General features: G+C 37.7%; 7 protein-coding genes, 2 long non-coding RNA genes, 1 other non-coding gene and 8 pseudogenes across 16 annotated transcripts; 11 read left to right on the top strand and 7 right to left on the bottom strand.

The window, feature by feature from the left end:
- Positions 1-4111: 4111 nt before the first annotated feature.
- LOC143577094 (putative WRKY transcription factor 12) lies at positions 4112-6695 on the bottom strand. The gene is made up of 2 exons (XM_077061029.1): positions 6068-6695; positions 4112-4456 (listed from the first exon to the last, which is right to left on the bottom strand). The coding sequence occupies exons 1-2, from the start codon at positions 6505-6507 to the stop codon at positions 4279-4281; spliced, it is 618 nt and encodes a 205-aa protein (XP_076917144.1). The 5' UTR covers positions 6508-6695; the 3' UTR covers positions 4112-4278.
- A 47480-nt stretch (positions 6696-54175) lies between these two features.
- Positions 54176-55509, bottom strand: LOC143577093 (uncharacterized). Its single transcript, XR_013143058.1, has 4 exons — positions 55424-55509; positions 54748-54826; positions 54420-54465; positions 54176-54337 (listed from the first exon to the last, which is right to left on the bottom strand). It is a non-coding gene; the product is annotated as an uncharacterized LOC143577093 (long non-coding RNA).
- Positions 55510-59204: 3695 nt separating this feature from the next.
- Positions 59205-66296, top strand: LOC143577084 (sphingosine-1-phosphate lyase-like). Of its 3 annotated transcripts, none has more exons than XM_077061022.1 (15): positions 59205-59451; positions 61170-61215; positions 61509-61660; positions 61753-61812; positions 61916-62140; positions 62772-62913; positions 63009-63059; positions 63139-63230; positions 63699-63825; positions 64323-64338; positions 64909-65016; positions 65115-65169; positions 65275-65421; positions 65511-65589; positions 66012-66296. In XM_077061022.1, the coding sequence occupies exons 1-15, from the start codon at positions 59246-59248 to the stop codon at positions 66132-66134; spliced, it is 1629 nt and encodes a 542-aa protein (XP_076917137.1). In that variant the 5' UTR covers positions 59205-59245; the 3' UTR covers positions 66135-66296. The 3 variants fall into 3 exon arrangements, with proteins under 3 accessions (XP_076917137.1, XP_076917138.1, XP_076917139.1); XM_077061024.1 differs by lacking the exon at positions 59205-59451 and adding an exon at positions 60214-60282; XM_077061023.1 differs by lacking the exon at positions 64323-64338 and having other exon boundaries at positions 63699-63841.
- A 1580-nt stretch (positions 66297-67876) lies between these two features.
- On the bottom strand, positions 67877-70876 carry LOC143577090 (protein LAZY 1-like; annotated as a pseudogene). Its single transcript, XR_013143057.1, has 4 exons — positions 70871-70876; positions 70721-70787; positions 69310-69977; positions 67877-68137 (listed from the first exon to the last, which is right to left on the bottom strand). The product of XR_013143057.1 is annotated as a protein LAZY 1-like (transcript).
- A 7543-nt stretch (positions 70877-78419) lies between these two features.
- On the bottom strand, positions 78420-79210 carry LOC143577092 (uncharacterized; annotated as a pseudogene).
- Positions 79211-81266: 2056 nt separating this feature from the next.
- LOC143577089 (heavy metal-associated isoprenylated plant protein 8-like) lies at positions 81267-89291 on the bottom strand. Its single transcript, XM_077061027.1, has 5 exons — positions 89283-89291; positions 89002-89224; positions 88349-88524; positions 87265-87337; positions 81267-81565 (listed from the first exon to the last, which is right to left on the bottom strand). The coding sequence occupies exons 1-5, from the start codon at positions 89289-89291 to the stop codon at positions 81267-81269; spliced, it is 780 nt and encodes a 259-aa protein (XP_076917142.1).
- Positions 89292-107783: 18492 nt separating this feature from the next.
- Positions 107784-120387, top strand: LOC143577083 (cation-chloride cotransporter 1-like). Its single transcript, XM_077061020.1, has 13 exons — positions 107784-108056; positions 112398-112547; positions 112767-112842; positions 113261-113355; positions 113462-113576; positions 113738-113838; positions 114569-114630; positions 115031-115258; positions 115339-115453; positions 116542-116736; positions 117473-117873; positions 117946-118107; positions 119112-120387. The coding sequence occupies exons 1-13, from the start codon at positions 107911-107913 to the stop codon at positions 120209-120211; spliced, it is 2946 nt and encodes a 981-aa protein (XP_076917135.1). The 5' UTR covers positions 107784-107910; the 3' UTR covers positions 120212-120387.
- A 7125-nt stretch (positions 120388-127512) lies between these two features.
- On the top strand, positions 127513-130685 carry LOC143577091 (ACT domain-containing protein ACR4-like). The gene is made up of 6 exons (XM_077061028.1): positions 127513-127626; positions 128646-128691; positions 128777-128891; positions 129698-129765; positions 129875-130474; positions 130568-130685. The coding sequence occupies exons 1-6, from the start codon at positions 127553-127555 to the stop codon at positions 130676-130678; spliced, it is 1014 nt and encodes a 337-aa protein (XP_076917143.1). The 5' UTR covers positions 127513-127552; the 3' UTR covers positions 130679-130685.
- Positions 130686-140818: 10133 nt separating this feature from the next.
- TRNAS-GCU (transfer RNA serine (anticodon GCU)) lies at positions 140819-140900 on the bottom strand. Its single transcript has one exon. It is a non-coding gene; the product is annotated as a tRNA-Ser (tRNA).
- A 2064-nt stretch (positions 140901-142964) lies between these two features.
- Positions 142965-147971, top strand: LOC143577081 (uncharacterized). Its single transcript, XM_077061019.1, has 10 exons — positions 142965-143255; positions 144663-144734; positions 144817-144896; positions 145465-145564; positions 145635-145688; positions 146349-146426; positions 146489-146586; positions 146680-146737; positions 147346-147467; positions 147560-147971. Exons 1-10 carry the CDS (start codon positions 143004-143006, stop codon positions 147714-147716), a joined length of 1071 nt encoding a protein of 356 aa, XP_076917134.1. The 5' UTR covers positions 142965-143003; the 3' UTR covers positions 147717-147971.
- Positions 147972-148971: 1000 nt separating this feature from the next.
- On the top strand, positions 148972-193233 carry LOC143577088 (TMV resistance protein N-like; annotated as a pseudogene).
- LOC143577082 (uncharacterized) lies at positions 182156-183108 on the top strand. Its single transcript, XR_013143055.1, has 3 exons — positions 182156-182258; positions 182345-182402; positions 183031-183108. It is a non-coding gene; the product is annotated as an uncharacterized LOC143577082 (long non-coding RNA).
- LOC143577078 (uncharacterized) lies at positions 183483-191667 on the bottom strand (annotated as a pseudogene).
- A 5117-nt stretch (positions 193234-198350) lies between the features above and the next one.
- LOC143577087 (disease resistance protein Roq1-like) lies at positions 198351-201513 on the top strand. The gene is made up of 4 exons (XM_077061025.1): positions 198351-198856; positions 199586-201008; positions 201125-201184; positions 201295-201513. The coding sequence occupies exons 1-4, from the start codon at positions 198351-198353 to the stop codon at positions 201511-201513; spliced, it is 2208 nt and encodes a 735-aa protein (XP_076917140.1).
- Positions 201514-209509: 7996 nt separating this feature from the next.
- Positions 209510-238980, top strand: LOC143577077 (disease resistance protein Roq1-like; annotated as a pseudogene). The gene is made up of 6 exons (XR_013143053.1): positions 209510-209792; positions 210055-210549; positions 221515-222615; positions 222715-223020; positions 226634-227529; positions 238528-238980. The product of XR_013143053.1 is annotated as a disease resistance protein Roq1-like (transcript).
- Positions 213815-217378, top strand: LOC143577085 (TMV resistance protein N-like; annotated as a pseudogene). Its single transcript, XR_013143056.1, has 5 exons — positions 213815-214921; positions 215075-215242; positions 216210-217075; positions 217193-217282; positions 217343-217378. The product of XR_013143056.1 is annotated as a TMV resistance protein N-like (transcript).
- On the top strand, positions 234075-236437 carry LOC143577079 (TMV resistance protein N-like; annotated as a pseudogene). Its single transcript, XR_013143054.1, has 2 exons — positions 234075-234604; positions 235112-236437. The product of XR_013143054.1 is annotated as a TMV resistance protein N-like (transcript).
- Positions 238981-239460: 480 nt separating the features above from the next.
- Positions 239461-249668, top strand: LOC143577086 (TMV resistance protein N-like; annotated as a pseudogene).
- The last annotated feature ends 78 nt before the right edge of the window (positions 249669-249746 follow it).

Below are 249746 nucleotides of genomic sequence, written 5' to 3'. Positions count from 1 at the left end.
GATGGCGTACCAATGAACCTATGACATGTTCGGATATCCGAATTTGAACTTCATGTAACGGTACTATTAATAATACAATGCGAACATGATTACGATTAACAGATGATCTTTTGGGTTAACTTTTTCAGTTTAGAGAGAAATTATAAAACTTTGAATTTCTTATTAATTATTTATTATCATGCTTGTGATTTTGGTCTCAATGATTGGTGTTAGTTGCAGCTAACGGTAGGTGGCATATATAGGTATAGCTAAAGGGTTCAATATTTGTGTAGTTTAAATCTAATATTACTAAAAAAAATCGCCGAACGCTAGTTTTATAATTTTCGTATAGGAGGTTAGGGTCAAGTCTCTCTGTAGCATTTTGTTTGGATGAGTCCACATGATTTTCTTAGTTGTGGGTTTTATCCTAAGTAGGTGGGTCGGGCCATCACGTTTGTTCTTCAGGGTGATCCCGAGTGTCTGGGGCATTGTTATTAAAAAAGATATAAAAAATAAACAAGCGAAAAGCTAGTAAATAAAATGTTAAGCAAAACTCTATCTAACTTTAGCCAAATTAGGCTGCAAGTATCATAACCGTTGGTATAGCCATGTAGCCTCGCCAATCATAACCCATTATTTAAAAACAATGATTTACTTGTTTGAACGTTTATCGTGGTCTATTACATTTGCAACTATCACTAGGCAGTTGTCGATATCACTTTATAAAGTTTGCTAATTTAGAATATGTCCGATGAGCTAAAGCCACTAAGTGTCATTGCCTAACGGTCATCGTCACTGTTGTAGCCGCCAACACCACCACCACAAGTCATATAAACAAACGGGCGTATTTTTTTAATATTTTTTTTCAAAAATGTAATGTTCTAACCCTAGCCTGTTGCAGCCGGAACAAGTGTGACTGGTGAGATTTTGTAGTTGCCGTTGATGATGATGTAGTGTTAAAGTCAATTAAATCTTTGTGGTTGTCATAAAGACATCATTGAACCACAAAAGAGTCAAATATTTTGACAATTGAATGGGGGCTGCAAAGAACCTAGTATCAATGCACAATTTTGGTTTTTGACTTTAAGTTATAATTTGTTTTCGGAGGTGGCTTTTATTTCATTGTATTTAAATATTAAATTGATTGTTTTATGCTGTGTTTTATAGTATTTAGTTTTATCATTTTATGTTGATTCCATAGTATTTAATTTCTCTCTTTAATAATAAGATGCCAAAAAAAGATTACTCAAGACTTTTACTTACAGAAAAAAAATTGTAATTACATGTTATGGTTAATCACTTAATGTGATGACAATTGACATTCCGCAAGGTTACACAACTACGGACCTAAGAAAAAATTTCACACGTAAAAGGGTTGATATAAAAATTAATAGGGATCGGAAGAGATTAGTGGTTGGCCCGGCCCTACATCAAAAGTGTGGGTCCACCAATGGTTGCAGACAAATAAGGAAAATGACAACATTATCGACGATTTGAATTGAAAATAAGAAATGGCATGGTTCTTATTACTAAACTATTTCGGTTTACAAAAGTAAATGGTGAAATAAAGGTTATTCTGTTATGTAGATGAGCATATGTGCAAAAGATCGAGTTTGGATTGGTAGAGTTAGTGCAAGTTTAACTTCGTAATTTTCCGTATTTGTTTTCCTTTTGGCACAGTAGTAAGAGCAGTGCCCTCTTTGGTGAAAACTCAGGTTAAATCTTGGTTGGGAGTAAAAAAATAAGGAGAGTAATAGTGATGGTGTTGAAATATTTGCTAGTTAAAAAATTATGTCTGATGGTGTTGAATATTTGCTAGTTAAAAAAATATGTCCATCTGTAATGAGTGTTAGTAAAGATTTGAAATACTTATAGATCACTTAAGGCATAATGTCAGATTTTATTCACAGAATATACATATCAAATACAAAAATATTGGAGAAAAAGTGAAATAAATGTTTAAGCAACAGTAGAAACCGACCGCAAACCAATTATCAATGAGCACTTAGGGGTTGTTGTATTCAGATGGAAACATCTGATTCATTCAGACTTCAAACTGTTGGTTCCAGAAATAAAAGCATCTGAATAATTAAAATTGGGTATGAATCATTCAGACTTATGTTGTTGTTGAATGGGACAGAGACTCATTCAGATCTGGCTCATTAGGATCTGAATGAATCAAGCAGCCCTTTAGTCTATTTTGATCCCACAAGCAGACAATTCTAGAACCAAATGTTGGTAAATGTAACATATATACGAGTCTTAGAACATAATTATGGCAACATCTATAACAATTTAAGACATGAGCCGTCATCTAGCCTATAACTACAAGGCCGCAAGTGAGTTTGGTCCACTAGCTACACACCTAGCTAGCCTATAGGACACACAATTGAATATCTATTGTTTTTGAGTTGTAACTTACATGTAATTTAATTCATTTACCCTTTTTAGAAATGATATAAAACATAAGCATAAAAAGTAGTCTCAACAAACACATGTGTAATAAAATGTTTTACTTGTTTATTATTTCTAAAAAGTAAGTGAAGTATAAAAACTCACAAAAGATAAAAAAAAAAATTATGATCAACGGGTCAAATTTATTCAAGTATGTTCACTGCATCTAAAACATTAGATCTGATTAACACATTGAATTTAATTTCTTAGTTAGACGGGTGTGATAGTCGGTTGACGAGCAAGCCCCCGCATTGCACGGGGTACGACTGTCATAACCATTTCTAGCGAAAATGTTTGCAAGTTGCAACTATGAAGGAGCTCACGAATAAGTATGTGTGCCCTTCAACGTTCAAACGTTTTTCTCATTGAAAAATAACACTTTGCAATATTTATGTGGTATGCATATGTAGATGTATATATGATAGTGTGTGTGTGTGTGTTTTGTAGTGAGAACATTTAAGAACATTACTATAGACTCTAATTACTTGGGGAGGATATGTATAGTTTATATTTTAAGACCGTCTAACTTATACACTTTTTAAAGTTACTTCTAACCAATGTTTTAAAAACCGGTTCAAACCGGCTGGTTGAACCGGTTAAACCGAATTTCGCACAGCATACCCGTATTTTGAGCCTGGTATTTTTGGCCGGTTTGCTAGAACATCATACCGGCGGTTTTTTCTAAAATACCGGTTTTTACCAGCAAACCGGTTTTAAGTCCGAGAAATTTTTGATATTTGTGGCTCATATTTTTTCAAAATTACTTTTAACCCTATAATTTGCATTCAAACGTGTAAACTTTAGTACTATTTTTTTTAATTGAGTACTTTTTGTATTATTTTTTAAAATTTGGATTAACTTTTGGATATTTTTTGTTATGGAATCATTTACTTTTGGGTTATTTTTGAAGTTAAAGTTGCATTTGTAGGAGATTATAAGGTAAACTATTCAACCGGTTGAACCTCCCAGTAGGCCGGTATAACCCGGTTCAACTGGTTGTAACATTTTTAGCCCAATCCGGTACGAGTAAAAAACCGATTTTTAAAACATTGCTTCTAACTTCAACATTTATCCACTATGAGAGTATGAGACTAAAATCTTCTATACATTAATGCAAGAAAATTTTTGAAAAAACGATGGAGACAAATGGTTTTTAGGTGAGAGAAAGGATGTTTTGGTTTCTAGGTAATCGTCAATTCAAATGATAAATCCTAACAAGTTTCAGAATGTGTCAGCTTTTTCAGGTGAGCTGCAGCCTGCAGGTGTACCATCATTTCAAATGACGGAACTAGTACAATAATTCGCTTGTGACCCGCCATTTCGAATGACGGATCCCATCCCACTTGTCTCCCTTCCACCAGTTTGACCAATGAATCTCGCAACCCGAGCGTAGCCTACCCCTATAATTTCTTTCAAGTTTTGACAGAGTTCCGTCGTTTGAAATGGCAAGCCTTAATAGTGTCAGACATCCGCCAAATTACATCGCACAACTAATGTCTTCAACGCATGTTTGAAACACAAGTGAGAACAAATCAAAGTTAGAATTTGAATATCTATAAGCTTTTAGTCCTTGATTTATCTAAACTAACATAATTTTGTATTTTAGCAGTCCTTTATCACATAATACAAATAAAATATGAAGATATAGGTACACATACAATACAACATCAAATTTCATGATATGGATTGGGTTTGAGTAGCTTAAACTGGTATATTTTAATTACTAAATAAAGATATAAGTTTAATTAGAAACTTAAACACAAAGGATTACAAGAAATAAAGCATTGTGAATTTAATCATCTAAATAGCTAGCTTGTGTAGGCTTTATTTATTTTCCAACTTTAGCTAGCAAGAAGAATAGATTTGCATTTGAGTCAAAATATGCTCGAAATTATCGGTAGATTTCTCGATCGGGTGTGTATGTGTTCCTTCATAAGTCGTCACGACGACTCCCTCATCCTTAGATAGCCTTTGAACTTGTTTCTTCACGTTACATCCTTGATACGTACATCGATAATAGCTCCTGTATTAATAATCATACACAAATATTAATTAGTAATAATAAAATGTATAACTTTCTAAAGAATACGTGTTTAATCTATAAATGGGAAGTGAAATTCTAAAGAAAACTTATTTTAGGTATATGTACATGTTAGTGTTTATTTTATATATTTTTTGTTTTATGCCATGAAATACATCAAAACTATTTCGTGTATCTTTTTTTTTAATAACGTTTGGAACTACCCCGAGCGAATCTTTCTGAGACTGGATGCAAACTGTCTATACTGATTTTGACGTTACAGGCCTGACTCACCCGAGGATGCCATCATAAAGGAAAACTTGTTTGAATGGGGTTTCGAATATAAGACTTGTAAGATCACGAGTCTTAACCATCGCCCGCATACTATATTGTGTATCTATTCTATGTTTATGATCCATTTAATTTCGAATGCGTTAGATAAATTATATGAATTGATTTCCACCCTCATGCAAACTTCTGTTTATGCATGCACATGTATGTCTGTACATGTAGTGGTATGTATATATCTATATATGGCATATATATATATATATATATATATATTGTACCACACGTTTAAGTATAGATAAATAATTATTTATATGTAAAACCATGTAGAAGATAAATCATGGAAACAATATTTTATTCAAAGATTATGAGCAACAACCACATGCGAGCGTACCAACTAAAGTTTAATGATTTGAATTTAAGAAGTAAAGTTTAAACATGAGTTTTAATTAATGCTAAACATGATATAGATTAAAGATACCGTTTTAATTTTTAACAATCAAAAGGTAATTGAAAGAGGGTAGTTAAGATGAATATAAAGTTGTTTCTAATTGTGTCCCTGAATTCGACCCTTCTCCTACATTTGAACGCCCATTGAAAGAGTTGCGATGAAGAGGACTACTTAAATGAAGACTAGCCTTATTTAAAAAACATGAGTCATGGCGGACGAGTTTTGAGAGAGAGAGAGAGAGAGAGATTAAATCCATGGGAAGAGAGAGGGATTAATGGGTAGCTAACGTGGAGGCTAGTACCCCCCCCCCCCATCTTCAAGGATGAAAAAGCTCTAATAGAGACTCATGGATCACCATAAGGTCATTATGATAGTGGAAAACAAATATCAATCGTGATTTGATGTGAAGGAAACAGAAACATATTAAGAGAGCATGAGAGAGAGAGAGACGGGGGAGCTAAACTATATCTGTGAGAGTGGGGGAGGAGGTGGTAGCTAACATATTGGCTAATCGCCCCCCCCCCCCCCCCAACCCCAACACACACACATAGGGACGAAGAAGGTCTAACCGAGATTCATGACTCACCATAAACCATCTTGGTAGAGGAAAAAAGTTTCGGATCATGGTCTGATGTGGAAGAAAGAGAAACGGACTAGCCAGAATATCCGAGATAGATACATATTGGGAATTCCGTCAGGAAAGAAAGATAACGACTGAGATTGTCAATAGATGGAAGAGAGAGAAAGTAGTCGGTTATACAATTTCTTAGATAACAACCCGACTTGGATGGAACACGGGAGTCACAAAATCTCTTTTATTTTCACAAAACATAACATAGAATCAATAATCTTTTCAAGGAACAAAAAAACCAAACCTTGGAAACTTGTTGTTCTTAACAGCTTTTTGACCGTACTTTCTCCATCTATAACCATCATCAAGGATATCCACTTGACTCCTAGTCTGAAACGCGCACTTAGGTTTCCGTATCTTCTTATCACCTTTCTTAACATGAACCTTACCCGACCCGGACCCAGATCCCGATGCAGAGTTCAAATCATTTCCTTCACTATTACCAAAGCCACTAGTAGTTGGAGACACGTGTTCCAACCCTACTTCCGCCGAGCTGCAATTAAGTTGTTTCATTAAACCATGATCAATATCCTCTAAGTGATGGTAAGTACTATTGTTGTAGTTTTTATTATTATTATTGTTGTTGTTGTCTGTCATTAAGTTCAAAGACAGATGTGATGAAACAACAGTTGGTGAAGATGGAGAGGATGAGTTGTAGGGAAACACAGGGGCAAAGTTGTCCATTTTAGAGAGAGAGAGAGAGAGAGAGAGAGAGAAGAATAAGAGAGACGTGTGAGATTTATGAAGTGTGGTTTGTGGTATGAGGAAGAAGAAAATATGGGAGGAAGAAAGGTATTATAAAGGTAGCTGAATTAATTAGTATTAATTTGTTTTGAATAAAGAGAGGCGGCTGTTTACATTAAATCAAATCAAATTAAAAAAAAAGTGTTATGAACTTATGATATAAGTTATATAACTATAAATATCTGCCATTTATAATGTGGTGTAGTGGTAGAAAATTTGAGTTTAAAGCCGTCTTCGAAAATTTAAATGTGTCAGTCGAGCCGATATACAAGGCCCGTCGGTCCTAACGAGTAAAGAAATAAAAAGGCCCGTAGGCACAATACCTCAAATGGATTATACGTATAAAAAAAGATTTGGTTCAATATGCAATAAGAGGATTAAGGCTTATCTGTTTTATAAAAGAAATTGAAATATATATAAAAAATTTGTGCCCTCGGAATTAAGTGCCTTGGCCGGCGCAAGTGGTTTCCTTGGAACTGGAGATGACTAAGAGGCGCTTAAGGGTTCCAAATGACGGGTTGAGCCAGTTGATGGTGACATTTTGCTATTGGGTCACATAGTATGGAATACCTAGACAATTCTCCATTTTTTAACTTAAAAAAAAACATAAATATCCAAAAATAAACAAATTAAATGGTTACTTCCTCAACTATACAAGTCCATTTAAATTTTGTGTCAACCTTTCAATCTTTGAGCAAAAACACACTTGGCATGAACACTTTAGTTGCGTAACATGTGTACGTACTCTTAATAGGAAAATTGTATTGAAAAAAAAACTTTTTTATGTTATATCAAACTCTATGTGGCAGCAAATGTTTTGATGTTTCAGCGTGTATAGATAAAATGTTAAATCTTTTTTGTTTTAACCTCAAAATTTTTAAAAACAATCTATAAGCGTAGCCTGCGTCGACCGTTGTTGGTACGTTCAAAGAATTTATAAAAAATATTTAAAAAAAGTTAGTTAAAATATAAACTTTAAGAATTTTAAAATAGAATTACAAAATTTTTTTAACTAAATATAATTATAAATTCATTGCCCGAAGGCCACTCAAATAATTGGCTTCACTGTTGACTACACTCAGAGATTAATTTTGAAAATTTAGAAATCTCTTTGCGTTCTGCCAAAACATTTTGTCTGGAGTACGAAAACGCATGAACATTTGTTGCAACATGGAGTGCGATATTGCACAAATAAAAACTTTTTTAAAGATTGTTATCACATATAGTAACATTTAATTTGGTTGCAATTAAGATTTTCTCACATCTTAGTATTAACCATTTAATTTTTAATCAGATAAATCAAAATTCTTCTTACACTTCTCACGAAACAAACCATTTTTTTCTTAAAAAAATAATAAAATAAAATAAAATTTGATCCCACATACTTACATATCAAGTAAAATGGATAAAGTTTGGACATGTGGGATACATGGAGCACAATGAAAAGAATTAACTATAGGTCAAATAAAATGAATTGTAATTCTTGGTGGCTGGTCATTTCACAATACTTTTAAACGTTGCATAGACTATTTGGTCCTTGGACCTTGGTGAAAAAAGTAATATTGTTGGACTTTAGTGGTTACTTCTTTCATTAATAAAATATACTACAAAGTGAGTCTTGTTGAATATAATCCTAGAATTCTTAATAGGTTAGAATGAAAATAAAAAAAGATCGACGTGAAAACCTTCTAATTATGTATTTGATTTGCTTTAATTTCAAATCAAAAATCAAATATTATTATATATTTTGCTTGTAACACCCTGAAATTAAACTAAAAAATAAAAATTCTAAAAACATAATTTTAAAGAGGAAAAGAGGCTCCATTTTGTTCCCTTCTCTTTATAAACATTAGTAAGTTTAATTACAACATTTTTATTTTTTTATAAACGGTGGAATTTTATAAAATCCCGACCAACAAGAAGTTAGACGGGCAAAGAAAATAATGACTACATGAAATCATGGGATTTTTCATCAATTATTTTCAAGATACCCAACACTTATTTTTCCTACTCGATAACCAATAAAAAGAAAAATACATAACCACGAGTTTTTGACCGACTCTTTATAATTCAAAATCATTCCAAAGCTTCCAAATAACCCACCAAGACACTTATATAATCGTACCTACAACTTCTTTCTTAGTCACACTTAACGAAGAGTTATCCATCCAATCCATTAAGTCTAAAGGAAATCTTAACATAGATAATTACAACATTTTCATATACTTGCATGATTTACAAAATATTAGGGTCGATGTACATTTAATTTTCAGTTAACCACACGTTACGACTAGGCCTTACTAGCATCGACCCATTTACAAAAGTAACGTGTGCCGATTTTAAGGTGCTATATACTTGCTACTTGTTTAGTTACTATTTGTTTATTAACGCAGATAATAAACAACTCAGGTTGTTTTTATTTATTTATTATTAATTATATTATTATTATTATTATTTATTTTTCACATATTGACTACTCATAACAGTCAAGTATGTTTATGTCTTAATCAAGATATGTATTAGAGATGTGAATACTCACAAATATGTCCGATATAAGCCATAGACCATTTTGGTGTAACCAACTTTAATGTGGGACTTACAAAGCCTTTAGTTGTGGGCCTCTTTCTAATAAGTCTTGTTGGTTTTTTATGGGTTTTCATTTTTTAATAGGTGTTATTGATGCTCTATAATCTTTAATTCTACTAAACACATGTTGTTCTATATTATTCTTGTTGATGCTCCACGATCTTTAATTCTACCAGACAGGCGTATCTTATTTTGTTCAATATTTTTTTTTTGTATGTCCATGATCCCTGAGACATTGCCGTAGGGGATCAAGAGGGATTGTTTCCGGCCTAATCAACCTAATATGTCTAAATTTTAAAGATGTAATTACTTTTTAAAAAATATATATTTTTATAATGTTTAAACCCAATTATCTAATTCATTTAAGTCAATTTAAAAAATAATTTGCACAACAAATTTATAACCCAATATATCTATTTAAAATTTAATTCTTTAACCCCAATTTAAAAAAAAAACAGTTTTATTTAAGGCCAAACATTTTCGTCTTCGACTCAAATTTTTTTAATGATTATCGAAGATGTCCCCAATATCTACACTTACATCCATATTCATAACATTTAAATTTTGACCATTTGTATATTACGAAGATAACTTACTATATATGTTGTTCATCCTAGATACAATTTTTCTATATAATTATGTTATATTATTTGTATAATTTTAAATGTATCACTAAGCTTTCAAAAGATTTTAATTATCATTATTATTATACTAAAAAAATAAAGTTTTACAACTTTTTTCAACAACGTTTGAAATTACCTCTAGTACCCGACTTAGTCTTTTTAAAACGAGATGTTAACAATTTATACGTATCTGAAGCTATATAATTATTTAGCTAGACCATTTCAATGCAAGACTTATTTGCTTTCCATGAAAATTTGTGGATACGAAAAGGAATGAGATTTGGGATTAAGTCATTAATTAAGTAGTAGTAGTTAAATTACCACATGCAAAAGATGGTCTAAAAACTTAAGGAATCAGGTGGGAAACGACTACATTAATTTTAATATAACTAGATAACATGCCAAATTTGACTCATAAAGGAATTCCATTTTATTATAGAAAAGAAAAAGAAAATATTAGCACATGATTTTGACAATTTGCTTGTATATTACATCCTTAATACCGCGTGTATGATTATATTCATTAAAGACTTAACTTTGTAAGAAATGTATATCACATATTGAACGCCGCTTGTGTGATCATATTTATTAGAGACTTAACTTTGTAAAGAATTGTAAGAACCTTACAATAAACTTATACGTGGTATTTTTTTAATTTAATGATGAAATATGATACAGTTAAATAATAGTTGTATGTATTATAGTTAAAATCAAATTTACAAGCGTTTATAATATTTTGAAATTTTTTAAATTAATATATATCAGACTATGTATTGCACGCCTAATAATGAGAGAGTTTTAAAATCTTTATATTGTATTTTCTAAAGGAAAATTGGATTGTAATAATCTCAACTTAATGTAGTTGGCAGATAATAATCATAACTTTGAAAATAGCTGTCACTGATCCCAACTTTCACACTATTTGTTTTCATTGAACCTCCGTTAAAAAAAACTTAACAACGTTAAGTTTTTTCCAAATTTCAAATTGATTTTTTAGGGCTTTTGATCGGAATGAGAATGTGAATCGATTGATGTAAGACTTAACTTGAAATGACGCTTCAAACATCTTGATTTTTGTTAATTAAAAGTTTAAACACCGGAATTGAAGCATCCTTTAGTCGTTTGGACCATCATTTGGAGGTAAGTTTTACATTAATCGACTCGTATCCTCATTTCGATCAAAAGCCCTAAAATATAAATTTGAAATTTCGAAAAAACTTAACACCGTTAAGTTTTTTTTAACAGTGGTCCAATGAAAACAAATAGGGTGAAAGTTGGGACCAATGACAGCTATTTTCAAAGTTGGGATTATTATATGTATTAAATTAATTATTTATAGCTTTTATATTATTTTTTTAAAATTTATGTATATTAAATTAACTAATTTAGAGCTTGCGAAACATAATAATACAATGTTTTTGGGGGTCAACCTAACAATAGCCGCTACCTCTACTAATAGTCTTTTTGAACGAATTACTTAATCATAATTGATCTATTTAATTATCTCTATAGATCGATCATTAATTATTTTTTTAAAACAGTAAACTTTTATAAACAAATCACACAATCAAAATAAAAGAGTTTCTCTCTCTCAAATTAGAAAGAGACCACCACACCCCAAAAAAAAACACAAAAATTTTGCTGGATCCACATCCATAATACAATAAATCTTAATTATGTTAATTTAGTCTGTATTATTTATACTTGATTGTTGATTAACTTGTTAGAACATTCTCATATATTGTTCAACTTTAAATTTGAGGAATCACTCTTTGCCTTTGCCATCATTTTTTTTTCTACTTTTAAATGATTGTGAATGAAGTACAGATAAAATATAATGATAAATATATACAAAATATTACTTAATAAAAAATAGAGAAAAATATATATTTGTTTTCAGTGTAATTATAGAGATGAAGACTGAAAATGAGATGGTCGGGGAATGCTCTTAGGCTATTAACATGAAACTTGAACATTATATTTTCTTTATTTTATCATCAATTACCAAACTCAATGCAACCCTACTTTAAACTTTATTTAGAAACCATGAAATCAATTTCATCATCGAAAACATGTAATCAATTTTATCCCCATCTATCTCAATACCAAACAACCCTTGTCTTTTCACGATAAAAACCCTAACCCGAAAGCGAAATGGGATACCATTCTCTTTCTTTCTTCAATCGGTCTGATCAAGACAATTGGGATGGTTCGTTTCGTCTTCCTATCTACGCAATTCTCTATCTTCTAATTAATCCAAGTTATATAGCCAAACCTATAGAGAATTTCCATTACCAATCAAAAGTACGTTCACCCTATGAATTATACCCCCCCCCCCTCACACACGTGCGCGCACACACACATACATACATACATAACATACGTATGTACGTACGTACATACATACATACAAATATGATGCAAATTTTTACAAAGCCTAAACTACACATACCCCTCACACAGTCACATGGAATGTGTTAAGAGAGTCTATCATGATTTATTTAACTTAAAAGGTATCACATTTGAGACCTCACTACAAAAAAATGAATTATTTCTCAACAACCTTTATCTCAACAACACCTTGTTGTTGGTATAGCCCATGTATCCACAACAATATATATTAAGTTTCATATATGTTTTATTTGTGTGTGATACGGATGCTATCCTAGTTATATCAAATATGAAATTAAGAAAAGAGCATGCAAGTATGCAAGCTTCATTCTAATAACGTTTTAATGAAGGATAAATGTAATATCTTTTTGAAGAAACACTAATCGACCTCGGGCAGATTATGGATAATGGGGGTTAAATAGATGTTTCTCACGAGGGTTGGGTTCGGCAAAGAAGGATGTTCTTCAGATGACCTGCAAAACAGACACCGTGAGCTCGTCACTGAGAGGGGGGGGGGGGGTTCCTCCTTGTGACCACCCTCCGGCGTGAGAATCAGACTAGATTGCTCTGAATATAAGTGTATATTGAGAGAAATAGCTAGTGAAGGTAAGATACAAGATGATGATACCGTTCCAAGGTGTTGGAGTATTTATAGCCGAAGGTAGGTTTCCAAGCAGGTACAGCCAGCTGTATAATATTCCTGTTCTACCAACTATGGGCTACGCACGTGCCATGCTGGTTGGTGGGTAGGCAGCGGCTGATAGTGACAAGGCCGGCTGTGTACTGTTCCCTTTCCACCAACTGCAAGCTATGTGCGTGCCACGACAAGGGTTGGTGAGTAGGCAGCGGCTAACAGTGACAAACAGTACTAGAGCATGCTCCTCCTCGTACTGTTGTCGGTGAGCTGTCACCGTGTGATTGGTTCATGGGCTGCTTTGGTCAGATCTTGTCTATTTTGTCCATACCTTGGCAGGTATAGTACAAAAGATCTTCCAGAAGCATACGGACTGGCTCATTTGGGCGGGAGTATTCCCGCCTTGCTCATTCCTTCAGGTGACACTGAATTATTGAGTTAGTGCCTTGTGCGTGTAGCCTTGCTATTAGTGCGGGTAGCCTTCCCTGATGGCTTGTATCCGCAGCTGCGGGGACAGGCGGGGTACTTCACCATTGGGAGGCTTTCCCTGCGGGAACAGCTGGCGTACTGCGCGTAAGGTCTTCATCCCTGAGCATGGTGGGTCCTGCGGAACCAGTTGGTCCTTGCGCAGACGTCCCTCTTCAAGGTGAGTCTTGCGGGTCCAACTGGGCTCTGCTAGGACCTACCTCTTCAAGTCCCCCCAGTCCAATGTTCTTCTCATGAATTGTTAATAAGTGAGGTGAACTTTGGACTTAAGCAAGGGGTTTTGAAAATGATTTAGTTCTAAGGTTGTCCGTGGGGATTCTTCCCGCGGTTTCCCTAATGTCACGTGCAGAAATTCCCGACTTTTCTGCTTGATCTTTGGGTATGATGCGGGTAGGTGTGTAACCTCCTCGCAAGTCAGGAGCGTTGAGTTTCACTTGTGTAGATTCTCCACGAGGTTTTGGTAGTTTTAAACATAGTGATCAATTATGTTAAAGAATCAATTCCATCCTGGAGCTTCAAACAATCTAGTTCTCAACGTTCCCGCTATGCGGGGATGTTATTTCCCTTTCCGCAAGCATGGCCCAGAAGATCCTTCTTGGTTTCAATTCCCTGCGAGTGCTAAGTATGTGAAGGGTTTCGCCTTGACACTGTACCCGCACTCGTCTTATAGTTATCTTACTTCCAAGGTATTCTTGGCGTCCATTCCCTGCGGGTGCTAAGTATGTGAAGGGTTTTGCCTTGACACTGTACTCGCACCTGTCTTATAGTTACCTGGTTGCCAAGGTAAGGGGTATAGTCCCACTTACTTTTGAATCTTTTTGAATCTTTTTGAAATTCGAAGAGTTGGTGAAAGGATAAGAACAGTCCAAACTGTTGAAACGTCGTCCGACGGTTTCTTCTGACAGTGTCAGGACGTGCAGGAAGTTATGGCGACGTGACAGTATATGGTCATTCCAGACGCTTTTTCAGGCTCGTGGGCGCGATTTTTCGGGCCCGTGGGTGCGGATTTTACGGCGCGCGTCCCGTCAACAGCTGTTGCCAGCTTGCTTTTTCCACGTGTCATAGTTTCATTGCACCAGCTCTTTTCTCTCTCCTCCGCATTAAATTCATCGCATTCATTGCGATAAGTATATAAAGGGGGAGAGGGTTCACGGTAATCCACACTTTCACTTCTTTCTTCTTCTTCTAAGCGATTTCCGGTGAATACTCTAACTTTCTGTCGAGCATTCTCCTGAAATCGTTCTTTACCTCCAAAACATGTCGTCTACTCATGATCCAGAAGCTACCGTCGAGGAGTCTGACTTGTATGTCGAGAACCCGACGTCTACGTCCGATAAGGACGATAAGAGCACTGCTGGCGAATGCAGTGTGCTCTTCCCATCGAGCTTTACCGGTACATCGTCCGGAAGTTCATGCTCGAGCCGTTCGAGCCTGAGTTTCCGAAGCCACACCAAACGGTGTACGATGCACCCAAGAGCAAAATAGTGGTATATGCCGCCTTCTTCGTCTATGGGAATCTTAGGTTCCCGTTGACGAAGTTTGTATACCGTGTTCTGGATAGACACGGTGTGCACCTGACCGAGGTACACCCAATGGCAATCGCCAAGATCCGCCATTTTGAGTGGGTGTGCCTCATTCTTGGCGTGGATCCCCACGTCGACCGCCTGATGACCTTCTACTCCTGGAGGTGCATCCAAGGCTGGTACACCCTGGTCACCCGGATCAAGGGTTTGAAGATCTGCGCTACCGAGCGCAGTCTTCGGTCTTTGAAGCGGGAGTTCTTTTACATCTCTGCCCGTGTCGTCCCTATAGCGATGACATTTAAGAACGGGAGAGCTCTCCTCAGCCTTCACGCCTCCAACTACCAGGAGGCGGAATGGTTCTCCAATATTTCCCGGATCCAGACTCCGGTTTACCGCTTTCCGGAGTCCGGGATGGTGATGCTCGGTGTGAGCAGGGTGTGGAAGGATGCTGGGGCGGATGCGCCACAGATTCCCATCGTACTTGAATACGGTTTGAACTTTATCCCTTACGGTATGCTCCGTCTTCTTTGTTGATTTAAGGTTTTTTCTAACTGTTTTTCTTTTTATTTCAGAGGGAAATGACTTGCAGTCCCTCCTGCATCCGCGGGAAGCTGACGGTCCCGCTCGGTTGGGTACTCGTGCTCTTGACGAGAACGAGTTGCCCATCCTTGCGCAGACTGCGGATCGGTTTGTGGAGGCCTACCCGCCAGGCCACGAAATACTGAGCGCCACGCGGCCAGGTAAAAGACTATTTAACCCTCGCCCTCTGAATGCTGAAACCTCTGCTGGAATTCCTCTAATCTTGTCATCTTCTGATGAGGAATCCGCAGATGGTCATTTTCTTGCGCGGAAGAAGAAGGCTGCTGGCGGGAAGGGCAAGGCGAAGGTAGCCTCCACTGCCGACCAGGTGAACCGGTCTGAGTCGGAGACCGAGAGTGAAGAGACGGCGGGGAACCCGGGTGGTGTTGAGACCACTGCTCTGGAGGTTGAAATGGCTGTCACCTCCGAGCAGCCCAGGACAACGACGGTGACCGGTACGAAGAGGCCGGCTCCATCGGGTTCGTCCCCGCCCGTTCGCACCTTCAAGCTCAAAAGGACCCGTAAGTATACTTCCTTTATCTTAACTGCATAACTTTCCGCCATTATACTTATATATCTTCTTTGTGCAGGCGTGGATGCTACCGCATTCCAGGGTGGGGCGTGGAGGAGCACATCCGGACCCATGACGGTAGGTTTTGTCAACCTACCTGAGGTGATGACCCAGGCGACTGCGCCTGCTTCAGTTGTTGGTTCAGTTGCTCACCCGGTTGAGCCAACTGTTCCAACTGTGACGACGTCTCCGCCGGCTGTCAGTGCCATATTCACTGATTCCTTCACTGAGCCGGCGGTGAGTGTTTCTGTGGATTCTTCCACAGCCGCGGCCGCGGTTGTGAGTTCACCTCCGTTGGTTTCTACCACGGCGGCCTCCGCTATGCCTCCTCCGGCGCCGGCGACTACGGCCGGTCCTTCAGGTATGTCCGGGGTTGTGGCGTCAAGCCAATCTCTGCCTCCTTCCCATCTGCCTGACCTCTTGGATGGATATCCGTTAGGTTCGGGTGATGGGTTTGGCGGCTACAGGCCTGTCGTCGACCCTACAGGTGCGTAGGGTTATTTTGGCCTTTTATTATTTTATTTTAAATTTTTTTTTATCATCTTTTCCTAACGGCTTTTTGCTTTTGCAGTGTCGGATTCCAATGAAGTGTATGTTCCACGATGGAACATCCGCCGAGGAACAACCCTTCAGACGCCTGTGGAATGCGTCGAGTGGACGCGCCACGCCGCCCCAAGTGGGGCGCTGGGGGAAGCAATGTCAAGCTACCAGGAGGGTAGGTTGACAAATGAGCTCCGCATTCTCGTAGCCCGGATGCAGCCGCGCGTCGAGCTGCTTTGTCGTGAAAACGACAAGTTAAAGGCAGCTCGTATCCAAGAAGTAGCTCAGGCGCGGGCTGTCCGGGAGGAGAACAGGAGGCTCTCCGCCGTTGCTGCGGAGAAGGAGAAGGCCATCAAGGCCCTTGAGGTTGAAGTTCAGGCTCGTCTCGAGGCCCGTTCCAAGGCCGCCCAAGCTGTTAATGAACAGCTTCGGTTGGCTAAGGAAACTGCACGGAACGCAACCGAGAGGGCCACCAAGGCTGAAGCTGCTGCTGAGCCTATACGCATCGAGAATGAGGAACTTAAAGCCAAACTAGAGAGGCTCCAGCAGGCTCATGATGCCTTGGCCATGGAAGATGCCAAGAAGCTCCAAGAGATCTTGGACCAGAGGGGGGTGCTTGACCACACTGAGCGTAAGCTAAAGGGCGTCGAAGAGGCTGCAGCCAAAGATGTGTTGCTTGCCAACCTTACAAAGAACGAAGCCGAACGCGCCCGTAATGAAACTCAAGCTGCCATCTAGGAGGCTCTGGTTACCAAGGAATGGCTTCTCTGAGAAGCGTTGTCTCAGGTACGCGTAGTTTCATAATTTCTTTACGCTTTTCCTTAGAAGAGTTTTTGATATACTTCTGTTTTTTAGGTTGTGCATCGGGTGTTCACGAACACATCATATGACGATGCGATGAGCGCAGCCCTCAACGCTTCTCATGAGGATGGGGAAATGGCTGGCTTCTTGCTTGGTCTAGGGTTTGTTGAACAAGGCATTACGCCTTCCAACTTCCCTCTTTACAATGTGGATACTGAAGCTGCGTATGACCAAGCAGTGAATCAGTATGCCGCCTTCCCGCATCCGGTGGTGGAGAAGGTAAACAAGATTGCTGCTGCTGATGATGGGCTAACTATCCTCAAAGCTTTCCTTGAACCGCCACACTCTACTGATGGTGCGGGTCCAAGTGGGAGTGGTTCTGAAGCTTGATACTTTAGATCCCTTTCCACCATTAGAGTAGATTTTTATGTTTGTAGACTTCTAATCTTGTATGCGGGTATATACCCAGCAATTCTTGTAATGTTTGAATGTTGATGGAATAAAGATTATTTGTTAATGCCTTGCCTTGTTTATTTCGCGCATATTTTGTTTTAACTTAGCAATTTCTTGAGTACTTAGATAAGTTAACTTTTCAACGTGGCAGATAATAAGTTAAAGTTTTGCTTCCTCTTTCGTGATTGTGCGGATAAGACCGTCACTTTCACTTAGTATGATGGCTAAACTTTACCTATATCTGACCTGCGTGGAAGTTTTCCTCGTCTTTTCCTTTGAAATTTTCTAAGTGTTTTGAATAAGTTAACCTTTCGACGCGCGGTTGCCAATAGGTTAATGTTCAGTTTCCTCTATCATGATTGTGCGGGTAGGACCGTCACTTTCATTTATTGGGATGACCAAACTTCACCTATAGTTTACCTGCGTGAAGGTTTTCCTTAGAAATTTTTACCGTTTTATGTGTTTATGCGGGTTTTGCCGCCTTCCACACGCCACGACTTACTTCTTCCCATATTTATGCGGTGAATACCGGCATATCAGTGTGGGAAGTTCATAAGTATAAAGGTAAGGCTATCAACACAATGTGATAAAGGAGAATCATTTCCATTAGAAGTGGCTCTAGGCCTTTTCTTTACAAGTTTGGAATTGATCTACATGTAACATTTGCGTAATTGAGCTCCGTTCCATGTTCTTGGGATAGGAGTGCCATCGAGCCTTTCGAGCCGGTATGCGCCTTTTCCCAAAACTTCTTTGATAATGTACGGTCCTTCCCAGACCGGTGCCAGTTTTCCTGGGCTCTCTTGGTTTGAAGCCTCGTTGTTACGCAATATGTAGTCTCCTACATTGAAGTTGCAGAGTTTTACCCGCGTGTTGTAGTACTTTTGCATTTGTCACTTGTAGTTTTCTTCACGCGCTGCGGCTAAGTCTCTGCGTTCCTCGGTTAGCATAAGGTCTAACCGTCTTTCCGCATCATTGTCTTCTGGCTGAATCAAGACCCTTGGTGAGGGCAAACCAATTTCGACTGGGACCATGGCTTCAGTGCCATAAGTGAGGCTGAACGGGGTTTCTCCCGTACTGGCCTTTTTCAGCGTTCTGTTTGCCCAAAGGACGTGTGGAACTTCGTCTACCCAGCCGGATATGTGTTCCAGGAGTCTTTTCTTTAGGCCTTCGACGATGCTTTTATTTGCTCTTTCCACCTCACCGTTACCTTGCGGGTGTGCCACTGAGGTAAAGGTGTGGGTGATTTGAAGTTCTTCCAGCCACTTTTGTAGCTTCTTGTCAGCAAAGTTGGTGCCGTTATCACTCACCAAAGTCTGTGGAAGTCCAAAACGACAAATAATAAATTCCCAAATAAATTTTTTAATATGTTTTGTGGTTGTTTGGGCTAAGGGTTTTGCTTCTATCCACTTGGTGAAGTAGTCGATGGCTACCACTAGGAACTGAACGTTTACTGCTGCTGTAGGAAATGGGCCTGTCACATCGATGGCCCACTTCTGAAATGGCCATGAAGAGGTGACTGGAACAAGTTCATTCTTCGGGCGATGCGTGTTGGGTGCGTAGAGCTGGCAAGACCTACACTTTCTGATGTATGCCAGCGCATCCGTATGCATCCCCGGCCAAAAGTATCCCGCGTTGTTTAGCTTAGCTACAACAGCGCGTGGACCTGCGTGTACTCCACAGATGCCTTCGTGTACTTCCCTTAGGAGGTAGTCAGCATCTTGGTTGTCCACGCATCTTAAGAGTGGGCCAAGAAAGTTACGTCTGTAAAGGATGTCATCGATGAGTTGATAGTTTAATGCTTTACAACGTATTTTTCTTGCCTGTGTTTTTGACTCTGGTAGTATACCCGCTGCAAGGTAATTTATTATCGGTGTCATCCACGTTTCTGTGCCGGTTTGGATGACACAAATTTCCTTGTGCGGGACTGATGGTGCTTCAAGGAGTTCAATGCGGATGTCCTTTCCCAAATGGGTGAAGGCTAATGATGAAAGCTTGCTTAACGCATCCGCAGATTTGTTTCCGCTACGCTTGACGTGTATAACTTTACAATCATTAAAATCGCGCATAAGGGTTTTTGCTTGTGCGAGGTACAGGGCCATTGTGTCGTTCACGGCCGTGTACGTTCCGTTTATTTGGTTGGCTACTAACATGGAATCCACGTGGGCTTCCAAGTTTTTCACTCCCATTTTACGCGCAATTCTCAGCCCGGCCAAGAATGCTTCATACTCGGCTTCGTTATTCGTACTTGGAAAATCCAGTCGAATAGCGTAAGTGTATTCTTGGCCTGCTGGGTTGGTTAGTTTCAACCCTGCGCCTGAACCCTCGTTGCTGGCTGCTCCATCAGTGTAGAGTCGCCAGACATCATTGATGTCCTGTGCTGGGGAGGGTTGAGCCTCCTCCTGGCACTCTTTCTCCCGCAAAGCGGGGACTTCTGCAATAAAGTCGGCAAGGACCTGGCCTTTCATGGCTGGTCTTGGCTTGTACTTTATCGCATATTCCCCCAACTCAATTGCCCATTTGGCTAGACGTCCCGATAACTCGGGTTTGCCTAGAACGTTTGCAAGTTTGAAGTTGGTGAGAATGGTGATCGGGTGACCTTGGAAATATCGTCTTAGCCTGCGTGAAGCCTGTACAAGTGCTAAGACTAGTTTTTCCAGGGTGGAGTACCGGATTTCTACGTCTGTTAGGACACGGCTAACATAGTAAATAGGCATCTGGATACCTTTTCGCTCTACTAGCAGGACTGCCCCGGTTGCTCTATCTGTGGCAGAAAGATATATGATTAATTCCTCCCCCGCTTCTGGTGCTGTGAGCGTTGGGAGTTCGATCAAGCGTGACCGAATTTCCTGAAAAGCTGCTTCCGCTTCTGGTGTCCAGCGGAAGTGCGTTTTCTTTAAACAGTTTCTCAATGTTGACACGAATGGGAACGACCTATCCGCATGGTTTGACAAAAAGCGGTTAAGTGCGACTAGGCGTCCATTCAGTGTCTGGGCTTGCTTGATGGTAGTAGGTGATTCCATTTTGATAATGGCTTCGACCTTTTCAGGGTTCGCTCTGAAGCCATTTTTAGTAACAATGACTCCCAAGAACTTCCCTTCTTCCATCCCAAAGGAACACTTGCTCGGGTTGAGCTTCATGTTTATCTTTCTGAGCGTGTTGAAAGTTTCTTCGATGTCTTTCAACATCGCTTCTGGCTCAGGGCTTTTGATGACCAAATCATCCATGTATACTTCCAAGTTTCTCCCAATTTGGGCATGAAACTCTTTGTCCATCAGGTGTTGGTATGTGGACCCTGCATTCTTAAGTCCGAATGACATCATTTGATAACAAAATGTGCCATCGGGCGTCCGAAATGCGGTTTTGTCCTGATCATCTACAGCCATGTGGATTTGATGGTACCCCTTACATGCGTCAAGGAAGCATTTAAGGCGAAACGGTGCTAAAGAATCCACTTTGAGGTCAATTTCGGGTAACGGGTAACAATCTTTGGGGCATACTTTGTTTAAATCTTTGAAATCTATGCACATGCGCCATTGTTTGTTAGCCTTCGGTACCATAACGGGATTTGCAACCCATGTTTGATATCTACTAACGCGTACGATGCCCGCGTCAAGGAGTTCCTTCACTTGGGTTCTACACGCGTTAGCCTGTTCCGCCCCCATTACTCTGCGCTTTTGTATGACTGGCGTAAAAGCCGGGTTACACTTGAGCTTATGCCCTGCTTTACTTCGAGGTACACCAGTCATGTCAGCTGGTGTCCACGCGAAGATGTCAGCGTTTCTCTGTAGTAAGCGTTTGAGTAAGGTGCGCGTAGGATCAGTGATTGTTGGGCCAATGGTAACAGCCTGGTCAGGGTATTTGCCATTGAGGGCCCATTTTTCTGGTTCGGTGATGGTTGGTTTAGCCATCTTTGGTTTGGGTTTAGATGAGACAGATGCGATGCATACCTGGGGGATACCGGTGATCATCGCTACACCCTCAGCAATTGGCCATCCCATCATGCCGTGGACTGAAGATACCACGGCGTTGAATCTTGCCATCCCGTCTCTCCCGAAGAGAATGTCGTATGTGTGGTGTGGCTTCCTCATCACGACGAAGTCCACGTCTTCTGTGCGGGAGTATTTCCCTTCCGTGAGAATGACGGGGAAAGATAGGATACCCAGGGGGTGTTTGTGCTGCCGTCGAACCCTTCCATTGAGGCGTAAACCGTTTCCAGGCGTTCTTTGTCTTCGTCGTCTAGCTTGTCGAAGAACTGCCTGTACATAACCGTTGACGAGGCGCCGTTGTCAGAAAGAGTGCGGGAAGTTATGTAATGCCCTAGCTGGCTTTTGATGACGATAGGGCCTTCCTTGCTGGGTCCTCCTGGCACTCGCGGGAAGCGCACCTCAGCTTCCTTCCATTCGCATGGTTCTGTCGTTCGTCTTTTTCTTCCTCTGATGTTGCCATGAACCATGTGGATGCTGATGTCAACGGGCTTTCGTCCGTTGCCTTTATACCGGTTATCATTCCTTCCTCCATTCTTGATTGATGCCACAAGGTGTGCAAGTCTTCCATCCTTGACGAATGTTTCAACAATATCCTTCAAGGATGTACACTCCTCTGTATTGTGACCCTTTGTCCCGTGGAAGTCACAGGATTTGCTCTGATCCGCATTAGGTCGCTGCCGGATCATTGGAGCTTTTGGTCATGGGAGTTTTTCGGTGGCAAATATCTCCGTGACGCTTTTGGTGAGTGGCGTCCACCGGTGTTTTCGGCTTGAAGGGTGCGTGTTATCCCTTCTGCCAACAAGAGGGCGAGAGCTTGATGAGGTGTCAAAGTTTACCCTTGACTGCCAAATACCTAGCTTCCTCTTTTTGTTCTGCCGGGCGATCCGAACATTGTTTTCTCTGGTCCTCTGCGTGTAGAGGTGTGTACTCTGGGGAAGATCCCTACCCAGTTGCTTCTCCGTCTCGGCAAAGCGCTTGGCCGCCGTCATGATGGCATCCCATGTGGATGGCATGCCGTCCTTACCCGTCAACGTGCGGATAAGCTCTGGGTATTCGGCGCCCTGGATGAAAGCGGCGCGAACAAGATCTTCACTTATGTTGCCCAGACTCAGCTTTTTGGAGTTGAAGCGAGTGATGAAGTCTAGTAAAGATTCATCTTCCTCTCTCACGCAGTTGAGGATCGTCCACTGCTCCAGTATATTTCCTCTGTTGACTGAAGTGTTGGCTGAACTTGTGTTGAAAGTCCGCCCAATCATAGATGTGGTGGACCGGTAAACGATCAAACCACGCCCTGGCCGCTCCAACCAGCGTCATCTGGAATATATAACACCACGTGGGTTCCGTCCAGTTACTGACGGTTGCCCCCGCTATGAATCTGTTCAAGTGATCATCTGGGTCGGATAGACCATCATAAGTGCCGATGTTGGACATCTGTTTGGCACTTCTCGGAGCGATTGCTTCCGCAATGTCCCTTGCAAACTTGGATGTTCCCGCATTTGCAGCAGTTGGTCTAAAGGTTTTGGAGAAGTCGCGTGGGTTTCCCCCCGCGTTCCTTGGTTTGAAGGTTTCTCCGAAATTCCTTCTTGGTTGGAAGTCCGTTTCTTTACGCTTCCCTTTCGCCCTATGGCGAGGGTTCGCGTCAGTGTCGGATTCCTCCCGATCATCGTCCGAGTACTCGCACTCACTGTTCATGTTGAGCTGTTGTCGAGTGCTTCCGAATTCGTCAGCCTGTTGGAGTGAACGCAAGCGTTCATCCAACTCAGCTTGGAATTCCTTCTGACGTGCTTCGGCCCACGCCTTAACTTGATCGAGTGTTTGGCGAGGGAGCCTCGTCTGTTTCTCCAACTGGGCATCAGTGAACCCCAGTGAAATATTGTTTACTGCACTTGCCCCGGCTTGGGTAACCGGGGTAGTGTTCGTAAAATTTGTGTAACCGCCGGTGTTCCCCCCAGTAGCTGGGGTTGTGGTTACCGGGGTTTCTTGGTCACTTATTGGCCTTGGGACCGGAGTAACGTTAACCATTTTTTCAGAAGTTTTGAAAAAAAACTGAAAAAGATTCAAGTTCTAGCTTTTATGCACGGATGGCGCCAATGAAGAAACACTAATCGACCTCGGGCAGATTATGGATAATCTGGGGGTTAAATAGATGTTTCCCACGAGGGTTGGGTCCAGCAAAGAAGGATGTTCTTCAGATGACCTGCAAAACAGACACCGTGAGCTCGTCACTGAGAAGGGGAGGGGTTCCTCCTTGTGACCACCCTCCGGCGTGAGAATCAGACTAGATTGCTCTGAATATAAGTGTATATTGAGAGAAATAGCTAGTGAAGGTAAGATACAAGATGATGATACCGTTCCAAGGTGTTGGAGTATTTATAGCCGAAGGTAGGTTTCCAAGCAGGTACAACCAGCTGTATAATATTCCTGTTCTACCAACTATGGGCTACGCACGTGCCATGCTGGTTGGTGGGTAGGCAGCGGCTGATAGTGACAAGGCCGGCTGTGTACTGTTCCCTTTCCACCAACTGCAGGCTATGTGCGTGCCACGACAAGGGTTGGTGAGTAGGCAGCGGCTAATAGTGACAAACAGTACTAGAGCATGCTCCTCCTCGTACTGTTGTCGGTGAGCTGTCACCCTGTGATTGGTTCATGGGCTGCTTTGGTCAGATCTTGTCTATTTTGTCCATACCTTGGCAGGTATAGTACAAAAGATCTTCCAGAAGCATACGGACTGGCTCATTTGGGCGGGAGTATTCCCGCCTTGCTCATTCCTTCAGGTGACACTGAATTATTGAGTTAGGGTCTTGTGCGTGTAGCCTTGCTATTAGTGCGGGTAGCCTTCCCTGATGGCTTGTATCCGCAGCTGCGGGGACAGGCGGGGTACTTCACCATTGGGAGGCTTTCCCTGTGGGAACAGCTGTCGTACTGCGCGTAAGGTCTTCATCTCTGAGCATGGTGGGTCATGCGGAACCAGTTTGTCCTTGCGCAGGTGAGTCTTGCGGGTCCAACTGGGCTCTGCTTGGACCTACCTCTTCACTTTTTAACTCTTCAATTCGTACATAATTTATTATTCCAAATACGTCCACACGTCTTTATCTTCACAGATATTCTACATCTCACAAATTCACAATATATTCTGTTATATTATCATCATCATTATTATTATAGATAAAAAATTAAAACTTAAAGACAGGTGTCACATATTATTGATTGAACCAAGTGACAAACCCATGGCGGTGCCACGTCATCATTCTTTTCTCCTTTTATTTTTTTAAAAAACTTTTATATTTTCCGTTAAACTTAAAAATTTATGTTTAAGATTTAGTGTAAGCATCCTCAATACCGACCGAGGTCGTGTTGGTATGCCTCCCCCCTCTTCTTTGTTGTTTTGTTTTTTTAAATATGTTAATTTTTTGTATTTGGGCATTAACTAATTTATTTTTTGGTTTAGTTATAGTGCGTAACTTGATACTGACCAAATTCACGTGACGAATACATACGTTAATTTATTGGATTTGGGTATTGATAAATTTATTTTTTGGTGTAAATCCGGTGTCGTAACCAGATACCGACTGAATTTACATTGACTCCCAGTCGCATTGTGCGGGCTTTACCAACTGACTACAAGCCATTTTAAAATATTGTTTATCCATAAGTTATACGAGTGTCTGTACTATTCTAGGCGTTACGTTTTTATCGTTACCACTTATCGTTATAAACCTAGAAAATATCAACCGAACTCGCTACACCACAACAACAAGACAAGTTTTGTAACTTAGTTATCATACTTTTTTTTAACCGAGGTTATCATATAAATGCTAAATAATATAAAAGCATGTAATCTTTTTATCAGGGGTGGCTCTTGAGGTGTGTGAGCAACACCCTTAGCTGATACATGTTTTCTTTGATGTTGTAAACGTTGTTCTAAAAAATTAACTTATATATTTCGTTAATCGTTTAAGGCTATAAACCTCTTTATTTTAGCTCGGCCTAGTATAAAAATTTACGAAGACGGCCCAACAATTTATCTATGGTTAAATATTTTGAATTGATAATTCAAAGAAGTTGGGCGATGGCGTCTTGTTTTAATGAAATAAAGCATAAAAAAATAATATCATTTTCAATATCAATGGAAAGATTTATATGGTCAAAAACACGTGCAAACATATTTCTTTTCCACCCATTGCTGACCAATGACACAACTTATCAAATACTCTTCAACCATCTAATCAATTTTTTAAGCTTCTTTTATTAAATATATAACTTTTTGGATTATTTGTTAGACCGTCCTTGGTGGCACGTTGCCACGAGCGTTTTATGGTATAACGCCGGGGGTACACCGCCCCCTCCTGGCGTTTTGGCTATTTTTTTTGAACGTTTTATGTAAAACGCGGATATGGACACAAATATCAAAAAAAGAGCCGTTAGTTAGTTATGGAGGAGGAGGAGGTGGTGGTGTAGCCATTGACGGCGACTTTTCCGGCGATGGTTGATTTTCCGACGATGGATGGGAGGGGAGGGATGGATTGATTTTCAAAGTAATACAAGTCAAAGAAGACATTCACCTGATTTCATGTGGAAGGCAGCGATCGGAAGAGCTAGTTTGTTTTGAAGATGAGTTGGTAAAGTTAATCAAGTGAGTAGGTAAAGAAAATGAAGATAAGATTGACTTTTGAGCATATCAAACAAACATGTGTATAGAAGCATATCAAATAAATATTATTATAATTTGATTATTTTAATAAAAAATAAAAAAAAATAATAGTGACTGGGCGCCACGTGGCGCATAATGCCTAGGGGTGGAGAGTTATGACTACAGCCTGTTTTTATAAAAAACCATAACCCTGACTGGCGCCACATGACGCATAATGTCTGGAAGTGAAGAGTTATGACTACACATGGTCTTAGAATAAATTAATGCCTTGAGTTTGTACTCAGCAATGCAATTTTTCATTTGACAATTGTGGAATTTTAGATTCTTTTTAGAAGATTTAAGTGAAAGATGAAATGATATTAAAGCAAGACTAGGGGTGTGCATATTTAGGTCCGGACCGAAAAACTCGACAAGACCGACCCTAAATAACCCAAACCCAGACCGACCCGGATTATACACGTATGCAATCGGTCCTTAATTTCTAGTCTAATCGGTCTCGGGTCGGGTTCGGGTAGTAGAGAGTGAAAACATGCCAGAAACCCGAAGACCGAATTCTGTATAATAAAAAAAACTTTATTCAGTATTTCACCATACAGTTGGTGTGCAAGTATAAAAAATACTGTAGAAATCAAGTTTGTAGTGAATTGAACTCATAATAACAAAATCAACAAGAATTACACCTATACTACAAATTCATACATTTATATTCATCAATTTAATCATTTAAGGTAAAAACATAAAAATTTGTATGTAATTAAAAATTATGAATTACCTTTAAAATGGGGAAGAATAGTATAATTGGTGGAGACGATGAAGATTGGATGTTAAATTGAAGTCTGATTAGCCCTAATTTCAAACGTATTCGTGTGGGAATCGCTTATTCGGTCTACCCTATATAACCGGTAACCGAGACCGACTTCGTCGGTTAACCGAGTTTTGAATGAAAGGTCCGACTTCGGTCTTCAATTTAAGGAATTTCGGGTATCGATCTCGGGTCGGGTAATAGTCGGGTCGGGTCGGTCCATCTCAATTGCACACCCTAAGCAAGACCATCAAAATATTAATAAAATGCTTTTAATTAACATTTTATGGGTAAGGTAAAGGCTTTTAGTCATACAATATTGTTTATCATATAAATTTAACGCGATGATGTAATTATAAATATGAAATCTAAATTACGCATAAAATTATATTTTTTACACATGATGAAAATTAATTACGTATGAAAAAGCCTGATTTACGGTGTATTTTTTTTAATAATATCTTATATAAAGTTATTAACGTTTTCAAAAGTTGGGGAACTTGAAAACCTAACAATTGCTTGTGATCTAGGTTATGTAATTACAATCAATTTGTTTTAAATGAAATTAATGATCCAGAATCTTTCTTATGCTTTGTATGATAAAAAAACCTTTGTATTGAATCTTTTACCTTCATTTTATAGTAAAATTTAATAGTTATAATATTGTCATATAACTACAACAAATCGTATATGTTTTACGAACTTTTATTATAAAATACAACAATTAAAAAAATGCTATACGAAATTTGATGTATATTTATAATAATTTATAAGTGTGATCCGCTAAACAAATCTAATATCGTTATGTTTTATTTTTATATTAGAGCCACCGGATTGAATTTGTAGTTGTGTGAAAGTTTGAAACAACGCAACAATGAAAATGTCAAGAAATTGATATGATTCAAAAATCCGTGTAGCACTGCCTTATCAATTTTTAGGTTTTCGCTATGTATTGCATGTTTATCTTTCTCATGAAATGTATTTATTTTGTGATATGAACATTACAACAAGAATTTTCACATTGATTCTTCCACGATATTAATGTGTTGTTTGCGTACTATATATGTAACAAAACTCCCACAAAGAAAATAGATATTTTGTTGTCGATATGTACACAAACAAATGTGTACATACACAATGCACACGTTTATAAATATGTAAAATCAATATAAGTAGTTATATCATTATCAGTTTTCATACTTGTAGTACAGAACTTCAACATTCGTATATGTATAAAAATCACTTTATTGCATCCAATTGTCTCGTAAATAATTTGGAAACTTATTGTCACAAAATTATCACTTCACTTCCAAGTGTAAACACATTTAATGGAATCACAAACTGGAATGCTTTCACATGCAGTTTCACGGATGATAAAACTCATTGACAACATGCTAGTAAAGATATCAGTTGCCGATAATTTACGAGTGGAATTTATGAGAAATGTAGTCGTGGATAAAGACTTCACCGGCAAAATTCAAATATTAAGTTTGTTTTTGTTTTTTCATGTTGGGAACTTTACTTTAAACATAAGTATACGAGCTCGAATCAAATACAAATGATTTTATCGTGAGAAACGTATAAATAAATAGAGCAATTAAGTTAAACACTAAATATAATAATTATTATTACATTCTAACTTTTGAACTAGAGTAATTGTTATTTTTTATAACATAGTTACTCTAGTTAAAAAATGTAATTAGTCTAGTTATTTGTATTCTTACTATTTTAATTTTATTTATATTAGATATATCTCACCCAATAAGTATACAACAGTTACAACTTTTTACGTGTTAGATTTCATAAGTATTAAAAACTAAAACTATATATCCTAAACTTGAAACCTATTAAAATTAGATAAAATTAGACCTTAAACGTGTTATTTTTTATACAAGAAAATCATCATTATAGTTGGACATTTTTAGTCCACGGCATCAATTTATTTGTAGTGATAAGGTAACTGGGTTGTTGAGGTGTCACTAGCTGCTTATAGTTGGACATTTTTAGTCCACGGCATCAATTTATAATTTTAGCATTTAAGTATTTAATTAACTTTTCAAAAAGACATAATAAAAAATAATATTTTATTTTCTTCCACGAGTTTTTTTGAATGAGAAAAAACCCAAAAAAATGATATCAAAATAATTTGACATGCTAGGCATCTTAAAAAGTTTAACACATTTATGTGTAGATTCTTTAAAATTAAAGTATCTTTTATATAAAACCGATATAAGAACAAAACTCTTAAATCATTTTACTTTTTAAAAAGAGATGAAAAAAATAATGCACGCTAATAATATATTGGAAATTTGGAATAAATAATTGACCACTAATCGAGTCATGGTGAATATTTATATTTTTATTTATAATATAAAAGTAAAGAAAAGGAAATAAATAAATATATAATCCAATTATGAACTGTGGTACATATGTAGCTGCCCAGTGTTGAATTATTATGATATCCATTAAAAGATGATAATCATGGATAATAACATCATATTTGAATTATTATGAATTAGGGTTTAAAAATAGAAAGAAGCAAAATTCATTGTTAAATGAAAGGCAAAGAGTAATAAAGAAACAACATTGATGATTAAATTTTGATGTTTTCAAATAAAAAAAAAGATTATTATTTGAAGTGGAAATATGAATTCAGTTTTGACTTGTTTTCTGTATTTAACACTTTCAAACGTGGGTGTATATTAAAACTAGCAGAAGATAGGTTGGGAAAAGCGTACAAAACACAAAAGACCAAACGAAAGAAAAAAACCCAGCAAAAGAAAATTAACAAAAGTAAATCCGCTCAACAAACGTCATCTATCTAGTTTGTACTTCTTACAGTCCAACATTAAACATGTTTTCATAGTGATAAGTTGGTTTATACTTTATAGTTAGCTTTATAACATGGTTTATCTGTTGTATATTTATACAATTTAATATTTATGCATATTAGGCTTGTTTTGTTTGTAATGATGGGCTCAATCTTTAATCAGTGTTCGCGTAGTTGGATAAGCGGGTTCACGTATGGGCTTGCCCCATGCACCCGACTAAGTTTACGTATGGGCCTTAGCCCGCATACCTGCTTCAACCCTCTTTTGAACCGTTTTCTCTCTAACGTATGCACGAATCCTACGCGAAATGGATACTCCATTTATCGGGTTGGAGTCTTTATATTGAAGAGAGAGTGTGAGTCATCAATTGGCTCGACACATTTCGCTTCGTCACTTTCTCTATTGAGTGTCTGTTCGTAGTCTCCAAATTATGGTTTAGTTAATGTTCATGTTATTGTGAACTATGCTCCAAATTATGATTTATATGTGATTTGTATTATCCATGAGTTGTTTTTTGTATCGGTGTTTTCGTTTATTGTGTTCAAACTGAAGTCTTGGTGTAATCGGTGTGTGTTTTGAGTATAAAAGTTTTTATTATATTTTATTTATTTATTTCTGTATTTATTTCACTTTAACATCTTTTATTTTGCCGTTTGTATTAATGTTCTTTTTTTTTTTACTTTTATTTTATATTTATATTTTTCCACTCTTTTACTCTAATGTACATGCTATAACCCTAGATATCAATAGTCTATATTAGTATTACATGAAAAGTTATTTTTGTAGTTTTATTTTTCGTTTTCAGAGCGCGACACTTCATCTTTTTTTGGTAGACAATTATATACATATATATAGTTAGATTATATATATATATAATATAGGATTAGGTTTATTTTAGAAGTTTTTTTATTGTGAAAAGTGCGAGAAATGAATGCCACCAATCACATTTTTTCTTTTATTTCTTTCATTTATTTAATAAAAAGGGTGTTATAGTAAAATGTCATATATATTTTCATATTTGGTATGTCATAATTTATGGAGAAGTTATAAATTTGTTTTTATATTTTTTTAATATAAAGTCAAATCAACCTATATTAAATTCTTGTGTTATTTTATTTTATCAAATTCAATGTTGTCGATTTATCCATATTATTTTTTTATTCTCTTAATTTTAATTTCATAGATTTATTATAAATGAATCTACACATGAATAAAATTGCACACGTAACTAGAAATACCACCTACAGAGCACATATATGAACGTACGCAGTAGATAAATAAACCTACACACAATAAAAAATTACACATACACAATTCGAAATATCATATTATCACATACGTAGTATATATATGAACTTACATAGTAAATAAATGAACCTACACATGATAGAAAATTACACATACACAATTCGTAATACCATATACACTATACATACGAATTTACATAGTAATTAGTATAAAAATGAACCTACACACGATAAAAAAAATAAACATACAAAATTAAAATATCATCTACACCGTACATGTATGAAACTACATAGTACAAAATAATTTTTTTATTACATTAAACAACAATATATGGATCCTATATGAAAAAAAATATCACAAACAAAATATTATATTTCATTACTACACACCAATAATGTATATTACACAAAAAAAAAATTATTTTTCATTCCTACACAATATTTTATTGATCTTACACAAAATGTTATATAACAAACAAATGACATGTATGTATCCTACACAAACTCTATTGATCATAAACAAAAATTATCTTTCAATTCTACACACTAATTGCTTATCCTACACAAAAAACATGTATCCTACGTTAACTGTTATATCACAAACAACATTTAATTATATGTCCTACACAAATTGTTATATTCAACACAAAATGTTAAACTGAAATAATAAACTAAATTGTCTGAAATAACGTATAAAAAAATTATCAATAAGAGTGTAAAAAAGAATCAATAATATGCAATATGAAAGCTAGTATAATACACTAAAAACAAGAAAAAAGACTATCGTAATAATAGATGTAAACAAGAAAAGTAAAGAAATCAAATGAATTAAATTCAGTTAATTATCAATAAATGAAAATTAAAGCTTGAAGCTTTTAACAAGGAATGATGGGAGTTATACTTTTCTTTTATTTTAATTGAGTTATACAAGTTACCACATTACCCTTTTTAATTAAAATAATCTTTATAATAATCTCTTATTAATTGCAAAAATGCCACTTTCGTTAATGACCATTGATTAACAAGATCAGTGGTTGAAATCGACTTCTCGCACTTCTCGCTGTAATATCACTTCTCGCATGAACCATCCCCTATATATATATATAGGTATATATATATATTTGTGTGTGTGTATATATATATATGGGTGGGTTATTATACAATAATAGTTTATCATACATTAAGTATGCGACATTCCAGAGCGCTAGATAACAAAACACGCGGTGACAGTTTCGTAAATAACCCAAAATTAGTTTGTGATAAAATTCATCGATTACAAAATGACTCTGATCCAATTCTGAACTCCTCGCTCTATCTCATCCAATTTTTAAACCCTAATAAGAGCTTAAAGTATGAAATCTCAAAAGTTAAAAACAAAGTCAAAAAAGAACGTCGTTTAACATCAAGAATCTTCAAATTGATAAAAAAAATTGATGATTTAATTAATCGAATTGATGTGTAGGAGACTTTAAAATCATCAATCGATTATGAAATTGCAAAATAATATACTCAATTGAGCTCTGCTTAGGGTTCAAAATGTTATGTTTAAACGTTCCAAACAAAACTAAAATGTTCAGTTCAAAACTTAAAACATTCAGAACATACGCTATTAAGTATTTTAACACATGACAAATTTGTTTATGAGTTTGTAAAGGTTTATGAAAATGAATGATCAAACTGAGACATAAATATATGGAATATGATTCTGGTGTCCTTTTGGTACTTTTAGAATACTTTAAAAAGTCTAAAAGTCAGCATTCTAGATCAATGTGTACGTGGTTTAAAAGATTGTGAGATGATGTATTAGTGGTGTCGGAATTCGGAGTAGAATGAATCATCATGAGAGAATGAAAAAATGAACGTTTGATTGGTCAATGAAATCAAGTAATCTTATCTTACCTTTTCTTTCTTTCATTTATTGTATTTTATTATTGTGTTTTTTCGTGCCTACTAAAAAACATAAAATAATGATTTAATTAATTCTCAAATGTTAACCAAAGAAGACAATGGAACAGTAATAATCAATTTAATTCTATAGCCCATTCTATTCCCTCGTCGTTTTTTTTTGGGGGTAAAAAGGCCGAAGTCATGGCAAACATTAATTAATCCCTCGTAAGTTTCATTCATTTGTCTATTCAGTAACCTCATACCAAATAGAATCAAGCTTATTGTTACGGACCAAATGTTTAATAATAACGTCTATCTAATTGTGTCAAACTGATTGTTTTATCGGAAACTTTTGCAATCTCAGAGGAGTGGTCTCAACTCTCAACAAATGGAAAGTGTGTGTGCTTCATAAGTGCTTGTACATCTGGCCATTACAACATGTTAGGAGTTGTATCCACTTTCTTGACGAGTCCACTACAACATCAATGATTTTTATCAATAAGCGGTACAAAATGTTTTTTCTTGGGCAATAGAGGGCACCACACGAAATCACAGAACACGACTCAATGGCATTATGTAATACAAGTTATATAATACTGATTATATTTAGGGAAAGTGAAAATTTCCAAAATAAGTAATTATGAAAACAAATTTCAAGTAGTTTTATATATTTATGAAAACAAATAGGTATTATAGCAATACTCTTTTTATTTTATTAGTATTATTATTTATTATTATTATTATTATTATTATTATTATTATTTTAGTCTATGTTAGTTAATTTGACTTGCATAACAAGATATCAATCAATAATAATTACGAACCGATATGGGCTAGTTTGAATTTGTAAGGATTATAGTTATATTAGGATTAGGTCTTGTGGGCCTATATATATACATGGGTCTTAGTTATCAAATAAACTTGTCAATCGTTATTATTTTTTTATCATTAGGGTTTAAGGAAGTGGTGTTTGGTTTAGTATTGCACCGTAACAGGTAATCGACTAATTCCGATGATCATTAATAATTATTTTACAGATCAATCAATGAAACTCATCGTATATTTATTTTATCTACATTTTCATGCGTTATTAATTATATTATTATGCTTTTATTTGTTAGGTTTAGAAGTTAGCATGAAGCCATCGTCAACACGTTTCGTTTCACGGTAAGCTTGTTTTTGGATATATATAGTTTAAGGTTAATCTAGAGTTAATTCCTTCCTTAATGTTGACCTGTTTTGTTTCAGGGTTTTGGTGTGCACTCTATCTTTGCATCGAATCTCCGTCATGGGGGCATTGGCGATTCTTAGAACTCAAGTGACAAAAGAAAACCAATCTGCTTTTGAAATTAATGGACGCCACGGATTGTTTATGATCATTGCCATTGTCGCGTTATTTGGAGTTGAAATCACATCCGGAGTTTTGTTTTTGTACAAAACAGTCGTCTATGAGCTGGAGAAATTACATTATGAGGTTTGTTCATATCTTCTTGGCGCTTGTTGCTCCTATATCGCTTATGAAGGCGTCGATTAATGTTTCTCACAAACGCATCTGGATGGGGGATTTTCTACTTCCGCTCCCGATTGCATATATGTATTCTATTCATGATTATCATGTCCAGAATCTCAACAAGACGTCACCCGTTTTTATGTTCACTTACTATGGGCTTTGTATTGTGCCTCTCTTGCTTGGATTGGTGTTATTCGTACCCAAAAACCTCAACTTGATTGTGTATTCACTCGTATATCTATCCCTTTGGATAGAATATATATATTTCCTTTTCATCAGCTTCAAGTTCTTCTTCATCAACAATGATAGGCAAGACGAGAACAAGAACGACACCGATATGGAAGCCCAAGTATTAATCCGACCATCATCCTTGAGTTGATTAGGTAAATGCGGGGTTTTTAGTTTATAGTTTGTTTACTATGTTTTTATTGTTTATGGTTGCTATATATGGATTTTTTTAGTAAAATACACTATATTACGACTACATTGCTACCTTATTACGGTGAGTTGTGTTTGTTGGGCCACAGGGTAAGCTAAATAAAAATCTTAAATATGTTATAATTTGTTTTTTTTGGGCTAGATTGGCCCAAGCCCAAAACCACTTTTAATTTACCTAAACCCAAAAAATATATAATAGTTACTTATTTGATTTATTAACCAATAACTATTTAATCAATTAAACAGATTTCGAGCCACCTCCACAAACCCGTCTGTTTCCGAGGGTACACAACAGCCGAAGCAATACGTATTGCCGGGATTACCCTAGGTACCCGGCCCAAGAAACCCGAAAAATACAACCTGGGTAACACCCCTAATGGGCAATGAACTCTGCCTTTTGGGTTTCTTCCATACATAACCTTGAACTAGCCTCAACAAAATCTAGCTAGAACGGGCTCGCTTTGCTGAAGTAGCATCGTGATTGCTTCATACCTTTCGGTTGTTCCCGTGATAAGTCGAAGAACGAGTCTTTGATAGGTGATTGGCGCATCGATTCGGTACACATCACAAAAATTATTGATGAAAGTTAAATTCTATGATGTTTATCCAGAAGCTTGAACCGGTTTATGCACTACATAAAGCAACCAAGGGGATATACGAATTATCATTTGATTTTGATCAGATTTGGCCTCATGTCGTTAACACAATCTATGTTTGATGTTATCATTAGGCAACTATGGTTAATCATATTACACTAAACTAGATGTGCATCTCTAAAGCACATTTGCAACATAAAGAGAGCAAAAATTAATTGCAAGTATGCAAGCTTCATTCTAATCACGTTGTAATGAAGGATAAAGGTAATATCTTTTTAACTCTTCGTATATAATTTATTATTCCAAATACGTCCACACGTCTTTATCTTCATAGATATTCTACATCTCACAAATTCACAATATATTATGTTATATTATCATTATTATTATTAGTATTATAAGATCATATTAAAGACATGTGTCACATATTGTTGATTGAACCAAGTGGAAAACCAATAGTGGTGCCATGTCATTCTTTTCTTTCCTATTATATAAAAAAACTTATATATTTTTCGTTAAGCTTAATAATTTATGTTTAAGATTTAGTGTAAGCATTGTCAATACCGACCGAGATCGTGTATGTATCCCCCCGCTTGTTGTTTTGTTTTCTTAAATATGCTATGTTTTATATATTTAAGCGTTGACTAATTTATTTTTTGTTTTAGTTATAGTGCGTAACTTGATACGGACCAAATTCACGTTGACGAATACATATGTTAATTTATTGGATATGGACAATGATAAATTTATCTTTTTGGTTTAAATCCGGTGTCGTAACCAGATACCGACCGAACTTACATTGACTCGCAGCCGCACTGTGTGGGTTTTATCAACTGACTACAAGCCATTTTAAACATTATTTATCTATAAGTTACACAAGTGCCTATAGTCCTATACTATTCTAGGCGTTGCGTTTTTAGCGTTACCGCTTACCATTACAAATCTAACTGATATCAACCGAACTCGCTACGTCGCCACAACAAGACAGGTTTTGTAACTTAGTTATATATATTTTTTTAAATGAGGTTATCATATAAATGGTAAAGAATATAAAAGCATGCAATCTTTTTATCAGGGGTGGCTCTTGAGGTGTGTGAGCGCCATCCTTGACCGATGCATGTTTTCTTTGTATGTTGTTAACGTCGTTTAAAATAATAAACCTATTTATTATTAATCGTTTAAAGTTTACAGACCTCTTTATTTTAACTCGACCTAGGTATAAATTCACGAAGACGACACAACATTTTATCTATGGTTAAATGTTTTGAATTGATAATTCAAAGAAGTTGATCGATGGCGTCTTGTTTTAATGAAATAAAGCATAAAAAAAAATAATATCATTTTCAATATAGATGGAAAGATTTATATGGTCAAAATCACGTGCAAACATATTTCTTTTCCACCCATTGCTGACCAATGACACAACTTATCAAATACTCTTTAACCATCTAATCAATTTTTTAAGCTTCTTTTATTAAATATATGCCTTGAGTTTGTACTTTGCAATGCAATTTTTCATTTTGACAATTGTGGAATTTTAGATTCTTTTTAGAAGATTTAAGTCAAAGATGAATTGATATTAAAGCAAGACCATCAAAATATTAATAAAATGTTTAGATATTAGGTATTGTATAAAGGCTTTTAGTCATACAGTTTTTTTTTGTCATATAAATTTAATGTGATGATGTAACTATAAATATGAAATCTAAATTACGCATAAAAGTTATATTTTTCACACATGATAAAATATAATTACGTATGAAAAAATCTGATTTGTGGTGTATTTTTTTATTAATATCGTATAAAATAATTATTAACGTTTTAAAAAGTTGGGGAACTTGAAAACTCAATAATTGCCTGTGATCTAGGTTATGTAATCACAATTATGTCACCACCAATTTGTTTTAAATAAAATCAATGATTCAGAATCTTTCTTATACTGTGTATGATAAGAAACCTTTGTATTGAATCTTTACCTTCATTTTATAGTAAAATTTAGTAGTTATGTGAAGAAACACTAATCGGACCCCAGGCAGATTACGGATAACCTGGGGGTTAAATAGGTGTTTCCCACGAGGAGTTAGACCCGGCAAAGATGGTTCTTCTGATGACCTGCAAAACAGACACCGTGAGCTCGTCACTGAGAAGGGGGGGGGGGGTTCCTCCTTGTGACCACCCTCCGGCGTGAGAATCAGACTAGATTGCTCTTGAATATAAGTATATATTAAGATATTGCTAGAGCAGATATCAGGTATAATATGTAAGATACAAGATAGTATATGATAAGATGATAAGATGGGATGATCATACCATTTGGGGTATTTATAGCCGAATGTAGGTTTCCAAGAAGGTATAGCCGGCTGAATAGTATTCCTGTTCTACCAACTGTGGTCTACGCACGTGCCATGCTGGTAGTTGGTGGGTAGGCAGCGGCTGACAGTGACCAGGCCTGCTGTGTACTATTCCCTTTCCACCAACTGCCGGCTATGCACGTGGTATGACAGGAGTTGGTGAGTAGGCAGTGGCTAATAGTGACATACAGTACAAGAGCATTCTGCTCGCCATACTGTTGTCAATGAGCTGTCGTATCTTTGGTCAGATCTTTTGCCCATGCCTCGTCAGGTACAGTACAAAAGATCTTCCCGTATCGTACGGACTGGCTTATTTGGGCGGGAGTATTCCCCCTCCCGCCTTTGTGCGGGATTGTTCCCGGCTTTGCTCATTCCTTCAGGTGACAACTGAATTATTGAGAGCTAAGTGCCTTGTGCGTGTAGCCTTGCTGCGCGGGTGGCCTTCCCTGATAGCTTGTATCCGTAGCTGCGGGAACAGGCGGAGTACTTCACCATTGGGAGGCATTTCCTGCGGGAACAGCTTGCGTACTGCGCGTAAGGACGTCACGTCTCTGAGCATGGTGGGTCCTGCGGATCCAGTTGGTTTCTGCGCATCTTTTCAAGGTGAGTCCTGCGGGTCCAACTGGGCTCTGCTGGGACCTACCTCTTCAAGTCCCCCCAGTCCAATGTTCTTCTCATCATGAATGTTTAATAATGTGAGGTGAACTTTTGGACTTAAGCAAAGGGTTTTGAAAAGGGTTTAGTTTTAAGGTTTTCCATCCCGCGGAAGTCCTTATGTCACTTGGAGAAATCCCCGACTTTCCTGCTTGATCTTTGGGTATGATGCGGGTAGGTCTGTAACCTCCTCGCAAGTCAGGAGCGTTGAGTCCCACTTGTGTGGATTCTCCATGAGGTTTTGGTAGTTTTGAACATAGTGATCAATTATGTTAAAACCACCAATTCCATCCTGGAGCTTCAAACAATGTAGTTCTCGACGTTCCCGCTATGCGGGGATGTTATTCCCGTTTCCGCAAGCATTGCCCAGAAGATCCTTCTTGGTTTCAATTCCCTGCGGAGCGCTAGGTATGTGAAGGGTTTTGCCTTGACACTGTACCCGCACTCGTCTTACGGTTACTTTACTTCCAAGGTATTCCTGGCGTCAATTCCCTGCGGGTGCTAAGTATGTGAAGGGTTTTGCCTTGACACTGTACCCGCACCCGTCTTATAGTTACTTGGTTGCCAAGGTATTCCTGGCGTCAATTCCCTGCGGGTGCTAGGTATGTGAAGGGTTTTGCCTTAACACTGTACCCGCACCCGTCTTATAGTTACTTGGTCGCCGAGGTATTCTTGGCTTCAATTCCCTGCAGGTGCTAAGTATGTGAAGGGTTTTGCCTTAACACTGTACTCGCACCTGTCTTACAGTTACTTGGTTGCCAATGTAAGGGGTATTTTCCCGCTTACTTTTGAATCTTTTTGAATTTTTTGAAATTCGAAGAGTTGGTGAAAGGATAAGAACAGTCCAAACTATTGAAACGTCGTGCGACGGTTTCTTCTGACTGTGTCAGGACGTGCAGGAAGTTATGGTGACGTGACAGTACATGGTCATTCCAGACGCTTTTTCAGGCGCGTGGGCGCGATTTTTCGTGCGCGTGGCCGCGAAATTAATGGCACGCGTCCTTTCAACAGCTGTTGCCAGCTTGCTTTTTGCCACGTGTCATAGTTTCATTGCACCTTCGATTTCTCTCTCTTCCGCATTAAATTCATCGCATTAATTGCGATTAGTATATAAAGGGGGAGAGGGTCCTTTGTAATCCACACTCACTTTTCTCTTCATCTTCAAAACGATTTCCGGCGAATACTCACCTTTTCAGTCGAGCATTCCCTTGAAATCGTTCCTTCTTCATACGTGTAAGATGTCTTCTCACGATCTTGAGGCTACAGCCCAGGAGGCTGGGATGTACGCCGATGACAAGAGTACTGCTGGCGAGTGCCAGTGTGCTCTGCCTGTCGATCTATATCAGTACATCGTCAGGAAGTTCATGCTCGAGTCTCTCGAGCCTGAGTTTCCTGAACCTCATCAGACGGTGTATGATGCCCCCAGAGGCAAGATCGGGGTATTTGCCGCATTCTTTGTCTATGGGAATCTTAGGTTCCCTTTGACAAAGTTTGTGTACCGTGTCCTAGAGAGGCACGGTGTACACCTGACCGAGGTGCACCCGATGGCGATCGCGAAGATTCGCCACTTCGAGTGGGTGTGCCGGATTCTGGGCGTTGAGCCCTTCGTCGACCGCCTGATGACCTTCTACTCTTGGAGGTGCATCCAGGGGTGGTATACTCTGATAACCCGGATCAAGGGTTTGAAGATTTGCGCAACCGAGCGCAGTCTTCGTTCGTGGAAGCGGGAGTTCTTTTATATCTCCGCTCGCGCCATCCCCCTTGCCATGAAATTCAAGAATGGGCAAGCACTTCCCAACCTTCACGCCTCCAACTACCAGGAGGCGGAATGGTTCTCGAAGATATCCCGAGTCCAATCTCCGGTTTACCGCTTTGCGGAGTCCGGGATGGTGATGCTCGGGATGAGCCGGGTGTGGAAGGATGCGGAGGCGCAAAAGATCCCGATTGTCCTTGAATACGGTTTGAACTCTGTCCCTTACGGTATGCTTCATTTCCTTTTGTTGATTTAGAATCTCTTCTAACCTCTTTCTTGTTTATTTCAGAGGGGAACGACTTGCAGTCGCTCCTAAATCCGCGGGAGGCTGATAGTCCCGCTCGGATGGGTACTCGTGATCTAGACGAGAACGAGTTGCCCATCCTTGAACAGACGGCGGATCGGTTCGTGGAGGTCTACCCGCCAGGCCACGAGATCCTGAGCGCCAGGCCGCCAGGTAAGGCGTTATTCAACCCTCGACCCCTCAATGCTGAAACCTCTGCCGGAATTCCTCTAATCTTGTGTTCTGATGAGGAATCCGCAGATGGTCCTCCGTTGGTGCGGAAGAAGAAGGCTGCCGGCGGGAAGGGAAAGACGAAGGTGGCCTCCACTGCCGATCCGGTGCCTCGATCTGATTCAGAGACCGAGAGCGAGGAGGTGGCGGGGAACCCGGGTGGTGATAGGACCACTGCTCCGGAGGCTACGACTGTCACCTCCGGAGAGCCCAGGATGACGACGGTGAGCGGCGTAAAGAGGCCGGCTCCATCGGGTTCGTCCCCGCCTCTCCGTACCTTTAGGCTCAAGAAAACCCGTAAGTACAAACTTCCTTTATTTTTGACTTCATAGCTTTCCATCATTAATGCTTATCTTCTTTGTGCAGGCGTGGATGCTACCGCATTCCAGGGTGGAGCGGGGAGGAGTACCTCCGGACCCATGACGGTAGGCTTGGTCAGCCTACCTGAGGCGACGACCCAGGCGGCTGCGCCTGCTTCCGTTGGTTCAGTTGCTCACCCTGTTGAGCCAACTGTTCCAACTGTGATGACATCACCGCCGGCTGTCAGTGCCATATTTACCGCATCTTTCACTGAGCCGGCGGTTACTTTTTCTGCGCATTCCGCGGCGGTGACCACGGTTGTGAGTTCACCTCCGGTGAGTTCACCTCCGTTGGTTTCTACCGCGGCGGCCTCCATGCCTCCAACGTCGGCAGCTACAGCCGATCCTTCAGGTATGCTTGGGGCTTCTCGCCAACCTCTGCCTCCTTCCCATCTGCCTGACCTCTTGGATGGATTTCCCTTGGGTTCAGGTGATGGGTTTGGCGGCTATCCGCCTGTTGTTGACCCTACAGGTGCGTAGGGTTCTTTTGGCCTCTCTTTTTTTTTTTTATATATCATCTTTTCCTAACTGCTTTTTGTTTTTTGCAGTGTCGGATTCCAATGAAGTGTATGTTCCACGATGGAACATCCGCCGAGGAACAACCCTTCGCACACCTGTGGAGTGCGTGGAGTGGGCTCGTCACGCAGCTCCCAGTGGTGCGTTGGGGGAAGCCATGGCTAGCTACCAGGAGGGTAGGCTAACCAATGAGCTTCGGGTTCTCCTGGCCCGGATGCAGCCGCGCGTCGAGCTGCTTTGTCGTGAAAACGACAAGTTAAAAGCAGCTCGCATTCAAGAAGTAGCTCAGGCGCGGGCTGTCCGGGAGGAGAATAGGAGGCTTACCGCAGTGGCTGCGGAAAAGGAGAAGGCCTTCAAGGCCCTCGAGGTTGAAGTTCAGGCCTGGCTCGAGGCCCGTTCTAAGGCTGCCCAAGCTGTTAACGAACAGCTTCGGCTGGCTAAGGAAACTGCACGGAACGCAACCGAGAGGGCCACCAAGGCTGAAGCTGTTGCTGAGCCTTTACGCCTCGAGAATGAGGAACTCAAAGCCAAACTAGAGGCGCTCCAACAGGCTCATGATGCCTTGGCGATGGAAGACGCCAAAAAGCTCCAAGAGATCTTGGACCAGAGGGAGGTGCTTGATCATACTGAGCGGAAGCTAAAAGGCGTTGAAGAGGCTGCGGCTAAAGAAGTGTTGCTTGCCAACCTTAATAAAAGTGAAGCCGAACGCGCCCGTAACCAAGCTCAAGCTGCCCTCCAAGAGGCTCTGGTTGCCAAGGAATGGCTTCTTCGAGAAGCGTTGTCTCAGGTAAGCTTACATTCATAATGTCTTTACGCTTTTCTTAGTAAATAGAAAAGGTTTTGATACTTGTATTCTCTTGTAGGTTGTGCATCGGGTCTTCGCGGATACGTCTTATGACGATGCTATGAGCGCAGCCCTCAACGCTTCTCATGAGGATGGGGAAAAGGCCGGCTTCCTGCTTGGTCTAGGGTTCGTTAAGAAAGGCATCCCGCCTTCCAACTTCCCTTTATTTGATGTGGATACTGAAGCTGTATACGACCAAGCAGTGAATCAGTATGCCGCCTTCCCGCATCCGGTGGTGGAGAAGGTGAACGAAGTTGCTGCTGCTGATGATGGGGTAGCTATCCTTAAAGCTTTCCTTGAACCGCCACGCTCTACTGATGGTGCTGGTCCAAGTGGAAGTGGCCCTGAAGCTTGATCATGAAGATCCCTTCCCACTGTTAGGATAGGTTTAGCTTGTATAGATTTATATTTTTGTAGGCGGGTAGTTACCCGGCCATTCTTGTAATGAATATTATGAAATATGAATCTTTGTGCGGGTAAGACCGCTACTTTCACTGGATTACTTGCTTTATAAACGTTATGACTTGCTCATGCATACTTTAGTTTAAATTAGCAATTTTCCAAGTGTTTAGAATAAGTTAACCTTTGAACGTGGTAGATAATAGGTTGAAGTTTTGCTTCCTCTTTCGTGATTGTGCGGGTAGGACCGTCACTTGCACTTAGTAGGATGGCTAAACTTTACCTACATCTGACCTGCGTGGAGGTTTTCCTCATCTTTTTAGAAATTTCTAAGTGTTTAGGATAAGTTAACCTTTGAACGTGGTAGATAATAGGTTGAAGTTTTGCTTCCTCTTTCGTGATTGTGCGGGTAGGACCGTCACTTGCACTTAGTAGGATGGCTAAACTTTACATATATCTGACCTGCGTGGAGGTTTTCCTCATCCTTCTTTTAGAAATTTTCTAAAGTATTTTGAATAAGTTAACCGTTCGACGCTCGGTTGTCAATAGGTTCGGTTTCCTCTCATGATTTGTGCGGTTAGGACCGGCACTTTCATTTAGTTGGATGACCAAAGTTTACCTATGACTGACCTGCGTGAAGGTTTGCCGTTTTTTTGGGTTTATGCGGGTTTTGCCGCCTTCCCCACGCAACGACTTTCCACGTAATTATGCGGTTAAAACCGGCATCAGTGTTGAATAAATTAACCGTTCGATGCGCGGTTGTTAATAGGTTAGTGTTCAGTTTCCTCTACCATGATTCGTGCGGTTAGGACCGGCACTTTCATTTAGTGGGATGACTGAACTTTACCCTTAACTGACCTGCGTGAAGGTTTGCCGTTTTTTGGGTTTATGCGGGTTTTGCCGCCTTCCCCACGCAACGACTTTCCACGTAATTATGCGGTGAAAACCGGCATATCCATGTTAAATAAATTAACCATTCGACGCGCGGTTGTTAATAGGTTAGTGTTCAGTTTCCTCATCATGATTCATGCGGATAGACCGGCACTTTCATTTAGTGGGATGACTGAACTTTACCTTTAACTGACCTGCGTGAAGGTTTGCCGTTTTTTTGGGTTTATGCGGGTTTTGCCGCCTTCCCCACGCAACGACTTTCACACTTATGTATGCGGTGAAAACCGGCATCATTGTTGAAAGTTCTAAGTATAAATGTAAAATCATCAGCGTCAATGTGATAAGGAGAATCATTTCCATTAGAAGTGGCTCTGGGCCTTTTCTTTACAAATTTGGAATTGATCTACATGCAAACTGTGTAATTGAGCTCCCTTCCATGTTGTTGGGATGGGAGTGCCATCGAGCCGATATGCACCTGGTTCGGGATCTCGTTGTTTACGCAGTATGTAGTCTCCAACATTGAAGCTGCAATTTTATTCGTGTTTTCCCCAACTGGGGTTCTACACGCATCAGCCTGCTCAGCGTTCATTGCGCCACGAGGTGCGCGAGCGTCCCATCTCTGACAAATGCTTCGACCATGTCCTTTACGTCTGTGCATTCTTCAGTGTTGTGGCCTTTTGTCCTGTGAAAGTCACAGTATTTGCTCCGATCAGCATTGTGACGATGTCGGATTATTGGAGCCTTTGGCCATGGGAGCTCCTCAGTGGCGAATATCTCGGTGACGCTCTTGGTGAGTGGCGTCCATCTGGAGTTCTGGTTCGACTGTACGTTATCCCTTCCGTCTAACCGATGTTGCAAGCCGGATGAGGTGTCAAAGTTTACCCTTGACTGCCAAATGCCTAGCTTCCGCTTTTTGTTTAGTCGGGCAGTAAGGACGTTGTTTTCCCTTGTTTTCTGGGTGTAGAGGTTTGTGCTCTGTGGGAGATCTATACCCAGTTGCTTCTCCGTTTCCGCAAAGCGTTTTGCTGCTTTCATGATGGCATCCCATGTGGATGGCATGCCATCTTTACCCGTTAAGGTGCGGATGAGCTCTGGGTCGTTCGCGCCCTGGATGAAAGCAGCGCGAACAAGATCTGCGCTAATATTACCCAAACTTAGCTTCTTTGAGTTGAAGCGAGTGATGAAGTCTGGCAAAGATTCATCTTTTTCTCGAATGCAATTGAGGATTGTCCATTGCTCCTCGGTATACTTTCTTTGTTGGCTAAACTTCTGCTGGAAGTCTTCCCAATCGTAGATGTGGTGGACCGGTAGACGATCGAACCACGCTCTAGCTGCCCCAACAAGCGTCATTTGGAACATGTAACACCACGTAGGTTCCGTCCAACTACTGACGGTTACCCCCGCTATGAACCTGTTCAAATGATCGTCTAGATCAGATATACCATCGTAAGTGCCGATGTTGGACATCTGTTTGGCACTTTTCGGGACGATTGCTTCCGCAATGTCCCTTGCAAATTTGGACGTTCCCGCCTTTGCAGCAGTTGGTGTAAACGTTTTCGAGAAGTCACGTGGATTTCCACCTGTGTTTTTTGGTTTGAAGGTTTCTTCAAAATGCCTTCTCGGTTGGGAGTCCGTTTCCTTACGCTTCCCTTTCGCCCTATGACGAGGGTTTGCGTCACTATCGGATTCCTCCGAATCATTGTCCCAGTACTCTCCGAATTCGTCAGCCTGTTGGACGGAACGCAAGCGTTCGTCCAATTCGGCTTGGAATTCCTTCTGACGTGCCTCCTCCCACGCTTTAACTTGTTCAAGTGTTTGGTGGGGGAGTCTCGTCTGTTGTCTTTCCGCCTGGGTATTATTGAATCCCAGGGGATGGTTGTTTACTGCACTTGCCCCAGCTTGGGTAACTGGGGTAGTGTTTGTAAAATTTACTGCACTTGCCTCGGCTTGGGTAACCGGGGTAGTGTGTCGTAAAAACTGTGTAGTCGCCGGTATTCCTCCCAGTAGGTGGGGTTGTGGTTACCGGAGTTTCTTTAACCATCTTTCCAGAAGTTTGAAAAAACTGAAAAGAAATGAAGTTCTAGCTTTTATGCACGGATGGCGCCAATGAAGAAACACTAATCGGACCCCGGGCAGATTACGGATAACCTGGGGGTTAAATAGGTGTTTCCCACGAGGAGTTAGACCCGCAAAGATGGTTCTTCTGATGACCTGCGAAACAGACACCGTGAGCTCGTCACTGAGAAGGGGGGGGGGGTTCCTCCTTGTGACCACCCTCCGGCGTGAGAATCAGACTAGATTGCTCTTGAATATAAGTATATATTAAGAGATTGCTAGAGCAGATATCAGGTATAATATGTAAGATACAAGATAGTATATGATAAGATGATAAGATGGGATGATCATACCATTTGGGGTATTTATAGCCGAAGGTAGGTTTCCAAGAAGGTATAGCCGGCTGAATAGTATTCCTGTTCTACCAACTGTGGTCTACGCACGTGCCATGCTGGTAGTTGGTGGGTAGGCAGCGACTGACAGTGACCAGGCCTGCTGTGTACTATTCCCTTTCCACCAACTGCCGGCTATGCACGTGGTATGACAGGAGTTGGTGAGTAGACAGCGGCTAATAGTGACATACAGTACAAGAGCATGCTGCTCGCCATACTGTTGTCAATGAGCTGTCGTATATTTGGTCAGATCTTTTGCCTATACCTCGTCAGGTACAGTACAAAAGATCTTCCCGTATCGTACGGACTGGCTTATTTGGGCGGGAGTATTCCCCCTCCCGCATTTGTGCGGGATTGTTCCCGGCTTTGCTCATTCCTTCAGGTGACAACTGAATTATTGAGAGCTAAGTGCCTTGTGTGTGTAGCCTTGCTGCGCGGGTGGCCTTCCCTGATGGCTTGTATCCGCAGCTGCGGGAACAGGCGGAGTACTTCACCATTGGGAGGCATTTCCTGCGGGAACAGCTTGCGTACTTCGCGTAAGGACGTCACGTCTCTGAGCATGGTGGGTCCTGCGGATCCAGTTGGTTTCTGCGCAGACGTCTCTCTTCAAGGTGAGTCCTGCGGGTCTAACTGTACTCTGCTGGGACCTACCTTTTCATTATGATATTGTCATATAACTACAACAAATAGCATATGATTTTACAAACTTTTATTATAATATACAACAATTAAAAAAATGCTATACAACATTTGATGTATATTTATAATGATTTATAAGTGTGATCCTTTAAACAAATCTGATATGCTTTTTTTTATATTCAAAACAGAGCCACCAGATTGAATTTGTATTTGTGCGAAAGTTTGAAATAACGCAACACCGAAAATGTAAAGATATTGGTACGACTAGCATTGTCATATCAATTTTTAGGTTTTTGCTATTATTGTATGTTTATCTTTCTCATAAAATGCATTTATTTTGTGATATGAACATTAAGCAAGAATGTTCACATTAAAATAGATATTTTGTAATCAATATGTACACAAATAAATGGGTACACATTCATAATGCACACGTTTTTACATATGTAAAATCAGTATAAGTAGTTATATCATTATCAGTTTTCATACTTACAGAACTTTAACATTCTTCTAAGTATAAAAATCACTTTATTGCATCCAGTTGTCTCATAGATAATTTGGAAACTTATTGTCACAATATTATTACTTCACTTTCAAGTGTAAACACATTTAATGGAATCACAAACTGGAATACTTTCATAGTTTCACTGATGATAAAACTCATTGACAACATGCTAGTAAAGATACCAATTGCCAGTAATTTACGAGTGGAATTTATAAGAAATGTAGTCGTGGATAAAGACTTCACCGGCAAAATTCAAAGATTAAGTTTTTTTTTTTGTTTTTTCATGTTGGGAACTTTATTTTAAATATAGGTGTACGAGTCCGGATCAAATACACATGACTTTTGTCATAAAAAACGTAAAAATAAATAGAGTAATTATGTTAACACTAAATATAGTAATTATTATTACATTTAAACTTTTGAACTAGAGTGATTGTTATTTTTATAACATAGTTACTCTAGTTAAAAAATGTAACTAGTCTAGTTATTTGTATCATTACTATGTTAATTTTATTTATACTGGATCTCACCCAATAAGTATACAACAGTTACAACTTTTTATGTGTTAGATTTCATAGGTATTAAAAACTAAAACTATATATCCTAAACTTGAAACCTCTTAAAATTAGACCTTAAACGTGTTATTTTTTATACAAGAAAATCACCATTATTATTTGTAGTAATAAAGTAAATTGGGTTGTTGAGGTGTCACTAGCTGCATGTAGTTGGACATTTTTAGTCCACAACATCAATTTATAATTTTAGCATTTAAGTATTTAATTAACTTTTCAAAAAGACATAATAAAAATAATATTTTATTTTCTTCCACGATTTTTTTTGAGAAAAAACCAAAAAAAATAAAAAAATGATATCAAAATAATTTGATAAGCTAGGCATCTTAAAAAGTTTAGCACATTTATGTGTAGATTATTTAAAATTAAAGTATCTTTTATATAAAATCGATATAAGAACAAAACTCTTAAATCATTTTGCTTTTTAAAAAGAGATGAAAAAAATAATGCACGCTAATAATATATTGGAAATTTGGAATAAATAATTGACCACTAATCGAGTCATGGTGAATATTTATATTTTTATTTATAATATAAAAGTAAAGAAAAGGAAATAAATAAATATATAATCCAATTATGAACTGTGGTACATATGTAGCTGCCCAGTGTTGAATTATTATGATATCCATTAAAAGATGATAATCATGGATAATAACATCATATTTGAATTATTATGAATTAGGGTTTAAAAATAGAAAGAAGCAAAATTCATTGTTAAATGAAAGGCAAAGTGTAATAAAGAAAAAAATTGATGATTAAATTTTGATGTTTTCAAATTAAAAAAAAAAAAGATTATTGTATTAAGTGGAAATATGAATTCAATTTTGACTGGTTTTTGTATTTAACACTTTCAAACGTGGGTGTATATTAGAACTAGCAGAAGATAGGCTGTGAAAAGCGTACAAAACACAAAAGATCAAACGAAAGAAAAAACCCAACAAAACATTACAAAGGAAAATTAACAAAAGTAAATCCACTCAACAAATGTCATCTATCTAGTTTTTACTTCTTACAATCCAACATTAAACATGTTTTCAAAGTGATAAGTTGGTTTATAGTCTGTTTTATAACTTGGTTTATTTGTTGTATTTTTTTTATATATATTTTTATTGCATATTGGGCTTTTGCTGTATGGAATAATGGGCTCAAGCTTTATTGGGTTGGAGTCATCAATTGGCTCGAGATATTTCGCTTCATCACCCTCTCTATTGAGTGTCTGATCGTAGTCTATTCTAATTATGGTTTAGTGACTTTAGTCAATGTTAATGTTAGTGAACAAATGATTCAAATTATTATTATTATTATTATTATTATTATTATTATTATTATTATATAACATTAAACAAGTTTGGTGTCGTAAAATGTCGATTAAGTCATTTGACGGCACAAAATTGGTTTTTGGCACTATGGTTCTTTTTATTTAAAAAGAAAATTTATGGTGTAATAAATAACATAACGGACCAACCGAATACGCGTAGACTCAAGATCTCAATGTCTGGGACCGACAACACTTGGGTTTTTATCAATGTTCAGTTTTACCAACAGACATCACCCATTGGTCCACCTCAAATTTATTTTTTTCCTCCCGTTTTTTAGCTCTAGTACCGTAATGAATGTAACCGAAAACTACATCCGAACTCGTGTCGAGTTACCATCTCAATGCCCGGGACCGATAACACATGGATTTTACCACCGCGTAGGTTTACCAACTAATAAACGTCGAATAATATATATTTTTAATATGTTAATTTGACAAAAATTTAGTTTTTCAGTTTTAACGTTCAGGTTTTAGCAACCATGTCTATATCTTAACGAGCGTAACCGATAATGTCCGAATTCGTTTTGAACTCACGTAACCCAGACTGATGACACTGCGTCAATTTACCGCCTCAACGCCCATGACCGACAACGCTTAGGTTTATCACCACCGGGTTTTTATGACCAACCCGGAGCAACACACTAGGTAAGCACTAGCTATGATTTATATGTGATTTGTATTCTCCATGGGTTGTTTTTCTTTTAGCCGTATATTTTTAGCCGCCAAAGATTAAAATATTTACCTATAAAATTAAGTACTTAGCAGACTTTCTTATCTTTCTCTCTTAGCCGTCATATTAAATACTTTAACTATCATATTAAATATTTAGCCGACTCACATTTTATTTATCTCTTAGTCGTCTTCATTTTCTCTTTTAGCCATCATGCTTTAGCCGCCAAAGTTAAATAGGTTTACCTACCTAACAAAACACTTAGCCCGCTTTCAAATTTTTTTTTACTATTAGCAATCTTCATGTTTTGCCCTTAGCCGACATGTTTTAGCCACCAAAGTTAAATATTTTTACCTACCTAATAAAACACCTTGTCACAACTTGATGATGTGGACTTGTTATGGATCAAAACGGGATTGAATTCCACTTTAAACTTGTTTGTTCCTTCTTAACCAACGTTGGGATATGTGTTTATTCACTTAGTTGGCTCTTTGTTTTTCATATTAAAAATCAACAAGAATTTCTTCATTTCGAGAAAAGGTATTTGGCTAGACGAACCACTCGAAACATGCATATTTGACAAACCAACGAAAACACGTTTATGGTTTTGGACAGATGAACCAACACCGATTTCTTGAACAAAAAACAACTTAAACATTCAAAAATATTGGCGTCGTTTCTAAAAAAAAATAATTTACATCCCAATCTTTCACTAAATCGATTGGATCAGTATTCTTGTAATATTTTGAAGATCACACTTTTTTGAAATTTAAAATATTAAATATCATAAGTAATATTTGTACTTATCTGTAAACATGTTTCCTACAACCAAGCAGAAGTTATTCAACAACCCGATCAACAACATGTCAATTCCCACCACTAAAAACGATGACATTAACAAAATATTTTTTTAAAAATAAGGAAAAAATAGATCTCGTGTGATAAGAAAGTAAAAACCTTGGCATGGTGAAGATGGTTATATTGTTTTATAAGAATGGTTAGTAAAAAATTAAAATTGGGTAGGTAAAAGTATTTAGTTTTGACGGCTAAAAGATGCGGGCTAGAAGAAATAAAAATTGACGACTAAGAAAAAAAAGAAATAGAAGTTGGCTAAATATTTAGTTGAGTAGGTAAAAGTATTTAATTTTGGGGACAAAATTTACACTTTATTCGTTCAAAAAAACAAACATAAGAAGCCGGTTTGGAACCGATTCAATTAAAACCGGTTTGGGTATCGATTTCTATTTACCGTGCTTCTAACCGGTTTGGTCAAAAACCGGGTTTGAATAAAATAAGAAAACCGGTTCAGTTTAACCTGAACCGGTTTGAACACCTCTATTGTATGTCTATATTTTCCCTCTTCTCACTTTGAATACACACAAAAACATACAAACAACAAAACAAAATGATATGATATGAGGAGATAATGGCGACTGGCGGACGCAGAAGCGGATGTTCAGGGCAATCGTTATGGGAACAATCATGAACAATAGATCCCAGATTCTTCATGGATCACCCTCGAACTACTCGTAAGATCTCGATTCTCCCCGTTTCTTGAATTTGTTACTCCGTTAAGTTAATTTATTGAATCCGTTTACGTTTGATTAGGTTTTGATTTATTATTATATAGGACTAGTTATGGTTTTGGTTAGATATGGGGTAAATGCTTGTCTATATTATAATTATCATTGAAACAAACATTTATAGCAGCAGTATGGAATTCTATACAGTCGGTTATGGGATAATAATATAATATCGGTGATGATAATGACTGATATCAGTGTTTTAACTCTTAATAATTAATTGTCAAATGTTAGTGTTTAATGTTAGTATTATTAATCACTACCTACTTACTTGTTACAACTATTAGTGTTTTGCAAAAGGATAATTTGTTGATAGTAGGAGAGGACAATGAATTGTTAGTGTAATTAAATTACTATATATAGGAGAAAGTTAACATACAAACTGAAAAATTGTACTAAACATGCGAATCAAATAGTTTAATTATGCATACAAGTAGTGTAATTATGTTATTACATAGCAGCGTAATTACACCATATATGATGCAATTACACTACACTATGTTGTATATATAATTACACTACTTGATTTGCATAGTTAGCACTTTAATTTAATTTGTATTTGATCCAAACCCTGTGTGTGTGTGTGTGTCAAGTGTCAACAACATCGTTGTCAGTATAGAAAATCATGTTTTACATCATCTTCTATGAGTCAAACCAACACAAGAGTTAAATTCAAGTCTATTTTCATAATCACAATCAAACTTAAGTTTCACAAAAATATTTTACTAACATGAACACGACGTGCCTTTGAGACTGCCCTACTCAGATAAGTGAATGCTCGGTTGACTATCCCGAATAAGCTTTGACGTAACCGAACACATATACACGAATTTAATAAAAAAAGAAATGAAAAAAACCAACACGTATAAATAAATGTAAACAGATGCTATTTAAATGAACCATCATCCACAAACACAATTGAACAAATGAGACATTTGTTCATAATCGTTCTTTTAACTAAATGAAAAAAAAAATGTTTATGTTCGTTCGTCTATTAAATAAAACGAACATAAACCTTCCCACATAACTATTCACCAAATGTTCGGTTCAAGCTATATGTATACAATAGACTGAAAATTAGTTTATGCTCACATATTTATAGATGTATTTCATGTGTATAAAGAAAAAAAAGAGTGAATCGCAGAATAATAACAATCAGTTTCCAAGCAAAGGATAAGGCCAGAAATCATCAATAATCATAAAATCACTTAATGAGACATCATCCTTAAAACCCAAATAAATCATAAGTGTCATAAAGCATATGTAAGTGCATTTTTGTAGTTTAGATTATAAATCATTTTGCTGCATCGGTACTTTGGATTATAATTTAGTTCTCTACATTCTGGTTGGTGATGCATCTTAGATCTGAATGTATGCATAAATTTATATGTTTAAACAGTTATTACATGGTTATTGCTACTATTTTCACTAAACCATATGTTAATTGATTGATTTATCTGTTTAAATTATCTATATATTTTTGTTCTAACTATTGTGTTTGGTGTGACACAGTGAAGATGATTTAGATATGGAGAAGAATGCACTTGTGGATGCAGATGAGCGCAAACCACTGGTTAAGAAACCAGTTGAAGATGATGATAAAAGGTAACACCCCTATTAATCTTTTTGTTGTTTTTATCTTACGGTTATCTAATGTTTTTTTTTTTTTCAATATCAGTTATAGGAAGAGGTTTCTTGACAAGCTGACAATCATGAGCATCGGATACTCTAATTCAATTCATATAGAAAATAATTTGAATTAAGTTTAATAAGTAATATACTGAATCATGGATTTCATTTAATCTAGATCAAATATATTATTAATTTGTATATCTTTTTTTATCGATAACTAAATCTAAATATATTAAATAACTATTTTTTTCTTTTTTTTTATCTATTTTTTATTTATCTATTTAGTTTAGTACTCTTGGGAATCTTCAGTTTATCGGCGACTCCCTAGTGACAGGCTTGCTCATGGCATGACTTTTGGTGTGATATCTTTGGCTATATCCATTTTTTGTGTAGCCTTCTCTATGGTAGTATACATGATAGCCTTCAAAAATCCTACTCGATATTTGCTGGTGAGAATTCTTCTTGTTATTTACTATGGCAATGGCGGGATAGGCTTATTCATGTCCATTGTCGCCCATGCCATGCGCCAAAGAGCCTTGGTTGAGACCTTTGTGATTCTTCATGCCATTGTTATTGTTGTGTGGGTTGTACTTGAGTTTCTCTACTTAGGTTCCATCCATGTACTTGTTCGTTTTTTCAACGTTTTTTGGTTGAAAAAAACGTTATATTCCGTTTAAATGTTATAATAAAAAAACCTTGTTCATGTTATTGGTATTTCAAATGGTTGCCACTCTATCAAAGAAACTTGTCACTTAGTGGGTGTGTTGTTATTTTTTTCCGTACTACAATAGACGAGTGCTTTATACGGAACAAGACTCTGGATGTGATTTCAACTCCAAATAACGCGACAATGGCAATGATCATAAACAATCCATGCCGACCATTAATTTCAAAAGCAAATTGGTTTTATTTTGTTATTTGAGTATTAATAATCGCTAGTGCCCCCATGAAGGAGATTCGATGCAAAGATAGAGCGCACACCAAAACCCTGAAACAAAACATGTCAACGTTAAGGAAGGAAGGAAACTCTAGATTAACCTTAGACTATATATGAGCAAAATCAAACTTACCGTGAAACGAGACATGATGGTGATGACTCCATGCTAACTTCTAAACCTAACAAAAACAACATAATATAATATAACTAATAAAGCATATCCCTTGTGTAAATCTTGAAAATTGAATGTGATGGTGTTTGCTGTTGAATTCCGCTAGGATAACTTTAAGAGAGAAAGTGTTGAAGTGTGTATGTATACAGAGCCTTAGCGTTTTCTTAAATTGATTGACATTTGGTACAACTAAACTTCATTGTTGTTTCAAGAAAAGTTCACTTAAATTACATGACATTTAGCTAAGAATTGTTTAAAACATATGTTAGTTTTATGATTTACTTTGTACATGGTGAGTTAGATAGTGGTCGGAATTGTTGACTAGAAATAAATGCTCCATAGCCTCTAAATCTTATGCTCCATCAAGCCTAAAAATTCCGAAAACATATCATTGATTAAGAAAACTTTAAAAAATAAATAAATAAACATGAGCAAAGTAGCATACCCTATAAACTAAATCCTCAAAATAAACCTCAAGTCAAAAACCATGTCAATACTATTAACAAGCATTAACAAAACTAAAACCATAGTCAATACATTACAAAACACATATCTAACTCTAATAATTATGAAATACATAAACGAACCTACAACCTCAAAACTCAAAATCAATTTCTATTTTTATTTCGAAAATCAAGTATTATTTGAAAAACCAAAAACATCGAGGGAAAAAACAAACCCTTATGACAATATCAATAAATAACAATTTATTTATTTATTTTAAAATCAAGCTTTTGAAATTGCAATTAACATAATCAATTTCAACAAGAAAATTAAAACCCTAGACCCAAACAGCCAACCCATAATCAAATCATCAAATCTAGACAAAAATAATTGAATATCCACAATATGAAGAACAACTTAAAAATCTAAAAATAACCTCAAAAGAACATATATGAAGAACAACTTGGACCAACAAATACAACTTTTAATTTTAATACGAATAAAGGATAAACATAACATACCAAATTTGAGGGTACACCATTTCCAGGACAAGCTAAAGAATCAGCTAAACCATTTAGTAAAAAAAAACCAACCATCTGTTCACATCTTGGTGTCGATGCCGGAAATCAATAGTACAAAAATTCAGATTATAAAAATAAGGAAGACGATAAAGAGATAGAGAAAGGGAGAAAATTGATCTAGATAAAATGGAAAATGTGTGGATATAGTGTTGTTAGGATATATATAGAGAGAAAAACATTTGATGTTGATATTCTTGTACTATAGCAAAAGACAAGAAAATGGTAGATGAGGAAATGACCAATACACCCTTTTTGACAATCTTGTATTAAACAATAAGTTGTAGATGCGGCACAATATGGACTATGGAAATGATGATTAATGGTTTCACAAGCCAAGCTTAATCAGATTTTGAGAGAGAATCAAGAGAAAACTAACTAATTCTTAAAGAGAAAATTTAAATACACCTAAAAATTATTTTTAACTATAAATACAAAAAAAAAATAAATTAATTTCCGTTTTCCATTATTAATATATTTTGTTATTCTTCACTGGAAAAAAATAAAATAAATAAAAAATAATAAAAAAATGTTGCAATGCACATACGTATTACTGTGTGATATTGTTGTATTACAAAAGTTGCAATGTTCATTATTGTTTAATTGAACATTAAATATTTAACATGCCCATTACAAACCAAGAAAACCAGAGATGAACACCCATTTTGTTAAAATTCGGTTTACGAATTTCAAGTTAAACCGAGAAAATCAATATGCGATCGGTAAGAAATGGTGAACAAGAACAAAATAAAAATATCACCGGAACCAAGGGTTATATTTCTAATTGAGGAAAACTTGAATGGGCTTTTATTTCTAGACGACTCTGAATGCTCTAAGTGTGACTAAAACGGGAAAATTGTCAATTTCGATAATATTTGCTTTTATATACACTGGAAGATAATAATTGTGTAGTTATCTAGACGACCAAACACAATGTTATATCGTGGACCACATGTATTGTACGGGGTTCATGTATCAATTCTGTTTAAATTTGTGTATTCATATGAAAAGACACAAACAAGCAGTTAAATGTAGCCATCAAACGTACCGTGTTTCACATTTTTATTTATTTTTTAGTGGTTCATATGTTTCATTAATTTTGAAGAAAAACTTATTTCCTAAAAAAAACTTAAAATTCAACCCTTCTTGAAGAGGTAGGTTCCCGCAAAGCCCAGTTGGACCCACAAGACTCACCTTGAAGAAGTACGTCTACGCAAAGACCAACTGGATCCGCAAGACCCACCATGCTCAGAGAGATGAAGACCTTACACGCAGTAAGCCAGCTGTCCCCGCAAGAAAGCCTCCCTTGGTACAGTACCCTGCCTGTTCCCGCAGCTGTGGGTACAAGCCAAGAAGGAAGGCTACCCGCACTAACAGTAAGGCTACACGTATAAGGCACTAACTCTTAATACTTCAGTAATGTCACCTGAAGAAGGAATGAGCAGGGCGGGAATATTCCCGCACAAAAGAGCCAGTCCGTACGCTTCTAGAAGATTTTTTGTACTATACCTACCAAGGTATGGACAAATAGACAAGATCTGACAAAAGCAACCCATGAACCAATCACAGGGTGACAGCTCACTGACAATAGTACGAGGAGGAGCACGCTCCAGTACAAAATGTCACTATCAGCCGCTGCCTACCCACCAACTCCCATCATGGCACGAACGTAGCCCATAGTTGGTGGAAAAGGAATATTATATACAACTGGTCGTACCTGCTTGGAAACCTACCTTCGGCTATAAATACTCCAACACCTTGGAACGGTATCAACATCTTCTCTCTAGCTATTTCTCTCTATATACACTTATATTCAGAGCAACCTAGTCTGATTCTCACGCCGGAGGGTGGTCACAAGGAGGAACCCCCCCTTTCTCAGTGACGAGCTTACGGTGTCTGTTTTGCAGGTTGAGAATAATAGCCATCTTTGCCGGACCTAACCCTCGTGGGAAACATCTACTTAACCCTAAGATCATCCTTAATCTGCCGGGGTCATCTAGTGTTTCTTCACTTCTATTCCTTTATGATTATCTTATCTATTGTGGGATTTTTTTATATAAAGAAATTTATATTTATTTGCATTGTATTTATGTAATATTTGATTTATTATTCTTTATAAATATTGTTAAATATGAATTAAGATCAGAAAGCAAACTATAACCTAGTTTCAATATATGAAGTATTTGTATAAATAACATATTTTCTAGTAAAATCGTTAATCAGCTATTCCAAATCAACTTGTTAAAAGGGTAAATCAAGCCCAACTTAAATAAGCTTGCATAATAAATAAGACGAAGTCCAAGTTTCACTTCTCGAATTCAAAAAGACCCGTAGATTTAAACAAGTATTGTTTAATAGATTTAATCCGATGTATAATACATGATTTATAGTAATTTTATTATATTTAGAATAGTAAAATGTTACTATCATCCATGTAGTGCACTTACCCATTACTTATCCAGTTTTGTCATTTATGTCCAAAAAGCTATTTTTAGCATTTCCCTCACCATGGTTTCATTTGTTTGTCATTCCAGTCAAACTCGCTAAATCGTTAGTTTTCTCATTTATGTTAAACATAAAGGGACAAGCATAAATAAACAAACATGGACGGATGTTCATGAACAAAAAGAACATATATAACGTGTATTCGTGTTTGCTTGTTTGATCATCTTTGTTACATAAACAAACATAAATAATCTACTCGTCGAACAATTCACGAACAATAAATAAGCATTTAGTAATTTTATTATATTTAGAATAGTAAAATGTTACTATCATCCATGTAGTGCACTTACCCATTACTTATCCAGTTTTGTCATTTATGTCCAAAAAGCTATTTTTAGCATTTCCCTCACCATGGTTTCATTTGTTTGTCATTCCAGTCAAACTCGCTAAATCGTTAGTTTTCTCATTTATGTTAAACATAAAGGGACAAACATAAATAAACAAACATGGACGGATGTTCATGAACAAAAAGAACATATATAACGTGTATTCGTGTTTGCTTGTTTGATCATCTTTGTTACATAAACAAACATAAATAATCTACTCGTCGAACAATTCACGAACAATAAATAAGCATTTAGTTTGTTTACAAGACTAAAACTGAGCTCCAACTTGATCTCTTGAAAACCAAACAAACCGAGTCAAGCCTAGACAAACTCATACTCAGCTTTAGGGGTGTGTTCAAAACCGATTTTTCAAGAATTTGGATATCGTATATTTGAAATTTCGGATAGTTGATATCATTATCTGAATCCGTATCCGAAATTTCGACTATCAGATTCTCAGATATCCAAAATTTCAGACATGGGTTGGGATATCCGAAACTTATAAATAACCTTTATCATTTAATAATTATAAAAATATTTCACATAATTTCATTTTAGATATCCAAGTATCCAAAAATTTTCAAAATATGTGAGTTTCCTCCTGAAAGTAGAATGAAGATAATCGGGCAACCCGTCAATGTTTCTAATTAGTCGTTAAACAAAAATAAATAAATATACGAATCCGAAAATTTAACCATCCGGATCCAAATTTATTTATAATCAACAATCGCATAATTTCACAAAATAATCCAATCATACTAAAAAGAAACTTATATATGGGGCAAATGATAGCGGCAGCCACATTGTTAACATCATCAAATTCGCATCAAATCAAATAAAATCAAATCTCCATTAAACCCAACGCGTTACGCAAAACACAAACTCTAAACTCTATTTAATCCCTAACCTATTATCCTCAATTACTCATTAAACCATGGACTCATCTTCGATTATTATTCCTACACTGATTCAACTACGAGCATCCGCAAACACGTTCTTATCTCAATTCGAACCGCTAGCAATCGCTATTATTCCAATCGTTACGTTTTTACTCGCGAGAATCATTCAATCGATTATTCAAGTGGTTCACGACAACGGAGTTAAAGCCACGGTTATTAAATTCGTCATGACTTTAGTCAAGTAACTATTCATTCACTTATTATTATTATTATTAGATAATATCATTTCAATTAGTTCGAACTCGTTAGTTTCACACTTTAGCTTTGACTCGTTTTAAGGAGCTCGAGCCGAGCTTAGGCTCGTCCAAGGAGTTTTTTAAAACACATAAAGATAATTAAAAACGTTGATAAAAATTAATATGTAATAAAAGATCCGGCTCGGATAGTTTACTAGTTGTTAATTTCGGCTCGGATAGTTTACTAGTTGTTAATTAATTTATCTACGTTTTTAATTATCTTTATATATTTTTAAAAAACTCCTTGGACGAGCCTAAGCTCGGCTCGAGCTCGTGCGCAAGACCTTATACGAGTCAAAGCTTGGCTGATACTAGTCAAGTAAGTATTCACTTATTATTATTATTATTATTATTATTATTATTATTATTATGTTTCGATAATTAGATAATAACATTTCAATTAGTCCGCCTCTTTCATTTCACATTACACAACTGAGCTTGAGCCGAGCTTTGACTCGTTAAGGCCCTGCACATAAGCTCGAGCCGAGCTTAGGCTTGTTTAAGGAGTTTTTTCAATATATATAAAAATAACTAAAAACGTATAAAAATTAATTAATAATTAGTAAACGATCCGATCCGAGCTCGGCTCGGATCATTTATTGCTTATTAATTTATATACGTTTTTAGTTATTTTTATATATATTGAAAAAAATCCTTAAACGAGCCTAAGCTCGGCTCGAGCTCGTGTGCAGGACGTTAACTGAGTCAACGCTTGGCTTAGCTCGGTTGTGTAATGTGAAATTGATAAATAATAAATTCTTCATGACACTAGTCAAGTAAGTGTTCACGTATTATTATTGTTTCAATTAGTTTGAACTTGTTAGTTTCACACTTTAGCTTTGACTTGTTTAAGGTCCTGCACACGAGCTCGAACCGAATTTAGACTTGTTTAAGAAATTTTTTAAAAATATATAAACATAATTAAAACGCATATAATTAAAGTTTTAAATGATCCAAGCCGAGCTCGGATCGTTTACTAGTTATTAATTAATTTATTTACGTTTTAATTATGTTTATAAATTTTAAAATAACTTTTTAAACAAGCCTAAACTCAGCTCGAGCTCTCGTGCAAGACCTTAAACGAGTCAAAGCTTGGCTGAGCTCGGTTGTGTATTGTGAAATCAATACCTAGTAGCTCGAGCTCTTTAATTTCACACTTTACAACCGAGCTGAGCTTTGGCTCGTTTAAATATTAACCGAGCTTAGGCTTATTTAAGAATTTGTTTCGAAATATATAAAAATAATAAAAAACGTATATAAATTAATAAATAATAAATAGCCGAGCTCGGTTCGGGCTCGAATTGTTTACTATATTTATTTATTTACATGTTTAATGATGTCTGTATATTTAAAAAAAAAAAAAAAACTTAACGAGCCTAAGCTTGGCTTGAGCTCGTGTTCGAGACCTTTAATGAGTTAAATCTTGGCTGAGCTCAGTTGTGTAATGTGAATCTAATAAATAATAAACAAGCTGAGCTTGAGCTTGAAAAAACGACTCACAAGCCGACCCTCGAGCTTTAGAAAAAGAATTCAAAAAGAGCCGAGCTTGAGCCTAGTCAACCTTGGGCTTGGTTCGGCTTGTTTACACCCCTAGTTGCATCACATATCATCGGTTGTGATTTTGGATAATATTTATTGATATTTGCTTATGAAATCTTAACAGGTTGGTGCCTGGTGTGCAGAGGCATATTGATGCTGAAAAACAAAAGGTATGGTGTATGTTGAATTCTTAAATTGCAAATATTTAGGTTACATGTAATTAATTAAGAGTTCATGCATTTCGAGTGATTTATTAGTCATATGATGCACATGAAAGTCAAGCAGTATAATCTTCCAACTTCCAAGTAGCAAGTACTAGCAAATAGATGAATTTATTTAGAGTGTAACATACTAAACCTATGATAATCCAAATGAGATATTAATATAGGTTTGATAGTTAGATTACATGTATCATCTTTTGAATGAATTATATTAAAAATGGTAAACATGTTCTACAACACAGGTTGTTGAAAAATTACAATCTTCTGGTAAATCTTTAAGGGATGGTTGGAAAACCGAGCTTCCAAATACGGGATTAGGAACTAAGGTTCTCGAAGAAATGAAAGACTTAAAACAAAAGGATCCAGCTTGGCAGGGCAGATGTTCTGGTACAGTGTATGTTCTACAAACCTCATCTGCGATATTATTAGTTTTTTATATTTATTTTGTTATTTTTACACTCGAAATATATATTACTTTTTTTGCAGGTATATTGGAGGAAATGAATCTGAAGGTCACTTTTCATTAATAAACGAGGCATGTTCAATGTTAGTAAGATGCAGTTTTTTAACCTTCACAATCTATTCTATCTTCTTAATCTTTTAGACCATAAAATCATTTCAAATATTTAATGTTGTATTTTTATTTTAGGTTTGCACATACGAACCCGTTACATTTAGATGTATTCAAGAGTGTTGTGAGATTTGAGGCAGAAGTGGTTGCGATGACTGGTGCTCTTTTTGGAAGTAAAGAAAAGGCATCTGGAGGGAAAATATGTGGCAATATGACCTCAGGAGGAACCGAGAGTATATTACTTGCTGTCAAAACAACACGTGATTATATGAGGGCGAAAAAGAATATTACACGTCCCGAGATGTGGGTTTGATTCTCCTGTTTGTCCTAAGTTTACTTTACTATTTATGGTCGCAATACGGGTGGGTTGATGAGTTGTCATGCTGGGTAACGAGTCAAAACGGATTGGGCTATGATGGGTTGACTTTCCACCCATTTTGTCCATTTTGTTTATTGTAAAGAATTGACGGATTACATATGATAGAAACCATATTATTAAAGTAGTCAGGCAATTTCTTTTAATTGAAATGAATTAGGACAAAATGGGCGAGATTTGTAATGGGTCAAAAGTCAAAACGGATTCGGGTTAAATTGGTGTTTTAATTTGCTGGTTAAACGGTTTGGGCCGGGTTAGTCCGACTGCCGACTTATCCAGTATCCACCCTTTTTGTTTGGAATTTGTGTTTTGCAAATAACTAATGCATTGCATATGGTTTTAAAAATTATATTATTAATATAATAAGGTAGTTTCTTAACTGTAATGATTTACAAATGGTCGTGTTGGGTAACGGGTCAAAATGGACCGGTTAAAAACAGATAGTTTTAGTGTGCTGGTCAAACTGGCTGCAATGAGTCAACCTGTTATCAGTAAATAGTTGACTTTTGAGTTAAAATAATTACATGTAATCTATAAAGTTTTAATTTTTGTGTGCAGGGTAATCCCTGAATCTGCACACTCGGCTTATGACAAAGCTTGTCAGTATTTCAAAATAAAACTGTGGCGTGTTCCTGTGAATAAGGAATTTCAAGCAGATGTTAAAGCTATCAAGAAGTATATCAACAAAAACACCATAATGGTACGCGCTTGTTGAACCGGTCTACTGATTGCCATCTTTTCAGTCTCTTTGAATGTTCATAAAACTTAACAACTCAAACTTTAATTACAAATCAGATTGTTGGATCGGCTCCTGGTTTTCCACATGGAATCATTGACCCAATTGAGGTAAAGTCAAAGTTTTTGGGTCATTAACTTATTAAATAATTTGTGCACTGGTGATCATTTTGGGAGTTATACCTTGTAGGAGCTCGGTGAATTAGCAGTTAAATATGGGATTTGCCTGCATGTTGACCTTTGTCTTGGTGGTTTTGTGTTGCCTTTTGCACGTAAACTCGGGTGTGATTATCTTAGCTTTCTATTCATTACTATTATACTAATTATTGTTATTATTGTTGTTGTTAAGGGAGAATTGCGTATATACCCCTACAAACTTGAGAAATATCAATTTATCATATATTCCTTTAAAAAGTAGTTAAAATATTGAACTTACCTATTTCATCAAAATAATTTAAGAATATCATTTTACCTTTATTTTTCTAAAACATTAAGATTTCATATACACCGAATTTTATTCAACAAGATTTTATATTTATCCCTTAAGAATATTTTTCTTATTAGTTGGCCTAAAAAAGAGATTTGGTTAAAATTGTTGTTGCCGCTACAGTTAAAAGATCATATTTATGACAAGGGTAAAATGGTCATAAACTAAAAGTTCCTTTAAGTTGGGCTATATGATATTTTACAAGCTTGTAGGGGTGTATACGAAATTCACCCCTATTGTTATTCATAATATTATTATTTCAGGTATCCTATTCCACCGTTTGATTTTACTGTCCAAGGAGTGACCTCTATATCAGCAGATGTGCATAAGTATGGGTTGGCACCCAAAGGAACCAGTATAGTTTTATACAGAAACCATGAAATTCGGAAGGTAACTAGTCTATTAAGTTGCAATATGGTTTCAGTTTGTTTAATTATGTCACTATAATTCATCGTTTTAGCATGTAATATATTTACAAACTTCTAGTAACACAGGCGAAGCATGATTATCTTTTCAAAAAGTATCTAATTTATGCTGTATGTGTGTGTATAAATCAGGATCAAATAATTAAATATTAGTAAAAACCTATGAACTAACCAATGTTTGATGTTTGTTTTATATAACACAAAAATTCACACTTTTACTTCTCTATTGAAAGTCTTGTTAACTTTTAAGCATTAAAGTCGACAAATTTCTCAATTTTGTGTTTGTGATAAATATTAATTTTTTGGTTGATTTTTACTGGTCTTACCGATATTTAAGTTTTTATTATATGGTACATGAATTTTGGGTTTGCGCTCTTATTATCTGTCCTTGCTTTTTTCATATTTGATGATGGCTGGCGTGCTGGAATTTGGGTGACTTGTGTATCCTTGTGACTTAAACAGCATCAATTTGTTGCTGGTAAGATTCTTTGGGTCTATGTTTTCTCATAACCGAACCTAAACAAAAACCGACGCTTAGATTTTATGTTTTCATAAAAACCGAATTTTTGGTTCAGTTTCAATGTTGCATCTAACAAAAACCGGAAAGACCGAACCGAGTTTTTGGATTTTCATTTCTTATCATGAATGTTAAGTAATTTATAGGAATTTAACATGTAGTGTAATCCAAATATTTTAGGCCCAAATGTATGATAATCAGTTAATCGTTAATAAACAAATAGATTTACACCCAAATATTTCAAGCCCAAATAGTAACACCAAAAAAACCAAAACTGAACCGAACCCAAACTGAAAACTAAAACCGAACGGCTTTAAAAACTCTAAATGAATATTTTATTTTTGGTTCGGTTTGAGACCAAACCGATAAAGCATAACCCTCGTCATATGTGTTTAACCCGTTAATGATAAATCATAACCTAAATCGACCCAATTGTAAGTAAACAGATTTAAACTTCCACGTTTACTTATGGGCTTGATGTACGAAATTTGAAATACTTTTTTTAAAGTGCATTTTATGTTAATACTACAGTTACCGAGTGGTCTGGCGGTCTATATGTATCTCCAACAATTGCTGGCAGCCGACCTGGAAACGTGATTGCAGGGGCTTGGGCCGCCATGATTTCTTTAGGGCAAGAAGGTGACATATATAAATTTTTATTTTGATAATTTCTAGCCTTTTTTTATTACCACATTTTTACAATTAAACAATCATTATTATTTTGTATAATTTCAAAGGTTACCTTGAACACACAAGAGAGATAATGGAAGCATCAAAGAGAATACAACAAGGGTATTTTCTCTTCTTTTTATTAGAATTATTATTATTATTATTATTATTATTGCTAACATCGAAATTACTATTTACTAATCTGCCCATTGTTTGAATGTTTTGTAGCGCGAAAGATATCCCTGAATTATTTATTGTTGGAAGGCCCGATATGACAATTGTGGCGTTTGGCTCTAACGTTATTGACATATTTGAAGTGAATGACATATTGTCCACTAAAGGCTGGCATTTAAGTCCCTTGCAAAGACCCAACAGGTAAAAATAGTATTAATTTTGTTCAGTGAAATAATAATAATAATAATAATCAGGAAATTACATTTTGAACCTTATTGTTCATATTTCAGCATTCATATATGTGTGACCCTTCAACACGTTCCTGTTGTCGATGAATTCCTCAACGATCTTAAGGATTCAGTGCAAACCGTAAGTTTCCAATTTTTATTGCCTATCAAGAACTTTCAAATAATTCAAAAATACTTTTAAGAACTCCTAAGTAACGTTCTTTATATTTATTTATTTATTTTATATATTATTATTTCAGTTTTTTTTTTAAATTTCTTATGATGAACAAAACTACCCTCAAATAATATTAAATGTATGATCTTTATATATTTCCTATTAAGAACTTTCAAATAATTCAAAAAAATATAAGAACTATTAAGTAATGATCTTTATATATATTTATTTTATATATTATTATTATTATTATTATTTCAGGGTTTTTTTTTTAATTTTTTATGGTGACAAATCTATCCTCAAATAATATAAAATGTATGAAATAAATAATTAAAATTGCTAGTTAGGTGTGTGTGTTTTTTCTCACCATTGTTCATTAAATATTTTAGGTGAAAAAGAATCCGGGGCCAATAAGCGGAGGACTTGCACCGATATATGGTGCAGCGGGGAAGATTCCGGATAGAGGTATGGTTAATGAGTTACTGGTAGACTACATGGATAATACATGCTGATATGATTTTTGGGGGGTATTTGGATCCAATTCTTTCAAAGGAAATTGAAAATTGTGTGATGATGATGTGTAAACTTTTAGTTACAAACTTTGTTGATGCATATGTAAAATAATTAAAATATCATCTTTTTTTCTTTAACCCTGATTTAGCCGGTTTGAGATTTATATGGTTCGGTTCATGTTTTTGGTTTTAACGGTTTAATGGTCCGCCAAACCGGTTGCTTTTAAGAACTCTTATATGGAACTCAAATCATATTATTTATTATTTTTATTACACATATATGGAAATTTGGTTATCACATATATGTAAAATGTAAATATAACAAATAATAAAATTGTCATCTAATAATATTAAATATAATAAATAAATAAATAAAATGATTGGTTGTTACGAGTTCTTAAAGTTCTTAAAAAAATCTTGGAGGTCTTAATAATATCTGAAAGTGGCCGACCGGGAAAAAGTTTATACATTGTTAATAGATATACAAGTGAACCCAAAAAAGTGACACCAGTGGACGAATGGTAAATAATCCTTCGTAGGTCTGTCGTTGTTATTGAGATGTTATGTAACAAGCAACTTAGACGCTCCGAGGTTATATAAATCTTTTAATGAATATATGTTTATATGGAAGATTAAAAAAAAACTTCATTAAATCCACAAAACATTGCACAAAGCCACAAATTCAAGCATATAAAGGAATATAAGTTATACATGAAGCATATATACTCCCTTTTATTCTCTTCAACTTCACAAACTTTAACAATGCAATGCTCATATAACACTTGTCATTATATTACTTACCACAATGAAAATAAAATAAAATAAAATATTATACACCCACAAACATCATATCTTGCTTCTTGTTGCCCAAATCAACCAATCATAACCTTGCATGCCACCTTTTTGTTTATCTTTTGTCTTTTACAGTTCCAGCACCAAGTCTACATGAACAAATAAGAAAGATAACATTGCTTTTGGTTAGAGTTATACATATATACAGAAGTTGATTCTACAAAGCCAATTTTAAGTAATAAAATGCCAAAATCATATTAACACATATACTAGTTGCATAAAACGGTTTTGTAACCGAAACCGGTCTCTCTTGCAATGAATGAGCCCCTATATTTATGTGAGTGTGAGTGTGTGTGTGTGTATATAGATATAGAGAGAGAGAGAGAGAGAGGTGCACACGCTATGCAGCGAGGAACACAAACTCTTATAATCACGTAAGTTGTAACATGATAAATTTGTTTTGAATTAGAAAAAACCATCGCAATAACATACCCAAATTACAAAGAATAAAATCTTTGATTTTATGGTTTATTATTAATATTTTTATATTATTAGCGTATGAAAAAGTTATATCCGTTTAAAAATCATGGGATGAAGTTAGTTTAAAAGTCAATATTTTTAAATCGGTTGTACCATATTTTTTAAATCTTTTTAAAAGTTACAATTACTTAAACTTTTAAAACTACGTAAAATTACTTTTTGTCGTCCTTATATTTATATGTATTATAATATCGAAAGCATATACATATAGATATGCATGTGCGTGTATAGGGGCGCATTCTTTTCAGAACCAATATTATGTTAAGAATCACGAGAACTGCAAAAAACACCGGTGCATTTCACTTCAACATAAAAGGTGCATATATGCATTTAGACAAAAGAAAAAAGACTATTAATATTATATTTTATAAAAATAAATCTTAAAATATTAAATTCTATATATTTCATATTTAAATAATATATGGTGAGTGTTTAGAATACTTACAGTCAGCATCTGATTTTATCCAGCATTCTCTGTTCCCATCTGAATCAGACACACAACATCCAGATGGCATGTGGCCCACAGTGCCATTTTTAGTAATATCCACCATAGGAAATATAACATCTTCAGACAACATGTTGCCTTCAGTAACATGTTTTATATTATTTTCAAACTTGGGTTCAATAGGATGTCCTTCAGGGTGAACCTTCCTATGAAACATTTGTAAAATCTGCATGTATGTTCCACATAACATGTTAGACATTTACTCGAATAATATTAAAGATCAGCATGTTAAATGAACCATTCGGTGGAAAGTTCGTTATTTAGTAAACAAACAGACATGAACATAACCTTTTATTCATTTAGTTAAACAAACGAACGTGAATACATGTCACGTTCGTTCATTTATGTTCGTGAACTATCATCTATGTTATTTCAAACTAGTTTGTTTATTAAGCAAACGAACGAACATGAACATAACTTTTTTGTTCTTTAAGTTAAACGTATGAATGCGAATATATGTTTCGTTCGTTCATTTAAACTAGTTTAAGTTCATTCGCTTACATTCCTTAATTTATGTTTGTATAAGTTCGTTAATATATTCATATAAATTTTTAGGCCCGCTATAATTTAGTCTAGTTTTAATAATCGTTTACGCCTCAGATTTTTTTTTTCACGTCTACTATTAAATGGTTTTAGCCATTGTTTTAAAAACCGGTATTTTACTTTTATCGAACTGCGCTAAAAAATGGTACAACCGATTGCACCAGGTTATACCGGAAGGTTTAACCGGTTGAATAGTTTACTTTATAATTTTCTATAAATGTAACTTCAATCCAAAAAAAACCCAAATGTAAATGATTCCATAACAGAAAATAATCCAAAAGTTAAATCCATATTGAAAAAAAATGATGCAAAAAGCACTCAATTTTATAAAAAGCAGTCCTAAAGTTTACACGTTTGAATGTTAATTGTTGGGTTAAAAGTAATTTTGAAAAAAATATGGGCCGCAAATATCAAAATATTTCTCGAACATAAAACCGGTTTGCCGGTAGGAACCGGCATTTTAGACAAAAACCGCCGGTACGATGTTCTAGCAACCAGCCATTAATACTGGACTCAAAATACCGGCTTGCTGTGCGAAATCCAGTTCAACCGGCCAGTTTGAACCGGTTTTTAAAACAATGGTATTAGCATACGTTCGTTAATATATTCATTAAAATTTGTTTATGTTTGTGAACCGTTCATTTATACTGTTAACGAGCCACACCAACGAATACAAACACACTCAATTTCTCAATGAAAGAACACGAACAAGAAACCTTCATTCGTTTAATTGTTTGTGTTCGATCGTTTTTCCAGTTAACGTTAAACGAACGAACACGGATATGACTAGTATACCTTACGCGACGGCTTTTTATCGCCCGTGGAGTGTTTAGATGAATGTGTTCTTCCTTTAAGTATTTTCTTCATCAAGCAAACCGCAGACTTTTCGCTTTCTTTCTCTTTAATCTTTTCGGTTTTAATAAGTTTTCCGCCATTAATAACCTCTTCAACTACTTTAGTCTTCTGAAACAGTTCTCCAAGTGATGTTCTATTTTCCTTGTCTTTCTTTGCTGTTACTGATACCGATACTGTTTCCGACAACTCAATAACCGAACCGAACAAATAGTCTTGCAGCGGACAAACAGCCGCTCCACTTTCCCTACCTTCGGGTTCCAAAACCTTTTCCAATTCATCATTAATGAGCTTTAGTTCATCATCTGTCGGTTCGGTTTCTTCCTCAATATTATAAGTGGAAAAAGTTGGTGTTTTCGGTTCATTAGTTACTGTTTCTGCAGCTAAGGTTCCTATTGCAAGGAACCCATGAAACAGTTCAGAGAAAACAGCAGCCGAGTCTTCTTCTTCGGCTGCTGTTTGCTTTGTGGTTTAAATGCATGTGAACGATTTACGAAACTGCCCTTCTCGTTGCGGTTTGTTTAAAGTCTTTGCGTAGTAGTGTGATTTGGGATAGAGTTGTATGTCGTCGAATGATGGCTGGCCCGGAAGACATGAGCAAGAGTTTCCTGCTCATTAATTATGGAATACTGTCATAACGGGTTCGGGTTAAAACGGTCATTTTCCAAAAAAGAAAAAGTTTGCGGATTTTTTTTTTAACAAGATAATATTATTGCAACAATAATCTTTGGAGTAAAGAGACTTTGGAAAACTTTAAGCCGTTGGCGCTTTAACTTATTTGTTCTGGCCCGTTTGATATAAACACAGCCCGAATCAACCCATTAATAGGTAAATAAGTTGAAATTGCCACCTCAAAATAGTAAGGGTGTTCACGGTCCGGTTTGCCGGTTTTAACGCAAAACTTTGAGCCTAACTGGTTATTATGGTTTGGGGAAATACACAAACCAAACTGGTGATTTTCACGGTTTTACTGTAGACGGTTTGGTTTTGTTGGTTTTAAACAGAATAAACTTTTTTGAAGCATAACTTTGTATACATTTAGAAGAAATGATATTTGTCAACATGAAATACTATTACATAATTATAGACATAAATAATAAATGGTAAACAAATGGCTCCAAGTTCGAAACCGTAAATCATCAAGTCATTAAAACCGAACCATTCAAACCGGCCAACTTCCTTTGGTAATGTATCATACTATTATATAAAGGTTCATATAATTTGAGATTGTTATTTTATGCTTGTGTAAAGATAAACTTCGAAAATCATAAAATGTGAGTAAAACGAGTCTAAATACGAGCCGAATATGATATAGGTGAATGGACAACGTCACAACGGGAGAATAATAACGTACTTGGAGCAAATTCTGTCGACGGCTCATTGTTCGTCTGCCTAAACTTATGCTGCATCCAATCAAGCAACTGAAAACAAACATGTCAAGCATGAATCATTATAAGTTTATAACTATGTAACAATATTATTTTCTAAATATTTATAACATTACCTTCATTTTCAATCCTCTAGAGAGCTTAGTGAATAATAAGATATATGATAATGTGAAAGTATATGAAAGGTTCCTATTTATTATGATATTTAGTATAGGTTTATGAAATTCCAATTCATGGCTTTTAGACAAGAACATATAGAAATAACAAAGTTAAGGGGCTGGATGCATGTGCAAAAGATCAAATAATTTGGTCAAATAGTCAATGGTTAATTAGTCACCTTTACTTTATGTTTTTGACACATTATGTGATGTGTTGTAATATCAATATGCATGCATTTGAGTTGATCCTAGGTTTTGTGCAGTGTATTTGAAATTTGCCAAAAACATTTCTTGAATGTTAGTTACATTAGGTTGTGGCGGTGGTGATGAGAGCCGGAACTCGTTTTTCGAATGTGCTAATTTATGTGTTACAAATTACGGGTGTAAACGAGCTAAGCCTGAGCTTAGCTCGTTTTGACATATGAGAGCTCGTTTATTAATTAATATACGTTTTGAATTATTATTTTTTATATAATTGAGAAAAACTTTAAACGAGTCTAAGCTCGGATCAAGCTTGTGTAGTACCTTAAACGAGATGAAGCTCGGCTCGAGCTCAACTAGGTGATGTGCAAATGAGTCGAGCTCAGCTCGTTTAACTTGCACATAGCTCAAGCTTGACTCTTTTCAAGCTCTATTTCAAAGCTCGATCTCGGCTTGGACTCGGCTCATTTACTATTTATCATTTTTGTTATATAAATATATTTATTTTTACATATTTTTTCTATTATAAATTTATGTATGGAATAATATATATTAGTTAGCTATTTTTATTATTTTTTCATAACATTTATATATATTAATTAATAATTATTAAATATATATTTTAAAAATTTTATAAATGGCAGCATTGTTTAGGCTCGCGAGCCGGCTCGAGCTCGATAAGTGAAGCTCAGGCTCGGGCTCGTTTATTAAACGAGCTTGCTTTTAGGCTCGAGCTCGGGCTCAGACTCAATTAAGCTCGGCTCGATCGAGCTTTTTAAGGAGCCGATTCGAGTAGCTCGACTTGTTTGCTCCCCTATGTAAAACTAATATATAGAAGTCTACAAAGAGAATTTAAAAACATACAAGACTCGTTAAAACTCCACAAGCCTAAACTAGCTTCACATACAAGGCTCGATAACTACACGAGCTTTATTTGAGACTTTTTGCACCCCTAGTTACAATGAAATTGTCTCTATGGTTAGGTTGATGGTTACATGAACAGTTAAATATTCAAGCTTGTACTTATTGTTTAATGTTTAAATACTTTAAATATACAACTTCATGCTAATTTGGATGCATTTATTTTGAGCAATTTGGTCACATCAAGCATGGTCCTACATTAATAAATAATTTTACTTTGTTTACAAATAAAATCAGAAGAACAATACAATTTAATGAGCATCAACATATTACCTTAAAAATAGTTATGAATATGAAAATACACATGTACTTTCTAATCATGGATTGATACATTTTGGAAAATTGGTTTTAAATACTCCCAACTATCATGTGTTGGCAAATAATGGGCCCAACTTTACATTTTGCTGGTGATGGTCCCAACTAAAGACCTATTTGTTTTTAACAGTCCGCGACTAACGGATGACTAACTCCGTTAGTATTATGCTGAGTTGGCCATCCAGCTGTTAAAAACCATCTGACGTGGAACGATTACGTAGCTATGATCTCTTTATAAACTCAGGTGACGTAGTTGACCAAAATCATAACCCTAAAATACCCAATTGAGCAAAATGAAGAACCCTAAAACACCAAATTGATGGAATTGAGCTCCCAATCGTCTTCTTCATCTCGTTGGAAGAAAAACCCTAAAAGGTTCTGCGACTAACGAATGACTAAAATTCAGGTCAATTTTAGTTCTAGGTTTTCAATGGTGGGTTTTTTCATTAGAAGTCTATAAACGGGCTCCAATTCGAATCCATAATTCGTGTTAGTTGATTACAGATTGCAATTAAAATCTTAGGGCTTTTATTTGGTTGATAAAAACGAGTTGAATGATATATTTATTACCTCGAATGGTGTTCGAATTGATATCCCGAAGAGCCTTGCCGGAATTCAAACAATCCACTGGAAAAATGATTTTTGATTTTTTTGGATTCAAACTATCTACTTATGGTGGTGGTGATTCGTTTATTCGCCGGAAATACGTGGGTGCGGGTAGGTGTATGCAGTGGGAGGGAGGAGCCGGAAAAACGTGATGCAGTGGTGATTTGTTTTCCGACGATTGTTGCAGGTGATGGCGATGGTGGTGGATGCTAGAGAATTAAGCAGGGAGGAAGAAGACAAGTAGACAACACATGTATACATACATACATACATATATATATATATATATATATACTTATTATATATTATATATTACTTCGATTGCCACATAAGCTGCCACATATGTAATATTTGACATCTAGGCGTGCAAACTCAGCAACCGACTAACGGAGTTAGTCATCCGTTAGTCGCGGACTGTTAATAACAAATAGGTCTTTAGTTGGGACCATCACTAGCCAAATGTAAAGTTGGGCCCGTTATTTGCCAACACATGATAGTTGGGAGTATTTAAAACCAATTTTCCATACATTTTTAGAATCTTATGTTTTACAAACAAGTTTTTGATGTTCTAGGTGATTAAATCTACCAATATATAGTATATGCGGTAAGGTGGTGAATCGATATCTGAATAACTCCCAAACGTCTTATTGATCTAAAAATATAACTAAAAAACTTGATTACATTGTGTAACCGACTAACCTTAACTTTGTCGTAAAAACATTACCAAATCTAATTACAATGTAATTAGAAAACTTAATAAATTATGACCGATTTGTCAATATTGGTCATCCAAGTTCACCGACTTGTGACTTGAGGTCCAAAACTTACCAACACTTAGAACTGTCTTAATAGTTCGGATTGAAACGGATCGAGCATAGTTGGCTAGGTTTGTAACTAAGTTAAGATCGAGATAAAGCTGGCTCTCTCAAACTCGCCCTGGTTTGGCTTGTGAACAACCCTTGTTATACTCCTCAAGAATGTGCTATGGAGGTGACTAATGGTGGGTTGTCTAGAAACAATATTCACTTAGATCAATCAATCATACCCAATAGATATCCTACCAATGGCGATGCTATTAGTAGAGTCTGGAGATTGTGAGATGTAGACCAACCGTACATCTATCCCAAAAGATAGAGAGGTTGCTTCACAAAGATATATTAAATATTAACAACAATTAATAATTTTTGATCTGATTTAAAAAAATTATTGATATCATATACACATTGAAAATACACTTCGGGCAACTTTCAATCCTTTTTACTCGTTCTTTTTTAACTTATTTTTTTTCCTTTGCAATGCTCATAGACCAATTATTAGAGATAAAACATAACCCTAAACGACGTATACAGTTCTAATTTGTGACCTCTGCTAAGATATCAATATTACACCCGGAAACAATTATTATGTCACTTTCGAGTTTTAACACGTTTCCTTTTAACTCGTTTTCTTCCATTAGAGATTAAAATAACCTGAGTCGACCCATCAGCCGAATTAAACATATACACGAGGGAAGGAATCCTAAGAAATGATTGATATGTTTCTCTTCTGTTTGTCTATTCTAGTTAAGCTTGGTATCAAGTCCACTAGTTCATGGTGATGATATTAGTGCTTAAAGCTAAAATCCATATGGTAATAGGAGCCCCAAATAAAGGGTAGTCAATTATATAATAAGATCTTCTTCATAAGCTCTATGTAGGTCCCTTGATAGATTGGTTCTTCCTTACTATGTACATCCATAATATTGAAAGATGTTTTCAAAACGGGACCGATCAGTAGAGTAGAGTAGAGATACTCATATTGAAATCAGACTCGAAATTCTTGAAATTCAAGATATTCAAATTCGATTCGGTTTCAGTAATCGAAAACGACTACAAATTAATGATTTTTAGTTTGATTCGATTCAAACGCATTTTGTTTTTATTACATATAAATATAGACACACACACACGCATTTATATAAAATTAAATTGTAAAAGTCTTTTTTAAGTACTAAATTCTAAAAGTTAAAATGTTTATCATTCAGGTAAACGAAACATTTAAAAGCTTTCTGGTTGCTTCCTACATTCTCTCAAGCCACCGGATTGCTTTATTTGTAAATGAAGGCTTCTCATGCATTTGATCCGAATTCACGGGTATGAGTTTCACCAAACCTAGATAGCCTTTAAACGGTTTATAACATCTCATGAAATTAAAAAATAATCTCACCGAATATTTATGAAATGAATATCTAATTATGGGTTAGCATGTGATGTTTTAATAGGTAAAAATAAGTTATATGTTTCGACCCGTTATCATAATTCTTATAAGTAAATAAATAGAATTAATCTTGAGGAAAATTCTAAACTAAGAAGCACATAGGATGTTTCATTACCTTGTAACTTATTTCATAGTTTGTGTCACATTATTACATTAATGTTATGTCCTACATTTGTTGCTTTCTCTATGGAATATATGTTTTATAATCACCTAATATTATGTCCTTAAGCTACTAAATGCCTATTTATCACTACACTATGAATTGTCACGGCCCATGAGGCCCATCAGCCCATATAATTAGTGTATACGCGTGACAATAATATTTCCAAATAAATAGTACAATAATTCAAGACATTTGATTAATATAAATAAAATTTTATACATTTAAATATGTAGGATAATATATACATAAAGATACATAGTCTTCTAAAGGTCGGTTAAGTACAATAACTATAACTTGTTTTCACTTTTTGTATCATTATAAATATGAAAAAAAGGTCATAAAATGGTTTAGTAAAAATCATAAAAACAGGAATACTTTTAAATATAATGACAAAAAAAAGTTAATTAAGTTTATGTTTTGACAATTTGTTATGATGAACCTTTTTATATGTTTGATAAAAAAAATTGTAGTTTCATTTGAATTTGTAATAGGATAGTAAATGATTCATAAAATTAATTAGGCTCTCGTTGTGAATCAATTATCAAGCGCCATACTCCGTGTCAGCAACAAGTACGACGCCAAACCACAACACCGCCACATTAGTGCCATGCCCATCCCCTTTTAACCCTCCAGCGCCATTCTCATGCCGGTGTTATCTTTTCATAGTGGATGCGGTCCACTTCAAACTCACCAATCATATTCAAACACACATACATTTGATTACTTTTTATTTGTTTCTTTTATTTTAAATATTAGGTGAACCAATTTAACCCATAACGCACTAGTTAAGTTATCACCTCATTGCCTACATGGCAATGACATGGCACGATACGTGATAACTAGCTCTTACTAGTTATCCCACAACACATAACCTATCCGTAATGGCTATGTCGACCTCATGAACTTCAGCTACAAGTAAAAATGAGATAAAGGGGTTTATCTAGCACTACCCTTTTTATATCACAATAAATATAACAAAAACATGTTCTATGTTCCTTAATATTTAACCACGCTAAAAGGCCATGCTTTTTTTATCAACTAGTGTGCGGATTATCTCTTGCATAGACGCATATTATCGTTAATTTGCCATGTGTGACGTACCCAGTTAAGCAACATGAACCGATAATACCGGCTTAGAATATGCATGATTCTTTCTTTATCAAAACTGTAAAACAGGTCCTTCGAGACTCAAAGCTGTCAGGTATAGCCCCTAAACTTTAACTTTTCAAAAGTTACTCTTTTAACCCAAAATGTAAAAAAACAATATAAACAAAAAGATGTAACAAGTGAACTCAAAATAATCAAGAACACAAGAACATAACTGAATAGTAACTAAATTAACTTCATTACTCAAACTTCTTATCTTTTGTTTCATTTTGACTTTTGTCAGCAGCCAACTTTGCTTCTGTCTCATATCTCTCCTTGAAATGTACCTCAAATGCTCTTGGAAGAAAATATGGAATAAAAAATGCAAATATATTGATTGAAAAATATGCCAAATTTGCCAATGCTAGACTTAGGGGTGTTCATCGAATCGAATAACGAATTTTCAAGTTAATCGAATCGAATAATTCGAATAATTTATTTTTTTTGTTGGTATTCGTATTCGATTCGTATTCATTTAAAAGTTAGATTATTCGATTTGTATTCGTATTCGTATTATATACAATATTCGAAATTCGATTATATTCGTATTTGAAACTCGAATTCGAATCTAATTCGAATAAATTCAAATTGATTCAAGTTCACTTATGTCAAAAACTTCAAAAACCATAAGCATCAATGTAAAGCACATAATTATAAGTTTGAAGTAGCCACAATACCACATGATAATAAGTTCAAAATTAAGTTATGGAAAAATTAAGAAATACCAGTATGGGTTATTGGGATTAATTATTATGTTTTGGACATTTATTATTTACGGATTTGATCAAAATCAATAATTAAATATATATTAATATATTATATAATTTGAATTCGAATTTCGAATCGAATAGAATAAAAAATCATGAATTCGTATTCGATTACTATACTCGAATACGAATCGAATCGAATTCGAATATATTGAAATCGAATTCGAATCTTCATATTCGAATTCGAATCGAGTCGAATTTCGAATGTTTCGAATTCGAATCAAATTTTGAACACCCCTAGCTAGACTCATTCCAAACCAATACCATGCAATATCCTGGTCCAATCAAAACATGACACGTTAGCATCCGCGGGTTCTTAACAGACTAGTTTGACGTCGTATGGTAACCGACCACATAACTGGTTAAGTCCATCTCAACCGGGCTAGATTTCAAACAATTTCTATACAAAAATTTGATACATTGATTTATATACTAATTCCGACTTTATATTTTGTTTATTCTAATTTTCATACATCATTGCGAATTGTGTGTTAACACTACAAATTCCTCGAAACCAAACCAGACTATCGATCATATGGTAACTAACTACATTACATGTTAAATCTATCTTAATTAGAGGTGCACAACCCGGCTTAAAACTAAAAACCGGTTTGGGTTGTAACCAGTTCGATTTGGTCAACAACAGTCAAAACTTGTTTATAATCAGTTTCGGTTCGTGTCGAAACCGGTTTGTTGACAAGTTTACGATCGGTTTTGGCCAGTTTTTGGCAGGTTTCGGTTCGGTTAACCGGTTTTGATAGAAAAAATTACAAACCAGTCCCGAACCTACGGTTTCAATCAGTTCCAAACCGGTTTATACATAATAGGCTTCAAACTAGTTGGGTTTCGATTCATTTAACTGGTTTATTTGCCCACCTCACCCCTAATCTTAACCAAACCAAATTTTCATAAAAGGAAAAAAAAAAATACATTTACAAAATCTCACATATTAATTTATTAATTTCCCACTTCATATTCCAATATTTTATTTATTCTAAATTTCATATTTTCTTAACATTACAAATCATTTATTAACACTCAAAACTCTTTGTAAAATCATAACTTCTAAAAACCAAAATAGTTTCACAATTTATTTCTAACTTAATTAAATATACCAGTTTAAACAAAACCCGTGTACTACATTGGCCTGAAAAACATCAATACATATATACCTGAACACGCGCATTGTCATCAAGCGATTTATGAACCCAAACATCTTGTATCCAATCCAATATCACAAACAACCTCCTAACCGTATACAACATCGGCACCAACGCTCTAACCGGAGCCGAAAACAACGACAACCCGCTAACAACATTCTCGGTCAATATTTGAAACGACAACAAAAATAACTGTGGTGTCGCGGATCTAACCGCCTCATTGTCACCCCTAGCAAACCCTCCTAACACATAAGCTAACGGTAAAAACAGTCCAATAACAGTTCCAACTAATGAATAGACACGTAACATTGTGTTAGGTTGAATAATAATAATATCATTGTTATTTTTATTATTATTATTATTATTATTATTATTATTATTATTATTATTGTTCTCCTTATTTTTCGCGGCTTCAAGAAAAGCGAGTCGCGACAGAATAAGGATATATGCGGTTGTGACCGCGGGGAACACTAGGTCGAATAATGGGACTAGGCCGATGGCGGAAAAGACCATGACGAATGCGACGAGTTGGAGTTAGATCCAACGGATGGAACCCATCATGTTAGGGGGTCGGCGGTGGTGGTCCGCGGCAGGTTTGGGTGGCTCTAAGCCGTGAGCCACCGCTAGTTGTACACCGGACATGTTTTGTTATTTAAGTAATAATAATAATAATTAAGGTGGTGAGGTTTGGAGTAAGTGTGAGTGGTTAAGGGATAAACATGTTTTTTAAGTAAGTGTTTTGAGATAATCAAGGATCTGTTTGGACACGTGGTGTGAAGAAACACTAAGTGACCCCGGCAGATTACGGATAATCTTAGGGTTAAGTAGATGTTTCTCACGAGGGTTAGGTCCGGCAAAGATAGTTATTCTTCTTGACCTGCAAAACAGACACCGTGAGCTCGTCACTGAGAAGGGGGGGTTCCTCCTTGTGACCACCCTCCGGCGTGAGAATCAGACTAGATTGCTCTGAATATAGGTGTATATTGAGAGAAATAGCTAGAGGATAAGATAAGATAATATGAGATGATGATACCGTTCCAAGGTGTTGGAGTATTTATAGCCGAAGGTAGGTTTCCAAGCAGGTACGGCCAGCTGTATAATATTCCTTTTCCACCAACTACGGGCTATGTACGTGCCACGATGGGAGTTGGTGGGTAGGCAGCGGCTGATAGTGACATTTTGTACTGGAGCGTGCTCCTCCTCGTACTATTGTCAGTGAGCTGTCACCCTGTGATTGATTCATGGGCTGCTTTGGTCAGATCTTGTCTATTTTGTCTATACCTTGGTAGGTATAGTACAAAAGATCTTCCAGAAGCGTACGGACTGGCTCATTTGGGCGGGAATATTCCCGCCTTGCTCATTCCTTCCTCAGGTGACATTGCTGAAGTGTAAGAGCTAGTGCCTTATGCGTGTAGCCTTACTGTTAGTGCGGGTAGCCTTCCTTCCTGGCTTGTACCCATAGCTGCGGGAACAGGCAGGGTACTGTACCAAGGGAGGCTTTCCTGCGGGAACAGCTGGATTACTGCGTGTAAGGTCTTCATCTCTCAGAGCATGGTGGGTCCTGCGGGACCAGTTAGTCTTTGCGCAGACGTACCTCTTCAAGGTGTGTCTTGCGGGTCCATCTGGGCTTTGCGGAGACCTACCTCTTCATAGTGGCATTGGAACTTGTACACGTGGCGACATGTTTTCATCCAGTATGTTAATATACTATATTGTTGTACGTAAATGTAAATAAGTATGTTGAACATGTTAAAAAATAAAAAATGAAAAATATAAACTTTGAAGATTATGTTTCGTGTAATGAGTGTCTTAATGGGATAACTTTTGAGTTTTTTTTTTCTTTTTTTTTTTAGTATTGATTATGTAAGAATATAAACGGATATATTTAATACTCGTAAAACTAAAAAGTAACCGTTGAGATTGAGACAGAGTATAAGACACGATTTTTATAATAAGATACAAGATTAAGATTATTAATATCTCAATTCTCAAACCCATCTTATTTTTATTGAAAATTATTTTATCTTAAAATTATTTTTACGAAAATATAAGGGGGGTGTTTGTGGGATTCCTAATTTGACCAGCTTTATAATATTTTTTCATAAGTTAATAAGTTACAATTTTGTAACTTATTAACTTATCCACTCACAATAACACACGATATCAAACATTGTTGAACTTTTTTTAAAAGTTAATAAATTATAAGTCGCTCAAAATAAACAATCTCAAACACCTCCTAACTTATGTATATAAAATTTATTGAATATTATTACTTTTTAGAGGTGGCATTAGGGGTATAAGGGTCCATACTCCATACCCTTCAATTTGGGGAGATTGTAAGTTTAACAAAAATAATAATAATGATAATGTGACACATTGGTTGAATTTAGAGAGTTAAGGAATTTGTGGTACATACCATCCACCGTAATAACATATCCTTTTTGTTAAATTAATATGCCTTATTTGTCATATTTGGATTTTGCTACTTTAGTAAATGGGAAAGAGCATTAACTTTATTACTTTTAAGACATAATGAATAACAAAAGCGGGTCGGTTCTTAAACCGGGTTGATTATTCCAAATCGAACCGCTATAATTATTCATACTAATACTTTAGTTCATTTACTTCATAAAACCATCCCCTGTACAAACCTTCTAAACCCCAAAATATTCATACTAATCAATATCATAGTGTTAATAATGTATCAAAATATAAGTCTGCTTAAAATCATTTTCACAAAATCATTTCGCAAGCGAAAACGCCACCCTAAACTTCGCCTTGCAACGTGTAATATATCATATACGTGCGTATCCATCTAACTACATAATCAAGCAAGCGTTCGGGTTCTCATCACTAAATAGCTGCGGGGCGTAAACGAGCCCCGGGGGGGCATTCGGATATGGAGAACCGGCATTTTTGTTGTCTTTATTCTTTTCATTCTTTTGGTTTTCGTCCTTCTGCTCACCATCTTTTTTGTCCTTGTTTTTGTTTTTCGGAATCACTATTTCCGCATGCCTTCCGGCCCGCTTGATAATGTATTCCAGTAGGTTTTTCGGATCCATTGTACCCTTTACTGTCACCTGTGATTTTTCCATCTCAACATTGACAGTTTGTACTCCTGTCAATCACATAACCATAAATAAATAAATAAAAACCGAATTTTGTAATGACATATACGCATGAGAAAAAAAATAAACCGGATAACTAAACTGATTATGCATTTGGTTATGGTTACATGTGTATAAATAACCGAATTAACGAAATTAACCGATATTAAAAGTTAAAACATCCTTTGTATTTTTTTTTATTTTTAAAATAATATTTATATCTCAAAAAGACTATCTAATACAGTAATACTGTCTTATAAATAGCATATTAGTTATTTTATTTTGTTATAAATTTAAAAAATTACTTGTATTTTATGTGACTTGGCATATTAGATCCACACAGTCTAAAGCGGGCGGTGAAGAGGTAGGTCCCAGCAGAGCCCAGTTGGACCCGCAAGACTCACCTCAAAGAGGGACGTCTGCGCAGTTGAACCCGCAAGACTCACCTTCAACAGGGACGTCTGCGCAAAGGCTAAACTCGCAAGACTCATCTTGAAGAGGGACGTCTGCGCAGAAACCAACTGGATCCGCAGGACCCACCATGCTCAGAGACGTGACGTCCTTACGCGCAGTACGCAAGCTGTTCCCGCAGGAAAAGCCTCCCAATGGTGAAGTACCCCGCCTGTTCCCGCAGCTGCGGATACAAGCCATCAGGGAAGGCTACCTGCGCAGCAAGGCTACACGCACAAGGCACTTAACTCTTAAATAATTCAGTAATGTCACCTGAAGGAGTGAGCAAGCCGGGAACACTCCCGCCCAAAGCCGGGAATACTCCCGCCCAAATGAACCAGTCCGTACGCTACTGGAGGACCTTTTGTACTGTACCTGACGAGGTATGGACAAAAGGTCTGACCAAAGCAGCGACAGCTCACTGTGACAAAGGAATAGTACACAGCCGGCCTGGTCACTATCAGCCGCTGCCTACTCAACAACCCCTGTCACTATTAGCCGCTGCCTACTCACCAACCTGTCGTAGCACGTGCATAGCCTGCAGTTGGTGGAAAAGGAATAGTACACAGCCGGCCTGTTCCCTATCAGCCGCTGCCTACCCACCAACTGCCAGCATGGCATGTGCGTAGCCCACAGTTGGCAGAACATGAATACTATTCAGCCGGCTGTACCTTCTTGGAAACCTACCTTCGGCTATAAATACTCCAACACCTTGGAATGGTATGGACACATTACATTACATTACATTACTTTATCACATCTTATCTTCTCTAGCAATCTCTTAATATACACTTATATTCAAGAGCAATCTAGTCTGATTCTCACGCCGGAGGGTGGTCACAAGGAGGTACCCCCCCTTCTCAGTGACGAGCTCACGGTGTCTGTTTTGCAGGTCATCTGAAGAACCATCTTTGCCGGATCTAACCCCTCGTGGGAAACATCTATTTAACCCCCAGATTATCCGTAATCTGCCCGAGGTCAATTAGTGTTTCTTCATTGGCGCCATCCGTGCATAAAAGCTAGAACTAATTCATTCAGTTTTTTCAAACTTCTGGAAAGATGGTTAAGGTTACTCCGTTGCCAAAGCCAGCGAGTGACCAAGAAATCCCGCTAATCACAACCCCAGCTACTGGGAGGAACACCGGCGAGAACACAAATTTTACGAACACTACCCCGGTTACTCAAGCCGGGGCAAGTGCAGTAAATTTTACGAACACTACCCCGGTTACCCGAGCCGGGGCAAGTGTAGTAAACAATCCTTCACTGGGATTCACCAATACCCAGTTGGAGAGACAACAGACGAGGCTCCCCCGCCAAACACTCGATCAAGTTAAAGCGTGGGCCGAAGCACGTCAGAAGGAATTTCAAGCTGAGTTGGATGAACGCTTGCGTTCACTCCAACAGGCTGACGAATTCGGAAGCACTCAACAGCTCAACATGAGCAATGAGTGCGAGTACTTGGACGATGATTCGGAGGAATCCGACACCGACGCAAACCCTCGCCATAGGACGAAAGGGAAGCGTAAGGAAACGGACTTCCAACCGAGAAGGAATTTTGGAGAAACCTTCAAACCAAAAAACGCGGGTGGAAACCCACGTGACTTCTCTAAAACCTTCAGACCAACCGCTGCAAATGCGGGAACCTCCAAGTTTGCAAGGGACATTGCGGAAGCAATCGCCCCAAGAAGTGCCAAACAGATGTCCAACATCGGCACTTATGATGGTATATCCGACCCAGACGATCATTTGAACAGATTCATAGCGGGGGCAACCGTCAGCAACTGGACGGAACCCACGTGGTGTTATATGTTCCAGATGACGCTGGTTGGAGCAGCCAGAGCGTGGTTCGACCGTCTACCGATCCACCACATCTACGATTGGGCAGACTTCCAACAGAAGTTTAGCCAACACTTCAGTCAACAAAGAAAGTATACCGAAGAGCAATGGACAATCCTCAATTGCATTCGAGAGGAAGATGAATCTTTGCTAGACTTCATCACTCGCTTCAACTCAAAGAAGCTAAGTCTGGGTAGTATTAGCGAAGATCTTGTTCGCGCTGCTTTCATCCAGGGCACAAAAGACCCAGAGCTCATCCGCACCTTAACGGGTAAAGATGGCATACCATCCACATGGGATGCCATCATGACAACAGCTAAACGCTTCGCGGAAACTGAAAAGCAACTGGGTAGAGATCTTCCCCAGAGCACAAACCTCTACACCCAGAAAACAAGAGAAAACAATGTCCTTACCGCCCGACTAAACAAAAAGAGGAAGCTAGGCATTTGGCAGTCAAGGGTAAACTTTGACACCTCATCCGGCTCGCACCCTCGGTTAGGCGGAAAGGATAACATGCCGTCGTCAAACCGGAACTCCAGATGGACGCCACTCACCAAAAGTGTCACCGAGGTATTCGACACCGAGAGACTCCCATGGCCAAAAGCTCCAATAATCAGAGAGCGTCACAACGCTGATCAGAGCAAATTCTGTGACTTCCACAGGACAAGAGGCCACAACACCGAGGAATGCGTAGACTTGAAGGACATCGTCGAAGCATTTGTCAGAGATGGGACGCTCACGCACCTCGTGGCATTATGAACGCTGAGCAGGCTAATGCGTGTAGAACCCCAGTTGGGGAAAACACGAATAAAACTGCAGCTTCAATGTCGGAGACTACATACTGCGTAAACAACGAGACTCCGAACCAAGTGCATATCGGCTCGAAAGGCTCGATGACACTCCCAAGAACATGGAAGGAAGCCCAATTACACAGTCTGCATGTAGATCAATTCCAAACTTGTAAAAGAAAAGGCCCAGAGCCACTTCTAATGGAAATGATTCTCCTTATCACATTGACGTTGATGGTCTTACATTTATACTTAATGAACTTTCCACACTGATATGCCGGTCTTCACCGCATACATAAGTGGGAAAACAAGTCGTTGCATGTGGAAGGCGGCAAAACCCGCATAAACACAGAACGACAAATTTCTAAAGAAAATATAAGGAAAGCCTTCACGCAGGTCAGTCATAGGTAAAGTTTGATCATCCTACTAAATGAAAGTGCCGGTCCTAACCGCACAAATCATGATAGAGGACACCGAACTAACCTATTGACAACCGCGCGTCGAACGATTAATTTATTCAAAACACTGATGCCGGTTTTCACCGCATAAATAAGTGTGAAGAAATCGTTGCGTGTGGAAAGCGGCAAAACCCGCATAAACACAAAAAACGACAAACCTTCACGCAGGTCAGTCATAGGTGAAGTTCGGTCATCCCACTAAATGAAAGTGCCGGGCCTAACCGCACAAATCATGATAGAGGAAACTGAACTTTAACCTATTGACAACCGCGCGTCGAACGGTTAACTTATTCAGAACACTTAGAAAATATCTTCAAGGAAAAAATGAGGAAAACCTCCACGCAGGTCAGATATAGGTAAAGTTTAGCCATCCTACTAAGTGCAAGTGACGGTCTTACCCGCACAATCACGAAAGAGGAAGCAAAACTTTAACCTATTATCTGCCAGGTTGATAGGTTAACTTATTCAAAGTACTTAAGAAATTGCTAAGTTAAACTAAAAGTATGCACAAGCGAATCATATATTGTTTATGCGGCAAAACAAGTGCCAAATTAAACTATAATATGCATGAGCAAGTCGTATAACGTTTATAAAGCAAGAGTGACGGTCCTACCCGCACAAAGGATTTACATTCCATAAAAATTCAAGTATTACAAGAATGGACGGGTATCTACCCGCCTACAAGAGTGTAAATCTATACAAAAACATAAACCTATCCTAACAGTGGAAAGGGATCTAAAGGTTCAAGCTTCAGGACCACTCCCTCCAAACCCACTTGTACCCGCACCATCACTTGGCTGTGGCGGTTCAAGGAAGGTCTTGAGAATGGTTAACCCATCATCAGCAGCAGCAACTTCGTTCACCTTCTCCACCACTGGATGCGGGAAGGCAGCATACTGGTTCACTGCTTGGTCATAAGCAGCTTCAGTATCCACATCATATAAAGGGAAGTTGGAAGGCGGGATGCCCTTCTCAACGAACCCTAGACCAAGCAGGAAGCCAGCCTTTTCCCCATCCTCATGAGAAGCGTTGAGGGCTGCGCTCATGGCATCGTCATATGATGTGTCCGTGAAGACCCGATGCACAACCTACAAAACAAAAATACAAGTATCAAAACCTTTTCTAAGTATAAAGAAAAGCGTGAAGACATTATGAAGCTAAGCTTACCTGCGACAACGCTTCTCGTAGAAGCCATTCCTTGGTAACCAGAGCCTCCTGGAGGGCAGCTTGAGCTTGGTTACGGGCGCGTTCAGCTTCACTTTTGTTAAGGTTGGCAAGCAACACTTCTTTAGCCGCAGCCTCTTCGACGCCCTTTAGCTTACGCTCAGTATGGTCAAGCACGCCCCTCTGGTCCAAGATATCTTGGAGCTTCTTGGCGTCTTCCATGGCCAAGGCATCATGAGCCTGTTGGAGCCTCTCTAGTTTGGCTTTAAGTTCCTCATTCTCGAGGCGTAGAGGCTCAGCAACAGCTTCAGCCTTGGTGGCCCTCTCAGTTGCGTTCCGTGCAGTTTCCTTAGCCAGCCGAAGCTGTTCGTTAACAGCTTGGGCAGCCTTGGAACGGGCCTCGAGACGGGCCTGAACTTCAACCTCGAGGGCCTTGAAGGCCTTCTCCTTCTCCGCAGCAACAGCGGAGAGCCTCCTGTTCTCCTCTCGGACAGCCTGCGCCTGAGCTACTTCTTGGATCCGAGCTGCCTTTAACTTGTCGTTTTCACGACAAAGCAGCTCGACGCGCGGCTGCATCCGGGCTAGGAGAATCCGGAGCTCATTTGTCAGCCTACCGAACTAACCAAAACCACATTTTCCCGATAACCGAATTAACCAAACCATTGTTAACCAAAACCAACCGTTTACATAAATGTAAAAAGTAAAACCGAAACAATGGTTGTAGGTTCGATTTTAGCCAAAAACCGATAACCGAATTAACCCGACACATTCTCAAATCTCATCTTTATTTATAGGTTAAAAAGGATAAAAAAAACTAACTATGAACATGTATGGTATAAATATAATATGTATATCTTTAATGCTTATATTCTGATCTCTATGTTCAAATTAACATTATATTAACATTATACCAACATTTTGAACAAACAGAAGTAGATTATATCATTATATGAAACCAATAAACAAACAGAGGATAATTGTGATGAAATTTAACTGAAAGTTAAAAAAAATTACCTTCCATCTTGTGAATGCAGTGTTTGACATCTTTTGCACAACCCTCACAGTGAATATACATCTTCAATGTATACTGATTAATTAAATATTTAAACATAATTAAATTAAAAATATTTAAACATATTTAAACATAATTAAATTAAAAATTAAAAATGTATACTGATTAATTAATAAACAATAAATGAGCCGAGCATGAGCTTGAAAAACGAACCATGAGACGAGTTCGAGACAAGCTTAGGCCCGTTAAGGTTTTTGTTAAAATATCTTAAAATAATTAAAAATGCATGTTGTTTAATTAATAAATAATAAACGTGTCAAACCCGAGCCGGGCTCGAGCTTGAAGAAATGACTCATGAGGCCAGTTCGAGCCAAGCTTAGGCTCGTGAAGGTTTTTCTCAATTATATAAAAATAATAAAAAATGTATATCGATAAATTAATAAATAATAAACGAGTCAAACTCGAGCCGAGTTAAGGCTTGTTAAGGTTTTTATCAAATACTAATAATTTGAAATGTATATCGATCATTTAATAAATAATATACGAGCCGAGCTTGAGCTTCAAAAAACGACTCATGAGCCGAGCTTGAGTTTTAGAAAAAGAGCTCGAAATGAGCCAAGCTCGAGCTCTCGTAAGTCAAAACCAGCCGAGCTTAGGCTCGTTAAGGTTTTTCAAAATACACTAAAATAATTAAAAAAGAATATCGATTAATTAATAAATAATAACCGAGCACGAGCTTGAAAATCCGACTTACGAGCCGAGTTTGAGCCAAGCTTAGGCTTGTTAATGTTTTTTCTCAGAACATATAAATATAATTAAAATTTTATATCGATTATTAACTATAAATAATCAACGAGCCAAGCTCGGGCTTAGGCCCGTTAAGGGTTTTCTTAAAACATATAAAAATAACTAGCTGAGCTCGAGCTTTAGAAAAAGAGCTCGAAACGAGTCGAGTCAAGCTCCCATAAGTCAAAACGGGTCCAAGCTCGACTCGGTTCGTTTACACCCTAAAACACCAAATTGCTTTTAACAACATAAAATTACCATATTTAAACAATAATTTAATATTTAAATAATTAAATTTACCTCTGGTTTCTTCTCTTGTTTCTTCTCAGGCTGCTGTTTCTTCTGCACTGGAAAGATGATATCAACATGCTTCCCTGTTTTACGCTTCACACGCTCTGCAACACGTACCGGATCTGCAGATTTGCCTTTCACAGTCACACGGTGATCTTTTGCATTAATTTCAACTTCTTCAACTCCTAAAAAAAATTCATCAATGCACCAATCATTAGTAATAATTAACTAAATAAATCTACATATTAAATGATAATCAAATTTATTAAATGAGCATTCATGATTAGAATAATAACAGTTATTAGCCAGTAATTAGTAATATTATTACTGTTACTATTACTATAAATTGATACATTATAATCTTTGGTACATTCAAAGATACTAATTGTAGTATTATGGTACAAAAAAAATAAATAATAATTAATATTAATTATAATAAACAGTCACCTTCAAATCCTCTTAGTGACATCACAAGGGTTTCAACACAGCCTTGACAACGATTACTAATTGCAGTATTATGTTACATTCAAAGATTACTATTACTGTTACTATAAATTAACACATTAGAATCTTTGGTACATTCAAAGATATTAATTGCAGTATTATGTTACACAAGAAAATTAATAATAATAATAATAATAATAATAATAATAAACAGTCACCTTCGAATCCTCTAAGCGATTTCACAAGGGTTTCAACACAGCCTTGACAATGAAGATAAACGCCTAACACAATCGTTCCAGCTTTGTTGTTTTTGTCGGATTTTTGGTTGTTGGATTTGTCATCTGCTGCTCCATCAGCTTTGTTGCTATTTTCTTCAGGCTTCGGCTCTTCCGTGTTGTTGCTGTTGTCATTGTTGTTATTATTGTTGTTCTTGTTCTTGTTCTGCAATTTTTTAACAGTAATAGAAGCCAGTTAAATAATATCAAATATTCAATCAAACAGTAAGCATACAGTAGAACAAATTGAGCAACTAATTCATATATTATTCTGTTAACAGATTATTATAAGCAAAGTTGAATAAGAACGAATCATGATGAACTCAATCGAACGTATTATCTATATATTTTATCACAAAACGCACAAATCGAACAAAAACTTCACATATCATTCAGTCAATCGAGCACATGATCTACAGAGAAATCGTTAAAAATTGAGAAAACCGAAGTATTATTATTACATCAACAGGGTACTAAAACCTAATATGATAATATAAACTAGTTATGATCCACTCAATCAAGCACTCAATCGAACGTATGAAATCAGAAATCGTACAAAAATAGAGAAAATAAACCTTCAGATGAATCAAATCAGAAACTAAACATAAAACACTGATAAACGAGTTGATTCATCGATAAAACTCGTATGACATACATGATATTTACATTTTAGAGTTCATTTTTAAAGAAATTTAAAAAATCGAAAAAAAACAAAACGTTTCGGTTAATCAAATAGAAAATTAAACCTAAAATATCGATGAACGAGTGCGATTCAACCATAATACTCTGTATGAAATCAGATACAATCAAACAGAATAATATTTGAAAATATGCATGCTCATTCAATATACATGAAATCTCATTTCAAAGCAAAAAATCGAGAAAAAATAACGTTCGGATGCATCAAAGAGAAAAATTAAACCTAAAACATTGTGATTCATCTATAAAACTCGTAAGAAATCAGATTAAATCAAACATGCTCATTCATTATACATGTTATTATTTACATTTTAGAGTTCATTTTTTGTAGAATTTGTTAGAAAAAAAACGTTCCCATGCATAAAATCGGAAATCAAACCTAAAACATTGATAAACAAGTGCGATTCATCGATAATACTCGTACGAAAACAGATTTAATCAAACATATGCTCACTTAATATACATGATATTGTATTTTAGAGTTCATTTTAGAGCTTATTTCAGAGATACTGTAAGAAAATCTGAGAAAAAAACCGTTCCGATGCAAAAACCGGAAATAATAAGCCGGTTCATCGATGAAACTTGTATGAAATCAGATATATTCGAATATGCTCATTCATTATACATGATATCTACATTTTAAACCTCATTTATACAGAATTTGCTTTAAAAAATAGTGAAAAAAAAAAACGTTCCGATTAAACAAATCGGAAATTAAACCTAAACTATCAATGATTAAGTACGAATCATCGATAAAACTTGCAGAAATCAGATTCAATCAAACATGCTCTTTCAGAAATTGTTATAATATTAATAATAATAATAATAATAACGTTCTGATTCATAAAAACGAAAATTAAACCTCAAAACGTTGCGATTCATCCGTAAAACTTGTATGAAATCAGATTAAATCAAACATGCACTTTCAGAAATTGTTAAAATAATAATAATAATAACAATAACAATAACAATAACAATAATAATAACGTTCTAATGCATAAAATCGAAAATTAAACCTCAAAACATTGCGATTCATCCGTGAAGAGGTAGGTCCCAGCAGAGCCCAGTTGGACCCGCAGGACTCACCTTGAAGAGAGACGTCTGCGCAGAAACCAACTGGATCCGCAGGACCCACCATGCTCAGAGACGTGACGTCCTTACGCGCAGTACGCAAGCTGTTCCCGCAGGAAATGCCTCCCAATGGCGAAGTACTCCGCCTGTTCCCGCAGCTGCGGATACAAGCCATCAGGGAAGGCCACCCGCGCAGCAAGGCTACACGCACAAGGCACTTAGCTCTCAAAATAATTCAGTAGTCACCTGAAGGAATGAGCAAAGCCGGGAACAATCCCGCACAAAGGCGGGAGGGGGAATACTCCCGCCCAAATGAGCCAGTCCGTACGATACTGGAGGATCTCTTGTACTGTACCTGACGAGGTATGGGCAAAAGATCTGACCAGAGATACGACAGCTCATTGACAACAGTATGGCGAGCAGCATGCTCTTGTACTGTATGTCACTATTAGCCGCTGCCTACTCACCAACTCCTGTCATACCACGTGCATAGCCTGCAGTTGGTGGAAAATGAATAGTACACAGCAGGCCTGGTCACTGTCAGCCGCTGCCTACCCACCAACTACCAGCATGGCACGTGCGTAGGCCACAGTTGGTAGAACAGGAATACTATTCAGCCGGCTACACCTTCTTGGAAACCTACCTTCGGCTATAAATACCCCAAATGGTATGATCATCTTATCTTGTATCTTATATATTATATCTTATACCTGATATCTGCTCTAGCAATCTCTTAATATACACTTATATTCAAGAGCAATCTAGTCTGATTCTCACGCCGGAGGGTGGTCACAAGGAGGTACCCCCCCTTCTCAGTGACGAGCTCACGGTGTCTGTTTTGCAGGTTATCAGAAGAACCATCTTTGCCGGGTCTAACCCCTCGTGGGAAACATCTACCTGACCCTAAGATTACCCGTAATCTGCCGGGGTCACTTAGTGTTTCTTCATTGGCGCCATCCGTGCATAAAAGCTAGAACTTCATTTCTTTTCGGTTTTTTCAAACTTCTGGAAAGATGGTTAAAGAAACTCCGGTAACCACAACCCCAGCTATTGGGGGGAATACCGGCGACTACACAGTTTTTACGAACACTACCCCGGTTACCCAAGCTGGGGCAAGTGCAGTAAATAATCGCCCACTGGGATTCACCGATACCCAGTTAGAGAAACAACGAACGAGGCTCCCCCGCCAAACACTCGATGAAGTTAAAGCGTGGGCGGAAGCACGTCAAAAAGAATTCCAAGCTGAGTTGGATGAACGCTTACGTTCACTCCAACAGCCTGAGGAATTCAGAGAGTACTTGGACAATGATTCGGAGGAATCCGATAGTGACGCAAACCTTCGTCATAGGGCGAAAGGGAAGCGTAAGGAAACGGACTCCCAACCGAGAAGGCGTTTTGGAGAAACCTTCAAACCAAAAAACGCGGGTGGAAACCCACGTGACTTCTCCAAAACATTTACACCAACTGCTGCAAAGGCGGGAACGTCCAAATTTGCAAGGGACATTGCGGAAGCAATCGTCCCGAAAAGTGCCAAACAGATGTCCAACATCGGCACTTACGATGGTATATCTGATCCAGACGATCATTTGAACAGGTTCATAGCGGGGGCAACCGTCAGTAGTTGGACGGAACCTACGTGGTGTTACATGTTCCGAATGACGCTTGTTGGGGCAGCTAGAGCGTGGTTCGATCGTCTACCGGTCCACCACATCTACGATTGGGAAGACTTCCAGCAGAAATTTAGCCAACACTTCAGCCAACAAAGAAAGTATACCGAAGAGCAATGGACAATCCTCAAATGCATTCGAGAGGAAGATGAATCTTTGCCAGACTTCATCACTCGCTTCAACTCAAAGAAGCTAAGTCTGGGTAATATTAGCGAAGATCTTGTTCGCGCTGCTTTTATCCAGGGCGCGAACGACCCAGAGCTCATCCGCACCTTAACGGGTAAAGATGGCATGCCGTCCACATGGGATGCCATCATGACAGCAGCTAAACGCTTTGCGGAAACGGAGAAGCAACTGGGTAGAGATCTCCCCCAGAGCACAAACCTCTACACCCAGAAAACAAGAGAAGACAACGTCCTTATCGCCAGACTAAACAAAAAGCGGAAGCTAGGCATTTGGCAGTCAAGGGTAAACTTTGACACCTCATCCGGCTTGCAACATCGGTTAGGCGGAAGGGATAACGTACAGTCGAACCAGAACTCCAGATGGACACCACTCACCAAAAGCGTCACCGAGATATTCGCCACTGAGGAGCTCCCATGGCCAAAGGCTCCAATAATCCGACATCGTCACAATGCTGATCGGAGCAAATACTGTGACTTTCACAGGACAAAAGGCCACAACACTGAAGAATGCATAGACGTAAACGACATCGTCGAAGCATTTGTCAGAGATGGGACGCTCGCGCACCTCGTGGCGTAACGAACGCTGAGCAGGCTGACGCGTGTAGAACCCCAGTTGGGGAAAACACGAATAAAATTGCAGCTTCAATGTTGGAGACTACATACTGCGTAAACAACGAGATCCCGAACCGGGTGCATATCGGCTCGATGGCACTCTCATCCCAACAACATGGAAGGGAGCTCAATTACACAGTTTGCATGTAGATCAATTCCAAACTTGTAAAGAAAAGGCCCAGAGCCACTTCTAATGGAAATGATTCTCCTTAGAACATCGATGCTGATGATCTTACATTTATACTTATGAACTTTCAACACTGATGCCGGTATTCACCGCATAATTACGTGGAAAGTCGTTGCGTGGGGAAGGCGGCAAAACCGCATAAACCCAAAAAACGGCAAACCTTCACGCAGGTCAGTTAAAGGTAAGGTTCAGTCATCCCACTAAATGAAAGTGCCGGTCTATCCGCACGAATCATGATAGAGGAAACTGAACACTAACCTATTAACAACCGCGCGTCGAACGGTTAATTTATTCAACACTGATGCCGGTATTCACCGCATAATTATGTGGAAAGTCGTTGCGTGGGGAAGGCGGCAAAACCCGCATAAACCCAAAAAATGGCAAACCTTCGCGCAGGTCAGTCATAGGTAAACTTTGGTCATCCCACTAAATGAAAGTGCCGGTCCTAACCGCACAAATCATGATAGAGGAAACCGAACTAACCTATTGACAACCGCGCGTCGAACGGTTAACTTATTCAAAATACTTAGAAAATTTCTAACAGAAGGATGAGGAAAACCTCCACGCAGGTCAGATGTAGGTAAAGTTTAGCCATCCTAAGTGCAAGTGACGGTCTTACCCGCACAATCACGAACGAGGAAGCAAAACTTTAACCTATTATCTACCACGTTCAAAGGTTAACTTATTCTAAACACTTAGAAAATTTCAAAGGAAAAGATGAGGAAAACTTCCACGCAGGTCAGATATAGGTAAAGTTTAGCCATCCTACCAAGTGCAAGTGACGGTCTTATCCGCACAATCATGAAAGAGGACGCAAAACTTTAACTTATTATCTACCACGTTGAAAAGTTAACTTATCTAAGTACTAAAGAAATTGCTAAGTTAAATCAGAATATGCGTGAAATAAATAAGGCAAGGAATTAACACATAATCTTTATTCCATCAAAATTCAAATATTACAAAGATTGCTGGGTACATACCCGCATACAAAAGAAGCTATACAAAAATAAAAATCTACTCTAATGGTGGAAAGGGATCTTCAGGATCAAGCTTCAGGACCACTTCCACTTGGACCCGCACCATCAGTAGAGCGTGGCGGTTCAAGGAAAGCTTTAAGGATAGCTAGCCCATCATCAGCAGCAGCAACTTCGTTCACCTTTTCCACCACCGGATGCGGGAAGGCAGCATACTGATTCACTGCTTGGTCATATACAGCTTCAGTATCCACATCATACAAAGGGAAGTTGGAAGGCGGGATGCCTTTCTCAACGAACCCTAGACCAAGCAGGAAGCCGGCCTTTTCCCCATCCTCATGAGAAGCGTTGAGGGCTGCGCTCATGGCATCGTCGTATGATGTGTCCGTGAAGACTCGATGCACAACCTACAAGAAAAAATACAAGTGTCAGAACCTTTTCTATGTGCAAAGGAAAGTGTAAAGATATGAAATTACGCATACATGAGACAACGCTTCTCGAAGAAGCCATTCCTTGGTAACCAGAGCTTCCTGGAGGGCAGCTTGAGCTTGGTTACGGGCGCGTTCGGCTTCACTTTTATTGAGGTTGGCAAGCAACACTTCTTTAGCCGCAGCCTCTTCGACGCCCTTTAGCTTACGCTCAGTATGGTCAAGCACGCCCCTCTGGTCCAAGATCTCTTGGAGCTTCTTGGCGTCTTCCATGGCCAAGGCATCATGAGCCTGTTGGAGCCTCTCTAGTTTGGCTTTAAGTTCCTCATTCTCGAGGCGTAGAGGCTCAGCAACAGCTTCAACCTTGGTGGCCCTCTCAGTTGCGTTCCGTGCAGTTTCCTTCGCCAGCCGAAGCTGTTCGTTAACAGCTTGGGCAGCCTTGGAACGGGCCTCGAGACGGGCCTGAACTTCAACCTCGAGGGCCTTGAAGGCCTTCTTCTTCTCCGCAGCAACAGCGGAGAGCCTCCTGTTCTCCTTCCGGACAGCCCGCGCCTGAGCTACTTCTTGGATACGAGCTGCTTTTAACTTGTTGTTTTCACGACAAAGCAGCTCGACGCGCGGCTGCATCCGGGCCAGGAGAACCCGAAGCTCATTGGTTAGCCAACCCTCCTGGTAGCTAGCCATGGCTTCCCCCAACGCACCACGGGGAGCTGCGTGACGAGCCCACTCCACGCACTCCACAGGCGTGCGAAGGGTTGTTCCTCGGCAGATGTTCCATCGTGGAACATACACTTCATTGGAATCCGACACTGAAAAAACAAAAAGCAGTTAGGAAAAGATGATATATAAAAAAAAAAAAAAAGGCCAAAAGAACCCTACGCACCTGTAGGGTCGACAACAGGCCGATAGCCGCCGAACCCATCACCTGAACCCAAGGGAAATCCATCCAAGAGGTCAGGCAGATGGGAAGGAGGCAGAGGTTGGCGAGAAGCCCCAAGCATACCTGAAGGATCGGCCGTAGCTGCCGACGTCGGAGGAGGCATGGAGGCCGCCGCGGTAGAAACCAACGGAGGTGAACTCACCGGAGGTGAACTCACAACCGTGGTCGCCGCTGCGGAAGTACCCGCAGGAGTAGTCACCGCCGGCTCAGTAACAGATTCAGTAAATATGGCACTGACAGCCGGCGGAGATGTCATCGCGGTTGGAACAGTTGGCTCAACTGGGTGAGCAACTGAACCAACAACTGAAGCAGGCGCAGCCGCCTGGGTCATCGCCTCAGGTAGGTTGACCAAACCTACCGTCATGGGTCCGGAGGTGCTCCTCCCCGCTCCACCCTGGAATGCGGTAGCATCCACGCCTGCACAAAGAAGATATAAGTATAATGGCGGAAAGATATGAAGTTAAAAAGTAAAGTTTGTACTTACGGGTTTTCTTGAGCCTAAAAGTGCGAACAGGCGGGGACGAACCCGATGGAGCCGGCCTCTTCACGCCGCTCACCATCGTTGTCCTGGGCTGCTCGGAGGTGACGGTCGTCTCAGCCTCCGGAGCAGTGGTCTTATCACCACCAGGGTTCCCCGCCACCTCCTCGCTCTCGGTCTCTGAATCAGACCGAGGCACCGGATCGGCAGTGGAGGCAACCTTCGCCTTCCCCTTCCCTCCGGCAGCCTTCTTCTTCCGCACCAACGGAGGACCATCTGCGGATTCCTCATCAGAACACAAGATTAGAGGAATTCCAGCAGAGGTTTCAGCATTGAGGGGTCGAGGGTTGAATAACTCCTTACCTGGCCGCCTGGCGCTCAGGATCTTGTGGCCTGGCGGGTAGACCTCCACGAACCGATCCGCCGTCTGTTCAAGGATGGGCAACTCGTTCTCATCTAGAGCACGAGTACCCATCCGAGCGGGACTATCAGCCTCCCGCGGATGCAGGAGCGACTGCAAGTCGTTCCCCTCTGAAATAAAAGAAAAACAGTTAGAAGACAAACCTATATAAACAAAGAAGACAAAGCATACCGTAAGGGACAGAGTTCAAACCGTATTAGAGGATGATGGGAACCTGTGACGCCTCCTTCCACACCCGGCTCATCCCAAGCATCACCATCCCAGACTCCGCAAAGCGGTATACCGGAGTCTGGACCCGGGAGATCTTGGCGAACCACTCCGCCTCCTGGTAGTTGAGGGCGTGAAGGGCGGGGAATGCTCTCCCATTCTTAAAGGTCATCGCAAGGGGGATGACGCGAGCGGAGATATAAAAAAACTCACGCTTCCACGACCGAAGACTGCGCTCGGTAGCGCAGATCTTCAACCCCTTGATCCGATTGACCAAGGTGTACCACCCCTAGATGCACCTCCAAGAATAAAAGGTCATCAACCGGTCAACATGGGGCTCCACGCCCAGAATGAGGCACACCCACTCAAAGTGGCGGATCTTGGCGATCGCCATCGGGTGTACCTCCGTCAGATGCACGCCGTGCCTCTCCAAGACACGGTATACAAACTTCGTCAATGGGAACCTGAGATTCCCATAAACGAAGAATGCAGCGTACACCCCTATCTTGCCCTGGGGGGGCATCGTACACCGTCTGGTGTGGCTCCGGAAACTCAGGCTCGAACGACTCGAGCATGAACTTCCGGACGACGTACCGATAGAGGTCGGCCGGAAGAGCACACTGGCATTCGCCAGCAGTGCTCTTATCGTCTTTATCAGACGTAGACGTCGGGATCTCGACGTGCACGTCAGATTCTTCGGCAGCAGCTTCAAAATCGTGAGTAGAAGACATGGTTTGGAGGTAAAGAAGAGTGATTTCAGGAGAATGCTTGGCAGAAAGTATTCGCCGGAAATCGTTTACAAGAAGAGAAGAGTGAAAGTGTGAATTACAAGAGACCCTCTCCCCCTTTATATACTCATCGCAATTAATGCGATGAATTTAAGGCGGAAGAGAGAGAAATCGCAGGTGCAATGAAACTATGACACGTGGCAAAGTGCAAGCTGGCAGCAGCTGTTGAAAGGACGCGTGCCATTAATTTCGCGGCCACGCGCCCGAAAAATCGCGCCCACGCGTCTGAAAAAGCGTCTGGAATGACCATGTACTGTCACGTCGCCATAACTTCCTGCACGACCTGACACAGTCAGAAGAAACCGTCGGACGACGTTTCAACAGTTTGGACTGTTCTTATCCTTTCACCAACTCTTCGAATTTCAAAATTTCAAAAAGATTCAAAAGTAAGCGGGAAAATACCCCTTACCTTGGCAACCAAGTAACTATAAGACAGGTGCGAGTACAGTGTTAAGGCAAAACCCTTCACATACTTAGCACCTGCAGGGAATTGAAGCCAAGAATACCTCGGCAACCAAGTAACCATAAGACGGGTGCGGGTACAGTGTTAAGGCAAAACCCTTCACATACTTAGCACCCGCAGGGAATTGACGCCAGGAACACCTTGGAAGTAAAGTAACCGTAAGACGAGTGCGGGTACAGTGTCAAGGCAAAACCCTTCACATACCTAGCGCTCCGCAGGGAATTGAAACCAAGAAGGATCTTCTGGGCCATGCTTGCGGAAACGGGAATAACATCCCCGCATAGCGGGAACGTCGAGAACTATATTGTTTGAAACTCCAAGATGGAATTGGTGGTTTTAACATAATTGATCACTATGTTCAAAACTACCAAAACCTCATGGAGAATCCACACAAGTGGGACTCAACGCTCCTGACTTGCGAGGAGGTTACAGACCTACCCGCATCATACCCAAAGATCAAGCAGGAAAGTCGGGAATTTCTGCAAGTGACATTAGGACTTCCGCGGGAAGAATCCCCATGGAAAACCTTAAAACTAAACCCTTTTCAAAAATCCTTTGCTTAAGTCCAAAAGTTCACCTCACTTATTAAACATTCATGAGAAGAACATTGGACTGGGGGGACTTGAAGAGGTAGGTCCCAGCAGAGCCCAGTTGGACCCGCAGGACTCACCTTGAAGAGAGACGTCTGCGCAGAAACCAACTGGATCCGCAGGACCCACCATGCTCAGAGACGTGACGTCCTTACACGCAGTACGCAAGCTGTTCCCGCAGGAAATGCCTCCCAATGGCGAAGTACTCCGCCTGTTCCCGCAGCTGCGGATACAAGCCATCAGGGAAGGCTACCCGCGCAGCAAGGCTACACGCACAAGGCACTTAGCTCTCAAAATAATTCAGTAGTCACCTGAAGGAATGAGCAAAGCCGGGAACAATCCCGCACAAAGGCGGGAGGGGGAATACTCCCGCCCAAATGAGCCAGTCCGTACGATACTGGAGGATCTCTTGTACTGTACCTGACGAGGTATGGGCAAAAGATCTGACCAGAGATACGACAGCTCATTGACAACAGTATGGCGAGCAGCATGCTCTTGTACTGTATGTCACTATTAGCCGTTGCCTACTCACCAACTCCTGTCATACCACGTGCATAGCCTGCAGTTGGTGGAAAAGGAATAGTACACAGCAGGCCTGGTCACTGTCAGCCGCTGCCTACCCACCAACTACCAGCATGGCACGTGCGTAGGCCACAGTTGGTAGAACAGGAATACTATTCAGCCGGCTACACCTTCTTGGAAACCTACCTTCGGCTATAAATACCCCAAATGGTATGATCATCTTATCTTGTATCTTATATCTTATATCTTATACCTGATATCTGCTCTAGCAATCTCTTAATATACACTTATATTCAAGAGCAATCTAGTCTGATTCTCACGCCGCAGGGTGGTCACAAGGAGGTACCCCCCTTCTCAGTGACGAGCTCACGGTGTCTGTTTTGCAGGTTATCAGAAGAACCATCTTTGCCGGGTCTAACCCCTCGTGGGAAACATCTACCTGACCCTAAGATTACCCGTAATCTGCCGGGGTCACTTAGTGTTTCTTCAATCCGTAAAACTTGTATAAAATCAGATTAAATCAAACATGCTTATTCATTCATGATACACGAGATTTGATTTCATGTTAAAGTTACAAATGCTGTAAAAGAAACCAGCAACAAAATCAGAGCACAGGTGTGTGTAAAGTGTACCTTTCCCATGGCGTGTTTGTCGAATACGAGCAAAATGCAGAGTAGTGGTAATGGTATCAGGCAGCAGGAGGTTATTAAGAGAGCACAACTGAGCTTGACAGTTTTTGTATGAGGCAGCCACCCACAGTGTGTATATATGGATACACAGACCACTAATAGTACTACAGTGTGTACGCTTTATTATTATTATTATTATTATTATTATTATTATTATTCTGTCATCTATTGTTTTCTGCGTAGGGGTAATCTGGTAAATTAGTATGATTTCAGATTGAAGATTTTGTGATTTTATTCGAAGGAACATGGAAATGTGATGTTTGATTACTAATTAAATGTGACTTGTAACGGTAAATGTAAATGATTATTAAAATTATTGTGCGTGTTCGCGTATAAATTAAAAGGTGGAAACAAGCCGAGCTGATCGGGAGCTCCTCTAGCGGCAGGAGGTTAATAAGGGAACACAACTACACTGAGACATTTTGTATGAGGCATAGTATGTGTGTGTATATGGATACACAGATGACAGAGTACTACAGTGTGTGTTATTATTATTATTACTACTCTTTATCTTTAAAAGATTGTTTTTGTGTATAAGGGTAATTTGGTAATTTCGTGTAATGAGAACAAATTGTAGATTTTAGCCAAGGAACACGGAAATATGATATTGTGATTACTAATTAAATGTGACAATGAATGTGACTTGTAAGTTACAAGGTGTAACGATAAATGCAAATGATTAAATTTTATTATGTAAGTCTAGCTGTTTGTTTACAGATTAAGTGGTGCAAACAAGTTGAGTTGATCACGAGCTACTCGAGCTTTGGTCGATAAAAAGCTTGAAATGATTCAAGCTTTTTCGAGCCTGAGTCACAAACAAAGCTCATTTAGTAATCGAATCGTGTGTTCGAGCGTTGTATGGGAAGCTTGTTCAGGCTAGTCGAGCTTTATGTATTTTTAAGTTGTCTCTTTTTAGACGTTGTATTGGTTTCGCCTTTATGTATTTTTAAGTTGCCTCTTCAAAAACATAAAATTTATTAAAATTGTATATAAATTAACTATAAAATAATAAACGAGCCGAGCTCGAACTCAAATTTTATAAAAAAATAGCTCAAAATAAATCGAGTTTGAGATTTATAAAAAGAAAAAAAACACAACTACATTAAAACTTTCTTATGAGTTATGAGGCATGGTGTGTGTGTTTTATTCTTTCTCTCTCTAAAAAAAGTGTTTCTCTAAGAGGGTGCTTTGGTAATTTGACGTAACGAGAACAAATTGTGGAAGATTTGAGTTTTTTACTTTTTTTATCCAATTAGATAATAGATTGTACCCCAAGTAACATGGAAATGTGATATGTAATTATGTGGTTATTAATTAAATATTTAAATGTGACAATGGTGTGACTTGTAACGGTTATTGTAAATGTAAATGATTAGCATTTATGCTGACATCATATTTACTAATTTAGGGTTATTAATGAAATAAAACAAAATCGAACGTTTCATTTATTAGTTTAAATTTCAAGCTTAAATGACTAAATAGGCAAAGACGAAACCGAACAAAAAACAAACTGAAAACTGAAAAATGAATGGTTTTCAGAATTATAAAAACCGAAGTTTTGATTTTTGGTTAGGATTTAGCCTAAAACCGACCTAAATCGAAAAGTAAATGAAATGTTAGGAAAAGAAATGGGTGTTTTATGTAAAATACTATATTCTATAGGTTCGGTCCATTTTATTTCTCATTGCGATGTTATTTATTTGAGATTGACAAAAAAAAATTTGAACGACAAAGATTATATAAACTTATTACTTTCTTTTATTGATGAATACATACACCCGTACAATCTAGTTGTTGTCTATTATGTAACACTCAAACCTGCACCAATTTATCAAGTTGATAGAAAAAAAAAGTAAACACTAGATTCCATTGTATGTAATAACATGAACGAATGTGTGATAAATAAAGATTAAGAAAAAAGTGATATACTATATTTACTTGAGATTTGAGAAAGTAAATGAATTCTTGAGATGAAACACTCCAAAAAGGCTCCAATAATAATGATTAGTTCTAGTGTAATTTTTTGGGTTTGTGAGGTGTGTACAACTAAAATTAATTTTCTACATAAACTTATGTTATATGTGTTTATCGTGTTACATGTGACCAGTAACTCAGAAAGTGTCGGGTCTAGAAATATTTTTACGAATAGTAGAAAAGTGAGTCGATCAAAGTGACCCGATTAAAAAAACTCTTTTAAGTTAAACAAATAAGTAAACAAAATTGGAGATCAACAATCAAAATAAACAAGAAATAATAAACTCAACACAATTAAACTATAATCACAAAACATCAAATGACATAGTAATAGGCAAGTAGAGAAAAGATAGCATACAATAACTGTTTAACGTACATTAGGTATAAGAATACTTATATTCATGAAATCGATCCACGAAATCACATCACACGATCTTGAAATCGTCAATATATATCCAATTAATCATTGGTTCACCGAAATAAACAGTTTTGGATCGTTAATCGATCAATTTTTTTTTACTTATTTTCACGAAAACTGTTTTAGAGCGTTTTACGTTTTTGGCTGAGCGTTTTAGTATTTTTATCTTTGACGTTTTTATTTTTTGTCTTTGAGCGTCTCGTGTACCTATCGTATGTTAAACAATAATTGTACAGTAACCTCACCCATTATACAAGTAATTATATAGATGAATAACAAAGTTACAAAACAACTTATTAACCAAAGGCAAATAAATTAAACTAAAACAAAATTAAAACTTTCCACTGGTGTCCCTCATCCAATAATTCTAGTTCTATAAATAGAAAGAGTAAAAACCCAAAATTACTTTCTTGGCAACCAAAATATATTTCCTCTTGGTCCTACGAACATATATAACAAAAAAAATAAACAAAATAGGAATAAACTGCTACGCTTACCAAAATATTTGACAGCATATAAACAAAAAATATGACAGCACATGAAGAAAAATAAGCTGTTATGTTTACCACATGTTGTAATAGGAATATTATTATTCAGAGTTTCAGACCCTACTAACAATATGAATATAACAAATTTTCACTGGGTATAGATGTTACAGTTATAGTTGTAAGTTGTATATATCGATAAGTTATTTATTGTGTTATGCTGGTATAATTTCAATGTGATTACCATAGTTTTGCTATTGGTGGGATATAATGAGTACGGTGATGATGATTTTAAAAGTTGAAACGACATATTATAAAATATCATAATTATTGTTAAAATGTGAATATTCAAATTTTAAGTTGGTGAAGGGACTTGAGAGTGTCAAGTTGAATATGTGAACCAAAAGATAGTCCGTACAGTTATTCATGATCTATCGGGCGCATTCGAAAGTGTATCGTGTTTTTGATACATACTTTTAATATATTTATATGTATTTGCAAATATGTGTAGCGAACTTTGTCTTATATAATTAGCTCGGATTAGAGGAGTCGTTAGGAACGGGTCAAATAATAGGTTGTGAGAGAGAACGAATAAAACCATCGGAAATGAAGTTGGTGAGAGAGTTCAAACGAAAATAATAAATAAATTTACATATGTGAATGAACGATAAGAAGGAACATTAATTTAATTATAATATCAAACTTTAAATTATATCACTTAAAAAAAAACATCATCTAATTGTAACGTCCCATTTTGGGTATGATAAATTTAATGTTATTATATGTGGTAAAGGGCTTTATTCACATAAGTATTTAAAAAAAATGCTAATTAGGAGAATTGTTAGAAATAAGCTATTATTTTTAAGTTGAGAAAACAAATGATAATTGTGTTAACTTTGAGTTACCAAATTAAACACTTAAGTGTTCCTGAGTTTCATTTAGAAGGGGGTGGGGGGTGGGAGGAAAATGAGGGATGGAAAAATTGTTGTGTTCTCAAGTTTCATTTAAATAATGAAAAGTTAAAAGAGATGTTTTCGAGTTTCATTGAATGAAAGAAAAGGAACGAAGGGGAGAGAAAATGCTGAGTAAAATAAGAGAATTTGTATCTTTTCAAATCGGAAATATCTGGAAGGAAAAAAATTGAATAAAAAGAGCCAAAGAGTATATGCCAAAAGAAAAGATAAAAAAGGAAAATGTTATTTTTTTTTCTTTTTATAAATAAACTCGGGAACACAAACTTGGGACTTGGGAGGGTTATTTAAGCCAAAAATCCTTAAACAGTTAAGCATGTTTAAATCTGGTCAAAAAGGGGAACGAGTGACATTTTTGTGGTTAAGAAATGAGGTCACTAAATCATCAATGCATGTATAATGCATGCGTTGTGTCTTGAAGTTAGTTTGTTTATTTATTTATTTTAAATATTTTTTAAAATTATTATAGCGGGTTAAAGTTCAAATATAATTGGTTAAATATGCCGAAATGAATTAATTATATTGTTATTTGAAATATGAAAATCGGTTAGGATTGTAATGAAGTGATAAGGCTTAATATGCAAAAACGATGAATGAAGGTTTGTACAAGTTGTGGGGAATCAACAAGTGCTTAGAAAAAAAGTAGGAGTATTTAATTTTGATGCTTCATCATGTCTATATTTCACATGTAAACGAAAGTAAGATTGGAAATGTATTTAGAGTTACGTGTGTATCTACATTACTTGAAAATATATTGGTTTGAAATATATACAAGTCATAGGAGATTGAAAATGAGCATGTTCAAGTTTAAAATTGAGTTTTGGTGATGTAGGGGGCGCCCTACACCCATGGACGTAGGCAGGGGGCGCCCTACACTCATAGACGTAGGCAACGCTACGCTACCCGTTACCCCCCCCCCCCAAGCCATGCAATAAAGCGGATGTAGGGTACATTGTTTTAGCACACCCTACGTTAGGCTTGGTAAATATGAGAATCTATACAAATGTATTGGAAAATATAGGATATTAATGATGCTTAAAAGTTAAAATAATCTTCTTAGATGCATATGATATAATTAGCTAGTCATGATTGTAAGATCAAACTTAATAAATGAATATGATTTTTCGGTGGAATTCGACCTAAATTGATTTAATATGGGGTGGGGGTGGGGGAGGGGGTGGTTATAAGTTAGACATATTACAATCAAACATAGACAAAAATAAATTGTTAAAAACAACACATAAAGCGTGCTTGTTCAAAATTATCGTGTTTAATAACTTAATTGCCGAGTATAGATAAAAGTACCCGTAACGGTAATTATTTGACCCGAACAACTAAATTGTGTTATAGTTGGTCTAAACAATCGATGTTGAACTCTAATGGCCAATGTCACATAACCAAATGAGTGTATAATATGTTTGAAAGTGCAGTTGGAAACACCCATACGTGATCTTTACAATTATGGCTACAAATGTGTCAATATGCTAAAACAATTTAAGTAGAGGGATCTAGTTCTAAATTCCATTTCTAGGAGTTCAGTGGAGGAAGAACAAAAATCCAATAGCTTATATATGTTAACTCAAAAGATTTGCAAGTAAAAACCGCCCAATTCGACGATGATTTTGACTATGAGTGTTAACTGATTCGGTTTAGTCAGTCTATAGATATTTTTTTTTCGGTCGTCATTGAAAACCGAACTAAACTTTGAATTCGATTCGGTTTTTGGTTAATACTTTTATTTATTTATTAAATTTTTTTTACCATTGTTATTGGAATGCATTGCGTGAAAAAAGATTGAGCTAGTAAAGTATAGTTTGATAAAAATTTTGTGTTGTAGTTAATGGGCTTGGAAGAAACAGAAATATTGGGCCAGTTTTAATAAACAGTTAATGGGCCATTATGTTTTTTTTGTCTACCAAGTAATTAGCCATAATTATTGTAGTTGTAGCTCGTGGATATATGCTCAGCGCTAAAGACCAAATCACATTAAAGTTTTTGTGTTGTTTTCTTTAGCTCCTTCGTGACATATCGTTTGTGTTCGTGTTGCACTTCCGCATTGCCGCCTAACAAGAATGGGCCGACACATGTTACTAAGGTCTACATTTTGGTTTGAAACTCAACCTAAACCGTATTCAAGATTCCAAGTCACGTGTTTCAACGACAGAGATAAAAGAGAACACCAAATAAAGTGACCGCCTGACAGGGAGATACTGTTACTTATGTGTGAATAATAATTATGATAATACCCGTTCTGACCTCATATGTGAATAATTATGATATTACTCATTCTGACCCGAACAAAATTTTATAAACTAGCCTGCTATAACCTGCTTACACCCGATCCGACCCGCCTATTTCACCAGGTGTACCAATACCTTGTGATAAAAATGTAGAAGTTTATAAATAACAGAAGCAAAAGAAAAGAAAGAATTTTGTTGTTTTCTTACTCGATTTAAAAGCCAACACATTGTCCACTTTCTCTCTGTCATACTCAATGTAAAAACCGTATATAAATCTAATATTTCATGATACATGATATGACTGACACCTACTCTGACTCGAACCAAAATAATTCCTTTTAAGTTAGCCATTTCTAACCAATACACGTTCCGATCTAACATGCCACCCGATCAGACCCGCCCGTTTCACCGCTTATTTTTTTATGCAACAGTGTAAATTTATCCGTTTTTGCCCAAAAATTTGTATACCCAGTTTAAATTTACTCGTTTTCGGCTGAAAGTTTGAGCCGGGACCCTCTCCTTCATGAGTTTTGTATACATATTTAGTTCGCCCACCCCAACTAACTCGTCCAAGCTTTGCCACTGGTGGAAGTCACCGTCCGCTTGTCTTGTCGTGGCTCAATTTATCCATTGAGCCCATCGTTTACTAGACCATAACGCATAGCCTCGCCCGCATACGTCCGACCCGACCTGCCAATAATACCGTGTCACGAAAATGTAGAACTTTAGGGGGTGTTTGGTAGAGGGATTTGATTGGGGAGAAATGGAATTAGAAATATTTCTTTTGTTTGTTTTCCACTTTTCATTTATATTTCTCTTTCTATTTCTTTAAAACTAGAGAATTCCATTTCTCTTTAAAACAAAGAGAAATCCATTTCTCAGCAGCCTCCTCATAGCATGTCACCACATCGTCTCCGGCCACCACCCCGTCTCCGGCCGCCACCTCGTCTCCAAGTCTGCAACCGCCACCTCGTCTCCAAGTCTGCAACCACCACCCCGTCTTCGCCGTTCGCAGTGGTGAACACAGAGATGGTAACCGGTTGTAGGTTGCAGGTGGTACGGGTGAACGGAGATTAGGGTTTCAAGTGGTGGTTCGTGGTAGGTTAGGGTTTTCAGATGGTCGGGTGATTGTGGTCGCAGGTGGGTGACAGTGGTGGTGGAAATCGGCGTTGGTTGCAGGTGGCTTCTGATTATCATCATCATCATCGCCACCACAACCACCACCACAAAATCTCCAAAGAGGCAGTGATGACAGATCTGAGCCTCCTTTTTCTATATCTTATGTTCCAAAAATTTGAATCTTTTTAATTTCTTGTGTACTGTGGTTGAAGATGGGGGTTTGGTGGCGGTAGCCGGTGGTGGTGGGATGTGGTTGAAGAAAGGGCTGTGGTGGTGGTGCTAGTGGTGTGGGGCTGTGGTGGTGAGTGGTGTCAGGTTGGGTGGAGGTGGGGTTGGGTATGGTAGAGTTCTCTGTTTATTTTCTCGTATACCAAGCAAGAGAAATGATTCTCATTCTCCATACCAATTCTGTTTCTCTGCAATTCCATTTCCATTTCAATTTTCTCTCCATTTCCATTATCTGTACCAAACACCCCCTTGTAGTTACAGAAGCAAAAGAAAAGAAAACGAACTTGGCTGTTTTCTTACTCGATTCAAAAACCAACACCCCGTCCACTCTCTCTCTCTCTCTCTCACTCATACCAAAATCTTACGAAATCTTCTCCTCCATTAATATTAGATCTCTCTCTACAATACACACACACACAATAATAATAATAATAGTAATTATAATAATAATAACCGTTTTAGCCGCAACACACTGATAACAGATCAGCCGGAATAGATGAGGAGTGACGAGATTGAGAGCTCCGACGACAACGAACTGCCGCCACGTGTCGGCCGGAGATACGATCCCGTCGTGGCACACGATCATGATCCAGTTGTGCTTGAGATGTCTTCATTCGATCGTGGATCTTCGTCGTCTAATAAGTTAGTGATTTGACCTAATTCGTTATTAGATCAGCTAATTGCCGTTCATGTTAATATTAATTGTGTAGTAGCTGTGCTGTACTGTGTTCAATTAGTAGGCACTGGTGTACTTTTGCTTTGATGTGTTGCATAATGTGCTAATTTAACCTAATTTGCTTCTAGTTTTCTTCAGTTTGAGCTAATTTGCTATTAGATTAGTTAATTGCGGTTCATGATATTATTCATTGTGTAGTAGTTGTATAGTACTGGTGCAATTGTTGCTACTGATGCACTTTTGCTTTAATGTGTTGCCCTAGAGTAGTTGTTAAGGAACAAATTGCTTTTGTTAGGGCATTACTGGCTAATTATATTGTAGTATACTAGTATTGAGGTCCAGTTTGCCTCATTCGATTGCAGATCTTCCTCTAATAAGTTAGTTTTATTTGATTTGACATAATTTGTAATTAGATCAGTTAATTGTGGTTCATGATTATGTTAATTGTGTAGTACTGGTGCAATTAGTTGCTACTGCTGCACTTTTGCTTTGCTGTGTTGCATAATGTGTGAATTTGCTTGACCTAGATCAGTTGTTCAGCAACAATTTGCTTTTGTGAGGGCATTAGTGGCGAAATTGCCAGTAGTTTTCTTCAATTTGACCTAATTTGTTGCTAGATCAGTTCATTGCGGTACACGAAGTTATTAGTCGTATAGTAATTGTATAGTACCTGTAGCAGTTGATGATAGGAAAGTAGAATTAGAGTGAATTGAAGTTTTGAAACGGAAACTGTGTACAATTAGTAGGTGCTGCTGTAGACTGTAGTTTTGCTTTGATGTGTTGCAAACTTAGTGAATTCTGTAGTTAGATTTACAATTTACATTAGCCCTGCTTGCGGTGCGCACATATGATGTATATATGTGTGAACCCTCGGGTGGGCAAAAGTGAAATTGCACTAATTTTGACGTTATTTTACTAATCTCGTGAAAATAACGTTAAAAGTGACGGACGGTTAATCAGGCATCATGTAGTGGCGTTGATAGCCGAAAGACAAGGGTACATGCACCGATCAGCCGGTGTCCCGATGATTGAGTGCTATGTGCCTTATGTCCAAGGCTTGATGCAAAACTACTATCGAGCCGGGGGTCTCACTGGAAGCAGCCTCTCTATCCTTATGGGGTAGAGGTAAGGCTGTCTACATCTTACCCTCCTCAGACCCTACTATAGCTTTGCTATTGGTGGGATATACTGAGTACGATGATGATGATGATGATGATTTGCCAGTCGAGCTAGACTAATTGTTCAGCAACAGATTGCTTTTGTTACGACATTACTGGAGAATTTTGCTTGTAGTTTTCTTCGGTTTGTCCTAATTTGTTGTTAGATCAGTTAATTACGGTTCATGATTATATTAATTGTGTAGTAACTGTATAGTACTGGAAACTGTGTGTAATTAGTTGCTACTGCTGCACTTTTGCCTTGATGTGTTGAATAATGTGTGAGTTTGTGTGACCTAGATCAGTTGTTCAGCATTAGATCAGTTAATTGCGGTTCATGATTTTGTTAATTGTGTAGTAGTTGTATTGTACTGGTGCAATTAGTTGCTACTGCTGCACTTTTGCTTTGATGTGTTGCACTGTTGCCCTAGAGTAGTTGTTTAGGAACAAATTGCTTCTGTTAGGGCAGTATCGGCAAATTAGATTATAATTTTCTTTGATTTAAGCTAATTTGTTGCTAGATCAGTTAATTCGGTACATGATTTTGTTAGTACTGGTAATGATTGAGGATAGGAAAGTAGAATTAGAGTGAATTAAAGTTTTGTAACGGAAACTGTGCCCAATAAGTAGGCGCTGGTGTACTTTTGCTTTGATGTGTTGCATAATGTGCTAATTTAACCTAATTTGCTTTTAGTTTTCTTCAATTTGACCTAATATGTTATTAGATTAGTTAATTGCGGTTTTTGATTTTGTTAATTGTGTAGTAGTTGTATAGTGCTGGTGCAATTAGTTGCTACTGGTGCAATTTTGCTTTGATGTGCTGAATAATGTGTGAATTTGTGTGCCTTAGATCAATTGTTCAGCATAAATATGCTTTTGTGAGAGCATTACTGGCAAATATGCTTGTAGTTTTCTTTGATTTGACCTAATTTGTTGTTAGATCAGCTAATTCCGGTTCATGATTTTGTTAATTGTGTAATAGAAACTGTGTGCAGCTAGTAGGTACTGCTGCACCTTTGCTTTAATGTGTTGCCCTAGACTAATTGTTTAGGAATAAATTGCTTTTGTTAGGGCATTACTGGCTAATTTGATTCTATTATTGAGGTCCAGTTGCTTTATGTTGTAGGTTATAATGCATGCATAATCTGTTGTCATAACTTATTTATATATTACTTTTGAGTTACAAAATGGATATGGATCTTGCTTCTAGTGTATAACTATGGCATCAATAGCTATTAATTTGTTATAGACTTATAGTTACTTTTAGTTTTCATCAATTGTATAGTACTGGCATCGATTGATGATAATAAAAGTAGAATTAGAGTGAATTGAAGCTGTATAACAGAAACCGTGTTCAATTAGTAGGTACTGGTGTACTTTTGCTTTGTTGTGTTGCAAAATTAGCGAATTCTGTACTCTGTAGGCATGTTTACACTTGCCCTAGACTAATTGTTAAGTAACAAATTGCTGTTGTTAGGGCATTATTTGGAGATTTTGCTTGTTGAGAAGTAATGAGGCGTAAGGTGTTGCTTTGTAATTTGTTATATTAGTTTTGAGTTACAAAATTGGTATGGATTGTGCTTTTAGTGTACCACTAAGGTATCAATAGCTATTAAATATTAATTTGTTATAGACTTATAGTTACTGTAAAGTTCATTTTAGTTTTCAGGTGTTTAATAAGTTGTTTGATTCGGCAAATGCAACCTCATTTAAATTTCTGTAGTGAGAGTCTTGGCTCTTCTTTTCATCAGAATTGAACTAGTACTATAGAGGTGCACTTGTACTGTATTAGATTTTAACATACGTAATGGTTGCATATGCTAAGGATTCATTGCATATATTTTATAGAAGTGAGTATGGTTATTTGCTTATGCTCAATCGTATAGTACTGGAAACGATTGAGATAGGAAAGTAGGATATTTCGTATTATGGAAGATTTAGAGTAAACTGAAGTTATATAACAAAAACTGTGTTCACATAGTTGCTGCTGCTGCACTTTTGCTTTGATGTGTTGCAAACTTAGTGAATTCTGTAGGCAACTTTACACATGCCCTAGACTAATTGTTTAGGAACAAATTGCTTTTGTAAGGGCATTATTGGCTTGCATAAGGTGTTGCTTTGTAATCTGTTGTCAAACATAGTAGTATAGTACTTTTAAGTTATAAAATCCGTATTGATCTTGATTCTAGTGTACCACAATGGCATCAATAGATATAAATTTGTTATAGATCTGTAGTTACTGTAAAGTTTATTTAGTTATTTACTGTTTTTTAAGCCGTTTATGTTGGCATATACAACTCATTTGATTTCTGTAGTGAAATTAGTGGCTCTGTTCACATTTTTGGAATTGAAGTAGTGGTATAGAGGTGCAGTTTTTACTGTATTAGATTTTAACATACGTATATGCTGATGAAAAACATAGATGGATTTGTTGTATACATATTATTGAACTTAGCATGGCTAAATGTTCATGCTCAGTGTTACTCTGCAGAGATGACTCTACTAATAATATAAAATCATAACATCCAAGTTACTAGGTAGAACTTAGACGAACAACAAGTATTGCCTATATACATTGTAGGCAGGCCACAGGTGGCTTCTCAACACCCTCTTTAGGCAATTTTTCTATCAGATGCTCAGTTTTTTAAAAGTTATTATCTTCAGAATTAAATAGAGATATATTAAGATTTGATTTCTTGTCATAAAACATCTTGGGTTATCTGGCTTGCCTCTTTGGCTGGCTATGTTGCTCACTTGTTTGTCATCACACATGCTTTCATGGCGAGGCTTAGTGAGTTCGGGTAACAATATGGTTACGGATGTGGCATGCCATAATATTTTCATCTACATTCTGTGCTTTTTCTTTGTTTTGATATGTTACGTTACCTGAAAAAACTGCTAGCATCTGTATAATATGACATCATATGTGATATGACATCTAGTGAATTAGTTAAACGAGAAGCTCTTTTGATTGCTTGTAAGTGTACTCATATGGACTTTCCTTCCCCTATCAGAATTAGTAATGGTCATGAAGCACAATATCTTTCTTACAAAATCCTTAAAATTACACACAGTAACTTGGTTCTTGGGTATCAAACTTTTACTTCATACCTGCTGTTAATATCTTGAAAACTGATTTGCATGTGCCAGCAAAGTAAAAACAACCATTCAGCCAAGCAAGCCTGCAGGTGCAATGGAAGACTCAACCCCAAATGATAAAGAAGTCAATGGTGAACACACAGAGTCCAAATTGGAATTATTTGGATTTGATTCTCTTGTTAACATTCTTGGTCTCAAAAGGTAAGCATTGCTTTTCTTTTGTTCTTTTTTATCTTTTCTCTTTGGTATGTTCCAAACAAATTTGGGGCAGGTTAATAATGAACCACAAAAGAAGCTGTAATTGCTGTCATCAGTTTTTTTTGAGTAATGTTTGAATTTTAATTGCTTCTACTTAGAGCTTTTTATATTATGTTTTCTAGCTTTAAGGTCATAAATCTTGTTTTGACTTTTCAATTTCAGTATGACTGGAGAGCCGATTCCTGTACCTACAAGTCCTAGAGGTCCTGAAGATAGTTCTGCTGCACACCATCCAACGGTACTCATTATCTACTATAAGTATCTTATTTTAGTGATTCTATTGCTTTGCTATATATTTTATTATAAAATGCTGTAAGGAAGCATGCAAACGTTCTAGTTCATATTCATGAGAAAACAAATTGATTAAAAGTAAGTTTGTCTAGTCTAACAATTATGGCGTCACCCTTTAAGCAATGAGTTGTAACAATGTCGTGCCAACTTATTTATGACTTCTATATTCTGATGTATGTATCTCCAGCTCAGATAAATGTATCTTTGACATGAATTTTCCTGAATAAGTTTCTTTGTCATTTGAAAGGCTTCACACTCTAAGCATAATATGCGTGAAATTTACAAATTTTTTTTGCTGACTTTGATGCACATTATATGCCAGTAATTGCTTTTTTCATGCCTTTTTAATACTTTTGAATGTGCAGACTAGCGCTGTTGTAAAATCAGGGACAATGATGGGAGTCTTTATCCCATGCTTGCAGAACATATTGGGGATTATCTATTACATTAGGTTTTCATGGTATGTTTCTTCTCATAGATGCTCATGATTACCTGTTATTTTTCATTTTTGCGAGTTGAAATGCTGGTTTCTTAGTTTCTTACTCTACTGAGATTTAAAAATGCAGGATTGTTGGCATGGCGGGCATAGGCGGGTCCCTAGCAGTAGTTGCCTTATGTGGCTTGTGTACTTTCTTGACCTCAATATCATTGAGTGCTATTGCAACTAATGGTGCAATGAAGGTGAATAATCATTACTTTCTTCTTTTCTTGTTTCCTATTGTCTGGATTTTTATCGGCTTCTTCTCTAGTTATTAGCATTATTGCTTGTTTAATTACTAATGATTGGTATGAAATTAATGCTAATTTTTTAGTTATTTACTGTTTGATCCATTTGCTTCTAGGGAGGCGGACCTTATTATCTCATTGGCCGTGCTTTGGGTCCAGAAGTTGGAGTCAGCATAGGACTATGTTTTTTTCTAGGGAACGCGGTTGCTGGATCTATGTGAGTATACCGCGAGTTAATACTACAATTGGCTTAATGAGTGGGCTGGGTAATGGGTTGCAAAGGGTCAAATTTTAGCGTGGGTCCAAAATCCAAACAAGCAAGGTTGGGCCGGGCCAAGCTGCAAATATTTTGTTTTGTTATGTGTTACTTTTTATATGTGATTAATGTGATAATTATGATTATAAAAACAAAAATCGTTACAGAAATAAATTGTAGTCTTTCAATAAAATGCTTTAGGGGCTGTATATGTTAGAATTGAACTTTATGCTTGACCCATTTGACCTGTTGCTTTTTTAGCTAAACTTTATGACTCAACTGTTTGACCCATTTGAGATAAAACACAACCCAAATCGTCACATTCATATATATTGGGTTCAAAATAGCCACTTTGATTCCATACCAGTGTACCATCTCCACATTGATTTTCGTTTTTAGTTTGCCCCAAAAAAGTGTCCACTTCCAAAAGTATTTGTAGTTTTTTGTTCTACTCTTAATCACTAAACTGTATTGCAAGTTTTTGAAACTGTGTGCCCTTTTAGGGGTAAAATTGTTGTTTATCTATTATATAATGCATTAAGTGCACATTCTCACTACTGCCTTTTGTCTAGTGGACATTAATTTTGGGATGAGAGGAGTATGATTTACAGTGCATGGGGATTTTAAGGCGTTCCTCTCTTTAACTGTTTTCTTCTCCGCAATAATAGAAATACATGTATACTGTTTGCAGGTATGTCTTGGGAGCAGTGGAGACATTTTTGAATGCTGTGCCAAAGGCTGGACTATTTAGAGGTAAAAATAAGAACTATATGCGTTTTTTGCCACATACATTATTTAATTGCTGCTCTATAGGCAATTGCCTCGCATTAAATTTTTGGGCAAACTGCAAGAAAGGCAACATACTGTTAACCTTTTACCAATATCTGCATGATGCCTTATTTTCAACAGTTTTATGCAACATTATTGTCACATACCAATAAGCAATTAAATGAGACATACTTGCCTGATTTCCCATTTAATGCAACATGTTTTGGTGATAAGGCGTTAAAAAAATATACCAGTAAAAACAGAATGATGCATGGCATTTTCTTGCACTTTGCCTAAGTTTACTGTCAAAGTGAATGTATTCAGTTCGCCTTTTCTGAGTTCTAGTTGGCAGTTAAATGATATTATGTTAATGTTTGTTGAACAGAAACCATCACACAGGTGAATGGCACAACAGTAGCAGAACCTATAACAACTCCAAGTTTACATGACCTGCAAGTCTATGGGATTATTGTTACCATTATTTTAGTTTTTATTGTTTTTGGAGGCGTTAAAATGATCAACAAAGTTGCACCAGCCTTTCTTATACCTGTTCTATTTTCGCTTCTTTGCATATTCATTGGGATGTTTGCAGCAGGGAAAGACGATCCAACAGGTAATCCTTCATTATAGATCCTCCACCTAATGTCTTATATGAGAATAAGAAACTAAATATTCTAACCATGTTTAAAATAGTTGGAGTTACGGGCTTGAGTTTAAAATCTTTTAAAGACAATTGGGGGTCTGCTTATCAAACGACAAACAATGCTGGGATACCTGATCCTAATGGAGAGATATACTGGCATTTCAAGTAAGTGATTAATATGTATTTTTTTCAAGTTTGAGTTCTTCAATTCCGAGTACGCAAATGATGAAAAACTATGAGAAGTTATTAAGTTACAGAGCTGATTTTAGATGTATACGATGTAAAGTTACCATATCTTATACAGTTATACATGTAGTACCTGGATATACACCATCAAACATGTTACTTTTTGAATGATATGATTATACTCCTTGTATATGAATACACATGTGAACAAGTATTAGTTTTTGAAGATTCTTTGTTAACTCTTTAACGGAAGATTTTCGACATAGGTCAGCCGTCAGAAGGCTTGTTTAGTTGACTTTGAAGTAGTCTCCTTAAACATTGTAGTGCTTAGTACCAAGTTAGTCACACCCTCTTCCATATTAACAATATGCATTTACTAAATGATACTTTTACAAATTTGTAAATCCAAAATATAATGTTATTCAAAATTGGGTTTATTAAACCAAATAATAACTTGCTTCACCCATTTGTCATGGTATCTAAGAAACAAATTGTTCTTCTCCATTGTATGGAATGACAAGTTTGTAGATAAATAAACCTTTAAGGTTACTTACAGGTTAAATGGTGATATGGCACACTGCCATATATCTAAAAAACGGGTGCTACATTGGCATTTTTACATGCTATAAAAGATTTGTTGCATACAATGGTAAAAAGTTGAAAGCATATGCTACAACAATGTGAAAACAGAAACATATACATACATTGACAAAAAGGTGAAAGTAAGATGCATTTTGGTGTGATTAACCTTACAGATTTCATCTTGAAATTGAAGAACTCTTATTGATGGCGAAATTTGTAGTGTCAAAATTGATAATAAGTTTGTCTGATATCTTAACCTTGTAAATTTTAATTCATATACAAGTGTATAATGTGTTCATTTTCTGTATCTTTTAAAATTCCATGTCAGCAACTATTTATTTTGATTTTATCATCATGGTGCCGATTTTATTTCCCATGCTATTCTAGGATTTACACTTTTTAACATGCGTGATCATACATGCTCTATGTTTTACAAAATATCTATGATCAGTTATTTTAACAATTTATAATTTTCTTTTTGTTAGTGCATTAGTAGGTCTTTTCTTCCCTGCTGTAACTGGAATTATGGCTGGTTCAAATCGTTCTTCCTCATTAAAAGACACTCAACACTCTATTCCTATTGGCACATTGGCTGCAACACTGACAACGACCGCCATGTACTTTGTTTCTGTGTTTCTATTTGGATCCGTAGCTACCAGGGAGAAACTTTTTACAGACAGGTAACTGTTCTATATTGCTAACTTTTAAAAACGATCATATATACTCGATCTGTAGTTACCACAGAGAACCTTCTTATTCAGATAACTTGGTCCTTTTATTTGAAAAAAAACATGTTTTTTTAGTTTTACCACCACATATCGGCCATGGTCTAAACTCTGTTTTGGCTATTTATCAGCCAATTGCTTAAACGATAACCTAATTTGGTCAACGTTTTAGTTTGGCAACCAGTTTTTTATATTTGCCAAAAGAACCTTCAAAGTTAAAAAAATTTCCTTTCAAGGTAATCTGATCTAGCCAGGTCAAAGTGCTGACGTGGCAATAATTTTGACCAAGTTTGACCTTTTTCCACATGTGGCACACAACAGCCAACTTTTGAATATTTTTGGTTATGGTAATCTGATCCAGTCATCCTGTGAAATGACGACGAGTGCATGAATGCAGTTGTGCCAATAACTTTCACCGAGTTTAACCCTTTCCTGATTTGGTACATGGTTTTCTAAAATCTTGATTTTGAGGTAATTTGCCTGTCACCTTCAAAATGATGACATGGCAGTAGCTTTGACCAAGCTAAACTTTTTCCTGACACTGCGCTGATGTGGCTCCAGGAGACTGGTTAACTTGAAATATTACCATGGTTTTAATTAGTTTTCTAAGTTATTGGTTAACTTTGACCAAATTAGGTAAGGTTATACTTTATTTAACTGCAACTGGACTTTTTTTTAATTTTATTTGCAGATTACTGACAGTAACCATTGCTTGGCCATCTTCCGCCATCATATACATAGGAATCATTCTTTCAACTTTAGGTGCTGCTCTACAAAGCTTAACCGGGGCCCCACGTCTGTTAGCAGCAATAGCCAATGATGACATTCTACCCGTTCTTAATTACTTCAAGGTTGCAGATGGAAACGAACCACACATTGCAACATTCTTCACGGCTTTCCTCTGTATCGCGTGTGTTGTAATTGGAAACCTTGATCTTATCTCCCCAACCATAACCATGTTCTATCTACTATGTTACGCGGGTGTCAACCTGTCTTGTTTTCTTCTGGATCTTTTAGACGCGCCTAGCTGGCGTCCTCGCTGGAAGTTTCATCATTGGAGCCTTTCTCTTCTCGGAGCTTCTCTTTGTATCGGTATGCATTTTTCATTATTTGAATTTTAAGTATGTGTTTGTATATTATTTATATGGTTTTATTAACTTGCAGTAATCATGTTTTTGATATCTTGGTCATTTACCGTGGTGTCCCTTGCACTTGCTAGCCTCATATATTATTATGTGAGCATCAAGGGTAAAGCCGGTGACTGGGGAGATGGTTTCAAGAGTGCTTATTTTCAACTTGCTCTTCGCAGTCTTCGTTCTTTGGGAGGTTAGTCCTATAGGAGTTTCCACTTTCATTTTACTTGTAACATAGTCGTAGGGGTGTGCATGGGTCGGTTTGGGGCTCAAATCGAACTAAAAACCAAAAATTTTGTTTCTGAAAACCATTTGGTTTCGGTTTTTTTATCGGTTTTTATCATTTGGGCTTGAAACTCTTTTACCGATAGAAAAAAATTGGCACCCACAAATAATTAATTTGAAATAAAACTTTGGTCCTAAATCTTTATGCTAATTAATAGTTAATTGATTATTATACATTTTATTTGGGTGACACTATTTGTTAAATTTTAAAGAATTACTTAAAAATAAAGCATAAAAATGAAACTTTACAAAATTTGGTTTGTTTTGTTTTAATTACATGCAAAACTGAAACTGAACCAAAAATTTGGTATTTGTGAAAACATAAAACCAAACCGTCATTTTTTGTTAGGGTTCGGTTATTTCGTTTGGTTATCTCGGTTTCACGCACATCCCTAGATACTCGTTACGAGATGGCTGGCCAGCTAACGAGCTAATATGAGGTTCAGGTTAATACTGGTCATGTTTATGTGCTAGTTGAGACGGAATGGGCCCGGTTGACCTATAAAGACTTACTATTTTTTTTCTATTAGAATAGTTAACGCATTTATTTGTACAAAAAGTTATGATGATTTAATATAGTCGTTAATAATAGACTTTGGTGACCAACAACCCCGGTGGACCTGTTTGGCCCCCTTTCAACAAATTCCCGTGTAGCTAAACTTTTATTGATATGACCCGTTATATCCATTAATATTATACTTCGGTGACCAACAACTCTAGCGGGTTCTACTGGTCCATTTCAACAAATTCCCGTTTAGCTAAACTTTTTTGATATGATCCTTTTGATCCGTTTTGAGATAAAACAGTCTCACTAATAATATTATTTGGACACTTCCGCTAATATTTTATAAAAGTTATTTATTCTCATTAAATACTTTGTTTTTAAAGTTAATTTACATCGGCGTTTTGCAGCAAGCAATGTTCATCCAAAGAACTGGTACCCGATCCCCCTAATTTTCTGCCGACCATGGGGAAAACTACCCGAAAACGTGCCGTGTCATCCCAAACTCGCTGACTTTGCAAACTGCATGAAGAAAAAAGGTCGCGGTATGTCCATATTTGTAGACATACTAGACGGTGACTATCAAGATTGCGCAGAAGATGCCAAAACCGCTTGCAAAAACCTCGCAACATACATCGAATACAAGCGTTGTGAAGGCGTTGCTGAAATCGTAGTGGCCCCCACCATGTCAGACGGTTTCCGAGGCATTGTCCAAACAATGGGCCTCGGGAATTTGAAACCCAATATCGTTGTGTTACGATATCCCGAGATTTGGCGGAGGGAAAACTTAACCGAAATTCCTGCTACTTTTGTCGGGATTATTAACGACTGTATTGTTGCTAATAAAGCGGTTGTTATTGTAAAAGGACTTGATGAATGGCCGAATGAGTATCAACGACAGTACGGGACGATCGATTTGTATTGGATCGTTAGAGACGGTGGTTTAATGTTGCTTTTATCTCAACTTCTTTTAACTAAAGAAATGTTTGAGAGTTGTAAAATTCAAGTTTTTTGTATCGCGGAAGAGGATTCGGATGCCGAAGAGCTTAAAGCCGACGTGAGAAAGTTTCTTTACGATCTTCGAATGCAAGCGGAAGTTATCGTTATTTCAATGAAGACATGGGACCATACTGGCGGTAGTGGTAGCGGGTCGAACACGCAAGACGACTCGGTGGAGGCGTTTAGTGCGGCCCAAAAACGGATAAAGAATTACTTAACGGAGATGAAGGACCGAGCGCAACATGAGGGGAAACCACTAATGGCGGACGGGAAGAATGTGGTGGTGAATGATCAACAAGTTGAGAAGTTTCTATACACGACGCTTAAGTTGAACTCGACGATTATGAACTACTCGAGAATGGCGGCGGTGGTGTTGGTCAGCCTACCGCCGCCACCGGTGAACCACCCGTCTTATTTTTACATGGAGTATATGGACTTGTTGGTTGAGAATATTCCTAGGCTTTTGATTGTACGAGGTTACAGGAAAGATGTTGTCACTTTGTTCACGTAGTATCTGATGAACTAAACATGTTTTGTTTCTTGATTTCTTTTTGTTTTATTATATCTATATTGGGGTTTGTAGATTAAACGTTGGATTCATTCTTTCTACGACACAATTCAGTTTTGTTATATTATTAAACTATGCTTCTTTAATTGTGAAGCAATTTGGGTATGCTTTGTTCATGGTTAGGTGAAACCAATTTAGATGTTAACATCGCATATACCCATAAAGTAATTAAGTTAGAAATAAATATTTGACTGTGCGTGTAATAGTGTTAGAACATGTGTAGTGGATAAACTTTCTACGGGAATGTTGCGTGTTATGTAGTTACTGGTACAAATAACATAAAGAAATGTAACCAACGTTTATTGGAAAAGGCAACCCCAAAGATTTGGGACCAAAAGCGATTAGCAGTGACCATTGAGTGGTTATATAAAAAGGGGGTGTAGTGGACAACCCTCCTCTCAATCATTACCTATTATTATTTTTTTTAAAATAAAACAAATCCACATTTCATGAAATAAAACTAGCATAAAAAAACGATCGTTTGCACTCTTATGTCTTATTCAATATATTCTCTTCTCGAGACCGGACAGGAAGAATGAATAGATTGCATATACTTTGTTGCGTGCGTAATTGCACTCGTAACCACCTTCTCATCGGCCGCATTCTCGTTATTCGCCAAATATCGGTTGATTATCTCGAAGGAAGATGGAGAATCCGTTTTTTAAAGAGAATTTTATAAAATTGTAGAGAATTTATAAAATTGTGAAAATTGTGTGAGAATTGTTGTAGCGATACTTTATATGTTAAAAAAATTGATTTTTTTATAATAGAGCCGATGTCAAACGGTCATTGACCTAACCCGCTAATCACTATCAAGCATCACCAATGTTGTGTGGGAAGCGCCACTATTGATGGTCTTTCATTAAGACAAATTTCTTTTACTTATAGGGAAATGAATCCATAACCTTTGAGTGTTTAAAAAACTTGTCTTTGTCGTTAGACAACCAACCCAAAACCAAAAGTTGCTGTAATTAACAAGAGAAGTGTCAGATTTAGTAACGACTTTGTAAAGACATCACATTAGTAATCTAATCATTTGTCGACATAATCTACACAAAGATTTGAAAAACATTTTCTATAACAAAATGAAAATCGACTTTCACATGCTTTGTGTGGGCATGGCAAAGTTATTTAATCTTTCAACTTAAGAGTTGTATTTTTACCTATAACAGTCAACACATTACACACATCAATCAATATGTTACAATATTACATGGTATCAGAAGTTTTAGATTAATCTACCTTGTATTAATACCTATATTGAAAGTCTGGATTAAAAATTGTTAAAGAATGAGTCGAGCCTGAGCTCAACTAGGCTCGGGTTAAGCTCATTTTTACTTATTTATTTTAATTTATTTTATATATTTGATAAAAACCTTAACAAGCCTAAGCTCGGATCGAGCTCGTGTGTGGTACCTTAACCTTAACCTTAAACGAGCCAAAGCTCGGCTTTGAAATGTGAAATTATTACACAGATGTCCAAAAGAGTTAAAACTTAAAAATTCACATGGCTCATTAAAGCTCGGAGACGGTCGGCGTGTCCAAACAAGATTCTCATACAAGTCTCATGCTCGGACCTGATAATTACACTAGCTTTACTTGAGGCTCTTAATCTCGGCTCACTTGCACCCCTAACTGTTATTAACGGTTTAACCTAAAATCAGTTTAAAATTAAACATATATTATTAAAAAAATGATGTGTTATAAAAAGAAATTATTATATTTGGGTCCCATGACACATGTTGGGCTGGGCTAGAGGTGTTTGGTCCCATCATTGCATATTGAGACAAATGGGGTTTTACAGCTCTTATGGATAGAGATGTTCAACGAAACCGGTTCCTGGATCCGAACCGGACCCGAACCGGTTCCTACCCGTTTTTTGTAGGAACCGGACCCTATCTGATTCAACCCGATGATCCGTGACCGGTTCTTGCATTTCTGAGTGGGGGGCGGGTAGGAACCGGAACCGAACCGGAACCGGTTCTGGAACCGAACCATCCGGAACCGGTTCCTAACCGGTTCTAGCCGTTGGATCGAATATAGCCGTTGGAAATCGTTTTTTTTGGCCGTTTTTTGACCGTTGGGGTCAAAAATAGCCGTTTTTTGGCTCCCCCAAGCACCCCACTACTAGTATAAATAGGTATTTGGTGTCATGGGTTCATCACAACACTCAATACGCAAACACGAACGCAAAAAAATACAAAAAAACGCTATTACAACGTTTTGAGTTCTCTAATCTCTTGTTTTCTCTTCTTCTATATTCATATTTGTTGTTATGGCTGCCTTACGATCATCGGTTGGTCAAGGTTCCAACGCCGAACCAAGTTTCGATCGTATTGTACCTCATAATCGTAATCAAGAGATTTGGTGCAATTGGGATTTGGTTGAATTGAGTGATGACCATTCATTGAAGGCTCGGTGCAAGTTTTGTGGGATTTATTTAAACCCACTTTCGAATTCAAATTTGAAGAAACACATCGAAAAACCGTATTGCAAGGCGTTGAAAAAGAACGTCGATTCGCAACAAACGCAAATGGATAGTGAAGGCGGAATATTTACATACCAATTGATCGAGTTCAAGATCGTATGGCGAAGTTTGTGATTCAAGAAGCTAATTGTTTTTTTTATTTTTCATGTTATACAAATACGAATCGTAGTTTAGAATCCAAATCGCAAACGAAAAACGAAAAAAAAATTTTTTTTTTTTACACTGTAACCGGTTGGAACCGGTTACGGTACAGGAACCGGGTTAGGAACCGGTAAGAACCGGTTAGATAGGTTAGGGGTCCGAGGGTGGGAGAACCGGTTCGAGCCTGGAACCGGTTTAAAAGGAGGTTTTGAATATAGGAACCGGTCCGGTTCCTATTCCCAAACCGTTTTGAACATGCCTACTTATGGATACGGTTGATTTAATGATGTTAACTGGAGCATGTGATGTTTGCAGTGTGCATCAACATCAAAGTGGGTAGGCTTGCCGAATAGTCCATAACCATTAATATTTAAATTCGTATAACAAATTTTACATTACCTAATATTATTAAATTGTATAATATCATCATCTCATCATCATCATTATCATCGTACTCAGTAAATCTCACAAATAGCAAAACTATGATAGGGTATAGGGAGGTAAGATGTAGACAACCTTACCTCTACCCCGTAGATTTAGAGAGGCTGTTTCCGGTGAGACCCTCGGCTCGATAGTAACTTTGCATCAAGCCTTGGACATAAGGCACATAACACTCAGCCATTGGGACACCCGACGATTGGTGCATGTACCTTTGTCTTTCGGCCATCAACGCCACCACATGATGTCTGGTTAACTTTCCGCCACTTTTAACGTTATTTTCACGAAATTAGTAAAATAACGCCAAAGTTAGTGCAATATCACTTTTGCCTATATAAGCCCCCCCCCCACATATATATATATATATATATATATATATATATATATATATATATATATATATATATATATATATATTATGCGCGCACCGTAATTAAGGCGAATTAAATTGTATAGTAAAGTCGAAAAATTCTTTTTATCGTATAAACTTTTAAACTTTATTCTATATATATATTCGGCCTACTAAAAGAATAGTATAGGTGTAACATGTAACCAGTTTCGTTACTGGAAAATAAAGTTGGTATACTTTTGTAGTTGACCCTAAATTAATAATAAGAAAAATCAAAGATGACTTGTTATAACTTATAAATGAAAGTTATTAAAGATTAGATATAATAAAGTCTATCTACTTGGGGTAGTTCAATGAAAAAAAAAACGACCTCATACATTCATGATTACAGACAACTTGGGTAGCCGAAGCCATACAGTTTCGGGGGAAATCCACTGCCTAGAGGCTCACTATGGTAAAACCCTATACGACCGCGATCGCAGACAACACTGGGTAACCAAAGCTCACCATCTACAGTTCGGGAGAATATCCACCCCTGAAAGTTCACTGTGGACCCTGTGGTAACACATGGTTGGGATTGGATATGAACTTGGCGGTTGTTTGACAATCTTGTGCTGGATTAATAGAAAAAGTGGATTAAGAGGAAACCTCTGAATCATTCATATTGTTTTTGACACATAAGTACGTAACCATTAAAAGGTGTAACAAAACACACACTACCTCTAACCAATTTATATATAGCATCCTAATAAAATCTTTAACTCGTTACCAAATATACCCTTAAATTTCTAACCTTATTATTTATAGTGAAACTAAATTTAGTTGATAAGTCAAACTTTTACACTTATGATGCAATTTCCACTTGAATACATTTTTTCAAATACTATTTAATTGTAATATTTAAAAAAAAAAATGATTACATTGAAACATAAGTTAAACCGTTAAACTTGTAACTTATATTACTATTTCCTTATTCTTAACCTTTATTTTTACTGTTAAATTGAAGTGAGACACCCTCTACCTCATTTATATATTTTTTAACCTATAAGATTCTATTAAAATAAATATAATCCCCATAGTTGATGTACAAAATTCTCCTACTTTAAGCAAAGTGCCATAAACCACATGACACCACATGATATCTTTACTATTTGTGTCGTTTAAAGCAATATTTGGACACCTAAATGTTTGGTCTTACCATGACAAATTGTACATTTGTACACATGAAAAGTTGTTTGGGTTTACCAAATTACTATAGTCTTATGTGATATTTGGACCGACAAATGTAAGGTATTTTGGTTTAAGTCATGGTCATATAATGTTCTTTTATTCTTGTATAGTTATCTTGTATTTGAAGCTCTTTAACATGATAAAATGGATACCAACTTTTGTGGCATACATAGATTCCCAAACACCAAAGATATGGAAACATATGATGACATCAAATAAGGCATCTTTCCTTTTATAGCAATTGTTTTTTTTTATAGATATAACTGAAAAAATGTTTGATGTATGATAAATTGATAATCCCTAGAGGTGGACAAAAAACTTGAACATGGAATCAGACCCGAAAAAAAATTGTATACGTAACCTAAATTTGATAGTGACTTAGAAACCCGTTACTTTATATGTATTTGCTTTGTGTTTTCCTCGTGGTTAGGATTTTCTGACTGGGGAGGAGTGCTTTGTATTCGACTTTTAAAATAAGAAAAAACAAATGTAAAAAATGTCAAATGTCCTAGAGGTGATTTTTTTTTTTGAATTCCATTATGTTAGTCAGTATGTTAATAACATAAATGTATCTATACTAGCAAAAACATAAACCAAAAAACAAAATAAATGTTTTACATTGTTCTTAAAAAAACAAAATTAAATACCCGTGTTAGGTTATTGTCAAAGTACACATGTACCTTTAAGGTACCAAACTTTTGTGCAAGTGGCATAGTAAAGGTACTCTAATAATGCATGATAGGTCAAAGGGTGTGATCTAGCTGGTATTCAAAAGAGTATGGGTGGCTAACCCCACATCTATAATCTTAGGCTTAGGCATTTTGAGCCACTTGTGATTATTTCATGTTCGGGATACGATAGGCCTGGAACTACACAATACGACCAGACTTACCCATGTCCGAAACACCTTCTTCATGAAACACGATATGCCCACAAATCATAGCCACACACATACGAAACATACTATATAGGAAGTAAGGAAACACCATATGTCCAAGCTATTCGTGTTTGGAGTATGCTAGAGCCGAATTACGTTTAGGACAAGAACATCAAACTATGATCACTAAGCAATAAGTGAGTGCCCTAATACAAACAATAAAACATATGTCTAAGAACAATGGCAAATATCACTAGCTAACACAAGGACCAATAGTTATTTACCTTGGTTTACTGGTTAATAACTCAAACATGTTTGCACATACGACAACGTCAAATACGACACATCAAACTGCAAGGGTTGTACACATGAATAGTTACGAAAGAATGGTCCAAAAGAACAGTAGTACCCTGTATATACTCCCCTAAAATGAATTCTATTTTCATTTATTGCATCTTGTTGATTCTGGCGTTGAAGTTTGCAAGGCTTCACAAATTGATTTTTGCATCTTCGTGTCGGAGTATGATCACAGGGTTGCTTCCCGTGTAATTGTTTGATTATGCTAATAAACAATTGATAATGAATACACCAAATTATTTACCTAGAAACACTAGTGGATTATAGGTAGAGATCAGTTGCATTTTTCTTCCTTTTGTTTTGTACACAGTAAACTTGTTTATGACCCGACCCATATTACACTAAAACCAGTTTGACCCAAACAGGTTCCCAACCAGACCCTACCCTACGGCTTGTTGATTAGTTCGTATTCTCGTGCCTTGAAACCAGTTTGAACCCGACCCTACCCGACAATTTGTAGACCAGTTCATATTCTCACACCTTGAAACCTATTTAGACCCAACCCACATTGAAAAACGGTTAACCCAACCCTAATCAATTCCTATACATTCAGGATTTCCATCTTAAAACCAGTTTTTAACCCGAACCGATTTCTAACCAAACTGGTTTTAACCAAAGTTCATCATCTTTAACAAAAACAACACCTCTAATAAAACATCATATTTAACAAAAACAAAATAACAAATTATTATTATTATTATTATTATTATTATTATTATTATTATTATACATGACTACCCCTTCCACAAACAATAAACAAACCCTTTTACTAGAGATGGACAAATAATCCGATTAACCAAACCGACCCGAAAATCGAACCGAAACCGAACTGGTTTGAAATCGATTATGTAGAAACCGGTTTGGAACGGTTGAAACCGTAGATTTGGAATCGGTTTGTAATTTTCTCCACCAAAACCGTTCCAAACCGGTTAACCAAAGTGAAACGGGTCAAAACCGGCCAAAACCCGAATCGAAACCGATCAAAACCAAACCGAGACCGATCAGAAACCGATCATCATTGTTCATGAAACCGGTTTCAACCCAAACAGAAACCGACCATAAACCGATTTTGACTTTTATTGACCAACCCGAACCAATTTTAAATTTTAAACCGGCCTTTGCACCTCTACCCTTCACCAATTCCACAAGCCAAACCACAAAAATACAAATATAATAATAATAATACACATTCAATTCAACACCTTAAACCTTAACACTCGCTCCACCCCCTTTCTATTCTCTCTCTTTCTCTATACAAATCACACAAACCTTCAAACCTCACCGAATCATTCTCTCTCTCTCTCTCTCTCTCAAATTCTTTTATTCATTCATAACAATTCTCTCCAATTTCTAAGTTACGTTTCATAATAATAATTATAATCCTAACAAAATAATAATAATAATATGCATTACTCGTCTCCTTCTGTAGACGTCGATTACGAGTTTGAGAAACTCGTTAATCGGATGCATCCACCCAGGTAAGATATTAAGGAGTTGTCATGTCACGTTAATTCACCAAGTCTAATTGAAATTTATCAAATAAATATCAGAATTATTAATAACCGATTAGTTTATAAAATTTGTAACCAGGGATGAGCAAATGGTACAGGTAATGGTACGGTACTTTCTGTACCTATTTTATTACCAATTAATCCCTGATTAATCATAGTTACCGCTTAACTTGACTAGCGATTGCTACAACACTAGTACAGGTCCCGGTACGTTACATGTATTTTACCCATTTTTTAAATTAAGCACCGGTACTGTACCCGGTGTTGTAAAAATCCCGACTAGGCGTCGATTAATCATTGATTAATCCTGGTTAATCCAGATTAGTCCTGATTTTTCCTATTAATCCCCGATTAGTGTTGTAAAAATCCTGACTAAGCGCCGATTAATCATTGATTAATCCTGGTTAATCCCGATAAGTTCCGATTAATCCTCGATTAATCGCTATTAGCTATTAGCTATTAGCGATTTTTATAACACTGAAAGTACCCATTTTTGGCTATTTTCGTTGTCAGTATTTCCGGTACCCATTTTTGGCAATTTACGATATCGGTATCCAATTTTTTGCGATGTTCGGTATCGGTATCGGTATCTTTGGTACCAGCAAGCTCATCCCTATACAATTACTGTATGAATACACCACCAATTCAAATTGAAATTTATGAAATAAGTATTGGATTTGTTAAAAGCTGATACCGAATGGTACCGGTATAGAAATGGGTACTTTCGGTACCACTTTTGAGGTTTCCAGATCGGTACAGATCTGGGTATGGTACCTGTATTTTACCTACTTTTTTTCTTCGGTTTTGGCGATTTTCAGCATCAGTATTCTCGGTACCTGTAAGCTCATCCCTACAATTATTGTATGAATCCACCACCGAGGTTAAACTAAAACCGAGTTTATAATGTCACGTTAATCCACTGATTCAAAGTTGAAATTTATGAAATAAATATTTGAATTATTAATAATGAATTTTTGTGTAAATAGGGTCACTGTGGATCACATCTCGGACAAAAAATCGACGCTGATTAAGGTAATAAAATTGGTGCTATTCGTTTATTTGTCGATTTAATTATTTGAAGTGAGTTATGTGATTGAATTAGTGTTTTGTTTTGCAGGTTGATAGTGCTAATAAAAGAGGAAGCTTATTGGAAGTGGTTCAAGTGTTAACTGATTTGAATTTGTTGATTAAACGAGCTTATATTTCGTCCAATGGCGGATGGTTCATGGATGGTAAGAGTTGGTTTTAGTACATAACAACTACAAATGAGAGTTTTTGTGCGAAGAATATGAGTTGAAGAAAAAAAATGGACGCGGTGGCATTTTTGTAGTTAATATATAATCAATGTAGAGTAATAATAATAACTATGATTGTAAAGTGTAGCGTAATTATTATTACTATGCTTATATTTTGTTGTAGTGTAGTAACAAAGTGAAGTAATAATTGGAAAAATGACCAAAAGGTCCACACCTAAATCTTGTCAAATCGACGACTTTTAATCATTACGTGGCGGGATTTTTAACAAACCAGATTTTGCCACTTGTCCAAAAAATCTCGTTGGAAGTCAAAAAAATCTTGTCGGACACCAAAATAAACCACGTTGACTTTAATGATTTAAAAAAAAGAAAACTATTGACCCGACAGTTTTATGATGTGAGGCAGAATCTTGTTGGTTGAAAATCTTGTCGGCCAATGACTAAAGTGTGCATGTCGACGAGGACGGTGGACATTGTGGGAACAAGATTGTCAAATTGACAATTTCTTTACTTTGACTTGTCTAAAGGACATTTTGGTCATTTTCCCAATAATAATTACTCTACGCTTTACAAGTAGAGTACTTATTACTTTACAGGAGTTATTACGAAAATGTCACCGCGCCCATTTTCTAGTTCACTTTGTATATTTTGTATGATAACTCTGCTTGTATGTTTACCTTACCCTGCATAAATATACATGATTACTTATCTATACTTTTTGTTATTATTATTTTCCAATAATATAGTCACTAATAGTTTGATTGTTGTAATTCTGATAACAGTGTTTCATGTTACTGATCAATATGGGAATAAACTCTCAGAAGATATTGTTACAGATCACATTTTACAGGTACTAATATTAAGTTAATAATAATAATAATATTAATTATTATTATTTAGAGATTTTTTGAAATAATAATTGGTTCATAGTTCACTGAGCCATTTATGTTCCGTTGCAGTCACTTGGCCGAAGAGGGTGCAGTTTCCGGTCCCTAAGAGGCTCGGTCGGGGTTCAATGCGCATCCCAAAACACCACCATCGAGTTAACCGGTCGTGACCGCCCAGGCTTACTTTCCGAGGTCTTCGCGGTTCTAGCCGACCTCAAATGCAACGTGGTCGGAGCCGAAATATGGACACATAATTCACGGATGGCTTCGATAGTCTACATCACGGACGAAGAAACCGGTCACCCGATCAATGATTCAGACCGACTCACGAAAATTAAACAACTTTTGTTATACGTTTTAAAAGGCGATCTTGATCGACGCGGCGCGCAGACCGCGGTTTCGGTGGGGTCCACGCATACGCAAAGACGGTTGCATCAGTTAATGTATGCGGACCGGGATTATGATACGGATGAATATGATGTTCCCGAGGGGTCTAGCGGTTGTAAACCGCTAGTGACGGTTGAAAACTGTGTTGAACGAGGGTACATGGTGGTTAATTTGAGATGTCCCGATCGGCCTAAGTTGTTATTTGATACGGTTTGCACGTTAACGGATATGCAATATGTGGTTTTTCATTCCACTATTATTGCAGAAGGCCCCGAGGCATTTCAGGTAAGACTGTTTTAACGCGTTTTGATCGTTTTAATGCGCGTGTTTAGAGTTAAACGTGTTGTGTTAATTGGGTATTGTTTATTGTAATCTTAGGAGTATTATATTCGCCATACGGATGGATGTCCGATTAGTTCTGAAGCCGAGAGACAACGAGTAATTCATTGTTTGGAGGCAGCTGTGAAAAGACGAGTCTCAAAGGTATGAAACCATTAAGCGTTGTAAACGAGCCGAGCCCGAGTATGCTCGAGCTCGGCTCGTGAGTAGTTTTTTTAAGTTCGAGCTTGACTCAGGCCTGAATTGTTTATTATTTATAAATTGATTTACATTTATCTATAACTAGGTTAGGAACCCGTGTATTACACGGGTTGAACAATGAAAACAGTATAATTGATAAATCTTTAAATACATTATATGATTAAAATTACGTATTACATATAATAATGAAAAATGAAAAGTTCATAAATCTCTAAATTACCAATAAGTTGCAAGTTTTATATATACAAATAAATTGCTACAGTATTACCAAAACATTAACAAACCATACGTTATATAGCAACAAAGCATATACAAATTATATACAATTTTTTTTTAATTGAACTAATTGCTAGTTTTCCTAACCATTGATGAGGCCATCTGATGTCCAATTATTGTTTATACTATTATCTGCAATTCACAACAAAAAATAACCAAACTAACCATGATTTAATACCCAACACTTGTCTTATTCATCCAGTTCGATTTGTACATTTATAATCAGTCAAATAGATCGAAAGAGAGAGAAAAAAAGGAAATAAAGATTGGCTAAATTCATTTCAGCTCGATTTCAAAATAATAAGGCTTTGTATTCATATGTGACACCCATATTGTTAATCAAAATACTGGACAAGGAGTGTCCCGGTTCCAACCGATCCATATGAAATTTGTCACTTTGACCAACCCAACCCGCTTATGTTTTTAATCTTGTAAATAAGGTTTTTTGGTCAAAATAACCTAGAATAATATGATCAATTGGTTCTACCCAACTCGCTAATGTTTCTGATCATGTTTTTATCATGGTAACATCCAAATTTGTCATTGACAAAGGGGACCTATTGATCATATTATTCTAGGTTATTTTGACCAAAAAAACCTTATTTACAATAGTATAAATTATATCAATGACAAATTTGGATGAAAATTATATCAATGTAAAATACATTTAAAACCCAATCCATTCATATATTTTACATCAAGTATTATATAACACAAACAAAAATATTGTCGGTCAAAGTTAAACAAGAAAGATTTAAAAAATCAAACTAGAACACTTATAATGGGACGGAGGGAGTAATATTGCTTTTGTGAATATGGTTGTATATTGAGTTATTGTATTTATTTTGTTTTATTCGTTTCTCTCGCGGATATATATAATTCAGAAGAATATGTGAGCGATTGATACACAACATCTCTTTCATTTAATCTTTCTAAAAAAGAATTCAAAGTCAATTTCTTGATTTGTATTTTCAATTTTTGAAAACTTATCAAGCTCCTCTATCAAATCTTGATCAATGAACCTACAAAATCCTTCAAATTGTATATGATTAAATCCAGGTATTGTGGACATAGGAAAAAGTATGTTTACTAAGAATTAATTTGCGTTTTTCTAAGCCAACTTAAATTTAGTTTGCGTGTTACATATGTGCATTGATTTAATTGGTTTGTTTTGTGAATCCATTATTCTTGAAAGATTTTAGTGCCGATTAAATTTATGCTTTCTTGGCAGCTCTTTATTTGTTTTTATCTGAATGGTTGATAGTTGATAAGCTTATTTTTGGCTTATTTGCCGGCTCTCTTATTTGTGCCAAGTACATGTGCCGGTACCGCAAAGAAATATTCGTTACGATATTCGGTATCTGCTTTTTCAGAAATTCGGCACAAATACCAACTTTTTCAGAATTTCAGCACCGGTAGTTTCGGTTTTAGTATGGTACCCTACACACACCCACCTAACGAAACCCTAATTATATAAACAACTTGATAACCCATTTCTTTTAATATTTCATTTACATCCACCACCTCAAAAACTCTTTATATTTTCCTTCCTTTTCCTTTCTTATATGAAACTCGTGAACACAACATATTTTTTCCATCCCTCATTTTCCTTCCCCTTCCTCCTTTAATTGAAACTCGGGAACACAATGTAAAGTTGGAGAAAGAGAGAATCAAAGGAATATATGTGTGAGAGATGGTTGCTAGTACATTTTCCGGCGACCCTGCGTCCAACGGCGATAATCACCAGAGATGACGGGGGTGCTCTGGGGTAAATCAAGTGACAGTCATGGTGGAAGAAGAAGACGGCAACATAGTCTGATTTCGAATATAGCATCGGTAGGGTGTAGAACCCACGTAAAGCTAGTACAAACTCTAAAGATACAGGAGGTAACTCTATTACCTGCTCAGTCGCAAAGGAGGTGAAACCACCGAATTCAAATGCCACACTCAAGACTCATATGGCTAACTAGACCACAAATGGATAAAAAAAAAACACCATGTAATTGACCTAAACGTAACACCCTAATTGAATGACACGCAATCAACCAATCAAAGTCACATAGAATCAACTATGCAATGAATATTATAATCCTTCATACCTGTCAAAATAGTTATTTTTAGGGTTTCCTAACGACAAACTTCCTCGCTAAAATGCTATGAAAACACCCTGGCCTCCCCAGCAACCGCATGAGTTAGGTTGTCTTACCGATAACATCCCATTAGCACTTAAAATTCTTGGTTCTTTTCTATATGACAAAGACAAGGATAAATAGAAAGAGTTCGTTAAACAAGATAAAATGCATCCCTGATGTTGACGTGATGGAAAGACTCAAAATAAGTTATGATGGGCTTAAACATCGCAAAAAGAGTTATTATTAGATATTGTGTGTTTAATGAGGAGAAAGAAAATAGATAAGGCAATGAAGGAGCTTGATGCTTGTAGTTTACACCCTGGTATAGGGGTAAAGAAGTTGAAACGAAATTCTCTTATAAAAGTTTAAATGGAAGATTTGACACACATGACTTGGTAGAAGAAATGACTCTCTACATTGTTAGAATGGGAACACGCTAATAATCTTGGAAAACATAGCAGAATTTGGAAGGAGAAGATTTCGTTAACTTATGTGCTATCGGGGCATCTGCACCGTCAATGGTTAAATTAACTTTGCAAATTTTTTTTTATATATGTGCTATTCCCATAGCACAAGAATGTAAGTCATTTCAAAGTGTAAGTGTAGGAGATTTATCAAATTGTAAATGGTTATGAAAAGTCTCCATTTTAAAGTTGATTGGTGGTGACTCGTGAGAGAGCAATACATTCTATGCTTGCTTCAGATATGCATTAACTCTAATCTTCTTAAATTTCAAGCCTAAAATGAATTACACTATGTAACAATAGTGTTCCTAATATTCAAATGAATACGTTTAATATTCAAATGAATACGTTGCAGAGAAATGCAATTGAAAATAGCTTTATGAGTGTAGTAGTTTCACGTGTACGACTACCATATCCTTATGAAGAATTCATATTGCAACTCCCACACAATTGGTTAAGAATGTGTTGTATGAAGTAATCAAATATTTGCAAAGTTAGGAGTCTTTTAGCTCATTACAGAGTATGCAAGATTGATAAGTAGACACTGTTTTAATATATATGTAGTTTTCTGCGTATCAAGTGTTTGATGAAATATCTCAACAAAAAGCAAACATGGTTTTAACTTACATTTTTGTTGGATTATTAAGAGTGCGCCATCAGGGGCGGACCCGCATAGCACCCATCGGGGTCCCGGGACACCAATGTTTTTTGAAAATTATTTAGAGGCGGTATATTAAATTTTGTAAGGACCCCCATAAAAATTAATACTTGGTCTAGTGGAAAGTCCCTTGTTTTTCCTTTGAGAGGTTGCAGGTTCAAGCCTCACCATACCATTTTTTGTTGTTTTTTAATGTTTTTTATATCCTTGTCAATATTAGTTATTTAGTTAGAGTATTTGTGTTTTTCGTTAGTTTCTCTCATATAGCCATGTTTTTTATTGTTTTTTTTATATCCTAGTCAATATTAGTTATTTAGTTAACTATTTGTGTTTTTCGTTAGTTTCTCTCATATAGTCATTGTCACCATGCAACATATATAATGACAACATAGGTTTTGATATTCTTTTATTATTTATCTTGTGTATGCATATTATAATTAATCATTTATTTGTGTTAGAGTTAGTTTTTCATGTTTGGTCATGTATGTAAGACCATAAATATAGCTTAATTACTTTATGTTTTCGGGTATGAATAAAAATGAATTAAAAGTCTATGTTATATCTAGTTCATAATCTATATTCTTTCTATTTACTCGTTTCCAATGACACCATATTTCCGTGTTTTATTATTTATATATTTTCGACCCGACCCGAATAACTACCGGCCCGAAAATTATGTAAACTGAAAAAATTGGGACCCCATTGACAAAAAATCCTAGGTCCGTCACTGTGCGCCATCATAATTCCATTTCAATGGATGGTTTATTCTTTTAAACAGTTTCAAAGCATCATCTTTTTTATTGCCCATGATGACCATAATTTGCTAGCATTAAATGCTCACGTTGTTGCATTTCACTTAATATTTACTGCTTTAGAAGCATCTGATCAAGCACGTTACAGGACCTCGTAGCATCTGTATGTGACATATGGTTTTGGACCAATCGTTCAAGCAGCATTTGTTGTTTCGTTTGCTACTCTTTTAGTAACATTTGTTGTTGTAATTGTCAACCCCAAGAATCGGCCCTGAATCTCATCTTAACTCCTCGTGTGGTACACCACTAGCTAGATATTTGTTTATTCAGTTGATGCTTCACATAGGCTGAATGCCTAAATAAGTAACTTTAAAATTATAAGTATCTTTGTGATTGCTAAGTATAAACCCACTCTTTAACCTTGTATTACCTTCATATAAATATTTGTAACTCACTATCTATTAAGTTAGTTATAGGGACATTAAAAGCAGTTATTGCATGTTTATTGATTTGATTGGTTTGTTTTGTTTTGTGAATCCATTATACTTGAAAGTTTTCTGTGCCGGTTAAATTTATGCTTTCTTTGCCAGCTCCCTTATTTGTTTTTCATTGAAAGGTTGACATTGATATGCGTATTTATCATGTATAGAAGTTAATGCTTATTTTGACGATTTTCTTTACATATTAGATTGGATGTAGAGGGCTAACGCCTATCACATCAACAAATGTGGGCGCCACTCAATTCGGGGTGCCAAAGGCAAAGACGCCATGGCATTAGCGGGGGTGAATGGCCTGGGTGTGGGGCCAAAATTTATTCTAACCAATCAAACTATACGCACACAATTTTATAAAAAAAAAAGATTATAGAAACAATAGTACTTTTAGTTAAAACGTAATGCGTTTTTAAGGAAAAAGTTAGTGAATAAACATATTATATTTTTTTCATTTTTTTTCTAGTTAAATCACTTTACATACCCTTAGGCGTTGTTTGGCAAGATGTTTGACTGATTAAGAGACAACATTTGTATAATTCAATATGTCTATGAAACGTAATAATTAAGAGGCTCTATGAGCCATTAAGAGCTGTGAATAAACACCTATCTCTGACTGACTGAGTTAGAGGTGGTTTCTTAATAAAATCGTTAAAAGGCTACCAAGCATCCCTTAAATGTCACGTATAACTTTTTATAGAGTACCTAAAATAGGGTTCAATTTTATATTTTGAGACATGATTTACCACCAATCAGTACGTAAGTTTCCTTTTAAATATTTCAAACATTTCTTTTACTTTTTTCATAAGTATAAAAAAGTTTATCAGATATAAATACTGTTACCTAAATAAACCAAAAATAAATGTAAGATTTCTTAAAAAAAAGTAGTTTAAACACGTGCTTACTATCAACTAATGCTAGTGTCAATGAGCGTTCAATTAACATTGGATGGGAAGTGAGGATTTGGGTAAGAGATCGCAAGGTCTCAAGTTCAAATCCGATATCAACCGGGTTTTATTGTAGTGGCTTTTGGGCGGAGGGTTTTCTCTAAAACAAGAGATGGTGGGCTTAGGCTATCGGCAATGTCTGCGATTACATGTATATGAGGTTGTCTTTTATCATTGTGTTACCCTGGATAGTTAAAAAAACCCACCTCATGGTAGTAGATTATTGTGAAATTGGAAATGTAGTGCCGGTCCAAAGTCACGGGAATTTGACAAGCACAAAGATATGACATGTTTTGTAAAAATCCTGATGATTCCCGATTAATCACTAGTCTTTACTCCACCCACCTGTCGCTGATTAATCCCGATTTGTTCAAAATCTGTCAAAATTGAAATCATACATAAAATTTGGAATATATATTATATGTATATTTGAAAATTTACATATAAATTCCAATCTGATTAATCTCGACTAATTCATATTAATTGATTAATTGCTAGTCCATGCATATGTGATTTAAATAAATGAATAGTTTAATGATACGAGTCATGATCTACGTAGCAGCCACATTTTTATTTTATTTTATTATTATCATCGTTATTATGTCAAACTTGGCTTCTAACTAAAATAGACAGCCAATTGCAAAACTTTTTTTTTTCTTCAAATATTATTTTACTTACCTAAATACGCTAATAGTGCTTTGGATTCTAAAGGGTTTGATTATTGGAATAAAATAATTCTTTTATGTATATTTTAAAGTATTTTATATATTATATTATAAATTTATAAGATTGTCAATAATATACTTGCATGAATGGCCAATTTTTGGGTTATGACACAATTACTTGCATGAATTGGCTTAAGGTGTTCTTTTGAAATACTAAGCATCTTTAATAAAGAACATTAGTTATTAGTTCCTTTAGCTCTTCTAGAATTGATAGGTATCAAAGGGTAATCAAGATTTGTCCCGTTAACTTCTTTACAATTACTTTCATCAAGTAATTTTCGAGAACTAATTATGTCATATTGGTAAAGCTTAATAAAATGATTCGTAAGGCCATACCAACCGGTTATTTCCAAATGTGAACTTTTTCTAACATCGTTTGGACTACCCTCAAAACCCGAGTGAGACTTTCTTTAACAAAATATCAATCGTCCATACTAATTTTGACCCTCCAGATTTGACTCACCCAGAAACACCATTAAGGAGGAAACCCACTACTGTGAGAAAACTTCATTGAGTCAGGTTGCGAACCTAAGACTATAACATCTCAAACCTTAACCAAACGCGAACTACAACATGTGAACTTTAGAATCCAAATGAAATTTTGTTGGTTGTGAGGTCATGAATAGAAATGCCAACATGGAAAGCAATAAAAGTTTTTAACCACAATAAGTAGAACAAAACCATATATACAAGTTTGAAGGTAGTCTAAAATTACAAGATTGTCTAGTCTGTTTTTGATAATAGATACAAAAATCACAAAAAATGTCTCTATTTCATTAACCATATATATTTGAGCTCATATTTATTTCCAAAGATTAGCCAGACAACTTGGCCCTCATGATTTATGAACTTTATGATAAATAAAGTTTCACTATTTTAGTATGGTTTTACTTTAGAATTTTAGATGATGATGATGATATATAAAACATGATTTAAATGTAAGTCCAACTAATTCAGCTATTTATACATACATAACCGTAACCAAATCATATAAATATGTCATAGAATCTTAACTGAACCAGAGCTATCTCCGAGAATCGTTAAAATTTTTTGTGTCGAATGCGAGTATAAGTTCGGGCCTTAAGTAAAATGTAAGTTCAATAACTCATATATAAAGAGTAATCGAGTATTGTATATGATTTGGATTTTGGGCCTAACTTATAAGGTATTGTTTAAACAAAACTTTTGATTGAGTCTAATACAGTTTTTTTCAATATAATTAAATATAAATTTTTTTAAAAATTTTCTAGCCTTTAGAATGATCGGGCATAAGTCGGTCGACTTCCTTGCCTCTTCCCATCCCAGACGGTCCTGAACTGAACTATTGGTTATATAGAAAACAAGCCATAACCGAACTATCAGCGTATCAATTAGTTACATAATGGTTCGGTTTTTTCTACTTACCCTTAAAATCGACTATATCAATGTAAGTCGACATATGCAAAAGGTGTCGTGCGTTTTGAAAAAGGATGACAAATGGACCGACCGACAAAGATTGACACCAAGGATGCCATGATCCGTTGCTTTCAACCATCTTAACAACACAACAAAACATAGGCCACCATTACAAAAAGCAGAAACAGGTGTTGGACCACATATCCTGCAAATATCGTCCTACACTATTTAAGGAATAGCTGAACCAAGTAAAACATGTCCACCACGTGTTATTGTCGTTTAACCTTTTTTTTATTTTACCTTTTTACTTTAGTTTTGAGGACTTTATTAATTAAACCTTCATTATCATTTAGAAAAATTGGTTTTAAATAATCCAAACTATGGCTTATTGGTAAATATCTATTCTAATTTTACACTTGCATGCTGGCAGTACCAACTACTTATGCATTTGTTTTTAACGGGCCGCGACTAACGGATGTTAACTCCGTTAATCTTTGTCTGACGTGGCGATCTCAGCTGTCAAAAATCAGATTACGTGGATATCTACGTGGCAGCTGACTGTGTATTCTTCTTTTTTTTCTTCTTCTTCTTCTTCTTCTTCTTGGTCCAGTACCTCACCACCACCCCTCGTTTCCCGGCGAGCCACCACCACCACCCCTCGTTTCCCGGTTATGGTTTGGTTGTTTATGTAACGGGCCGCAAAATCCAACCCTGCAGTAAGGGTTTGGTTGTTTATGATTTAGAGCTTCAAAATCGTCCGGTTATGGTTGTTTATGATTTAGAGCTTCAAAATCGTCCGATTAGGGTTTGGTGACCAAAACATGGAGATTTGGGTGTTTATGATTTGGAGCTTCAAAATCAGATTAGGGCTTATGAACATTGAATTGGGTCTTCAAATCCGACTAAGGCTTCGTGAAGGTTGAACTTCGGTCTTTGAAATCTGATTAGGGCTCCGTGAAGGTTGAATTAGGGTGCTCGGAAACTGGGTATGGGTGGTGGTGGCCGATTATGATGGTTTTAGGGCAATAGTTGCTGGGGCCGGGAAACGAGGGGTGAGGGTGGTGGCTCGCCGAGAAACGAGGGGTGGTGGTGGTGGCTCGCCGGGAAACGAGGGGTGGTGGTGGGGTACTGAACCAAGAATAATAATAATAATAATAATACACAGTCAGCCGCCACGTCGCGTTACATGTAATCAAGTTTTTGCCAACTGGGATGACCACGTCAGACAAAGACTAACGGAGTTAACATCCGTTAGTCGCGGCCCGTTAAAAACAAATGCACAGGTAGTTGGTACTGCCAGCATGCAAGTGTAAAGTTGGGATGGATATTTACCAATAGGCTATAGTTGGGATTATTTAAAACCACTTAAACAACAACACAATTGACTGTTATTAATTTTCTTAACCATGTGTTATAATTTTAATTAAATAGCGCGTTGTAGCGGGTTAAACTTGATTCGCGAAGGAACCACGGTTACCTTGCCGGAAACCTGAAAGAGTCCAATCTCTCTCTCTCTAGTTGCGTTAGAGGACACATGGGTTCAGTTCGTTACGAGGTTGTAAAAAAAGGTTTTGTAACTAAAGTTGAAATGATAAAAGTCTTGTACCAAACATGTAAATATAAAAGACATGAAACTTTGATGGGTAAAGGGTTAAGAACAAATAACTTTGATGGCCAAAGTTGAAAGTTTATAACTTTTTATTGATATCATATGTGGTCGGCGGCGTAGCGCTGAGTTTAGCTCTGATGTGAATGGCTGTTCGTTACAACTATAAAATATGTGTTACTCCTCATTTCTCTGGTTGTTTTACATGCGGAATAAATCAAGTTAGTTCGTTCCTTTTTATACATCGTATTTCCCACTATACCGCAAAATAAAAATAGATCAATTCAATGATAAAACTTGGTAAAAGTCTCCCCTCTTTTATAATAGTATATTTATTGGCAACGGTATGTCTCGTCTCCATTCCTGTATATAAAACGCTAGCTTAATTTTAGCTCGATATAGCATAGGTGCAAGAACACATATTGTTTTAATGATACCATATTTTTTACTTCAATAAAAACTTAGAAATTCGAGAACACCATATTTTATTGCTATTTTTTTAATGATACACCAAACTAAATTAAATGACCATTGACAATTAACCTCTCAAAACACAAAAAATCTTGTAACTATTCTCGAGTTTACTTATATTTTCGTTTGAACCCCAAAAATTATCAAATAGTTTTATAAATAAAAAAAGGAACGACGCCTGAGAGATTCGAACTCTCGCGGGGAAACCCCATGTACTTAGCAGGCACACGCCTTAACCACTCTGCCAAAGCGTCGTTGTTGTTTGTTCTACACAATTTATTTTTCATATATATAATATGCCGAAAAGCTTGTGTTATCAACTTCTCAAATATTTAGAAATTTTTAATGACCAAATTACGACCTAGCTAAATTAACATGTTTCTCCCATGAAGTATATATATTTATAAAGTCATCAGTTTAAAATTTTTTTTACGTCTCACTTGATAACATGAAAAGACTATTTAAAATATTTTCCCTTGATTTGATAGCATGCATAAATAATATATGGTTCCAAACTTATATATATTCACATTGATGTCTCAAACCCAAGAACATCATCATCTCGGTTCAACTCTTTGTCTTAAACAACATGTGGGTTAGAATATTTTGGATCAAATGTGCAAAATCTAAACCATTTTTTTAAAATTAACATGTATGCCCAAACTCGAATTACCTGACCTCACTAACATGATAAACGAACAACCTGAATTCAACAAACCCGGTTGTGATATGGATTAGTTATCGGATACATTATCATACACAAAAAAAACCCCACCGAACTACCCGAAACCGAGTGTTAAACTCGGGTAGCAGCCGTAGTAGATATGGTAACTACCGAACACTTAACTAACTCACTAACAATCTCAATAAACATATAGCATTCACATTGGATTTGTTTCTTGTCCCCATTTCTATAATATAACTAAACACCGTATTCATCTCTAATTTTTGTTAATCTTTTCTAAACATTTCACATCTTTGTCAAAATTTTCTCAAATTTTAGAGATGGGATAAATAAGAAAATTACTTATGGGATGTTAACTCTATACTCTTTGTCTTGAGGAGGTAAATCTAAAATGTAAATATAACATGTAGCTTGAAACAAAATATATAAAAATAATTATCATAAGGTATAGCTAGACATGCACAAACCAGTTATTCGAAAACCGATTAATGGCCAACGGTCAACTAACCGGTTAGACCGGTTAATCGGGTCAGGTACTGGGTACTAGTGGCGAAGCTTGGACGAGTTTGTCCCGGGAGGGGGGGGGGGGCTCAAAATGTATTATAAAAGTCATAATCTAGGGGTCTAAGCTCAAGTTTTTGATCCAAAATGAGTAAATTTACACTGCGTATACAAATTTTCGGACGAAAAAATGGTCAATTTACACTACGCGCATAAAAATCGGAGGGGCCGGGGGCCTAAGTAAGCTTTGTCCTTGCTGAATACTCCCCGGTTTTCTAGCACAAAAACCCTATACTGAACTGATTAACCGGTAAATAACCAGGAAAAATACCGGTTTAAAAAAATAAAATTTCAAAAACTGGTTTCGATTAACCGGTTCTCGGGCCAAAATGAAAAACCGATTACTAACCACAGTCTTTTTTCCAGGTATAGACCGGTTAGAGTTATCGGTTACTAACCGAGTACAAACCAGTTAGGCTATGTATCTCAGTATATGTAGCCATAAGTATGGCTTAATTATTAGTCATACACCTAATGATTAGAGGTGTACAAGACCGGTTTTAGGCAAACCGAACAGAACCGGTTTGGGTTTAAAACCTGTTTTACCCAAACCGGTATCCAAACCGACACAAACCATCAATTTCAGGACCGGTTCCTCTTCAAATCTATCAAACCGGTTTTAAAACCGAACCGGTTTGAGGAAAACCGGTTTGAAACCGGTTAAACCGGTTTATAAACCGAACCGAACCGGTGTGACAGGCCGGCCTATCTTGCTTCTAAACCGGTTTATAAACCGAACCGGTTTGATTCAAACCGGTTTTGACTCGTCATTGACCAAACCGGTTCGGTTTGGATTTAAAACCGGTTTTGTACACCTACTAATGACTAGTAAGGAGCCAACCAAAAAAAAAGAGTGCTTAGGCCTATGTTAGCCCAAGCCCATAGCCCAGTAAAAGCCTTTTCTTATTAAGATTGCTGGCCCATAGTCCAGTACAAGTATTAAAAGAGAATCCGGGTGGAAGACCCATTATAGATTTACATCCACCAAAAAATAACAATTATTTTACAGCTTTTGCCGGGTTCGAACCGGAGACCTTGAGTGTGTTAGACTGAACCCAACCCCACTATTTTAAAAGATGTAATCAAATCTGCAAATTGTGATAAAGAAACAATGGCCATGGTGAGATCAAACTCAATCTCAATCTCAATCTCAATCTCACTCACGCCATTCATTTCTTCTTCTACCAGATTCAATAAACTAATTCCTTCTTCTTCTTGTAATTTATTATTTTCATCAACATCTTCCGTTTACTCAGCATCCGTTTTCCGTCGAGCTGCTTCTTCCACTGCTAACATGATCACCACCAACACCAAAGCCAAAATCATCGATTCGCATTTACACGTTTGGGCCTCACCTCAAGAGGTAATTAGTTATGTCATTTTTCAATATAATTAGTGTTTTATTTTTAATAATTAATATACAATTGCCGGAAACTTGTAGCAAACTTTGCAAGTTTTGCCGCAGTTTTTTCACAAAAAGTGGTTTTTAACTTTTTATGATATATTTCAATTTGTAGCAAATTTGTAGCAACATTACTAGTGTTCCGACTGTTTTGCTACCAAAGGGTGTTATTTTATTTGTATGTTGATTTTTTTATTCTGAAGGTTAATATTTAATAAATGATCAAACTAATTGTCGATAATTTGTCGGAAATAGATTTATGTTTTTGACGAAATTGTGACAACACTGCTTTACGCTGTTACGTTGTAGGAAACTTGTGTAAAATTTTTAGACTTTTTTTTACTTTTGATTGTTGGTGAAAAGTTGTGGAAATTTTGTAGGAAAAATTGAGTTGTGGGAAAACTGTAGAAAATTTTTGTAGCAAAAATACCCATTTTCTAGTAGTGAACGTTCTTAACATAAGTTAGTTAGTAACAAACTAGTTAGTTAGTTGTTAAATATAGGTGTAGCTATAAATGTACACCTCCATTATCTATGGAAGATAATGTAGGTGTGCAAAACAAACTAAGCTTGAACTTGACTAGGCACGAGCTTAGCTCGTTTTGATCTTACAGAGCTTGAGCTCGAGCTCAACTCATGTGTGGTTTTTTTTAATCTCAAGCTCGACTCGGGCTTAGCTCGTTTATTATTTATTACTCCCACCGTCCCATTAAAAGTGCCCATATTCCCTTTTTTGTTTGTCCCATTACAAATGTCCACTTTCAAACATTATTAGCAAATTTCCAAGTTTACCCTTAAACACACACAACTAACATTAACAATATTGATAGCCCAATTTTTAAGGGCATTATTGTCATTTGGCAAGCCAAAAAAGTAATCATTTAGTCTAACTTGAAATTTGTGTTTTTCAAACCATGACACTTTTAATGGAACGGATAGAGTAATTAATTAAACATACACACACTTTTATATATATTTGTAGAAAACCTTTAACGAGCCTAAGCTTGTCTCGAGTTTATGCGAAGTACCCTAAACGAGCCAAAGCTTGGATTTATAGTGTGAAATTAATACATTGAAGTCCAAAAGAATTAAAACTTAAAAGTATACAAGGCTCATTAAGGCTCAATGAGCCTAAACGATGTTCCCATACAAGGCTAAAGATCGGGATCAATAACTAAATGAGTTTTTATTTGAGGCTCTAGCTTGATAAGGCCTAGCTCCTTACAAGCATTTTACCAATCCAGTCTCGAGTAGCTCGCAAGCGGCTCGACTCATTTTCACCCCTAGACGAAATATATGATTTGACAAATTCTTCCACTTTTGATTTTTTTCTTCTTTCGTAGCTTAAAATGACTTGTCTATTTGCAGGCGTTGGATAAATACCCTTACGTTCCTGGCCAGGAACCCTCGTTACGCGGTAATCTTGATTTCTTGCTTGATGTAAGTTCAATGGTTTGAACTTGTAATCACAAATCATTAATATTTTGGCTCTATTTACTGATTTGGTATTTTGTTATTACAGTGTATGGAAGACGCAGGTGTCGATGGTGCATTAATTGTGCAGCCAATAAATCACAAATTTGATCATTCATATGTAACAAGGTCTGAATAGCTAGTGGTATCAGTCGTGTCGGGTTGGCAGTTGTGGGTTGAAATGTGATACCTGAACCCAACTCATATTATTATTCATGTCAAGATTTTAACCATAACCTGCGCGCACACACATAAATTCGGGTCGACCCTAACATGGCCCATTTAACCCATTTATCAAAAAAATTAAAATGATTTTTTTAAAACAAAATGGATATAATTTAGAATCGGTAGACGAGTAATATGAATATTTTGTTTTTGAAAATATTTAAAATCTTGAAAATGGATTGAAAAGCAAGCGTATATGACTATTTTCAGAGAAATGGAAAACTGAAAAAACAAAAAAAAAAAACAATAATATAATAAAAGCTTTTTTTAAATGCTTATACGGGTTAACAGGTAAACATGTTTGCATATGGGTCAACCTGAATTCTACCCGTTTTTAAATAGTCAACCGAACCCAACCTTTTTTTAAATAGGTCATGTTAGTCAACCCAAAACTTGTATTTTAGAGTTGGGTTGGGTTCGATTCGTGTCAACAATTACCGCTCCTATGAATAACATCACTTGATATTATTAGTGTGTTGAAGAAGCATCCATCCAAATTTGTTGGATGTTGCCTTGCAAATCCCGCAGAAGATGGCAGTGGTATACAACAACTTGAACATCTAATCTTGCAGGTCTTTAATAAATATTAATTATTAGTAACTCTTATGTAGTAATTATTATAATGAATCAAAGTTTTATTAGGATGGTTATCGTGCGGTTCGCTTTAATCCATACTTATGGCCATCTGGGCAGAAGGTAAAATGCGTAACTATTTTTGCTTTTTAAAAGATATACTGGTTTTTATTGGTCCCGACTATCTCATTTTGGTCGTTGTCGGTCCCAACTAACAAATTGGTCGCTTACGGTCCCAACTTTTTACGTATTTGTTCCCAACGGTCTGCGACTAACAGAATCCTAACACCGTTAGTTGCAGGTCGCTGGAAAAACCTTTTGTTGTCGGAAAAGTCACATTTTTTTTTTTCCAGAAATCATAACCCGAACAACGCCACCACCACCATTTGGCTCACCGCCAACCAACCACCACTACTTGAGCCCCACCAACCGTTTCCAATGATGGTTCTAGGGCTCCGGCGACCTCAATAATTAGAGTATTTACTAGAAAAAGGTTTCTAAAGGCCCGATAGAAGTTACAAAGATGTTTGGGACAAAAATGTTGAGTTTTCGAAAAAAATGTGAGTTTTCCGACCAAAAACGTTTTTCCGGCAACCTGCAACTAACAACGTTAGAATTCTATTAGTTGCGGACCGTTGGAAACAAATACGTTAAAAGTTGGGACTGTCAGCCGCCAATTCGTTAGTTGAGACCGACAGCGACCAGAAGACAATACTTGGGATTAATACAAACCAATATACATTTTAAAAATAATATCAAGCGTTTAAAAACTAAAACGCGCAGATGACAAATGAAATTGGGAAAGCAATGTTTTCAAAAGCAGGAGAGCTTGGAGTGCTAGTAGGCTTCATGTGTATGAAGGTATGCAAGTTTATTAATATTATTATATTAATTGATTATTTATTTACAGTGGATTTTTTTAGGGTCTTAACTTGCATATATCAGAAATCAAGAAGTTATGCACTGAGTTTCCCAAAACAGTAGTTTTGCTTGATCATTTAGCCTTTTGTAAACCTCCTACGTGAGTAGTTTTGACTCATTTACTTAACTAAAAAGAAATGGTCAACTTGGTCAAACGAGTCGACGTGGTTGTAATTTGTATGTTATTATGCAGGGATGATGAAGAAGCCAAAACCTTCTCAGAGCTTCTCGGGTTATCAGCATTTCCACAGGTACGTTATTAAACAATAATTAAAACTTCGGCAAATTGGATTTAATAATCCCACATTTTTGCTGTTGGCTGATAATAATCTCACCTCGGAAGATAGCTGCTACAAGTCCCACCTTTCACGCTAATTGTTTTAATTTGACCTCCGTTAAAAAAAAGTTAACGTTGCTAAGTTTTTTCCAAATTTCAAGCTAATGTTTTAGGCCTTTTGTTCGGAACGAGAATACGAGTTGATTGATGTAAAACTTATCTTGAACGGTGCTCCAAACGACAAAACAATGCTTCCATTCGGTTGTTAAACTTCCAATTAACAAATAATTAAGCCGTTTGGAGCACTGTTTCGAGGTAAGTTTTACATCAATTGACTCGTTTCCTCATTCCGATCAAAAACCCTAAAACATTTTGAAATTTGGAAAAACTTAATGGAGGTCCAATGAAAACAAGTAGTGTGAAAGGTGGGACCTGTGGCAGCCATTTTGTAAGGTGAGGTTATTATCGGCCAACTGCAAAACAGTGGGATTATTAAAATCCTATTTGCCTAAACCTTCTAACGCTTCTTACTATTAGTATATTTATTTTGGTTTATGATTTTTATTTATTTTTATTTTATAGGTTTATGTGAAATTTAGTGCACTGTTCAGAGTTTCAAGAAAACCATTTCCATATGAAGATTTAACACCTCTTCTTTCTCAAGTCATATCAAGCTTTGGCGCCAACCGTGTCATGTGGGGAAGGTAATATTATAAGTCTTATTCTATATAAGAGTTTATTGCTAAACAAAATGGATGTTAATACTTGAAATTTTACATTTTATAATATTATGCAGTGATTTTCCTTTTGTGGTTGAAGAATGTGGTTATAAGGAAGCAAAAGAAGCGGTTTCTTTAATCGCTGATCAAGTGCCAATATCGTCTTCTGATTTGGAGTGGATCATGGGGAGGACTGCTATGCAGCTTTTCAAAGGACAATGGACCGCTTCTTGATTTGCAACATGCGATTTGATGGACCAAATATAAATACTGAATCATCCGACCATAATATGCGTTACTGTTTGCTAGCAATAAGCCTTATGCTTTCCAACCTGTTTTTTTTTTTTTAAAGATTTGAGTACTTAATGTACGAAGGTAAGGAAATTAGAGTCGAGCATACAACGATTGCACACAGAAACTGATTGTATGTATTTTATGATATGAACAAATTATAGAGATGGGTATAAGGATTGCGCACACATGTCTTGCTAGCTGTTTCACTTTATACACCTACTTGCAGAAGATTGGGTTGCATCTTTTTGGCTTCAGTACCATTGTATAACGTAATTCTAATTTAAGTTAACATTATCATCTTATATGGTTATTCGATTTGTGTTCTTTGTTTCGCAGACATAGGAACCATGGTTATTCTTTGGACTATACTTTGTTATTCTTTTAGCTTTTACTTTGGATTAGTTGATATTGTCAAGGCTTCAGGCTAATTTCTCTTTGTAAAATACACCCTCACATATCATGAGAAATCATCAATAAATATTATCATGTACCTCATTGCGCATGCTGATGTCCGTTTGAGTCGTCTGAATACATCGCACCAATTCTAAGGTGCATTTGCTTGATAAATCATTATTCCGAACGGTGGTTAATGAGCTTTTCCGTATTGACAACCAACAAACACAAGGTCTTAATTTTGTGAACCTCTTCTTTAAATTTTTATTATCTTGACCTTTTTTTAATTCCCTTTTGATTTTCTTTTTATACGTCACCTTGGTATTTGTTTTTCATTGTATCGGATCAATGTAAAACACGTGCCGAGATTCTTTTGGCATATTGCGGTTTTACTTTCAATTGCTATATCGAGTGCCAATGATATCAGTTATCAAACCCTTTGGTTATATTGATTACAATTATGCTTGAATGAATTGATTGCGATGGATAAAATATAAGTTATGCTTTAGAACTTTTATTTTGATAATTTGTTATTTTGGATCTGATTACCACTGACTGCTTTTATACTAATACTAATTAAGCCAAACCATGTCGTTGTAATGCAACTCATACATCTTCAAGGATAATAAATTAGTTATACTTTGTAATGCATTGATATGATTCTTAATAAAAAGATAAAGGAATGCAATGTGGAAGGTTGCCGCCTCTTTTGACCCTCAATTATTTCAGCTAAATGATTAATAGTAATATTTTAATCTTCATGCCTGTCTTAATCCTTCATTTTTTTAATAAACGAAAAGAAGATGCAAAAAAACAGCACTAACAACTTTAGCGTATATTATTTGAACACATCTCATCTTCTCAATACAACATCTCTCTTTTTGATCCTGATATCCACTAATTGCTTTTATACAAACAAATTTAACACACAGATCAATGGCATCTTCATCATCCTCTTCTCACTTCATTCCTGCCACAAATTCTCAGTCATGGAATCATGATGTGTTTCTGAGTTTTAGAGGAGAAGACACCCGTAAGGGCTTTGTGGATCATCTCTACACAGCTCTTGTGCAACAAGGAATCCAGACGTACAAGGATGACCAAACACTTCCTCGGGGTGCCATAATCGGTCCAGTACTTTTCAAGGCAATCCAAGAATCACGGATTGCAGTTATTGTATTCTCTGAAAATTATGCGGACTCATCTTGGTGCCTGGATGAGCTTACATATATTGTAGAGTGCATGGAAAACAAAGGGCAAATCATTATGCCCGTATTTTATGACGTTGATCCATCGGATGTGAGAAAACAAACTGGAAAATATGGAGAAGCATTTGTCGAACATGAGCGTGAGAATAAGCACAAAGTCAAGTCATGGAGAAAAGCTCTCTTGAAGACCGGCAACCTCTCTGGATGGGTCCCTAAGGACTTTGCAAAAGGGTATTTTTTCCTTTTTCTAAAGAAAATTTTTATACTTGATATGTTTGCCTTTTATAACTTGGTTATACTTGTAACTAAAGATGTCATAGTCAATTTCAACCTGTTGCAAACTAATTGCATATAGATGGATCAGTTTGGAATGAAGAGTAAAGAATTGCATCTATGGAGGAATGGTCAGTTATAGTTGTATCTATGTAGGAATGGTCTGTTATTTTTCAAACAAGATATATATGTAATTATTTAATTAAATCTCATTAAGGAAGGGAAGATAGGTAGTTCTGATTTTTGGTTGGGTATATATGAAATTAATCAAATTTGTATGCAGACATAATTTGAAATTCTCCATATGTTAAATGTATAATTTGATGTTTTTATATTTTATTGGAAATGAATTGTATCAAGCATCTAATATATATTTTGGTTTCGAAGTGTACTTTTTCCTCATGTATATATGTAAGCGATGCATTATAATATATAGAATGAATTAGATAACTAGTAGAGTAGTAGTTAAGAAAACTAATATTCTTTACATAATATATATTTCCTTATGCATGGAGTGTGCAGGCATGAAGCAAAATGCGTTGCGGACATTGTTGCTACAATTTCCAATAAGTTGACTCCTCTAATTACAAATGTTAATAAAGATCTCATTGGAATTGAGGCTCGTTTGATAGATTTAAAATCAATTCTGGAAATCGGGTCAGGTGGGGTGCGCATGATTGGAATATGGGGGGTTGGGGGCGGCGGCAAGACTACTCTCGCATCTGCTGCGTATATGGAAATCTCACACCAATTCGAGGCTTGTTGTCTTCTTGAAAATATTCGTGAAGAATCAAGCAAGAATGGTTTAAAAAAGTTGCAAGAAAATTTTCTATCACTTCTTTTGAAAACAAACGTGGAGATAGGGAGTGAGATTGAAGGAAGCAACATGATAAAAAGAAAATTTTGTCACAAAAGTATTTTAGTTGTTCTCGATGATGTTAATGATCTTAAGCAACTTTAAGGCATTAGCCGGTGCGCATGATTGGTTTGGTGATGGGAGCCGCATAATAATCACAACCAGGGATGAGCATTTACTAACCCGCCAGGCAGACATGATATATGAAGTGAGGTTATTATCAGATGACGAGGCTATCAAACTCTTCAATAGACATGCATATCAGAAAGATAAACCTGTAGAAGATTACGATGTGCTTTCACAAGAAGTAGTTTCTTATGCCGGTGGGCTCCCGTTAGCGCTTGAGATTCTTGGTTCTTTTCTGTATGACAAAGACAAGGAGGAGTGGAAGTGTGCCTTGGCCAAGTTAAAACGCATCCCAGAGGTTCAAGTGATGGAAAGACTCAAACTAAGTTATGATGGTCTTGAACATGACGAGAAAGAGTTATTCTTAGACATCGCATGTTTCATGAGGAGAAGTCAAATAGATAAGGCCATGACGGTGCTTCATGCTTGTAGTTTTCATCCGGGCATAGGGGTAAAGGTGTTGTTGCAAAAGTCTCTTATAAAAGTTTCAAATGGAAGATTTGACATGCATGACTTGATAGAAGAAATGGCCCACTACATTGTAAGAGCGGAACACCCAAACAACCTTGAAAAACATAGCAGAATTTGGGAAAATACAGATATTGAAGAACTTTATGCAATGGTGGCAGCTGCATCGTTAATGGTTAAATTATATACATATGTGTGTGTGTGTGTGAGTGAGTGAATCTACTAACGTTTGCCTATGTGTTACTGACACAAAATTGGTTCCCCTGAACAGTTATCACAGGAAACTGAAGTATTAGCTTTGCGAGATCAAGTTCTAGATGATGAGGAAATAGAATTTTCGGATTCTGAGTCAAGTTCTGACAACCATCCATGCATTCCTGATGTTATTGCAAACATGAAGAAACAATTTTCGGATTCTGGTTCAAGTTATGACAACCATCAATGTCTTCATGATGTTATCACAAACATGAAGAAACTTCGGTGGATTAGCCTGGAAGGGTTTCCAGCATCTTCATTCCCTTCAAATTTTCAGGCAACAAAGCTTGGTTGTCTAATGTTGAGAAATAGCAATCTGAAACTACTCTGGAAAGGGTATAAGGTATGCAATACTCACAAAATCATTGTAATAGGATTGTGACACGAGTTATAAAATTTTGAAATGACAATTGTAATAGAACTAGAAATCCAGGTAAGGTAACAAAGTAGTCAACACTAAAAAATGGAATAGGTTCCCAAGTAGCTATAAGTAGATTTGTTGTCCTGTAACTAGATAAAAAGTTTACTATGAATAAAATTAAAACCCTCCCAACGCCTAATGATCCATGAGGCATTAAACAGTTGTATGATATTAGTAAATATACGTTATTTGACTTTTACGTAATTGTCTTACCGCAGCATCTACCGAATTTGAAAATTCTTGATCTCCGGGATTTAAGGAATCTAATGAGGACACCAAATTTCAAGGGCCTTCCATGTCTTGAAAGATTGATTTTAAAGCGTTGTAAAAACCTAAAAAAGATTCATCCATCAATTGGATACCATGAAAGGCTTATTTTTGTGAAAGTGAGAAGTTGTCCAAAACTCAAAATGTTTCCACCCATCATACAGATGAAAAAATTGGAGACTCTTGACCTCCGTTTTTGTAAACTTCGAAAGTTTCCAGATATCCAAAGGAACATGGATAGCTTGGTTAACCTATTTATAGATTGGAGTGGTATAGAAATAATCCCACCTTCTGTTGGACAATATTGTACCAACCTTGTTTATTTTTGTGCAACTTGTTGTAATAATCTTAAAAGGATAGAGGGCGACTTCCGTCTTTTAAAACATTTGAAAGATCTTGATCTCACTAGATGTCGTCAACTTGAGAAATTAGCATGGGATTTTTTTTGATGAGGAATGCTGTTTAGAAGAGCTTTCTCTATCTATGGCTAAAAGTCATGACTCAACACCTTTCCACAATCTCGTTAATTGTGTTGCATCTCAGTCTTTTCATCAGGGTAGGTTGAAGAGCCCAAAGCTTCCTGACTTTCCACGATTTTTAAGAAAGTTGAACCTCAGTTTCTGCAATTTAGAAGATGGAGACATCCCAGCTGATATGAGTGGGTTATTAAACGTACAAGTACTACACCTAAGAGAAAACAAATTTTCACGATTAAGTTCCAGCCTCTCTCAAATCCCATGTCTCAAGTTCCTCGACTTATCATACTATGAGAACCTTGTTGAATTGCCGGATCTCCCATCAAGCATAGAAATTCTCATAGCAGAATATTGTAAGTCGCTGGAAAGTGTGGGAGATTTATCAAATTGTAAATGGTTATGGAAAATCTCCCTTCAAAGAAGGCATAAGTTGATTGGTGGAGAGAGAATACTACATTCTATGCTTCAGGTACTCTTATCATTTTCTTGAATTTCAAGCTTTTATATAATAATAATAATAATAATAATAATAATAATAATAATAGTGTTTCTCATAATTCAAATGAATATGTGGCAGAGAAATGCAGTTGAAGATCTCTTTATGAGTATAGTGCTTCCACGTGTACATCTGTCAGATTCTAGGGGAGAATTAATGACAATCACATTGCAACTTCCACACAACTGCTACAATGACTTTAGTGGATTCTTATTATCTGCCGATAATGATGACTGGCAGGTGTCCAGCATAGTTATTAAGCAGGAGATGTTGTCCACTGATTTTCAACCTGCCCATCAGGTGGAGTTTGATAAAAATCCAGAATCTTTTATGGAATATGCACAGGTGGGTTATGTACCCTTTGCTTCATTGTGGCACACCTCATGCTGGAACCCTACCTACACTAATATTACATTTCATACTGAAGAGGTAGGTCCCAGCAGAGCCCAGTTGGACCCGCAAGACTCACCTAGAAGATGGACGTCTGCGCAGAAACCAACTAGATCCGCATGACCAACCATGCTCAGAGACGTGACGTCCTTACGCGCAGTACGCAAGCTGTTCCCGCAGGAAATGCCTCCCGATGGTGAAGGACTCCGCCTGTTCCCGCAGCTTCGGATACAAGCCATCAGGGAAGGCCACCCGCGCAGCAAGGCTACACGCACAAGGCACTTAGCTCTCAATCATTCAGTGTCACCTGAAGGAATGAGCAAAGCCGGGAACAATCCCGCACAAGGGCGGGAGGGGGAATACTCCCGCCCAAATAAGCCAGTCCGTACGATACGGGAAGATCTTCTGTACTGTACCTGACGAGGTATGGGAAAAAGATCTGACTAAAGATACGACAGCTTATTGACAACAGTATGGCGAGCAGCATGCTCCTGTACTGTGCGTCACTATTAGCCGCTGCCTACTCACCAACTACTGCCATACCACGTGCATAGCCGGCAGTTGGTGGAAAAGGAATAGTACACAGTAGGCCTGGTCACTATCAGCCGCTGCCTACCCACCAACTACCAGCAGGGCACGTGCGTAGGCCACTGTTGGTGGAACAGGAACACTGTTGCAGCCGGCCACACCTCCTTGGAAACCTACCTTCGGCTATAAATACCCCAAATGGTATGATCATCTCATCTTATCTTGTATCATCATATTATACCTGATATCTGCTCTAGCAATCTCTTAATATACACTTATATTTAAAGAGCAATCTAGTCTGATTCTCACGCCGGAGGGTGGTCACAAGGAGGATCCCCCCCTTCTCAGTGACAAGCTCACGGTGTCTGTTTTGCAGGTTATCAGAAGAACCATCTTCTCAGGGTCTAACCCCTCGTGGGAAACATCTATCTAACCCCCAGTTTACCAGTAATCTGCCCGGGGTCCGGTTAGTGTTTCTTCATTGGCGCCATCCGTGCATAAAGCTAGAACATTTTTCTTCAGTTTTTTCAAACTTCTAAGATGGTTAAAGAAACTCCGGTAACCACAACCCCAGCTACTGGGGGGAATACCGGCAACACAGTTTTTACAAACACTACCCCGGCTACCCAAGCCGGGGCAAGTGAAGTAAATTTTACAAACACTACCCCAGTTACCCAAGCTGGGGCAAGTGCAGTAAATAATCGCTCACTGGGAATCACCGATACCCAGTTAGAGAAACGAACAAGACTCCCCCGCCAAACACTCGATGAAGTTAAGGCATGGGCGGAGGCACGTCAAAAGGAATTCCAAGCTGAGTTGGACGAACGCTTGCGTTCCGTCCAACAGGCTGACGAATTCGAAGAACACTGGGACGATGACTCGGAGTCCGACTCCGACGTGAACCCTCGCCATAGGGCAAAAGGGAAGCGTAAGGAAACGGACTCCCAACCAAGAAGGCATTTTGGACAAGCCTTCAAACCAAAAAGCACAAGTGGAAGTCCACGAGACTTCTCCAAAACATTCAGACCAAACGTTGCAAATGCGGGAACGTCCAAATTTGCAAGGGACATTGCGGAAGCAATCGCCCCAAAAAGTGCCAAACAAATGTCCAGCATAGGCACATATGATGGTATATCTGACCCAGATGATCATTTGAACAGATTCATAGCGGGGGCAACCGTCAGTAGTTGGACGGAACCCACGTGGTGTTACATGTTCCAAATGACGCTTGTCGGGGCTGCTAGAGCGTGGTTCGATCGTCTACCGGTCAACCACATCTACGACTGGGCTGACTTCCAACAGAAGTTTAGCCAACACTTCAGCCAGCAAAGAAAGTATACCGAGGAGCAATGGACAATCCTCAAGTGCATTCGAGAAAAAGATGAATCTTTGCTAGACTTCATCACTCGCTTCAACTCGAAGAAGCTAAGTCTGGGTAACATTAGCGAAGATCTTGTTCGCGCTGCTTTTATTCAGGGCGCGAACGACCCAGAGCTCATCCGCACCTTAACGGGTAAAGATGGCATGCCATCCACATGGGATGCCATCATGACAGCAGCTAAACGCTTTGCGGAAACGGAGAAGCAACTGGGTAGAGATCTCCCACAGAGCACAAACCTCTACACCCAGAAAACAAGAGAAGACAACGTCCTTACCGCCCGATTAAACAAAAAGCGGAAGCTAGGCATTTGGCAGTCAAGGGTAAACTTTGACACCTCATCCGGCTTGCAGCATCGGTTAGGCGGAAGGGATAACGTACAGTCAAACAAGAACTCCAGATGGACGCCGCTCACCAAAAGCGTCACCGAGATATTCGCCACCGAGGAGCTCCCATGGCCAAAGCCTCAAATAATCCGACATCGCCACAATGCTGATCGGAGCAAATACTGTGACTTTCACAGGACAAAAGGCCACAACACTGAAGAATGCATAGACGTAAAGGACATGGTCGAAGCATTTGTCAGAGATGGGACGCTCGCGCACCTCGTGGCGCAATGAACGCTGAGCAGGCTGATGTGTGTAGAACCCCAGCTGGGGAAAACACGAATAAAAATTCCAGCTTCAATGTGGAGACTACATGCTGCGTAAAGAACGAGATCCCGAACCAGGTGCGTATCGGCTCGATGGCACTCCTGTGACAACAGCCCAATCCGACCCGACCCAGGTACCCGTTTTCGAATCCGATTCTTTTTATGGTTTAAAAGTTGATTATTAATCTTTGTAAATTTAACATTTAAATAAATCGTATATATATATATATATAAATTTTTATAATACTTACTCCTAATAATAATATTTCTTGTCGCCGTCCCGCTCTTTTCTCTTTCTTGTCGCCGTCCCGCTCTTTTCTCTTTCTTGTCGCCGTCCCGCTCTTTTCTCTTTCTTGTCGCCGTCCCGCTCTTTTCTCTTTCTTGTCGCCATCCCGCCCCCTTGTCTCTCTTGTCGCCGTCCCGCCCCTCTTGTTTAAACCTTAAGCCTTGAACCCCTTTTTCTCTTAACTCTTTGCTTGTCCTTTGGTTCTTCCCGCCTAAGGATGTCTGCGCAGCTCCACGCGCCAGACTCCTTACAAGGAAGCCTGCGTGAAGACCAGTTGTTCCTGCGATACGCGAGGCGAACTGTTCTCGCAGCACGCTAAGAATTGTAGTTCTTCTCGCAGCGCGCTAAGAACGGTAGTTCTTCCCGCGACGCGCTAAGAATTGTAGTTCTTCTCGCAGCGCGCTAAGAATGGTAGTTCTTCCCGCGACGCGCCAAGGATTTGTAGTTCTTCTCGCGACGCGCTAAGGATTTTAGTTCTTCCCGCGGCGCGCTAAGGATTGTCCTCTGTCTGCCTTCGCCCTCGCGCGTGCGCTCGAGTCTTCTCGCGCTAAACCTTAAGTCTTTTCTCCTGTTAGCCTGATTGCTTTTGAAATATCTTATCTTTTGTTTGAGCTCTTTAGGTCAGTTCCGACATCTGTCCGAAAAGCCACTTTCGGCGCAGCATGCGCACCAATCCTATTGGTTGACAGAAAAAGTGACTGACATAATCTTTTGAAATCTTCTTTTGCATGTCTTGAACAGTGTTTTATCTGACTCCTCCCATGCTTTATTCTGTAACCTGTCAGCCCTTTTTCCTGTTCCCCTGCAGCTGCCGGCATATCTTTGGATATCTTTTGCTTTTGTTTTCTTGTGCTTTATAATATCTTTTGCTTGATTTGTTGAGATCTTTTCCTCTTTTCTAGGGATTGTGTTCCCTAGGGTTTGCCTATAAATATAGCTAATTTCTTGTTTATTAACACTACACACACTACACTTAATCACTCCCCATATCTCTCTCCCTTTGCGCTCTGCCCTAATTCCTCAGCCGCCTCCACTCTCTTTGCCTCCGTCTTCTCTTCTGTTCTGCCCAGATCTCGGTAAATATATATATTTTGTTTAAGTAACTTACATATATTCAAGACATAAAAACCAATCGTTAAACCAATAACCTCTTATTTATAGGTTAACTTGTGCTTGTTTAAAAGTTGGTTCTTGCTTTATCTTTCAACGCACCGTTTGCATGTGAGTAATCTCGTACCTAATCCCTTTTTATTTTTAATGTTTTGGGATGTTCATGTGTTCGTACAAACTTGAGTCTTAAACTTGTTTATAAACTTTTGTCGCGCAAAACCCCATGTGTTATGGACGTAGACTTGGCTGTTTATTTGTATGTGTGGATCATTAACCGTCTTGTCGGCCTATTCCGCTGTCTTCATGGATCCATTAGATGAACACGGGAGAACTATCGTTTATGATTTCTCTTTTGTTTACACTTGCACAGTTTTCTTGTTTTTGTGCTCAATTGGGAGCACGGATTGAACTATGAGCTATGATCTAAGGCTTGATCACAATCTGATTACACCCTTGTTGAACACCAGTTATACACATGATGCGCGCAGACATTGTTATCTATTTATATGTATTAATCTTGATTTCTCACCGACACGCAAGTGTTGACGTTTTATTTTAACACATGTTCAGGTTCGCTGTAGCAGCTTTTGGGAATCTCTTGGACGCGTAGGATGTTTTCTTTTTGTTTGGACCTAGATTAAAATGTAACAAGACATATTATGTTATTTGAATATTTTAAGTTATGATATGAATCGTTACTTTATGTCATGTTCTGCGCGTGCGCAATGAAATGTATTTATTAAATATTGACACCCAAATAGTGTCACGAGTAATGAAACAAATACGTGGCGCCCCGATGTATAATCCGCCATCGGTCGGGGTGTTACAGATTGGTATCAGAGCTCCGTGACTTTAGGATAGGTGGTTAGACGTAACGACCTAGAATACCTAAGAGTCCCTTTTCGCGCATGAGAAATATCTCATGTTTACGCGCTAATTGTTATTTACTCGATATTTATAAAATATGCTTGCGCATACGCAGCACTTGATTTCATGGTTTATTCGCGATCTTTCGATTTTTATTAAATTTCAATTTATTTCCTTACTTACATATTCGTTCGTTGTGGGGATTGAAAATCCGAGAAGTCATGGTGGTACATGAATAGTTGATTTTCAATTACCATTAACTTTATGTTTTAAATTGAAGATTTGAAAAGTCATGGTGATACATGAATTGTCAATCTCCAATATTCATTTACTTGATATTTTAAAATTGAAGATTTGAAAAGTCATGGTGATACATGAATTGTCAACCTTCAATGCTCATTTACTCGATATTTTAAATTGAGAATTCGGAAAGTCATGGTGATGCATGAATTGTCGATTTTCAATTCGAATTCATTACCTGTATTAAGTTTGCATTTAAATTTTACTTCAAAATTTGACAGCATTTAACTTCGCGAAACAAGCTTTACGACGGTATACTATGCGCTAAAACGATTTCCTATACCAAGATATTAACGAAAACTAAAACTTTTATAGAATGCCTCCGCTATCAGCTCGTTATCAGAGGAGAGAGGCTGCGCGCAGGCGTAGACAGCAACGTTCCCAGGAAATGGCCGCCGCGATAGCCCAAGCCTTAAACCAAAATAATCCCAACTCCTCCGGATACAATATTAAATCCTTCAATGCGGGTAACCCTCCGAAATTCACCGGACTTGAAGGAGCCACCGTGATGCTCCAGTGGCTCGAGAAAATTGAAAACACTTTCCTCCATACCCAATGCCCTCCAGACCGACGAACCTTATATGCCTCTAGTGTCCTGGAATCAAGGGCGCTTACTTGGTGGAACGGAGTAGCTCATGCGCGTGGCGCAGAGGCTGCTTCTAGCATGCTTTGGGAGGAATTCAAGGAACTCTTGACTAGAGAATTCTGCCCTCCCAACGAAGTAAAGCGCCTGGAGGAAGAGTTTTGGAACCTGAAACAGTACAGTGGCGAAGCGCGCGAGTACGCGACGCGCTTCCACGAACTAAGTTTGCTTGTCCCACACCTAGTTACCCCTTCCCGCCGAGCCATCGAGAAGTTTCTTGGGGGTCTCCCCATGGAAATTCAATATTCTGTATGGGCCAGGAACCCAGTAACCCTCTCTGACGCCATCGAGTTGGCCGCTGTGCTCAGCGACAACCATGTCAGGGCAGGAACCCTGTTCCTGCGGGGAGCCGAAAAGACCAAACCCACCAAGACTGTCCCAGAACCAACAGAAACCAAACCAGAACCCTCAAACCGTAACAACCTTAAGCGCAGGCGCAAAACCAATCATCAAGCCTACGCGCTTACCAGCCCGCCCATTGTCCAGCAACCCACCTACCAACCTCCAGTTTACGCGCCTAACCCACTGTCGACCTACCCAACACCCCCTGTAGTCCATAACTATGCCTTAACCAATCCCGCACTCCCTACCCCGTCAACTAAGAAACCTTACACAGGAAACCAACCCTTTTGCCCAACCTGTAGACTTCACCATCCAACTCAAGTCCCGTGTCGACAATGTAACCGATGTGGCCGTACTGGTCACACTGCTGAGAACTGTAGAGTCCTTCCCGCCAACCCAATCGCGCAAACACCACCAACTTACCCGCTAAACCCACAACCAACATACCCTAATCCACGACCCAGGTCGTGCTATAACTGCGGTGACCCCAGTCATTTCCGGAACGCGTGCCCAAGACTGCAAGTACAAATTACGCAAGCGAACCCAGTTAACCAAATTTCGAACCAAGTGACGCGCGGCCGAGCTTTTAATATAACCGCGCACCAAGCGCAAGCGAATAATGACGTGGTTAATGGTACATTTTTACTTAACGGACAATATGCATCTATACTTTTTGATACTGGCGCCGATAGAAGTTTTATTTCTCGCGCTTTTGAGCAAAAACTTGCGCGACCGCGAGTAAACTTAAACGAAAACTTCTCTGTTGAATTGGCTAATGGTGAAACTATTTTAATAAACTCCGTAATCAAAGATTGCACGCTTAACCTTAATGAGCATGATTTTCTAATTGACCTCATTCCCATGCCTCTTGGAAGTTTTGATGTGATTATTGGTATGGACTGGCTCTCGCAAAATCGCGCCGAAGTAATCTGCGCCAAGAAGTTTCGCATACCTCGGGAAAATGGTCAAGATCTTCATATCTACGGCGAGAAACCATCTAACGGTCTTAAACTAATGTCATGCACTGAAGCCCGAAGACTTTTGCGGAAGAAATGTGTTGCATTCTTAGCCCATGTGGTCAAACCCGATGAAGGAAGGAAGAAACTTTCTGAAATCCCTATCGTGCGTGACTTTCCTGAAGTCTTTCCCGATGATCTTTCTGGTTTACCTCCCGCTCGGGAAGTCGAGTTTCGTGTTGATCTTGTCCCTGGTGCATCCCCCGTAGCCAAATCTCCTTATCGTCTTGCACCCGCTGAAATGCAAGAATTAGCAAGTCAACTCCAAGAGTTGACCACTAAAGGATTCATTCGCCCTAGCTCTTCGCCCTGGGGTGCTCCGGTGTTGTTCGTTAAAAAGAAAGATGGTACGTTTCGCATGTGTATTGATTACCGCGAGCTGAACAAGCTCACCATTAAGAACCAGTATCCCTTACCGCGTATTGACGACCTCTTTGATCAACTCCAAGGTGCCTCTTGTTTCTCCAAGATCGATCTCCGTTCTGGCTATCACCAGTTGCGTATCCGCGAAGAGGATGTTCCCAAGACTGCCTTTCGAACCCGCTATGGCCATTTTGAATTCTTGGTCATGCCCTTCGGTTTAACCAACGCACCCGCTGTCTTCATGGATCTAATGAACCGGGTGTGTAGGCCTTTCTTGGACCAATTTGTGATTGTGTTTATCGATGACGTTCTGGTTTATTCCAAAACCAAGGCCGAGCATGAACAACATCTTCTGTTGGTGTTGCAAAAGCTTCGAACCGAACAACTCTATGCCAAACTCTCCAAGTGTGAGTTCTGGTCGGATGAAGTACAGTTTCTTGGTCATGTTGTAAACAATATGGGTATTCATGTCGACCCATCCAAAATTGAAGCAATCAAGAACTGGATTGCACCGTCCACTCCTACCGAAATCCGTTCCTTTTTGGGCTTAGCTGGTTACTACCGGCGATTCATTTCGAACTTCTCAAAGATCGCCTTGCCTTTAACAGCTTTAACGCACAAAGGCAAACCGTATATTTGGGGCTCGAAGCAAGAAGAAGCCTTTCTGAAGCTCAAGCGATTGTTGTGCGAAGCTCCTGTTCTAACTTTACCAGAGGGTAATGATGATTTTGTCGTGTATTGTGATGCCTCCAACCAAGGTCTCGGTTGTGTACTTATGCAACGAGGCAAGGTTATCGCTTACGCGTCTAGGCAACTTAAAATTCATGAAAAGAATTATACGACTCACGACCTCGAACTTGGTGCAGTTGTATTTGCCTTGAAAATCTGGAGACACTACCTCTATGGTACTAAGTGTATCCTTTACACCGACCATAAAAGCCTTCAACATATTTTTGATCAAAAGGAACTTAACATGAGACAACGTCGATGGAACGAACTCATCAGCGATTACGATTGTGAGATCCGGTATCACCCTGGAAAGGCTAATGTGGTAGCTGATGCGCTCAGCCGCAAACCCTGCCAGCTTAACTGTATCTTGCCGCGCACGCAGCTTCGCTTCGCGCCGATCCAAAACGATCTTGAATCGCGCATTCGCGACGCGCAGCGCGCATCCATCAGCAATGGCAACCTTCGCGCCGAGTTAGCGTGTGGCGCGGAAGCGCATTTTGTCCCTAATCTGAGTGGAATTCTCTGCTATCTCAATCGCATCTGGATCCCCAATGATGAGAATCTTCGCTCTGTCATACTGAGTGAAGCGCACAAATCTCGGTATTCAGTTCATCCTGGTGCTGACAAAATGTACAAAGATTTGCGCCTTTCTTATTGGTGGCCTGGTATGAAAAAGGATATTGCTGTGTTCGTAGCTAAATGCCTAACTTGTTCTAAGGTAAAAGCTGAACATCAACGCCCATCTGGTTTGCTCGAACAACCTGAAATTCCTACGTGGAAATGGGAAAGTATAGCAATGGACTTTATCACCAAGTTACCCTTGACCGCAAGCAAACATGATAGCATTTGGGTAATAGTGGATCGATTGACCAAGTCTGCCCACTTTCTGCCCATTCGTGAAACCTACCGTGTTGAACAACTTGCCAATCTTTATGTCAAGGAAATTGTCTGCCGTCATGGTACTCCTTTGAGCATCATATCCGATCGCGATGGCCGTTTTATATCTCGCTTTTGGAAATCTCTCCAATCTGCGCTAGGAACTCGTTTGGACATGAGTACTGCATATCATCCTCAGACTGACGGACAGTCTGAGCGAACCATCCAAACCCTTGAGGATATGCTTTGATCTTGTGTTCTTGATTTTGGAGGTAATTGGGATTCACACCTACCTCTGATCGAGTTCTCTTATAATAACAGCTATCATTCCAGCATCGGTATGGCCCCATTTGAAGCACTTTACGGTCGAAAGTGCCGTTCACCGATTTGTTGGAACGAAGTGGGTGAAGTTCAATCACAGGACCCGAACTAGTTCAAGAGACAACCGATAAAATCGCCAAGATCCGTGATCATCTGCTGACTGCCAGAAGCCGACAGAAGAGTTACGCAGATCGCAGGCGGAAGCCTCTCGAATTTCTAGTTGGTGATCTTGTTCTCCTCAAAGTGTCGCCCTGGAAGGGTGTTGTCCGCTTTGGGAAGAAAGGTAAGCTTGCACCTCGTTATGTTGGTCCGTTCAAGATTCTTGCGAGGGTGGGAAAAGTTGCCTACAAACTGGACCTGCCGCCCGCGCTCAGCAATGTGCATCCAACTTTCCATGTATCCAATCTCAAGAAATGTTTAGCTGACGAGAACCTCCACATCCCACTTGATGAAGTTCAAGTTGATGAGTCTATGCATTTCGTTGAGAAGCCTGTTGAGATTATGGATCGCGAGGTAAAGCAAACCAAGCGCAGTCGCATCCCTATTGTTAAAGTTCGTTGGCAGTCCAAGCGCGGAGCCGAGTTCACTTGGGAAAGGGAAGATCAAATGAAGATCAAGTACCCGCACCTTTTCTCTGCGCAACCTACTTCGAGTTAAATTTCGGGACGAAATTTCTTAAAGTAGGGGAGACTGTGACAACTGCCCAATCCGACCCGACCCAGGTACCCGTTTTCGAATCCGATTCTTTTTATGGTTTAAAAGTTGATTATTAATCTTTGTAAATTTAACATTTAAATAAATCGTATATATATATATATATATATAAATTTTTATAATACTTACTCCTAATAATAATATTTCTTGTCGCCGTCCCGCTCTTTTCTCTTTCTTGTCGCCGTCCCGCTCTTTTCTCTTTCTTGTCGCCGTCCCGCTCTTTTCTCTTTCTTGTCGCCATCCCGCCCCCTTGTCTCTCTTGTCGCCGTCCCGCCCCTCTTGTTTAAACCTTAAGCCTTGAACCCCTTTTTCTCTTAACTCTTTGCTTGTCCTTTGGTTCTTCTCGCCTAAGGATGTCTGCGCAGCTCCACGCGCCAGACTCCTTACAAGGAAGCCTGCGTGAAGACCAGTTGTTCCTGCGATACGCGAGGCGAACTGTTCTCGCAGCACGCTAAGAATTGTAGTTCTTCTCGCAGCGCGCTAAGAACGGTAGTTCTTCCCGCGACGCGCTAAGAATTGTAGTTCTTCTCGCAGCGCGCTAAGAATGGTAGTTCTTCCCGCGACGCGCCAAGGATTTGTAGTTCTTCTCGCGACGCGCTAAGGATTTTAGTTCTTCCCGCGGCGCGCTAAGGATTGTCCTCTGTCTGCCTTCGCCCTCGCGCGTGCGCTCGAGTCTTCTCGCGCTAAACCTTAAGTCTTTTCTCCTGTTAGCCTGATTGCTTTTGAAATATCTTATCTTTTGTTTGAGCTCTTTAGGTCAGTTCCGACATCTGTCCGAAAAGCCACTTTCGGCGCAGCATGCGCACCAATCCTATTGGTTGACAGAAAAAGTGACTGACATAATCTTTTGAAATCTTCTTTTGCATGTCTTGAACAGTGTTTTATCTGACTCCTCCCATGCTTTATTCTGTAACCTGTCAGCCCTTTTTCCTGTTCCCCTGCAGCTGCCGGCATATCTTTGGATATCTTTTGCTTTTGTTTTCTTGTGCTTTATAATATCTTTTGCTTGATTTGTTGAGATCTTTTCCTCTTTTCTAGGGATTGTGTTCCCTAGGGTTTGCCTATAAATATAGCTAATTTCTTGTTTATTAACACTACACACACTACACTTAATCACTCCCCATATCTCTCTCCCTTTGCGCTCTGCCCTAATTCCTCAGCCGCCTCCACTCTCTTTGCCTCCGTCTTCTCTTCTGTTCTGCCCAGATCTCGGTAAATATATATATTTTGTTTAAGTAACTTACATATATTCAAGACATAAAAACCAATCGTTAAACCAATAACCTCTTATTTATAGGTTAACTTGTGCTTGTTTAAAAGTTGGTTCTTGCTTTATCTTTCAACGCACCGTTTGCATGTGAGTAATCTCGTACCTAATCCCTTTTTATTTTTAATGTTTTGGGATGTTCATGTGTTCGTACAAACTTGAGTCTTAAACTTGTTTATAAACTTTTGTCGCGCAAAACCCCATGTGTTATGGACGTAGACTTGGCTGTTTATTTGTATGTGTGGATCATTAACCGTCTTGTCGGCCTATTCCGCTGTCTTCATGGATCCATTAGATGAACACGGGAGAACTATCGTTTATGATTTCTCTTTTGTTTACACTTGCACAGTTTTCTTGTTTTTGTGCTCAATTGGGAGCACGGATTGAACTATGAGCTATGATCTAAGGCTTGATCACAATCTGATTACACCCTTGTTGAACACCAGTTATACACATGATGCGCGCAGACATTGTTATCTATTTATATGTATTAATCTTGATTTCTCACCGACACGCAAGTGTTGACGTTTTATTTTAACACATGTTCAGGTTCGCTGTAGCAGCTTTTGGGAATCTCTTGGACGCGTAGGATGTTTTCTTTTTGTTTGGACCTAGATTAAAATGTAACAAGACATATTATGTTATTTGAATATTTTAAGTTATGATATGAATCGTTACTTTATGTCATGTTCTGCGCGTGCGCAATGAAATGTATTTATTAAATATTGACACCCAAATAGTGTCACGAGTAATGAAACAAATACGTGGCGCCCCGATGTATAATCCGCCATCGGTCGGGGTGTTACAGATTGGTATCAGAGCTCCGTGACTTTAGGATAGGTGGTTAGACGTAACGACCTAGAATACCTAAGAGTCCCTTTTCGCGCATGAGAAATATCTCATGTTTACGCGCTAATTGTTATTTACTCGATATTTATAAAATATGCTTGCGCATACGCAGCACTTGATTTCATGGTTTATTCGCGATCTTTCGATTTTTATTAAATTTCAATTTATTTCCTTACTTACATATTCGTTCGTTGTGGGGATTGAAAATCCGAGAAGTCATGGTGGTACATGAATAGTTGATTTTCAATTACCATTAACTTTATGTTTTAAATTGAAGATTTGAAAAGTCATGGTGATACATGAATTGTCAATCTCCAATATTCATTTACTTGATATTTTAAAATTGAAGATTTGAAAAGTCATGGTGATACATGAATTGTCAACCTTCAATGCTCATTTACTCGATATTTTAAATTGAGAATTCGGAAAGTCATGGTGATGCATGAATTGTCGATTTTCAATTCGAATTCATTACCTGTATTAAGTTTGCATTTAAATTTTACTTCAAAATTTGACAGCATTTAACTTCGCGAAACAAGCTTTACGACGGTATACTATGCGCTAAAACGATTTCCTATACCAAGATATTAACGAAAACTAAAACTTTTATAGAATGCCTCCGCTATCAGCTCGTTATCAGAGGAGAGAGGCTGCGCGCAGGCGTAGACAGCAACGTTCCCAGGAAATGGCCGCCGCGATAGCCCAAGCCTTAAACCAAAATAATCCCAACTCCTCCGGATACAATATTAAATCCTTCAATGCGGGTAACCCTCCGAAATTCACCGGACTTGAAGGAGCCACCGTGATGCTCCAGTGGCTCGAGAAAATTGAAAACACTTTCCTCCATACCCAATGCCCTCCAGACCGACGAACCTTATATGCCTCTAGTGTCCTGGAATCAAGGGCGCTTACTTGGTGGAACGGAGTAGCTCATGCGCGTGGCGCAGAGGCTGCTTCTAGCATGCTTTGGGAGGAATTCAAGGAACTCTTGACTAGAGAATTCTGCCCTCCCAACGAAGTAAAGCGCCTGGAGGAAGAGTTTTGGAACCTGAAACAGTACAGTGGCGAAGCGCGCGAGTACGCGACGCGCTTCCACGAACTAAGTTTGCTTGTCCCACACCTAGTTACCCCTTCCCGCCGAGCCATCGAGAAGTTTCTTGGGGGTCTCCCCATGGAAATTCAATATTCTGTATGGGCCAGGAACCCAGTAACCCTCTCTGACGCCATCGAGTTGGCCGCTGTGCTCAGCGACAACCATGTCAGGGCAGGAACCCTGTTCCTGCGGGGAGCCGAAAAGACCAAACCCACCAAGACTGTCCCAGAACCAACAGAAACCAAACCAGAACCCTCAAACCGTAACAACCTTAAGCGCAGGCGCAAAACCAATCATCAAGCCTACGCGCTTACCAGCCCGCCCATTGTCCAGCAACCCACCTACCAACCTCCAGTTTACGCGCCTAACCCACTGTCGACCTACCCAACACCCCCTGTAGTCCATAACTATGCCTTAACCAATCCCGCACTCCCTACCCCGTCAACTAAGAAACCTTACACAGGAAACCAACCCTTTTGCCCAACCTGTAGACTTCACCATCCAACTCAAGTCCCGTGTCGACAATGTAACCGATGTGGCCGTACTGGTCACACTGCTGAGAACTGTAGAGTCCTTCCCGCCAACCCAATCGCGCAAACACCACCAACTTACCCGCTAAACCCACAACCAACATACCCTAATCCACGACCCAGGTCGTGCTATAACTGCGGTGACCCCAGTCATTTCCGGAACGCGTGCCCAAGACTGCAAGTACAAATTACGCAAGCGAACCCAGTTAACCAAATTTCGAACCAAGTGACGCGCGGCCGAGCTTTTAATATAACCGCGCACCAAGCGCAAGCGAATAATGACGTGGTTAATGGTACATTTTTACTTAACGGACAATATGCATCTATACTTTTTGATACTGGCGCCGATAGAAATTTTATTTCTCGCGCTTTTGAGCAAAAACTTGCGCGACCGCGAGTAAACTTAAACGAAAACTTCTCTGTTGAATTGGCTAATGGTGAAACTATTTTAATAAACTCCGTAATCAAAGATTGCACGCTTAACCTTAATGAGCATGATTTTCTAATTGACCTCATTCCCATGCCTCTTGGAAGTTTTGATGTGATTATTGGTATGGACTGGCTCTCGCAAAATCGCGCCGAAGTAATCTGCGCCAAGAAGTTTCGCATACCTCGGGAAAATGGTCAAGATCTTCATATCTACGGCGAGAAACCATCTAACGGTCTTAAACTAATGTCATGCACTGAAGCCCGAAGACTTTTGCGGAAGAAATGTGTTGCATTCTTAGCCCATGTGGTCAAACCCGATGAAGGAAGGAAGAAACTTTCTGAAATCCCTATCGTGCGTGACTTTCCTGAAGTCTTTCCCGATGATCTTTCTGGTTTACCTCCCGCTCGGGAAGTCGAGTTTCGTGTTGATCTTGTCCCTGGTGCATCCCCCGTAGCCAAATCTCCTTATCGTCTTGCACCCGCTGAAATGCAAGAATTAGCAAGTCAACTCCAAGAGTTGACCACTAAAGGATTCATTCGCCCTAGCTCTTCGCCCTGGGGTGCTCCGGTGTTGTTCGTTAAAAAGAAAGATGGTACGTTTCGCATGTGTATTGATTACCGCGAGCTGAACAAGCTCACCATTAAGAACCGGTATCCCTTACCGCGTATTGACGACCTCTTTGATCAACTCCAAGGTGCCTCTTGTTTCTCCAAGATCGATCTCCGTTCTGGCTATCACCAGTTGCGTATCCGCGAAGAGGATGTTCCCAAGACTGCCTTTCGAACCCGCTATGGCCATTTTGAATTCTTGGTCATGCCCTTCGGTTTAACCAACGCACCCGCTGTCTTCATGGATCTAATGAACCGGGTGTGTAGGCCTTTCTTGGACCAATTTGTGATTGTGTTTATCGATGACGTTCTGGTTTATTCCAAAACCAAGGCCGAGCATGAACAACATCTTCTGTTGGTGTTGCAAAAGCTTCGAACCGAACAACTCTATGCCAAACTCTCCAAGTGTGAGTTCTGGTCGGATGAAGTACAGTTTCTTGGTCATGTTGTAAACAATATGGGTATTCATGTCGACCCATCCAAAATTGAAGCAATCAAGAACTGGATTGCACCGTCCACTCCTACCGAAATCCGTTCCTTTTTGGGCTTAGCTGGTTACTACCGGCGATTCATTTCGAACTTCTCAAAGATCGCCTTGCCTTTAACAGCTTTAACGCACAAAGGCAAACCGTATATTTGGGGCTCGAAGCAAGAAGAAGCCTTTCTGAAGCTCAAGCGATTGTTGTGCGAAGCTCCTGTTCTAACTTTACCAGAGGGTAATGATGATTTTGTCGTGTATTGTGATGCCTCCAACCAAGGTCTCGGTTGTGTACTTATGCAACGAGGCAAGGTTATCGCTTACGCGTCTAGGCAACTTAAAATTCATGAAAAGAATTATACGACTCACGACCTCGAACTTGGTGCAGTTGTATTTGCCTTGAAAATCTGGAGACACTACCTCTATGGTACTAAGTGTATCCTTTACACCGACCATAAAAGCCTTCAACATATTTTTGATCAAAAGGAACTTAACATGAGACAACGTCGATGGAACGAACTCATCAGCGATTACGATTGTGAGATCCGGTATCACCCTGGAAAGGCTAATGTGGTAGCTGATGCGCTCAGCCGCAAACCCTGCCAGCTTAACTGTATCTTGCCGCGCACGCAGCTTCGCTTCGCGCCGATCCAAAACGATCTTGAATCGCGCATTCGCGACGCGCAGCGCGCATCCATCAGCAATGGCAACCTTCGCGCCGAGTTAGCGTGTGGCGCGGAAGCGCATTTTGTCCCTAATCTGAGTGGAATTCTCTGCTATCTCAATCGCATCTGGATCCCCAATGATGAGAATCTTCGCTCTGTCATACTGAGTGAAGCGCACAAATCTCGGTATTCAGTTCATCCTGGTGCTGACAAAATGTACAAAGATTTGCGCCTTTCTTATTGGTGGCCTGGTATGAAAAAGGATATTGCTGTGTTCGTAGCTAAATGCCTAACTTGTTCTAAGGTAAAAGCTGAACATCAACGCCCATCTGGTTTGCTCGAACAACCTGAAATTCCTACGTGGAAATGGGAAAGTATAGCAATGGACTTTATCACCAAGTTACCCTTGACCGCAAGCAAACATGATAGCATTTGGGTAATAGTGGATCGATTGACCAAGTCTGCCCACTTTCTGCCCATTCGTGAAACCTACCGTGTTGAACAACTTGCCAATCTTTATGTCAAGGAAATTGTCTGCCGTCATGGTACTCCTTTGAGCATCATATCCGATCGCGATGGCCGTTTTATATCTCGCTTTTGGAAATCTCCCCAATCTGCGCTAGGAACTCGTTTGGACATGAGTACTGCATATCATCCTCAGACTGACGGACAGTCTGAGCGAACCATCCAAACCCTTGAGGATATGCTTTGATCTTGTGTTCTTGATTTTGGAGGTAATTGGGATTCACACCTACCTCTGATCGAGTTCTCTTATAATAACAGCTATCATTCCAGCATCGGTATGGCCCCATTTGAAGCACTTTACGGTCGAAAGTGCCGTTCACCGATTTGTTGGAACGAAGTGGGTGAAGTTCAATCACAGGACCCGAACTAGTTCAAGAGACAACCGATAAAATCGCCAAGATCCGTGATCATCTGCTGACTGCCAGAAGCCGACAGAAGAGTTACGCAGATCGCAGGCGGAAGCCTCTCGAATTTCTAGTTGGTGATCTTGTGCTCCTCAAAGTGTCGCCCTGGAAGGGTGTTGTCCGCTTTGGGAAGAAAGGTAAGCTTGCACCTCGTTATGTTGGTCCGTTCAAGATTCTTGCGAGGGTGGGAAAAGTTGCCTACAAACTGGACCTGCCGCCCGCGCTCAGCAATGTGCATCCAACTTTCCATGTATCCAATCTCAAGAAATGTTTAGCTGACGAGAACCTCCACATCCCACTTGATGAAGTTCAAGTTGATGAGTCTATGCATTTCGTTGAGAAGCCTGTTGAGATTATGGATCGCGAGGTAAAGCAAACCAAGCGCAGTCGCATCCCTATTGTTAAAGTTCGTTGGCAGTCCAAGCGCGGAGCCGAGTTCACTTGGGAAAGGGAAGATCAAATGAAGATCAAGTACCCGCACCTTTTCTCTGCGCAACCTACTTCGAGTTAAATTTCGGGACGAAATTTCTTAAAGTAGGGGAGACTGTGACAACTGCCCAATCCGACCCGACCCAGGTACCCGTTTTCGAATCCGATTCTTTTTATGGTTTAAAAGTTGATTATTAATCTTTGTAAATTTAACATTTAAATAAATCGTATATATATATATATATATATAAATTTTTATAATACTTACTCCTAATAATAATATTTCTTGTCGCCGTCCCGCTCTTTTCTCTTTCTTGTCGCCGTCCCGCTCTTTTCTCTTTCTTGTCGCCGTCCCGCTCTTTTCTCTTTCTTGTCGCCATCCCGCCCCCTTGTCTCTCTTGTCGCCGTCCCGCCCCTCTTGTTTAAACCTTAAGCCTTGAACCCCTTTTTCTCTTAACTCTTTGCTTGTCCTTTGGTTCTTCTCGCCTAAGGATGTCTGCGCAGCTCCACGCGCCAGACTCCTTACAAGGAAGCCTGCGTGAAGACCAGTTGTTCCTGCGATACGCGAGGCGAACTGTTCTCGCAGCACGCTAAGAATTGTAGTTCTTCTCGCAGCGCGCTAAGAACGGTAGTTCTTCCCGCGACGCGCTAAGAATTGTAGTTCTTCTCGCAGCGCGCTAAGAATGGTAGTTCTTCCCGCGACGCGCCAAGGATTTGTAGTTCTTCTCGCGACGCGCTAAGGATTTTAGTTCTTCCCGCGGCGCGCTAAGGATTGTCCTCTGTCTGCCTTCGCCCTCGCGCGTGCGCTCGAGTCTTCTCGCGCTAAACCTTAAGTCTTTTCTCCTGTTAGCCTGATTGCTTTTGAAATATCTTATCTTTTGTTTGAGCTCTTTAGGTCAGTTCCGACATCTGTCCGAAAAGCCACTTTCGGCGCAGCATGCGCACCAATCCTATTGGTTGACAGAAAAAGTGACTGACATAATCTTTTGAAATCTTCTTTTGCATGTCTTGAACAGTGTTTTATCTGACTCCTCCCATGCTTTATTCTGTAACCTGTCAGCCCTTTTTCCTGTTCCCCTGCAGCTGCCGGCATATCTTTGGATATCTTTTGCTTTTGTTTTCTTGTGCTTTATAATATCTTTTGCTTGATTTGTTGAGATCTTTTCCTCTTTTCTAGGGATTGTGTTCCCTAGGGTTTGCCTATAAATATAGCTAATTTCTTGTTTATTAACACTACACACACTACACTTAATCACTCCCCATATCTCTCTCCCTTTGCGCTCTGCCCTAATTCCTCAGCCGCCTCCACTCTCTTTGCCTCCGTCTTCTCTTCTGTTCTGCCCAGATCTCGGTAAATATATATATTTTGTTTAAGTAACTTACATATATTCAAGACATAAAAACCAATCGTTAAACCAATAACCTCTTATTTATAGGTTAACTTGTGCTTGTTTAAAAGTTGGTTCTTGCTTTATCTTTCAACGCACCGTTTGCATGTGAGTAATCTCGTACCTAATCCCTTTTTATTTTTAATGTTTTGGGATGTTCATGTGTTCGTACAAACTTGAGTCTTAAACTTGTTTATAAACTTTTGTCGCGCAAAACCCCATGTGTTATGGACGTAGACTTGGCTGTTTATTTGTATGTGTGGATCATTAACCGTCTTGTCGGCCTATTCCGCTGTCTTCATGGATTCATTAGATGAACACGGGAGAACTATCGTTTATGATTTCTCTTTTGTTTACACTTGCACAGTTTTCTTGTTTTTGTGCTCAATTGGGAGCACGGATTGAACTATGAGCTATGATCTAAGGCTTGATCACAATCTGATTACACCCTTGTTGAACACCAGTTATACACATGATGCGCGCAGACATTGTTATCTATTTATATGTATTAATCTTGATTTCTCACCGACACGCAAGTGTTGACGTTTTATTTTAACACATGTTCAGGTTCGCTGTAGCAGCTTTTGGGAATCTCTTGGACGCGTAGGATGTTTTCTTTTTGTTTGGACCAAGATTAAAATGTAACAAGACATATTATGTTATTTGAATATTTTAAGTTATGATATGAATCGTTACTTTATGTCATGTTCTGCGCGTGCGCAATGAAATGTATTTATTAAATATTGACACCCAAATAGTGTCACGAGTAATGAAACAAATACGTGGCGCCCCGATGTATAATCCGCCATCGGTCGGGGTGTTACAACTCCCATCCCAACAACATGGAAGGGAGCTCAATTACACAGTTTGCATGTAAATCAATTCCAAATTTGCAAAAGAAAAGGCCAAGAGCCACTTCTAATGGAAATGATTCTCCTTAAAACATTGACGCTGATGATTTCACATTTATACTTTTAACTATGAACACTGATGCCGGTTTTCACCGCATACATAAGTGTGAAAGTCGTTGCATGGGGAAGGCGGCAAAACCCGCATAAACCCAAAAAACGGCAGACCTTCACGCAGGTCAGTTGAAGGGGAAAAGTTCAGTCATCCCAATAAATGAAAGTGCCGGTCTATCCGCATGAATCATGATAAGAGGAAACTGAACAATAACCTATTAACAACCGCGCGTCGAACGGTTAATTTATTCAACACTAATATGTCGGTTTTCACCGCATAATTACGTGGAAAGTCGTTGCATGGGGAAGGCGGCAAAACCCGCATAAACCCAAAAAACGGCAGACCTTCACGCAGGTCAGTTGAAGGGGAAAAGTTCAGTCATCCCAATAAATGAAAGTGCCGGTCTATCCGCATGAATCATGATAAGAGGAAACTGAACACTAACCTATTAACAACCGCGCGTCGAACGGTTAATTTATTCAACACTAATATGTCGGTTTTCACCGCATAATTACGTGGAAAGTCGTTGCATGGGGAAGGCGGCAAAACCCGCATAAACCCAAAAAACGACAAACCTTCACGCAGGTCAGTTGAAGGGGAAAAGTTCAGTTATCCCATTAAATGAAAGTGTCGGTCTATCCGCATGAATCATGAAAAAGGGAACTGAACACTAACCTATTGACAACCGCGCGTCGAACGGTTCAAAACAGAATTTCTAACAAAAGGATGAGGAAAACCTACACGCAGGTCAGATATGGGTAAAGTTTAGCCATCCTACTAAGTGCAAGTGACGGTCATACCCGCACAATCACGAAAGAGGAAGCAAAACTTCACACCTATTATCTACCACGTTCAAAGGTTAACTTATCCTCAGAAAAGATGAGGAAAACCTACACGCAGGTTAGACGCAGGTAAAGTTTAGCCATCCTACTAAGTGCAAGTGACGGTCCTACCCGCACAATCACGAAAGAGGAAGCAAAACTTCAACCTATTATCTACCATGTTCAAAGGTTAACTTATTCTACACTTGGAAAATTGCTAATTTAAACTAAAGTATGCAAGTCATATAACGTTTATAAAGCAAGGAATCCAATAAAAGAAGCGGTCTTACCCGCACAAAGATTTATATTTCACAATGATTCATTACAAGAATGGCCGGGTAACTACCCGCCTACAAGAAAATAAATCTATACAAGCTAAATCTATCCTAGCAGTGGGAAGGGATCTTCAGGATCAGGCTTCAGGGCCACTTCCACTTGGACCAGCACCATCAGTAGATCGTGGCAGTTCAAGGAAAGCTTTAAGGATAGCTAACCCATCATCAGCAGCAGCAACTTCATTCACCTTCTCCACCACCGGATGCGGGAAGGCGGCGTACTGATTCACTGCTTGGTCGTAAACAGCTTCAGTATCAACATTGTACAAAGGGAAGTTGGAAGGCGGGATGCCTTTCTCAACGAACCCTAGACCAAGCAGGAAGCCGACCTTTTCCCCGTCCTCGTGAGAAGCGTTGAGGGCTGCGCTCATAGCATCATCGTACGACGTCTCAGCAAAGACTCGATGCACAACCTACAAAAGAAAATATACAAGTGTCAAACCTTTTCTATTTACAAAGAAAAGCGTAAAGACAAGAAAAGATTACCTGAGACAACGCTTCTCGAAGAAGCCATTCCTTGGCAACCAGAGCTTCTTGGAGGGCAGCTTGAGCTTCGTTACGGGCGCGTTCGGCTTCACTCTTGTTGAGGTTGGAAAGCAACACTTCTTTAGCCGCAGCCTCTTCGACGCCCTTTAGCTTCCGCTCAGTATGGTCAAGCACCCCCCTCTGGTCCAAGATCTCCTGGAGCTTTTTGGCGTCTTCCATCGCCAAGGCATCATGAGCCTGCTGGAGAGCCTCTAATTTGGCTTTAAGTTCTTCATTCTCCACGCGTAGAGGCTCAGCAACAGCTTCAGCCTTGGTGGCCCTCTCGGTTGCGTTCCTTGCAGTTTCCTTAGCCAGCCGAAGCTGTTCATTAACAGCTTGGGCAGCCTTGGAACGGGCCTCGAGTCGTGCCTGAACTTCAACCTCGAGGGCCTTGAAGGCCTTCTCCTTTTCCGCAGCTACGGCGGAAAGCCTTTGGTTCTTCTCCCGGACAGCCCGCGCCTGAGCCACTTCTTTAAGGCGAGCTGCTTTTAACTTGTCGTTTTCACGACAAAGCAGCTCGACGCGCGGCTGCATCCGGGCCAGGAGAACCCGAAGCTCATTGGTTAGCCTACCCTCCTGGTAGCTAGCCATGGCTTCCCCCAACGCACCACTGGGAGCAGCGTGACGAGCCCATTCCACGCACTCCACAGGGGTGCGAAGGGTTGTTCCTCGGCGAATGTTCCATCGTGGAACATACACTTCATTGGAATCCGACACTGCAAAAAACAAAGCAGTTAGAAAAGATGATAAAGAAAATATATATATGAAAAGGGCCAAAAGAACCCTACGCACCTGTAGGGTCAATAACAGGCCGATAGCCGCCGAACCCATCACCTGAACCCAAAGGAAATCCATCCAAGAGGTCAGGCAGATGGGAAGGTGGCAGAGATTGGCGAGAAGCCCCATGCGTACCTGATGGATCGGCCGTCGTTGCCGATGGCGGGGGCATGGTAGCAGCCGCCGCGGAATCCGCAGCAATAGTAACCGCCGGCTCGGTGAAGGATGCTGTAAAAATAGCACTCACAGCCGGCGGGTGACGTCATCTCAGCTGGAACAGTCGGCTCAAAGGAGTGAGCAACTGAACCAGCGGAAGCAGGCGCAGGCGCCTGGGTCGACGCCTCAGGTAGGCTGACCAAGCCTACCGTCATTGGCGGGGAGGTACTACTCTGCACTCCACCCTGGAATGCGTCAACATCCACGCCTGCGTAAAGAAGATAAGTGTTAACGATATCAAACTATGAAGATAAAAGCTAAAGGAAATTTGTACTTACGGGTTTTCTTTAGCCTGAAAGTACGGACGGGCGGGGATGAACCCGATGGAGCCGGCCTCTTCACGCCGGTCACCGTTGTCATCCTGGGCTCTTCGGTGACAGTTGTCACAGCCTCCGGAATGGTGATCTTATCACCACCGGGGTTCCCCGCCACCTCTTCGCTCTCGGTCTCCGAGTCAGACCGAGGCGCTGGATCGGCAGTGGAGGCCACCTTCTCCTTCCCCTTCCCGCCGGCAGCCTTCTTCTTCCGCACCAACGGAGGACCATCTGCGGATTCCTCATCAGAACATACGATTAGAGGAATTCCAGCAGAGGTTTCAACATTGAGGGGTCGAGGGTCGAATAGCGCCTTACCTGGCCGACGGGCGCTAAGGATCTCATGACCTAGCGGATAGACCTCCACGAACCGATCCGCCGTTTGTTCTAGGATGGGCAACTCGTTCTCGTCTAGAGCACGAGTACCCATCCGAGCGGGACCATCAGCCTCCCGCGGGTTTAGGAGCGACTGCAAGTCGTTCCCCTCTGAAATAAACAGGAAAGAAGTTAGAAGAAACTCAAAATCAACAAAAAGAAACAAAGCATACCGTAAGGAACAGAGTTCGAACCGTATTCGAGGACGATTGGGATCTTTTGCGCATCGGCAGCCTTCCACACCCGGCTCATCCCCAGCATCACCATCCCGGACTCCGCAAACCGGTAAACCGGAGATTGGACCCGAGATATCTTCGAGAACCATTCCGCCTCCTGGTAGTTGGAGGCGTGAAGGCTTGGGAGAGCTTGCCCATTCTTAAACTTCATGGCAAAGGGGATGGCGCGAGCGGAGATGAAGAAGAACTCCCGCTTCCACGCGCGAAGACTGCGCTCGGTCGCGCAAATCTTCAAACCCTTGATTCGGGTTGTCAGGGTATACCACCCCTGGATGCACCTCCAAGTGTAGAAGGTCATCAGGCGGTCAACATAGGGCTCAATGCCCAAAATCCGGCACACCCACTCGAAGTGGCGAATCTTGGCGATCGCCATGGGGTGCAACTCGGTCAAATGAACACCGTGCCTCTCAAGGACACGGTAAACAAACTTTGTCAATGGGAACCTAAGATTCCCATAAACAAAGAATGCAGCATAAACCCCGATCTTGCCTCTGGGGGCATCGTACACCGTCTGGTGGGGTTCAGGAAACTCAGGCTCGAGAGACTCGAGCATGAACTTCCTGACGACGTACCGATACAGATCGCCAGGCAGAGCACACTGGCACTCGCCAGCAGTACTCTTGTCATCGGCTGTAGATTCGAGATCACGAGACATCTTGTAAAAGAAGAAGAAAACGATTTCGGGAGAATGCTTGCCTGAAAAGGTGAGTATTCGCCGGAAATCGCAAAGAAGATGAAGAGAAGAATGAAAGTGTGGATTACAAAGAACCCTCTCCCCCTTTATATACTAATCGCAATTAATGCGATGAAATTAATGCGGAAGAGAGAGAAAACGAAGGTGCAATGAAACTATGACACGTGGCAAAAAGCAAGCTGGCAACAGCTGTTGACAGGACGCATACCATTAATTTCGCGGCCACGCGCCCGAAAAATCACGCCCACGCGCCTGAAAAAGCGTCTGGAATGACCATGTACTGTCACATCACCATAACTTCCTGCACGTCCTGACACAGTCAGAAGAAACCGTCGCACGACGTTTCAGAAGTTTGGACTGTTCTTATCCTTCCACCAACTCTTCGAATTTCAAAATTCAAAATTCAAAAAGATTCAAAAGTAAGCGGGAAAATACCCCTTACCTTGGCAACCAAGTAACCGTAAGACGGCTGCGGGTACAGTGTTAAGGCAAAACCCTTCACATACCTAGCACCCGCAGGGAATTGAAGCCAAGAAAAACTTGGCAACCAAGTAACCGTAAGACGGCTGCGGGTACTGTGTTAAGGCAAAACCCTTCACATACCTAGCACCCGCAGGGAATTGAAGCCAAGTATACCTCGGCAACCAAGCAACTATAAGACGGGTGCGGGTACAGTGTAAAGGCAAAACCCTTCACATACCTAGCACCCGCAGGGAATTGACGCCAGGAATACCTTGGAAGTAAAGTAACCGTAAGACGAGCGCGGGTACAGTGTTAAGGCAAAACCCTTCACATACCTAGCGCTCCGCTGGGAATTGAAACCAAGAAGGATCTTCTGGGCAATGCTTGCGGAAACGGAAATAACATCCCCGCATAGCGGGAACGTCGAGAACTACGTTGTTTGAAGCTCCATGATGGAATTGGTGGTTTTAACATAATTGATCACTATGTTCAAAACTACCAAAACCTCATGGAGAATCCACACAAGTGGGACTCAACGCTCCTGACTTGCGAGGAGGTTACAGACCTACCCGCATCATACCCAAAGGCCAAACAGGAAACTCGGGAATTTCTGCAAGTGACAAGGACTTCCGCGGGAGGAATCCCCATGGAAAACCTTAAAAAAAAACCCCTTTTCAAAACCCTTTGCTTAAGGCCAAAAGTTCACCTCACTTTATTAAACACTCATGAGAAGAACATTGGACTGGGGGGACTTGAAGAGGTAGGTCCCAGCAGAGCCCATTTGGACCCGCAAGACTCACCTAGAAGAGGGACGTCTGCGCAGAAACCAACTGGATCCGCAGGACCAACCATGCTCAGAGACGTGACGTCCTTACGCGCAGTACGCAAGCTGTTCCCGCAGGAAATGCCTCCCGATGGTGAAGGACTCCGCCTGTTCCCGCAGCTTCGGATACAAGCCATCAGGGAAGGCCACCCGCGCAGCAAGGCTACACGCACAAGGCACTTAGCTCTCAATCATTCAGTGTCACCTGAAGGAATGAGCAAAGCCGGGAACAATCCCGCACAAGGGCGGGAGGGGGAATACTCCCGCCCAAATAAGCCAGTCCGTACGATACGGGAAGATCTTCTGTACTGTACCTGACGAGGTATGGGAAAAAGATCTGACTAAAGATACGACAGCTTATTGACAACAGTATGGCGAGCAGCATGCTCCTGTACTGTGCGTCACTATTAGCCGCTGCCTACTCACCAACTACTGCCATACCACGTGCATAGCCGGCAGTTGGTGGAAAAGGAATAGTACACAGTAGGCCTGGTCACTATCAGCCGCTGCCTACCCACCAACTACCAGCAGGGCACGTGCGTAGGCCACTGTTGGTGGAACAGGAACACTGTTGTAGCCGGCCACACCTCCTTGGAAACCTACCTTCGGCTATAAATACCCCAAATGGTATGATCATCTCATCTTATCTTGTATCATCATATTATACCTGATATCTGCTCTAGCAATCTCTTAATATACACTTATATTTAAAGAGCAATCTAGTCTGATTCTCACGCCGGAGGGTGGTCACAAGGAGGAACCCCCCCTTCTCAGTGACAAGCTCACGGTGTCTGTTTTGCAGGTTATCAGAAGAACCATCTTCTCAGGGTCTAACCCCTCGTGGAAAACATCTATCTAACCCCCAGGTTACCAGTAATCTGCCCGGGGTCCGGTTAGTGTTTATTCACATACTAATGGCACGTCTAATCCTAAAGTAGGACTTGTTCCTAGGAAAAGTAGATCAAGTGACAGACTGATAGATTGCTCAGAGTGTTGGGAAGAAGATTGTGGATATGGAAAGACATTTGAGATCAAAGATGCTTCAAAAGAAATTAAGATTGAATGGTCACCTCGAAATTTTCGTATCACTTATTAAGCATTGAAAATAACTTATGACTTTGTTTTATAATAGACCTAATGTTCTGGTCTTTTGTCACTGTAATCAAGTAATCAAGTGAACAGTTAAGAATTTGAGTTATATGAAGCAATCAAATATTCGCAAAGTTATACTATTACTATTCATTTTTTTCTTTCACTTCTATACTCCCAAGTGATAGAATAGTTGTGAAACTTTACGTGATTAAACTCACCAATGCCAACACCTCATGGTACAATTAGAAACAACATAGAGCCACTATTTATGTTCCTGTATTCTCTATTCTCTGGGTGGTTGTTTCATCTATATGCAATACTATCTTATGTGCAAGCTGCAAAGGTACATTGATGGGTGATGTAGATGTCGTGCTCTAATAAAAATAAGTATTTTAAAAGCTTAAATACCTATAACTAGTATCGTCTCCTCAGAAAATCAAAGGAAAGTGCAAGTAAAACTCATGACTTGAACTAATTAATTACGCGAACAGTCGATGTCAAGCAGTTTTGAAAGATGTTTTGAGAACACACTATTACTTTATATGTTTGTAAACAATTATGAGAAATGTGATTCACTTTAGGTCCAGGTAATGCGATAACAAACTAATCACAGATTCTGTTAAATCAATTGTGCAGTAATTACTAGACCTAATAGTTTGGTTGTGATGACAAACGAAACCCTTTCGAATTGTTGATACAATTGAACCCGAGCTACCCAATTACCGGTTTTATATTATGAAAAACCAATTATAGCGCAATGACTAACAATTATTGATTCAATGACACAAGAACCTAGTCCTAAATGTTGATGAATACAACCGAGTAGTTGATGCTGTTAGAAAATCAAAGAAGGAAATAATTATTAATTGAGGATTTTGTGGGATTGGTCAAATGTCAACATCATCTCCTAAAACTTAAGGATCAAGACACGATTCTTCCTCCTTATTGCCGGTTAATAAATGATATGTATATCCTTGTTTACACCCATGTATATGCTTATAAATTTAGGCTTCTTTTCTTTATAAAATATTATCACAGAAAACACAATTCAAATATTCAAATCAGTTTTTCTCAATGCTTTAGAAGATGGTATCGAAGCATGGTTTTTAATCTGCTTATCATCTACCCAAGTTAGCAACTAGTCATAACCGAGTGACCATGTCCGATGACAGTAACTTGGGTAATGACCTCACCTTACTATCTGACCAGCCAATCTGCTCAAAAATTCCCAACAAAAAAACCCAAAACTATCTGATAGTTTATAGATTAGTCTTAAACTAGATAGTCAAAATTATGATCTATGTACTTGGATGATTCGGGTGGCCATAGGCGGAAGATCAAAAAACTTGCTAAAACATTTAACTTCAGATCCACCGGATCAAAATCATGAAACCTACGAACAATGGGAACAGGACGACCTGGTCGTTTTTTCATGGTTAATTTAAAACATCGAACATGTCCTCGAGAGCAACCTAACTGAGTTTCCACAATAAAATCGTTGTGGGATGCCTTGGCATCACCTATAGCAGTGGACGAGACAAACTTCAAACCTTCAATCTCCATGTCAAGGCTAATAGAACAACAGTTCTCTCGAAGATTTTTGGATCATGCTTCAAGGGGTATGGGGAGAAATCGATCGAATTGATTCAAACCCAATGACTTGTCCAGTAGATATCCAGACATATTCGAAAATCAGGTCTGAGCAACAACCTTTTCAGTTCTTGAACGCCCTTGATCGGAAGCATGACCCTACAAAAAGGAAAATACTCCGGTCAGAACCACTTCCGATGGCGGAAGCCGCATACACCATTGTTCGCAAGGAGGCTGCTCACCTGAACATTCTTGGAACAGCTCTTAATGACACATATGGCATCGCAGCGGGTCTAATGGCTACCAAAATAGAAGGGTTAGGGCTTGCAACAAAAGGATATCGACGGGTCAACAGAAAAAAACTGGATCGATAAATAGAGAAGATAAATCTCACCTAAAATGTGACCACTGTGGTATGTCAAAGCATACAAAGGAGCAATGTTTCAGACTTGTCGGATATCCTGAGTGGTGGTCTGATGGTCACAAGAAAGGCACAAAGTCTAGGGGGCAGGAGAAAGAGAAAACATCCACCACAGGAAATCGTGAGGCCACCGGCGACGGTAACCGAAGCACCAGTTTCGGAGGCATAGCGATGGCAAATGACAAATGGGAAAGCAATGTTTTCAAAAGCAGGAGAGCTCGGAGTGCCAGTAGGCTTCATGTGTATGAAGGTATGCGCACATGTTTTTTAATGTTATTATGTTAATTGATTATTTATAACTTGTGGATTGTTACTAGGGTCTTAACTTGCATTATATATCAGAAATCAAGAAGTTATGCACTGAGTTTCCCAAAACCGTAGTACTGCTTGATCATTTAGCCTTTTTCAAACCTTCTACGTGAGTAGTTTTGACTCGTTTACTTAACTAAAAAGAAATGGTCAACTTGGTCAAACGAGCCAACACGGTTGTATGTTATTATGCAGTGATGATGAAGAAGGCAAAACCTTCTCAGAGCTTCTCGGGTTATCAACATTTCCACAGGTACGTTAATAAACAATAATTAAACCTTTGGCAAATTGGATTTAATAATCCCACATTTTTGCAGTTGGCTAATAATAATCTCACCTCAGAATTAGAATTAGCCGCCACCAGTCCCACCTTTCACGCTAATTGTTTTAATTGAACCTCCGTAAAAAAAGTTAACGTTGCTAAGTTTTCTCCAAATTTCAAACTGATGTTTTAGGGCTTTTGTTCGGAATGAGAATACGAGTCGACTGATGTAAAACTTATCTTGAAACAGTGCTCCAAACGATGAAACAATGCTTCAAATCGGTTGCTTAAATTTCCAATTAACAAAATTCAAGCCGTTTGGAGCACCGTTTCGAGGTAAGTTTTACATCAATTGACTCGTTTCCTCATTCAGATCAAAGACCCTAAAACATTAGTGTGAAATTTTCGAAAAACTTAACGGAAATGAGTTTTTTTTAAATGAATGTCCAATTAAAACAATTAGTGGGAAAGGTGGGACATGTGGCAGCCATTTTGTAAGATGAGATTATTATCGGCCAACTGCAAAAAAATGAGATTATTAAAATCCTATTTGCCTAAACCTTCTAACGCGTCTTACTATTAGTATATTTATTTTGGTTTATGTTTTTTATTTTAATAGGTTTATGTGAAATTTAGTGCCCTGTTCAGAGTTTCAAGAAAACCATTTCCATACGATGATTTAACACCTCTTTTTTCTGATTTGGAATGGATCATGGAAAGGACTGCTATGCAGCTATTCAAAGGACATTGGACCGCTTCTTGACTTTTAACACTCGAATCGGTGAACAAAACATAAATACCAATTCATCCAACCATACTTTCTTTGGCCTTACATTCGCTTTGGCCTTGAGCAGCTTCTCATGTGAAGGTACATGCTTGAGACCTTATTGCACTATTCTTACTTTCTTTCTTTTTGAAACCCCGTGTTGCTGCGGTGTGTTGGGTTAGTTGCCGGCCTGACCCAATTTCCTACACAACACACACAGTCACACACACGTGACTCACGCCATTTACTGTTTCGACGCGTTAGTCCAATGTGAACGTTGAGACTTATTATTAGTGTAAGATTGCATTGGTTGTATACTGAAATTGAGATTGTTAATGTGCTATCTACACGTGAAACTACATTAGTGAATTTTAGATTCCCGAAACGGTAATAACTGTTTGGTTTGGTTTTATCTTTCAATGACTCGGTTTTGGTTTTCTATTGGCTCACGATTTGACATACAAACCATTAGTTGATAGCTACAAGTTTGAATGATGTAAGGAATTCACCATAATTGTTTCTATATAATGTAATAACAAAAACATATAAAAACATACATATTACATATGCATCAAGAAAACTAAATAAAGATGGAAGTGCAAGCATAGTATGTGATAATCAAGCAATTACTAAGCGATATCAACCCAAAGTTCATCCTCGTCTGCCAAGATATTTGAAACCTGCCGCATTGTGGGCCTTTCCTGTGGGTTAGAGCTCAAACACGCTCTTGAGATAATCAAAATGGACCCCACTAGTTTTTCAACTTGGGGCGATGGTGTAGGCGGTATCCGACTATCTCCCACATTGGTAGGCAGCAAAAAATCAGCAGACAAATCTGGTAAAGATGTTATGAGTTCTTCGGGATGCTTTCCCATGATCACTTCTAGTGCAACAACTCCGAAGCTATACACATCACATTTCTCAGTTGCCACCATTGTATAAGCAAGATCTATATGCACAAAGGTGATATCAATCCATATACAGATGTATTTGAGAATTTAGAAGATATATATATGTAGAACAACACTAAGTTACCTGGCGCTATATAACCATAGGTGCCTGCAACCGTTGTCCAGTTTGACGAGTCTAGCTTTAAAAGTTTGACAGTGCCAAAATCAGAGATATGCGCCTTGTAATCAGAATCGAGAAGGATGTTGGCTGCTGAAATGTCTCTATGGACTATAGGCGGTGAGCAATCATGGTGCATGTAAGTCAAACCATTTGCTATAGCCCTTACAATCTGGACCCTTTTCAACCAATCCAATTCCATCGATAGGGTATCGCTATTTAAGATTGATCTGAGGCTTCCCTTTTCAAGGTATTCATAAATCAAAAATGAGTGACGGGCTAGGAGCTTACGCCCTGCTTGCGGTGCGCACATATAATGTATATATGTGTGAACCCTTGGGTGGGCAAAAGTAAAATTGCACTAATTTTGACGTTATTTTACTAATCACGTGAAAATAACGTTAAAAGTGGCGGAAGGTTAATCAGGCATCATGTGGTGGCGTTGATAGCCGAAAGACAAGGGCACATGCACCAATCAGCCGGTGTCCCGATGATTGAGTGTTATGTGTCTTATGTCCAAGGCTTGATTCAAAACTACTATCGAGCCGGGGGTCTCACCGGAAGCAGCCTCTCTATCCCTATGGGATAGAGGTAAGGCTGTCTACATCTTACCCTCCTCAGACCCTACCATAGCATTGCTATTGGTGGGATATACTGAGTACGATGATGATGATGATGATGATGAAAAATGAGTTGTTGCAAAATCCAAAGAGCTTCACTATGTTCCGATGCCTTATGTTGGTTAATGCGCGCACCTCACTAAGGAAACTTTTATGATTAATTAGATTTTCTGATGATGAAGAATGAATTTTCTTGACAGCTACCGTAATATTGTTGGGCTGTAACTTCGCTTTATACACAGAGCCGTATCCTCCGGTGCCAATACAATATGCTTCATCAAAATCATTCGTCACCTATAGGATTTCATCATACGCTGCCCGTCCATCAAAGTTTGATATGGAGAAGAAATCATTACCTTCTTCAACCAATGGTTCTACTTCTACTGGAGAAGACCTTTTCCCTTTTAGTTGATAAGCACAGAGGCCGCCAAGTAACATTGCCCCGATAAGTGGGAGTATTATCACAAGGAAGGGCCTGTGATGAGGGCTATCATTATTTTTCTTCATTGGAATTTGACTTGCACAAACTTTCAATCCTGTAATATTTCCACACAAACCAGGATTGCCTTGGAATACTTGTATGGACGAATTCTTGAAGATATCAAATGAGGTAGGAACTGGACCAACCAGCTCATTATAAGACAGGTTGACATCAATAACTCCGTGCAAATTTTCGAAGGCATTAGGAATTGAACCTGATAATTTGTTGTGTGAAAGGTTCAAACTTTCCAAACTATTTAATAGTTGAATTTCAGATGGTATCTCTTCCGTGAGTGAATTCCAAGAGAAATCAAGTGTCGTAAGTTGCCTTAATGCACCAACCTCCTTCGGGATTTTTCCACTGAGCTTGTTATTACTGTAGGGGTATGGTACTAAAACCCGGTTCTACGACCCTAAATCTATTATGTTTGGCTTATTTCATTACATGGACTAATACAATGTTATTGGGCCGAGGGGGTTTTGTGGAGGTAACCCTAACTGGGCTAGGCCCATTAGGGTACCATGATGGTGGCCATGAGACTCTATATAAGGAGGTCTGAGACCTCCTTATCATAGGTCATGCTCAATAAGAGCCACCACCACTTTTTGTGTCTGTAAACAAGAAATCCTCAGGATATCTTAGCAGTCGCCTCCACACCCCCGAAACCATTGCAGGTCTCGACATTGCAGGTCGCAGGCGCAGCCGAAGAAGAAGAAGATCAAGACGTGGTTCGTTCATCTCGAAAATCCGTGGAAACATCGTCATGGATCAGGTAAGATTCATTTCATGCTTCGACATTGGCGCCATCCGTGGGACGGCAACGAACTGCCCTTCGATCTTCATCTCGGCTGTCAGATCTCTCCCAAGAAAAACACAGATTTGGAAGTTTACAGAAAAAGGCTTCAAAGCTTGTTCTATTAAAGCTCAAAAAGATCCATAGATCTAAAAAGAGGCTTCCAGATCTGGGCAAGAAGGAAAATCCGTGATTCGAATGATCAGATCTCCGAATCTGTGAATCTGTGATTCAGGATCTCCGAATCTGTGATGGTTTTAAATCTGCTCCGGGCTTCAGATCTGTCCAGATCTGATTTACAGATCTAGGTTTAGATTACAGACCTGGATTTTAGGTCTAAAGTTGCAGATCTGACTCTTAAATTGCAGATCCAGAAGTTACTAGACTTCCGCCGCCATGTACGCACGCCCGGGGGTTCTCACTCCGCAGCCGTGCATGTGCCGCCGCGGAAACCACCATCTGGGTTTTGCGCAAGAGACCTCCGCCATGCACACGCACTTGCGAGTCACCACTCTATCGCCGTGCATGCGCGCATCAGGCTACGCGCCAAAAACTTCAAGGTTGGGAATCCTCCTAATATCCCATATGGCTACGCGCCAAACTTCAAGGTTGGGAATCCTCCTAATATCCCATATGGCTACGCGCCAAACTTCAAGGTTGGGAATCCTCCTAATATCCCATATGGCTACGCGCCAAAGGTTGGGAATCCTCCTAATATCCCATATGGCTACGCGCCAAACTTCAAGGTTGGGAATCCTGTTGGTACATGTTTGTCAGTAGTTCATAGTCTAACGATTGTAATCGAGTCTGTAATGTAATTATGTTTTTGATTATGTTTATGTTTATGTAACGAGCGAAGTTGTCAACAAGTTCGCTTAGGCGAACTTGTTGAACAAGCGAAGTTGTTAACAAGTTCGCTCAAGCGAACTTGTTGAATAAGCGAAGTTATAGACAACTTCGCCTGAGGCGAAGTTGTCGTGTTTATATAAACTGTTCACCGTAACAGTTGAGTGTTCGCGAGTTTGATTAGGTTTTCGTTTCAGTGAGTGTTACGTGTTTACAAGTCAGAGTCTGTAATAGTGACCTGGTGTCACGTGTTCGGGTTATCAATATAACGTGTTTCGGTTATTGCTCGTGTGTTTGTTTTATACGTATTCTACGCTCGTATCTACCTACGCAGGGATTCCGCACCTGCGCAGATAGCGACATCCCGTGTACGATCCGTCCAGGAACCTACAAATCCTCCTAATATCCCATATGGCTACGCGCCAAGGTTGGGAATCCTCCTAATATCCCATATGGCTACGCGCCAAACTTCAAGGTTGGGAATCCTCCTAATATCCCATATGGCTACGCGCCAAACTGCAAGGTTGGGAATCCTCCTAAGATCCCATATGGCTACACGCCAAACTTAGGGGTTGGGAATCCTCATACCATATGTTCACGCATCACATATGCTCACGCATATTACACATGCTTACGCATCACATGCTCGCACATGTCACAGTCTACACGCACGCGCACGCAACATCTGCGCGTGGCGCATAACACAAAACCAAAGTCTACGCGCACGTGCATGCAATATCTGCACGTGGCGCGTGACATAAAGTAGCTCGTAAGCCGCCTCACGCGCAAGCTCCACTATTATTACAGCTCATAAGACGCCTCGCGCGCAAGCTATTATTATTCTTACAGCCCGTAAGTCGCCTCACGCGCAGGCTTTATTATTCACAGCTCATAAGACGCCTCGCGCGCAAGCTGTTGTTATTCTTACAGCCCGTAAGTCGCCTCACGCGCAGGCTTTATTATTCACAGCTCATAAGACGCCTCGCGCGCAAGCTGTTATTATTCTTACAGCCCATAAGTCGCCTCACGCGCAGGCTTTATTATTCACAGCTCATAAGACGCCTCGCGCGCAAGCTGTTATTATTCTTACAGCCCGTAAGTCGCCTCACGCGCAGGCTTTATTATTCTTAGCTCGTAAGACGCCTCACGCGCAAGCTTTATTATGCTACAGCCCGTAAGTCGCCTCACGCGCAGGCTTTATTATTCTTAGCTCGTAAGACGCCTCACGCGCAAGCTTTATTATGCTACAGCTCGTAAGACGCCCCTCGCGCGCAGGCATTATTACTCTCAAAGCTCGTAAGACGCCTCTCGCGCGCAGGCTTTTATTATTCCTAGCTCGTAAGATGCCTCACGCGCAAGCTTTATTATGCTACAGCTCGTAAGACGCCCCTCGCGCGCAGGCTTTATTATTCTCAGCTCGTAAGTCGCCCCGCGCGCCAGCTTAATTATTATTCTCAAAGCTCATAAGACGCCTCTCGCGCGCAGGCTTTACTATTCTCATAGCTCGTAAGGCGCCTCACGCGCAGGCTATATCATTCTCAGCTCGTAAGTCGCCTCTCGCGCGCAGGCATTATTATTATGTTAGCTCGTAAGTCGCTTCTCGCGCCAGCTTCATTATTATTATAGCTCGTAAGTCGCTTCTCGCGCCAGCTCCATTATTATTATAGCTCGTAAGCCGCCTCACGCGCCAGCTTAATTATTATTCTTATAGCTCATAAGACGCCTCTCGCGCGCAAGCTTTATTACTTTCACAGCTCGTAAGTCGCCTCACGCGCCAGCTCAATTATTATTCTTATAGCTCATAAGACGCCTCTCGCGCGCAAGCTTTATTACTTTCACAGCTCGTAAGTCGCCTCACGCGCCAGCTCAATTATTATTTTCAAAGCTCATAAGACGCCTCTCGCGCGCAAGCTTTATTACTTTCACAGCTCGTAAGTCGCCTCACGGGCCAGCTCAATTATTATTTTCAAAGCTCATAAGACGCCTCTCGCGCGCAAGCTTTATTACTTTCACAGCTCGTAAGTCGCCTCACGCGCCAGCTCAATTATTATTCTCAAAGCTCATAAGACACCTCTCGCGCGCAGGCTTTTATTATTATAGCTCGTAAGTCGCCTCGCGCGCAGGCTTTTATTACAACATGTCACCATCATGAAGAAAACCTCTCAAAACTCAGACAATACAGACAAGGCCAAAGAAAAGGGAAAAAACCGCCTCACACCTTATTTATTCCTAGCTCGTAAACCGCCTCACACCTTATAAAGTCCAGCGCTCCACCTAGACGCTTGCGCGCCCAGGAGCAACACTGGACTTGGGGGGGCTTGTAGGGGTATGGTACTAAAACCCGGTTCTACGACCCTAAATCTATTATGTTTGGCTTATTTCATTACATGGACTAATACAATGTTATTGGGCCGAGGGGGTTTTGTGGAGGTAACCCTAACTGGGCTAGGCCCATTAGGGTACCATGATGGTGGCCATGAGACTCTATATAAGGAGGTCTCCACCTCCTTATCATAGGTCATGCTCAATAAGAGCCACCACCACTTTTTGTGTCTGTAAACAAGAAATCCTCAGGATATCTTAGCAGTCGCCTCCACACCCCCGAAACCATTGCAGGTCTCGACATTGCAGGTCGCAGGCGCAGCCGAAGAAGAAGAAGATCAAGACGTGGTTCGTTAAACATCGTCATGGATCAGGTAAGATTCATTTCATGCTTCGACAATTACTAAGATTCAAGTAATATATCTGTACCCACTTACCAATGGATTTTGGTATTGGTCCATTCAATTTGTTTGCGGATATATCGAGAGTATAGAGATTATGAAGTGACCCAATCTCTTGAGGTATAATACCCGAAAGTTGGTTTTCTTTCAAGGACAAATACAACATGTCTTTCATCTTTTCAAATTCCTTTGGAATTTAACAAGCCAAGTTATTTGAAGAAAGATCGAGACTTTTTAGTTGAGTTAAACTTCCAAACTCTGGTGGTATACAACCACTGATGTTGTTATATCCAATCAACAAGGCTGTCAAGTTCTTGCATTTACTCCAGTTTTGAGACAACTGCCCATAAAAGCTATTGTGACTGACGTCAAGCCGATTTAAACTTGGATACACTCCAAAACTATCTGATATGTCTCCGGTGAATTGGTTATAATCAAATTGACCTCTTATTAAGCTGGAGCAATTCCTTATGCCTATCGGTAAAAGACCCGTGAGTCGATTATGACTTACTGATAAATACTGAATTTTTCCTCCTCGGCACAAATCTTCTGGCAAATTTCCAGACAATTGATTATTGTCAATTTCCAGCTCAAGCATCTCTTGACTTGCCAGTACACCTTGTGGAATATGACCAGATAATTTGTTATCACGAAGATACAAATACTGTAGGTTTCTCAGGTTTTTTAGTGACGAAGGAATAGAACCACTGAGTTGATTTTCACTCAGCGCCAGCTGAGTGAGTGACTTCAAATTCCCTAGTTCGGTAGGAATGGGTCCAGAAAGCTGATTTTGGTACAGGTGCAGGATATCCAAAGACACCAAAATTACCCAACGATGAAGGAATTGGGCCGGATAGGTTGTTTGCAAAGAGGCTGAGGCCTTGAAGTGAGACCAAGTTCCCGAGTTCTTGTGGTATCGAACCGGTCAAATTGTTTAGGAAAAGGTACAAGACAGTAAGCTGCTTCAAATTCCCAATGGTAGGTGGGATAGGACCGCTCAGAGAATTGTTAGTGATATACACTTCCACAAGATTGACAAGGTTCCCAAACTCATGTGGAATTTGACTAGAAAGCTTGTTATCATCAAGGTGTAAGGAAGCCAAGTTTCTTAAGTTGCCCAATGTTGGAGGCAATTGTCCTTCAAGACAATTATCATACAAGGCAAGCTCGTAGAGAGAGGTTAGTCGACCTATATCTTGTGGTATTGACCCGTTTAATTGATTTTCAAAAAGGTGGAGGGTCTTGAGATTAGCTAACATCCCTATTTCCGGAGGGATTACTCCTGAAAACTTATTTTCTGAGAGATCAAGATAAACAAGTTTTGACAGGAGGTGGATTTGTGCGGGGATTGGACCGTAAAAGTTGTTTACACTAAGCTCAAAACGAGAAAGGTTGTGGAGAAACGAGAACGGGAACTGGTCAAGAGTACCATTTAATTCGTATGAGGTGAGGTTCAACGTGTGAATGGTCCAATCATGATTGCATACGACACCGAACCATGAAGAGCATGGAGTCGAAGAAGTAGCGTTCATAGGGAGGGGAGTCCAAGAAGATAGGTGAGACTTGTTTGGGATTTGAAGGCTAGCTTTCCATTTAAGAAGCGCATTGGCTTCCTCGGCCAAAGATGCGAAAGCATACTTTGAAAGTGAAATGATTACTAGAGCAAGAGATAAGTGTAAGAAGTGTGAACAAGGCATTATTTTCCTTGTCATGTTTTCTTGATTTAAAAAAAATGATGGGTTGTGTGTTCTAATTTATACTCGAGCGGCTAATGTTATCTCTGGGCAATGCCATATTTCCACAAGGAGTGTGCTTTACTCTAAGAGAAATAAATAACTTAACGTTGTTATTTGAAGACTGAAGAGTGTTTATTACTTGAGAATTAAATGTCCTTTAGCAAAGGACTAAGATTCAGAGCTACGCCTCAAAGGACAAAAATGTAAATAAATATTAAAATGAATGAACCTGCTGAAATTGAGAAATATGGAAAGAAAAGGTCTTTGGTATTAATTGTTTTGTGGGGTTATTAGATCACCTCCGTATGATATGGTTTATGGATACCTTTATTGACTCAAAGTCAAGATAAATAGATTTTAATGGCCTTCCATGTCTTGAAAGATTGAATTTAGCATGTTGTTATGAATTAAAAGAGATTCATCCATCGATTGGCTATCATGAAAGACTTGTTTGGGTGAACATGAAAGAATGTCACGAACTTAAATCGTTTCCACCCATCATTCAGATGATTAATTTGGAGACTCTTGTGCTCTCTAAATGCTTTCGACTTAAAAAGTTTCTGGACATACAAGCGAGCATGGATAGCTTGGTAAACCTTTAGTTTGATGGAACTCGTATAAAATTAGTCCCACCTTCAGTTGGACAATTTTGTACAAACCTCGTTTCTTTTGATCTAAGAAAATGTTACAAACTAAAAAGGATAGAAGGCAACTTCCGTCTTTTAAAACATTTGAAATATCTGGAGACCTCTGAATGTTTTCGACTTGAGAAATTAGCATGGGATTTTTTTAGCTATGAAAGTTGTCTAGAAGAGTTGGATCTAAGGTTGTTCAATATGCCATCTAATATGAGTGGGTTTGTTAACCTACAAGTACTAGACCTAAGATTTTACAACTTTTCAAAATTACAATCCAATCTCTCCCAGATCCCCAATCTCAAGTTTCTCAACTTGTCATGCTCTGAGAGCCTTGTAGAACTGTCGGATCTCCCATCAAGCATAGAAGTTCTCAAAGCAGAATATTGTGAGTCACTTCAAAGGGTAGGAGATTTATCAAATTGTAAATGGTTATGGAAAGTTTCTTTCAAAAGAGACAATATGAACAAGTTGATTGGTGTTGAGAGCCTAATACATTCTATGCTTCAGGTATAACTCTTATCTTGTTTTTGAGTTTTTCAAGCCCTTTTATAAATTATAATTTGCAATAATGATAATTATGTTCCTCATAATTGAAATTTACATGGCAGAGAAATGCAGCTGAGGACCGCTTTACGAGTATATTCCTTCCAAATGCAGAGTCATATTTTGATACAGAAATAAGAATGACAACATTGAAACTTCCACACAATTGGTATAATGACTTTAGTGGATTTTTATTATCTTCTGATAGTTGCGTTAACAATGGGTGGTGTGTAATATATATAAAGCTGGAGTGGTGGGTTATGTCATTCCAAGATTATAAACCTGATGAGGAGTTTGATAAAAACCCAGAATCTTATAATGAATGTGGAGTGGTGGGTTATGTACCCTTTGCTTCATTGAGACAGATCTCATGGTGGAATCCTACATGCACTCATATTACATTTCAGTTTCATGACTTGGTTAATCCAAAAGTAGGACTTGTTTCTAGAAAAAGTAAATCAAGGGAAACACCAATAAACTACTCAGAGTGTTGGGAGGATGATGTGCGTACAAAGACATTTGAGTTCAAAGATGATCCATTGTCCTTTGAAATTGATATTTTTTGGACACATTCATATGACGATTATGCTAGAATTAGATCTGATTAGGACATTTATGCATTCTCAAATCAAATGTATGTATTTCCTGTCCTACACACCATTTTAATCTATTTGTAGTTTCCTGCATACCAAGTATTTTTTGATGAAATGCCTCAATGAAAAAAATCATAATTTAACTTTTGTTTTGCCAGATTATGTTTGCTATCATAAATCCATCTCGAAGCATGGTTTATTCCCTCCAAACAGTTTCAAAGCATCAACATCTCCATGATGACCATTGTTGGGTTAATCAAGTTGTTCACTGGTCGCGAGTCGAGGTCAACGGGTCACAAGTCAAAAGCACATGTATTGTACGTGAGTTGTGAAGATGAATCATTACACAATTTGACCAAGTTTTTCGGAAGAACAACTATTTTATTAGTTTTATTATTCCCACATTTGTTACTTGTAGGCTATTTAAAGCCATTTGTTTTATTGAATGAAGCAACCTTCTTTTGATATAATACACACAATTGTCAAAGTTTATTCATCTTTCATGCGTACATGAGCTTTGATTGTGTGTTTGTTTTGCGGCCTGAACCAACAACCGTGAATGAGCTTATGGTGAAATGGTTCTTGTAATATACTATTTGCAATTGAATGATTAATTGAGTTGACTGTTATCAATTCAATTATTTTGTTAATGACACTATATATACAGAAGTAATCACTTCAGACCTTCAGTTTTTTAATGATTTTGTTTGCACTGATTAAGCATTGAAAACAACTTTTGACTTAGTATCTTGTACCTTATTGTAGTACAATTCTATGCCCACGAAAGGTCTGAGTAGTTCAGAATTTATGTTAAAGAGTCTATATGAATTATAGATGAAAGCAGCTTCGATCCATTTTTTGGCCTTTAAACCTACTCATAGATGAAATTCGATAACTTTATTCACAATCACATCGAGTTGGTGTTGTGAACGGGCTCCGGAATTGGAACAGCGTCCTCTACTTTGTGACATCCTTTGTAGCACATGGAATCTAGTCCTTTATAAGTGTCAATAATGTTAATAATTAGAACTTGCATATTTCAAATTATTTGTGCATACGCTTCGCCTTCTCAAGCTTTCATTTAAATAAATAAATACACGTTAAGAAATAAGAAAACAAAATAAAAAAATAAAATATTCTCATAACAAGTAAAAGTGCCTTGTCTGCTTGGTTATGCCAATTTTGTTCAACTCTTCAATTTCAGCTAGTTTAAGCAAAAAAAAAAATAAAAAAAAAGGAAGAAGTTGTAATTAATGAAAAAAATAAAAAATAAAGTGATGCAAAACTAGCCAACCTTGGTTTCATGAAAAAAATAAAAAATAAAGAAGTTGTAGTTATGTTAAAAGGTTTTTTGTGTTTAAAGAGTGCAGCGGAAATTGGATTCAGTAACACCGAAGAACACGAATATTAACTCACACAAGCAATCGCGAAAGAAGTATGAAATTGAATTAGGGCTTAAGAACTTTTATTGATTATAAAACGAATACAAGAAACATAATTGAAAACGATACTGGAAAGAAAGAGAATTGAACTAGATTACATACAAAGAAAACAAGCCTTAATATAGCCCTTAACGGCTAATAACGAACAAATTTGTAAATGTTCACGAACACCCCCTGAAGTTTCATGAGACTCGCAACTTTAGCTTATACTCCGTAACTTTAATTCACACGAGCTTTCAAAGAATGACATTTAAACCCCTGATCTTTAACAGTCTTCATTAAACAGTAGTGTAACAACTCATTGATCTTCTGCATCACTCATTACACTATGAAAATCCTGTAGAAATTAAACGCTAATGAAAATTTACATTAGAAAAAAACTGATAAAAAAGGAAATTATAAATATTTTTGGGTTTTCTTTAAAACCGCAAAACTTTACACTGGACATAATGTGCGGGTTTGATCTCAGACTGACCTGGTTTTGCACACAAACGCACATGCGACTCGCGTTACTTACTGCTTCGACCCGTTTCTGGTAGATGACCGGTGCTCCACTCGTCACACAACCACGTCATCGTGATTATGATGGTCATCATAATTTTATACTTTGAGACGTCACATTGACGACATTATTCTTATTATATAGAAAATAGAACTTCTAAATTGAGTTTCATATACTTTTCTCTTGATAGTCGTTGTAGAAAATTCAAAAAGGATAAAATTAATCCAATATGAAATATGTAAACAAGTTAGGCAAATTCCTTCACATTTACTTTGAGAATATAAAAAAAGTTGCAGTCTCTATTAACCCTCAATTATTTGTTAAAATAGTTGGTAGACAATAATTACTAATATTTTAATCTTCATAGAGTCTTAATCCTTTATATTTTTTAACGAAACAATACCGACGACTTTTGGATCCATAAGACTGTTCGGCTTTAAAACCCCCTGCACGTTGGGAACGGGGCTTCAAAGCCATGCTCCATAACGTCCCGCTATGGTTTAGAGCCCATTTGCTGCCACAATAAATATACACATATATACACACACATATACATATACATATACATATACATATACATATACATATACATATACATATACATATACATACACATAGAGGTTCACAAATCGGTTTTTTTTAAAAAACCGGTTCGGTTATTAACCGGACCGGTTTTTTTTTGCCCGGAAAAAAACCGGTTCGGTTAATAACCGGACCGGTTAATAACCGGTTTTTGTATGTCAAAACCCTAACCGGTCTAACCGGTTAGGACCGGTTTAGAAACCGGTTAGAACCGGTTAATAACCGGTTAACCGGTTTTTTTTTTAAAATAACCGGTTAATAACCGGTTTTTTTCATAATAACCGGTTTTAAAAAAACAGGTTTTTCCATTAACCGGTTCGTTAACCGGTTTTGGATCTAAAACTTGTAACCGAAATACGAACCGGCGGTTTGTAAACCAGTCAAACCGGTTTTTAAAAAACCGGTTTTCGTAAAAACCGGTTTCCGGTTTAAACCGGCAAACCGGTTCCCCAACCGGTTTTTTTGACCATCTCTACATACACATATACATATACATATATATAGATATATGTATGTATGTGTGTAAGAGAGATAGGGGGAGTAAAAAGCATGATGGCGCCGGTCTCCACATTACCGCCCAGCTCCAATATATCCTAAAATTCCCATTATACCCCGGATAGCCCAAATCATCACCAAGTTGACCATTCTCTCTTTGTTCACCCATATTCTCAAAATATATACATGGAGTGGCAATAAATGACACAACCTGAAACATTACACAGATGACACAAAATAATCAGGCTTTTGGTTCACTAAGGTAAGATGCACAAACGCACTACCTGAACACAACATGTTTAATAGGTGAATGGACCCTTAACCCAAATAAGTTTCAGTCTTAAAAAAATTCATATTTAAAGTTTAGATGGGGTTATTTAATATTAGTTAACAAAGTTTAGATGGGGTTATTTAATATTAGTTAACATTTAAATTTTGATCCGGAATAATTTTTAAGTAGAAAAGATATGTAAAGAAACCGGTGATCAACTACATTTTATTCTTAACATGAAAACGGTGAGAACATTAGGTTTATTTTTATAAGTGTTTGCTGTTATTTTTTGTTGTGTATTTGCTAATTTTCGATTATGAGACGTTATAAGTATTTGCTTATTTATATTTTGTTGTTATTATTAGATGTTTTCTTTTGCTGTTATAAGTATTTGTTGGTATATGTTGTTATTATTTTGTTCTTGATTTTGATTCTTTTGTTGTAATTTTTAGGTTCTTTTCTTTGTTCTTATAAGTCATTGTTTATGTAGATTGGTATTGTTTCTTACGTTCACATTTTTAAAATAAATTGCCATTATTTCCTACGTACTCATGTTAAGATCAAAATGTACATAAACCTTCCCCTATCAATGTGTCTAATAGTATTAAAAAGTAATATGATTTAGAAGATTTCACCGTTTAAACAAATTCTAAGGTATGTTTTGCTAGTTTGAAATAAATAATAATAATTATTATTATAAATTGCCCATTACCATGACTAGTTACCTAATAACACAAGAAATCAACTGTAAATAAACTACCCACTTACCGATGGACGAAAACTAATTTTGTTGATCATGCAGCATGCACGAACATTCCATAGCTGGGTGTTCTGAGCAGCAGTGATTTACATTGGTTTGTGATGAACACATAACCAAACCCTCGAGACCTTATTTCGGTATATATTCTGTCTATTACATTGCTGATGTCTTCATCGCTTCTGAGTTATGCCCAAAAGTAGTCTGGATCATTCTTGCCATTGATCATACTTTCGGATACCTCAGCCATGTTAAAGTGTATGTTTTTTCTTTCGTTTTGAAACACTGTATTGCTGCGGTGTGTAATGTGTTGGGCGGTTTAGTTAATATTTTGCTGCTTGAAAATGATAAATCTTTCGAAATTGTTTTAAGATGGTTATGTTAAAAGGAAAAAGAAAAAAAATATTAAGTGCTGATTAAAGGTTGAATAAAAAGAAATTGATAAAAAGGAAGTTAAATACAAAAAAAGAAAATTTAAACAATATTAAAGGGGTGAAATGAGTCACCTAGCCTGACGTCGCTTACTGATTCGACCTGTTTCTCCTAGATGATCCGTGTTTAACCCCTCACGAGACCCGTCACTTGTTTTTTTTCCTTGTGATTATGATGTCAATTGATTCATACTTTGGAATGTCACATCGATGATATGATTCTCAATAGAAAATAAAACAATGAAAGTGAGCTTTCTATATTGATGCTTGGCGAAGAAAATTCAATAATAAGATAAAATTAATCTAATGTGAAATGTTGAAACTAGTTGGGCTATTTCCTTGGCATTTACTTTGACAAGTATAATTATTTTCCTTTTATTGTCTTGATAATAAAATAGTTGGTAGACAATAATTAGTAATATTTTAATCTTCATGCTGTCGTAATCCTTTATTTTTTTTAAGAAAACAACACGTAAGACTTTATTTTTTTGTTGATTAAAATAAAAAAAAAAAAAAAAAAGCTTTAGCATTATTTGAAGGTAACATGAAGTTTCGGTATGACTATTTTTTGATGGAGGGAAGATCCAAATGTTATATATGCGTGTGTGTGACATCTCAGTTTCTCAATACAACTAATTCAATACACTGATTAATGGCATCTTCATCGTCCTCTTCTCACTTAACTTCTGCCTCTTTTTCGCAATCATGGAAGCCTGAGGTGTTTATAAGTTTTAGAGGAGAAGACACCCGTAAGGGCTTTGTGGATCATCTCTACGAGGCTCTTGTACGACAAGGAATCCAAACATACAAGGATGACGAAACATTTCCTCGAGGTGCGACAATCGGTCCGGCACTCTTCAAGGCAATCCAAGAATCACGGATTGCAGTTATTATATTCTCTGAAAACTATGCAGACTCTTCTTGGTGCTTGGACGAGCTTGCACATATTGTAGAGTGCATGGAAAATACAGGGCAGATCGTTATGCCCGTATTTTATGATGTCGATCCATCGGAGGTGAGAAATCAAAATGGGAAATACGGGGAAGCATTTGACAAATATGAGCGTGAGAAGAATAAGCACAAAGTTGACTCATGGAGAGAAGCTTTGAAAAAGGCCGGCAACCTTTCTGGATGGGTCCTAAAGGACTTTGCGAGCGGGTAATTTTCTTCTCCTTGTTCTAAAAGAAACCTTTTATAATTGATATGTTTGTATTCTATCACTCGATTGTACTTGTAACTAGAGGTGTAAATTCAACTCTCATTGTGTATAATTGGATCTGTGTGAGACTTATAGTTATTCTTTTCAGTTCGTCAAATTTCAAACTAAAAGGTCGAGGTAAAACTACAAATAAAAAGGGTTAATTGAGTTGAAAATCATCTACAAGTATCTAAATGCATAAAAACTCATAACACCATTTTATTAAACATAAACCTAGGAACGTACATGTGTGTGTTAGTGGGGTTCGGGTTAATAGGGTATTTTACATTTGCAAATGTATTTTATGTTCACAAAAGTAACGATGCCCGAATTGGATTACAATTCGGTTATTCAGGTTTCAGGTATGGTCCAGTCTAGCCAAGTTCAGTAACAACACACAATGTAAATTAAACATACAACTACCAGCCTTTTCCCAAATCTTTGTAAATTAAACATACAACTTACTATCTCCTAAATTTTCAACCAAATTTTATGACTTATGTTTTGTTACTCGGTTTTCCTTTCTAATGTTAACCCAACCTGCAGCCTGCCCCAATAAGTTGATCATATGACCCGTCAATGGTGGCTTTTTGCTTTTCATGTTGAATGAATTAGACATAAATAGTCTTCAGGCAAAAATATAACTATTCGTTATATAATATGTATTTCCTTATGTATCAATTGTGCAGGCGTGAAGCAATATGCATTAAGGACATTGTTGCAACAATTTCCAGAAGGTTACCTCCCCAACATACAAATGTTAATAAAAATCTCATTGGTATAGAGACTCGCTTGCAAGATTTAAAATCAAAGTTAGATATTGGGTCAGGTGGTGTGCGCATGGTTGGAATAAGGGGGGTTGGGGGCGGCGGTAAGACTACTCTCGCATCTGCTGCTTATATGGAAATCTCTCACCACTTTGAAGCTTGTTGTTTGCTTGAAAATATTCGTGACGAATCAAGCAAGAATGGTTTGACAAAGTTGCAAGAAAGGTTTCTATCTCTAGTTACGAAAACAAATGAGGTGATAGGGAGTGAGATTGAAGGAATAAACATGATAAAAAGAAAGTTATGTTGCAAAAGTATTTTAGTTGTTCTCGATGATGTTAATGAACACAAGCAACTTGAGGCGTTAGCAGGTTCACATGATTGGTTCGGTGAGGGCAGTCGTATAATAATCACCACCAGAGATAAGCATTTGCTAAACATCAACGAAGTGACAATCTATGAAGTGAGTTTGTTATCAGATAACGAGGCTATCAAGCTCTTCAGTAGACATGCATTTAAGAAAGATGAACCCGTAGAAGATTACAAGACGCTCTCACAAGAAGTAGTGTCTTATGCCAGTAAGCTCCCATTAGCACTTAAAATTCTAGGTTCATTTATGTATGACAAAGACAAGGATGAGTGGAAGAGTACCTTGGCCAAGCTAAAATGCATCCCAGAAGTTGACGTGATGGAAATACTCAAAATAAGTTATGATGAGCTTAAACATGACGAGAAAGAGTTATTCTTAGATATTGCATGTGCCATGAGGGGATGGAGGGTAGATGAAGCAGTGAGAGTGCTTGATGCTTGTGGATTTCACACTTGTATAGGGGTAAGGGTGTTGGAACACAAGTCTCTCATAAAAGTTTCAGATGGAATAATTGACATGCATGACTTGATAGAAGAAATGTCCCACTACATTGTTAGAGGGAAATACCGTGGTAATCTTGAAAAACAGAGCAGAATTTGGAAGGAGGAAGATATTGTTAACATAATGGGGGTAGTTGCATTGTCAATGGTAATATTAACTTTGCAAAACTTTAATTTATACATGTGTATCAGATGGCATTTGTCTATACTCTATAGTGCTACTAACACAATGTGGTTCCCTTCATTAATTAGATTAACACAGAATACTGAAGTATTAGCCTTGCGAGGTTATTCAATGAACTTACGAATGAACCGTCAACATCATTCTAATGTTATTGCAAAAATGAAGAAACTTCGATGGATTTATTGGGAACGCTATCCGGCATCTTCATTCCCATTAAACTTTCAGCCAGGAAACCTTGGTTGTCTAAAGTTGCACTTTAGCCGACTAGAACAACTCTGGGAAGGGTTTAAGGTACGTAATTCTATTTTATTAAATACATTATATATTTAGCAATCAATGTTTTTCTACTTGTTTCTTTCTCTTGCATTTGTAAATCTGATCTCATTTCAAGTTTTGATTAATATTAGAAAGCGGGTCAGGTCGGGCATGTTCGGGTCACAGGTCAAACAAGTCAATTACAGAAAAAGGTTGTTTTGGTTTAGGTCAGAACCGGTTGTTTTTGTTTTGTTTTTTTTTTTTTCTAATTCACTACACAAAGGGTGAATCAGTTGCTTATAATTTCATTTGTATAATTAAGCTGACAGTTTTCAGGTTCAAGCCCGTAGTTGGCGGGCAGGTGTTTGATGTCGGGGTGTGCATGCACCAGAACCCTCACGGGTTCGACATCGCGTTACACGTGTATCGGAACCGACGTCGTGTTATGCACGTAGTGTCACTGCTTCCACGACCGATGGTTGGTTGTGCACGTACCACCATCCAGTTACGCGATTACCGGCACTGGTTATGCGTCCGATGATGTGTTACCCATGTATTGTTGCCGGATTATGCACGTACTAGCACCGGTTACGCATCCAATGCCGTGTTACGTGCGTACCGACATCGTATGTGCTCCCGATGCTATGTTATGCACATGCCTACACTAGGTTATGGGCATACACAGGCCCGGCTCCGAGAATTCGAAAAAGAAATTGGGCCAAAGGTGAAATTTTTTTGGGCCTTTAGCAAAAGGAACATTTTTTTTTTGTTTAAACAATTTAATTCAAATGGGCTTACTTTATTATGATTTGAGTTGTGTAAAAAAATAAGCTTAAAATGTCTCAAATAAGATTAGAACCCACAACCTTTTGGTTAGACGTCATACCCATTATCACTAGACCATGATAGTGATCATATAATTGTGTTGAAATATTGAATATACATATATTTTTTATAAAAGTAGATATAACTTTTTGTTTAAAAAAAAAATTTCATGCCTAGCGGGGTGACGGGCCTGTGGCCGTCGACTACCCCGCCATACCCTATAGCCGGCTCTGGGCGTACCGCCACTGGTTTACGCGACCGATGTCGTTTTAAATCCGTACCAGCTTTCTGTTTCGCACGTAGCGGGACCGTTATACATTCTATGTTTGAGTTGCACATTTTAAGTGTGTGAATGAAAAGGTTATATGATATTAATAAATATACCAACCTATTTGACTTAAACGTATTTGTCTCCCTACTCTGCCAAGTTTAAAAATTCTTGATCTCCGTTGTTCAACTTTCCTAAAGAGGACGCCAGATTTTAAGGGCCTTCCATTGAATTTAGAGCACTGTATGCACTTAGAAGAGATTCATCCATCAATTGGCTATCATGAAAGACTTGTTTGGGTGAATATGAAAGAATGTAAAAAACTTAAATCATTTCCACCCATCATAAAGATGACAAAATCGGAGACTCTTGTGCTCTCTGGATGCCGTCGACTTGAAAAGTTTCCGGAAATACAAACGAACATGGATAGCTTTATATACCTTCATTTGGATAAAACTATCATAGAATTAGTTTCACCTTCAGTTGGACAATTTTGTACCAACCTTGTTTCTTTTGATTTAGAAAATTGTTTTAAACTAAAAAGAATGGAAGGCAACTTCCGTCTCCTAAAACGTTTGAAACATCTTAATATCTCTGGATGCATTCAACTTGAGAAATTTGCTGGGGATTTTTTTGGCGATGAATGTTGTTTAGAAGAGCTTCCTCAATCTCCACGGTTATCAAGAAAGTTGAAGCTAAGTGGGGCCAGTTTGGGAAATGGAGGCATGCCATATGATATGAGTGTGTTGGTTAACCTACAAGTACTAGACTTACGTTATAACAAATTTTCCAAATTACCATCCAGCCTCTCCCAAATCCCATATCTCAAGTTTGTCGACTTGTCAGGCTGTTGGAACCTTGTAACAGTTTCGAATCTCCCGTCAAGCATAGAAATCCTCGTAGCTGAATATTGTGAGTCACTTCAAATGGTAGGAGATTTATCGAATTATAAATGGTTATGGAAAGTTTCCTTTAAGAGAAAGAATACGAATAAGTTGATTGGTGGTGAGAGATTAATACATTCTATGCTTCAGGTATAACTCTTATCTCGTTCTTGAATTTTTCAAGCCTTTTATAAATTATGAATTGTAATGATGATAATTGTGTTTCTCATAATTGAAATTTGCATGGCAGAGAAATGCAACTGAAGACCGCTTTACGAGTATATTGCTTCCAAATGCACATTCATATCTTCGTAAACAAATAAGAATGGCAACATTGAAACTTCCACACAATTGGTATAATGACTAGTGGATTTTTATTATCTTCTGATAGTTGCGTTAGCTATGGGTGGTGTGTAATATATATGAAGCTGGAGTGGTGGGTTATGTCATTCCAAGATTCTCAACCTGATGAGGAGTTTGATAATACCTCAGAATCTTATAATGAATATGGAGTGGTGGGTTATGTACCCTTTGCTTCATTGAGGCAGATCTCATGGTGGAATCCTACATGCACTCATATTACATTTCAGATTGACGGCATGTGTAATCCAAAAGTAGGACCTGTTCCTAGAAAAAGTGAATCAAGGGAAACACCGATACACTACTTAGAGTGTTGGGAGGAGGATGTACATGTAAAGACATTTGACATCAAAGATACTCCAATGCCCTCTCGAACTGATATTTTATGGTCACTTTCATATGGTGATAATAATAGATTAATTCTTCTAGCTATAAATCAAAGGAATGTATTTCCTGTCCAACACACCATTTTAATATGCAGTTTCCTGCAGATTAAGTGTGTGATGATTTAGCCTCAATGAAAAAAAATCACACTTTTTAACTTTTGTTTTGCCAGATTAACTATGAAGAGTATGCCATCATAAATCCATTTCAAAGCATGGCTTATTCCTTCCAAACAGTTTTAAAGCCTCATCATCTCCATGATGATCATTGTTGGGTTAATCGAGTTGTTCACGGGTCGCGAGTCGAGGTCAATGGTTCACAAGTCAAAATCACATGTATTGTACGTGAGTTGTGAAGATGAATCAGTAAACAATTTGACCAAGTTTTTCGGAAGAACAAATATTTTATTAGTTTTATTATTCCCACATTTGTTACTTGTAGGTGATGTACGAAAATGTATCTATGAAAATTACGATTCACAACTAAGCTTTAAATTAAAATGGAATATCCTAACTAAAGTTTACACAACCGGCAAGTGTACCGATCGTATGTAGTAAAAACTCATGAAGTCCGAGTATCGAACACAAAGACACGTGAGGTGGCTCAATTACTAACCCTACTCAAGTCATGCCTAAATAATATATTTGTTAACTTATATATCTAAACTAACTTAACTTAACTAAAGGTGAAACTTAACGAAACTAACTGGAAACTTAATGAGATATAACGATAATAAGAAAACGAATCACCTAGGTAAGATGACTTAACAGGTGTAGGATGGCTTAGGTGCTAACAAGTGTTTGAAACCAGCGTCTAAAGATGAATTAAGATAGATGATGTAATCAAGGCAACTGGGTCCCTACGGTCAGTTTTACCAGAAAACGTACTGTAACAACTTCTATTTAGCTTTTAATTTACGGTTGTTTATTTACGTACCCTAATGATTTATTACATGGTCCGTATCAAAATCACAATCCTCACTAAGGCTCGAGCTAATTACAAACCTATGAAGATAGGGGTAATTCAATATTAAGGATAAAATAACTCAACTTACAAACTAACCTGGTCGATAGCTAGAAAACTGCACGTGGTCTCGCAACGGGTAACTAAATCAACTAAAGCAGAGAGATAAACTAACCCCTAAGGTTTTGGTCCAAATCAAAGAGGATGATCCCTACTGACCTAAATGATTCAAGAAACATAAACCCTAATGGCACGCGTCTACCACAATCAATCAACACACTCAGTATTAACCGAACTAGCAATTAACGACTACACGAAACAAATTCATGCAATAATCAACTACTCGGGGCTCATGCAACCTAAAATACATCTAATGGCAGCAAGGTTCATGGAATAATATCACAAATTATAAACTTTACAATAACTAAACAATCAAACACAATATTAGCACCCGAAAAGTGATAAATCATACGTTAAACATCAAACCTAGGTGATTCAAACAAGTTTAGCCAAGCATAATGTATGAAAAGCAGATAAAATAGATAAATATGATAAACATGTTCATTAGAATCTGATTACAACTTGTTTGAATGTCTAAAACTCAAAAACGAACTCACAATCGTTAAAATACTCAAAACCGACAACCAGGTGATGAAATAACGAACCGGCTGCTCCTCCCTCTTGGTATTTCGTTTGGAACAGGTCTTGGATGGCTGGAATGAAGTCTATTTTCGTTCATAGGGTTTAGGGTTTTTAAATATATCCTTAAACACCATTTTCTAATATAAAATAGGTTAAAACAAGCCCACAAGGCCCACTAGAAGACAAAATAGACGTGGTAGCTGATTCTTGAACATTCTTGGCAGCCTTTTGGGACATGTGGGACGTCGCATAGCGCGGGCATGGATGCCTCACCTGGTCGCGTAGCGCGGCTAGGTCCTCCTGGGTGCTCGTTTCTGACTCGTTTATCTTCAAACGCGCATACCGGCTTCATCCGAATCCCGTTTGAGCTGATTCTTTCTTCATTAAACTTGTTTTTCTATCTATCTTCAACATGGGACCTATCATATACATAAACATTTAATTTCATGCAAGAACTAGTTATATTCGTTAACGGTTTACGCACAAAACAACACAAAAACGGGATAAAACGCTATGTGTTTTGTAACACATCAGTAGGCTATTAATATGTAATTGTTGAATCCTTGATTCCATCCACTCGTTCAACATTTGTCCTAATTCCATCACATCCAAATGTGACGAACGAAAATTATTAGAATTTAATGAATTGTTGGATTGATGAGAGTGAGGAGTCGAAGAGAGAACCGGCCCGCTACATCAAGATTGATTCCCGGACCGCCACCTGGCATTGACAACGACCGTTTAAATGGTAACGGGTTCGGTTCGTAAAACCCGTGCCGAATCCGGTCCTGCATTGAGAGGTTCCGTTCAAGCTGACTCAAATCTGAAGACCCGAGTCCAGGTGAGTTGACTCGGTGAAACCAGTCGGAACCGAGTTGTCTTTCTTCTTCCATTTCAGCCCTCTGCATCAACGCCAGCTGTCTCAACTGCTCGCGTTGTAGCAACTGGTGTTCTAATGATGAGACTTGTCCGTGTTTAAACAATAATGAAACCTTCTAGTGTTCTTTTATTATTAGTATATGTATTTTGGCTTTTATATAAATTTAACAGGTTTATGTGAAATTTAGTCCCCTCTTCTTCCTTTTCACCGTGTCATGTGGGGAAGGTGATTTTATCATTCTTATGTTATAAAATTTGAATAACATAATATTTGAATATGTACATTTTATTATATTATGCAGTGATTTCCCTTTTGTGGTTGAAGAATGGGGTTTAAAAGGAAGCAAAAGAAGCGGTGTCTGAAATTGCTAGTCAAGTGCCGATATCGTCTTCTGATTTGGAGTGGATCATGGGGAGGACTGCTATGCAGCTATTCAAAGGACAATGGACCGCTTCTTGACTTTTAACACCCGCCCATCCAACCATACTGGTAGGCCTTGATGCGTTGCTGTTTGCTAGAAATATGCATTTTGCTTTTCAACCTGTTCTTTTATAAGATTTAATTGATGTAAACGAAATTGTTAATGCAGGTAAGAAAAATTAGAGACGAGGTTACAAGGATTGCACACACAAACCATGACTAAGTTGCCTACTAACACATGAAATCAACTGTAATTAAACTAATAAGTTACTAACTAATTGATTTAAAGAAAACCACCTCGAGACCTTATTGCGTTATTCTGTTGATTACATGTGCTGATGTCTTTATCGCTTCTGACAAAAGCGGTCCGGAACATTCTTGTCACATGTATGTTCTTCCTTTCTTTCTTTTTGAAACACCATGTTGTTGCGGTGTATTGGGTGAATTAGTCGTGTTGGCCCGGATCACAAAAATTATTGATGAACGGGAGATATGAACAAAACTTTGTTCGACACTTTTTATTAATGAAAAGAAACTTAACAAACGCATTCTAAAATATTCACCATATAAATAGACTTTTTGACTCAACTCTAACTTAGCCTCAAGATAAATAAACTACTAAATTAAATTATCAAATACTAGATCATACCATAAACCAAAGACAATATTAAAATAAAACTTGACACATTAACCCCTTCAACTTTCCCTGTCACCAGTTTCAGGATTAACTTCCAATAAGTTGCCTTTTAAATTTTTGCTGTTTCAAAATAAAAATTCTATAGGAAATGTTTTAAGAAGGTTATTTGAACAAGAAAAAGAAAAAAAAAACTAAAAAGCTAATTAAAGTTTGAATAACAAGAAAAGAGGTAGACTTGGTCACTCGGCATGATCCAACTTTAGAAGTGGCCAATGAATCCGATTCTACACCCCCACCCTTCGGAACAGGTTCCTACCCGGTTCCTTAAAAAAGCCGGGTTGACCACCTCTACCCGACTTCCCACACAATACCTGCATCGACATGTTTCTCCTAGATGACCCGCGTTCCACTCCTCACATGACCCATCATTTTCTTTTTTAAGTTTGGCAATTTCCTTCACATTTACGTTGATGATTATACTTGTTTTACATTTACTTTGTCTTGATAGCTAGTCAACAAAATATAAAGAAAGATTAAGCCTGCAATGTGAAAGGTCAGAGCCTCAGTAATTTGAGCTACTTGATAAAATAGTTGGTAGAAAATGTATTAGCATTATTTTAATCCCTCGAGTCAACAATAATTAGTAATATTTTAATCTTCATGATGACTTAATCCTATATATATACACACACACACTAGCTTATAAACTTATGTATTACACATGATTTGTCAAATAATAAAAATAAATAAGGTTTATTATTTGTAAGATAGGAACAAAATTAAATGTAAAAAAGAAATAACATATATAGTAAAAAAAATAAGAAGTCTAGAAACTCAAATTCACAAATTCAAAAAAATCTTATTATATACAACATTTGCCAAATTGTTTCGACCCATTACCTATTAATAGCTATGATGAATAAGATGAGATATTAGAGAATTAGAAGGGTAATTATAACTCACCTTGTTAAAGTTGTTTTAACCCATGACCAATGGATAGCTAAAATAAATAGAGTGAGAAATTAGAGAACTATAAAGGAAATTATAACTCATTTGAGTCATTTGCAAAAAAATATTTTAACCCATGAATAGCTAGGATGAATGAAATTAGATATTAGAGAACTAGATAAGTGGGATGAATGAGAACACTTTTTTTCAAATGGTTTTGCATCATAACCTATGGATAAGTGGGATGAATGAGAACAAAGTTTAGACCAAGAATGAATATGAGACTGTCACGTTATTTCCTTTTATTAGTATAGTTAGAGTTAGATTATATGACACGTCTCAACCTCTCAAGACCACATGTCTCCTTTCTCGAGGCTTTGTTGTTTGCTAGCAATAAGCATTTCGCTTTTCAACTTTATCCAAGTTGTTCTATTATAGATTTGATGTAAACGAAGTTGTTAATGTGGGTAAGGAAAAATAGAGAAGAGGTCGCAAGGATTGCAAGCGCAAACTAATTGTATGTACTTGACCAGCTAAACCATGACTAAGTTACCCACTAACACATGAAATCAATGTAAATAAACTACCAATAGCCGAAATCGGTTACATATGAAGATACATCCTCAAGACCTTATTGTGTTATTCTGTCAGTTACATATGCTGATCGCTTCTGCCCAAAAGTGGTTTGGAACATTAATGCAATGTGTATATTCTTTCTTTCTTTTTGAAACATCGTGTTGCTGCGGTGTGTTGGGCGGGTTAGCTGCCTTTCAAATTTTTGCTGTTTCAGTATGAAAATTCTATATACACTGTTTTAAGAAGGTTATTTGAAAAGGAAAAAGGAAATTTGAAAATAGACACCATACCAAAGACTAAAGAGGTGGACCGGGTCACCCAGCTTCCCACACAAACCAAACAGTCACACACACACACACCCCGCGTGACTCGCGTCCTTTACTGTTTCAACGCGTTAATCTAATGTGAAATGTTGAATATGGTTAGGCAGTCTACTTCACATTCTCCGTTTACTTTTGTCTTGATAGATGCCTGTCAACAAAACATATAAACAAAATCAAGCAAAATAACACTGGAGACTTAATTTAGCATTATTTGAAGGTATTATGAAGTTTCCTTTGTTTGATTTTTCTTGACAGAGTGAATATCTTAGATATTTAATACAGATCATCAATGACACATCACAACCACTTCTCTCATTTTGGATCAATGACACAACTCAGCCACTGAAATACTTAATTTACAAGATGAAACAAGTATAAATATTGGAGGGAATCCAATACACAAAGAACACAACTTCATTTGTTTGATCATCTCCTTCTATAACTCTAAAATCGTTTCTTGTGGCGTAATCCATAACTTGAAGAAGCATGTACTTTTCCACTACTCTTATACTACTCCTTGTAGTGGTGAATATTCTTGTTTATTATTTACACAAACTACAAGATAAATTTGATGACAATGGTCATGATCACAAAACTTCATCCTCTTTGTCGTCTTTGGATAAGCGGCACATGCACGAAAAAGACCATGGTGAGAGGAAGGATTCATCATCATCATCATCATCATCATCATCATCACTGTTCAAACAAAGGTTTGTTTTTCGTTTCCTTTATGGTTGGCTAGTTAGCCTTCGTAATCACTACTGGCCGGCTACGGTTTGCTTTATACTAATTCCAAACAAATAAAAAAGGACTCAACATCATCATATGAAACTATTATGAAGTTTCCGGCATGGCAGATTTCTCAAATATTTAATTTATCTAATAGATATCTCAAAACCACGCACATTTCTATTTTTCACCTGATTTCCACTTCTTTTATACTAATTCCAAATTAACAAATTCCATATACAGATCAATGGCATCTTCATTGTCCTCTTCTCAAATAATTCCTGCCTCAGTTTCTCAATCCTGGAAACATGAGGTGTTTCTAAGTTTTAGAGGAGAAGACACTCGTAAAGGCTTTGTGGATCATCTCTACACGGCTCTTGTACAACACGGAATCCAGACGTACAAGGATGACGAAACACTTCCTCGGGGTGAGAAAATCGGTCCAGCCCTCCTGAAGGCTATCCAAGAATCACGGATAGCAGTTATTGTATTCTCTGAAAATTATGCAGACTCTTCTTGGTGCTTAGACGAGCTTGCACATATTGTAGAGTGCATGGAAAACAAAGGGCAAATCGTTATGCCTGTATTTTATGACGTCGATGTGAGAAAACAAAATGGGAAATATGCTGAAGCATTTATCAAACATGAGCGTGACAAGCACAAAGTTGACTCATGGAGAGAAGCTCTTGTAAAGGCAGGCAACCTTTCTGGATGGGTCCCGAAGGACTTCGCAAACGGGTTAATATTTCCTGGTTAAAATAAAAACTTTTTAACAAAATGGGAAATATACTTAAGTATGTTTGCTTTCCATAACTTGATTCTACTTGTAATTACTAGAGGTGTCAGTTTCAACAAGCATTTGTGTATATAAATGGATTAGTTTGAGACGGTAAGATAGTTTTTTTTTTTTTTTTCAGTTTGTCTTGTCAGATTTAAAATTCAAAAGGCGGAGGTAAAAATAAAAAGGGTTAAATGAGTTGAAAAATCATCTACGAGTATCTAATGCATAAAAACTCACGAAACCATTTTATTTATAAAACCAAGTAACTACTACAATAGTTCTCATAATTAAATCTAATTAATTACGTAACACATTAACTGTTCATCAGATTTGAAGTAAATGAGAATAGGTGCTCACCCGAATCGGATTGCAGTTTGGTTATTCGGTCTCAGGTATCGTCTGGTCTGGCCGAGTTCAATTACAACACACATTGTAAACTAAACATACAACTACCAGTCTTTTCCCAAATCTTTGTAAATCAAACATACAACTTATCAATCTCCCAAAATTTCAACCAAATTCTTATGTTGAAGTTGAATCACATGCACTCAAGTACTCTCAGCCATTAATTCCCTTAACACCTGCTTTTTATCTTGATTCACACATATTATGACTTATGATTTGTTACTCAGTGTTCCTTAGTAAAATTTACCAAACCTGCCTGCCCTATTAACTTAATGTTGGTATGTTGCTTCGACGAAGGTTTCATGATGATCGATTATAAACGCAGCAGTAATATAACAACACAATTGATATAGTGAATGGAACAAGAAACAATCTGATGTAAAGATAATATTATTAAACATAGAATACACGTACTTACAATACTTTACATCGACCTATTTATAGTTGTTGATGTGAACGGTTGATTAACTGTTTTTCATAACCGTTTACAATCAACTGCTTGACAACGTTTTTAACAGACATATGTAAACCTAAAATACATATTGACTGGGCTAACAAGCCCGTTACACATTAAACAAAAATATAGGCCTTTCAAACAAGTTCAGCCCATTTAACACATAAACTAAATACTTAGACCCAATAACAAACAAACGTAAATATATATTTTCCTTGAGCAGCTTCCAAATTGATTTGATCTTGATCAGGAGATTAACAATTACAACACTCCCCCTTAATCTCTTGATCATCTGCTGCTCTTTTTCCTTTGATATGATTAGCAAATGATTTCAAATGAGTCCGACTCATTTGAATCTTTCTCGGTTGCATCCTCAACAGCCTCGTCTTCAATATTTGTTGCAAAGTGGCTGGCTGACGGTCCAGATTGCTGGTAATATGTACTTCTCTTCTTAATAGGCAGGGCCTTTGATCTTCTCTTCATTGCTACTTGTTTCGCCTATGCTATTAACAAGTTCTTTCAAATCTTCGTCTTCAAAGTACCCTCTTTTGGTGATTGTTTGATTATACCATTCGAGTGTGTTTAAGTACTTGTAGTAGACCATTTGAATATCGCTACCTTGATCAATTCGAAAACCCAACTTGACTGTCAAATCAGTCCATTTTTGCCCCTGTGTAACCTTCCTAAAACCTCCAAGCATATGAACTTCCATATACAAATCAAGTATATTGACAATACACCATCTTCTAACTTAGGGGGGAAACTCTTTTCCCTTTTCATTTTGAAGGTTTTCTATGAACCATTTAACAAGATCCTTGAATTCGGTTTTAAGAAAGTTTCTATGCTTAAGGAACATATTGTGAACTTGTATCATATTCATGAACATGATACGTATGTCCCAGTTTACACCAATCCTGTTTCCCTCTTTTACGTCTTCCAAATAATCAAACATTATATCGGCCTCATGTTGATGGAATTTTAACAAACTTAGGGAACTAGCCTTTACAACTTCTTTATCTTTTCCGACCTCTAAAATCCCTGAATTCCCACTTTTATCAACATTTGAGATTTCTTTAAAAGTCTTTAAAAGAACACATGTAGGCCCATCAAAAACTATATCAAATCCTTGCAACATCAATTGTTCCTTACTAAAAATATTTTTTTGTTGATTTATGAACATATTGAATATGAGGAATCCTTTCTATCTTATCATCCACAAGAATTCCGGTCAACCCTAGCCCGTAAACAAACATCGGATTATTTTGATGATCCTTTTCCACTTTATATGTGGATTTAAAATCACAAAATTAAGTCAGCCTACTTGTTTGATGTTTCTTTATACTAGGGTTTACATACCAAATGTTATCCCAATTGCCATAGTCCGTCCCCTTAACAAGATAATCCATATCTTCTGGTTTTGAGGGAAAATAAACTTCGATAACTTACTTGGACATGCAAAAGCATAGTGACCAAAATTCTGGCAACGAAAACAACGAACTTCTGAAAGATTTTCCAGACTACTCGGTTCCATATCGTCTTTACCGCAAATCCGTGCACCATGGCCTTCGTTCCTTCTTCTGGGTGCATTTGCAAGACGATCTCGGTGGAATTTTGCCCGGTTTATATTTCTCTTCGCTGCCTGATGTTTAAAACGATTCTGTGATGAAACCCTAGGCAAATCTGCCTGCAACAATAACCGCGACAACACAGTCGATAAACGTCTCACCAGTGACGTCTTCCTGTCGTTGCTGAAACTCCCACTCGTACGGATCGATTCGAGCCCTTTGGCTCTGATACCACTGTTGGTATGTTGCTTCGATGAAGGTTTCATGATTATCGATTATAAACGCAACAGTAATATAACAACACAATTGATATAGTGAATGGAACAAGAAGCAATATGATGTAAAGATAATATTATTAAACATATAATACACGTACTTACAATACTTTACATCGACCTATTTATAGTTGTTGATGTGAACGGTTGATTAACTGTTTTTCATAACCGTTTACAATCAACTGCTTGACAACGTTTTTAACAGACATATGTAAACCTAAAATACATACTGACTGGGCTAACAGGCCCGTTACACATTAAACATAAATATAGGCCTTTCAAATAAGTTCAGCCCATTTAACACATAAACTAAATACTTAGACCCAATAACAAATAAACGTAAAAATATATTTTCCTTAAGCAGCTTCCAAATTGATTTGATCTTGATCAGGAGATTAACAATTCCAACACTTAAATCATATGAAACACATTGGTGGTGGCTTTGTTCTTTTCACACTGAATGAATTAGACATTAGTCTTCAGGAAAACATATAACTATTCGTTATATAATATGTATTTCCTTATGTATCAATTGTGCAGGCGTGAAGCAATATGCATTAAGGACATTGTTGCTACAATTTTCAGTAGGTTACCTCCCCTACATACAAATGTTAATAAAAATCTCATTGGAATGGAGACTCGCTTGCAAGATTTAAAGTCAAAGTTAGATATTGGGTCAGGTGGTGTGCGCATGGTTGGAATATGGGGGGTTGGGGGCGGCGGTAAGACTACTCTCGCATCTGCTGCTTATATGGAAATCTCTCACCACAAGAATGGATTGACAAAGTTGCAAGAAAAGTTTCTATCTCTAGTTATGAAAACAAAAGAGGTGATCGGAAGTGAGATTGAAGGAATAAACATGATAAAAAGAAAGTTATGTTGCAAAAGTATTTTAGTTGTTCTCGATGATGTTAATGAACACAGACAACTGGAGGCGTTAGCAGGTTCACATGATTGGTTCGGTGAGGGCAGTCGGATAATAATCACAACCAGGGATGAGCATTTGCTAACCCGGCAAGCCGACATGATATATGAAGTGAGTTTGTTATCACATGACGAGGCTCTCAAGCTTTTTAATGGACATGCATATCGGAAAGATAAATATGTAGAAGACTATGAGAAGCTTTCACATGATGTAGTTTCTTATGCCGGTGGGCTTCCATTAGCACTAGAGATTCTGGGTTCTTTTCTATACGACAAAGATAAAGAAGAGTGGATGAGTGTCTTGGCCAAGTTAAAACACATCCCATATCCTGAGATCACAAACAGACTCAAAATAAGTTATGATGGACTTGAATCTCACGAGAAACAGTTATTCTTAGATATTGCATGTTTCTGTAGGGGAGTGAAGATAGATGAGGTAATGACGGTGCTTAATACTTGCAATGTTGAGCCCCGCATAGGGATAAAGGTGTTGGCACAGAAGTCTCTTATAAAAGTTTCAAATGGAATATTTGATATGCATGACTTGGTAGAAGAAATGGCTCACTACATTGTTAGAGGGGAATACCCTAATAATCCTGAAAAGCATAGCAGAATTTGGAAGAAGGAAGATATTGTTAACTTATTTGATACGGGGGAAGTTGCATCGACAATGGTAAAATTAACTTTGCAAAAAATTACTTTATATATGTCTATATAATGACATTTGTCTATATTGTTACTAACACAACGTGGTTTCATAATTAAATTAACACATGAAACTGAAGTAATAGCTATACGACATCATTTTATTGAGTTTATCCCCAGGCAACTTAACTTCCAAATGCAAGGTTTTGACAACCGTCAACAAAATTTTAATTTTAATGTTATTGCAAAAATGAAGAAACTTCGGTGGATTGATTGGAGAAAATATCAGGCATCTTCATTCCCATCAAATTTTCAGCCAAGAAACCTTGGTTGTCTAATGTTGCACTTTAGCCGACTAGAACAACTCTGGGAAGGGTATAAGGTACGTAATTCTATTTTAATAAATACTTTATATATTGTGCAATCAATTTTTTTCTATTTGTTTCTTTCCCTTGCAGTTGTTAATCTGATCTCATTTTAAGTTTTGATTAATACTACAAAAAGAGTCAGGTCGGGCATGTTCGGGTCACAGGTCAAACAAGTCAATTAAAGAAAAAGGTTGTTCTGGTCGGAATCGGTTGTTTTTTTTTGTTTTTTGTTGCTAATTCACTACAAAGAGTGAATCAGTTGCTTTTAATTTCATTTGTATAACTAAGCTGATAGTTTTCAGGTTCAGGCCTCAGTTTTTTATACGGTCCACAAAACCATTTTAATTTGTTAATGGGTAAAACTGGATTTTTGAGAAGTGCAAATTGTAGGTCCAATCGCTAGTTATGTGTATTCTGGTGTTGGTTTCACGTCCGATTCCGGATTAAGCGCGTACCCGAAACGGTTACGCCCGCACGGGCAACGATTACGCGTCTGATTTCGGATTATGCGGGTAACGACATTGGTAGGTGTTCGATGTTGGAAAGTGCACGCACCAGCATCGTTCGCGCGTTCGACATCATGTTACACGTGTGTCGGAACCGACGTCGTGTTCTGAGCGTACTGCCATCCGGTTAGGCGCGTACCAACCAGGTTATGCGTCTGATGGTGTGTTATGCATGTATTGTTGCCGGATTATGCACGTACTAGTACCAGTTACGGATTCGATGTCGTGTTACAGCGTACCGGCACCAATTATGCCATCTGGTTACGCACGTGCCAACACCAGCTTATGGGCGTACCGCCACGGGGTTATGCGACCGATGTCGGGTTGAATCCGTACCAGCTTTCTGTTTCGCATGTAGCGGACCTGTTACATGTCCAATGTCGCGTTACGCATTTTAAGTATGTGAATGAAAAAGTTCTATGATGTTAATAAATATACCAACCTATTTGACTTTAACGTATTTGTCTCACAACAGAGTCTGCCAAGTTTAAAAATTCTTGATCTCGGGTTTTCAGAGGATCTAAAGAGGACACCAGATTTTAAGGGCCTTCCATGTCTTGAAATATTGAATTTAGAGCACTGTACACTATTAGAAGAGATTCATCCATCGATTGGCTATCATGAAAGACTTGTTTGGGTGAATATGGGACAATGTTACAAACTTAAATCGTTTCCGCCCGTCATAAAGATGATTAAATTGGAGACTCTTGTGCTCTCTAATTGCTATCAACTTAAAAAGTTTCCGGAAATACAAACGAACATGGATAGCTTGATAAACCTTCATTTAGAGCATACTGATATAGAAATAATCCCCCCTTTCTGTTGGACAATTTTGTACCAACCTTGAATCTTTTGATTTAAAAAATTGTGTTAGACTAAAAAGAATGGAAGGTAACTTCCGTCTCCTAAAACGTTTGAAATATTTAAAGATCTCTGGATGTGTTAATCTTGAGGAATTGGCAGGGGATTTTTTTAGCGATGAATGTTGTTTAGAAGAGCTTCCATGGTTTTCAAGAGAGTTGAGGTTGGATCTAAGTTGGGGCAATTTGGGAGATGGAGACATGCCATATGATATGAGTCTATTTGTTAACCTACAAGTACTACACCTAAGATATAACAAGTTTTCAAAATTACATCCGAGCCTCTCCCAAATCCCCCGGCTCAAGTTTCTCAACTTGTCATGTTGTGAGAACCTTGTCGGATCTCCCATCAAGCATTCAAATTCTCATAGCAGAATATTGTGAGTCATTTCAAAGGGTAGGAGATTTATCAAATTGTAAATTGTTATGGAAAGTCTCCTTTATTAGAGAAAATAAGAATAAGTTGATTGGTGGTGAGAGTGTAATATATATTCTATGCTTCAGGTATAACTCTTATGTTATTGAATTTCAAGCCTTTATAAATTATAATTTGTAATAATGATAATTGTGTTCCTCATGACTGAAATTTACATGGCAGAGAAATGCAGTTGAAGACCGCTTTACGAGTATATTGCTTCCAAGTGCAAATTTATATTTTGATATAAACATTGCAACTTCCACACAATTGGTATAATGACTTCAGTGGATTTCTATTATCTGCTGATGGTTGCTATATGTTTTCGTGTAGCATGCAGGAGATGTTTTCCATGGATTACCAACCTGATCAGTGGGAGGAGTTTGATAAAAATCCAGAATCTTTTAATTTGTAACAAAATAAATATTAATCATTACTTATTTAAATATATATTGTTTATTTTAAATAAAGAAATTATTTTTTGTATTTCTAAACACTTTTAATAAAAAAAATAATTATTATAAATAAAAATCAATTATAAATTATATTTATTTAATAAAAAGTAATGAAGTTTGGTTTGCTAACAATGGTGAAAAGTTTGGTTTGGTTGGATTAGGTTGGTGGAAGAGATAGAAGTTAATTTTATAATGAAGATTGGGTTAAGTTGGTTTGTGAATGAGAATGGTCTTATAAACATATGATATGGAGGTAAAAGAGATAGTAACAAAATACTCATTAAAAGTTAAGTGAGTTAACTAAGACACATTAAAAACTAAATAATCTAATTGAAACAGATATAAAAGTTTAGTAACCCAATTTAAGAATAAAAATAGTTTGAATGACTTAATGAAAACAAATTTGAAATTTGGATGGTATTCAACAGTTAAAAGTGAGCTTCATGTATATTACTCATAAATCATGATAGATTGATGGCTTAGCGAAAGATTAGAGAACCCAATGTTTAGGTTGTGGTCCTTTTTTTTTTGTTTTTTCTTTAACAGCGAATTTCACAGTCTAGTTGACCGCAACTCTCAAGTCGGAAGCCCCAACCACCCCACTCGGACCAAGACTATGTTGTCTTAATCGGGCCCACGCCAGGGCCGAGGCATGACAGGGTAGTCGGCCACAGGCCCGACACCCCGCTAGGCCCGAAATTTTTTTTTTTTTTCAAAAAAAATATGTATTTTTATCAAAAACATGTGTATAATCAATGTTTCAACACAATTACATAACCAATAGCTTGGTCTAATGGTAAAGGGGTATGATATCTAACCAAAAGGTTGTGGTATCTAATCTTATTTGAGACAATTTTAAGCTTATTTTTATACAAAAGTTTTTTTACACAACTTAAATCATAATCAAATAAGCTCATTTATAATTAATTTGTTTAAACCAAACAAAATGTTTCTTTTACTTAAGGTCCAAAAAAAAGTTCGCCTTTGGCCCATAATTTTTTTCGTCTTTTTAGAGCCGGCCCTGGCCCACACTTGACATCTGAGTTTGGCTAGGCGTTCCCTGAGAAAATTTCCAGCCACCTGACAGATGTTGTACCCTTAAGAGCAAGTCCTCTGGAATAAATACACTGTAATACAAAACTCAGGACAACCTCTAAATTCGAACCTAAGACCTCAAGAAGGTTAGGTTCTTATTCTGGCCACTCCACCGAGATGGAATGGTTATGGGGACAGCGCTCATGATATAGATATTTTAATAATATTTTAATTTTCAAATAAAAGAAAATGGTATGTAACAAGACCAAACAATGAGTTTAAGCATTATATGGATGTGCATGCAACGGTTACTTCTCAAATATTTTATATATCTCAAAACCACATCTCTCTTTTTGTACCTGATTACCATTGCTTGCTTTTATACTAATTACAAACAAATTAAGTAAACACGTCAATGGCATCTTCATCGTCCTTTTATAACTCAGATTCCGCCTTTGTTTCTCAATTATGGAATCATGAGGTGTTTCTGAGTTTTAGAGGAGAAGACACCCGTAAAGGCTTTGTGGATCATCTCTACGAGGCACTTGCACAACAAGGAATCCAAACGTACAAGGATGACAAAACACTTGCTCGGGGTGAGTCAATCGGTCCAGCCCTCCTAAAGGCTATCCAAGAATCACGGATTACGGTTATTGTACTCTCTAAAAACTATGCAGACTCATCGTGGTGCTTGGATGAGCTTGCATATATTGTAGAGTGCATGGAAAACAAAGGGCAAATCGTTATGCCCGTATTTTATGACGTCGATCCATCAGATGGGAGAAAACAAAAAGGGAAATATGGAGAAGCATTCACCAAACATGAGCGTGACAATAAGCACACAAAGATACCACGTCACCTAGGGTTTCCAAATGCACACAAAGATACAACGTCAATCTGTGAGAAACCGCTATAATATATTTCTTTGTGTATTCAATAATGTTTGCATGTATCTTCTGCGATTGGGCATGAATTGTATGTTCTGTTCTTTGTTAAACCTTAGACAAGTGAATTAAGAACACCAAGAACGATATTGCATAAAACGTTTATGTGACTCTTTTCATTAATAAGAAACATGAAGTAAATACTTTCTACTCTACTATAAATAAACCTTTTGATGGGTTTATATAACACACACAATTGTAATCCTACTTAAACTAGGAAACATAATTAAACTACACTTCTAAACTTATATAGAACCCGTGGATGACTAATCCTATGCTAACTCAACTAGGACTTTCAAATTCGAAACAAATAGATAAGACTAATTATTATATTAAGTCTTCTCCAAGATGATAGGAACCTTCAAATGATCATTCTTACGTGGATGTGAGTGTGAGTGGGGTTCAGGTTACTCGGAAATTTTATGTTTGCAAATGGTATCTTATGTTTGTAAACGTGGTCCGGTCGGGTCAAGTTCCATTACAACACATTGTAAATTAAATATATAACTACCAGCCTATTCCCAAATCTCTGTATCGGGGTCTCCAAAAAACATATATAAGACCATCCTTTATGGTGGGGGGCTTCGAAGCCCCGTGCCACGTTAGCGCCACGTAAGCACCGAGGGCATCGAAGCCCCAACCCAAAGATGCCCCGCTATGGTTTAATGCCCCAAAGGCGCCCCTTATATATGTATATATATGTGTGTGTGTGTGTGTGAGAGAGAGAGAGAGAGAGAGAGAGAGAGAGAGAGAGAGATGGAGAGAGCTGCTGAAAGGGGCCCCACCAAAACTCAATCAACCGCGCCGGCCATTGCAACGACCGGATCTTCGTCGCCCCTTCCCCGTCCACGCCCCACGCCGGTGTTCGGCGCCCACAGCGGCAAAAAAAAAACCCCGAAGGGCACCCATAGCGTTGGGTCTAAGATAAACACGCATGCATGGTGCCGCAAGCATGCCAATTGGTCCACGTGGCGGTACTAGGCGATGTCACATCACCGACTAGAGTTTTCTTGTTCTTTTATTTTTTTATGTAATGTTATTATTATTATTAATTTTATGTTATATAAATGGGACTTACTCATTTATATTTATAATTTAATGCCGATACTATCAATACCAACTAAATTCGTGTTGGCCTGCAATAGTAATACGTGATTTTTTTTTCTTTTAAACTTTTGCTATGTTATTAATTTGGCTTATTCATTTATGTTTACGATTTAGTTCTTGTACCGTCGATACCGACCAAATCATTGGAGTTTGTTTATTTTGTTAGTTCATCACAACTATTGTGTTGCCTTTTTTTTAAATATGTTAGTATTCTTTTTATTTTAAATATGTTAGCTAGGTTGTTGTATTTGGGTGTGTGACATATTTATTTTTTGTTTAGTTTTTTTTAAATTCTTTTTTTTTGTTTAGTTTTTGGGTTACACAATGACGTTTACAAGTTAAAGTTGTGACCGTTGACACCAACCGAGTTCGTGTTGGTTCGTCAATGCAACGCTTTGTTTATCGTGAGCTTTGTTTTAGATATGTTGGTTTTGTTTTTTTTTTAATTTGTTGTATTTGAGCATTGAAGAATTTCTTTTTCACATTAGCCTCGGTGTTGCAACCCAATATCAACCAAATTTGTGTCGCCACATTGCTGGTGAATTTTTCAATATATGTTAATTCTTTATATTTTGCATTTTACGAATTTATATTTTGGTTTAGCCTTGGTGTCAATATGTAGTCTACTTGTAAAACACGCACGGTACGATTTTATGTTTATTTTTTTGAGTTTATTGTCGTTATCGTTATGAACATAACCGAATAACCAATACTGGATTCACGTTGGTGCACCACCACAACACGGCAGGTTTCGGCACCTAGTCTTAATCAAACGCTAAGGTTGAAGCCGAACCATACTCAAGTCTCCGCTGTTAATTCCCCTAACCGCCTGCCCCTATTACTTCATCATATGAAACCCGTCGGTGGTGGCGTTTAGCTTTTAATATGAATTAGACATAAATAGTCACTAGGCAAACACATTATTATTCTTTGTATAATATATATTTCTTTATACATCATGCAGGCATGAAGCAAAATGTATTAAAGACATTGTTGCTACGATTTCCAGTAGGTTGTCTCCCCTAATTAAAAATGTTGATAAAGTCCTTGTTGGAATAGAGACTCGCTTGCATGATTTGACATCAAAGTTGGAAATTGGATCCTGTGGTGTGCGCATTGTGGGGATATGTGGGGTTGGGGGTGGGGGTAAGACTACCCTCGCATCTGCCGCGTATATAGAAATCTATCACCAATTCGAAGCTTGCTGTCTTCTTGAAAATATTCGTGAGGAATCAAACAAGCATGGTTTGACAAAGTTGCAAGAAAAGTTTTTATCACATGTTTTGAAAACAGATGTGGTGGTAGGGAGTGAGACGGAAGGAAGAAGCATGATAAAAAGAAAATTATGTCACAAAAGTGTATTAGTTGTTCTTGATGATGTTGATGATCGCAAACAACTAGACGTGTTAGCTGGATCACATAGCTGGTTTGGTGAGGGCAGTCGTATAATAGTCACAACCAGGGATGAGCATTTGCTTACTCGCCACGCAGACAAGATATATGAAGTGAGTTTGTTGTCACATGACGAGGCGATTACACACTTCAGTAGACACGCATATAGGAAAGATAAACCTGTAGAAGATTACGACATGCTTTCAAAAGAAGCAATTTCTTATGCTGGTGGGCTGCCGTTAGCACTAGAAATTTTAGGTTCTTTTCTATACGACAAAGACAATGATGAGTGGAAAAGTACCCTCGCCAAGCTAAAATGCATCCCAGATGATCAAGTGATGAAAACACTAAAAATAAGTTATGATGGGCTTAAACATGACGAGAAAGAGTTATTCTTAGATATTGCATGTTTCCTTAGGAGATCTCCAATAAATGAAACAATGATGGCGCTCAATGCTTGTAGTTTTTACCCTGGTATAGGGGTAAAGGTTTTGGCACAAAAGTTTCTCATAAAAGTTTCAAATGGAAAACTTGACATGCATGACTTGGTAGAAGAAATGGCCCGCTACATTGTTAGAGAGGGAAACCCTAATAATCCTGAATATATAGTAGAATTTGGAAGGAGGAGGATGTTGTTAACTTATGTGCTATGGGGGCAGCTCCGCCATTAATGGTTAAATTAACTTTGCAAAATTTTATTTGTATGTGTATCTAATGACGTTTCTCTATAATGTTACTGACATAAATTGGCGCTCTTCATTGTATAACATAGGAAACTGAAGTGTTAGCCTTACCAGATCCTGATCTCGAGGCGCTGTTGAATTCTTTGGTTTATGACTCAAGTAATGATAATGTGGAGGCGGTGATAAATTCTTTATTTTCTGAACCCAGTTATGACAATCATCAACCAAGTTACGATAACCATCGTCTTTCAAATATTATTGCAAATATGAAGAAATTTCGGTGGATTAAGTTTGAACGGTATCCCTTATCTTCATTCCGATCAAGTTTTCAGCCAAAGCTTGGTTGTTTAATGTTGAGATATAGCAATCTAACACAACTCTGGGAAGGGTATAAGGTAAGCAAATTTTCGTGTTTCACAAAATCATTATTATAAATTCTAATAAAAATGTGATAAGAATTATAAAACTATGAAGGCAAGTTGGATTTTAATAATCTCAACTTAATGTAGTTGGCCGATAATAGTCCCGACTTAGAAAATAGCTGTCACCGTTCCCAACTTTCACACCGTTTGTATCATTGGCCCGTTGAAAAAAACTTAATGACGTTAAATTTTTTCCAAATTTCAACTGATATTTTAGGGCTTTTGATCGGAATGAGGATACGAGTCGATTGATGTAAAACATACCTCAAAACGGTGGTCCAAACGACTAAAGGATGCTTCAATTCTGGTGTTTAAACTTTTAATTAACAAAAATCAAGCTGTTTGGAGCACTACTTCGAGTTAAGTTTTACATCAGTCGATTTGTATTCTCTTTCCGATCAAAAGCCATAAAACATCAATTTTAAATTTGCAAAAAAACTTAACGTCGTTAAGCTGTTTTTAAGGGAGATTCAATGAAAACAACGAGTGTGAAAGTTGGGTCCGGTGACAACTATTTTCTAAGTTGAGATTATTATCGGCTAACTGATTAAGTTTGAATTATTAAAATCCAATTTGCCAACTATGAAATCAACATTAAAAATGGGAATCAAGATAAGATTACTAAGGCTATGTGTTGTCGCTAAAGTTGGGCTGTAAATTCATGCAATAATATTGTGTCATATAGTGTTGACTAAATGTTGACTGACACTCGCTGAAGCCGCATGAGCCATTTGTGGTTCAGGCGAATGGTGGCTTCAGCGAGCGAATTATCTGATATATCTATTTATTTATTTAATTTTTTTTCTAAATTTGAAAACTAATAACTAATATTACATTATAATAAAAAAAATTAACAAATAATACTAGTCTAGTACAAGATCATCGGGACGTCTAGCCCACAAATGCTCAACCAAGTCATTACGAATGTTTTCGTGGACCTCGGTGTTCTTGAGATATGTGAGGTTTAGGAGTTTTTCATCATCGGTGATTGTCGATTGGTCGTGGAACGTCACCTTGGTAGTTTTGACCAATAACCATACCTTGGTCCTCAAGAATCATGTTATGAAGAATTATACAAGTGTAGACGACATCCATTATTTTCTCCCATGACCACATCCGTAGTGGCCTCGGAATCAAACGAAAATTTTTCTTTAGAACTCCGAATGCCCTTTCAATATCTTTTTGTGCCAATTCTTCCTTCTTCTCAATGTACTTTCGTTTGTTTTTAACCGGAGATGCATAAACTTGAAAAAGCGTCAACCATTCGTTGTAAATGTTATCAACCAAGTAGCAGTCATGCTTGAATTGAACTCCATTCCCATAAAATGATTGAGTTGGCTCAACCTCACAATAATGTCATCGAATATCGACGACTGTTTGATAACATTTATGTCGTTATTTGATCCAACAACACCAAAAAACACATGCCAGGACCAAAGATCTTGGGAGGCCACCGACTCAAGCATAATAGTGGAGCTAGGGTGATCACCCTGGTGGAACTGACCTCGCCAAGTCGTAGGACACATATCCCATCCAACATGCGTATAGTCAATGCTATCGAGCATTCCAGGGAAACTATGTTTTTCACCGTACACCTCGTATATGCGTTGGATATCATATAAAGTTGGTTTGCGCAAATATCTGCGTGAGTAAATCGATATGATCCCTATGTATAAACATGGTCAAGTAAGCCCCCGAAATATAACTAAACGAAACATATATGTAGAGAAAAAATAGAATACAACAATTGCTTAATGTACATTAGATACAAGAATACTTATATTCATGAACTCGATCCACAAAATCACATCACAAGATCTCGAAATCGTCAATACATATCCAAATATTCATTGGTTCGCTGAAATAAACAGTTTTGGATCGTTGATCGGTCATTGTTTTACTTTTTTTCACGAACACCGTTTTTGACCGTTAGGTTTTTTGCCGAGCGTTTTGAGCATTTTAGTATTTTTGCCTTTGAACGTTTTTATTTTTTGCATTTCAGCGTCTCGTGTACCTACGTACGTTAAGAAATTATTGTACAGTAACCTCACTCCATATATGCATATATGTTGACATTGATAGACAAAATGAAGTGAGTCTCGCGAACCTTTTTCAAACATTTCTAGTTATTCATCCATTGCGTCTGGCGAAATTTCATATGCTAGTTGACGAATAGCAACTTTACATTTTTGCATGGTCGTGAAACCGGGTCTACCTCTTGCATTTACTCTTTTTTGAAAAAAGGACACCGATCCGACAAATTATTTGATAAACACATAAATAGTTGTCTACTTATTCGAAACCGACGCCTAAAATGCAAAATGTTGTTCGTCATAAAGGGTATTGGGCTAAACTAGTGACGTACAGTTTCATTAGTGCCCACTCGATCACGAAGGGAAGAGATGATTGTCTTGTTAGTCTTTGTCGCCCTTGAAATCATTCAACCAATATGTTAACTGTTATTCTCCCGACTTTAAAAATAAGGTCGTCTTCCTCTTAAGAGTCAGACGAAGAAAAGAAAATCCATTGCATTTTTGGTTTATAATTAGGTGTATTGGAGAAAAATAAGTAGAATGGGTGAGTGTTTTTTTATAAAGGTTTTTTTGTTATTATGGGTTAATACAGAAAGTAAAAAAAAAAAAAGCCTCAAACGGTCAAATGGCACACACCCCCAAAATATCCCCTCTTAACGTTCACTTTAGCCACAGCGAGCCGGCTCGCGGCCGCTCGCTTGCGAGACCGGTTGCGGATGGTTGTTGTGGTGTTCGTGGCCGACATTACTCGCACCAGGCCACTTGCGCCTGTGCTGGCGGGCCACACAATAGTTATAACACTAAAAATGGGATAGGTTCCCAAGTAGCGATGAACAGATCTTAATCAACATCATAGAATACTTTAAATATTTTCTGTTTGTTTTTTTCTCTAGCACTTGTAATTTACTGATCTCATTTTCGTTTTTGATCATTCAAGATTGGTCACCAACCGTAAAGAATAATGTCAAAACATTTTCACTATCTTAGGAGATAAAGAGTATTGGACTCAAATGATTCATGACTAATAATAATAAATTTTTTCAACTTTTCTTTTATCAAATCTCCTTTTTGCGACAAAGGCAGCTTTTCATCGATCATGTTGCCATTCTTTTAGCTAACAAAGTAAGATGATATGGGTTTCATGTATAAAAGGCCCCAGCGCCTAACCCTCTATGCGCAACAAGGTAAGTGAACGGGGCATACAAAAATTCTATGGCATTAACTAGGGCAAATTACACGGAAGGTCCCTGCAGCATCTACATATCATGGTCCATTAAGTTTGACAGCGGTTATCGAAAGTTACTGTTTTTGTTAACAAAAAAAAGGTCCCCGCGATGAAATTACCCTTTGGTAAACAAATTATGTAACAACTGACAATAAATGTTGACTTTGTGCATAACTCAGATATCGATTGCAATTGAATTAAAATTCTGTAATCTAATTATCCGAATAAAGCTTCTTAATCAGTTTGAATTAAACAATCTAAAACTATTATTTCTTGACCAATTTAACATGATTTTTTGACTTAATTTTACATATTTGTTTTACAACAGCTTCTACCAAACTTAAAAATTCTTGATCTTGGGGGTTCAAGGGACCTAATCAGGACACCGGATTTTGAGGGCCTTCCACGTCTTGAAAGATTGATTTTAATGGAATGTGAAAATCTGGAAGAGATTCATCCATCAATTGGATATCTTGAAAGACTTGTTTTTGTTAGCATGTGCGGCTGTAAAAAACTTAAAACGTTTCCGCCCATCATACGAATGAAAAAATTGGAGATTCTTAACCTCTCTTGGTGCAGGGAACTTCAAATGTTTCCCGATATACAAATGCACATGGATAGCTTGGTAAACCTTAATTTGAATGGTAGTGGTATAGAAACAATCCCACATTCAGTTGGACAATTTTGTACCAACCTTGTTACTTTTGAATTAAATTACTGTAAAAATCTAAAAAGGATAGAGGGCAACTTCCGTCTCTTAAAATGTTTGAAATGTCTTAATCTCTCTAGTTGTCGGCGACTTGAGAAATTAAAAGGGGATTTTTTTTACGAGGAATGTAGTTTAGAAGAGCTTTCTTTATATGCGAGCCTGAAGCTTCCTCAATTTCCACGCCTTTTAAGAAAGTTGGATCTTAGTATGTGCAACTTGGGAGATGGAGACATTCCATCTGATATGAGTGGGTTATTAAACCTACAAGTACTACACCTAAAGGGAAACAATTTTTCACGCTTACATTCAAGTACCTCGACTTGTCATCCTGTGAGAGCCTTATAGAAGTGCCTGATCTCCCATCAAGCATAGCTATTCTCATAGCAGAATATTGTGAGTCGCTTCAAAGGGTAGGAGATTTATTAAATTGTAAATGGTTATGGAAAGTTTCCTTCTATAGAAATGAGAATAAGTTGATTGGTGGTGAAAGAGATTTATCAAGTTCTATGATTCAGGTATAACTCTTCTCTTATTTCCTCGATCGTAATTTAAATGAATATGTGACAGAGAAACGCAGTTGAAGATTGCTTGAGTATAGTGCTTCCACGTGTACATTTGTTGCATTCTTGCGAAGAATTAATCATGATCACGTTGCAACTTCCGCACACTTGGTATAATGACTGTATTGGATTCTTATTATGCGCTGATGGTTGCCATAACTTAGGGTACTGTAGAGTATATATAAAGCAGGAGATTTTGACCATGGATTCTCAACCCGATTATTGGGAAGAGTTTGATAAAAATCCAGAATCTTATAAGGAATGTAGACTAGTGGGTTATGTATCGTCTGCTTCATTGAGGCACACCTCATGGTGGAATCCTACATACACTACTATTACATTTCAGACCTATGGCATGTCTAATCCTAAAATAGGACTTGTTCCTGTGAAAAGTAAATCGAAGAAAAAACCAATAGATTGCTTGGAGCATTGGGAAGAGATTGGAGATGTAAAGACATTTCAGATCACAGATTATCCAAAGTCGTCGGAAATTGTGATTTCATGGAAGTGTATTGAAGTGAATCTTAAATAAATATAAACATAATATTTTTATATTTTCTCAAGCCACCAGTTTATTTTATTTGTAAACAAAGGTATCTCATGATTTTGACCTTGACCTGAATTCATGAATGTGGGTCTCACCAAACCAGATAGCCCTTAAACAGATTATAACATCTCGTTATATTAAAAATTAATCTTACCAAATATTTAACATGAAAATCCTATTATAGGGATATATACTAAAAATTAATATACGTTTTTTTAAAAAGATATTATTTATAATTAAAAAACAATTTCATAGTAAAAAAATAAACGGTCATGGATCTCACCAAACTCATATATCTTTAAATTGGGTTATAACATGTCATTTATATGTGAAACCATTTCAACATCAAACCCTAAATATATTATTAATTTTCTTACAATAAATAAATTAAAATAAAATATATATATATAAATATTAAGAAACGAATAGTATAAAACAAACCCCGCAATACGGGGGTAGTTATACAAAATAATCAAATGATTGGAAGGTTAGGAGTCTTTTACCCAATGTTTCGAAACCCGGACCGAACCGGCCCGGCCGGTCGGACCGGTCCGACGGGACCCGTGCTCACACTAGTCTGTTCATGGTATCTGACCGTTTTCTAAAACCCGACCGGTTTTGCTAGTTTGCGGTCGGACCGGACCCGGTGAACCGGTTAAAGCATTTTTTCAAATTTATTTTCTAGTTTTTAATGATAAAAAACATAAGGGATATTGGTTTCAAATACTCTAAACTTTGACCCATTGGTATATAACACTCCCAGCACTCCTAATTTTTAACATATTTTCTTCTGGCACTCCTGGAGTAACGAGACACTAACTTCGTTAGTGTTTGAGATAAAAAAAGTCATTTTTCAAAGTCACCACCGCCAGTTACAGCCATCAACCACCACTGTCACTGACAACCATTAATCACCCATTTTCTTTAATGTTTGCAATTGAGCTGGTATTTTAAAGTTACGGAGTAGACCAAACAAGTCATGAACAATAAAAATGGAAAGGACTTACAATTCCACAATCAAACACCATAAAACACATCACCTTCACAAATCAACAATACAACCCATCACCTTCTTCTTCTTCTTATATCTCTTGTTATCATCACCATATACCATAATACCTACTAAATTTCTCAATTCACACATATACCTCACAGTTCTATGGTGGTTCCATGACGTCACCACTTCACTGATTCTCCACACTGCTTCGATTGGATGGATACCATTGACTCTGAAATCCTATCTCTTTGAGCTTCATAGTTTTGATAAGTGGTTGTTACCTCAATGACGTCGTCTCAGTCTCAGTATGGTTGTTTCTGCTTCTGGTGCTAGTGCTTATAAGGATTCTCAGGTGCATACCTAATTGTATTATTATTCAAATTAAATTCTTTGACTGACTCATCCAATGAATTGTTTCTATCATACATACATTTAGATCTAGCTATTTATAATTGTGTGTGTGTGTTGGTGGTGTCAGTGGCGGTGGTGGTTGGTCGGTGTCGGCAGGGGAAGAGGGATGGTGGTGGGTGGAGTGGATGATGAAATATATAATAAACAAAATGTTGATTTTATACCTTGAACTTTAAAAAATAACATTTTTTACCCCAAACACTAACGAAGTTAGTGTCTCGTTACTCCGGGAGTGCCAAAAGAAAATATGTTAAAAGTAAGGAGTGTTGGGAAAAATCTCTGGCGCAACACGCTGTTTTAATCTACTTGTATTTGAATACCAAGTGTTTTATGAAATGCCTCATTGAAGTACAATCTATACCTTGGTTTTTATTAGTCCCAACTATCTTCTTTTGGTCACTGTCGGTCCGAACTAACGAATTGACTGCTGACCGGTGATGGTTGGGTAAAAGTCTTGTATATTATTATATTATTTGCTACTTTTAGTTTAAATGTTATGTGAACTTTGGTACCTCAAGCATGTTTATGTGTTTCAGGATATTTGACGTTAAGGACACTTAGTGGGAGGAATTACGGGCTTTGAACAAAGATGAAGAAGACTCATGATGATTGGCACGCTTTCCTATGCAAAATAAATGAAAAAATAAAGAATATTCTGTCAGACACCCATAGCGCGACACTAAGGGGTCTGATGGTGATGTCAGAGAAACTATAAGATCATCAGAAAACTGAGTCTTTAGCGCGGCGCTAAAGTCTCACCCCTGGATGTTAGCGTCGCGCTAACATCCTCCTAACGGGAAAATTAAACCTAAGTTTAATATATTGAGTTTTCAGCCCCCATTCGAGATAACCTTCATTCCATCAACCAATTAAAAGCCCTATGACGATTTTGCATCATCTCGAAGCCTCCATTTCGTCCGTTCATCGCATGCTTTCTTCCTCTCATCAAATAAGCGAATCCTTCGTGATGCCGATGTCAAGCTAAAACCATTGTATTCACTTTATGCTAGGGTTTTGTGTAAACTAACTTTGATCAGATTCTATATTTTGAATTAATATAAACTTGATTGAATGTCTTTAATCTTGTTTTACATTGATTGTTTAAACGGTTTTTTATTTTGATTATCAAACTTTGCATCACTTTTCTGGTTGTGTTCATCACATGTAGGGTTTGCACTTATGTTATTGAACCAATAATCTTTAGTCATTGCTTATAACTGATTTTCAAATTTAACCTGGTAATTGGGTAAAGCGGGGTTCAGTTGTGTCAACAATTCGGTTAGGGTATCGTTTGTCATCACAACCCAACTGTTTGGTTTAGTAATTACTGCGCAATTAATCTTATGAATCTGTGATTGGTCGGTCATTACATTACCTGAACCTAAAGTGAATCGCTTTCTCATTTGTTTACAGTTACTTAAAGTAATCGTGTTTTATTATATCATCTTTTCTAAACCGCTTGACATTGTCTGTCCACCTTAGTATAAGAATCAATTATTATGAACTTTACTTGCACTTTTCACTAATTCCTTGTGGAGACGATCTTACTTACCCATACTAGTTATAGGTATTTAAGTCTAAAATACTTGGTTTTTATTAGAGCACGACATCTATGTCAACTGGTTCCAACTTTAAACGTATTTGTTCCCAAAGATCCACGAGTAACAGAATCCTAATACCGTTAGTTGTAAGTCGCCATAAAAACATTTTTGTACAAAAAACATCACCCGAACACCGACACCACCACCAATTGACTCATCATCGACCAATCACCACCACTTAAGCACTACGAATCGTTTCCGACGATGTCTCTAGGCGACCACAATAATTGGAATTTTTACCTGAAAAATGTTCCAAAAGTTTCGATACAAAAGTTACAAAGATGTTTGGAAAAAAATGTGTTTTTTCCGGGCAAAAACGTTTTTTTGGCGACCTGCAACGTTAGGATTCTGTTAGTCACGGGCCGTTGGTAACAAATACCCTAAAAGTTGAGACCGTCAGCTGCCAATTCGTTAGTTAAGACCGACAACGACCAAAAGACGATAGTTTGGATTAATTAAAACCAATATACCTACTTTTAACTTACTTTTTAGCTTTTTCCCTGATCATAAGTACATTTCAAAGCATGGTTTATTCCTACCATATAGATTATATAGTCTTTGAATTTGACTTCAGTTTCAAAATTCTAAATCTAATAACCCAAAAAGAAAATGAAAACCGAAATTTTGTATGTCATTAAATTTAATTACTTTTAAAATTATGTAAATAATAAAGCATAGAACTATAAATTCGATGTGGCTCATTGATAGAGCATTTACTTTACTACTGAGAGGTGGGGGCTTCAAACCTTAATATCACCAATTTATATGGGAGATATGAGCGATGACCCTAGCTTGCCAGGGTTCAGTCCTGATCTCACCCTGTTTTGGCTCCTCACTGTTGTGCCGTATGGCGGGCGTGGGGTTCAGGTTTATCCGGTGAATCTCTCAATAGGTGGACCGCGAGGGGCTCCGTATGTCCGGACTAGTGGCCGACTCGGGCTACCTTTAGCCAATGGGGCCGCGTACCACGTATTCGGCGTTACTTAGTTGGCCGTTAAAAAAAATAAAGCATAGAACTTATATGAAAGTTGTTAATTTGTTATTTTGATTACTGTGGATAAGATAGAAGTTATGCTTCCACAGTTAATTTTAAAGTTTAAACAAATTGAAAGTCCCGAAAGAAAGCAAGAACAGCTTCAGAATAATTTGAAAATACTATGAAACACTCTATTATCTATCGTGTCGTGATGTGATGTGGTCGCTCCCTCTTTTTTGAAGTCACCAGATTTGCTTGATTTTTAAATTGAGGCTTCTCATGCATTTGACCCGATTTCACGGGTATGGGTTTTACCAAACCCAGATATTCTTTAAATGGGTTATAACATCTCATTAAATTAAAAGTTATTCTCACTAAATTATTGATGTGAAAATCCTATAAAATAGGATATACTAAAAATTATTATATGGTTTTTTTTTTATTTTGAAAAAATATATTAATTATAATTAAGAAACAATTTTATACTAAAAAAAATAAGCGGGTCTTGAGTCTCACCAAACCCATATAACTTTTAAACCGGGTTATAATTACATCTTAGTTATTTGTGAAACTCTTTTATTATCAAACTCTAAGTAATTATAAATTCTTTACAATAAAAAAAATTAAACTCCAAAAATGCATATAAATATTAAAAGCGAATAATGTAAAACAACCCCCGTAATACGAAAACTAGTTTAATGTATATATATGAAAAAAATAAAACCCCAAAGATTTACGCCTTGTTCTTGAGTTTTTTTAACCAAGGAAAGAAAAGGAAATGAGAGGGAAGAATAAGAAAGGGAAGGGAATGGAAGGAAATTTTTTTTTAATTAGGTGTTCTTGAGTTGAAGGAAATTAAAGAAAATGAAAGGATAATTATCCTTAGTAATCAGCCCATTTTTAGGAGGATAACTTATTAAGAAAATACATTAATTTAATCCCTCCTAACTCCTCATACTCCTTTCTTTTCCATCCAATAAAAAAACTCAAGAGCACCCATTTTTTAACTATCCTTAGTTTTCCTTTCCCTCCTTTTAAAAAACTCAAGAACAGGGCGTTGGTACAATGGCACATCTATTCGGTGGCAAAGGATAGTTGGGCCAAGGTGGCCCCGCCCCTCCTCTGTTTTGCGAAATAGTGTAAATTTACCCGTTTTTTCCGTCCGACATTTTCTATATGTAGTGTATGTTTACCGTTTTCAACCGAAAATTGATAATTAGATACTGGCCCCCTCCGTTTACGGTTTTCTTAATGTATTTTCGTCCATCTCCCTCAACATATTCGTCCAGGCTTCGCCACTGCATCTATTGATATGCTGAAAACCACATGTATCTGTTTGAACCTGTTCTTCCAATACTTACTTTTATACAAATTTATCATAAAACTAAGAAAAACATGAATACAAAAGTTTGTGCAAAGAGTATGTGTCTTAGTCAGTATAAAAACTTTGAAAATCTTAATTAGTATGTTTACTTTTTTGTTGTAAAATCTCGTCTAGTATATTAGATATTATACAAGTTTAAAGTTATTAGCTGTTAATATATTTCCTCGTGATTTAAAGTAGAGTACGAAGTTATCAAAAAGCCATAACATGAGTTTAGATTATAAAGTGTCCCAACAGGATGTGTCTATATCTTTGAGGATAGTAACTCTTGATGATATGGTTTACATTAATTGTGAAGTTGATCATGAGTTTATACTTTGGAATGTTTCATTCAAATTTACAGGTTTAGTTCTAGTACAAGGATCACTTGAGACTTGACATACATAATGTGAAAGGTGGCAGACTTTTTTGACCCTCATTTATTTCATCCACTTGATGATCAACAATAGACAATAAGTGTGATGGAGACACCATACCTAATGTACATAGATAAGAATTAATTATATGAAGGTATTATGAAGTTTCCTGCAGGGGGGACTTCTCAAATATTTTATATATCTCAAACCCCTATCTCTATCTTTGTACCTGAGTACTAATTCCAAATAATTTCAATACACAGATCAATGGCATCTTCATCTTCCTCTTCTCAATTTAATTCTGCCTCTGTTTCTCAATCATGGAATCATGAGGTGTTTCTAAGTTTTCGAGGAGAAGACACCCGTAAGGGCTTTGTGGATCATCTATATGCTGCTCTTGTGCAACAAGGAATCCACACATACAAGGACGATGAAACACTTGCTCGGGGTGAGTCAATCGGTCCAGCCCTCCGGAAGGCTATCCAAGAATCACGGATTGCAGTTATTGTATTCTCGAAAAACTATGGAGACTCATCCTGGTGCTTGGATGAGCTTGCACATATTATAGAGTGCAAGGACCAGAGAGGGCAAATCGTTATGCTAATATTTTATGACGTCGATCCCTCGGATGTGAGGAAATATGAGGAAGCATTTACCAAACATGAGTGTGACAATAAGCACAAAATTGAATCATGGAGAAAAGCTCTGGTAGAGGCAAGCAACCTTTCTGGATGGGTTCCTAAGGACTTTACAAACGGGTAAATTTCTTTTTTTTTCTTAGAAGTTTAATTTTTTACTTAATATGTTTGCTTTCTATAACTTGCTTATGCTGTAAATATCATAAGTGTAAATTTTAACTCATTGCGTGTATAGGAGTTAGTTTGAGTTACATTTTTCATTTAATCAAATAGTCAGAAACGCTGAGGTAAAAATGAAAAAGGGTTACAGGAGTTGGAAATCGTGCACATGGTTAAATACTTAAATGAATTGGACATAAATAGTGTAAATTATTGACTATTCCATAGCCCCATATCAAGCCTCATTCACCAACCAAGTTTCCAATATTCTAGCTAATTATTCATTTCCTTGTGGGCTTATTTTTTGGCTTAATTGATGTATTTGTTCACCTTTAAATATGGTTGTAAACATTGCAGATTTTCTACGACAATAATAAAAAAAGAATATCAAGTTTTACAAATAGTCACTAGGCAAACACATGATTATTCTTTGTATAATATATATTTCCTTGTGCATCAATTGTGCAGGCATGAAGCAAAATGTATCAAGGACATTGTTGCTACAATTTCCAGTAGGTTGTATCCTCTGATTAAAAATGTTAATAAAGACCTCACTGGAATAGAGACTCGCTTGCAAGATTTGAAATCAATGTTGGAAATTGGGTTAGGTGGTGTGCGAATTGTTGGAATATGGGGGGTTGGGGGCGGTGGTAAGACTACTCTTGCATCAGCTGTGTATATGGAAATCTCTCACCAATTCGAAGCTTGCTTTCTTCTTGAAAATATTCGTGAGGAATCAAGCAAGCATGGTTTGAAAAAGTTGCAAAACAAGTTTCTTTCACTTGTTTCGAAACAAAAGATAAAGGTAGCGAGTGAGATAGAGGGGAGAAGCATGATAAAAAGTAGGTTATGTCATAAAAGGGTTTTAGTTGTTCTTTATGATGTTGATGACCTTAAGCAGCTAGAAGCGTTAGCTGGATCGCATGATTGGTTCGGTGAGGGCAGCCGAATAATAATCACAACCAGGGATGAGCATTTGCTTACTCGCCACACAGACAAGATATATGAAGTGAGTTTGTTGTCACATGACGAGGCGATTACACTCTTCAGTAGACATGCATATAGGAAAGATAAACCTGTAGAAGATTACAACATGCTTTCACAAGAAGCAGTTTCTTTTGCTGGTGGTCTCCCATTAGCGCTTGAAATTCTAGGTTCTTTTATGTACGACAAAGACAAAGATGAGTGGATAAGTACCTTGGCCAAGTTAAAGTGCATCCCAAATGTTAAGGTCATGGAGAGACTAAAAATAAGTTATGATGGACTTGAACATGACGAGAAAGAGTTGTTTTTAGATATAGCATGTTTCTTGCGGAGATGGGAGATAGACCGTGCAATGAAGGTGCTTGACGCATGTAGTTTTTACCCTGGTATAGGGGTAAGGGTGTTGGCACAAAAGTCTCTCATAAAACTTTCAGATGGAAGATTTAACATGAGTTGGTAGAAGAAATGGCCCACTACATTGTTAGAGGAGAGCACCCTAATCATCCTGAAAAACATAGTAGAATTTGGCAAGAGAAAGATATTGTAGAGTTTTGTGCTACGAGGACTGAAAAGTTAATGGTATGTTAAGCTAACTTTCTTTGCACAATGTTTATCTATTTATGAAGTTTGTACGATGATATAACCGTGGTTCCCTTTATTAGTTAACACAGGAAAATAACCATATTGAAGTATTAGCTTTACCAAGTTACATTAGCCATCCAACTCTTCCTCGTGTCGGTGCAATTAAGGCTAGGTATATCCATTTGTATGAACTTATTCATTCTCCATTGCCAAGTTATGTAAGTCATCCACGCCTTCCTGATGTTGTTGCAAACATGAAGAAACTTCGGTTAATTTATTGGGAAGGGTATCCGGCATCTTCATTTCCAACATATTTTCATCCAACAAAGCTTGGTTGTCTAATATTGATAAGGGGTCAGCAAAAACACCTGTGGCAAGGATGTAAGGTACGTAGCCTTTTTGTTTCACAAATTATTATAAAAACCAGGATTAAAGACAATGAATGTTAGATGATATTTACAGAAGTAAATAAATTTAATTAACTAATTGTTTAATAGTATCATATCTTGCTTGTCTTAAAATAGGAGCTACCGAACTTGAAAATTCTTGATCTTCGTTATTCTATTCTCCTAAAGACGACCCCGGATTTTAATGGTCTTCCATGTCTTGAAAGATTGATTTTAGAGGATTGCACAGGATTAAAAGTGATTCATTCATCAATTGGATATCATGAAAGGCTTGTTTATGTGAACATGAAAGGGTGTTCGAAACTTCAAATGTTTCCACTCATCACAAGGATGATAAAATTGGAGACTCTTGACCTCTCTTTGTGCAGTAAACTTCAAAAGTTTCCAGATATCCAAAGGAACATGGATAGCTTGGTAAACTTTGATTTGAACTGTAGTGGTATAGAAATAATCCCATCTTCAGTTGGACAGTTTTGTACCAACCTTGCTTCTTTTGATTTAAGTAACTGTGAGAAGCTAAAAAAGATAGAGGGCAACTTTCGTCTCTTAAAACGTTTGAAATATCTTAACCTCTCTAGATGTTTGCGACTTGAGAAATTAGCAGGTGATTTTTTCAACGAGGAATGTTGTTTAGAGGAGCTTTCTTTATCTAAGATCGAAATTCAAGAGTCAACATGCTCGGTGCTTCCTCAATTTCCATGCTTTTTATGAAAGTTGGATCTAAGATGGTAAAATATGGGAGATGGAGACATCCCATCTGATATGAGTAGCTTACTAAACCTAGAAGTACTAGACCTAAGTTATAGCCATTTTTCGCGATTACACTCCAGCCTCTTCCAAATCCCATGTCTCAGGTTCCTCGACTAATCATCGTGTGATAACCTTGTTGAACTGCCAGATATCATTAGTCTTCCATGTCTTGGAAGATTGGATTTAGGGGATTGTAAAAGATTAGAAGAGATTCATCCGTCGATCGGATATCATGAAAAGCTTGTTTGGGTGAACATGAGTGGATGTGAAAAACTTAAAGTGTTTCCACCCATCATACAGATGAAAAAATTGGAGACTCTTAACCTCTCCAGGTGCAGTGAACTTCAAAAGTTTCCAGATATGCAAAGGAACATGGATAGCTTGGTAAACCTTCATTTGGATAGGACTGATATAGAAATAATCCCACCTCAGTTGGACAATTTTGCACCAACCTTGTTTCTTTTGATCTAACGGAATGTATGAAGCTAAAAAGGATAGAGGGGAACTTCCATCACTTAAAACGTTTGAAAAGGTTTCGTCTCTGTAATTGTAAACAACTTGAGAAATTAGCAAGGGATTTTTTTGGCGATGAATGTTGTTTAGAAGAGCTTTCTTTATCTGTGATCAAGAGTCAAAGTGTCAACACGCTTCAACAAAATAGTATTGCGTTTCATCACGATGGCCCGGTGCTTCCTCAATTTCCACGTTTTTTAAGAAGGTTAGACCTTATTAGGTGCAATTTGGGAGATGGAGACGTCCCATCTGATATGAGTGGCTTATTAAACCTACAAGTACTAGACCTAAGTTATAACAACTTTTCACGATTACATTTCGGCTTCTCACATATCCCGTGTCTCAAGTTCCTTAACTTGTCATACTGCCCAAACCTTGTTGATCTGTCGGCTCTCCCATCAAGCATAGCTATTCTCAAAGCAAAATATTGCGAGTCACTTCAAAGTGCTGGAGATTTATTAAAATGTAATTGGTTATCGAAAGTCTCCCTTCAAAGAGAGAATGAGACTAAGTTAATTGGTGGTGAAAGAGTACTACATTCTATGCTTCAGGTATCTCTTTTCATGTTCTTGAATTTCAATCCATTATGGATTAAAATTTGTAATAATAATTATAGTATTCTTCATAATTCAAATGAATGTGTGGCAGAGAAATGCAGTTGAAGATCAATTTATGAGTATATTACTTCCACGTGTACATCTGCCAGATTCTAGTAGAGAATTAATCACGGTCACATTGCTACTTCCACCCTCTTGGTATGATGATTTTAGTGGATTTTTATTATTGCTGATGGTTGCTGGGAGTATGGATGTAGCATATATATTAAGCGGGAGATGTCGTCCATGGATGATCAAACTGACCACTGGGAGGAGTTTAATAAAAACCACGAATTATATGAAAACGGACTAGTGGGTTATGTACCCTTTGGTTCATTGAGGCAGACCTCATGGTGGAATCCTACGTACACTCATCTTACATTTCATATTGAAGACTTGTCTAATCCTAAAGTAGGACTTGTTCCTAGGAAAAGTAAATCATGTGATTCAAGGGAAAGGACAATATATTCCTCGGAGTGTTGGGAAGGTACATATCTAAAGACATTTGAGATCAGAGATGATTCAAACTCCTCAGAAGTTAAGATTGCATGGTATCCTTAAATTTTTTACTGATTTATTTGCAATGATTAATTAAGGATTGAAAACAACTTTTGACCTAGTATTGTGTACCTTGTAATAGACGTAATATTCTGGTCTTTCATGTCATTGTAATCAAGTGAATAGTTGAAGAATTTGTGTTATAACAAGCAATCAAATACTTGCAAATTTAGCAGCCATTAAGAACATTAATTACAATTAATGTTTTATAATTTTTTTTCTTATATATGCTTCAGTTTTATGCCGCAAGGTGTATAATAGTTGTTAAACTTTATGTTATCAAACTCTCCAGTGCTAACCACTCGTTGGAGGACAATTAGAAACAACATAAAGCCGATTTCTTGTTCGTATTCTCAATTAGTTGTTCCACCTATACGCGATCTGTTTAAGTTGTGAAGATTCGTTAACTAAAGAGGATGCAATATTGATGGGTAAAGTAACTAAGATTGAGTTTAAAAACTATATGTTGACTTATTGGCTTTTTCAGAAAACCGATAAGTTAAAAAGGTGGTTGGCAAACATAAAAATTATTATTATTTTTTAGTTTTTTAAAATGGTTAAGAAATTGTTTTCAAAAAACTAAAAATCCTACCCTTTTTAAATGACTTTTTGATAAAGTCAAATAACTGTTTCCATACTTATCCCAAACATGCTCTAAGTAAGATTTCAATATGTGTTTCTAGGCTCTAGCTTAATCTTGTTATTTGTAATTTGGTTTATAATGAGTTTATGTGAACTGGGTCTCAACAACATTTCGTAGTCTATTAACTATAACTATAACTATATAAGTAATATATTTGTAATAAAACAAGGAAAAAAACTATTGTAACGATTTTAATAGATTATATGTTTTCAAAATATATCATACGAGACTTCAAAGTTCTAACCAAGTGGCCTATTCTTGTTTAGCTATCTTTTTTAATTAACTTGTTTGCAAATAACTTTTCTATTTCAAATATATTTCTATATTTGTGATAATTATGAATTTTTTAAAGGTTATACAAGACGTGTTTGTCTCCCTACTTGTGTCATTTTGGGTGGATGTTGACAATGAATGATTTGAGGTAAGCCTTATTTAAGGTTGCCAGTTCGGATTCTGAGCATACCCAGGTTTTCGTCCCACGTTCTCTTATGGCAGCAAAGTGGTATGGTTTCCTGGGAAACGCCCAAGCCAAACTCTAAAGTCAGCGTGAGCCCGGTTAAAACGACATAATCTGACAGAGTGGAGGCATCGCGGCTTTGTAAATTTAAAGAATGTGGTAGCCTATATAAAAGAAGGCCACCGTTCTAAAAAAAAGACATGTCCGTTTCCCTACTTATTTACTTGTTAAACATTTCTTTCAAGTTTTCATAAGAGTAATACAAAGTAATTTTCACACTAAAAGAAAAAAAAAATTCTCTTAAATTTATGTTTCCAATAATGACTATATAGACTTGGGCATAAAACATAATTGGTTCCTTACTCGACCCGGAAATGAACCCTCCCTGCCTAACACGTGGATACAAACAAGGTTTCTGTTTCTCAAAGAAACCAGCTGGACCCGGAAAACCTATTAAAACCCGGCCAAACCGTTGAAAGCCAACCATACCAGAATCTGATTCCTATATGTATTGGTTTTTAACTTTTTGACCAAATCTGAAACCGGTTCCTATCGTGCTCTGGTTCCACGGGTCCATAAATCCCGAGTTACCCACATCTATGACTACACAATGATAATTTAGAAAGATAGTGCTTTTAATTAGTCAACCCTTTTTTGAACAATCAAATGTCGTATTCACTAAAACTAATTGTGAATACCTTCTAATATTCCATTCAACTTAAACCTATTTTTTTAATTTGAAGTGTTTGATAAAAAATAAATAAATAAGAATGTCTATAACCATAAATGAATTTGATTAAACGATAATATGACCGTAATTCGCTTGCATCAAATGCTCACGTTGTTGCATTTCACTTAATATTTGCTGCTTTAGAGCATTCCCAATTTCCCATTCCATTCTCCAAATAATGTGAGGGGAGTCCATTTTTTAGAGATGGTTAAAAGTTGTTGTAAGAGAAAGAGAGAGAAAATGTTACTGTTTGTTATTAAATTTGGAGAAACAAACTGTTCATCTCTATAATTTTTAATGTTTTTGACAGTGGTTGTGAGTGAAGGAGAGATAAAATGTAATGATAAAAGTATAAAAAATATTATTTAATTGAAATTGGAAGAGAAAACGATGATGTTTTAGCGTAATTATAGAGATGGAGATGAAGAATCGAATGAAAATGCTCTCAGAAGCATTTGTTCGAGGACGTTGTGAGACCTCACAACATCAGTACGGACCTCTGGTTTTGAACCAGTTGTCTAGATTGTTGTTCTTTTAATCATATTTATTGTTGAAACCACTAGCCAAATTTTTGTTTATACAATAAATATATCCAGCCCGGTATTGTTCCGAAGATGCTGGCATGGCAAAGAGCAAGTTTGAATTGTCAGACAACTTGTTACCGACGACATCATCAAACAGCTGATGCCGGTTTTACGTCAGGTAGCAGTTACGTGTATGTCTCACACCAGTTTCGTAAGAGGGTTAATCGAGCATAAAACTCATGAACACAGGGGCTGAACAAAAACTGCTTTGTTCGACACTTTTAACCTACAAGAAAAGAAAAACAATTTGAAACAAACTCAAATACTAATTTGAATCTGATCATTATCTAAATATTATAATAAATTAATTAAATAGCCCTTGAACTTTTGGTGATCTCCTCCTTCCACCCGTCGAGGTCGGACCGTACCTCCCTATTCAACATTGCTCGTTTAAAAAAACGGGTTAATTTACACTGTTGCGAAGAAAACAGGGGCTCGGGGCCACCCTGGCCCTCAATAAGCTTCGTCCATGCTTATAAGTTATAACTGCTTCAACCCATCTCTCTGGTGTTCATTTTTAGCATTATTTAAATAAAATTTGTTGTATATATATACCGCTTGCTTAATTTATACTACTGACATCTAATTAAGCCAAACCATGGCTTTGGACTTTAAATCGTTTGGTCACGCAACTTCTGGGGTACTAATTCAGGGTGCAAATAATTTAAATTATGTATGAACGTGATCATGCTTTTATACTTTGGAATGTCACTTCGATGATATAATTCATAATAGAAAATATGGTTATATTATAGTTGATAAATGATAAGTTTACACACACAAAGTTAAATTTTTTTTTATGTAGCTTTAAATCACATATATATAATTTACTATAATATAAAGTTAATGATAATTACAAAATTGTTATCCTTAAAACAAAAAAGACATTTCAACCGCGAAATAGCATCTTAATTTTCAGCAACAGCTAAGCCTTTTGCTTGTTCATTATAATAATATGGTTCAAGAAATAAAAACAAAAAAAAATAATATAAAACGAGCTTCACATGCATGATAAAATAGTTAGTAGACAATGGGTGTGATTGGACTCCTCAAGGTCAACAATAATATACAAATATAAATAATTAGTAATATTTTAATCATTATGCGGTGTTAATCATTTATTTTTTAATATAAGAAAACAAAATATGTAACAAACAACACCGACGACTTATTATTTAAAGTCATTATGAAGTTTCATCACAAATTCACATATATATAATACACAGATCAATGACAGATCTCAGCTACTCAAAACAATATCTCTTTTTAGATCTGATTTCCACTGCTTGCTTTTACACTAAATCCAAACAAATTCGATCCACAGATCAATGGCATCTTCATCGTCCTCTTCTAACTTCAACTTTGTCTCTGATTCTCATTCATGTAATTATGAGGTGTTTATAAGTTTTAGAGGAGAAGACACCCGTAAGGGCTTTGTGGATCATCTCTACACAGCTCTTGTGCAACAAGGAATCCAGACGTACAAGGATGACCAAACACAAAACAAAATATTTAAAATGATGTTTATTTGGTCGGCAAACTTAGGCGGTGGGAAATACAAGTGTTGACGGTCTCGGTCATTGTGGCAGTAATTTGGCAAAAATTCGGTCAGTAATGGAGCTAAAAAATGAAACAAAATTCTAGATATGAAGGTGGACCAATGGTTAATTTGGGGGGGGGGGGGATCGAACGGTAAACTTGCGAGTTGGTAAAACCCGAGCGTTGTTAGTCACATGCGTTGAAGCTACAAGTCTACTCGAATTTAGTCGGTTTCCGTCAGTTTCGTTATGGTACCAGAACTAAAAGAAAAAAAATCACATTTGGTCGGTTTTCTTGCGTTCGTTATGGTAATTGAACTAAATAAAGCAAAAAAAAAATAAAAATCAAGAACTAATTCGGTGCCGCCAAGTGGCCCAATAGGGCACTTGCGGCACCAAAGTTCTATTTTTTATATATATTAGTAATAATGTAAAATATATATATAAAAGTTGAGAGACCAATGGGGTGACGTCGATCGGTAAAACTCAAGTGCTGGTAATACCATCCATTGTCGATTTCGGGCATTGAGTCGGTGCGTCTACACATATTCGGTCGGTTTCTGTCACGTTTGTTATGATACCATAACTAAAAAAATCGGCATCCGGTTGGTTTTCGTTAGGTTATCGGAACTAAAACAAAACTCGGTGAGAATATGCGAATTCGGTCGGTTACGTTGAAATTTGTGACAGTACCGAAACTAAAATAAAAAGGTTAGTAGAACTCGGTCATTGGTAAAAACCCGAATGTTATTAATCCCGGAGTTTTTTCCCGGCGAGTCAACGTGATAACCGTTTAGTTATCAAATTTTTTAAGAAAAACAAAAAAACATTGTTGACCCTATAATACGGCGCCACATGGACCAATCATGGTCATGCGGCGCCAAACTTTTCATTTATTATATATAATAATATGTTGTTTTCTGTAACTCACTTATACTTGTAATTCAATATCAACTTAGTTGTGTATAAATATAGGTCGGTTTGAGACTTTGAGTTAAGTTTTTCCAGTAACTCAAATATTTTTAAATTCAAAAGACTGAGATAAACAAAAAAAGGTTAAATGAATAGAGTTGTCTTATTTTACATATGGTTACAAAAATGATTATATGTGGGAAGTCATACATGACTGTCACGTGTCAAGTGGGGAACAAAGGTAGGCGAACATAAAGGGAATAACTCGCATTTTATGTAGGTGGAACCATACTCAAGTCTCAGTCATTAATTCCCTTAATCCATGCTTTGAATCTTGATTCACGCATTTTATAACGACTTATATTGTGTTACTTTGGGGTACCTCTGTAAAATTTACCAAACCTGCTTCTCTCCCAATTACTTGATCATAAGAAACCCCGTGGTGGTGGCTTTTAGCTTTTCATATTGTATGAATTAAACATAAATAGTTATTAGACAAACATATGATTATTTGTTATATAATATGTATTTCCTTATGTATCAATTATGCAGGCATGAAGCACAATGCATTAAGAAGATTGTCGCAACAATTTACAATATGTTGCCTCCTCTACATACAAATGAAAATAAAAATCTCATTGGACTAGAGACTCGACTGCAAGATTTGAAATCAAAGCTGAAAATTGGGTCAGGTGGTGTGCGCATGGTTGGAATATGGGGGGTTGGGGGCGGCGGTAAGTCTACCCTAGCATTTTCCGCTTATATGGAAATCTCTTGTCAGTTTGAAGCTTGTTGTTTTCTTGAAAATATTTGTGACGAATCAAACAAGAATGGTTTAACTAAGCTACAAGAAAAGTTACTATCTCAGGTTACGAAAACAACTGAGGTGATAGGGAGTGAGACGGATGGAATAAGCATGATAAAAAGAAAGTTAGGTTGCAAAAGTGTTTTAGTAGTTCTTGATGATGTTAATGAACGCAAGCAACTCGAGGCGTTGGCAGGTTCACATGATTGGTTTGGTGAGGGCAGCCGGATAATAATCACTACTAGGGATGAGCATTTGCTAACCCTCAAGGAAGCAACAATATATGAAGTGAGTTTGTTATAAGATGACGAGGCTATTAAACTCTTTAGTAGACATGCATTTAAGAAAGATGAACCAGTAAAAGATTACAAAACGCTCTCACAAGAAGTAGTGTCTTATGCCGGTAGGCTTCCACTAGCACTTGAAATTCTAGGTTCTTTTCTATACAAGGATGAGTGGAAGTGTACCTTAGCCAAGCTTAAATGCATCCCAGATGTTCAAGTGATGGAAAGACTCAGAATAAGTTATGATGGGCTTAAACCTGAAGAGAAAGACTTATTCTTAGATATTGCATGTTTCATGAGGAGATGGGATATAAATTATGCTATGAGGGTGCTCGACGCCTGTAGTTTTTACCCTGGTATAGGGGTAAAGGTGTTGGCACAAAAGTCTCTTATAAAAGTTTCAAATGGAAGATTTGGCATGCATGACTTGGTAGAAGAAATGGCCCACTATATTGTTAGAGGGGAACACCTGAATAATCCTAATCCTGAAAAATATAGCAGAATTTGGAACGGAGAAGATATCGCTAACTTATGTGATATGGGGGCAGCCACACCATCAATGGTAAAATTAACTTTGCAAAAGTTTATTATGAACATGTGCAGCAAATGACATTTTTCTATAGTGTTAATGACAATATTTTGTTCCCTTCTTTAATTAAATAAACACAGGAAACTGAAGTATTAGTTTTGCAATATCAACCTCCTGAGTTTACCACTTGGCTTTACTTACAAAGGAAACCGATGAGTTTCTGGTCTTCTATACTAGGTTATGACAACCATCAAAATATTTCTAATGTTATTGCAAACATGAAGAAACTTCGATGGATTGACTGGTGTAAGTATCCAGCATCATCATTCCCGTCAAATTTTCAGCCAACAAGGCTTGGTTGTCTAATGCTGGAAAGTAGTCAACTAAAACAACTTTGGAAAGGGTGTAAGGTACACAATTATATTTTATTTATATTCGAATACATTATATATCCGGAAAATTACCAAAATAGCTTATTTTGATCAATTTTTTCCCCAAAATATCCTAGGTTTACCAAAAAATCGCAGATAGCCTACTTTTTCTGTAGGATCCGACGGAAATAAGAATTGATCCGACGGAGATGACGTATTCAAATTTTCTGGCAAATCCGATGTTTTTTTAACTGTTGATGACCGTTGTTTTAGTCATTTAAAAACCCATCTAAACTAAATGGTTATAGTAAATAGGGTATCGTATCCACGAAGAGCATGTGGTCAGTATCTCACTTTTTGTTTGAGTTTTAAACTAAATTTAACTAAGGTGGACAAAAGATGTAAAACGAAACCTAAAAGATTGATTTTTAAAAACAATATAATATAAACGCAACCTCCTCCGGTTCCAGGTTTTAGGTTTCACACAAAACTCGTTTGATTAATTGGACACCAAATAGACATGATGTTATAAATTAGTTAAAGTGGCTATTGCGACAGACTTTTGTCATCAAACCTATAGAATTCAATTACCCAGTCTACTAGTATCAAGTCAAACCCTTTTAGTCACCCAACCTGCTTCTAGGTTTTGTCCTAAACCGATCGTGGTTGTAAAGAAAGAACTCAAATCACCAACAAACTGTTTATTTAACTAATACTTCAATCTATTAAGTGTTTGTCATCACTTAAACAAATCCAATAAAATATCGAGTGCCTAACCTATATGAACCCTTCACCCAGAGTAGATCATCACGAATGGACTAGCCTTGCGTCATAATCATTATTTCTTCTTGCGCAGCCAAAAGAACCAAGGGTTGCTGCCTTTTACCTTGAAGCTGATCGGTAGAAAATGCAGTGGGTCACGTGGTTTTTTCATTGGGCAACTCATGTAAAAGGTTTAAAAGAACATATCCATGTGCTTAGAGCATTCCAATAGGTTCTTCATTTCCATTTTAAAAATTTAAATAAAAAACACAATTTCTTTAATTTATAAATCATTTTCCAAAAACTTCCCCAACCCATTCTTCATTCTCATCTCTAATTTCTTTAATTTATACAACTAACTATTTTGTCTTATTATCATTTTCAATATAAATTGATTTATAATCTATTTTTATAGAATAGTAGTTGGAAATGAAGTTTTGTGGCAATGCTTTAAATGTGGAGGCTTCATACACCATTTCACTAAAATTTAGAAATGGAGTTTAGAGATAGGGAATGGATTGGAGTGATTATTTAGATGATTTTTTAAAATTTTAGAAATAAAGATGTGCATGAAGAACCGATTAAAAATGCTCTTACTGTATAAAAAAAAACACAAGTCATAGTAATAATAAATATTTATATTCTTTTGTATGATTATGAATGTGTAAATTTTGCTCACTTATTTCCATCATATTATTAATAATTAATATTAAAAGTGTATCATTTTAGCTTATGCTCGCATAAACCTACAAAATATAAGAATCATTAGCATTCTGACAAATATTTAAACTAAAAATGCAACATCATTAATAATTAGTGAGAACCAAACATCCACTCATCAGCTATCCGTCTAGGCGACGTAATTATAAACAATCGGATCTGACGGTTCAGTTCATGCTTCCGTCGGATCCGACTATCTAATTTGTCCGTCTGACCCTAGATTTTCATTTATGGGGTTTTTTATTTTGAGTTATATAGTGAAATTGAACACTATGGTTGTGTTCTCTTCGAAAAACTAAGCGATTTGAACTATTAATTTGCTTGATTTTGTGGAGAAATAAGGAAGATAGAGATAGAGGTTGGTTATGGAAGTTTAGGGCTGAGAGGTAGAAGATGATGAATTATGTGAGATCCATTGAAAGTTCCGTTGGATCCGATAGTTCTATAACGAATCCCGTCGGATCCATTAATATGTTGACATGTAGCACGGTTTTAGAGGTTCACAAATTCCATGGGTGCTCAAATTACATAAGACTAGACCAAAAAATATGCTATTTTGGGTTTTATTGAAAACCTAGGCTATCTTTGGAAAAAAAAAATTGGTCAAACTAGGTTATTTTAGGGATTTTTCCTTATATATCGTGTACAACTTTTTCTTGCTGTTGCATTTGTAAATCTAATATCACTTTAAGTTTTGATTAGGACCGGCAAATAGGTAAAGCCGGGCAGGTTCGCCACGGGTCGGAATGAGTCAATTAAATATAAGGTTATTTTGGTTTGGGTCGGAACTGGTTGGTTTTTTAACTATTTCACTACAAAGGGTGGATCAGTTGCTTCTAATTTCATTTGTAGTAGGTGTAGATCGTTATGAAGTGTATAAGTTGATAGATTTCAGGTTCTAGCCTTAGTGTTGATACGGGCCAATAAAAACTTTATTTTGTTAATGGGTCTAATTCATGTCCAATCAACCCACTATGACTCGCTTAAATATACAGACCTATTTGACTTTTACGTATTTGTCTTATAGCAGAGACTACCGAGTTTAAAAATTCTTGATCTCCGGCACTCAAAGGAACTAACGAGGACACCAGATTTCAGTGGCCTTCCAGGTCTTGAAAGACTGAACTTAGAGAAATGTGTACAGTTAAAAGAGATTCATCCATCGATTGGATATCACGAAAGGCTTGTTTGCGTGAATATGAAAGAGTGTTCGGAACTTGAATCGTTTCCACCCATCATACATATGTTAAAATTGGAGACTCTTGTGCTCTCTGGATGTTGTAGACTTCAAAAGTTTCCGAATATACATACGAACATGGATAGCTTGGTAAACCTTAATTTTGATGGAACTCCTATAGAATTAGTGCCACCATCAGTTGGACAATTTTGTACCAACCTTGTTTCCTTTGATTTAAGAAAATGTTTCAAATTAAAAAGGATAGAAGGCAACTTCCGTCTCTTAAAACATTTGAAATATCTTAAGCACTCTGACGGTCTTCAACTTGAGAAATTAGAAGGTGATTTTTTTCACGAGGAATGTTGTTTAGAAGAGCTTTCTTTAATAGTGAGCCCAAAGCTTCCTCTATTTCCATGTAATTTAAGAAAGTTGCAGCTTAGTTGGTGCAAATTGGGAGATGGAGACATCCCATCTGATATGAGTTGGTTTATTAACCTACAAGTACTAGACCTACAAGGAAATAAGTTTTCACGATTACATTCGAGCCTCTCCCAAATCCCATGTCTCAAGTTTCTAGACTTGTCGGACTGTAAGAGCCTTGTAGAACTGCCAGATCTCCCATCTAGCATAGTTATTCTGATAGCGGAACGTTGTAAGTCACTTCAAAGTGTAGGAGATGTATCAAATTGTAAATGGTTATGGAAAGTCTCCCTTATGAGTGGCGCTAAGTTGATTGGTGGTGAGAGAGAACTTGTACATTCTATGCTTCAGGTATAACTCTTATCTTGTTTTGTACTTTCATGCATTCTATGAATTATAAAATGTAATAGTAATGTTCTTCATAATTCAAATGCAGAGAAATGCGGTTGAAGATCGCTTTATGAGTATATTACTTCCACATGCACATACGGTTTTTTCTCCTAAAGAATTAAAGGTCACATTGCAACTTCCACACAATTGGTATAATGACTTTGGTGGATTCGTATTATTTGCTGATGCTTGCGGTCGATATGGGTGCACTATATATGTTAAGGAGACGTCGTCCACAAATTCCCAACCTGATCAGTGGGAGGAGTTTGATAAAATTCCAGAATCTTATAATATGGAATATTGCTCACAAATGGTGGGCTATGTACCGTTTGGTTCATTAAGGCAGAACTCATGGTGGAATCCTACATATACTCATATCACGTTTCATGTC

This window comes from Bidens hawaiensis, unplaced genomic scaffold (assembly GCF_021521415.1).
Source record: "Bidens hawaiensis isolate Kalapana, Puna unplaced genomic scaffold, B.hawaiensis_p1.1 tig00028461_1, whole genome shotgun sequence".
Lineage (NCBI taxonomy): Eukaryota > Viridiplantae > Streptophyta > Magnoliopsida > Asterales > Asteraceae > Bidens > Bidens hawaiensis.
Note: the sequence above shows the minus strand (reverse complement) of the source record. Positions and strands in the feature narration are given on the sequence as shown.

Excerpts from the sequence above, each read along its gene's own strand:
- LOC143577081 (XM_077061019.1), top strand. The coding sequence starts at position 143,004 with ATGGCCATGGTGAGATCAAACTCAATCTCAATCTCAATCTCAATCTCA. Across the intron at positions 143,256-144,662 it reads TTTGGGCCTCACCTCAAGAG|GCGTTGGATAAATACCCTTA; the intron begins GTAATTAGTTAT and ends GTCTATTTGCAG. Across the intron at positions 146,427-146,488 it reads TAGGCTTCATGTGTATGAAG|GGTCTTAACTTGCATATATC; the intron begins GTATGCAAGTTT and ends GGATTTTTTTAG.
- LOC143577084 (XM_077061022.1), top strand. The coding sequence starts at position 59,246 with ATGGACTCATCTTCGATTATTATTCCTACACTGATTCAACTACGAGCA. Across the intron at positions 61,813-61,915 it reads ATAAACGAGGCATGTTCAAT|GTTTGCACATACGAACCCGT; the intron begins GTTAGTAAGATG and ends TTTTTATTTTAG. Across the intron at positions 62,914-63,008 it reads TCAACAAAAACACCATAATG|ATTGTTGGATCGGCTCCTGG; the intron begins GTACGCGCTTGT and ends ATTACAAATCAG.
- LOC143577091 (XM_077061028.1), top strand. The coding sequence starts at position 127,553 with ATGCATTACTCGTCTCCTTCTGTAGACGTCGATTACGAGTTTGAGAAA. Across the intron at positions 127,627-128,645 it reads AATCGGATGCATCCACCCAG|GGTCACTGTGGATCACATCT; the intron begins GTAAGATATTAA and ends TTGTGTAAATAG. Across the intron at positions 129,766-129,874 it reads TTACAGATCACATTTTACAG|TCACTTGGCCGAAGAGGGTG; the intron begins GTACTAATATTA and ends GTTCCGTTGCAG.
- LOC143577087 (XM_077061025.1), top strand. The coding sequence starts at position 198,351 with ATGGCATCTTCATCGTCCTCTTCTCACTTAACTTCTGCCTCTTTTTCG. Across the intron at positions 198,857-199,585 it reads CTAAAGGACTTTGCGAGCGG|GCGTGAAGCAATATGCATTA; the intron begins GTAATTTTCTTC and ends TCAATTGTGCAG. Across the intron at positions 201,009-201,124 it reads AACTCTGGGAAGGGTTTAAG|AAAGCGGGTCAGGTCGGGCA; the intron begins GTACGTAATTCT and ends GATTAATATTAG.
- LOC143577083 (XM_077061020.1), top strand. The coding sequence starts at position 107,911 with ATGAGGAGTGACGAGATTGAGAGCTCCGACGACAACGAACTGCCGCCA. Across the intron at positions 113,356-113,461 it reads TATTACATTAGGTTTTCATG|GATTGTTGGCATGGCGGGCA; the intron begins GTATGTTTCTTC and ends TTAAAAATGCAG. Across the intron at positions 113,577-113,737 it reads CAACTAATGGTGCAATGAAG|GGAGGCGGACCTTATTATCT; the intron begins GTGAATAATCAT and ends ATTTGCTTCTAG.
- LOC143577089 (XM_077061027.1), bottom strand. Across the intron at positions 87,338-88,348 it reads AACAAGAGAAGAAACCAGAG|TATACATTGAAGATGTATAT; the intron begins GTAAATTTAATT and ends TTAATTAATCAG. Across the intron at positions 81,566-87,264 it reads CTGCATTCACAAGATGGAAG|GAGTACAAACTGTCAATGTT; the intron begins GTAATTTTTTTT and ends TGTGATTGACAG.
- LOC143577094 (XM_077061029.1), bottom strand. The coding sequence starts at position 6,507 with ATGGACAACTTTGCCCCTGTGTTTCCCTACAACTCATCCTCTCCATCT. Across the intron at positions 4,457-6,067 it reads AAGAACAACAAGTTTCCAAG|GAGCTATTATCGATGTACGT; the intron begins GTTTGGTTTTTT and ends TTATTAATACAG.